Source organism: Schistocerca gregaria, chromosome 8, assembly GCF_023897955.1.
Source record: "Schistocerca gregaria isolate iqSchGreg1 chromosome 8, iqSchGreg1.2, whole genome shotgun sequence".
NCBI classification, from domain to species: Eukaryota; Metazoa; Arthropoda; class Insecta; order Orthoptera; family Acrididae; genus Schistocerca; species Schistocerca gregaria.
This window is the reverse complement of record NC_064927.1, coordinates 183,436,332-183,724,689: the sequence shown is the minus strand read 5'-3', so window position 1 is coordinate 183,724,689 and position 288,358 is coordinate 183,436,332.

The following is a 288,358-nucleotide window of genomic DNA, read 5'->3' as shown; positions in this document are numbered from 1 at the left end:
CTGATCACTGCCCGGTGCTGGTATATGCCTTCGACTTTGCTCATGCCGTGTCCATAGATGAAACACTGCCCTTCTCAGAATGGTACACTGTAAACACAAGGAGGCCGGGTAGCAGGACCTGCGCCTGTCGTGCATCGAAAGCAGCACGACGTGGCGCCAGCCTTCAGTGGCTTCGCTGTCCGCCACGCTGGCTGTCGCTCGCATCAGTACTTTACACTTCTGCAGCCGTTGAGGGGAAATAGGTTCTTGCCTGTTGCAATCTTCTCCCTGTGTCAAACTGCGTGATGAGATATTGAAAAACAGGTATGTTTCACTAACTACTTGACGTGTGATTCCAGTCACCTCCACAACCCACTTGCAGGCAAGGAAGTGGCATCTTTTCTTATCCCAAGAACGGCCGACTCCTCTGCCACTGCCAGGGTCATCTATAGGCCCCTACAAATATAATTAATTTGATAAATACGTTGTTCATTGCTCAGTTTTTCAAGTCTTGACATTAAGCGGAAACAACCGGGGTATTATAAATGCATGTTATTATCAGAAGATGCTTATACTCTTTTACTGCAGTGAACGGAATAAATCTAGCCTGGCACAAATAGGATAACGAAAATGACATTTATGTCCATTTACTTTTAGCTCTGAGCATCGAATTTTCATCTTTTACTAATATCCAGAATATCACAAAGTTCCATGTTTTGCAAATGCTCAAATATTATGAACTTTTTGGAGATAAAAAATCACCGCTCTAGGTATTAACACGGAATCCGCTACCGATAGATCTTGTGCCACATCCATCACTTTAACCAGTTTTGTTACTGGATTAAATGCTCCGTAGCTGATAGAATTTAATGTGTTTTTCTTAACTAAGCGAAATCGACAGTTGTAAAATCGCTTCGGGATTCTGCAGTTGCAGTATGGCCGATACTGTTTACAATGTGTACAAATGATTTTGAGCGTAAAGTCGGGAGCTTTGTGAGGGCGTTTTCAGACGATGCTGTTGTCAATATCAAAGATGCAATGCTAGCGAAATGTCAGGTGTAAAAAAACTTTGAAAAGTCATCTGATTTATTCACTTAACTTATAGACATGGTTCTGGCGTTATTTTGTAACAAAATACATCAAGTATTTTAGCTTATGTTTAAAAAGGTTCAGTGTGACTTCCATTGGTTATGTGGCACACATCCTGTCTCAGATTTGTGGCCAAACTCGTTGCAGCAGGACGAGTATCACTTGTTCAGTTGTGAGGTGGATTCCAGCTCAGAGCCCTGGTAGAGAAGCAGCTAAGGGGGGAACAAATACAGTATTATTGATGAAAAAAGTCAAGAGGTGTCAGGTTATGCGAAAGTAGGGGCCATGGAATCGGCGCACTTTAGCCCATCCACTTGCCTGGAAAGCGGGCATTTAGGGAAATCTGGGTGGCGGTGCACCATCTCGCATTAGTTGTACGTGCGTTCGTGGTCGTCAATGTCAATCTTGGAGATTAAAAAGTTTTCTAGCATATATAAGTACACTATTCGGTTGCTAATTTTATTTCGGAAAAAGAAAGATCTGCAATTTTTGTTTTTTCTAAACAAAGTTCTTTCGGAAAAAGAAAGATCTACAATTTTTGTTTTTACTAAACAAATTCTTGGTCTATCACGTTCATGTTTCAGGGATTCTTATAGATTTTTACTGCCCCAAATCCTACAGTTCTGTTTATTAACTTACCGGTCTAGTTAAGAGTCGAATCTTCACTGAAGATGATCTTTCGAATAAAATACCAAACGTTCACCTTCATCCAAGCGATGTAATATTTCCACATAAAATCCTTGCCAAAAGCCCCAATGTCTTTTAGTTCTTGCACGATTGTAAACGTGTAAAGTTTGACATGAGACCATTATATTAATACGCATCAAACTGTCATATGTGAGATATAAAGCTCTCGAGAAGCACAGAAGATCGATTTTGTTGGATTGCTCACAAAGCTTTGTTTGGGTTCATCTACAACATCGTCAGACACCCTTGTACGATCACGGGAATTGTTATGTCTTGTTGAACATGCAGTTTAAATAAAACACTTCTGCCACTCACAAGTAGTAGGCTTACTGGGAGGATCCTTACCATACTCTGTACAAAAATTATGTTGCACAGCTGTCACAGACTTCGGCTTTTCAAACCTAAACACGCGACAAGCACGCTCGGAACCGGTAAAGACAGCCGTGTTTGCTGCTGCCTGTAGCGCATGGACGCAATTCTGTACAAATGTACTACGTGGATAAAAATTGACCTCTTTTCCTTAAACATGACACTGGGACTAAGTCTGTAAATTGTATGAATAACGTCGTATGAATTTTCGAAGTTGCGAAGTCTTTTTTGACACACCTTGCAGAGACAGAGCTGCGTAAGATCGGCGATTGATGCTCACGCGGTTGGCAACAACAACAGTTAAACATCTATGACTAACCGTCCAGAGCAAAATAAAGTGAAATTGCCTCATAATACTTGTAGGAAACGTAGATACTAGACTGAGAATCGCTTGGAAGTGTAATTCAACAAGAAAAGAAGTGGCTTACAAATCATTCTTTAAGCTAATTCTTGAGTATTGCTCGTCAATCTGGGACACGCACCAGGTTGAATTCATAAAAAGATCCTATATAGAGCGGCACGTTTCTTCACACTTCCACCATGTAAGTGCGAAAGTGCTACAGGAATGGTCATCAATCTTCAGTGGCTTACACAATAAGAGCCGGCCGAGGTGGTCCCGCGGTTCTAGGCGCGCAGTCCGGAATCGTGCGACTGCTACGGTCGCAGGTTCGAATCCTGCCTCGGGCATGGATGTGTGTGATGTCCTTAGGTTAGTTAGGTTTAAGTAGTTCTAAGTTCTAGGAGACTGATGACCACAGCAGTTGAGTCCCATAGTGCTCAGAGCCATTTGAACCATTTTGAACACAATAAGACAGACATAAAAAAGAAAACGTTGTGTGACATTTCCGGCTGGGATATACCATGTGGTAGGTTCATCAGCATGTCGGAAATGGTGTTCTCTTTCCACGCACATTGATCCCATTTCTTACGGATACGTGAGAGCTGCATCATAATTGCACTTGTGGAATGTAGGTGAATGTAATGGGCGTGCGCGTAGTGGAATGCTATGTTTGTGTTTCATTATGACGGCTGCAAGAGGGAGAGAGTCGAACCTTCTGTTGCACGTAGCCTATGGCCCTGAATGGTTCAAATGGCTCTAAGCACTATGGGACTTAACAAGTGAGGTCATCAGTACCCTAGACTTAGAACAACTTAAATCTAACTAACCTAAGGACATCACACACATCCATACCCCAGGCGGGATACGAACCTGCGACCGTAGCAGCAGCGCGGTTCCGGACTGAAGCGCCTAGAATCGCTCGGACACAGCGTCCGCCCCTATTGCTCTAAGGTATCACCGAGGGGGCTGCTGTGTTTAACGCCCCCATCAAGAATGTCAAATGCACTCACTTCAAGAGACACAGGGGAGAGGTTTGGAATTTATTCCAAAACTTTGGCGCTAAGACTGACGCTCAGGGACTTCACGTTGCCACCTCTCTCCGCTTGCCGACTTAATGGTTTAGTGACCTCATCTACGGAGTCGGATTAAGAGAAACACTATGCAACATCGACAAGGTTCCTAGCAAAATTTCAAGACTGTGTTTTCTAAGAAGAGTTATGCAGCATTAGTTGCTCCAATATACATCTTGTAAAATGCCAATGTTAGGACATTTGGGGAAGTTAGAGCTCTTCCGGATGGTCACTGCCAGTCCTTCAGTTTTCGTAGCATTCGGTAATGGAACGGGAAATGATGGTGGTTCCAAAGGTTTTCTCCAGCATATGCCGTAAGGTAGCATGTGGAGTACATACATAGCTGCAGCGCATCGTACAGATCACTTGAAACTTAGTTGAGTCTCCCGAAGTAACTGAGTAGGTGAAACTTCTTTCCGTTTACTTAAACTGCTGAGTGAAATTAAACCTACTGTCTCGTTCCTTATTTTTATCATTTCAACACGGACATACGGAATTTTTCCTGTCAATGACAACTAAAACTTAACCTATTCATTTATTACCAACAATGTACAAGCGCAACGCAATCTCACTGCTCTGCACTGACAACATGACTTCAAATAATTAACCCAAAAGAATAGCCCGGAAATGGAAGATATCCTAACAATAACCCACACTTCTTCATAAGTCATTCATCACACAGAAAATCTTCATAACACGAACTACAGCAATTACAGCAAGCAGCAACTACATCCAGGTAAATAAAAAGATTCTAACTACTTTGGGGTCTGAATACTAGGCGGCATATGGTTAGCAAAAGAAAGATTTCTGTTGAAGAGCAAACAATGTATTTAGCAGATTTTACCTTATTCATGTAACATCCAGTTCCAAAAATTATATAGTCGTCAATAATTCCACTACCCAAACATCACCAACAACATCCATCTTCATTTTACAACGCATGTACTACCAGTACTGAGTCTCCAAGAAGGAGTCCAAGCCGTCCGTTCGCTTACTGTTAACCGTTAACTGCTAGTCCGTCCAACCACAGAGTCTCTTACCGAGGGCGCAAAGTGCTGTCTACGATATTAATTACACTCTATAGCGCTGCCAACATACAAAAATTATAAACAGGCTACTTACTTAGCCCCCGTGCTCCCCTCAAAAACATTTACAAAGTGTTTTCGGCAGTGTCCAAGACTAAGTTGTTTTTATATTAACAATACCAAACACATCAAATGCATACAAAGGTTGAGTAGTATGATGTTGGTCAATAAAGTAAAAGTTCTCCTCACAGTCCCTAAAGTTCTAATTCAGCGGAAGAGAAGTCTACGTGATCTGAGATCAATAGAACACAACACTTTTACGCCATTGAAACTTTGAGAAAGTTCCTCCATCATTTGGAGCCTCTCTGCTTCAGGAACGATTATGGTATTTATCTGTCTAGAATCCAAGACAAGCCTGGTAGATCCGTTTTTCTTCCCAACAACATGTAATGGATTATTGTATGAGCTTACCAATAGTTCAATAGTGCCCTCGTCAAGCATAGATCGTATTTCCGTTCTAGCCTGGTCCCTATAATTCAGTATGCCCATGAACACGAAATTGGTATTGAAATCCTTCGATTGTTTCTTTTTCGTTTGTAAAAAGTGTGGATGTGCTTGTAAGATATTAGAAAGGCCCTGCCTAGCAGTGTCATTACAGTTCCAAATTGTTTGAATTTTTTCTGAATTAAAACGTTAGTATCAAATACGTCATTAATATTATCCCTGTCAGTACTTGCAACGTGATTGTTAGTGTCATATTTCCTCGAAAGATCCAAATTGTGATATGACAAAAGGTAAAGCCGATTGATTTTCTCGTCATAGTTTGAAAGCTGGTCTTCCAGTTTCACAGCTATTGACTTACCTTCTTTCTCTAAACTTATTTCAGCGCCGTGAAAGTTTAAAACTGCTTTGTACTCATTCAAAGAGTCTACACGTAATGTAATCTTCGTCGACAATAATGGAACAATAAGAAAATTAATAATAAACTTGTGGCTTTGACTAATGAATTCTAATACAAAATTTTGAAAAACACAGCCCTCGCTCGCGAACACAATTAATTTGCAACCTAGGTTTTGGTGTCACAAGGGACACCTTCTTCGGACAAAATTAAAACTAAATATTACAGCATAATGTGCAAAAAAATACGAAAGCTGCGGTCACACCTGATAGCGTCAGATAGAATTAAACTGAAATGCAACAGACGTGCAAGGCACTAGGGGCTGCCATATGTCCTCTGCTACGGTCAACAAAAAACTGAAACATCATGTGACTTGTGCGCCACGGCAACTACAAAACAATACCGCCATCTGGTGGCTAATTGGTAAAACAAGCTTTTTTGTGAACATCTCTCGTAAGTGCAGAGAGGGAAATAAACAAACCCCTAAACGGTGTACATGAAGTAATTACAATAGCGAGATGGTTCAAATGGTTCAAATAGCTCTGAGCACTATGGGACTTAACATCTGTGGTCATCAGTCCCCTTGAACTTAGAACTAATTAAACCTAACTAACCTAAGGACATCACACATATCCATGCCCGAGGCAGGAATCGAACCTGCGACTGTAGCAGTCGCGCGGTTCCGGACTGAGCGCGTAGAACCGCGAGACCACCGCGGCCGGCGCACAATAGCGAGATACTGCGTGATATAAAATACAACTAAATGAATGACTGGCTGTCGTACAAAAATTCCAGAATAACTGCAGAAAGAAGACATATGAAATAACCCATTAAATGACATTACTGCTTGCTATAATATATGCGTTATAGAAAACAAAACAAAATGTTTTTTTATTTACTTAACTGAGCCGTAAAAAGTAGAAAGAAAAGGTATCTCTGAATCTGCAAGAAGTAGCTGGTACATCAAAGTGTTAGATCTCGTCAAGCAGCGGCTTTATACCATTGAAATAACTTCTTCCACGCAACTGCACTTGCTCGTTAAGAAAATGTCCGTCATTCGAAAGTAAATGGTTGAAAATTTCCAGCCCCTCCAAAATATCAAGCTTACGCCCTTTTTTTCAATATGCGAAATTTCCAGCTTCTCAGCCCCTTTAGGAAAGTGCTCTGTGGTTAACAGGTGATCTGCAAAAGAAGAATTAGAGGCACAAGAACCGCTTTTCCATAGAAAATGTTCTTTACAGCGAATTGAAAAGGTACGTCCTATTTGGCCAATATAATAGGCACCACAAATGTCACATGAAATCTTGTAGACACCATAATTCTGCAGAGGGCTAGAAGTTGACTTTTTCCTAAAGAGCAGGTGCAGTTGCGTGGAAGAAGTTATTTCAGTGGTATAAAGCCGGTGCTTGATGAGATCTGACACTTTGATGTACCAATTACTTCTTGCAGTTTCAGAGATACCTTTTCTTTCTACTTTTTACGGCTCATATACGTAAATTAAAAAAAAAAAACTTTTTGTTTTCTATAACGTATATATTATGACAAGCAGTAATGTCATTTAATTGATTATTTCGTATATGTGTTTTTTATGCAGTTATTCTGGAATTTTTGTACTACAACTAGTCATTCATTTAGTTGTATTTTTATATCGGTATTGTAATTACTTCATGTACACCGTTCAGGTGTTTGTTTATTTCCCTCGCTGCAGTTACGAGAGATGTTCACAAAATAGCTTGTTTTACCAATTAGCCACCAGATGGCGGTATTGTTTTGAAGTTGCCGTGGCGCACAAGTCACACGATGTTTCAGTTTTGTGTTGACTGTAGCAGAGGACACATGGCAGCCCCTAGTGCCTTGCACCTCTGTCGTAATAAGGGTGGTCTAGTTTGGTCAAAATTTTCGTTATAATTAGCCTTGTCGTGTCTGGTTATTATTTATGCCGTCACGAAATTGTGATGGATGTGACCTGTAATTGTTGTCGTTTTCCTGTTTTCACATGATGCGATTGTCTGTCGATTTCTAAGAGTAGCCTGACACCAGAATGCCGAAAGAAAGGTAGGATAAAAATCTCGTTCACTGAGACAGTCGCGAATAACGGATCGCATTCTTACAACTGGTTCCTTTTCTATATAGCCACACATCAATTCTAATCTATGCTTTAATGGTCAATAAGATGGAAACCAGTGAGGAAACTGATGAAGCCGAGCTGGTGGCTGTATGCCACTACTAGAATTCTTGAATGTTTTAAGTTTACACGTAGTGATGAAGAGCTTATAGTGAAAGTCATCGTGACGCCGAGTCGCAAATTGGTCAATCTTACGTCATGTCGGCGGTTCCACCTCAAGGCTCGGTGCACCCTGCCGACTCCTTTCAAAATCTCCAAAATACCATGCGTTATTACTTTGTGACTTTTCCGTATTTCTAAATCCCTCTTCCCGTGTCAGAGAGCAAGTATTCTCTGAAATGTGTAATTCGTGTATCACTTGTCCCAACTGATCTTGTACTTCCCGCATTTCTTTTTTATGTTGCATGTTGATTTGTGCCTGACGCTGTTTAAATTTCCTAATTTCCTCGTACTCTTCTGTGTCGGTAAGGGCTACCGGTCTTGTATCATTCAAATCATCATCTAACTTCATAGATATATTTGTTTACTGATCCGGATGTTCGGCTACTTTTTCCAATAATGTGCTGAGTTCCTCCGTGTGTTTTTCTGAACCCAGTTTTACAGTGTCCATTTGTGTCGTAATCGTATCTACTGTTTCCTTTCCTAAGTTTTTACAAGTTGCGAGACCGTATCGGTAGATGCAACGGAGTCAATTTTAGCCTACAAATGTGCCCTGATTTTCGTGTACAATGGTCTGCAGTTATTTTATGGCTGCTTCATGATTCTGTAATGTGTTTTCATGTCGCAAAAAATAGGGTGAAAATGCTAATGCTCACAAATTTGTGTTTTTACATCGTCAGAGATTTTTTGATCTCAGCGGTTAAATCTTGATGTGTTTGTTCAAGTAATGGTTCAATTGTGTCTAACTTTTGAAGTTGCAGGTGTGTTTGTCTCTGATTTTGTTACATTTGTTGCTGTATCCGTTCCTGGTCTTGTTCCATTTGTAGGTGTTTGTTTCCCTGTTTGATCAAATTTTTGGATTAATGGCATGTTCCTTTGTGATTTTCGTCAGTGCGTTTGCATCGGCAGTATTCGTATTTTGAAAATCAGAGAGCCTGTCTTGACTTAATTGAGAAAAGTGTATAGACACAAAACCTGACTCTCCAGTCTTTGCAAGATTTTGTTCTGTTATTTCGCCTTCCTGAGGTGAAATGTTACCGCCCAGTCGATCGACAACAGTTGGTCATACACTAATTGTTTCAACTTATACACAGTTATTTACTGCTTGGTCTATGTCCCTGTGCACTATTACCAAATTATTGTTTTGAACATTTGTCAGTTCATTACTAGGTGTTGTTAACAAGCTTCTCTCGTCGTCACCGTCATTTCTCACTTTGCTTTGCATAACAGTTTTAAGCTTCCCACTTGCCATGATTATCACACTGTTTCACACAATAACAAACAAAAAACAATTTGAAAAGCAGAAATAGGAAGAAACACTAAAATAACACTGAAAATAACCAATATCCAATTAGTTGCAAAAGCGACTGTGATATACATAGTGTAAATCCACAGGCATGCCACAACTACTTTGATCATGACAATACAGTAGAACAATAAGAAATGACAACTACAAAGGAAGTTCCATAGATGCAATTAGACACTACCAGTAATCATGCACTAGTTATTCAAACTACAAGAAAATCAGAAGATTCCAGTGCAGTATCCAGGCAGGGTCGCCTGGTGAAACTTAGTTGAGTCTACTGAAATAACTGAGTAGATGAAATTTCTTTGTTTGCTTAAACTGCTGAGTGAAACTGAACCTACTGTCTCATTTCTTATTTTTATCATTTCAGCACTAATCTACAGAATTTTTCCTGACAATGATAACCGTTCCTCACAAGCGACTTCTAATCAAGCTGCGGAGCTATGGGGTATCGTCTCAGTTGTGCGACTGGATTCGTGATTTCCTGTCAGGAAGGTCGCAGTTCGTAGTAATAGACGGCAAATCATCGAGTAAAACTGAAGTGATATCAGGTGTTCCCCAGGGAAGCGTCCTGGGACCTCTACTGTTCCTGATCTATATAAATGACCTGGGTGACAATCTGAGCAGTTCTCTTAGGTTGTTCGCAGATGATGCTGTAATTTACCGTCTAGTAAGGTCATCCGAAGACCAGTATCAGCTGCAAAGCGATTTAGAAAAGATTGCTGTATGGTGTGTCAGGTGGCAGTTGACGCTAAATAACGAAAAGTGTGAGATGATCCACATGAGTTCCAAAAGAAATCCGTTGGAATTCGATTACTCGATAAATAGTACAATTCTCAAGGCTGTCAATTCAACTAAGTACCTGGGTGTTAAAATTACAAACAACTTCAGTTGGAAGGACCACATAGATAATATTGTCGGGAAGGTGAGCCAAAGGTTGCGTTTCATTGGCAGGACACTTAGAAGATGCAACAAGTCCACTAAAGAGACAGCTTACACTACACTCGTTCGTCCTCTGTTAGAATATTGCTGCGCGGTGTGGGATCCTTACCAGGTGGGATTGACGGAGGACATCGAGAGGGTGCAAAGAAGGGCAGCTCGTTTTGTATTATCGCGTTATAGGGGAGAGAGTGTGGCAGATATGATACACGAGTTGGGATGGAAGTCATTACAGCATAGACGTTTTTCGTCGCGGCGAGACCTTTTTACGAAATTTCAGTCACCAACTTTCTCTTCCGAATGCGAAAATATTTTGTTGAGCCCAACCTACATAGGTAGGAATGATCATCAAAATAAAATAAGAGAAATCAGAGCTCGAACAGAAAGGTTTAGGTGTTCGTTTTTCCCGCTCGCTGTTCGGGAGTGGAATAGTAGAGAGATAGTATGATTGTGGTTCGATGAACCCTCTGCCAAGCACTTAAATGTGAATTGCAGAGTAGTCATGTAGATGTAGATGTTCATTTGTTACCCACAACATACAAGCACAACGCAATCTGACTGCTCTGCAATGACAAAATGACTTCGACTAATTAATTCAAAAGAATGGAATTGGAAGAAATCCTAACAATAACCCACACTTTTTTATAAGTCACTAACCTCACTGAAAATATTCATAACACAACTACAGCAATTACAGCAAGCAGCAACTAAAGCCAGCTGAATAAAGAAATTCTAACTGATATAGGCTGTAACGACTAGGAGGCATATGGTTAGCAAAAGAAAGATTTTTGTTGAGGAGTAAGCAACGTATTTAGCAAAATTACCTTTTTCATATGACATCCAGTTCCAAAAATTATATAGTCGTCAATAATTCCACTACCCAAACATCACCAACTACATCTATCTTCATTTTGAAATCCATGTCCTACCAACACTGAGTCTACACGAGGGACATATGTCCAAGCCGTTCCCTCGCTAACTGTTAACTGCTAGTACGTCCAACTACAGAGTCTCTTACCAAGGGTGCAGAGCGCTGTCAGCGATATTAATTATAGTCTATAGCGCTACCAACATACAAACATATAACCAGGCTACTTACATATATATCATCTCAGTTGCGCTTAATTTCATCTGCAGAACGGATGTTGCCGAATGCTAGGGGGTGGTGGAAAAGTTCTCATGCGAAATTACGGAGACATCCTGTGCCAACCATGGAGTTGGAACAAGAAGTCACTGCTCGTTGGGTGGCAGTTTTGGTATGGTTCTGCAACAATACTGATGGAAAAAGGTTGTTATGCTAACTCTTGTCGATCCTGGGTGAGACCATCATTGAGCCCTCGCCATTGTTTAGGAGAGGCAATTCAACTGAAGAACAATTAATAAAGCGATCTCAGTAGCATCAGTTTCTGATTTAAGGTAAACGGTATTAATGACACTTTCGATATCTGATAGTAGCCCGCTTTCGTTGGTCGCTTTAGGGATTCGGAGTGCCCAGAAGTGCTGTACATCTACCTGAGATACTATTTTCATGGAAGGCATGCAACTACAATATGGCCGAGAAGGAAATAACGAATACAACAACAAAAGGCCGTCCACAGCGATTAGTGTGTGGTCCAGAGGTTAATAATGTAGTTTTGGAGCTCATCCTACGGAAGTTACGTGACAGCGGGAACGTAAGCGGAGTTGTAGCATTTACAGATGACGTGCTGTTTGCCGCAAGCGTTGACTCGAAAAGAATAATAGAAGATAAATGTAATACAACGCCCCCTGCGCTTGAATGATGATGTGGAAGTGTCAAATTATAACTGGCACCGCATAAAACCACGTGTCTCTTGCTGAAAGGAAACCTACCCCGAAATCTTCAGACAAAGTTAACGATTTAACTATTAAAAGAAGCGCTTTAACGACGTATCTAGGGTACTCACGGATTAACTAGTAACTTAGCGCGTCATATAGAGGAAGCAGGCAGAAAAAGTACTGACACGGTGAACAAAATTATAAATGGCGCAAGAAACAATTTCGACTTCCCTTGAACACAATCCGAGCCTACCACCAGTCTATATTAGCATCAATTGAAGGCTATGGCGCGAGGGTTTGAGATCGTAGATTTCAGATTGAGAAGCCAGTTTCATTCCTCAGAACACGACAGCGAGGAGTTGGAAAAGGGAAGCAGTTTGTTTATTAAGGAAAGGAAACGAAAAGGAAGTACAGAGGATACTTGGTACTGAGGCTAGTTCAAAAAAATTGGGTAATGTTCATCGGACATGAGGGGCGCTGTATTCCAGAACAGCACTGAGGAACAAGTCAACCTGGCGCAACATGGACAATGCTGCAGCCGCAGTATCCAGAAGGTCCAAGGAAGACTTTACAAGGCAGTCAACTGCACGGTAATATGCTTCAGTCCCTGCTAGACGAGATACTCTACAGATGGAGAGAAACAACCGAGATCAGCGAGCACTGAATGAAATGTTTTTTCGAGAATCTTCATTGTGTTGCTGAAAGTGATCACGGAAATGTGTATTCTAAGACATTAGAGGGAACAGTGGAATCGTAACTAACTAGGAAATGCTACGACATGCTGCCCTACGCTCAAGGAACCCATCAGATATTAGCTGTTGACCGTAGCGAACATATAAAGCAGAGCTTAGATGCACCCTAATAAATGAACATGAACATAACAAAACCTACAGTGCTAAAGTTTTGTTAATAGGTGGGTAACTGGTTGAGGCTTTCTTTTATGGTAGCTTTTTAATGGTAGACAGTAACTGTAGTAGTAGCCCTGTTTTTAGAATTAGTCTAGTTATTTAAAAAAATATTTATAACTACAAGAAAAAAAATTAACACATATATTTATTACTATCCACAAAATGTGACCGTATGTCTTATGTCAGCTGCCAAGATAATAGGTTGTATTGTGAAGAACAAATAAATTAATAAATGTAACTTTTAAATACATTTTCTTTATGTTTGTGAGAGCTTTTCACATTTATCCGTTTTCTTGTACCAAACTGTATTTGATATACCACTATTAAGTGACAGTTTAAAAGATTACTTGAGCCTGAAAAGCTGCACCAACTGCACTATCCACTTACCCTTCAAATTCCTCTAACCAATTCCCGCAGTTCTATGGTGAGATCATCTAGAAGAGGGACAGATGAATATACGCGTGCGCGCTGACCCACCGAGAGAGAAGATCCTTATTTACATGAAACGTAATATGCCTCATCTAAAAACAGAATATTATTACCAAGTATGTTCACTCTAGACACTCTAGACACCGTTTAACATGTAACCTCTTAGAACTTGCACTGTATTCATTCTGAGGGACTTCCTGAAATTTAAAAATTTAGAACCCATACTAAATTCATCTCATTACTTTGAAAAATATCAGACCGGTGTTAATTTAAGATAATGACGACCCCACTTTTTCAGGAAATACAATACAACTACATTTTACAGAGAAAATATTTCAGATGTCTAAACGCTGTTCATAAGGTCGCCATTCTTATCCCTTCCAGGGTTTTTTTTTAATATTTCGTGTAACTTTACCTTGTTTTCTGTAATGCGGTGAGCCACATTTATGTGTTCCATGGCTCACTTAAGCAACTGGAGGCTATTGCTTTCAACAAAGCAACGGCCGATTCCCTTTACCGATCCCTACAAGCTCGAGCGCTACTGCACGCGATGTAACAGAACGCTGACTACAGCTCATTGTTTCTCTTCATAATCATTCAGCAGAGGTTTCAGAGGTCGAGACTGCGGGACACAAGGGTCGGCTAGAGAAAGTGTGCGCTGCGTTGGCTGTCTGACGCCTCTCCATGATCCAGCTGTTATCAGTTCATTTTCCATTCTCCGTTTATGAGCCCTATCGCGAAAGCTTCGTGATGTTTTAGGAGGAGCTTACCATTCCCTGTCCAGGAGATGGGAACATTGACGTCCCGCGTCTTAGGTGATAGGCAGCGCTCGTAAAACCGAGAATTTTCGTGTCCATTAAGGCAGCAAAAGCCTCCATATCCTCCTTCACTTTTATGATCCTATCCTGAGTTTTCCATATGTCTCCTTCAGTTCATCGCCGGAAATGAGATGGACCACCCTTTGAATTGTAATTTTAATAATATGTTTTACACGTCGTTCACTACTTTACACCTCCTGTTAAGCTCCAAGAATTTAGAAAGTACATAGGGCGAAGCAATAATAAACGAGCAGATATCGCTGAAGTCATTTTCATATTTTGAACTGTGTTTTACAGAAATGAGAAGACATATTTACAAACTCACTGTACTGCTGAAATTACTCTGCATTAGTAACGGTTGGAGCTTCTCACTGTAATAAACGGCTGTGCATGTAACGCAAAACTCCTCTTGGACAACGATATCATCACGTTCAAACAATTTCTTAGTGGACTCCTGATTATATTATTTAATTATTTAAACAAGGATTGCATAATCATGGACGAAGTTCAGGAAAACTTCGTAAACGGAAGCGGAATGCACAATAATCCAGACTTTATTCAAATTCAAAACCTACACGAAGTTTTATTTCAAAGATACTCTCGAAAAAAAAAACACTAATGCGAACTATTAATGTTAACTGTGTGGGACTTACAAATACATCGATAGGAAGATTGAAAGACGAATACAATCAGAATTCCTCTTCTGATCAACTAGCATTTTGGAATGCAGATGAAGAAACGCAATTAACGTTTTGTAAACGCTCTTCGCCAGTGTTGTAAATGCCTCGTCGCTACTGCTGTGAAAGCCGAGTTACCACTGTCACAGTAGGCCGAGTTTGTGAGTTCGTGAAACGGCTTCTGTTGCAGTACACCAATAAGATAATTTCTCCTTGCCACTTTTACACAACTATGCCCAAGGGTCAGGTAAGAGCATAAGAGAACTATGGTTCTACAACACTCCAACAAATTAGTAACAAAGTCACAAAAATGAGTTAAAAAGTTTACTTATCTTTGTGTTTTGACGAATAAGAAGTTTGCAAAACTACTTGTAATATAACATAAAAAAGGTCCTTAGTGGCTAAGTGCAAATAATCGTAGGTAAACTTCACAGTCCATCGTAAAAGCAATTTACAACTGTCTGCTCACTTCTAAGAGTTCCCTAAATGACATTCCCTGTCTACGACAACCCTGGACGATGATCTACAACCAAGTAGGCTTCTGTCCCTTGTCGTCCGCTCATTGGCGGGTTGTCCTCAGCCGGCAGTCGGCCGAGGCGGAGTCGATATCATCATCCTAAGTGCCACACTTGGCCCTGTGGAACCCGGTAAACTGGCGAGTCTCTACGGCATTGGCACCAGCTCGCATCTTTGCGCCTGTGGTGCTTCTGCCTGGACTGTGTCTTTTGGGACGACACAGCAGAGCTCTGTTTCCAAGATGCACAAAGAATCAGCTAAATTGCAAACTCCTCAGAGCGCAGGCTCTGAAATTGAACCTAGCATCTCTTGCTATAGCAAAAAGCGACACACAACTCGAAGCAGCACCGTCAGCATTGGGCGAAGGCCAGGAAGCAAATGCCATTTTGCACCGGACGAAAAGAATCGTAAAAATCAAAAGATCTCCGTTCTCTTCTCAAACTCCGTCGGAGGAGGAGTATTATGTGGGTCTCGTAGAATGAAAATAGAGCGGAACGTTGCCAAAGATTCCCTGATATGGCATACAAAGGTGCATAAACAAATTAGGCTGGTGCCCACTTTCAGTCGCGCGACTGCGACGGTCGCAGGTTCGAATCCTGCCTCGGGCATGGATGTGTGTGATGTCCTTAGGTTAGTTAGGTTTACATAGTTCTAAGGGGACTGATGACATCAGATGTTAAGTCCCATAGAGCTCAGAGCCATTTGTGCCATTTAAACTAGTTTCAATGACGAAGCATATACAGGGTGAAAAGTATTTAAACCGACAATCTCTTCGAGGTTGCAGGGAACATCAAAACAAATATTTTTCCCTAATGTCATATTTTCCTATGAGGATTATTTAAACCGGTGGAGGCAGTATTACGCTCTTTTGTTGTTAGAGGCCGTATTACGATCTTCAGTTGTTAGAGGGCGTTTTACGCTCTTCAGTTGTAGGCAACTGCTGTCCACCAATGTAGTAGTGCATTGTCTCTGTTTACTAATGGACCGGTACACCTGGAGTGAGTACATTGATGTGGTTGGTGCGTACTGCGTAGCGCACCACAACGGACGAGCTACACAGCGCGTTTATCATCAACAATATCCTAATCGCCGTATCCCGGATCATACGACCTTTGCTGCTGTGTACCAACGTCTGCTTGAGAACGGGTCATTTAGCAGATTACCTGGACAGGGACACCGTCGCACGGTAAGAACGCTACAATTTGAGGAAGCTGTCTTGCAGCACGTGGAGCGAGATCTTTCAATCAGCACTCGTGCAATTGCACGTAACATGTGGACAAATCAGATGAATGTAAGAATAGTCCTTAGAGAGCAATTGTTACGTCCATTTCACGTACAGTGTGTCCACAACATGGAACCAGTTGCTTATCCACCCAGAGCACAAAATTTCTACCGGTTTAAATACTACTCATAGGAAAAAATGACAGGGAAAAATATTTGTTTTGATGTCCCCTACAACCTCTCGGAGTTTGTCGGTTTAAATACTTTTCACCCTGTATACTGTCTAGAAGGGGAATCAATACACAGAAATTAGCCGAACATAAAATTTATTTGAAAAAGTGATAAATTTCTCACGTTTCATGGGAACGGAGAAGCAGGATCCTTGCTGAACAGACACTCGCTGTATCTCAAGCGGGACTTTGGGGCTAAGGCACCGAGACGGCCGTGCATCAAAGATTAATTCTCAGAAACCGCAACTACAGAATACACCGAGCAGGCCCTGGGAACCTTAGGCGATACATCCCGGTAACGACGACGAGAAGCATTAAAAACAGCCGTGGCGGAGCGCGCGCTACCTGTTGCGACGTTAGCTGCGGAACCGGCCAGTGTTTTGACAGCAGAGCAGGCAGGCCGACATAACCGGGCACGGCTCAGTTGCCGAAACTGTCACGTACTGCCATAAGTAGATGAGTCAACCTTCTGAGATACATTGATTGGCGGACGCTCTGAAAAGGAGAATTTTAGACCACAGGGCAGGTGAACGAGGGCTCTGGCCACGTGGTCGGAAAGATCCGACCTTTGGAGTGAAATATGGAAAGGCTAACCACCCTGGCCAAATTGGCTGGCCAGAATATAATAGCAACTAAGACTAATCTAATGAAAACTTAACTAGTAAAGAGAAATTGGCTGCAAATACAAAATTAAGATGAGTTCGTGGGTGAACAAGCGCTGTCGATTCGAAGTGTAGATTTTAAATTACTTTACGTTAAATGTTTTATCGATATAATGAATTGATATTTCTATAATGACTAATGAGAGTTTTAGGAACGTTACTTCTACAGATAGGTCTCATTCAAGACTATCAAACTTACATACAGGGGCTGTTCGGGAAGTGCGATCCGATAGGTCGCGAAGTAGAAAACACACTGTGAAAAACGAAAGTGTTTTATTTGCAACAATCAGATACATCTTCTTGCTATTCTCTACATAGTCGCCATTAGCAGTTAGACACTTGTCGCAAAGTTGTACAAACTTTCCATTAGCCTTGTCATAGAAGGGCACTTCTGCTTTTCGCCTGTTCTCTACATTGGTCTGCAGCTCGACGTATGTGCCAAGGTGTTGTTTACATAGCTAGATGTTCATCTGAGCAGAGATAAAAATAATAGTTCTTCTTCTTTCATATGCCTCGGTCCAGATGCAAGGTACTGCTCTAGAAGAATCTCTTTTGATAGATATCGATGCCTCCATTGCCGTATGTATGGTCGCTGTCAATTCTTGGGCTTTAAAGTCTACATCATTACCCAGCGATGGACTTCCTGGACACTGAAACACTTTTCTGAGTTATCCTTGACGTTTTATTTGGACCTTATGCACACGTTTTCTATAATATCTTGTATCTCCTTTCCGTGGCTATATAAAGTATGATATTGTGATCACTCCATGTCATTCCACTCTCAAGCTTCCAGTCTTTTATTTCTGCTAGAGTGACGGCTGTTTTTGACGGTGCATTGACCCTCACTTCAAACATTGGCGGACTGCGAAGTGTGTTCTATACCTGTAGGTTGGGTTCCATGATGATTCCTTCATCTTCCACGATTATGTCAGGGTCTATAGCATACTAATGACTTCGCATTTGCCTCAACATCGTACAGAAGAGGTTTAATTCGTCCTTCATGACTAATGTCCTTTATTGGTTCAAATGGAACTTAACTGTGTGAGGTCATCAGTCAACTAGAACTTAGAACTACCCAAACCTAACTAACCTAATGACATCAAACACATTCATGCCCGAGTCAGGATTCGAACCTGCGACCGTGGTTGTCGCGCGGTTCCAGACTGTAGCGCCTAGAACCGCTCAGACACTCCGGGGGGCTGTCCTTTATTCCTATCAGATATTCATTGATCTCCTCACTAAACTGAAAATGGGTTGAAACTAAGACGCAGCTCTCCTTTCTAGTTAACTCTCAGTAGGCCACGATTGCTCGTGACTGGTTTGAAGAACATTCAGGACAATTCGAGCGAGTGATTTGGCCACCCAGGTTACCCGACATGACTGCCAGCTAACACTTATGTGATGTAATCTAGAGGTCAGTTCGTACACAAAATTCTGCACCGGCGACACTTTCGCATTGATAGATAGCTGTAGAAAAAGTGTGGTTCAACGTTTCAGCAGGGGACTTGTAAAGAACTGTTGAGTCCATGCCACGACGAATTGATGCACTATACGGAGCAAAACGAGGTCCGACATGATATTAGGAGAAATACCATCAGTTTTGTCAATTCGGTGTAGTGCTGCCAGCAGAAGGAAAACAGAATTTGTGATGTGAGTACAGTATATAAATCAACGTTAGAAACAGTGCGAGGTTCAGAGCTACTTTGTACAGGGAAAAAATATGTCCTACAGACGTGTAGAGAACAGAACACAAACAGGAACAGGTCCATAAGAGATTTATGGAAACATAGAGAACATGATGTAGCTCGCTGTGCCGGAAGAGTCTATGATGCTACTACTACGTTAATACATCTGATAAGGAATATGCACCCAGTAGTAGAGTATATGACATTTCAAAGTAAATAATCTGCCAAAGGAAGTGGAACAGCTGAAGAAGTTATTGAAACGGGCTTCTGCCCGAAGAAGTGAATAATCGCCTTTATAAGCACTGTACCAGCACTTTGTGATGACACATGGTCGTACAGCATGGGATAGACAAGTTGTCGACACTCCTAATGTACATAAAAACAGGACGGCGTAATGTCATGAGAAGTACCAGCGTACTGCATGAAACTGTAAGTGTGGCAGAGGAGTAGATGCATTGTGCTTTCGAGAACCGTATACTGAGAGAGGGAAGGTCCTCGGTATCACAATAACTACCGAGAGAATCACCCCATGCTCAACATCCTACGGTAGAGGCTGACGTGCTTCTATTGTCACTTCTTTGATTTTCTTTTGTGGAATAGTGTCCATTGATTGAAAAATTTGGTTAGATAACCCTCTTGCATTGGCACTTCTTTCTTCTACCTGCAATGTCACTAGTTCCATCCCAGCTTGCAGAAGATAAAATTTCCGTTTGTTGTGCTTGTTTTCATTCCGTCTTAGATGTTGCTGGATGAATATGGTGGTTGCATTGATAGTACAAATGTCGATGAGAGAGTAAAACATAGATAGAGGCCATCTCTTTGTTCCCCTCTTGCAGGTGTATATACGTGCCATTTGATCAATGGTATCAATTCCACATTTAGTGGAATTATAATACGCATTAATCTCGGTTTTGTTCTTCTCTCCTCCAACAGTGACTTTATCTTGCTGCATTGTTGACAAAATCAGTAAGTTTTTACTTGGTTTCGTTTTTGCTGTGTAGGACACCAAAGTCACTGGAGGCCTACGTGTTGGCAACTGCACTAACTCACTGCAAGTTTACAAGATAAATAACAGCTGACTGAATCAACAATCACTTCCTCTGAAAGTAAACCAATTGTTGTGAATATCAAGAATACCAATCAACAAGAAACTAACGTGCATTGTTGTAGAGATGAAAAATACGAAATCCTACTAAGGGAAATTTTCTGTAGCATGGAAGCCTAAAGGGGGGGGGGGGGTTGTTGGACCCATAATAAGTTTATTTTTTCTTTCAAAGCAGTAATTTTCAATAAAATATATTGACACTAACATCTCATAAAATAGCCAACAAACAATAACTCAAAGGGAATATGTAGTATGAAAGTTACTTGGGCAAAAGCAGGGGACATAAAAAAATTGTGGATTCAACGGACCGCCCCCCCCCCCTCCTCCTTAGGCGTCCTAGGGTTAATATCCGACTGAGAGAAACGTGGCTGAGCTCACGGCGCCCCTTGCGCGATATGGAATTTCACTGACTGGATTGGAATTGTCTTCAGTCATGTGTCCCTCTTCGAACTGAGCACTGATGGCCAGCGAAGGCGTGTGTGATTGACACCCTGGACAGCAGTTGGTTACCAACCTGGCTTCCGCCCACCTTACTGACCAGCGACCAGGAGTGATAGTCTGGTGTGCCGTTGCACTTCATAGCACGGCACGAAGGCTAGCACCGTCTAGAATTTTGGGAAGACGTTATGAACTGCACAGGTACTGTGATACTCTCTCTGTCAGCAGACAATGCATTGGGAATACATTTCCCAAATTCCAACCATAGTGCGGCATTCGAGGAAACATTCACTTCTCGCAGTTTTCGTAGAATTCTGTGTACGGATCTTTCTAATTCGTTTTTATGACTCATCAGTCTGTCAAATGATTTGATGCTGCCGTCCATATTTAACAATTTTGTGCTATTACTTCATACGTACGTATCTACTTACACTCAAAATCTTCTACAATTCGATTGACACATTCTAGTTTTAGTCTTCACCTACTAATTACGTGCCCTACTGCTGCTTCCATCTCAATTATTCATGTATGCCGCTGCAAGTCTCCAACCATTCATCTTCTGGCGAGGCTCTTCCATAGAATACTTCAACATCTGTATTCTGTAGTACATCTTCATTTCGCACTTTACCAGATCACTTAATTTATAAAATTCTTCGACAGCTGACAGTTTTTCTACTCCAGATTCCCCACAGTCCACATTTCACTCCCCCGCTGAAAGCTTACAACATCGTGCAAAATTATAGCTGAAAGTTAAAACGAAATTTTGAGCAACTCTAACCACGATTTATACGGCACATTTTCAAACATGGATCCCTCGAAACGTAGTCTGAGTCATAAGAGTAGTTACTGGCGTGGTAGCACCTTCGCAATTAGTACAGTACGTTCGTAAAGCTTTTCTAATGTCGTCGTTATGGCCTTCAGTCCGAAGACTGGTCTGATGCAACTCCCCATTCTTCTCTGTTCTGTGCAAACCTCTTCGCCTCCCAGTAACTGCTGCAAATTAATATCCTTCAGAATCTTCATATTGAGTTCATATTCCCGTCTCCTTCTACAGTTTTTAACCCCCTCCCCCTCACACTTCTCTTCAGTACTACATAAGTCATCCGTTGACTTCTAAGAAAATATCCTATCATCCAGTCGCTTCCTCTAGTCAGGCTGTGCCGCAAATTTCATTTCTCTCCTACTGTACTGTATTCAGTACCGCCTCATTATTTACTTGACCTACTCATCTAATATTAAGAATTCTTCTGCAGCACCATATTTTAAAGGATTCTATTCTCTTCTTGTCAAAACTATTTATCATCCATGTTTCACTTCAATACATATCTACACTCCATACCAATACTTTCAGAAAAGACTTCGCGCCACTAAAATCTATACTCGATATTAACAAATTTCTCTTCTTCAGTAACGCTTTTCTTGCCATTGTCCGTTTACATTTTATATCCCTTCTACTTCGGCCATCTTAACTTATTTTTCTGCTCGAATAACAAAACTCATCTAATGTCTTAAGTATCTCGTTTTCTGATTTGATTCCCTAACCACTACTTGATTTAATTCAACTACATTCCATTATCCTCGTGTTGCTTTTGTTGATATCAGTCTTATGTCCTCCTCCAGAGATACTGTCCATTTCGTTCAAGTGCCCTTCCAAGTCCTTTGCTGTTAGTGACAGAATTACAATGTCATTGGCCAGTCTCAAATTCTTAATTTCTTCTCCCAGTACTTTAATTGCTATTGCAGATTTCTTTTAACGCTTTTTCAATATACAAACTGACTAACATCGGGATAGGCTACAACCTTGTCTCATTCCCTTCTCAGCCACTGCTTACCTTTCATGCCCCTTAACTCTTATAACTGTCATCTGATTCCTGTAAGAATTGTAAATAGGCCTTCGCTCCCTATATTTTACTTCTTCCAACTTTAGAAGTGGAAAGAGGGTATTGCAGTCAACATTGCCAATAGCTTTCTCTAAGTCTAAAAGTGTTATTAACACTCGTTTGCCCTTCCTTTACCTATGTTCTAGGAGAAGTACTACCTCACATGTTCCTGATCTTCTCCGAGGTCGGCTACTACCAGGTTTCCCAGTCTTCTGTAAAGAATTCGTGTTAGTATTTTGCAGTCATGCCTTGTTAAACTGATAGTTCGGTAATTTTCCCATTTTTCAGCACTTGCGTGCTATGTAATTGGAATTATTATATTGTTCTTGAAGCCTGATGGTGTCTCTCCTGTCTCATACATCACCAGGTGGAAGAGTTTTGTCATGGCCGGCTGTCCAAAGGCTACCTGTAGCTCTAACAGAATATTTTCTACTGCCAGGGCCTTGTTTCGACTTAGGTCTTTCCGCGTTCTGTCTAATTCTTCTCGTAGTATCATATCTCCCATCTGATCTTCAGCTCTGTCCTCTTCCATTTCTATGAAATCGACTTCAAATTTTTATATATACTAATTGCAGCTTTCACGTCGCTGTTAGAGACTGGTTTTTCGTCTGAAGTCTTGATATTCATTCAGCTGCTTCACTCTACTCGAATGGCCATTTATAAGTAGCACATATGAAATGTTAATTAAGTTCACTGTCTAAGCAAAGGGTAAACTTGTAGTGAATTTCGCCTTATAAAACTGTTCGTGTAGAGCAAATGAGCTTGCATCTGTTATAGTTATCACTTGAAAAGTAAGTAAACAATGACCTGTGGCAGATCTTAAATCATATTACCTCTTCAAGCTGCCTCTATGGAATTGCATCCCGGCGTCTTTGCCTAAACGCTGAAAAATACTTAGAAAGATAGCTGGCTTAGGTTCATTTCTTTCAAAACAAATCACACAGGAAAATGTGGCTGCGGCCTCCCAGAGTCGGTATGAAGGTGTTGCAACGTATACTTCGACTGGCGTCTATCCGCGATGTATACAACATGCCATGTAAACGTAAACATCTGTACAAATGTGAATTTTTACTATATACCTTGCATTGTGAGAACTAACAATCCATAGCGAGTGTTACTTGTGTGAACATGCCCATTTGCACAAGTTACCTTTTTTCTGTACATGGTTTTGTTTCTGACAAACCTGTGTATACTGTGATGTATATTCTCCATCATAATCACGGAATTTCATGAGCAACAAACTAATAATAGAATACTGTTTTCAATCAAATAGTTCTTTAAGGGAACAAAAATACCACCCCAAACCATCACTCCTGATTTCCGGGTCATATGGCGGGCGACAGTCGATTTGGTATCGCACCAGTGTTTGGGGCCTCTCCAGACACGTCTTCGATGGTTACTGAGGCTCAGTTAGAAGCAGAAGACAATTCTATCCCAGTCAATGAGATTCCAGGCCGAAGACGTGTCTGGGGAGACTCCGGGCAGCAGTGGGATGCCAATCTCACTGCCGCTCACCATATGACTCGACAGCCAGAAGTGATAACCTGGGATGCCATTTCATTTCATAGCAAAACTCCTTAGGCAATCATCGGTTGCATATTCAACTACCTGTCTTTTTTCCCCCCTTCATGGCAGGCCTTCCTGGGCTGAAATGTAAATTTCAGCAAGATAATACATTCCCGCACACAGGGAGCGTTTCTATTGCTTGTGTTCTTGCATTAGAAACGCTACCAGAATGTATTAAACGATGACACTCGGTGGTGATAGTGATGCCGACGTGTTTCAGTGCAAAGCTGTGCTCAGGGTGTAAACTTTCAGAGACTTCATCTTCTCCCCCTAGTCAATATCTGTAAGAAGTAGGGTAAATAAATTGGATAAACAAAAAATAGAAAAATGTTTTGTCTCTGCTATTTTACTTACGACCTCCTCATTGCTTCGGTCATCCTACGTGAAGTCGCTTCCTGGATAGGTACATTCTTACACTTCTATTACTTTGTCCTTTCTATTTTCGAAATATGACAAGTCGTTATTCTCCTTCCTACGATTCTTCATCACATGTATCAGTTCTTTGTATACCCTTCAGCCAAACTCCGTATTAAGTCTATCGTTCATTCCATTCAACGGGCATTGTAGGTCCAGGTCTCTTGTTTCGCAAAATTTGTTTAACACTGGGTTCAAATTGCTCCAAGCAGTGTGGGACTTAACATTTGAGGTCATCAGTCCCCTAGACTTAGAACTACTTAAACCTAACCAATCTAAGGACATCAAACACATCCATGCCCGAGGCAGGATTCGAACCTGCGACCGTAGCAGCAGCGCGGTTATGGACTGAAGTGCGTGGAACCGCTTGGCGTTTAACAGTGGGTCTGAAGGTGGTACCTCCGCCATGCACGCCATCACTAAAAGTAGTATTGTTTGACAGGACACATCCTGAGGAATCTTGTTGGTTATACAGGGAAGTGAGGAACTAAAAAGTGTTGCGGAAGACCAAAGCTTGATCACCGCATGTGGTTTGAAGTGGATGTAGGTTGCACTTGTTATGCAGAGACGAAGAAACTTTCACAGGTTACTCTAGTGAGGAGAGCTGCAGTCTTCGGGCTGAAGAAGTAATGCAGAGAGAAACAACACACAGAGCTGGTTGGTGAAGAGGCCTAAATGTTTAGCGAATTTAGCGGTTGCTCGCTACTAGAGAGAGCAGAGAGTGGGTTGTAGAGCCTAGTGGTGGGTAGAAGTCGGGTCATGCAGGACGAGGACACTAGGTCTTGTCGGTTCTTGAGAGCCTCATTGGGCGAACGTTGCCTTTATGGTGCAGGTGATCATGATATTATGGCTACAGCATACTTAAGTGATAAAGACGTTGAGAGGCTAGTCTTGGCAATTTTTTATTCGTCTCAGAAGTATCAGCACAAAAAGCGAATAGAAGAGAACTGTAACTACAATCTCTTAAAAAGTATGTATCTAATAAATTTAATGTGGAGTTTGAAAGTCGTCTGCTGCCACGTTTCGTCATTAGGCAATTGTCTGTGCAAGAGGATCTGTAGTCACTTCTGTATCTGCTCGGCTAACTTATCTTTTCGTGAGCACTGTGAGTTTATGTCGCAACGAGTCGCCTTTACTTTGACGTGAGCCAGCCACCATAAAGATTATGGGTATGCGGCCGCATGGTCTGCAGTTAATAGGATACTCTCTTCTTCCTCCTGGCTCGGTGATTAGGTGCTGTTCTGCAAAGCATTGACGCTTTATCTTGTGATGATGAAATGGGCACACTGAAGCCACACTGTTCTGGATTTTGGTGAGATGGTTGCTGACTGCTTCATACCTTACGTAATTCACGAAATACTCGTAAGTAATAAAGTTTCAAGGCGACATTTCAGATCATCATTTTTCATATTAAGGCATATTAAGGCAGAGTATCATAATAAAAGAGAGCAAAGTTGAATTTAAACATTAAAATACTGTAATTAGAACCAGCACAGTATACGTACGTAAGGAGTCGCCCAGGAGAACCTTGTGTTGACCATTGGCGGAACTCTCCTTCCGGCAGCAGAGTGGAAACTGATCCGTTCAATGGCAGCGTCAACGCGGCTCGGTGAAGGCGGCAAATCACCGCAGTGTGTGCATCAGGGGCGATTTCTTTCTTATTAGGGAAGGACGGGGGGGGGGGGGAGGGGGGGGGGGGCTCAAATGTTACCGGAGAAGTTTTCGTACAGTAGTCATAATAAATATAGCACATAACCGCAACTATAATACTGAACATTTGGCTCTTCAGTGTATCCCCAATTAGGAGACGGGCCAGCTGGTTCATGAACGATGTGTTTAGGTAGATTACAGGGAGAAGAATCTGTCGTATTTGCACTGGAATCTTTCACACTCAAGAGAAAAAGAAACTAGTACACCTGCCTAGTATTGTGTAGGCCCCCCACGAGCACGCAGAAGTGAAGCAACATGACGTGGCATGGACAATACTAATGGATGAAGTGCTGCTGGAGGGAAATGACACCGGGAATCTGTAAGAGTACGAGAGGGACGTGATCTCTTCTAAACAGCACATTGCAAGCCATCCCAAATATTTTCAATAAGGTTCGTGCCTGGGCAGCTGGGTGACGAGTGGAAATGTTTAAACTCGTAAGAGTGTTCCTGGAGCCACTCTGTAGCAATTCTGGAAGTGTGGGGTGACGAATTGTCCTGCTGGAATTGCCCAAGTTCGTCGGAGTCCACAATGGACATGAGATGATGCAAGTGATCAGATCGAATGCTTACGTGTGTGTCACCAGTCAGAGTCGTATCTAGATGTATCAGGGGCCCCATATCAATCAAAGTGCACACGCCCCACACCCCTACAGATATTTCATCACCCTGAACAGTCCGCTGCCGACATGCAGGGTCTACGGGTTCAAGAGGTTGTCTCCATATCCGTACACGTCCATTCGCTCGATACAGTTTGAACGAGACTCGTCCGACAAGGCGACATTTTCCAGTAATTAACTGTCCTATATCGATGCTGACAGGCTCACGCGAGGCCTAAAGCTTTGTGTAGTGCAGTCATCAATAGTACATGGGTGGGCTTTTGGGTCCAAAAGCCCATATCGATTATGTTTCTTTGAATGGTTCTCACGCTGACACTTGTTGATGGCGTAGCACTGAAATCAGCACCAGTTTGCGGAAGGGTCGCACTTCTGTCACGTTGAACGATTCTCTTCAGTCGTCGTTGGTCCCGTTCTTTCAGGATCTTTTTCCAGCAGTAGCGAAGTCGGGGATTTGATGTTTTATCGGATTCCTGATATCCACAGACCACTCGTGAAATAGTTATACAGGAAAATCCCAATTTGATCGCTACTTCAGAGGCGCTGTGTACCATCACTCGTGCTCCGACTATAGGAACACTGACTTAAATTTTGATAACATGCGATTGTAGCAGCAGTAACCGATCTGAAAACTGCGCCAGACACTTATTGTCTTATATATGGATTTTCAAACGCAGTACCGTTTAGTGCCTGCTTACATTCTCTGTATTATTTTGAATACGCATCCCTATACACGTTTCTTTGGAGCTTCAGTGTATAAGGATTTGTTTTTCTTTTTTGTTTGTGTTAATCGAGTGGAAATGTGTTAATTATCTTTTTTCTGTTTTCTCGTTACAGTCTCCGGAGAAACAAAATTAGTTTTGGTTCCAGTTATGTCCAGCATTGACAATAAAGATTTATTATTATTTGTATTTGTTGTTGTGGTTGTTGTTATGGTCTTCAGTCCTGAGACTGGTTTGATGCAGCTCTACATGCTACTCTATCCTGTGCAAGCTTCTTCATCTCCGAGTACCTACTGCAGCCTACATCCTTCTGATTCTGCTTAGTGTATTCCTCTCTTGGTCTCCCTCTACGTTTTTTACCCTCCACGCTGCCTTCCAGTACTAAATTGGTGATGCCTTGATCCCTCAGAACATGTCCTACCAACCGATCCCTTCTTATGGTCAAGTTGTGACGTCAACTTCTCTTCTCACCAACTCTGTTCAATACCTCATCATTAGTTATGTGACCTACCCATCCAATCTTCCGCATTCTTCTGTAGCACCACATTTCGAAAGCTTCTATTCTCTTCTTGTCCAAACTATTTATCGTCCACGTTTCACTTACATAAATGGCTACACTCCATACAAATACTTTCAGAAACGATTTCCTAACACTTAAATCTATACTCGATGTTAACAAATTTCTCTTCTTCAGAATCGCTTTCCTTCCCATTGCCAGTCAACATTTTATGTCCTCTCTACTTCGACCATCATCAGTTTTTTTGCTCCCCAAATAGCAAAACTCATTTACTACTTTAAATGACCCATTTCCTAATCTAATTCCCTCAGCATCAACCGACTTAATTCGCGTACATTCCGTTATCCTCGTGTTGCTTTTGTTGATGTTCATCTCATGCCCTCCTTTCAAGAAACTGTCCATTCCGTTCAACTGCACTTCCAAGTCCTTTGCTGTTTCTAACAGAATTACAATGTCATCGGCGAACCTCAAAGTTTTTATATCTTCTCCATGGATTTTAATACCTACTCCGAACTTTTCTTGTTTCCTTTATTGCTTGCTCAATATACAGATTGAATATCATCGGGGAGAGGCTACAACCCTGTCTCACTCCATTCCCAACCACTGCTTCCCTTTCATGTACCTCGACTCTTATAACTGCCATCTGCTTTCTGTACAAATTTTAAATTGCCTTTCGCTCCCTGTATTTTACCCCTGCCACCTTTAGAATTTGAAAGAGAGTATTCCAGTCAACATTGTCAAAATCTTTCTCGACGTCTACAAATGCTAGAAATGTAGGTTTGCCTTTCCTTAATCTAGCTTCTAAGGTAAGTCGTAGGGTCAATATTGCCTCACGTGTTCCAACATTTCTACGGAATCCAAACTGATCTTCCCCGAGGTCGGCTTCTACCAGTTTTTCCATTCGTCTGTAAAGAATTCGCGTTAGTATTTTGCAGCTGTGACTTATTAAACTGATAGTTCGGTAATTTTCACGTCTGTCAACACCTGGTTTCTTTGGGATTGGAATTATTATATTCTTCTTGAAGTCTGAGGGTATTTCGCCTGTCTCATACATCTTGCTCATCAGATGGTAGAGTTTTGTCAGGACTGGCTCTCCCAAGGCCGTCAGTAGTTCCAATGGAATGTTGTCCACTCCTGGAGCCTTGTTTCGACTCAGGTCTTTCAGCGCTCTGTCGAACTCTTCACGCAGTATCATATCTCCCATTTCATTTCCATCTACTTCCTCTTCCATTTCCATAATATTGTCCTCAAGTATTTCGCCCTTGTATAGACCCTCTATATACTCCTTCCACCTTTCTGCTTTCCCTTCTTTGCTTAGAACTGGGTTTCCATCTGAGCTCTTGATATTCATACAAGTGATTCCGTTTTCTCCAAAACATTATTATTATTATTATTATTATTATTATTATTATTATTATTATTATTGTTTCCTACTGTGCTGCCACTCGAGCCACTGCCATTGGACGATTACGAAAAGACCGACGCGTCATCTTCAGACGGAGCAGAAATCGCCTTACTCCAGTTACTTTACAATGGCTCCGCACCATACGCAACAGTGACTGGGCGTGCACACAGGCGCGACAAGGAAATTGTATCTCACAGTATATGTATTACTTTGATGCTTCCTCTGCACTTGCCCTACTGAAGTGTCTAAGGCAGGCAAAAAGTTAACAAGACGACGGGCCGCCTAATCACGCACTTTCAGACAAGGAATCAACCTGTGGTGCGAAAGTAGGAAGGGTCCACCGAGTGCCGGAGGATAAGGCAGCGGTTTTACGAGGTGGCCGGGCACCCAGCGGCCGAGCAGTGAGCAGTGAGCAGTGATCAGAGGCGGGGAGTGCAGCCCCTAATGCGGCGCCGACTGTGGGAACGCGCCGAGACCGGACAGCGGGGCGCCGGCCGCTTTTTGTGGCCGCGGCCGGCGGCGTGCAGGACGCCGACGACAAAGCTCGGCCGTCAGATAAGCGCGGCCGATAGGCGCCGCGGGCGGCCGCCACACTCCGACCGGGCTGGCAGGCAGGCGCGCGGTCCCCCAGTCCCGTCCAGTCCAGCCCGCCTTCTGATCGGCAGCCACCGCCGCACTTAGTCAGGCCGCCAGGCGCTGCCCGGAGTCTCCCCTCACCGTAGGTCAACCACCACTACTACTGTGTGCTACTCATTTTTGGTTTTGAAGCTTGTAACAAGACTGAGGCGATAGTCCTCGACGGGACGATACCCTTATTCAGGGTGAGTCACTACCTGTTGCCACCAAGAACAGCCGGCCGGAGTGGCCGTGCGGTTCTAGGCGCTACAGTCTGGAGCCGCCAGACCGCTACGGTGGCAGGTTCGAATCCTGCCTCGGGCATGTATGTGTGTGATGTCCTTAGGTTAGTTAGGTTTAAGTAGTTCTAAGTTCTAGGCGACTGATGACCTCAGAAGTTAAGCCCCATAGTAATCAGAGCCATTTCAACCCTTTTTGAACTACCAAGAATAACTCCGAAAGTGTGATATGAACTGAAAAAATGTAGACTTTCACGGCCGTAAATGTCATGTCCATTATAATTATCCGGGCTGTTATGCCGTGGTCGGTTGATCAATTCTGTGTAAATTCCCAACGTTTCGTCCCCATCTGCGGAGGACATCTTCAAGGGGGTCTGTAGCTCGATGGAAGGTCCAACACATCCACTGGCGCCGGCCGTGGTAGCCGAGCGGTTCTAGGCGCTTCAGTGCGGAACCGCGCCACCGCTACGGTGGCAGGTTCGAATCCTGCCTCGGGCATGGATGTGTGTAATGGCCTTAGGTTAGTTAGGTTTCAGTAGTTCAAATTGCTTCAAATGGCTCTGTGACTATGGGAATTAACTGCTGAGGTCATCAGTACCCTAGAGCTTAGAACTACTTAAACCTAACTAACCTAAGGACATGACACACATCCATGCCCGAGGCAGGATTCGAACCTGCGACCGTAGCGGTCGCGCGGTTCCAGACTGTACTGCTTAGAACCGCTTGGCCACTCCGGCCGGCGTTTAACTAGTTCTACGAAGACTTCCGGCATATAAAGTCAGCCTCATTCTGCTAACGGCCTTGTCAAAGAGGGCGGAGGAGTGGATAGAGGTTCAGGGCACTCTCTTGTCCTAGGGGTGGGAAATTGCCCCTAAAGGCGGAAGAATCAGCAATGATCAACGACATGAGGGCGCAGAAGGCAATAGAAACCACTGCACTAAAGACACGTAACGTGTATCCACAGGACATGTGGCCTGTAGTTGAAGAAGTGTCATGATGATCTCTCCATTGGCAAAAGATTCCAGAATAGTCCCCCATTCGGATCTCTGGGAGGGGACTGCCAACGGGGAGGTTACCATGATAAAAAGATTGAATAATCAACGAAAGGATAACGTTCTACGAGTCGGGGCGTGGAATATCAGAAGCTTGAACGAGGTAGGGAAACTAGAAAATCTGAAAAGGGAAATGCAAAGACTCAATCTAGATATAGTAGGGGTCAGTGAAGTGAAGTGGAAGGAAGACAAGGATTTCTGGTCAGATGAGTATCGGGTAATATCAACAGCAGCAGAAAATGTTATAACAGGTGTAGGATTCGTTATGAATAGGAAGGTAGGGCAGAGGATGTGTTACTGTGAACAGTTCAGTGACCGGGTTGTTCTAATCAGAATCGACAGCAGACCAACACCGACAACGATAGTTCAGGTATACATGCCGACGTCGCAAGCTGAAGATGAACAGATAGAGGAAGTGTATGAGGATATTGAAAGGATAATGCAGTATGTAAAGGGGGACGAAAATTCAATAGTCATGGGCGACTGGAATGCAGTTGCAGGGGAAGGAGTAGAAGAAAAGGTTACAGGAGAATATGGGCTTGGGACAAGGAATGAAAGAGGAGAAAGACTAATTGAGTCTGTAACAAGTTCAAGAATCACAAGAGGACGAGGTATACTTGGAAAAGGCCGGGAGATACGGGAAGATTTCAATTAGATAACATCATGGTCAGACAGAGATTCCGAAATCAGATACTGGATTTTAAGGAGTACCCAAGAGCAGATATAGGCTCAGATCACAATATAGTAGTGATGAAGAGTAGGCTGAAGTTCAAGACATTAGTCAGGAAGAATCAATATGCTAAGAAGTGGGATACGGAAGTACTAAGGAATGACGAGATACGTTTGAAGTTCTCTAACGCGACAGATACAGCAATAAGGAATAGCGCAGTACGCAACACAGTTGAAGGAGAATGGACGTCCTTAAAAACGGCCATCACAGAAGTTGGGAAGGAAAACATAGGTACAAAGAAGGTAGCTGCGAAGAAACCATAGGTAACAGAAGAAATACTTCAGTAGATTGATAAAAGGAGGAAGTACAAACACGTTCCGGGAAAATCAGGAATACAGAAATACAAGTAACTGAGGAATGAAATAAATAGGAAGTGCAGGGAAGCTAAGACGAAATGGCTGCTTTGGTGACATTAAAAGCAAAGGTGGTAACATTAAGAGTACAACGGGAATTCCACTGTTAAATGCCGAGGAGAGAGCAGATAGGCGGAAAGAATACATTGAAAGCCTCTATGACGGTAAAGATTTGTCTGATGTGATAGAACAAGAAACAGTAGTCGATTTAGAAGAGATAGGGGATCCAGTATTAGAATCGGAATTTAAAAGAGCTGTGGAGGACTTACGGTCTAATAAGGCATAAGGGATAGATAATATTCCATTAGACTTTCTAAAAATAATTGGGGAAGTGGCAACAAAACGTCTATTCACGTTGGTGTGTAGAATATATGAGTCTGGTGACATACCATCTGACTTTCGGAAAAGCATCATCCACACAATTCCGAAGACGGCAAGAGCTAACAAGTGCGAGAATTATCGCACAATCAGCTTAACAGCTCATGCATCGAAGCTGCTTACAAGAATAATATACAGAAGAATGGAAAAGAAAATTGAGAATGCGCTAGGCGGCGATCAGTTTGGCTTTAGGAAAAGTAAAGGCACGAGAGAGGCAGTTCTGACGTTACGGCTAATAATGGAAGCAAGGCTAAAGAAAAATCAAGACACGTACATAGGATTTGTCGACCTGGAAAAAGCGTACGACAATATAAAATGGTGCAAGCTGTTCAAGATTCTGAAAAAAGTAGGGGTAAGCTATAGGGAGAGACGGGTCATATACAATATGTACAACAACGAAGAGGGAATAATAAGAGAGGACGATCAATAACGAAGTGCTCGTATTAAGAAGGGTGTAAGACAAGGCTGTTGCCTTTCTCCTCTACTCTTGAATCTGTACATCGAGGAAGCAATGATAGAAATAATAGGAAGGTTCAGGAGTAGAATTAAAATACAAGGTGAATGAATATCAATGATACGATTCGCTGATGACATTGCTATCCTGAGTGAAAGTGAAGAAGAATTAAATGATATGCTGAACGGAATGAACAGTCTAATGAGAACACAGTATGGTTTGAGAGTAAATCGGAGAAAGACGAAGGTAATGAGAAGTAGTAGAAATGAGAACAGCGAGAAACTTCAGGATTGATGTTAACGAAGTCAATGAAGTTAAGGAATTCTGCTACCTAGGCAGTAAAATAGCCAATGACGGGCGGAGCAAGGAGGACATCAAAAGCAACTCGGTATGGCAAAAAAGGCATTTCTGGCCAAGAGAAGTCTACTAATATCAAATACCGGCCTTAATTTGAGGAAGAAATTTCTGAGGATGTACGTCTGGAGTACAGCATTGTAGGGTAGTGAAACATGGACTGTTGGAAAGCCGGAACAGAAGAGAATCGTAGCATTTGAGATGTGGTGCTATAGACGAATGTTGAAAATTAGGTGGACTGATAAGGTAAGGAATGAGGAGGTTCTACGCAGAATCGGAGAGGAAAGGAATATGTGGAAAACACTGGTAAGTAGAAGGGACAGGATGATAGGACATCTGCTAAGACATTAGGGAATGACTTCCATGGTACTAGAGGGAACTGTAGAGGGTAAAAACTGTAGAGGAAGACAGATTGGAATACGTCAAGCAAATAATTGAGGACGTAGGTTGCAAGTGCTACTCTGAGATGAAGAGGTTAGCACAGGAAAGGAATTCGTGGCGGGCCGCATCAAACCAGTCAGTAGTCCTCCGCAGACGGGGACGAAACGTTGGGAATTGGCACAGAATCCATTAACCGAATACGGCGTAACAGCCCGGATAATTATAATGGCCACTAACTGAAAAGTTTGAGAGACAGAAGTTGCATAGGACAACGGGAATGCCGCGCGGAGCGGCCGCGTGGTTACGGGCGGCATGTCGCGGGCTGTCCGGCCTCTCCCGCCGGAGGTTTGAGTCCTCCCTCTGGCATGGGTGTGCGTATGTGTTAGTGTGTTGTTCTTAACATAAGTTATTTTAAGTAGTGTGTAAGTCTAGGGACCGACGACCTAAGCAGTTTGGTCCCTTTGGAATTCACACTCATTTCAACAACATGGGCCATAATATGACGTTGGTTTTTTGTTGGTAGGTGGGGTCGCATCAGAGATACGAAGGTAGACTTTTTTTTCTGGGATGCTATAGTGTGGTACTTATTTTCTGATAGTAGCTATCGAGACGAATCCAATGATGTGTAACAGTAAGGTCTTTGAAGGTCAACGAAGGTCACAAAAGTGGCATGAACGTCCATTTACAGAAGGTGTTCGAAGTGATGACCATCGGTATCAGTGCGGTTCTGCAATCTTCTTATCATGGATTGAGTGGTATTTCTCGGCACTTATCGAAGCACATGCTCTGACAGTTCTCCCTCACACATCTTCAGGTGTCTTTTACGAATACCCACAAGAAAACACACAGGGGCGTCAAGTTTGGAGAATGAGCCGGCGACGACACATCTCCGCGTCCAGTCCAACGATTTGGGAATTGTCTTTGCAACTCATTTCTACCCATTAGCGAAATATTGATATCACATTCTGTTCCTTGTTATTAAAGGTGTCTTTTCCAATAACGGACCAAATGTTTCTTGCAGGAATGAGGTGTACTTCCTAAAATTAAGATTTTATTCGATGAAATAGGGGCCTATAATTCTGTCCTCTAGAATCCCACACCACACATTCACCGACCACGGATTTTGGTGCCCATATTGCAGCAGCCAACATGGATTTTCATGTTATGCAAATTAACATTTCCATGGTTAGTAAATGTAGTTCGCCAGTAAATAAAATCAAATTGATAACTGTCATCCCTTTGAATCTGAAGATGATCCCATCGGCAGAATTCAATGCGACGCATACAACTTGTACCAGCTAATTCTTGGTGGAGACTGATACGGCAATGAAGATATTTACGGCGATGCAGAACAGGAACAACACTACTCTGGCTCATGTCAGATTCCTTTTCGATTTGACGCGAACTAGCATAAGGACCGTAGCGGTCACGCGGTTCCAGACTGTAGCGCCTAGAACCGCTCGGCCCGGAAGTGTTTCCGATGCGTTAAAGATCCGGTTGTTCTGAATTTATCATACACATATTTAAATGTACGGCGTGTAGGATGAGTACGTTAAGGATATCTTTCAGCATATAAGTGTCTAGATCTCACTGAATTTCGTTGGTAAATGAGAAGCATGTCGACTTGTTCTTCGAAGGAATAAATAATTCGCATTCACTTGATTCGACGATACTAGTCTTACCGTTCCTATTAGTGTTGTATTGCGAAACTGTCGAATGGTGGTTACATGTCAATGGCACATAGGATGGATACGCTGTATTCGGCGAGTTCTTACTATTTACTCGATATACGAGAGTGAATTGTCACAGCATGTGCTTCGATAAGTGCTGAAGTGATAAGCAATACCACTTAAACAATGATAAGAAGACTGCAGCACTGCATTGATACCAATGCTCATCACTTCGAACACCTTCTGTAAATTGACATTCATGTCACCTTTGTGACCTTCGTTGACCTTCAAAGACCTTACTGTTACACATCATTGGATTCGTCTAGATAGCCGTTATCAGAAAATAAGTACCAAACTATAGCACCCCATTAAAAAAAAAGGAAATAAAGAAAAAAAAAACAAAGTTGACCTTCATATCTCTGACGCGACCCCGCCTAGCAACAAAAATCCAACGCCATATCATGGCCCCCGTTGTCCCATGCAACTTTTGTCCCAGAAACTATTCAGAACCTATCATACTTCCGGAGTTATTCTAGGTGGCAATAGTTAGTGACTCATCCTGTGTGCGGACGACAGTAGCATCGTGTACACAAGGTATAAAAGGGCTGTGCATTGGCGGAGCTGCCATTTGTACTCAGGTATTCATGTGAAAAGCTTTCATAGGTGATTAAGGCCGCAAGACGGGAATTAACAAATTCTGAACCCGGAATGGTAGCTGGAGCTAACGGCATGGGACTTTTCATTTCGTAAGTCGTTAGGGAATTCAATATTCCGAGATTGACAGTTTCAACAGTGTCCTTAGAATCACATATTTCCAGCATTACTTATCACCATGGACTAAGCAGTGGCCTACATCATTCACTTAACGACCAAGAGCAACCGCGTTTCCGTCGAGTAGTCAGTGCTAACATACAAGCAACACTGCGGGAAATAACCGCAGAAATCCACATGGAATGTACGACGAACGTATTCCCTGGGACTGTGCGCCGGATTAGCGTTAATGGGTTATGGCAGCAGAGACCAACCTGGGTACCTTTGCTAACAGCACGACATCGCTTCCAGCGTCTCGTCTGGGCTCGTGACAGTGTCGGTTGGACCACAGACGACTTAAAACCTTTGCGTGGTTAGATGAGTTCCGATTTCAGTTGGTAATACCTGATGGTAGAGTCCGACCCATCTAAGCTTTGGACCCAGGTTGTCAACAGGCCACTGTCGAAGTTGATGGTGGCTCCATAATGATGTGGCCTGTGTTTATATGGAATGTACTAGGTCATCTTGTCCAACTTAGCCGATCATTGACTGGAAATGATTATGTTCGGCTACAAAGAGGCCATTTTCAGCCATTTATGGACTTCATGTTCGCAAAAAACTATGGAATTCCTATTGATCACAATGCGCCATGTCACCGGTCCAGAATTCTTGGGGTTGTTTTGAGGAAAATTCTGGACATTTCGAGCGCCCAACATGAACCTCACCACCGCGCGCGGTAGCCGCATGGTCTCGGCGCCTAGCCACTGTGCGCGCGGCTCCCTCCGTCGGAGGTTCGAGTCCTCCCTCGGGCTTGGGTTTGTGTGTTGTCCTTAGCGTAAGTTACTGTAAGTTAGACTGAGTAGTGTGTAAGCGTAGGGACCGATGACCTCAGCAGTTCGGTCACATAGGAACTTACCACAGATTTCCATAAACCCCATCGAACATTTACCGGACATAATCTCCAATTCTGTTCATGCAAAAATACTGCACCGGCAACACTTTAGCAGTTACGGATGGCTATAGAGGCAGTATGGCTTAATATTTATCCAGGGGACTTCCAACGCCTTCAGTCCACGCCACGTCGAGCTGCTTTAGTACGCCGGCGAAAGGAGGACAGACATGATACTAGGAGGTATCCCATGACTCTTGCCACTTCAGTGTAAATTATAGACATTGTCTCGCACTCATCTGCACGCAGTGTTCCAGGAGGAGTGGTCGATATTCGGGCTTATCAGGAATGTTCATTCGAAGCCAACAGTCTAGTAATAATGGGCTCTGAAAAAAATACTTAAATAGTTGTGAGCTCTTGTTCATCTTTGCTACTCTGAAACTCGTCTCTCCCGTTGAACAACTGTTGATAACTCTTAAGGTATACACTTTAGAACCGATGTTCACTAGACACTTTCGCTGTTTTGTTCCATCTACAAATATTTAAAGTAGAGAGCTTGCGGCAGGAGATATTCGTTTCACAGTATCAAACATGAAAAAGTGCTTATACCAGGGCGTACTGAAAAGTAATGTCTCTGAATTTTTTATGTCAAAACTCTTACAGCTTTTTTAATGAATTGAAAGTTTGAAAATTCTGCGTCTTCGTTCTTCATGTCTGCGTAGCTAGTTGCCAACGCGCTCACCATGGCCACTAACACATTTCTCCCAACGAGATATCAGGTTGTTCATACAGTCACTGTAGAGTGTCTGACTTTGTTGACGGTTCCACAACCTCATCCCTGTCAAAGTGAAGTCCTCGAAGGAGTATTTTAAGTAATGGAAATAGATGCAAGTCGGAGTGGAGTCCAGTCGGAAGTGTATCGAGGATGATTAGGGCTCATTATGTGACACAGAGACAGTAGTTTTTCCCGCGCTGGAAAAGGAAAGGAAATGATCGGTGGCCGTGTTGGGTACTCTCCGCCACGCACCGTATGGTGGCTTGCGCAATATCTATGTAGACTTTAAATGCGAACATTTTTAGGTTAGGCTTTACCGTGACTGTTCATTTAATCTATGTAGACGTAGATGTATATGAAGATGTAGATTGGTGACAGGCAGCCTAAGGGGCTGCATTGTCGCAAATGCCGCAGCACTCGTATGTGGGCTGCCATTTTGATACTTAAGGAGAGGGTGCTCCATGTGTGGACGATCTCTTCGAGTTCTAAACTCGACTACAGCAAGCGGTATCACATGCGTCGACACAGTTAGGTTACACACGCTGTAATTAGCTGCCCTGTAGTGGCAGAGGGCTGCTGATATGTAGAATATGAAGAGCAAAGATGCAGAATGTTAACAACGTTTGTCTTATTTTTTTTTTAAATTAAAGAGTTTTCAGACCAAAAATTCAGAAGCATTACTTTGCAGTAAGCCCTAGTAACTCATTACGTGTGTATCAGGTTTACTAGACTTTTTTGCTACGAGTGATAGTTCCTGTCACATCCTTGAATACTTACCGTTCCTCCTGGGACATCCTGTATTACTAAGCGACTATTCCGGAGCAGGCAACCCACTACCAATGGCATATTGGCTGTCCAACAGCTTATAGGGACAACAAAAATTTGATTCTCAGTATTTCGCGTGATTATTGACAGAGTTGAAAAATTCAAAATTCGGTCATGATGTACTCATTAAGAACTGTAATATCATGTTAAAATATAACATATCAGGAGAAGTCTTACAGTTAGAAACCATGTGTTTTTTTCTTGAGGCAGTGTGACTTATGGCGCACTGATATCAGGATATTATTCGTCCAGTATTTGACAATATGACTTAGTGATTTCCAAGAACCTTTAGACATACCTTACGAAACTTTTTCTCGCTGATACTCCTCACAAAATTATGAAAGCAAAAAAGTGTACGAGTTACTACAGTTTCGCTGTTCGTGCAACAAAATTTCATAAACAGACACTACGTTCTAGTTTATTACATCTTTACTATTGAATCTATTTGCAACATACCTTGCAGGCAGCGTCTACACATGTCACTGAATGAACCTAAAAAATAGTGTCACTGTGCCTCGTAGAGATCAGGAGGTATGATGTCATAAACATTGAGCTGTATGAAAAATTTGCTTTTCCTTGAAATGAAACAAAAATTACCCACACTTCAGTGTTCCTCAGTGAGAGCACTTACTTACTTTCAGCAGATATTAAGCACTATTTCAAAACTATTCTAAATTTTTTCTCGTTTTCATGCTTAACGTCAAGTATCTAACAGATTAACTCAGTTGTAAAGCAATAAGACTTTTTAAACTGTTTCATACATTGTCTTTTATTCCTTAAGGAATCAGAAGTTTACTGATTTTTACTAAAGGACACTTTATATGAAAATCTACGTCACTTGTTACTAGCTGGTCACCTACGCTCACGATCCAAAACACAAAGCAGGTGTTCTCAGCGTCGTTGTCCATCATTCGGAACGGCATGTAATTGGTATACCCCCCCCCCCCCCCCTGACCCCATGAACCACCGACCTCGAAGAGATGGGGCAGTTTGCGTGTCTTGACGAAACAGATGCATCTGTGGAGTGGCCAGATCAACATGTTACGAGGCCTGCCGCTTTGGTGGGAACAGTGAAGAGGGAAGTGACATGTGTACACAAACTACCCACTGCCACGTAATGATGGTAAAATCTTCTAGGTTGTTGGACTGTCTTACGTTCCTCTCGAATGTCCTCTCACACAATCAGCGTTTCCACCCAGGTGCTGGGACCTCCTTCAGCTGCCTCCGGTGTTCATAGTAGCTGAAAAATCAAGAAGATTTTACCTCTAACGACAACGGCCACAAACCCTGTAGATTCATAATCCAGATACTGCTCTTCGACGTCAGTACCGCAACTGGTTGTTGCATTGCAAGCTGAGCCGTGGTAAAAATTGCTTTTTTGAAGAGCGCGCCGCAGCGCGTAGTGTGAAGCAGTCGCCCTCCGTTTCTGGCAGCGGCGCCGCTGTGGCAGTCGCAGGTTTGGTGTCTCCCTCTGGTGGGAAAGGGGAGAGGTTGCCTGTTCACGTGCATTTAAGGGGCGCTATGAGCTCGCCAGTGGGTCAGTTACTCAGCCGGGTCAGTGTGGGGCACTCAGTGTCTGTCCGGAGTACTAGTATGAGTTAGGCCGCCAGTCTGCTCGAGTTTATTCAGGCAATGGTATTGGCGGTTGGATCGGTAGGTTGGTAGGACACCCAGTGGGACACAAGACGACTGGTCCGTCTTGAGCGTTGGCGCATGTGAGGTCGCCACGTCAGTCCAGTGGGCCACGCCGTATAGCGAGGGATAGTGGCTTGGCGGCCGACACGTGAGCAACAGGAGCCAACCCACGACATCCGTCTGACCGGTGCGAGCTGCGACGCCGTAAGACGGGAGTTCGGCGCGCCTTCCTGCGTCCGTTGAAGCGGCTGGGAGCGGACGGTTCGGGACAGAGATTTGGGGGTGCTGCGCCGGGTCTTCACCAGACATCGCAGTTTATTAGAAGTTCAGTGATTCGTGATATGTTGTTTCATTTACTTGTTAAATTTCACTTATTTTCTTGGTCAGTCTCTCGTCCCCAGCTAGCTCGTCTGTCTCTCGTTCCTCATTTATAAGGCAGTTAGTATCTGTCTGCCTGACTGTCGGTCTCCCGTACGTTAATAGCTGCCTCTGTCATGATTGTCGGATTAGGTGTTAGCGAATTTATTGCTTGAAGTGTAACGGCCGAATTCCTGAAAAATGGTTCAAATGGCGCTGAGCACTATGGGACTTAACTTCTGAGGTCTTCAGTCCCCTAGAACTTAGAACTACTTAAACCTAACTAACCTAAGGACATCACACACATCCTTGCCCGAGGCAGGATTCGAACCTGCGACTGCAGCGGTCACGCAGTTCCAGACTGTATCGCCTAGAACCGCACGGCCACCCCGGCCGGCAGACCGAATTCCTAAAACGTTTTCTATCTTGCCTATCATCTTCAGAGGCGGTGTATGGATAATGTAGAGCATGTTTGGCCAACTTTGTATAATTTATGGGTTTTTATTTAAATGGTTATTTTAGTATATAAAGTTGCCACCCTTCCACCGTAAGAGTTTCTTTTTTTTTATCAGGTTGCACCTTCGGTGGCAAGTTAATCTTTTAATGTTAGTGTTTTGTACCATTTCCAATTCTCCTACGGGGTGCAGTGTTTATGTGCTTGTGTGAGTTGTTAAAATTTTTGGTTTAAAGTACACTGGTGTGTTGCAGATTTGCACCAATGTAGTCTTTCAGAGGTTGTTGTGAGCAGTCGTGAATACGGCCGGGTCAAAAGGGAACGGCAAGGTTCTCAGCCCGAAAGCTCATACTGTCAAAAATCTGTTCTTTCTGCCTGTGAATAAATTGTAACTTAATATTTAGATGGTGCTTCCTGATTATAATTTTAAATCTGTTTCTAAAAAAAGGCTTTTAGGAATAAAATGTCCATTTTTTTTTGAAAGAAATTTGATTTGGTTTCATCAGTCACCCACTGGCAACTACTTCCAAGCTCACATAGTGTGATTAAATGTGTTAATGTTCTTGATGAATCGCTAGTAAACAAAGTAAATTCTTAAGAAAAGGTTTTGAAATTAAATTCACCGTTCACAAGCATAATGGAAAGGTTGATCTCGAAGCGTTCTTTTTGTCTTACGAAATATAGCTGTGTGTGTCAGGATGCGTGAGCTCGCATACCATTACAGACGAGAGCTCTAAACATCCGCATCTGCTTCATCGAGGGATACTACATGACGCAAAAGAGCGAGTGTGATATGCAATTAATGCATCACAATATATTAAGTTTTTCGACGAAACCACTATTTCTGATACGTTCAGGAACATACACTATAACGTGCAATTATTTTATGAAAGAACATACTCCGCCAGTGCGTCCATGAGAGTGTCAGCGCCCTGTTACTATGGTACACCTTATGCACTGACAGACGACGTACGTGATGACTGCGTGTTGTGTGATGTCCTTAGGTTAGTTAGGTTTAAGTAGTTCTAAGTTCTAGGGGACTGATGACCATAGATGTTAAGTCCCATAGTGCTCAGAGCCATTTGAACCATTTTTGAACAGACGACGTAATTGAAGTGAAACATCCTGTAAAAGCCAGTGAAGAGGATACAGGTTATCTGTGCCAACGTACCTCCATATTCACAAATCTCCAGAGTTTTCGTGCGTCCACTGGCTTCATATTAAATCTGCAGTCTGCTCTCTTCCTGTCGGTCCTAGTTTGAACTCCCATAAAGTACTGCTGTATTCATCATATGCTATTCGGCTTGTGAAAGACACCCTAGAAACGGAGTGTTTGGGACGAAAGGGAATTTTTTGATAGTCTCGTAGAACCACAAAGCGAGACCCACCCAGTTCAATTTTGGGTCCAATCCTAACCTTTATATATGTGAATGATCTTCCAGTTAACATCCAACAAGCAAAATGCGTACATATTGCAGACGTTACTAGTGCTATAATAAATCCCATTAGAGGGAAAGCAACAGAATGGCTGGTAAACGATATTTTCCAAGGAATTATCAGGTGATTCTCACAAAACAGGCTCTCCATAAATTTTGAAGAAATACGCTACAACCTTTTCTGTACCGCTATAGAGACACATTAACAGTTGGTGTACCACATGAGCAGGAGTCAGTAAGTAAGGTAGAATGCTCGAAATTTTTTCATCCATGTATTGATGAAAATCTGAACTGGAAGAAGCATGTTACTGAGATTCTAAAATAAACAGTTCACCTACTTTTGCTCTACGTGTGATTGCTAGCCTTAGAAAGAAACGAATCAATCTCCTGATATTGTCTGCATATTTCCACTCCTCAATCTCGCACCGCACTTTCTGAGGTAACTCACCACTTAGAAAGAAAGCACTGATAGCACAAAAGCAAGCAGTAAGCATAATACGTGATGCTCACCCACGGGCGTCATATAGGCAACTCTTCGAGGCGCTACGTATTTTAGTTGGACAGTCACAATACATATTTTCGCTAATTTCATTAAATACTTCCTGACTAACTAACTAGACACTGTTCAACGATGTTTCAGGCTTCCTGCCGGTCGTCGGTTATTACACTTCACGATATTTCGACTGGTCACCTGCCATTCATTTACAGTTGAGCCATCAAAGGCTGAAGAGAGCTTGATCCAACCTGCAATTGAATGGCAGGTGTACCGGTATGAAATGAGTGCTTTTTTGTGAAAATGAAACACTAATTTTGAATTGAAAAGTAAAACCATTTTATTCAAAGTACTGACCATTGCTTTCTATACATTTTGACCCCCTTTCTGGCAATTTGTGGACATCACGGCAATAGAAATGTTCGTCTTTTGAAGCAAACCAATCAGACACCCAATTTTCGAATTCTTCGTAGGAATCGAAGTGTTCCTCAGCCAATGCGTGTCCCAGTGATGAAAACAAATGGTAGTCGGAAAGGGGCCAAGTCTGGTGAATACGGCGCGTGGGGTAGCAGCTCCCAGCCAAGTGTTTTGATTGTATCCTGAACCAGTCTTGCTTTGTGTGCAGGTGCATTGTCGTGTAAAAAAAATTACTTTGTCATATCTTCTGGCCCATTCTGGTTTTTCTTTGATCAACACATACTTCAAATTGATCATTTGTTGTCTGTAGCGGTTAGTATTCAGTTTCACCGGGTTTTATAAGCTTATGATATATCACACCTTTCTGATCCCACCGAACACAGAGCATTGTCTTCTTGCCGAATCAATCTGGTTTTGCACTCGATGGTTGTCCTGGATTAACCCATGATTTTTCCTGTTTAGGATTCTTAAAATAAATCCATTTTTAATCGCCAGTAACAATTAGATGCAAAATTGATTTTCTTTCGTGTCTTTGAAGCATAATTTGAGAAATGGCCTTTCGGTTTTCAATCTGTCTTCCATTCAATTCATGTGGCATCCATTTTCCACACTTTTGGATCGTTCCCATAGCTTTCAAACGGTCAGAAATTGTTTTTTGTGCAACATTTAGCATTTCTGCCATTTTCTTCTGACTCAGAGTATCATCTTCATCCAATATTGGATTGATTCGACATTGTTAACTCGATGAAAACGTATGATGTTGGTTGTTCCATGACTTGATTATACTAAATAACTTTGACAAATGTCATACCAACCAGTCCAAAAAAAATTAAGGCTCGTTCACAGCAAATGTTCCCTATCGGCACATTTGTATCTTAACGGTCATTTCATACCGGTACATCTGGTATTGGCGGCAGGCTGACAGCACTCCAAGACGGGCAACGCCCCCGCTGGTAGAACTGCGGAACTCAGCAGTTCTCACGGTAGCTGCTCGCCGCCGCCATCGGCGTACTCTGAAGTTCTTGTTTCGAGCAAAGTCTGGAAATGATGGTGTAACACGAGTTTTTATCCAGCTGGTACTCTCTACCACGGTTCATCAGATTTTCCTCCATGCGGATTTCCATGGATTTAATAAGTGTCCCGAAAAGATTTGGTTCTATCTAAAAATACTGTTTAATATGCGATACACTTCTCAGCTATAGCAGACCTGGTAAGCTTTGATTTTTGGTGTAGCGTCGGTCCACGCTGGGAGTGCTATGGCCTATGTAAGTCGCATTAGAAAGCAAGGCACTTTGTAAAGCGAGGCTTCCGCAGTAATGAATCTACCTCCACTGATCCTTGAATGTTTGTAATGTTATACAGTGGACGAAAATCCCATTGAACCTGAAATTCTAGGAAATACTGACAATAAAGGGAAGAAAAGCTACGGAATATGCAGTGTGCTGTCCTCTTTATCTACTTCATGGTTTGTAACTTTAATGGCGAATTCTGGTAGTATCACGTAAAACTGCTGGGTGTAATATCGATTTTCTCTAAACACTGCTTTTAGGGGCCCAGCTCTTTAAGCTATCTCGATCTGACACTGTGTGAGCTCTGGGTGCAAGTGTTTTAAGTACACACATAGTTTGCAACCTGTTATGACAAGTCCTGGATTGTAGATAAAAGGCCTTACGACAAATTGAATGCTCCAGACGTTTTCCGTCTAATCAAACCGACATATATCTCTCTCTGTTAGCTCAGAGAATTGAATATTCTTATGAACATGGGTAAGGTGATTAAGAACTTCATTACTTTATATTCTACAAATGGTCTGAAATCCTCTAACATGCAGTTAGTTTAAGGATCGTTGACTCCAGAGTTTCCTCCACAAACTCCTTCATAAAAAAGTTATCGAGGAAGGTGGTACAGTGATTAGCACTCTGGACTCGCATTCGGGAGGACAACGATTCAGACACGCGTCCAACCATTCTGATTAACGTTTTACGTGATTTTCATAGATCACTTCAGACAAATGCCCTCCTTCGAAAGGGCACAGCCGGTTTATTTCCCAATCCTTGACACAATCCGAGCTTATGCTCCGTCTCTAGTGACCTAGTTGTCGACAGGACGTTAAGAAATTAATCTCCTCCTACTCCTTCTCCTCTTCCTCCTTCTCCTCCGTAAAGAAGCTGTTCGCCAGAAGTAATGAGGAATCATTATTTGTGTTTGTTTACTTGAGCCTGTATTTGACTTTCAGTTTATTTATAACTTAATTTCCATTAATCATTTATATTTTTAAAAATTAATTCAGTAACTAGTTTCGATTATTAAATTACTATCTTTTACTGTTCACTTTTATGGGAAGTTCACCACCGTAATAGAAAAGAAAGATACATACAAGACTTCAGGGAAGAAATGAATCAAAATGTAGAAGCTCAGGCCCAATATATATATATATATATATATATATATATATATATATATAGGGATGACTACAACTAATTACGATCACTTAATGAAATGGAAGCAATGAACCCTTGGTAGGTCGCTGGGAGGGTTTGGTACCTATCTACACACCCAAGTCACCAATAAATTCCGAGGGGGGGAGTTGGGTGCCGTGAGTTCTGACGCCACGTTCAATCATAAAACCCAGATGTGTTCAATGGGATTCAGATCTGGCGAACTTGGGGGCCTGCACGTCAATTGGAATTCGCCATTGTTTTCCTAGAATCACTGTTTCACACACCTGGTCTTGTGACATGGCGCATTATCTTGCTGAAAAATGCCAGTGCCGTTGGGAAACATGATTGTCACGAAGTGGTGTACGTGCCTGAAAACAGTGTACGATACTTCTTGGCCATCATAATGCCTTGCACGAGCTCCACTGGACCATTGGAAGCGCACGTGAATGTTATTCAGACCATAATAGAGCCACCACCAGCTTTTCTCCGTCCCTCAGTTCAGGTGTCAAGGAGCTGTTCCCCAGCAAGACGACAGATTCGCGGCCTCTCATCGGCATGGTGAAGAAGGTATCAGGACTCGTAGACCATGCAACGCTCTGCCACTGCGCCAACGTCTAGTGCCGATGCTCACGGGCCCGTTTCAGCAGTAGATGGCGATGTCTTAACATTTCCACATGCATGGGTCGTCGGCTATGGAGGCCCGCCGTTGGTAACGTTCAGTGTACTGCGTGTTCAGACGCACTTGTACTGTGCCCAGCTTTAAATTCTGATCTTGTCCCGGCACTGTTCATCGCCTGTCCTGTTTTAAAAGCCTGCCCAGCCTAAGACATCAGACTTCTGTAATGAGGATTGGCGCGCAAACCCACGACGCCCGGACGTGGTTTGATCTTGGTTTCGCCACGTGTTGAAGATACTCACCACAGCACTCCTCAAACACCCGACAAGTCGGTTAATTTCCGAAGTGCTTGCGTCTAGACCCCGGGCCATCACATTCTACCCTCGGTAAAACTCAGGCAGATTACCCGCGTTTCCCATTCTACACACAGGCAGAAAGCTCACTGATACTACATGCACATTGTAAGAGTCTGCCAGCAGTAATTCCTCTCCAGGTGATGCCGCAGTTGACTCATTCCTCTCCAGGTGATGCCGCAGTTGACTCAACGGGTTTATATCTGCAGTAAGTAGGTGATCATAACGTGCAGGCAGATCAGTGTATATTACAGCGTTGAAGAGTGGATGTACCCACGTCCCGTCGTAGAATATCTAATAAAACAAAACAACAGTGCAGAGGTACAATTGTTTGAAACCAGTAAACAATTTTTTTCTTTTGTTATTAACTTTTATTCGTTATATTTACTAGTAAATCTTTGTAATTCCATATACTGTTTCTATCTGAGCATGAAATGCACTTGTCTATATCTTTGTTATAAGAGCTTTATTCGACTGCTGAGGTTGAACAGTCGACTAGTGGGGCAGCGACCAATGAGAACGCGGATTGTTGACGCGACGGTGTGGCTGTTGTGCTGGTTTTTGTAAATAAAGACACACATGAAAAATGTAGTTCGATATATGTACCGAATCGAATGCATTTCAGAAAGCCAGTGGTTAATGTTGAGGAAATTGTGAACTCTGTAGTTTTGGCATGGGAAATAGACGCAATTCGATAAGTCACTGCTGAAGCTATCCATGTGCACAAAATCAGATTTGAACTTTAAGAGAACTGTGCTTCGACGTGAATAATCCTAGAACTGTCCTATCAGTCATTAAGCAGAAAATGTTTCGCAGGTATCATTCATTAGGACACTGTACAGAGGAACATTACGTCAGTGCCGTGTATTCCAAAGTGTGCAGCACTCTGGAACTATAAACCCACCACATCAAGTTCCTGGAGACAGCTGCTAGAGTATACGGGCCCACAAATAGCTGCAACGGATATACAGGGTGGTCCATTGATCGTGACCGGGCCAAATATCTCACGAAATAAGCGTCAACGAAGAAACTACAAACAACGAAACTTGTCTAGATTGAAGGGGGAAACCAGATGGCGGTATGGTTCGCCCTCTAGATGGCGCTGCCATAGGTCAAACTGATATAAACTGCGGTTTTTTAAGCACGAACCCCCATTTTTATTACATATTCTTATAGTACGTAACTAAATAAATATTGATGTTTTAGTTGGACCACTTTTTTCGCTTTGTGATAGAAGGCGTTGTAATAGTCACAAACACATGGCTCACAATTTTGGACGAACATTTGGTAACAGGTACGTTTTTTAAACTAAAATACAGAACGTAGGTACGCTTGAACATTTTATTTCGGTTGTCCCAATGTGATACATGTACCTTTGTGAACTTATCATTTCTGAGAAAGCATGCTGTTAGAGCGTGATAACCCATAAATGCCACATTAATGTAATAAATGATCAAAATGATGTCCGTCAACCTCAATGCATTTAGCAATACGTGTAACGACATTCCTCTCAACAGCGAGTAGTTTGCCTTCCGTAATGTTCGCACATGCATTGACAATGCGCTGACGCATGTTGTCAGGCGTTGTCGGTGGATCACGATAGCAAATATCCTTCATCTTTCCCCACAGAAAGAAATCCCGGGACGTCAGATCCGGTGAACGTGAGGGACATGGTATGGTGCTTCCACGACGAGTCCACCTGCCATGAAATATGCTATTCAGTACCGCTCCAACCGCACGCGAGCTATGTACCGGACATCCAGCATGTTGGAAGTACATCGCCATTCTGTCATGCAGTGAAACATCTTTTAGGAACATCGATAGAACATTACGTAGGAAATCAGCATACATTGCACCAATTAGATTGCCATCGATAAAATGGGGGCCATTTATCCTTCCTCCCATAATACATTAACCCTCCAAGATCGCTGATGTTCCACACGTCGCAGCCATCGTGGTTTTTCTGTTGCCCTATAGTGCATATTATGCCGGTTTACGTTACCGCTGTTGGTTAATGACGCTTCGTCGCTAAATAGAACACGTGCAAAAAATCTGTCATCGTCCCGTAATTTCTCTTGTGTCCAGAGGCAGAGCTGTACACGACTTTCAAAGATGTCGCCATGCAATTCCTGGTGCATAGAAATATGGTATGGGTGCAATCGATGTTGATATAGCACTATCATCACCGACGTTTTTGAGATTCCCGATTCTCGCGCAATTTGTCTGCTACTGATGTGCGGATTAGCCGCTACAGCAGCTAAAACACCTACTTGGCCATCATCATTTGTTGCAGGTCGTGGCTGTTGTTTCGCATGTGGCTGAACACTTCCTGTTTCCTTAAATAATGTAACTATCCGGCGAACGGTCCGTACACTTGGAAGATGTCGTCCAGGATACAGAGCAGCATACATAGTACACGGCCGTTGGGCATTTTCATCACAATAGCCAAACATCAACACGATATCGACCTTTTCCGCAATTGGTAAACTGTCCATTTTAACACAGGTAATGTATCACGTAGCAAATACCGTCCGCACTGGAGGAATGTTATGTGATACCACCTACTTATACGTTTGCGACTATTACAGCGCAGTCTGTCACAAAGCGAAAAAAGTGGTCCAACTAAAACATTCATGTTTCTATTTTTTTAAAACGCAGGTGATATCCGTTTCACCTATGGCAGCGCCATCTAGCGGACCAACCATAGCGCCATCTAGCGGGCCAACCATAGCGCCATCTGGTTCCCCCCGTCAAGTTAGGCAAGTTTCGTTCTTTGTAGTTGTTTCGTTTGTTGCTTATTTCGTGAGATATTTAGCCCAGTCACTATCAATGTACCGCTCTGTGTACTGGATCTGGAGACATTATTTTTAACTCGGAATCATCAGATACCAGCATCGTACGTCATCGTCGCCACAGTCTAGGAATCCCGAAAAGAGGTGAGGTACAGTCTAAGTAGAGACCTTTGAAAAATACTGCAAACAGAAATCAGGCTCTCGATTTAAGAAGTAGCTGCTGTTCTTTTTAAAAATAAAAAAAACTCTTCCGATCGTAGTCTACATCGGTCTACATCAACAATGTCACTGTAACAAGACCAACACGTAAATGTACAGTTTACTTCACATCTCTACCTACAATCTTTAAACTATTTGGTAGTCACACCTAATCCCATTCATACAGTACATTTACTGTGTTTTGTAGTTCCTGATTTGTCACGTAAATAACTCTACGCAGTAACCAAATTTGCAAACCGCCATTATACGGCGTGAGAGAGAATCGTAGCGCACTTCAAATTTGACAGTTGGTGTATGTGTGATTCAGGCCAGTTCGCTAACAGTATTAATCAATTTGGATCCGTAGGGAGTGTCAGTGTATTTCGAGTTACTGAGTACATTTCTGGGTGCACGCATACCTATTCAACAACGTTGGTACTTCTTACTTGGGAGAACTACTTTTAACGACAAAGAATGTTGTTTATTTACTTTCTTGATCCTGGTTTCTGCATGTTTGACTATAGGAACCGGGAAAGTACATGGTATAATATTATTACTTTTAAATTGTACAGTAAATTTAATTTCACACTTTTCACCTCAGAATCTCACATTGGTAATTAATCACTGTCACCTAACATACTTCTTTCGTTGTAACATAAGGAGCTTAAACCGCCACTTGATTACACGGTCACTTACATTATTTAAATATTGTTCGCTATCCTCGCTGTGTCACAACCATCACACTAAGATAAAAATAAAAATAGTGGTATTATGTCATAGCAATAAAGGCAAGGGATATTACAAAAAGAGAAAGCCATACAGAAAAACGAAAATACGATAATGACAAAAAGCGAAACCGAAGGAAATAATCTCAATAATTTACACTCCTGGAAATTGAAATAAGAACACCGTGAATTCATTGTCCCAGGTAGGGGAAACTTTATTGACACATTACTGGGGTCAGATACATCACATGATCACACTGACAGAACCACAGGCACATAGACACAGGCAACAGAGCATGCACAATGTTGGCACTAGTACAGTGTATATCCACCTTTCGCAGCAATGCAGGCTGCTGTTCTCCCATGGAGACGATCGTAGAGATGGTGGATGTAGTCCTGTGGAACGGCTTGCCATGCCATTTCCACCTGGCACCTCAGTTGGACCAGCGTTCGTGCTGGACGTACAGACCGCGTGAGACGACGCTTCATCCAGTCCCAAACATGCTCAATGGGGGACAGATCCGGAGATCTTGCTGGCCATGTTAGTTGACTTACACCTTCTAGAGCACGTTGGGTGGCACGGGATACATGCGGACGTGCATTGTCCTGTTGGAACAGCAAGTTCCCTTGCCGGTCTAGGAATGGTAGAACGATGGGTTCGATGACGGTTTGGATGTACCGTGCACTATTCAGTGTCCCCTCGACGATCACCAGAGGTGTACGGCCAGTGTAGGAGATCGCTCCCCACACCATGATGCCGGGTGTTGGCCCTGTGTGCCTCGGTCGTATGCAGTCCTGATTGTGGCGCTCACCTGCACGGCCCCAAACACGCATACGACCATCATTGGCACCAAGGCAGAAGCGACTCTCATCGCTGAAGACGACACGTCTCCATTCGTCCCTCCATTCACGCCTGTCGCGACACCACTGGAGGCGGGCTGCACGATGTTGGGGCGTGAACGGAAGACGGCCTAACGGTGTGAGGGACTGTAGCCCAGCTTCATGGAGATGGTTGCGAATGGTCCTCGCCGATACCCCAGGAGCAACAGTGTCCCTAATTTGCTGGGAAGCGGCGGTGCGGTCCCTTACGGCACTGCGTAGGATCCTAAGGTCTTGGCTTGCATCCGTGCGTGGCTGCGGTCCGGTCCCAGGTCGACGGGCACGTGCACCTTCCGCCGACCACTGGCGACAACATCGGTGTACTGTGGAGACCTCACGCCCCACGTGTTGAGCAATTCGGTGGTACGTCCATCCGGCCTCCCGCATGCCCACTAAACGCCCTCGATCAAAGTCCGTCAACTGCACATATGGTTTACGTCCACGCTGTCGCGGCATGCTACCAGTGTTACAGACTGCGATGGAGCTCCGTATGCCACGGCAAACTGGCTGACACTGACGGCGGCGGTGACAAATGCTGCGCAGCTAGCGCCATTCGACGGCCAACACCGCGGTTCCTGGTGTGTCCGCTGTGCCGTGCGTGTGATCATTGCTTGTACAGCCCTCTCGCAATGTCCGGAGCAAGTATGGTGGGTCTGCCAAAAAAAATGGTTCAAATGGCTCTGAGCACTATGGGACTCAACTGCTGTGGTTATCAGTCCCCTAGAACTTAGAACTACTTAAACCTAACTAACCTAAGGACATCACACACATCCATGCCCGAGGCAGGATTCGAACCTGCGACCGTAGCAGTCTCACGGTTCCGGACTGCGCGCCTAGAACCGCGAGACCACCGCGGCCGGCTGTGGGTCTGCCACACCGGTGTCAATGTGTTCTTTTTTCCATTTCCAGGAGTGTATTACTTACAACAAAAATTAAAATACATAAGATATTAATATAACAATAAAAATATTTATAGACGTATTTTAAAATAGTGTACGAAAAACAAAAATACGTCAATTAAAACTCACTCACTCTCTCACACACACACACACACACACACACACACACACACACATACGCACAGAATGAGCCCACGAGCCACACTCTCTCCGTCCTCTCCCCACTACTGTTGTCCACAACTCACCTCCCATTGTTCCTTAATAAGACGTACTACAAGTGAGCAAGGCCACGTGCAGTACGCATCAGGAAAATTTCCATGTAGTTTCCTCCTATAGATTGAAAACCTCTATTGTGTGCATTCTAGTGTCTACAGAAAAACCTATGTTTACATGAAACGAACAGAAAAACGAAATTAAGTCATAAATCACAACTGTATGTTGAAATAACTGCCCAGATACACTATAGATTTCATAATAAAATATGTGTATAGAATACTGATGATATACAGTACGAATAGGTGAAACATACTGATTAGAAAAAAAATAAACGTTCAGTTTCAAAAGACGGAATTTTTGTTGGTTGCAAGATAAGGGCAATTAAATTTATTTTGTACAGCGGTTGGTTAACATCAAGGCAATTGAAAACTGAAACACGTAAGTATTTGTGATATGAAAGAATCGCAGGACGGTTTTGTAGATACATTACTCCCAAACGCTGTATCCAGGTTATACGAGTGTTTCTGACAAGTCATTGGGTTACACTGTCTCCAAAGTTGTCTCTCTTGTTGCCGCAAGTTAACTTCTTCGAGGAGTGAATGGTATGCTGCAGTCAATTTGCCACGACCAACAGGCTGTATTCACCACTATTCATCTCCTGCAAGCATGTGTAGTTCTTATTTATACAGATGCCGCAATAAATTCTCGGAAGCACTGTATACTACAACTATTAGAAGCGAAATTTACACTGAATTGACAAAAGTCATAACATAGCAATACGCACAAATACAGATGGCGGTAACGTCGTGTACACAAGGTATAAAAGGGCAGTGCGTTGGCGGAGCATACAGCTGATTCAAGTGGAAAGGTTTCCAACGTGATTACGGCCGCCCGAATGGAGACAGCAGACTTTGATTGCGGAATGGTAGTTGGAGCTAGACGCATGGAACATTCCATTTCTAAAATCGTTAGGGAACTCAATACTCCAAGATACACAGCGTCAGGGGTGTGCGCAGAATAGCAAATTTCAGGTACTATCGCTCGCTACGGACAACGCAGTATCAGCGACTGAGTAGAATTGAAGGTGCTAACAGACAAGTAACGCTGTGTGAAATAATCGCATAAATCGATGTAGGACGTACGACGAACGCATCCGTTAGGACAGTTGCTGCGAATTTTGGCGCTAATGGGCTATGGCAGCAGACGACCGACGTGAGTGCGTTTGCTAACAACCCATCTCTTGCAGCGCCTCTCTCTATGTGGTGACCAAATCGGTTGGAACCTAGACCGCAAAACTGTGGCCTGTTCAGTTGGTAGGAGCTGATGATAGAGATCGAGTGTGCCGCAGACTCCAAGAAGCCATGGACGAAATTGTCAACAAGGCACTGTGCAAATTGGTTAAAAAAAGTGGTTCAAATGGCTCTGAGCACTATGGGACTTAATATCTATGGTCATCAGTCCCCTAGAACTTAGAAATACTTAAAACTAACTGACTTAAGGACATCACACAACACCCAGTCATTACGAGGCAGAGAAAATCCCTGACCCCGCCGGGAATCGAACTCGGGAATCCGGGCGTGGGAATCGAGAACGCTACCGCATGACCACGAGCTGCGGACTGCAAATTCGTGGTGGCTGCATAATGGTGGGGGATGTGTTTACGTAGAACTGAAGGGGTCCTCCGGTACAAGGGGGGGGGGGGGGGGGGGAAGAACCGATAAATCAATGGAAAAGTTATTGTTCGGCTACTTGGAGACCTTTTGCTGCCACTCATTCACTTCATATTACGAAACAACGATGGAAATGTTATACAGGACAATTTCCATGTCTCCGGGCCTCAACTTTTCGCGAGTGGTTTGAAGAACATTCTGGACAATTCGAGCAAATGATTTGGCCACCTAGTTCGCCCCACATGAGTCGCTTTTAACATGTAGGGGACACAGTCGAGAGGTCGGATCATTCAGAAACTTCTGCACCGGCAACTCTCGCAATTATGGATGGCTGTAGGGGAATTGCTCAGTATTTTTCAGGGTGCGTTCAGCGACTTGTATTCATACCACGCCGAGTTGCTGCAGTACTTTAGGCTAAAGGAGGTCCGACTCGATGTTAGAAGGTATCCCGTGACTTTTGTCACATCAGTGTAATCGCGAAGCACTTAAGATAGTCAGATAATAACGGAACACAAGCTCGAGTAAACCCATGCAGTGTTTCGCACCTCAGATTTGGGAAGTTTTCTGCTCCACACGCACTGACTTGTACACGCTGTGATTTTCACAAGAACTTTTCAGCAATTCCTCTCAAAGTTGCAGCTCCATGTTTGGACTTTGTGAAGTTATTAAATCTGTGCGGATCAGCTGTCCACGACTTGTCTGTACATGTATGTGCTTTATTATAGTGTATCGTCATCAGTGGAAGTAAGAGACTGTCGATAAGGGAAGTTCTGGAAATACAGTTCTACTTGGACTGTGATTAGTGACTAATGCGCATAAAGAGTTTACTGAAACCTGTGACGCGGGAAACAGAGCTCCAGTGAACGGGCGTGAATAGGAGCTCTGCTTTTGCCTTGTTGTCCGCCTCGTAGCAGGTGTTAGTTTTTCGTCTGCTCAGGGTGTCTTTGCGGCGTCGCCTTGAAAGCAGGCATCCAGCAGGTCCAGATCACATTGGCTGGAGTTCCCGTTCCTCCAATCAACATTTACATCTATAGCTTGTAACTTGAGTTAAAGAGAATAATTTCTTAATTATACTATGCATAACGAGTCTCTGACAACTAAACGGTAGTTACGGAGCATTAAATTTTTACAAGAAACCAGTTTAAGGAGGACAGTGATTGACTAATTTTAAAGTTATGTTTATTTCTGACATTATCATTTCACAATAACGCAACATTAACCACCTTCGACTCAAAAAGCCCATTTTCAGATACTACAGTAAGAAACCTTTTAAACGCTTATATTAAGAGCTTAACATACACTCCTGGAAATGGAAAAAAGAACACATTGACACCGGTGTGGCAGACCCACCATACTTGCTCCGGACACTGCGAGAGGGTTGTACAAGCAATGATCACACGCACGGCACAGCGGACACACCAGGAACCGCGGTGTTGGCCGTCGAATGGCGCTAGCTGCGCAGAATTTGTCACCGCCGCCGTCAGTGTCAGCCAGTTTGCCGTGGCATACGGAGCTCCATCGCAGTCTTTAACACTGGTAGTATGCCGCGACAGCGTGGACGTGAACCGTATGTGCAGTTGACGGACTTTGAGCGAGGGCGTATAGTCTCCCTGTTCTAATTCATTTCTGGCATCGAAAACAGGAAAAAAGACGTTAAGAGAATTTTTACCTCATATTGAGATATGTGACCGTTCCATTCGCGGATGAAGGGCACAAAAGTGACGGTACTTTCTGGAATGGGCATATAATATGGTCACCCTCAATATTTCACAAACGAGCCGAGGCGTGGGAACAGTGTTTTCGTAGTTGGTGGTGGTGGTTAGTGTTTAACGTCCCGTCGACAACGAGGTCATTAGAGACGGAGCGCAAGCTCTGGTTAGGGAAGGATTGGGAAGAAAATCGGCCTTGCCCTTTCGAAGGAACCATCCCGGCATTTGCCTGAAACGATTTAGGGAAATCACGGAAAACCTAAATCAGGATGGCTGGAGACGGGATTGAACCGTCGTCCTCCCGAATGCGAGTCCAGTGTTTTCGTAGTTCTCTGTACCTCTACCACTCATATGTTTCCTCTATACCGAGAGATGAGAATGAAGTTTCTTGTTAATCTTCGAAGTGGAACTTGATACATGTAGTGGATACCTCTATATGTAAATTTAGAGACCCAAATGTCCTTCAGTTTACTGTCGAATAATGTAACGCTTGCGTGCCAATGAATGTGAAAGTGCTGCCTGACGTTAGCCTCTACATACAGTGTCATGTTAACCATGTAATAATGTCAATAAAATCTCTCAAAAATGTTTGGAAAATGTTCAGGGATAGTTTGAGCTCGCTACAGAGCAATGGCGCAACTAGGATTAATTGTGATTCTTATTGCAATTAATTTGGTTTCTTCACAACAGTGGAAAGGCCGGTGGTGCGGAATCCTGTAAGGATAGAGTTAACCGCTGGCGTTTCTGTACCGATGCAAAAGTACTTTGATATGAATGTTGACGCTACGGGAAAAGCTCAGTATAGCGTCTTTGGTGAATGGTTCGATTGCATTCAGACAGTGGTACACAGGGAGCGTGTTGGCCAGTTCTTCATCAGCAAACCTAGCCTTACTGCTGTGTACCCTGATAATGAATTACTTATGCCACTGGAAAAACAAACTGAATCCAGAACCGAGCAGTAGCAAATGCAAGGTTGTGAGGGAAGGGTAAAGTCGGCATTAGTGACGTCAAGAGCAAGTATTAAGGTTCAAAGGAACAATTTTGTTTCCAAACAAGACACAGTGCATTACTTCAACTGTGGAGCCAAACGAGATCCAGCTACTCTGCAATGAACCATTTCAGAGCACGGGTTCCTCATTCTAAAATACTAAGAAGATGTACCTGAATGACGTCCAAAATTTAGGTGTGGAATTCGAATCTTCCTGGCTGAATAAAGATAGTGGATGAACATCCACATTTGTACTCCGGGAACATCCTTACGGCGGGTTCCGGAGAGTACTTCTGGTACCACTGTCTTTTTTCGCACTTTTCCATTCGCGAATGGAGCATCAGAGGAACGACTGTTTCTAAAGCTCAATACGAGCTCCAAATACACTCCTGGAAATGGAAAAAAGAACACATTGACACCGGTGTGTCAGACCCACCATACTTGCTCCGGACACTGCGAGAGGGCTGTACAAGCAATGATCACACGCACGGCACAGCGGACACACCAGGGACCGTGGTGTTGGCCGTCGAATGGCGCTAGCTGCGCAGCATTTGTCACCGCCGCCGTCAGTGTCAGCCAGTTTGCCGTGGCATACGGAGCTCCATCGCAGTCTTTAACACTGGTAGTATGCCGCGACAGCGTGGACGTGAACCGTATGTGCAGTTGACGGACTTTGAGCGAGGGCGTATTGTGGGCATGCGGGAGGCCGGGTGGACGTACCACCGAATTGCTCAACACGTGGGGCGTGAGGTCTCCACAGTACATCGATGTTGTCACCAGTGGTCGGCGGAAGGTGCACGTGCCCGTCGACCTGGGACCGGACCGCAGCGACGCACGGATGCACGTCAAGACCGTAGGATCCTACGCAGTGCCGTAGGGGACCGCACCGCCACGTCCCAGCAAATTAGGGACACTGTTGCTCCTGGGGTATCGGCGAGGACCATTCGCAACCATCTCCATGAAGCTGGGCTACGGTCCCGCACACCGTTAGGCCGTCTTCCGCTCACGCCCCAACATCGTGCAGCCCGCCTCCAGTGGTGTCGCGACAGGCGTGAATGGAGGGACGAATGGAGACGTGTCGTCTTCAGCGATGAGAGTCGCTTCTGCCTTGGTGCCAATGATGGTCGTATGCATGTTCGGCCCCGTGCAGGTGAGCGCCACAATCAGGACTGCATACGACCGAGGCACACAGGGCCAACACCCGGCATCATGGTGTGGGGAGCGATCTCCTACACTGGCCGTACACCTCTGGTGATCGTCGAGGGGACACTGAATAGTGCACGGTACATCCAAACCGTCATCGAACCCATCGTTCTACCATTCCTAGACTGGCAAGGGAACTTGCTGTTCCAACAGGACTATGCACGTCCGCATGTATCCCGTGTCACCCAACGTGCTCTAGAAGGTGTAAGTCAACTACCCTGGCCAGCAAGATCTCCGGATCTGTCCCCCATTGAGCATGTTTGGGACTGGATGAAGCGTCGTCTCGCGCGGTCTGCACGTCCAGCACGAACGCTGGTCCAACTGAGGCGCCAGGTGGAAATGGCATGGCAAGCCGTTCCACAGGACTACATCCACCATCTCTACGATCGTCTCCATGGGAGAACAGCAGCCTGCATTGCTGCGAAAGGTGGATATACACTGTACTAGTGCCGACATTGTGCATGCTCTGTTGCCTGTGTCTATGTGCCTGTGGTTCTGTCAGTGTGATCATGTGATGTATCTGACCACAGGAATGTGTCAATAAAGTTTCCCCTTCCTGGGACAATGAATTCACGGTGTTTGAATTCACGGTGTTCTTATTTCAATTTCCAGGGATGTATTATAAAATTAGAAGGAAGGTCAGCATTGGCAGTAATTTTGATGATTTGTTAACAACAAATCGATTTTAGATCATATGATCATCATCTTCAGTGCTTTAGCGTACAAATTCAAGCTCGCAGGCACTGGTGTCTAGATATTAGCAGTAACAGAAGCCATGAAACGATCATAATTTGTAACCTAAAGCACTGAAGATGATCATTGTGTGATCGAAAACCGATTTTGCTGTTAATAAATCATCAAAATTACGGCCAATACTGACCTTTCTTCTAATATTATTTATCATATGGTCGTTGTGCACACAGCACTCTATGGAGTCGCCAATCAACTAAATTACTATGTTACCCAGCTTTTTGCGGAACACGCACTCTCGAAACTTCCGCAATAAGCCACTCCGTGCTTCCTAGCGCGTCTGTTGTAGCTCTTGCCTCTCGAGTCCGTAAGGTTTTCACTCCGAGTCAACGATCCTGTGATGAAACGCGACGCTCTTTGTAAGGCCTTTTATTTCTCTTCCGTTAATCCACCTTCGTAAGGGTCCCCAACGGGAAAGCAATACACAAGGACCGGTGTTACGTAAACCATTTGTTTTGGGCATTAATTAATTTCCTGAATATACTACCAACGAATCTCATTATGCGTTTGTTGTACTAAAATATGTTCCAATTTAGGTCATTCCGAAAGTTTATTTTCTGGGTATGTTAGGTTGTTATTGTTTCCAGTGGTTTATCAGCAACAGCGTTGTGGAACTCTTCGCTCATTTACATGTAATTCCTTACATTTACTTACCTTTTAGCTCAACTGCCATTCCCTGCACTAATCTTCATTTCTTTGCAGGTCTTTCTGCATTTCGCCACAGATTTCTGGCGTTCCACCTTTCTTATAGACAACAGCAATGCCTTCCAGTACCCTCAGGAAATCTTGACGTTATCCATTACATTACTGACACAAGACGTGGCAGTAAAGGGCATATGATGCTCCCTTGGCCTACTACCAATATCACCTATGCATCTGTCGTCTTCATTGCACTTTGTTTGACGTGTTAGGGTCTATCTGGGAGGTCGTCTTCAATCGAATCACAGGCCTCGTCCAATACTCGGTAAGTTCGTATTTTGTCCAACGATAATGTACACCAGACTACTATATTATTGTATCTCGCCCTCGTGGCCGTTATAGGAAACACACGGAGACTTTCCAGTAAACAAGTACTGTGGTGTCTGAGAAAAACGCATCGCAGTCTGAATGATTTCGAGGCAGATGTTCATCTACTCGTACGGGTCTACTACCAAGTGTTTCAGTGTGTCCACGCGAAATATCACGATAAAAACACACGGCACCGCAACCGAAGCGCTTTCACTCCCCAGTGCTATAATACTGTGATCGGCTGATGTATGCTACTTCGGTTCCTTTCACGGATTTAACCAAAGCAAGACAAAGTTCTCAGATGAGCCGGCCGCTGTGTCATCCTCTGCCGATGGCATCACTTGCAAAGGGTGTGAAGAGCATGATGATGCACTTGGGAATCCCGGTGTTTGTCGCCTTTCTCTGGCTTTTAGCTGCAAGTTGCTCCTCAGGTTTCACCACGAGGCTGAATACGCACCATTCCAGTCCTCTCAGCAAAGGGGAACTCCCTGACAGCGCTGACAATCGAATTGGGGCCCTTCGCATTTCAGCTAGACACGCTGACAACTGAGCTCCAGGTGTACTAATGTCCACAGGTTCTGTCACTTCACAACTAAACAATCAGAAAACAGTATATGTGGTGTCTGTTCTTCCGAATATCTTCGAAAAAATAGACACCACATACACTGATCAGCCAGAACATTATGACAACCAACATACTATCGATATAAACAGTAGCGACACTGGTTAGGAATGGCTGCTAGTCACACACGAATGGTCATGTAGTGTCAGTGAGCGTGCTGTCCATGTGCAGAATGCGGAAGGCGCGCGATCTGTCTGACTTTGGCCGAGGGCAGGTTGTGATGGCCCAGAGGCTCGGCACTAGCATTTTGACACTGTTCGTATTGTCAGCTGTTCGAGGATTGCTGCGGTGAATGTCTTCAACATCTGACGAAATCAAAGTGAAATCACCTCTAAATATCATGGGGTTGGCCGGTCACGCCTCATTACAGATGTCGTAGGCTGGGCGGACGAGTAAAACAGGACAGGCGGCGAACTGTGCCGGAACTAACATCAGACTTTAATGCTGGGCAAAGTGCAAGTTTGTCTCAACACACAGTGCAGCGAACACTCTTAACAATGGGCATCTGCAGCCGACGACCCATGCATGTTCCAATCTTAACACCCTTACAAGGGTATCTACAACTGAAATAGGCACTTGACCATCGGCATTGGACGTGGGGGCGGTCGCAAAGTGTTGCATGGTCTGATGAATCCCGATACCTTCTTCATTATGCCGATGGGACAGTGTGAATCAGTCGTCTGCCAGGGGAAGAGCTCCTTGAAAACTGTACTGCGGGACGGAGACAAGCTGGCGGCGGCTCCATTATGCTCTGGTGAACATGCACGTGGGAATCCATGTGTCCAGTGGAACTGATGCAAGGGACCATAAAGGCCAACGAGTACCGTACACTAGTTGCAGATCACGTAATTCCGTCATGACGATTATGTTTCTCGGTACAAAATTATTTTTCAACAAGATAAAGTGCCATGTTATAAGGCCAGGAGTGTGTTTGAGTAACACAGTGGCGAGCTACAATTGATGTGCTGGCCCCCCAACTCGTCAGACCTGATGCCGATCCTTCGTCCCACTCCTCGGAATTTACGGAAATTAGGTGAATTGTGTGTGCAGATGTGGAGCCAATTTTCTCCAGCGATCCACGAAGGTCTCATTGCTTCCATGCCACTACGCATCGCCACTGTTATTCGTGTCAAAAGTGCACATATCGGGTATCAGGTAGGTGGTCACAAAGTTCTAGCTGTCAGTGTATCCACAATTAAGGCGATCACTGCCAATAATCCGTTCAGTGGAAATGCACACCAAGCTCTTTACGGAAATTGACGAGATGCCACGAGTAATGACGCTAATGAGGAGGGGCAGTGTAAGTTCAGAATTTGGATATGACTGCAGTGGTGCTAGGACAGGCCGTGCAGCTGCGGTGACCACTGTGTCCACATGGTGTAGTAGTCAGGGCATCGTCCGGTCTCAAATCCTGCTCCGTCACAAATTTTCGACTTTTCACGTTGATAGAAACCAGCGCCTCCTGGCAGCTAATGTCTTTAATGCGTCTGTGTCTTGAATGACAAAACAAGATTTTAAAGTTTACGGAACTTCATTGACCTGGGTCGGCGTGAGCGGAGTAATAATACAACAGGGTAGCATTATCAGCACAGCTATAGTCCGTAATAACAATACACGGTCCTGTCCAGTAGAGAGCAGCCAGGTTTCAGAAGCACGTACTGATGACGTCAAGAGTGCTGTTTATGAAGGCATTCTGGCTTCCAGTAGGCGGAACCCGGTCATTCGCAGGGAGTGCCACCTGTCCGGAGTTGTTAGCCCCTCCCTTCACTATTTTGTCAATCAATTGTGTCCTTCTTTACAATATCCTAGGCCTGATTAGTGATGATTACTTATTACACGCTGTTGGTGCGGCAACGTCCAGGACGCAACCCGCGCCTTACGGGAACGTTGTACGAGCAGTGAAGCCACACGCGAGGTGTTCGCGGAGCGGCGTCGGCCCGGCGGGGGTCATCAGAGTCGATCGTGCGGTGGCAGGTGGGGCGGCCGGCGCGATGTCCGCCGCTGTGGGGCCGTGGCCGGCCGGGGCGCATCTTGATGTACCGCCACCGCCGCCACCGCCGCCGCCGCCGGCTTCGGCCTCGCCTGCCCTCGCCCCGACCCTCCGATGTCCGATAACATTCCAGGGACGCCGCTGCCGCTGCTGCCGCCGCCGCCGCTCCAGCCGCTTCCGGGCGGACCGGGCAGCGGCGCGCCGGGCCAGCTGTCATAACGCCGCGCTCCACAACACCATTGCCGGCGAATTCTCTCCGTCGGCGGCAAGGGCTGCAACTTCTGTGCCCTCACCCAAAGGGGCTAGCAGTATCAAAATTATAAACAAAATTTCTTTTCAAAATGGTTTTAGTTCTCTTGGCCACTGTGTCGGCTGTAGGCTTCCATCTCGTGTCTATTTAGCGATTTTCCTGTCTCTTCACCAGCACTTATGCCTGGCAGTGTCAAATGACGAAAACTGCGCCCTTCTGTCTGATCCTAAGCGGAAGTAGGAGAGTGCTTTAGCCCAAGTCACTCTGCAGGTACGATCCACTGAGCGCCGCTTCCCAGAATCACTCAATCACTCACACTGCCAGAGTGTTGCACTCAGCATTTACGGTCTCTAATTCATATTTCTCCCTGTTCTCCGTCGCCTCCGCTACAGCCCTTCGTGTACAAGTTCTCTGCAGGTTACACGTGCAGTTATATGAGCATTCTGCCCGTAATTTCCTCACATAAAAAGTCATTATTCACATATAGCAAATGCAGTCCTGGGGAATACCTAGATCATGACCTAAAATATGAATTTTAATCTGGCTGAAAATTTTGGTAAAGTGAGAGAGTGGCCTGCCACCTCCCAATATTGTGCTCAGTGTCTCAGTTTATGGTTCAAATGGCTCTGAGCACTATGGGACTCAACTGCTGTGGTCATCAGTCCCCTAGAACTTAGAATTACTTAAACCTAACTAACCTAAGGACATCACACACATCCATGCCCGAGGCAGGATTCGAACCTGCGACCGTAGCAGTCGCACGGTTCCGGACTGCGCGCCTAGAACCGCGAGACCACCGCGGCCGGCTCTCAGTTTATATTTGGACATTTATTTTAACATTGATCAATGTTCCGTTGAAATTTCTCCGTTAACATTTCAGCATATCAAACTTGATTCATAACTAAACTGGTGCCTTATTTAGGATTGTGAAAATGTGAGTTTGTAATCTTACGGAACACATCAAATAGGGAGCCAAGATTGGGAGACTACATACAACGCTGTATTTATAAAATAACACACGAAGAACGTTGAAATATATGCAAGATGACATTAACCACAACCAACCGATTCAATTTTCACCCAAAGAAGTTACGTTCGTAGTGCAAACCTGTCCGTCATGAAATTACCACGCACTGGTATACTAAATTCATACTAACTCCCTGCGAAATCTTCCCGAAAAGAATAGCTGAGGCCTATTTTGATGATCACACCACATGCTTCACGTGGTCAACTTGATTTACACAAGGAGCGTAACTCCACAATAATCTTGATAATCAAAATAAATTACGTCGAAACGCAATTTACAAAAGATAAACCTCGAACTGGTTACTATCGTCTTACTATTAACCTGATGGGTCAAACAGTTGTATAAGCACGTGGTACTGCTCTCACAAAGTACACCGCACGTGGGTTGAACATAAAGAAAAGCTGCTATATTGAAAAATACTGTCAAGACGAGACGTTTAATCTCACGCACATTCGCATTTAAGATTTATGATCTTAGTTAGTTACGTATCATCAACACGTGGTTCCACTTTACTCACAAAGTAGTGACAAAGCAAATACTGGAACATATTCTGAACTTCACACTCGAATTACAATGCGTTGCAATTTAAGATAACATTAGATATTTTAGATCTAAACCTGAAATACAGGTGATTAAATTTTCAGTTAGGCTGAACTTAAGAAATCCATTTTCCTACCGACTTAGCAGAGACGCGCTTAGCTGAAGATCTACCACTTCAGACGCTCGCCGCAGACAGACTGCCGTGGGCCCCTAAAAAGGGTGCTTCCAGATACAAAACGGAAGTGACTAGAGAGGCAGTTTCCTATACCAATATGGCAAGCGACGGACAGGACCATACTAAGAATAGAAGCCTCTTTGCTTTTAGAAAGCGAAGCTACTTGTTCCGACGTTGCTCCTATTGTTCGCTAGCAGAGAGGCTTGTCTGCTACCATCAAGCATGCAACTAGAAATACATTTGCTCATTCATCCTTTCACACAGAAGGGAAGGGGGATGTCAGTATCTTATCACACACAGTATATAAAAGAAAGCGGGTGTAGGTTCCGTATGAGGCTGTGTGACATGAATTACATATAAACTGTGTTTTAAAGTGTAGTAGTGTGACAGATCGTTCTGATTTATGTGTAAAAGTAACACGTTTCAGTGCTCAGTCTCCTCCCAGATAGTCAGAAACACCACAGTAAATTTAGAAGTGGGATGTATGCCGTAAATGACAACAGTTTTAAAAAATTAACATGAAAGGAATCCAACAGAGACCTTTCAATATTAAAAGAGCTCCGTAGGGAGCTTATGTGAAAGTTAATATGGTGATGACTTGGTGGAGATGTTCAGTCCAAAGTTTTTTTTTTTTTTTCGTCGTCGAAACGGTGTTCAATTGTCAAGCGATCATTTTTTGCGCCTGCCAAGGAAGCAAGAAGGTACGTTTCTTGTGGTATTGATAGCAACGATGCCAAGTTACTAGGTTGGCACTACGACCCCGACACCGACGACAGCGCCCTCCAGCCGGCGCTGGAGAGCTCTTCGAGCGTCGCTCCAGACCCAGCCCATTGTCACCAGGTACAGACAGCCAGGAAACTTCGCTTCAGCTTAGTTTTCTATTGAGACTTTGCATCAGTTATGATGGGACCACAACGTCGCTCCTACGTGTCATCACCTAAAGTTATGTAATATGTTTGCATATGTTTAGACACTAGTAAAGGTGCTTGCACTGAATTTCCAGTACCGACGTGTTTTACCTTTTTCTGTTCCTACCAGCGCGCCGCCTTCCAGGCGGGATACAAAATTCCTAGCATGTCATTTAAGTAAGTTTGATTTCCTTGTGCAGAATCTCGAAGGTTGGTCTGGCAGGTAGATTAATGAATAGTGTTATGAATCCAGTGATGATAGCGAGTACCCAGAAAGAAGCTCCTGAGATGTAATGTCGTGTATTATTTTTCAGCTACCCTTGCCTCTCGGGTTTTGTTCGCTGTGTATCGCTGAAGTGACCTTGTTCACTGCTGGAGTAAATGACGGATACTGGGTTTGGTACTGAAAACAACCAGCGTGACCATATATTTTGAAAGAATTCGGTTTCACTTGTAATGAACGCCCAGGGGCGCAGGCATCTTGGACTGCAACTTAATATCCGCGTTTGACTCAGGGACTGACTATATCCGTTTTGTGGGGCAGATGGTGACTTTCCGGGTTTGACATTCCAGTAACTCCACGATGTAGAGCATTACTTCCTTAAATCGCTCGTCATCCTTAATGACTAAAGTGGCCTACCGAATGTCTGTTATAAAGAAAGAAACCTTAATCTTAAGCACCAAAGTGTGACACGCATACACACTATCTTCCCCATTTACTACCAACCTACTTACTGTTACAAGTCTGCTCAGCTAATTCTACATAAACCACATACTTAACAAAACAATAAACTTATTGTACCACATAATACAGATGTTTCCCTTCTAAACGAAATTAGTCACATATGAAGATTGTAACTGTTCTTTCGGACATGTTCGAAAGAACAGATACCATCGGTGACCATGCAGCTCGTTAAAGGAAATACAATGAAATTAATACCCCTAGCTGCATACAGGCCTTGATATAAGTCAACGGGGACTGTTGAAATGGTGTGCCCTGACTCGAACCTGGAATCTCCTGCCTACATGGCAGAAGCTCTATCCACAGTTTTTTCTTATTTCCTTTTGTTCGGCATTGATCGTTGCGTTTGGTCTTGGCGGACGTCACAAGACATCCGTTCAAGTTGACCGTTCTTTCCTTAACTCAGTTTTTTTATTGAAGAGGGAGAGCAGCCCTCTGACCGAACACGCTGAGCTACCGTGGCGGCCATCTGAGCCACCGAGGACACAGAGGATAGTGCGACTACAGGGACTTATGCCTGGCACGCCTCCCGTGAGACCCATATTCGCAACTTGCTGTCTCGCACTATATTCATAGTGCCCCTATTCATTATACTCATTACTTGCGGCTTTACTGCCGATTCGCGTAAGAGTTCGGGCACTGTTTGTGCATCTGCACAGAACAAGATGGTCAAACGTGAAGATGGTATTCGTTCTTTCGAACTGACTCTTAATGAAAGTCAGCCAAGGACAGAGCATCCTGCAGTCTTTCGTTGCCCACTAATGTTCTAGCGTCCTCTACTGATAGTAAGAAACCGCTACTGCTCTTACTATCCGACCAGATTATCGCTGAGCTTTGTTTCCCCATGGCGATTCTCACGGCACTTTTTTTCTGCCCTTGAAACCGTTACCCTTCGTTCGCTACGCTGTCTATCTCCTCGGTGCAACCGTGCTAGTAGGTAATCCTACTCAGACGCACGGATAACATCACGGCCCCACATCCCGTGAAGTCCGTGACAAATACGGAAGTGACTGTACATCTTTTGTGAGAGGCACCACGTCGGTATGGGCGTGGAGCGGCTCCACCATTTAAAAGGAAAAAAGTGTTAATTTTAAATGAGCTACATCTACTACTGCTCTCAACTCTAGTTTCCTAGAATTGCGACCTTTTGCAGACTATCTAAAGTGACAAAAACATCTTTCCCAGACTTACCAAAAAAGACGTTTTCAGTGATTCAGTACTAGCAAGGAGGATGGGAGGAGCTACGCTAGAAGTTGACCATTACCATCTGATTTCCTATGCAAAGCGTCATTATCAGCTTGAACTTAAGCTGTCTCACTCAGCAAATGGTGTAGACCTGACATTTTGTTTACGACTGCCACCTCGACACCAACGGAAAAGAAAGGAAAGGAAAAGACACGATCAGACATGGTTCGCTGCCATGCTCATACAAACAGTCATCATATCTGAACTGTACCTCTACCGTCCGAAGAAATTTCAGGCTTACAGCCGATCTCTTTAACCACACTCCAGGTTATTTCGATCGGGAACTCCCAGCCGCCTCAGAAGAGCCATCGAAGGCTGAAGCAGACGTCCTCCGTTCTGCAATATACAGCGCGCTATAAGTATTATCCACTTGTGTCGTAATCAAGATGACAGACTGACTACACTACCCGACGGTAGCTCTTCGTTGACGGGATCCTGGAATTCAGCTGTCCTCAGCATCCACGGTCCCTACAGCCGTTGGCGTACTCTGTCATATTCGATCTGAGCAAATCGTGCAGATGATAGGATTCCACGCATTATTCAGCTGATAGCCTTTGTCACTGTACATCAGAGTTTCTGCCATGCGTATTTCTACGGATTCTTTGATAATGGAGCCCTAGAAAGATGTTGCCGTGGCCATCATTAAAGTTCTATCGTACTCCGTTGAGCGTTCATTAAGGATGCAATGTTAGGCAATAGCGGACATAGTTGACTGCAACGGCTCAGCTCAGGGTTAATGTAAGATTAAGAAGTTGTTGGACAGGCTGCCTGTCTCACCTAAATGGGCGTTATTGTTACAATCCCAGGACAACTCTTAAAAGCTTCAGAGCGCCGTTCCCTGTGTGTTATGTTCAAATGGTTCAAATGGCTCTGAGCACTATGGGACTCAACTGCTGTGGTCATTAGTCCCCTAGAACTTAGAACTACTTAAACCTAATTAACCTAAGGACATCACACACATCCATGCCCGAGGCAGGATTCGAACCTGCGACCGTAGCAGTCGCACGGTTCCGGACTGCGCGCCTAGAACCGCGAGACCACCGCGGCTGTGTGTTATATAGTAATTTTCCTGTTTGGATTTTAGTTATTTGGCTGATGTGTGGCTTTCAGCCGCGTATCAATACCTCTTAAATTAATATTCTTGTCTTGCCTTTAAGGCATGAGATTGCTGTATTTTTATATGGGGCCTTCAGCGGAACTTTACTGATTGAAAATCTATCTAGGTATTAAGCCGTTAAACATATTTGTTGATATGTGCCCTTCAGCCGAGCATTAATATCTCTTAAATCACTGTCCATGCCTTGCTCTTAAGGCATGACATTGTTATTCTATATTTTATATGAAATGTTTTAAGATACGGCCTTCTGCCCTTTAAAATTGAATTTCTTCTTCTAGGGCTTAAGCCGTTGAATTATTTGTTGGTGAGAGGCCTTCAGCCGAGTTTTAATGTCTCATAATTTAATCTTCTTCTTTTGCCCTTACGGCATAAGTATTTTATGCTTTTGAATGAGGCCTTCAGCCCAATTTGCATGAAATGTTTTAAGATAAGGCCTTCTGTCTTTTGATTGAAACTCCTCTTAATGCTTAATATGCAACCTGCAGCCTAGTTCCATTAAATTTAAATTGCTAAGGCCTTCAGCCAATTACGTTGAAGATTTAGAAATTATTCTTGGGTAAAACCTCCAGAAGAACCTTGTATTTCAATATTGCTTAAGCCTTGTGTCTTGGATTTTGGATGTGGCCTTCAGCCGATCTAAAGTTAATCAAAGAAGGTCGATTAAAGTTTTGAGTGTTTTGCATCCTTGTTGTAATACTGTGTGTTGATAAATAAAGTTTGTATGTTGAGTGCAACTGACAGGAACTCATTTTTATCCCTTTCCACAACCCAATCCGCTCTGTTATGCTAGCTCAGGCATTTCAATAATGAAATCTTTTTCTATATAATCCGCTTTTGATGAAATAAAGTTCAGATATGTGTGAAATCCTATTCGACTTAACTGCTAAGGTCATCAGTCCAGGAGCTTACACACTACCTAACCTAAATTATCCTAAGGACAAACACACACACCCATGCCCGAAGGAGGACTCGAACCTCTGCCGGGACCAGCTGCACTGTCCATGGTTGCAGCGCCTCAGACCGCTCGGATAATCCCGCACGGCATGAAATAAAGCCTGCACGGTGCTCTAAACTATGTTCAGCTTACCTGCGAGAACCCCAAGAAACTACGTCTAATAGCTTTGAATTGGTGTGTTGAAACAGACAGATAGTCAGTCTTAGAGATTTATTTTCACTATAGAGCTTGTGGTAAACTTCAGGGGCAAACCAGGTTCACAGTTAATCACGAAGATTCAGGTTTAAACTATTCAAAGGATGGTAGTCTGCTAGGGTCTATATTTTGCATTTCTTCGAGGTCCCTCTTTCGAATTGAAATCAGTATTTCAGGCCCATAGGGACACTCTCGTTTGATGATCGGACTTCAGAGCCCTATCTTCGTGTATTTATTGTTATTAATTATAATAATAAGAAAAGGTCCGCAGTTCGTGGTCGCGCGGTAGCGTTCTCGCTTACCCTCGCCCGGGTTCCCGGGTTCGATTCTCGGCGGGGTCAAGGATTTTCTCTGCCTCGTGATGACTGGGTGTTGTGTGATGTCCTTAGGATAGTTATGTATAAGTAGTTCTAAGTTCTAGGGGAGTGATGACCATAGATGTTAATTCCCTAGTGCTCAGAGCCAATAATAAAGTGCTTGGCATGTATAATACGTTTAAAAGTGACATTTAGGTAGAGGGAGGGGCCGGGGAGGGATCCTACAGAAAGTAACAATCCATGAACCCCACCCCACGTACCCGAGCCGTGGATCCGCACTTGATCTCCTACAAAGAGCGGAGCGGAGGCTGCCAGCTGGAGCTGGAGAGCGGCGTCGTGTTGTGCAGGGAGGCTGTTAAGTGAGCGTGTAGGCCGCAGCCGAGAACACGGAGACACAGGCGGCCCCGAAGCCGAGAGCCTCCGTCACGGGTGTCTGTCGCTGCGCCGATCCGGCGGACAAAAAACGCGGCCGCCACCCGCCCCGGACCTGATACAACACAGGACGGCACGGCGCAGCGCAGGCCTCGACACAGCCACGGCTTTTGTCAATTACCACACACTCCACAGGAGCTGCAGTCCCCAGCCGCCTCGTTGCCGCTAAACACAAGCGTCGCCAGCGCCTGACGATGGAGGCTGTTACCCGAAACGCAACGTGGACGGTGAAAGCACTAGAGGCAGTGCATATACAAAACGTCTCTTTCCAGGATGTAAGTTTCACTCTGCAGTGGAGCGCGCGCTGTTTTGAAACTTCCTGTCGCATTGAAACGTTATGCTGGTCAGAGACTCGCGACCTTAACGCTCGAATATAATGAAATTCCTTGAGGCAGAGAAGTTGCTGTCCATGCATCAGCACAGCTTTAGCAAACATCGCTCCTTCAAAACGCAACTCCCCTTTTTTCACATGATATCTTGCGAACCATGGATGAAGGGTATCAGACGGATGCCATATTCCTTGACTTCCGGTAAGCTTTTGACTCGGTGCCCCACTGCAGACTCCTAACTAAGGTACGAGCATATGGGACTTGTAACACCTCCGTTTTCATCCCGACCTGATCGGATCGAATAGCAGCCCAATATTTATTATTGACATGACCGTGAACCTAAGGGGGCTGGTAATCGAAATTGACTCCTACGGAAATTGTTACTTTCCAGTTCTTCCTGTTCAATACTATAATACTAAATGTATTGTAATAAGGAACACCAACACAGTTTTACTAATTGCAAACTTATATTCTTCTCAAAACACAAATAGGAGACAGCCACTGCCTTCGTCATATATATCTAATTACGGCCAATCTCAGCGCAGACTTTATTCTGTTGCCATTATCGTCACACGCTAATCAATCACTGCATCCAACACTGCAATCGAAGGTTAGGCCGGCACGGTAGACGCGAAACTAAATATCGGCACTAGTAACGTCATTGATCATATTTATAAAGATACTTTATCACTTTCCCGGTATTTATTTATTATTCAGGGCTCTAACCACGGCGATGGTGAGTGAGTATGTATGTATGTAGATGTAGATGATTTTCGCAGACAATCCTGTTACCGACGGGGAAAGGGACTCTATGGCGACCGGAGTTTTGCGACGTTCTCGGTTGAAAACCCTGTATTCCAATAATGGCCTCCACACACACCATTCCCGCCAACCACTCTGGCGCATCTCGACACTCGCTCTCGCAACACGTCACAATCGATTGTTCGCCCTATCGACCTGTGCCGAGTGCAAAGTTATAGTAACGGCCTACGGACCCCTAACAGACTGGTTCCCAAATATGTGAGTAGCTCGAGGACTTCTTAAGTAATAGAACCCAGTACTTTGTCCTCGATGGTGAGTGTTCATCGAAAGTGAGGGTTTCATCTGGAGTGGCCCAGGGAAGTGTGGTAAGTCCGCTGTTGTTTTCTATCTAAATAAATGATCCTTTGGATAGGGTGGATAGCAATGTGCGGCTGTCTGCAGTACGGGAAGATGTACGGGAATGTGTCGGGAAGGTGTCGTCGTTGAGTGACTGTAGGATGATACAAGATGACTTGGACAGGATTGTGATTGGTGTAGAGAATGGCAGCTAACTCTAAATGTAGATAAATGTAAATTTGTGCAGATGAATAAGAAAAAGAATCCCGTAATGTTTCAATACTCCATTAATAGCGTAGCGCTTGGCACAGTCACGTCGATTAAATATTTGAGCGTAACATTGCAGGGCGCTATGAAGTGGGACAAGCATATAATAGCAGTTGTGGGGAAGATGGATAGTCGTCTTCGGTTCATTGGTAGAATTTTGGGAAGATATGGTTCATCTGTTAAGGAGACCGCTTATAAAACACTAATACGAGCTATTCTTGAGTACTGATCGAGCGTTTGGGATCCCTATCAGGTCGGATTGAGGAAGGACATAGAAGCAATTCAGAGGCAGGCTGCTAGATTTGTTACTGGTAGGTTTGATCATCACGCGAGTGTTACGAAAATGCGTCAGGAACTCGGGTGGGAGTCTCTAGACGAAAGGAGGCGTTATTTTCGTGAATCGCTATTGACGAAATTTGGAGAACCAGCGTTTGAGGCTGACTGCGGTACAATTTTATTGCCGCCAACTTACATTTCGTGGAAAGACCACAAAGATAAGATAAGAGAGATTAGGGCTGGTACAGAGGCATATAGGCAGTCATTTTTCCCTCGTTCTGTTTGGCATGGAACAGGGAGGGAAGATGCTAGTTGTGGTACGAGGTACCCTCCGCCACGCACTGTATGGTGGATTGCGGAGTATGTATGTAGATGTAGATGCTTTTCGCAGACAATCCTGTTACCGACTGAGAAAGTGACTCCTTGGCGACAGGAGTTTTGCAATTTCTTACATTTATTGTGCGTGAAGTTCAGATCTCAAACATTCTTCTCCCAAAGCACTTCGACATAACTGTAAAAATTCTCGAAAAACATCGACTTCGAAGTTTTCCAACTATGTCTAATATGGTAAAATAAGGCTCATGGTTTTCGACGACCAGTGTGGCTTTGTGACAGGGCGCTTGCTCGCTGTGTGGGGAGCATGGGTTTGATTCAAGGCGAAATCAATTATTTTTTTTAAAAAAAGGGTCGTCTTTTACGAGCATTTTCGTGAAGTGTAGCATACATAAAGCGCATGAGTCTGGCATCTCTAGATCGAGTCTCGTTTCAGTCATTCGTTTTTTCGTTTCTTCCCGTTTACTTCGAATTACTACATCACTTAAGTACAAAATTTATCAAACATATGCTAACTAACACATCTGATTCTCTTTTTATGAGAAATGCACTACTTCTTATTTCTAATAATGTGAAGTGTGTCCAGAAACTAAGTTCGGTCGTGAAAATCCGATGACGCTTTGCACAGACGTGTTGGACAGTGTCTGTAGTGTACCCGTCAATCGTGTCACGTTGCGCTTTGCAGATCTGAGCGCACAGTAGTGCCTAAAGATGCTATGAAAGAGTGTCTCCTGTCAAGTATGTGTTCCTGCCGAGTGATTTCTGCTGATTTCATGCAATCCCTCGCAACTTAACTGTCATGTATTTCCTTGTTAATGACAGCTCCTACCGCACACTGTAGGGGCAATAGAAATGCTCCTGCAGCGTTTTCCATGGGAAGTGTTTGCTTCAAAGACAACATCATGGCACAGACAACACGTTGCAGACCAGCGCAAAGTACTGGCTGAAACCACAGGCGGCTACCTGTCTTATATGACAAGGATACTGGAAACTTGGCTCCAAGTTACAACATATGTTCAAGTCAGAATGGGGACTATGTAGAGAAATTGATGGTGTGCAGCTAACTGCTGCAAATAAAAAATATCTGATTTTCACTGTAGTTTTAATTTCACTACTCATCAGAACTTATTTTCTGGACAACACTCGTAAATTTCAAACAAAACCCAGTTTTGGTTACTCTTTAGTTACCAATCTTTCATAAAAGATAGTTAATCAAGATTATATCCTTGAAAAAAAATTACAAATTAAATTTTTTGTTTCTCTTCGTATTTTAAGCTTCGCTTAGGTACTCGCAGAACATGCAGCTCTGTTTAAAAATTTGATTGAACCAGGAGGCACATTACAACCCCAGACGTCAGCCACCCACTATACCACATAGCCTTGCTCCTTGTCGAATGATCACTTTCTTAGTTTAAATTATTTTTGAGAATTGCATCGAACTTCTTTGGCAGAAGCATATTACAGCTTCAAGCACATAAATATAAACATTTACAAAAATCCTGTTGCTTTTTGGCCCTCTTGTGAGCTATGGAGGCATGACTGACGTCCGCCTCGCCCCCCCCCCCCCCCCCACCAAATCAAGACCAACGTACCCCCGTCCACACAGACCAGCAAGTCCCATCCAATCCCTCAACACCACCTGTTCTAACAAATTTATTTCTTCTGGTAATCTCTCTTCTCCGAGATCCTCTGCATTATGAGTTTGGGGTACGGAAAGCAACAGGCGCCAAAGAGGCCGTTCTAAAGCTGCCATCGATAACAGCTAAACTGAAGATAAACCAACACATTCACATTCTGTATACATGGAAATACCATAATCCTGCGGCAGTGAAAAATGGTGACAGACCCGAAATTCTCAGAAAGCTGGAGTAAGCTCAGGGAAAGACATAACTACGAAATGTACTACAACCGAGAAGGAGCATTTTTGGACAATACGGTAAATCACGGTCTGTGAGAAAACTGGAAGAAAACAATAGCATCATTTGAGATGTAGTGCTATACAAGGACGCAGAAAATTACGTTGACTGATGAGATAACGATTGAGGCGGTTTTCTGCAGGGCCGGTGAAGAAAGGAAGAAAAGAACTTATTGATAAACTGAAACAAAGAAGGAACAGAATGTCAGGCATGTGTTAAGACATCAGATAACTACTGTCATGGTACTAGAGGGAGCTCTAGAGAGGAAAAAGTCTATTGGATGATGACTGTTTGAATATATGCAAAAAATAATTGTGGACTTAAAGTACAAATACTGCTCTCAGATGAACAGGTTGGCACGACAAAGGAATATATGCCTGATCGCATCGAACGAGTCAGTAGACAGATTACTCCAAAAAATCTTCTCCTCATTTCCAGATTTCACACAAGTTCCCCTACATGCCTCGCGGGACTAGCAGTTCAGGAAGAAAAGATACCGTGGAAAAATTGGTAAGACACACTTTCATCCCGTGTGTTTCTCATTCCGAAATACTGATTCCACCATGGTTGGTGCACTCTCACAAAGGAGCTGGTATTTCACAGTGACCGTGCTACTCTTTGTGATTTGCGACAACAATACCAGGCACTGTTTGTTTACGAAAATGAACGATTGTAAAATATACTATTTGACCTAAGGTATCCGCACACTTTTTAATGGACCATATTACGCGTCCGTCCGCCTTTCGCCTTAGTGACGTTTAGAATTCTACTGGGGAGAGTTTCAATAAGGAGTCTGAATGTCTGTCGAGCAATGGCAACCCATTCTTCCTCAAGAGCCGAAACCAAGAAAGATAGTGGTGTGGACGCTGCGGTCAGGAGCGATGTCGAAATCCTTACTCATTCTAAGGATTTTCCATTGAGTTCCACATCAGTAAATTTCAAAACGTTGTTCCCGCAAACCATTACCTCAGAGGTCCTGTTTCTTAACGTGGCATAATGTTATGCTGATTCACCGTCTCAGAACTGTTGCTCTGTTGAAAATAGTACACAGTACTACAGAATGTATTCACCCGCTTCTGTTTAATTAAGCGCAAAAGAAACAAATGGTTCGAATGGTTCTGAGCACTATAGGACAACTTCGAAGGTCATCAGTCCCCTACAACTTAGAACTGCTTAAACTTAACTAACCTGAGGACATCACACACATCCATGCCCGAGGCAGGATTCGAACCTGCGACCGTAGCGGTCGGTCGGTTCCAGACTGTAGCTCCTAGAACCGCTCGGCCACCCCGGCCGGCCCACAAGAAACAACCACATACCGTAACACCACCTCCACCGTCCTTCACTGTTGGTACCACACATGATGGCAGGTAAGTTTTCGAGACATGCGCCAACCTAAACCCCTCCATCGGATTACCACAGGGTGTAGTGTGATTCATCATTCTAAATCATTCGTTTCCAGTCATCAACTGACCAGCTACGTTGCTCTTTACACGGTCTCAAGTGTCTCTAAGCAGAGACCGCAGAACTGTGTACAGTGTGCTTATAATGACCTGCTCGACCAAGTTATGATGCAAACTGGACTGTTGAAAGAACTTTGGAGCTCATGAGTGTTTGCTTCCGCTGATTTCATGCAGTATTTACTCCACCCTCCGCAACGTTTGACTGCCTCTGTACATCAGTACATGGGGTCTGTCTCGTCGTGACTTAACTGTAGTTGTTCCTTCGCGTTTCCACTTCACAGTTACATCACGAACAGTCAAATTTGGATGATTCAGAAGGATTGTTTGGTTCTTGATAGATTTGTTACTCAGGTGACATATAATGACTAGCCCACGTTTGTAATCACTGCACCCTCCTGACTGACCATTCTGCTGTTTAGTGCTTCGCTATTGACAACAGAAAACACCCCTTCGCCTTTTATACTGGCGGGTAAGCCTCTCCTGATATCTGTTGGTCAGTTCATCATACATAGCGGTGTCTAGATACTCTTAAGCAGATACTATAGTTTAAATTTATATTGAGGCTACGCTCGTACAGGTTGTTGTTATTGTTGTTGCTGTTATGGTCTTCAGTCCGAAAACCGGTTTGATGGAGCTCTTAACGCTACTCTGTCCTGTGCAAATCTCTTCATCTCTTGGTAACTACTGCAACTTACATCGTCTTGAATCTGATTACTATATTCATTTCTTGGTCTCCCTCTGTAGTTTCTACCCCACTCTCCCCTTCCTTCCCAACAGTACTAAATTGGTGATCCCTTGATGTCTCAGAACGTGCCTTATCCACCGATCCCTTCTTTTTGTCAAGTTATGGCACAAATTTCGCTTCCACCCAATTCTGTTCAGTACCCCCTCATTGGTTACATGATTTGCTCCCCTAACCTTCACTATTCTTCTGCAGGATCGCATTGCAAAAGCTTCTGTTCTCTTCTTGAGTACACTGCTAATCGTCACTTCCATATATGGCTACACTCCAGGCAAATAATTTCAGAAGAGACTTACTGACACTTAATTCTATATTCTATACTCTTTTCTTCAGAAACCCTTTCTTGCCATTGTCGTCTACATTTTATATCCTCACTACTTCGCCCGTCATCAGATGATTTACCTTTCAAATATCAAAACTGATCTATTACTTTTAGTGTCTCACTTTCGAATCTAAGGCACTCAGCGTCGCCTGGGTTAGCTCTAGTACATAATATAGCCTTGTTTTTATTTCCGCAATGTGCGTCCGACATCCTCCTTACAGGACGCAGTCCATTACATTCAAGTGAACTTACAAGTCTGTCTTTGACGAAATTACAATGTCATCAGAAAGCCTGAAAGCTTTTATTTATTCTTGACGGGCCTTGATTATAAATTTTAAGGTTTTCTGATGACATTGTAATTTTGTAAAGACAGTAAAGGACTTGGAAGAGCAGTTGAACATAGTGGACTGTGTCCTGAAAGGAGGATTTATTCTTTCTGCGCCCTAATTCCCCTCTCACACCTTCCCCCTATCCCATGAACCATGGACCTTGCCGCTGGTAGGGAGGTTTGTGTGACTCAGCGATACACATAGCCGTACCGTAGGTACAACCACAACGGAGGGGTATCTGTTGAGATGCTAGATAGGCATGTGGTTCCTGAAGAGGGGCAGCAGCCTTTCAGTAGTTGCGGGGCAACAGTCTGGATGATTCACCGATCTGGTCCTGGAGCATCAAACAAAATAGCGTTTCTGTGCTGGTACTGTGAACCGCTGAAAGCAATGGGAAACTACAGCTGTAAGTTTTCCCGAGGGCATACAGCCTTATTGCTTTATTACCGGGCCTTAATTCCCTCTCCAAATTTTTCCTTGGTTCTCTTTACTGCTTGCTCAGTGCACAGATTGAATAGCGTTAAAAATATGCTACCACACGGTCTGACTCACATCTCAAACACTGCTTCCCCTTCATGCCCCTCAACTCTCATAACTGCCGCCTGCTTTTGGTACAAGTAGTATAAAATATTTCGCTCTTTGTTTGCCCGCTGCTGCCTTTACACTTTCAATGAGTGTATTTTATTCGACACTCTCCGAAAATAGAACTGGTTTAAACGGAGGTCTACCTTTCCTTAACTAATCTTCTAAGATAAGTCATGGGGTCAGTACTGCCTCGCCTGTTTCTACATTTCTCCGATACTTTGTATAGGTTTGTATGTGATATGCAGGGGCTTATATCACATGCTTTGTATAGGTAGGTGTTTGATATAAATACCTTCTAGTTCGTTATGACTCATTCTATCTATTAGTGAAAACCGCATCAATATCCTGAGATTAGCCTTCAGATACGTAGAGAGAAATGTGGTGGAGGGGCTTCAATCCAGCACCTTATGCAAGTGTATGAACCGATAGATTATGTACTACAATCTAAAGAGTAAAACAGCCCTAAATGTAATGGCGCTGGTACTAGAGGCGAATTTTTTTATACAAAACTTTGTAGCATTGACGCGTCCACAACACACACACACACACACACACACACACACACACACACACACACAGAGGCAGAGAGAGAGAGAGAGAGAGAGAGAGAGAGAGAGAAAGTGAGAGACAGACGGAGTGAGTGAGTGAGTGAGTGAGAGAGAGAGAGAGAGAGAGAGAGAGAGAGAGAGAGAGAGAGTGGGAGAAAGATTCAACATAAAGTTGATGCGATGTAAACTTCGCCACTTTTGGCAATATGATATTTTATTCTCCCTCGTTAGGTCCTAGTACACAACCTTTTCCTTTACAAATGTTACAGCTGACCGTTGTAATCAAAGCATCCGAATGACTTTGGAATGATGTACTGATATAGTCTCTTTTTGCCTTTTGCTGGTACATAGTGCCACAATTCACACAGAAAAATTGTGTGCGGAGATCGACTGTAGTTTGTAAATTTCAGTATATACTAATGAGCTGAAAGATCATGATGACAGATAGCGTGTGGGCCCGGGTCGGCCGTTGGAACGCAATACAGCAGTGATTCTGCAGGACGTGGACTCGGCTCATTCTCGATAGGTTTCCAGAGGTAGTGAATGTGGCATCAGACATATACACGCACACACGCAGTTCTCATATTTAATGTATGGGTCGATGGTTTGTGGGCACTACGGTGGCGCTCGAAAGCTTCCCAGGCCAGAGGAATTTGATGGCCAAAAAACCAATCTGAGTTCCTTGTCATGCTCCTCAACCAACTTGTATCCTACCATATCTTATCCAACCATGTGCGCTAGCCCTGTTAACCTTTGCAGTCGCCTCAGTCCGTTTCTAGTTATGGGGGAAGCGGGCTTTCTTCGGGCTGGAGCTGGTGAGCCGATTTCTCCCTGTGGTTGTTATGTGGTCTTCAGTCCAGAGACTGGTTTCATAAGCTCTCCATGCTACTCTATCCTGTGCAAGCTTCTTCATTTCTAAGTAACTACTGCACCCTACATCCTTCTGAATCTGCTTAGTGGATTCATCTCTTGGTCTCCCTCTACAATTTTTACCCTCCACGCCGTCCTCCATTACTGAATTGGTGATCCCTTGATGGGTCAGAACATGCCCTACGAACCGATCCCTTCTTCTAGACAAGTTGTGCCACAAATTGCTCTTCTCCCCAATTATATTCAGTACTACCTCATTAATTACATGATCTACCCATATAATCTTCAACATTCTTCTGTAGTACATTTCGAAAGCTTCTATTCTGTTCTTGTCTAAACTATATATCGTCCACGTTTCACATCCATACATGACTACACTATGTACTAATATTCTAATACTTCCTCACACTTGAGTCTATACTCGATTTTAACAAATTTCTTTTCCTCCGAAACGCTTTTCTTGGCATTGCCCGTCTACAGTTTATAACCGCCCTACTTCGACCATCATCATTAATCTTACTCCGCCTATAACAAAACTCATCTGCTACTTTAAGTGTCTGAGACGTGTGTCGCTCGCGCTCGTACCATCTTTTACTTTACTACCCGTTTTTTTGCGTGCTCCCACCTCATTATGCTATTTTCAATTTCTGTTGTCACTGAGTCTGCCCGTGAGCGACAGCAGCAGTGCCTGTCGGTATAGCCATCAAGTGTTATCTTTGCTGCACTGCTATCACTTCCCGCTTGTCGTCTGTCGTGAGGGAGTTGGAACGTGCCAGGAGTGCAGTTAGGACTTGCCAATCGGGGAGTTGGAACGCGGCACTAGTATAGTCGGGTTGGAGCAGCAGTGAGGCTTGGGTGTCGATGGCTCACCCGACCGTTGCCGCCACGACGCAAGTCGACTCCCGATTTGTCTTCGTGATTGCACAGTCACTGCCGAGTGTCGTTCAAGTCTTCGTACAAGTGTCTGTCAAACTGTGTGTGTAGTTGGTGCCCATTGCCACTGACAACTGGTTTTAAATGTTATCGGCATATTGGCAATGAATCGGTCGGTTGGAGCGGATCAGCAAGGAAGTCTCCGCGCGATCCACTCGGCCGGCCCCGCTGGCGGTATCTACGCAGTGTCGGAGCATGTGGGGGCTGTTCAGAGTGCTACGAGATTCGTGTTTCACCAACCCAGGACATGAACGTTGAGTGGTGATTTTACTACCGGGGCCACGTCTGTTTACGTTGTCCCCTTGGTTGCTGGTTCGCTGTTGGCGGTATTCCGCGGAGCAACAGCGAGTAATCGAGTTGGTGAACATCTAGCCGCCGTGTGGTGGAATTAACTATATTTGTCGGTCTGAAATTAAAGTGCACCAGCGGAATTTTCTGCCTCGTGGCCGTTAGTGTTCCGGTTACCAGCCCTGGTTGCTGACGTAAATTCAGGCAGTGTTCTATCCTCACCTGTTGTCATTGTCCAACATGTTGTGTAGTTTTTGACAGCTTAATGTATTTTTGGTTGTGGGTAGCTATGTCTGTAACGCTTTGGCTTTCGAATTCTCGTATACGGGTCGGTGGTTAGCAAGTCGTCTTGTCGGTGGATCCCTGACTGTCTCTTGGATGTGTTGCCGCCGGATCAAGTATAGTTGGGCCGACTTCTTGTCTCACTTAGGCGAACGTTAGGATTTCAAGGGCAGGCCGAGCCACTGGAAACTTTTGAGCACCGTTGCCTGTACTGCCTTTCTTATTATTTTTAGTGGCTCATAGCCGATGGTCGGAATTTGTATGCTTGTAATTGTGTTTTTAAAAACAAAAGTCTTCAGCCGTTTTAAAAGTAAGTTTCTCGAAGTTGGGAAAGTCTTACGTTGTCTGAAGATAAAGCTTGGGCCTTCTACCTGTTGAAAATTTATTGCATTGTTTTCAAAAGCATCGACTTTCAGCTGCTTTTAAGTTTTAAGGATCCTACTTATCAAGTATTACGCATTTGAGCATAAAGCTGTGGGCCTTCTACCTGTTGAAAATTTATTGTAGTTGTGTTGTTCTTAAAATGATAGGTCTTCAGCTGCTTTAAAATTTTGCATTCTTACTTATCAAGTCTTACATTACTTGGGCTTAAATACTATTTAAGGTTAAAAGCTTTGGGGCTTCTGTCTTGGAAAATTGGTTGCAGGTTTTTTAACCAAAGGACTTCAGCCGTTTGAAGTAAGGTTTCTTATTGGTCGTAAAGCTTGGGGCCTCTGCCTATTGAAAGGTTATTGGAATAATGTTGTTTTTAAATTTAATGGTCTCCAGCCGCTTTTAAAAACTTAATCTGATTAGTCAAGTCGTACATCGCTTGACCTTAAACACTATTTAAGGTTAAAGCCTAGAACTTTGTCTCAAAGAAAAAAAAATATAGCTGTTGTGTTTAATTCATGGGGCTTCAGCCGTTTTAGAACTGAAGACGTTTTTCTGTCGATTGTCAACCTTAGAAGTTGTGCTATAATGTTTGGACATATAAATAAAATGTTATGTTTGGAGTGTAACTGATAGCCGCTCATTCTGGCCCCCTTCCACAATTCCTACTACTTTGTCCTGCCCTGCGGGTTTGGCAGGGCGTCTCAGTGTCTCATTTCCTAATCTAATTCCCTCACCATCACCTGATTTTGTTAGATTACATTCCACTATCCTCGTTTTGCTTTGCTGATGTTCATCTTATAGTTTCCTTTCAAGACACTGTCGATTCCGTTCAACTGCTCTTCCAGGTTCTTTGCTGTCTCTGGCAGAATTACGATGTCATCGGCCAACCTCAAAGTTTGTATTTCTTCTCAATGTATTTTAATGACTACTCCAATTCAATTTTTATTTTGTTTCCTTTACTGCTTGCTCAGTGTAAAGATTGAATAACATCTGGGATAGCCTTTAACCCCGTCTCACTCCCTTCTCAACCACTGCTTCCATTTCAAGCCCCTCGTCTCTTATAACTGCCATCTGATTTCTGTACAAATTGTAAACAGCCTTTCGCTCCATGCATTTTACCCTTGCCACTTTCAGAATTTGAAAAAAAGTATTCCAGTCACGTTGTCAGAAACGTTTTCTAAGTCTAAAAATGCTAGAAACGTAGGTTTGCCTTTCATTAATCTACCTTCTAAGATACGCCGTATGGTCAGTATTGCCTCAAGTTTTCCAGCATTTCAACGGAATCCAAACTGATCTTCCCCAAGGTCGGCTTCTACCAGTTTTTACATTCATCTGTAAAGAATTTGTGTTTGTATTATGCAGCCGTGACTTACTAATCTGATAGTTCAGTAATTTATATACCTGTTAACACTTGCTTTCTTTGGGATTGGAATTATTATATTCCTCTTGAAGTCTGAGGGTACATCGCCTGTCTCTTACATCTTTGTCCCCAGACGATAGAGTTTTTTCAGGGCCTTGTTCGACTTAGATCTTTCAGTGCTTCGTCAAATTCCTCATGCAGTATCATAGCTCCCATTTCTTCTTCACCTACGTCCCCTTCCATTTCCATAATATTGCTCTCAAGTACATCGCCCTTGTATAGACACCTCTGTTTAGTCCTTCCACCTTCCTGCTTCCCCTTCTTTGCCTAGAACTGGTTTCCAGCCTGAGCCCTTGATATTCATAAAAGTGATTTTCTTTTCTACAAAGGTCTCCTTAATTTTCCTGGAGGCAGTATATATCTTACCCCTAGTGTTATATGCCTCTACATCCTGGCATTTGTCCTCTAGCCATCCCTACAAAGCCATTTTGCACGTCCTGTCGATCTCATTTTTGAGACGTTTGTATTCCGTTTTGGCTGCTACATTTACTGGATTTTTATAGTTTCTCCTTTCACTAGTTAAATTCAGTATCTTTTCTGTTACCCAAGGATTTCTACATAACTTCGTCTTTTTACCTATTTGATCCACCCCTGCCTTCACTATTTCATCTCTCATTTCTACCCACTTTTCTTCTACTGTATTTCTCTCCCCTGTTCTTATCAATCGTTCCCTAATGCTATCTCGCAAACTCTCTACAATCTCTGGTTCTTCCAGTTTATCCAGGGCCCATCTCCTTAAATTTCCACCTTTTTGCATTAACGGACCTTTTGTTATCGACATCCATTGCTGTAAAACTTCTTGCAGTCTTTGCAGAAGGTTACACGTTGTAGAAGTACTATAAGCAGGAGCAAGAAATCGCCAACAAGAATATCACTTTCGTTTCCAGTCGATGACTAGTTGATGTGGTGTGGGTTTGGAGCTCATGAAACTGACATGTCAACTGGCAATCTTTGTAGACTTGAGGAAGCAAGTCATGGATACTATGGAGCAGAATTTGTTATAGATTTTATAGGCTACCCGTTTTGGGCGATTAATACGCCATCATCACGCCTTCTATTCTAGATAGTGACTGAATTTTTCACTGACAAATTGCGTGTACCTCATGTATAAGAAATAAACAGTCCTTGCACCAACTCGCATACGAACGACTTTAGAACGCTTCATCAGCTTTCGACGTGTGCTAAAGTCGTGCGGACATGAATTGGAGCAAACACCGGCTACTTTTTATACACGACGTACATACATTTTTCACTGAACACTTCAGCCGCTAGAGAGCCTAGTGATTCAGTATTACATCTGGAAAACTGGTAACCTTTAAAATAAATCGGACATTACTTATAGCTAGCGAATTTTTTGGTATTTATTACATACATATCACCGCTGTCCCAACATATTAAAAATGGATGAACTTAACGAGTTGTTAGGGGTCGCATGATGCTGGTGCAGAATCTGTTTGCGATGAACATATTCCAGTCCAGATTTCTGATGTCGTAAACTTTCCCGAAAGTAGTTGGGTTGCTGCTGGACTTTTTAATTATTGATTTATGGGTGGTGAGAAATTTATCCCTGTCTCGAGGATCAAAGCTAAGCTGGCGATGTTTATTTGGAGTGTAACATTTCAGATAATTAATGCGGCTGAACCAGTAAACTTTTTCTATTAAAGTCACGGAGCAGTATGATCGGTGACGGGCTCGCAATCGATTTAGCGTGACTGGATTTCGGGCATTACTCGCTGGCGCCAGTGGTGGCAGCGCGAATCGATTCTAGCTTGTCGCTGATTGTCTCTGGCGGAGCGAGTCCTAAAGTACGCCTTGAGGAGCGTTGGGAGGGTAATAAGAGCAAGGCAGCGGGTCACAGTAACTAGAGGGCATTACGGGCCTAATTGCGGATACAGTGGTTCGGTCGGCAGTTAGCTGTGTTTATGTTCACACTGGGTGTAAATGGTGAAGTCGGAGTTACGACATCGAGGTGAGATCGGAGTCCTGTCCGGGACGCGGACTTAGCCGGTTCTGATATTCCGTGCCGTGCAGGACTGGGTGCTTGCAACCGCAGTGGGTATTTCCAGGATTATAAAACATCGGCCACATCTTGCGTTTATGGTCAATATTTCTCGTACTATGATTCGCCCACCTCTATTCTCTGCACGGAAGCCAGAGATAAATTCTGCCGAAATTTTTACAATGGCACAGACGGTGTTTAGAAACGATAGATTGCATGCAACCGGTGGTGGCTTGTTTGTTGCTGTTAGTAGTAGTTTATCATGAAGTGAAATAGAAGTGGATGGTTCCTGTGAATTATTATGGGTGGAGGTTATACTCAACAATCGAGCTAGGTTAATAACTCGCTCATTTTACCGACCTCCCGACTCAGCAGGATAAGTGGCAGAACAGGTGAGAGAAAATCTGGAATACATTTCACATAAATTTCTTCGGCATGTTACAATCTTAGGTGGAGATTTCAATTTACCAGGTATAGACTGGGACACTCAGATGTTTAGAACGGGTGGTAGGGCCAGAGCATCGAGTGACATTATACTGACTGCACTATCCGAAAATTACGTCGAGCAATTAAACAGAGACGCGACTCGTGGAGATAACATCTTGGACCTACTGATAACAAACAGACCCGAACTTCTCGATTCTGTAAGAGCAGAACAGGGAATCAGTGATCACAAGGCCGTTGCAGCATCCCTGAATATGGAAGTAAATACACTCCTGGAAATTGAAATAAGAACACCGTGAATTCATTGTCCCAGGAAGGTGAAACTTTATTGACACATTCCTGGGGTCAGATATATCACATGATCACACTGACAGAACCACAGGACACAGGCAACAGAGCATGCACAATGTCGGCACTAGTACAGTGTATATCCACCTTTCGCAGCAATGCAGGCTGCTATTCTCCCATGGAGACGATCGTACAGATGCTGGATGTAGTCCTGTGGAACGGCTTGCCATGCCATTTCCACCTGGCGCCTCAGTTGGACCAGCGTTCGTGCTGGACGTGCAGACCGCGTGAGGCGACGCTTCATCCAGTCCCAAACATGCTCAATGGGGGACAGATCCGGAGATCTTGCTGGTCAGGGTAGTTGACTTACACCTTCTAGAGCACGTTGGGTGGCACGGGATACATGCGGACGTGCATTTTCCTGTTGGAACAGCAAGTTCCCTTGCCGGACTAGGAATGGTAGAACGATGGGTTCGATGACGGTTTGGATGTACCGTGCACTATTCAGTGTCCCCTCGACGATCACCAGAGGTGTGCGGCCAGTGTAGGAGATCGCTCCCCACACCATGATGCCGGTTGTTGGCCCTGTGTGCCTCGGTCGTATGCAGTCCTGATTGTGGCGCTCACCTGCACGGCGCCAAACACGCATACGACCATCATTGGCACCAAGGCAGAAGCGACTCTCATCGCTGAAGACGACACGTCTCCATTCGTCCCTCCATTCACGCCTGTCGCGACACCACTGGAGGCGGGCTGCACGATGTTGGGGCGTGAGCGGAAGACGGCCTAACGGTGTGGGGGACTGTAGCCCAGCTTCATGGAGACGGTTGCGAATGGTCATCGCCGATACCCCAGGAGCAACAGTGTCCCTAATTTGCTGGGACGTGGCGGTGCGGTCCCCTACGGCACTGCGTAGGATCCTACGGTCTTGACGTGCATCCGTGCGTCGCTGCGGTCCGGTCCCAGGTCGATGGGCACGTGCACCTTCCGCCGACCACTGGCGACAAAATCGATGTACTGTGGAGACCTCACGCCCCACGTGTTGAGCAATTCGGTGGTACGTCCACCCGGCCTCCCGCATGCCCACTATACGCCCTCGCTCAAAGTCCGTCAACTGCACATACGGTTCACGTCCACGCTGTCGCGGCATGCTACCAGTGTTAAAGACTGCGATGGAGCTCCGTATGCCACGGCAAACTGGCTGACACTGACGGCGGCGGTGCACAAATGCTGCGCAGCTAGCGCCATTCGACGGCCAACACCACGGTTCCTGGTGTGTCCGCTGTGCCGTGCGTGTGATCATTGCCTGTACAGCCCTCTCGCAGTGTCCGGAGCAAGTATAGTGAGTCTGACACACCGGTGTCAATGTGTTCTTTTTTCAATTTCCAGGAGTGTAGGAATATAAAAAAAGGGAGGAAGATTTATCTGTTTAGCAAGAGTAATGGAAGGCAGATTTTAGACTATCTAACAGATGAAAACCAAAATTTCTGCTCCGACACTGGCAATGTAGAGTGTTTATGGAAAAAATTCAAGGCAATCGTTTAATGCGTTTTAGACCGGTACGTGCCGAGTAAAACTGTGAGGGACGGGAAAAACCCACCGTGCTTCAACAACAAAGTTAGGAAACTACTGCGAAAGCAAATTTAAACGCAGCCAAAACCTCTGACAAACAGAAGCTAAACGACGTCAAAGTTAGCGTAAGAAGGGCTATGCGTGAAGCGTTCAGTGAATTCGAAAGTAAAATTATATGTACCGACTTGACAGAAAATCCTAGGAAGTTGTGGTCTTACGTTAAACCAATAAGTGGATCGAAACAGCATATCCAGAAACTCTGGGATGATGATGGCATTGAAACAAGAGATGACACGCGTAAAACTGAAACACTAAACAACTTTTTTCAAAGCTGTTTCACAGAGGAAGACCGCATTGCAGTTCCTTCTCTAAATCCTCGCACGAACGAAAAAATGGCTGACATCGAAATAAGTGTCCAAGGAATAGAAAATCAACTGAAATCACTCAACAGAGGAAAGTCCACGGGACCTGAAGGGATACAAATTCGATTCTACACAGAGTACGCGAAAGAACTAACAGCCGTGTACCGCAAGCCTCTAGACGAACGGAAGGTTCCAAATGATTGGAATAAAGCACAGGTTGTTCCAGTTTTCAAGAAAGGTCGTCGAGCAGATGCGCAAAACTATAGGACTATATCTCGGTCTGTTTTAGAATTTTAGAACATGTTTTTTGCTTGCGTATTCTGGAAACCCAAAATCTACTCTGTAGGAATGAACATGGATTCCCGAAACAGCGATCGTGTGGAGACCCAACTCGCTTTACTTGTTCATGAGACCCAGGAAATATTAGATACAGGCTCCCAGGTAGGTGCCATTTTCCTTGACTTCCGGAAGGCTTCCGATGCAGTTCCGTATTGTCGCCTGATAAAGTAAGAGCCTACGTAATATCAGACCAGCTGTGTGGCTGGATTGAAGGGTTTTTAGCAAACAGAGCACAGCACATTGTTCTCATTGGAGAGACGTCGACAGACGTTAAAGTAACCTCTGGCGTGCCACAGGGGAGTGTTATGGGACAATTGCTTTTTACAATATATATTAATGACCTAGTAGATAGCGTCGAAAGTTCCATGCGGCTTTTCGCGGATGATGCTGTAGTATACAGAGAAGTTGCAGCATTAGAAAATTGTAGCGAAATGCAGGAAGATCTGCAGCGGATAGGCAGGGAGTGGCAACTGACCCTTAACATAGACAAACGTAACGTATTGCGAATACATAGAAAGAACGATCCGTTATTGTATGATTATTTGGTAGCGGAACAAACACTGATAGCAGTTACTTCTGCAAAATATCTGGGACTATGCTAGCGGAACGATTTGAAGTGGAATGATCATATAAAATTAATTGTTGGTAAGGCGGGTACCAGGTTGAGATTCTGTGGGAGAGTCCTTAGAAAATGTAGTCCATCAACAAAGGAGGTGGCTTACAAAACACTCGTTCGACCTATACTTGAGTATTGCTCATCGGTGTGGGATCCGTACCAGATCAGGTTGACGGAGGAGATAGAAAAGATCCAAAGAAGAGCGGCGCGTATAGTCACAGGGTTATTTGGTAAGCGTGATAGCGTTCCGGAGATGTTTAGCAAACTCAAGTGGCCGATTCTGCAAGAGAGGCGCTCTGCATCGCGGTGTAGCTGGCTGTCCAGGTTTCGAGAGGGTGCGTTTGTGGATAAGGTATCGAATATATTGCTTCCCCCTACTTATACCTCCCGAAGAGATCACGAATGTAAAATTAGAGAGATTCGAGCTTGCACAGAGGCTTTCCGACAGTCGTTCTTCCCGCGAACCATACGCGACTGGAACAGAAAAGGGAGGCAATGACAGTGGCACGTATAGTGCCCTCCGCCACACACCGTTGGGTGGCTTGCGGAGTACAAATGTAGATATAGACATGGTGGCTCGTTGAAATATTTGCTTGTGCGTTATCATCTAAGCCAAGGCTCTGTTGTTTGAGATTATTCATATCTCTGATCAGTCGATTTTGGCTGTATAAATAATTGTACCTGTATTTTCAGTGTTTATAAGCATTTTGCTTTTAATTTTTTGTTTCAGATTTGTTTGCTTTAACAGAAATTTCCTGCATTTAGTATATCTATTAAAACTGTGCTGTACATTTACATGTCTAAATACCACGGAAGGCTGCATCGCTTGTAAGATCCAAAGACACCGCCTCGCAGGGGTAAGCTTGCATTTTCCTTGCGTAACTGTTTGCTTCACGCAAGTGTCCGTACATCAAATTTTATTCTGCAAAATGCTCTAAGAGATTCACTTTCGTCAATACTACGCTTTTGATATTATGAAAATTTGGTTAAGGATAATTTTTTGAAATTTTATGGCTCGTTAAGAGCCGTTATGCTGACCATTTCTCGAGATGATGACCATTGCTATTTGCCAAACTTGTTTTTTTGTCTCATGTTTCACGTAAGTGGCGTTTGCTTTTACGGTCCCCCGTATCCTTCTGAGCCCAACGGCAAGATTTCAGCGGCTGGTGGCCACGTGGTCTTGTACGCACCGCTTTGCTGTTTATTGGCTACCTTTGAGGCGCGCCCGGGTTCGCCTTCCTTATCAAAAATTGTGCAAAATAGCTCTGAGCACTATGGGACTTAACATGTGAGGTCATCAGACCCCTAGAACGTAGAACTACTTAAACCTAACTAACCTAAGGACATCACACACATCCGTGGCCGAGGCAGGATTCGAACCTGCGACCGTAGCGGTCGCGCGGCTCCAGACTGTAGCGTCTAGAACCGCTCGGGCACCCCGGCCCGCCCTTCCTTATCACGCTGCTTTGCGCAGCGTGCTAAAAGATTTTATGCTAAATACTGGCTACATTACTTAATGTTCTGATTTATGGTACCTTAATTGCAGTTTTACACTTCCTTTGGAATATGCTTGTTCTGCGCATTTTGTTATTTGCGGGAACTAAGTTTTTCCTAAACCAAGCACTGTCTCGAGAATGAGATTTTCACTCTGCAGCGCAGTGTGCGCTGATATGAAACTTCTTGGTGGATTAAAACTGTGTGCCGGACCGAGACTCGAACTCGGGACCTTTGCCTTTCGCGGGCCAGTGCTCTACCTAAGCACGACTGACATCCTGTCCTCACAGCTTGACTTCTGCCAGTACCTTGTCTGCCACCTTCCAAGCCCCACATGCGAAACTTGCAAGTGAGGACGGGGCGTCAGTCGTGCTTGGGTAGCTCAGTTGGTAGAGAACTTGCCCGCGAAAGGCAAAGGTCTCGAGTTCGAGTCTCGGGCCGGCACACAGTTTTTACCTGCCAGGAAGTTTCAAAGCACTGTCTTGATTAAGTTACCCGAATGTTTGCAAATCATTTAACCATTATGAGCCGAACTTGACATTGTACTTTCCTCACTCGTTGATAACCTTAATACTTTTGGTGTTTTACTACTTGATAAAATTTTCAGTAGATTTTATGCTGATTTTAAGCACTGAATTTGCCCTGATGTATATTAAGGGTGTCCTGATTAAAAACATATGTGAATTAGCCTCCAGAAAACATTCTGAAGGCTTTATCACCGTTACTTTGTTTTAAGAGATTGTTACAGTGGCACTTTGAGCAGTTTGTGTTTCATTAAAAAAGATTAAAATTTTTTTTACTGTTTATATTTATTCTGGCACTGATTTTTGTGGCTTGTTAAAGTAAAAAAAAAGTAAAGCATATTATTGGTGTAAGCAACTAATTAACTTTGCCCTGTCGCTCACGATCTTTTGCGGTTAATGTTTCAATTTATTCATGCTGTAACGTTGTATTAAATAAATGTATACAATAAAACGGCAAAATGGTTTCACCCTTTCACCCTTTCATGCTTTTCTTGTCTTACCACATACTGTGTTTAGCGATTTCGCGTCGTGCTGCGAAATTTGTTTCTCGCGCTGCACACCGCCAAGACTAGTGGATTCTGGTTGCGTACGAGAATGTGATTTCGCGCTACGCTGCTGTAGCTCCGAGACGAGGACGAAGAGAACGATTGACTCTGTAGCACAATTTTGCCCTCCTAATGCTTGTATTGTAACGTCCCTCTTCCCTTCTATCGACAATGTCAGAAATATATGACCTTGTAAGCATGTGCCTAAACAATTGGAATAAAATTTTGAAAAGGCTATCGTTCCGAAGATTCAATATAAAGTCGATAAATGAGGGTGGAGGTCAACAACAAGATGCCTTCTAAGACAACTTATTCCGCCTACTTAATTACTGTAAGATTTAGTATGGTTGTTCGAAACGTTTGTGCTTTCATTCACGTTCAGTGCCAACGATGCCAACGAGAATGGGTACCACGTGGATCGGAACAGAATAATAAGAGTTACTGAAATAATTATAGCTAAAAGAAATACGGTTGGCAGCCCAGTTGGGCAAAATTTCTGTTCGGTAGGTGAATTAATGAGCCGAACAGTCAATGTCAAGAATTATTCGAACACGCGCGGCAACACAGGGCTGCACGCACGTTAGCAAAAACAGTTGAAACCTTTACATAATAAAGAGAGAAAGAAAATAGTTTGAACTCTAAATATCAATAACTAATTGAGCTGAAATTTTGAAAACATACAAGATAACACGTAGATTAATGGTTACTTACTGTTGTGACAATGGCGCTACCTCACAATAACGTCTACTATTTTCATATGAATTTTGCAATATGGCCAAATATACTTAAAAGAAGCTCTTTTGACTTCTGAACAGGGAAGTAGAAATTGATAATTACTGTATCAAAAGGTAATTATTATACTTCAGCACGACTGCAAGTCGAAATGTGAACCAGAACTTTGCTAACAACAAATTGATTTACTGTTTGTAAGAATTAGATCGCCTGAGATTGAAGTTCAAATTTAAAGTTAGTGAGACTGAAATTACTGAGTGCTTTAAGTTCAAATCTTTAATCTAACTGAACCATTTAGTTCACAAGCAAAATTAACTGGCACTGCAATTTTTATTTTTCATAAACGGTATTCGGATTATTGTAACAATAGGACAGGACAGGAACGTACTTCCTGGATGATTTTAGGAGAATCACGGGTAAACGGTTTTGATTTGGTAATTATTCACTCGCAAGACACCACAAAGCTGAGTAATGCCGTTACAAAACTAGTGGAGCTGTGATGCGGCAAACTTACTTCAGCCCATTATAGCCGTAACGAAGTTGCTGACGACGATACTGCTGCTGGCTCCTTTCCATGATAGAGAGCACGGGAGTTATTGGCCATGATATTGGCGTGGCGGATTCTTGATGTTGCCGCAGCGAATATTTCCACGGCCCACGCTCATCACTTGCCACGTGCCGCTAAACAATCACTCCTCCAGTACAGTGCACGCCATCCACGCGTCCGCACTTCACCAAGTCTCACACCAGAGTTCTCTCTCAGTGTAGCGCGCGCTCTGACGCAACATCCTTCCGCGTCCAGAGACGCCGCTACTCCAACGATACTAATTCGTTGACAAAAACCTAACGTTTCCCTAACATTCCCTCAGCGATTACTCAGTAATATTTACATAATATACATAATTGATTATACACCAAAATAAACTAATTATTTATACATCGTGTATATATAAATTTACATAAAGATAAAAGCAAGTACCGGGTGATCAAAAAGTCAGTATAGATTTGAAAACTTAATAAATCACGGAATAATGTAGATAGACCGGTACAAATTGACACACATGCTTGGAATGACATTGGGTTTTATTAGAACTAAAAAATACAAAAGTTAAAACTCGGATAGATGGAGCTCTACCTGATCAGAATAGCAATAATTAGCATAACAAAGTAAGACAAAGCAAAGATGGTGTTCTTTACAGGAAATGCTCAATATGTCCACCATCATTTCTCAACAATAGCTGTAGTCGAGGAAAAATGTTGTGAACAGCACTATAAAGCATGTCCGTAGTTATGGTGAGGCATTGGCGTCGGATGTTGTCTTTCAGCATCCCTAGAGATGTCGGTCGGTCACGATACACTTGCGACTTCAGGTAACCCCAAAGTCAATAATCGCAAGGACTGAGGTCTGGCGACCTGGAGGCCAAGCATGACGAAAGTGGCGGCTGAGCACACGATCATCACCAAACGACGCGCGCAGGAGATCTTTCACGCATCTAGCAATATGGGGTTGGGTGCCATCCTGCATAAACATCGTACGTTGCAGCAGGTGTTTATCAGCCAGGCTGGGGATGATGCGATTCTATAACATATCGGCGTACATCTCACCCGTCACGGTATCAGTAATCACGCATTTCCTCGCAGAAAAAAGGCCCGATAACGGTAGATGTGGTATATCCAAACCCATACCGTGACTTTCTCGTCGCGCAATGGAGTTTCCACGACAGTTCTAGGATCTTCGGTAGCCCAAATTCTGCAGTTGTGGGCGTTGACAGACCCTCGGTCCACAACACGTTACTCAACCAATCGTCATCTTCTACCACCTTTCGAAACGTCCACACCGCAAATGCCCTCCGCTTCACTAAATCGCCAGGTTCACGATGCCGATGGATTTTGTACGGATAGCATCCGAGGGTAGGCCTAAGTGCCAACCAAATAGTAGTGTACGGAATGCCGGTTCGACGTGCGACTGCACGAGTGCTGACTTCCCCGTGCATAGACGAACCCGCTGTAGTCTCCATTTCTTCCTGAACTGTCTCAGCAGCATTACTCCTTGTGCTCGGTCGGCCACTACTGGGTCTATTGTCTAAACAACCCGTGGCCTCGAACTTCGAAATCATTCTCGCCAGACCTGCATTTGCCAACGGACCTTTACCCGTTCGAAACCTATTCCTATGGCGATAGGATGGTAACGCTGAACTAGCACTTTCCCCATACTTATAATACAGCTTCACTAAAAGCACCTTTTCAGGTAGCGTTAACATGCTACGACTTATGACGCATCAGATTCTCTCTCTCATTACAGCTCCTTTTATTCACTATTGTCATGCGCAGTTACTGACGTTTTGCTGTCCAGCGCCATCTCTCGGACATTTTGTGAACTTTTTTTTGATCTAATAAAACCCCATGTCATTCCAAGTATGTGTGTCAATTTTTACCTCTCTATCTACATTATTCCGTGGTTTATAAAGTTTTCAAATTTATACTGACTTTTTAGCACTGAAAGACCTAAGTCGAAAGAAGGAGAGTAGAGGAGTTTGTGGCCAGAAGAAGGGACCGGTTGGTAACACATGTTCTGAGGCATCAAAGGATCACCAATTTAGTACTGTAGAACAGTATGGAGGGTAAAAACCGTACAGGGAGACCAAGAGATGAATACACTAAGCAGATTCAGAAGGATGTAGGTTGCAGTAGGTACTGGGAGATGAAGAAGCTCGCACAGGATGGAGTAGCATGGAGAGCTGCATCAAACCAGTCTCAGGACTGAAGACCACAACAACACTGACTTTCTGATCACCCCGTATATATATACAATAATAAATGGTCAAAGAGCACATCGGCATGATACTGTTACATGCTACAGCGTTATCGCGGCCAGATCCGGTCTTAAGTGAGCGTGCCCCAGACGTGGAGGTGGTGCGGGTGGAGGCGGGAGAGAGGTATCGAGGAGGAGGACGGGGTTGAGCGATGGCAGGCAGGGTTGTGGGCGGTTGGGGCTGGCGGCGCCAGGCGCCGCGATACGTGAGCCGAGCCAGGGAGCGCCGACTCTGCTGTGGCACAGGGCGCACCAGGGTATCGGCAGGGGGGCGGCGGCCTGCCGGGACGACGCAGCGGCGGCGGACATCGCCCAGCGGCCGTGGGCGACCTCCACTTCCGGCTCTCAACATTCCAGACACCGCGCTACACAGCACAGCAATCAGCCTCACAACCCCGCCCCCTCCGCCCACCACCCCCCAACACCCGACACACCCCACCCAACCGGCAGCCGCTTCCTGTGCCTTAAGCCGTCGGCACGCGGACCGTACATGCGAGCGTTGAGCGTGCCGCGTTTCTGACAGCATAGCGTGGAATAGCACGTTCGGGACTTTTTCCGAACGTGCAGATCAGTATCTGGCATGTCAGATATTCTGAGCGTTGACCAATGAGATGAAACAACGCCACCTACGTCATACGCAACCCGTCTCCCTTCAGTACAGAGTTGTGAGACGCCGTATTGGCATTCATTTCGAGCCGAAGCCAAAGGATTATTGTAACTTGCGTATTATGAGAGTAGGCAGCGGCACACTGAAGATCCACCCAAAACGCATTGTTCTTGGTGCAATTTGTTATAATTAAATTTCAGTTAGTAACACAATTACCTAAAATTAACGTTTTTACCAATGGCTAAGATAATATGACTCAGTGTCGAGATATTGTTGTTTTGGCGTAGTGAGTTGCGCCTCTGTCCAGTAATGTCGGCATGGTAGCTCAGCGTGTTCGGTCAGAGGGTTAGTTAATCGATCAACAATGAACTTAAACGGATGTCTTACGACGTCCGCCCCGAGAAGATGCAACGAACAGAAGCGAACAAAATGAGATTAAAAAAAAAAAAAAAACGTAATTAGTAGTTGATGGGGCGGTGGTTCGCTTCGTAACACTCCCAATTTTTTCCTAATATATGCGTTTTTATTAGGTTCTGATACTTTATTATTAGTTTAATATAAGTATCCCCCCCCATGAACCATGCACCTTGCCGTTGGTGGGGAGGCTTGCGTGCCTCAGCGATACAGATGGCCGTACCGTAGGTGCAACCACAACGGAGGGGTATCTGTTGAGAGGCCAGACAAACGTGTGGTTCCTGAAGAGGGGCAGCAGCCTTTTCAGTAGTTGCAGGGGCAACAGTCTGGATGATTGACTGATCTGGCCTTGCAACATTAACCAAAACGGCCTTGCTGTGCTGGTACTGCGAACGGCTGAAAGCAAGGGGAAACTACAGCCGTAATTTTTCCCGAGGACATGCAGCTTTACTGTATGATTAAATGATGATGGCATCCTCTTGGGTAAAATATTCCGGAGGTAAAATAGTCCCCCATTCGGATCTCCGGGCGGGGACTACTCAGGAGGATGTCGTTATCAGGAGAAAGAAAACTGGCGTTCTTCGGATCGGAGCGTGGAACGTCAGATCCCTTAATCGGGCAGGTAGGTTAGAAAATTTAAAAAGGGAAATGGATAGGTTAAAGTTAGATATAGTGGGAATTAGTGAAGTTCGGTGGCAGGAGGAACAAGACTTCTGGTCAGGTGACTACAGGGTTATAAACACAAAATCAAATAGGGGTAATGCAGGAGTAGGTTTAATAATGAATAGGAAAATAGGAATGCGGGTAAGCTACTACAAACAGCATAGTGAACGCATTATTGTGGCCAAGATAGATACGAAGCCCACACCTACTACAGTAGTACAAGTTTATATGCCAACTAGCTCTGCAGATGATGAAGAAATTGAAGAAATGTACGATGAAATAAAAGAAATTATTCAGATAGTGGAGGGAGACGAAAATTTAATAGTAATGGGTGACTGGAATTCGAGTGTAGGAAAAGGGAGAGAAGGAAACATAGTAGGTGAATATGGATTGGGGCTAAGAAATGAAAGAGGAAGCCGCCTAGTAGAATTTTGCACAGAGCACAACTTAATCATAGCTAACACTTGGTTTAAGAATCATGAAAGAAGGTTGTATACGTGGAAGAACCCTGGAGATACTAAAAGGTATCAGATAGATTATATAATGGTAAAACAGAGATTTAGGAACCAGGTTTTAAGTTGTAAGACATTTCCAGGGGCAGATGTGGACTCTGACCACAATCTATTGGTTATGACCTGTAGATTAAAACTGAAGAAACTGCAAAAATGTGGGAAATTAAGGAGATGGGACCTGGATAAACTGAAAGAACCAGAGGTTGTACAGAGTTTCAGAGAGAGCATAAGGGAACAATTGACAGGAATAGGGGAAAGAAATACAGTAGAAGAAGAATGGGTAGCTCTGAGGGATGTAGTAGTGAAGGCAGCAGAGGATAAAGTAGGTACAAAGACGAGGGCTGCTAGAAATCCTTGGGTAACAGAAGAAATATTGAATTTAATTGATGGAAGGAGAAAATATAAAAATGCAGTAAATGAAGCAGGCAAAAAGGAATACAAACGTCTCAAAAATGAGATCGACAGGAAGTGCAAAATGGCTAAACAGGGATGGCTAGAGGACAAATGTAAGGATGTAGAAGCTTATCTCACTAGGGGTAAGATAGATACTGCCTACAGGAAAATTAAAGAGACCTTTGGAGAGAAGAGAACCACGTGTATGAATATCAAGAGCTCAGATGGCAGCCCAGTTCTAAGCAAAGAAGGGAAGGCAGAGAGGTGGAAGGAGTATATAGAAGGTTTATACAAGGGCGATGTACTTGAGGACAATATTATGGAAATAGAAGAGGATGTAGATGAAGACGAAATGGGAGATATGATACTGCGTGAAGAGTTTGACAGAGCACTGAAAGACCTGAGTCGAAACAAGGCCCCCGGAGTAGACAACATTCCATTAGAACTACTGACGGCCTTGGGAGAGCCAATCACGACAAAACTCTACCAGCTGGTGAGCAAGATGTATGAGACAGGCGAAATACCCTCAGACTTCAAGAAGAATATAATAATTCCAATCCCAAAGAAAGCAGGTGCTGACAGATGTGAAAATTACCGAACTATCAGTTTAATAAGCCACGGCTGCAAAATACTAACGCGAATTCTTTACAGACGAATGGAAAAACTGGTAGATGCAGACCTCGGGGAGGATCAGTTTGGATTCCGTAGAAATGTTGGAACACGTGAGGCAATACTGACCTTACGACTTATCTTAGAAGAGAGATTAAGAAAAGGCAAACCTACGTTTCTAGCATTTGTAGACTTAGAGAAAGCTTTTGACAATGTTGACTGGAATACTCTTTTTCAAATTCTAAAGGTGGCAGGGGTAAAATACAGGGAGCGAAAGGCTATTTATAATTTGTACAGAAACCAGATGGCAGTAATAAGAGTCGAGGGGCATGAAAGGGAAGCAGTGGTTGGGAAAGGAGTGAGACAGGGTTGTAGCCTCTCCCCGATGTTATTCAATCTGTATATTGAGCAAGCAGTAAAGGAAACAAAAGAAAAATTTGGAGTAGGTATTAAAATTCATGGAGACGAAGTAAAAACTTTGAGGTTCGCCGATGACATTGTAATTCTGTCAGAGACGGCAAAGGACTTGGAAGAGCAGTTGAACGGAATGGACAGTGTCTTGAAAGGAGGATATAAGATGAACATTAACAAAAGCAAAACGAGGATAATGGAATGTAGTCAAATTAAATCGGGTGATGCTGAGGGAATTAGATTAGGAAATGAGACACTTAAAGTAGTAAAGGAGTTTTGCTATTTAGGAAGTAAAATAACTGATGATGGTCGAAGTAGAGAGGATATAAAATGTAGACTGGCAATGGCAAGGAAAGCGTTTCTGAAGAAGAGAAATTTGTTAACATCGAATATAGATTTATGTATCAGGAAGTCGTTTCTGAAAGTATTTGTATGGAGTGTAGCCATGTATGGAAGTGAAACATGGACGATAACTAGTTTGGACAAGAAGAGAATAGAAGCTTTCGAAATGTGGTGCTACAGAAGAATACTGAAGATAAGGTGGATAGATCACGTAACTAATGAGGAGGTATTGAATAGGATTGGGGAGAAGAGAAGTTTGTGGCACAACTTGACTAGAAGAAGGGATCGGTTGGTAGGACATGTTTTGAGGCATCAAGGGATCACAAATTTAGCATTGGAGGGCAGCGTGGAGGGTAAAAATCGTAGAGGGAGACCGAGAGATGAGTACACAAAGCAGATTCAGAAGGATGTAGGTTGCAGTAGGTACTGGGAGATGAAGCAGCTTGCACAGGATAGAGTAGCATGGAGAGCTGCATCAAACCAGTCTCAGGACTGAAGACAACAACAACAACAATATAAGTATATACTATAATATTTCATGTTATGTAAATATAAGTTCACCTTTTTTTGAGGCGTGACTTTGTCCGATTGGCTTAATCTACAGGAGAGCTTGCGCTACTTGTATAAAGATATTTTGCTCGTTTTTCTTTTACGCTTCGTAATTCACATGTTGCAAAGATTCTGCTACTGGGTAGGAACAGTGATCAAGTAAGACTGACCCTGGAGTTTTACTAAAATGTGGGAATGATGAAATATTGTTTATCTTATGCGGAGAAGTATTTCAAATTGGTACCACACTGCTTGTAATGGAACTTTTATAAGCCTGTGTCCTTACTGATTGGACATGGTACTTTTCTTTTCGTGCACGATGAAGGAAATGTGCGTTTTAATAGAGCTAACGTGGGAATTTTACTCGCGCCCGGTGAGTAAACAGTGTGATTGTCAAACTAGAAATATCGCCGTTGGAGTGCGTTGCGATCCCGTATACCACATTGGGGCGCACATACCGTATGCACAAGTCACATCGTTCCTGAGCGTTCAGCAGCACGTTGAACTTGGCACGCTCATCGTTTACGTTTGAGAGCACGGTCCATGTGCCGACGGCTTTACCAGCCGACACTGAATCACTACTGGCCATTAAAGTTGCTACACTACGAAGATGACGTGCTACAGACGCGAAATTTAACCGACAGGAAGAAGATGCTGTGAGATGCAAATGATTAGCTTGTCAGAGCATTCACACAAGGTTGGCGCCGGTGGCGACACCTACAACGTGCTGACGTAAAGAAAGTTTCCAACCGATTTATCACCCACATACAGCCGTTTCTCCGGCGTTGCCTGGTGAAACGTTGTTGTGATGCCTCGTGTAAGGAGGAAAAATGCGTACCATCACGTTTCCGACTTGGTAAAAGGTCGGATTGTAGCCTATCGCTATTGCGGTTTATCTTATCGCGATATTGCTGCTCGCTTTGGTCAAGATCCAATGACTGTTAGCAGAATATGGAATCGGTGAGTTCAGGAGGGTAAAACGGAACGCCCTGCTGGATCCAAACGGCCTCGTATCACTAGCAGTCGAGATGGCAGGCATTTTTTCGGATGAATCCAGGTTCTGTTTACAGCATCATGATGGTCGCATCAGTGTTTAGCGACATCGCGGTCAACACACAATGGAAGCGTGTATTCGTTATCGCCATACTGGCGTATCATCCGGCGTGATGGTATGTTGTGCCATTTGTTACACGTCTCGGTCACCTCTTGTTCGCGTTGCCTGGTGAAACGTTGTTGTGATGCCTCGTGTAAGGAGGAAAAATGCGTACCATCACGTTTCCGACTTGGTAAAAGGTCGGATTGTAGCCTATCGCTATTGCGGTTTATCTTATCGCGATATTGCTGCTCGCTTTGGTCAAGATCCAATGACTGTTAGCAGAATATGGAATCGGTGAGTTCAGGAGGGTAAAACGGAACGCCCTGCTGGATCCAAACGGCCTCGTATCACTAGCAGTCGAGATGGCAGGCATCTTATCCGCATGGCTGTAACAGATCATGCACCCACGTCTCGATGCCTCAGTCAACAGATGGGGACGTTTGCAAGACAACAACCATCTGCACGGACAGTTCGACGACGTTTGCAGCAGCATGGACTATCAGCTCGGAGACCATGGCTGCGGTTACCCTTGACGCTGCATCACAGACAGGAGCTCCTGCGATGGTGTACTCAACGACGAACCTGGGTACACGAATGGCAAAACGTCATTTTTTCGGATGAATCCAGGTTCTGTTTACAGCATCATGATGGTCGCATCAGTGTTTAGCGACATCGCGGTCAACACACAATGGAAGCGTGTATTCGTTATCGCCATACTGGCGTATCATCCGGCGTGATGGTATGTTGTGCCATTTGTTACACGTCTCGGTCACCTCTTGTTCGCATTGACGGCACTTTGAACAGTGGAAGTTACATTTGTGTTACGACCTGTGGCTCTACTCTTCATTCGATCCCAGCGAAACCCTACGTTTCAGCAGGATAACGCACGACTGAATGTTGCCGGTCCTGTACGGGCCTTTCTGGATACAGAAAATGTTCGACTGCTGCCCTGGCCAGCACATGCCTCAGATCTCTCACCAACTGAAACGTCTGGTCAATGGTGGCCGAGCAACTGGCTCGTCACAATACGCCAATCACTACTCTTGAACTGTGGTATCGTGTTGAAGCTGCATCGGTAGCTGTACCTGTACACGCCACCCAGGCTCTGTTTGACTCAATGCCCAGGCGTATCAAGGCCGTTATTACGGCCAGAGGTGGATGTTTTGGCTAATGATTCCTCAGAATCTATACACCCAAATTGCGTGTAAATGTAATCACATGTCAGTTCTAGGATAATATACTTGTCCAATGAATACCCGTTTATCATCTGCATTTCTTCTTGGTGTAGCAATTTTAATGGCCAGAAATGTATTTTTTTCATGCTTAGCACTACACGTTTCGGCAATTTATTCTCATTGTCAAGTGCAAATATTTACCTAAGTGTTCTCTTTGCTGTTTGTATGTGTGTTCTCCGTGTCGTTCGCTGTACAGTGACGTCTTTTTGAGGTTGTAAGGGACCGCAGCGTGCCTCTTACATTATGCAGAAAAACACACACACACACACACACACACACACACACACACACACACACACAAAGTAGCAGTGACGGTTTGCGTGCGTGGTTTTCTGCATAATAGTGCAGGCACAGTGTCTGTTACATTCAAAAAGATGACTGCAGGCAGCACAACACACAAAACATTAATGTAAATAATAGATCGTGACAATGAGAAACTCTCGAAACGCGTCATGCTAAGCATGAAGAAATACATAAGTTTTGCAGTGTTTCAGTATTTAAATAACGAATGACCGTTTCAGGCATTCTAAAATCATAGATTGTGATAAATGAATTGAGTGAAACGTATCTACGTCCCACTTCTACTCGGTGCCTTTAGGAGAAGGAGTGGTACAAAAAGTGAACAGAAGAAGTTCTTAATTATTCCTCACATCACGTTTCTCATCAATATACTATTTCGTTTCAAATATTTTTACTACATGCACACGGTGACAAATTTGATAACCTTCTGTCATATATTTTGGTAACACAAATTTTGTTGCTAATTGACAATAGACTGTTGAGGATTAGTGCTAATATCAATCAACTACAATGTTTTAAATGCCCAAACATTACAGCTACTGTACATTATCTAAACTGGAGAAGAATTATCGTTTCTTTAGTTGCCGGCGAGTTGCTGCGATATGTCCACTTGTTACCAAACTAGTATGCAGCTTAATTTCATTAATATATCTGGTGTCAAGTTAGTGTGTGCAAGTCACTTACAGCAGTTATTGACACCCAATTATCGGCTCTTGTGAGCGGACCCTTGCGTAGAAGAAACGAAGTTTACTCATTTTGAAAATAAAATTGACAGAGGATAGCGAGAACCATTACTTTTGATAAGCCAGGCTTTATACACTATATGCGACACATTTTTTCAGAAAACTACCACACGGGATTAAAATTACACTAGGATGCATTAAATTTTCACAAGGTTGAGATGTACTGATCCTTTAAAAGGCAAGAAGGAACCTAGCACTTTGTTCTCCAACGACGCTGAACACAAAAGTTATGCTAATGCGCGCACTGATCTATTTGGAGCAGCATTATTAAACATTTTGGAGTCAGTCAAAGAATATCTCCTGATGAGTCGAAACTAGTTGCAACCGTTCATTGACCGCTACTATAACAGCTTTCAGTCAGTCACAAACCACGCGAAATGGGAGAATACCTGCTTCTATCGCATTCGCGTGGTTACAGCGGTTGCACCCGTATCTCGAACGAACCTACTGAAAGCTAGCTCTCTCCCCCTCTCTCACCCATCTCCGCCGCACCCACATCCCCCCTCCAAACTCATACATAACACTATTTTATTGGCATCCACGTTTTGTTTCGAATAAAGCTTCCCACTGGCCACGTAAATACTGCAATATCAATTCTGGAAACGCAAGTTTTGTTGCCGTATTTTCAGCTCCCACAACTGACTACCTTTTCAGCGTTGTTTCCGTTTTCAGGAACACTCTTCGACATTTCATCCATATTATAAGAATGGAAGTACACATGTACGTATGTTCCACATTTGTAATTAAACCATTGAATCGATTTCTACCAAACTGGATCCTCATATCACTTGAGAGTGTGGAAAGAATCGCTGTGGAAATACGAACCACCTACCTATCAAAGGGTCGGGGGTGGTGCTGGAAAAGGACTTTAGCCCACAATAAGTAAATACCCAGACTTTATTCATCCATTATTTGTAAAAGAGAGTACATAGTGACTTACAAAAACTTTGCATGTAATTTGAAACCATTACGAAACTTCTTATTGATGAAAGTATCCAAAAATTATGAAAGGAAAGAAAGTTTATTACTTACTACACTTTCGACTCTCATGTAGCAAACTGCAGCATCAAGTATGTCGTTCAATTTATTACCGGTACTTCGTTGTTGCTAACTGTATTCAAGACAGACCAACGAAATTAACTGCAAAATTTTATCATTGTACGAAACATAGTTTAGAAGATATGACGTCATAAACAGTGAGATGCGCGAGAAACTGCCGCATTCCCCATGAAGTTAAATTTGTTACTTCTTTACCACGAAATCTATTGGCTACATATTTCGTATATAGTATATAAACATGCCGCTTAGTGTACTTACAAAACTATATCATTTTATGACATGTAGGGCAGGAGGTATGAAATTATAAACATTCAGCTGCAAGCAAAAGAAACTTCATATAGATATTCGCAAGAGATATAGGTGCAATATGTGTACATGTATGTGTTAAATACGTTAAGTATATGTGAAATATACATATTCGGGCTAAACTGTGTGTAAAAATCTCCATCTAAATACCTGGAGCGATTTCAGCTGAACTACGAAAACATATTAGTTACTATCTGGAAATAAGTACTATGGAAAGATGACAATGTGGAAAGGTACACTGGGAGGAAGAGATGGATACAAAGAGAGAGGGATGAAGAACTCAGATAGGGGAAAGGAAAGATGGGCAGGTGGAGTGGAAGGCTGAAATGAACAGAGAAAAAGAGGATGGCATGGACAGAGAGAAGAGACGGACAGAGGAGGGAAAGAGGAGTATATGGACAGAGATGGGCAGACATGCATGTCTGATAGAGGAAGGAAGAGGAGAGGGACAGAGAGAGAGGAACTGTAGAAGGAAAAGACAAAAGGCAGAGGGAATCGACTGAGAGAGTTGTAAGAAGGAGATAGGATAGAGGGTGTGGCGAGGAGATGGAATGGAAGAGAGCTGCACTCAGCAGAGAGGAGGAGGGGATGGACAGAAGGGTAGAGGGGTAGATGAACTAAGAGAGTGGGGAAGAACAGATGGGGAGCGAGAAGGGGAACAGCAAATAGGCATGAAGAGAGAGAGAGAGTGCGTGGGAGAGGGGATAAGAGCAGAGGGACAGAGTATGGAAGGTTCAAAAATGGCTCTGAGCACTATGGGACCTTCTGAGGTCATCAGTCCCCTAGAACTTAGAACTACTTAAACCTAACTAACCTAAGGACATCACACACATCAATGCCCAAGGCAGGATTCGAACCTGCGACCCTAGCGGTTGCGCGGTTCCAGACTGTAGCACCTAGAACCGCTCGGACACTCTTGCTGGCAAGGTGTGGAGGGTGGAGGAGGTGGACAGAGAGAGAGGATTGAAGGAAATGGACAGAGGAGGTCAGAGGAGATGAGCTGAGAGGGAGATGGATGAGATGGTCTAATCGAATTGGGATAAACACGTAACCAGACAATGCTGGGTACTCATGTAGTATACAAAGAGTTACAGGCCTACATAGCTGATGTCAGTCTGTTGTAGAGTTATGGAATAGGTTTTAAGCTCGTGAACTTTAATGTTTTTGGAAAATAAAAATATCAATAACATAAGTCACGCTTTCCCTAAGCAGAGATCAGTCAGCTATTGTTTTCTCCCATGAGTTCCAGAGTGCCATAGGCAACGAGGTCCAGGCTGATGCCGTCTTTTTTGACTTCCCCGAGGCATCCATTCTGGCACCACATTCCCGACTAGAGAACAAAGTACGAGATCAAGGAATATCGGATCCAATTGTCGATTGTATGCAGGACATCCTTGCAAAGAAAACTCAAGAATTTGTTTCCGACGGAACGAAATCGACGGATATAAAGATAATTGCAGGAGTACCTCAAGGGAGTGCTGCAAGTCTGTTACTGTTAATAATAAACGTAAAATATAAAGACGGTAACGTCGGTAGCTACCTGAGGCTATTCCAAGACGATGCTGTCACCTATTGAATGACAACAAAGTCGAATCACAGGAAGGCCTGCAGGTGATAGAGGACTGAGGCAGGGAATGGCTCTTGAATCTGAAAGGAAATAAGTACACTGGTGTCGCAAATGTAAGGCCGAAAGTGACAATAGCTCGATACTTAGTAGTATCACGCAGCCGCTCGCTAGACGGAAATGGTTCAAATGGCTCTGAGCACTATGGGACTTAACATCTATGGTCATCAGTCCCCTAGAACTTAGAACTACTTAAACCTAACTAACCTAAGGACATCACACACATCCATGCCCGCGGCAGGACTCGAACCTGCGACCGTAGCAGCAGCGTGGTTCCGGACTGAAGCGCCTTGAGCTGCTCGACGAAAGATCCGTAACTAAAAACTGGGAAGTTGTGCAAGTCATGACAGTATTCCAGAAAGGCAATAATAGTAATCCGACGAATTACAGTTCTACGCCATTAACATCGACTTACAGTAGAATTTTGGAACAAATACTCTGGTCGAAGCTCATAAATTACCTCAAAGGAAGGGATCTGTTGACAAATTGTTAGTAGAGATTCAGAAACTATCTTTCTTTTGAAACACAACAAGCCCTTTATTCTCAAGAAGTAATAAGTGCTACCGAAAGGGATCAATTGACTCCAGATTTCTAGATTTCCTTCCAAAAAGCTCCTATCTTTCCTCGCAAGAGACTTCTAATCAGTTGCACGCCCATGGAGTATCCTCTCAGCTATGCGACTGGATTCGAGGTTTCCTGTCATAGCTCGCAATAATCGACGGAAAATCGTCGAGTAAAACTGAATTGATATCAGGCGTTTCCCATGGAAGTGTTATAGGTCCACTGCTTTTTCTGATCTACATAAACGACATAGCAGATGTCCATGCAGCCCCCTTAGACTGCAGATGACGCTGTCATTTACCTTCTAGTAAAGTCATCAGAAGCTCAAAACTCATTGAAAAATGATTTAGGCACGATACCTGTATGATACAAAATGTAGCAATTGACTCTAAATAAGGTTAACTGTAAGGTCATCCACAGGAGTACTAAAAGCAGTCCGTCAAATTTCGGTTACACAACAAATCACGCAAGTCTAAAGGTTGTCAACTGAACTAAATAGCTACGAATTACAATCAGAAACAACTTAAATTGAACGAACATATAGATAATGTTGTAGGAAAGGCAAACCAAACAGTGCATTTTCTTGGGAAAACACTAAAGATACTGTCTACACTTTATTTGTTCGTTCTCTGCTAGAGCATTGCTGCGCGGTGTGAGATCCTTGTCAGATAGGTTTAATGCAGGACATAGACAGTTTCACGAGTGTGATATGCGAACTGGTGTGGTAATCGTTAAAACAGGAGGATTTTTCATTTCGCCGAGACCTTTGCACCAAATTTCAGTTACCAACTTTCTCCTCTAAGTGTGAAAGTATTTTATTGATCCCAACCCATTGATAAACAAATGATATCATAATAAAGAATGGGAAATCAGTGCTGGTACGAAAAGATTTAAGTGAGCATTTTTTGCAAGCGCTGATCGAGGTTCACCCAGCCATTTCGTCACACAAAAGCATACGGAACTGCAGCAAACCAATCAAACCAATTACGGATACAATGCAGGGTCCCAGTGGGAAAACAACTGAACGCCTAACTACCGTCTGAAGATGGATTCTCAAAAAGAAAAATGGTAATGGTTTGTTCCAAATGAACCTTGTTAAACCATACTTGCAGCCGGTTGCTGTTTCAGTATTAAACCTTATAGCATTTGGACTACTTCACACACGGAAGATTTGTTTGGAAACTCGAAGAGGTACGAAATGTGACAAGAGTAGCCCAGGAGTTTCATATTGATGGCAGCATTGCTTCAAGGAGGTGGGGAGCGTTTTGAACCACAGGGACTGTTGTCCGAAATAGAGGAGATGGTCGACCATCGTCAGTTACAGCACAGCAGATGACCATTACATTTTGCTACAGGCGAGTAGGGATCCATGACGAACAGCGGGTACAATTACAACCAGATTTACCAGGAAAGGAAGGCAGGCAGTCTCACGCTTCACAGTGGCTGACACGGCGACTGCATTAGGGTGGTCTCTTTGCCCGGTGACCCATACGTTTCCTCCATTGGCACTCAGACATCGGCGGTATCGTTTGCGATGGTCCCAAGAGCGTAGAGAGGGGGTTGAGTGCTGTTCTCGCGTGGGAGCAGATTCAGTCTGAGTAGTGATTCTGGAGGTAGACTAATATAGTGAGAGGAAGGAACTCGTAACACACCCGGGAACATTGCGAAACAGGTTCGCTTTGGTGGTGCAGATGTTATGGTGTGGGAAGGCATGAGCTTGGGCACAGCTATCTCCAAATTTATGAACAGGCTAGATCCATCAGACGGCGTTATTGTGACGCTGTACTCCTTCCTTGTGGCTTCTTTTCAGGGGTGCATTCGGTTCTGACTTCATTTTTATGGATGACAATGCGTTACCTCATCAAGCAGAGCATGTGAAGGATCCTGCGAACTAATGGATATTCGGTGAATGGACTGGCGGCCCCGTTCCCCTCGACTTACATACCACCGGTCACGTGTGAGATGGGTCGGAGGATGTATCGCAAAACGTACACATGCAGAAAAACTTCCATCCACAAGTTGTCAACCTCGTTAGTGGGGGATTAGAACGCCCTACCGCAAGAATTCCTCAGTAACTTTCCGGCCAGCATTGGAGCGCGTTGTATAACATGCATCGCTATCCGTGGTCATCATACACCTGGTTAAGGATACTTTGCAACGTCCAAGGGACCATCGTAAATCCCGGTAACATCAGTGTAATTATATATGAAGATAGTAACTGTTCTCGAAAGAGCAGGTACCACTGATGACCGTGCAGAAATAAATGATAATTAATTGAAACCCGCAGTCGCCGACAGGTGTAGCTGATATACCTCGATGGGGACAGCTGAAAATGTGTGCCCGACCGGTACTCGAACCTGGGATCTCCGTCTTATACTTCACACGCTCTATCTATCTGAGCCACCGAGGACACAGATGAATAGCGCGACTATAGGGACTTATCCATTGCACGCTTCCCGTGAGACCCACATTCCCAGCTTTCCACAATCTGCATACGCAATGTTCCTAATAGATATTTGCCCATCCACTCATTACTCGAGCACACTAAGGTGACGACTCCCGTAAGAGATTGGGCAACTTGTGCCCATTCGCACAGACGAAGGTCAATGGACGGGTAGCCTTTAACTATATATGAAGATAGTAACCCGAAAGAAGCAATACGCCACCACCAAATCTCGTCCGATTGCCTGCCAGCTATTGGATGTGAACATTTTATTCACAAAAAGGGTTTGATCCAGTTATCTCCGAATCGAGGGAAACCGCGCAAGGATGTTTTAGGGACCTTAGCTAAAATGAAATGCAGTACGTGAATACGAATATGAATTAAGAAATGAAAGAGGAAGCCACCTGGTAGAATTTTGCACAGAGCATAACTTAATCATAGCTAACACTTCGTTCAAGAATCCTAACAGAAGGTTGTATATATGGAAGAATCTTAGAGATACTAGAAGGTATCAGATAAATTATATAATAGTAAGACAGAAATATAGGAACCGAGTTTTAAATTGTAAGACATTTCAAGGGGCAGATGTGGACTCTGACCACAGTCTACTGGTTATGCACTGGAGATTAAAACTGAAGGAACTGCAAAAATGTGGGAATTTAAGGAGATGTGACCTGGATAAACTGACTAAACCAGAGGTTGTACAGAGTTTCAGGGAGAGCATAAGGCAACAATTGACAGGAATGAGGGAAAGAAATACAGTAGAAGAAGAATGGGTAGCTTTGAAAGATGAAGTAGTGAAGGCAGCAGAGGGTCAAGTAGGATAAGACGAGGGATATTAGAAATCCTTCGGTAACAAAAGAAATATTGAATTTAATTGATGAAAAGATAAAATATAAAAATGCAGTAAATGAAGTTGGCAAAAAGGAATACAGACGTCTCAAAAATGAGATCGACAGGAAGTGCAAAATGGCTAAGCAGGGACTGCTAGAGGACAAATGTAAGGATGTAGAGGTTTATCTCACTACGGGTAAGATAGATACTGCCTACAGGAAAATTATAGAGACCTTCGGAGAGAAAAGAGAGCCACTTGTATGAATATCAAGAACTCAGATGGATACCCAGTACTAAGCAAAGAAGGGAAAGCAGAAAGGTTGAAGGAGTATATGTAGGATCTATACGAGGGCGATGTTCTTGAGGACAATATTATAGAAATGGAATGGGATATATATGATGATGTAATGGGAGATACGATACTCTATGAAGAGTTTGACAGACCACTGAGAGACCTGAGTCGAAACAAGGCCCCGGGAGTAGACAACATTAAATTGGAACTACTGACGGCCTTGGAAGAGCCAGTCCTGACAAAACTCTACCATCCAGTGAGCAAGATGTATGAGACAGGTGAAATACCCTCAGACTTCAAGAAGAATATAATAATTCCAATCATAAAGAAAGCAGGTGTTGACAGATGTGAAAATTACCGAACTATCAGTTTAATAAGTCACAGATGCAAAATACTAACGCGAATTCCTTGCAGACGAATGGAAAAACTGGTAGAAGCCAACCTCGGGGAAGATCAGTAAGGATTCCGTAGAAATGTTGGAACACGTGACGCAATACTGACCCTACGACTTATAAAACAGATAAATGAAAGGCAAACATACGTTTCTAGCATTTCTAGACTTAGAGAAAGCTTTTGACAATGTTGACTGGAATACTCTCTTTCAAATTCTAAAGGTGGCAGGGGTGCAACACAGGGACCGAAAGGCTATTTACCATTTGTACGGGAAACAGTTGGCAGTTATAAGAGTCAAGGGGCATGAAAGGGAAGCAGTGGTTTGGAAGGGAGTGAGACAGGGTTGTAGGCACTCCCCGATGTTATTCGATCTGTATATTGAGCAAGCAGTGAAGGAAACAAAAGAAAAATTCGGAGTAGGAATTAAAATCCATTGAGAAGAAATAAAAACTTTCAGATTCGCCTATGACATTGTAATTCTGTCAGAGACAGCAAAGGACTCGGCAGTTGAACGGAATGGACAATGTCTTGAAAGGAGGGTATAAGATGAACATCAACAAAAGCAGAACGAGGATAATGGAATGTAGTCAAATTAAGTCGGGTGATGCTGAGGGAATTAGATTAGGAAATGAGACACTTAAAGTAGTAGATGCGTTTCTGTTTGGGCAGCAAAATACCTGAGGATGTTAAAAGTAGTAAAGGAGTTTTGGTGTTTAGGGAGGAAAGTAACTGATGATGATCGAAGCAGAGAGGATATAAAATGTAGACTGGCAATAGCAAGGAAAGCGTTTCTGAAGAAGAGAAATTTCTTAACATCGAGTATAGATTTAAGTGTCAGGAAGTCGTTTCTGAAAGTATTTGTATGTACTGTAGCCTGTATGGAAGTGAAACATGGACGATAAATAGTTTGGACAGGAAGAGAATATAAGCTTTCGAAGTGTGGTGTTACAGAAGAATGCTGAAGATTAGATGGGTAGATCACGTAACTAATGAGGAGGTATTGAATAAAATTGGGGAGCAGAGGAGTTTGTGGCACAACTTGACTCGAAGAAGGGTTCGTCTGGTAGGACATGTTCTGAGGCTTCAAGGGATCACCAATTTAGTATTGGAGGGCAGCGTGAAGGGTAAAATTCGTAGAGGAAGACCAAGAGATGAATGCACTAAGCAGATTCAGAAGGATGTAGGTTGCAGTAAGTACTGGGAGATGAAGAAGCTTGCACAGAATAAAGTAGCATGGAGAGCTGCATCTAACCAGTCTCAGGACTGAAGACCACAACAACAACAACAACAACAACAACAACAACAAATACAAATAATACTAAAGATTTATTGTCAATGCTGGACATAACTGGAACCAAAACTTTTACTGATAAATCGAAGTACCTAGAATGTGATCAATTTCAACCAAAGTGTAGACCTCAAAGAAGGGCGACATGACAACAGTAAAACATAGTTACACACAAACAATAAATTGAGGCTATTCATCATAGTTTTGAACATCGCATGTGTGTATGTGGTAAAGCATAGCGTTTAACTTAGTGACTAGGAGGCAAGTTAACGGAAGCCTTTACCTATACCGCTGCCGGCCGCTGTGGCCGGGTGGTTCTAGACGCTTCAGTCCGGAACAGCGAGCCTGCTTCGGTTGCAGGTTCAAATCCTGCCTCGGGCATGGATGTGTGTGATGTACTTAGATTACTTAGGTGTAAGTAGTTCTACGTCTAGGGGCTGTTGTTAAGTCCCATAGCGCTTAGAACCATCTAAACAATTTTTGAACCTAAACCGCTTAAGCTGCTCTGGCTAGCAATAAAGTGCAACCCTGCAGAACAGCTACCACAAGAAACAGTAAATTGAATGTTCATAAATGTTTTCCCTACAATGAAACAATCTCCGAAGTCCAGATTATACTCTAATAATAAGTTCGTAAATGATAACACGCTTCGTTGGATGATGCTAAAATGTCTCGAAAGTGATTACTGAAAATAAGGAATGTCTTGCTCAGTGACCAGTGGTACCTACCTGCACCAGTAACTCTTCTAAGAATACATAAATGGTGATCAAAATGCTTCCGTTCTACGGTCGTAGCTTCCAAAATCGGTGTGTCAATCAGGCAAAGTCACTGTGCGTACTCAGTCACACACCTAACCGACGCACTAGATTGCAAGACACCCGTTTGGTAAAACGGAGTCTCCTGCTGCGTGAGGAAAACAGTAACTCCCTGTTACAAGTCCTCGTTCTACAGGAATTGTTGTCCCTTCAAGGCCTTTTTTAAGGGGCTTAAGACATGGCAGTGAAAGGGTGAGAATCAGGACACTAGGGCAGTTACTCGAGTGTCTCCCATTTCAGTTGGAGTAGCTTCTGCGCTATGACATTTGCGATAGAGGGGCGTGCGTTATGATGAAGTAGCAGCGCCCAATATCCCACATTTCTCCAGCAGATTCCTATTATGTCCTTTCCAGGACCGTATGCAACCTTTACCATGCATGTTGTGCTACATTTTATTAATAATTTAGCCACTGCGCTCAACGGTAACACCGTAACATTGATACAACACACCGAGCGAGGTGGCGCAGTGGTTAGCACACTGGACTCGCATTCGGGAGAACGACGGTTCAAACCCGTCTCCGGCCATCCTGATTTAGGTTTTCCGTGATTTCCCTAAATCGCTTCAGGCAAATGCCGGGATGGTTCCTTTGAAAGGGCACGGCCGATTTCCTTCCCCATCCTTCCCTCACCCGAGCTTGCGCTCCGTCTCTAATGACCTAGTTGTCGACGGGACGTTAAACACTAATCTCCTCCTCCTGATACAACACCTCAGTGTATGCCTGATTATGTGTTGTGCTCTTCAGTCCAAAGTCCGATATGATGCAACACTTCATGCTACTGTATCCTGTGCGAGCCTCTTCATCTCCTTCTGAATCTGCTTAGTGTATTCATCCCTTCGACTCCCTCTACGATTTTTACCCTCCACGCTTCACTTCAGTACCAAACTGGTGATTCCTTCATGCGTGAGAACGTGTCCTGCAAAACGATCGCTTCTTCTAATCAAGTTGCGCCACAAATTCCTCTTCTCTCCACTTGCACTCAGTACCTCCTCACTAGAAACTTGATGTACCCATCTAATCTACAGCATTTTTTGTAGCACCAAATTTAAAAAGATTCTCTTTTTACCTAAACTGTTTATCGTCCATGTTTCACATCCATTCATGGCTACATTTCAGACAAATACTTTCAGAAAAGGCTACTTAAATGTATACTAACAAATTTCTTTTTTTTAGAAACGCCTTCCTTGCCATCGCTAGTCTATATTTTATATCCTCTCTACTTCGACCATCCTCAGGTATTTTGCTGCTCAAACAGAAACGCATCTACTACTTTAAGTGTTTCATTTCCTATTCTAATTCCCCCAGCATCACCTGATTTAATTATACTACATTTCATTAGCATCGTTGTGCCTTTGGTGATGTTAATCTCATATCCTCCTTTCAAGACACTGTCCATTCCGTTCAACTGTTCTCCCAAGTCCTTTTCTGTCTTTGATATCATCAGCAAACCTGCTCATTGTATTCATCTCTTAGACTCCGTCTCCTCATATATATTCACGAATAGCATTGAAAGATGTAAGTAGAAACAAGGCACCGCCAGTAGACAACATTCTGTTAAAACTACTGATGGCCTTGGGTGAGCCTGCCATGACCAAACTCTTCCATCTGGTGGGCAAGATTTTAATCTCTAACCCAAACTTTTCTCTGCTTTCCTTTACTGCTTGTTCAATGTACAGACTGAATAACGCCAGGGAAAGGCTACAAACCTTTCTCACTCCCTTCTCAACCACCGCATCCTTTTCATGCCCCTCGACTCTTATAACTTCCATCTGCTTACTGTACAAATTGTAATATAGCCTTTCACTCCCTAAATTTTACCCCTGCCTCCTTCAGAATTTAAAAGAGAGTATTCCAGTCAACATTATCAAAAGCTTTCTCTAAGTCTGCAAATGCTAGAAACGTAGGTTTGCCTTTCCTTAACCTATTTCCTATGAGAAGCCGTAAGGTTAGTATTGCCTCGTGTGTTCCTTCATTTCTACGGAATTCAAACGAATCTTCCCCGATGTCGGCTTTTACCCTCTTCTCTATTCGGCTGTAGAGAATTCGTGTTACTATTTTGCAACCACGTCTTATTGAACTGATGGTTCTGTAATTTGCACATCTGTCAGAACCTGCTTCCTTTAGAATATATATAAGTGTATAAGAATATACTCCTTGATGTTTGATGGTGTTTCACCTGTCTCATATATCTTGCCCACCAGATGGAAGAGTTTAGTCATGACTGGCGCCCCCAAAACCATCAGTAGTTTTAACAGAATGCTGTCTACTGCCACTGTCTAAGAACAGATGGGAGAAACAGAACAATTGACAACCAGAATGCGAAGCACTGTTCTACAGAAGAGAAAAATGGCTGGAATTTTCGTTGTCCTACAGCTGCTGGTCTGGATATGTCCTAATGCCACAATGGTGGATGAGGGCCAGCATCCCACCAGAGATGGACGTTATGCCTCAACTTGTCTTTGAACATGTGAACCTAGGTGACATCACGTGCCTCTCAGAACTTTCCCTAGATACCTTGCGCCAATCTTGTTCAAAAGGCTCCTGTGCCCCACCACAAAGGATGTCTTGTGAATGAATGGAGCATTCTGACTGGCTCTTACGAATTTTACCTGCCAAACTGCGACTGCTGACTGTGTGGGAGCAACGTCTGACATTTTTCTCTACAGACGAGACTTCCAGCAGCAAAACTATTTTGTACATATTGCCATATTGTTCTAACAGTAAACCCAGCAAAATTAGCCTACAGATCGTTAAATTCAAAAAGACACTTCCTCAGTTACACTCATCTGATATTGTTGAGAAAAACTTAAATTTTTTAATGAGAAACCTGCCAAACTACTGATGCTGGTGTAGGAGCACAGTCAGCCATTTTATAGAGACGAGACTTTCAGTGGCAAAACTATTATCCATAGATGAGCATATCGCATTGACAGTTAATCTTCACAAAAGTGGTCTATAGATTATGAAATGCGGAAAAATACTTCTTCAGTTACTATGCTCTGCTACTGTCGAGGAAGTATGAATATTACAGAGTGAGACCGATCTCCAACCCAGCTATATCATCACATATCAAATCGATGTAGAAAACACACAAATCATATCCTGCGCCACACCACCACTTCTGGATTCCACATATCGCTATCGACCATCTGGCACTTGTACATATACCATGAATACAGATAGCATAAGGACATGCAGCATATATACTTCTCACAGCACTAGAGATTTCCCGTGAGGTCAGGCTGTCATCCACCATGGCAGTCACAAGTCACACAAGTCATATCCCCCTGCATTCACGCTGCCCTGATGCATGACGAGAGCGCCCTCAGCAGACCGCAGTAACTCTCCAAACTGTTGTATAAAGGCTGGGCTGGAGACAAAAACCTTACTTTTCCTGGGCCCAACATGCTTGCTTGCTTTCTACACCCATAACAAGACTCTCGGATTACAAGATTTCATGTAGTTTTGAATGGTTTGCCAGAATATCATACCAATCGCTTGCACAGTATAATTCCGAAGATAAGGACCAGAAATTATTTCTCTGGAAACCCGAAACATTAGTGAGGTTGGTGGCTTGTGCTGCAAACCACTGAATAACTAGAAACTTATCTCGTCTGCGAAGATCTTTACGTGAACACTCTAAAATATAGAGGAAACTGATATTTCCATTCACAGATACCTACGTCAATGACACAACAGATTCCAAATCACCCTTCTAATTTAAAAAGTCAACTAAGGTGTCTCTCATGTATAGATAATCAACCAACGTGTCTTTCACACGTCTTTCACACGTTTTTCACCATACATATGGACACAGCACGCAACACAGTCGATTTTCTCTCAATCGAATAAAGATGGGAAATGTTCTGAAGCAGTCGACTGGACAGTTTACATTCAATCTTCTCATATTTCCACAGAGACCATACACGATCATGAGAGCTGCCCAGACATACTGAGTACTAGTACTCCATTCAGTTGTCTGGGGGAAGACACGGTTAGGTCAGCTACATTGCTCTACAGCAGCCAGCCTCTCAATTTGGACAGCTCCATCTGTATGCCACAAATGTTAATCAGTCCCTCCACAGGCCACCGCTCTCGTATGCCACACACCCCGAGACAGAATCTCCTAGGAAACCAGCTACATATATATTTGATCACTATACTTACAATTAGTACATGAAAAGCATCCCTAAATAAATTGTTCCAGCTTCCCACCGAAAACATGTGAAGTACATCTGTTCCTCTCAAGCACCTGCACTCAGACTGAGTCCTTTTCCCTCAATTTATTCCCCAGATCGCCATCTTGGCTTATGCCATAGTAAGGGAGAGCGGGAGGGAAGATAGTGCCTTCTGGTGGCTGTACTGTGAATTAGGTCAGTTGGACTCCAGGCCTGATGGTAAAGACACTGAATGGGGTTTCTGTCTATGACAACTCAAATAGTTTGAATAAACAAAGCACGCAAAATAAAGATTTACGTCCATCCTATCCACCAGCCCAGTACAGACTCAGTTGAGTTCTTTTCCCATCAATTTCAAGAGGGGTTGGATGACATAGGTTAGTGGAGGTAGCTCAACTGACCGTTTTTCCTGCAAAAATTTGTACTTCCCGCCAAAATTTTCCCGTCGTTTTCCTAGATTAGTGGAGGTAGCCCAAATGACCTTTTCTCCTAACATATTTTCCGCTATTTTCTTGGGGAAAGTAGGGGAAGGTGGGGGGGTTAGTTTAGTAGAGGTAGCCCAAAATACCAAAAATATTGTTGGCAAAACACACTCTTCAAACTAATTGACAACTTAATATAACATTAAAAGTACACAAATAACCACAGGCTCCATTTACCACTACGATTTCCTTCGAGATTCTGTCCTATAATCACTGTCCAGGCCCATCTCTGTCTTTCGTCCCTCCTCCCACCACACACGTGCAAATATATATATATATATATATATATATATATATATATATATATAATATAAGAAATAAATAAAATAAAAAATAAAAAAATAAATAAATAAGTAAATAAATAAAAAGGACAAACTCATCACACGTCTCTAACTACATAACAACGCAACTTTTCTCTCTCTTCTCTCTCTCTCTCTCTCTCTCTCTCTCTCTCTCTCTCTCTCTCTCTCTCTCTCACCTGGTAAGAAAGTAGATTGTAAATAATGCAGCGCAGGAAATACTGCAGAAAGCCAAAAACTGCCAAGCGCAGATGTGAAATGAACCCTGTCGACACCAACAAGAGCTAGCAAGAGGGAAAGGAGCAGATTGTGTAAAGAAACATTGTAAGTATCCTGCAGGCCAACTTTATCAAGGAAACGCTTTTTTAACCTAAAACAATCAAAAAATGTACAAACGTATGTACCCAGTCTACAGAAAAAACCACGGAAGATGTTTTGTAAACAAAAACGAAACGCTTCTGGTGTAATTCTTTTTATTATATTGCAGCCAGCTCAAGACGGATAACCTACAGTAGCAGATGTTAACAGCTGATGCTGAAGATGACCACCCCAACAATCGTAAATTGAGACTTTGACTGACGTAGTTAGGATAATAGATGGGCGAACCAAATCAGAGTCAGACATCTGCGCAACTCGTAATTTCAAATTAACAAGAGGAAGTAGTCCAGTGCATTCTGCATCCAAGTTTTACCGAGAACCAGTTAAATGCGAGCTGCTCAGAGTACGGACTGCAAAATGTGAAACCAACACTGCTATTAATCGTACTGCACAGTGACTATTGGATGACAGCTAGGAAACGAATGATTAGAATTCAGACTTCTATGTTCTCAACCTAAACTCTGCTGCAGGTGTCATAGCATACTTGTACCCTATGTGACGAACGTGAACGTACCTCGACGCATGAAAATAGAGAGGACCACTGCAAAAGTTTTCCTGACCTGTCTAACAAATAGGCACAAACCATTTATTAGGCTAATACTGAGTTTGAACGGTCTTTGATATTGATTGACGTAACACACATACTGCATGTAGGGAAGGCAATATGTAGGACTGGCTGGACAGAAATTCTCTAGAGATAGTACGAAATTTCTTACGTTTTATGGGAAACGAAAATGGCGGGATTCTTGTTGACATGGAAGCTGAATAAACACTTCTAACGTCTTAATTTGCCACTTGGGGGCTCAGGCACTGTTTTGGTCACAGGAAGGGACCAGCACCTGAAATCCACACTTCATGATATGGGAAGCAGGTTTTAGGAACCTTCCAATAACGCCACCCACGTCTTGACTAAAGGTTTCCTGCCATAGCGTGACAGTATGCACAAGAAGTCCCGGAACCTTTCAGCAACCGCCAAACTGACTTTACTGCCCACTTGATACAAAATAAATGCTACCTACCTGATGCAGATTTGTGAAGCAATCTGGACCAGTCATTTTCAATCTCTCCTAAAACTTACGGCATTACTGTGCGTTTCACTAAATCAGAATTCTAGACATAACACTTTGATGGGCCAAACGACACTATATTTCCGACGTTTAACTTAGAGGGAGAAGATGATATTTCATAAACACTAAGCTCATTTGAGACACATACCACAGTAAAACACTTGTATGTATTATGGTATATGGTAAGCTGTAAATTTTCATGCCTGCCATTACATCTCTTCTCGATCAGCAAAATTACACGGAATAAGTATGGGAACAGTAATAGTGTGTGGGAATAATTTATATCTATATTATTTAACTTTGTCCACTTGCCTATGTCCATGTTCACTTACAGTGTTGTACTGTAATCCTGTTGTTAGTATTGCAGCATGCTCTCAGACCGTTCGTTCCTTTTTGAGTGAAAAATTGTAATGATGGGTTCAGGGGTCACTGAGTCGATTTAAATGTAACAAGTGACGGTCAGTTAGCAAAAATTATAGAATGAACGACTGCAGGGTGGGTTCATCGCGTGTGAAAAGAAATATATTAGAATAACAGTTCACAGTCATCTCATGTGTGAATTCCGGGATCGCAAAACTTACACAAAAACTAGAGGAATCAAATTTAGAACCTGCACATTAATTACAAGATGCAAATCAAAAGTTAGAGAACATGTGTAATTAGGTGTCAGATTTCAAAGGTGAGATGTTCACTAGGGCCGTGCACAGATTAAATAATCTGGGAGAGGTAATTCGCAACAATAAGGTAAGCCACAAAATCTGCGGTATAGGATAACATAAAAAACAATATTTTCACAGAAAGGGCTTATGGTATGTGAAAGCACTTGAAAGGAAACTCATTGACATTGTTGAACCCACAATCTCAGAACTAATCGAAAAAAATTAGAAAGTAGTTCAAATATTGTGGAGAGGGATTGAGTGAGTTATGAGGTGCAAATGAAGTGCTCCTGACGCAATTGCGGAGTGGAGCTGAATTTTTAAAGATGTGCATGTTAGAAGAGGTAAAATAATAGTGAACATCGGGTAACAGGTAGTTGCTCCTGCGTCAAGTACGGAATTACCGATGCTGAGGTGTGGTCGGAGCCGTAACATAAACACTGAAGCAACTTTGTGCGAACTTGAAAATTATGTACAAATAAAAGGGATTCCTGGACGACAGAAGTTTTGACAGCGAAACAAACACTCGACATGAAGGAAGATACCTGGCTTGTACTTCCGTGCAGAGAGGGGGCAAAATTTACTAAGTTTCATGAAAAGTTCTTCTGAATGTTTTGGAATGGTTTTACACAAATACCAATCAAACTAAATTTTCGAGGGAGATGTTTTCGGAAAAATCCAAGGTGCCAGTGGTGCCGTACGCTAATGATCTTGATAATCCTGGCTAGTTATTTGGACAAGCAGATACGTCGAGGGACCTGTGAAGCGCAATGCGGCCACATGAGTTTCTAAACGTCCAAAGAGTGCGTATCGGCACTCACACTAACTAAGTTTTCATTCAAGCTTTGAAAGAGACAGATGAGGATGAGCAATTTCTAAAACGATGCTTTCGATACCAGAAATTATCCGCCACAGCCACAAATAAGATAGTAAGAAGGCATTGAGCACGTACAGCAGGCATCTCCTCGACTTCCATAATTACCAAGAGTTGGGGTACTGGAATTTGATTTTCGCTCAATGAGGACAGGAAGGTACGAGAAGTTACCGAAAATTTCCTGACCTCTGCTAAGATCATTTGGGAGGAACGATACGGAAGCTTTAAAATGAAAACCGCTGAAGGGATCATACTGCCGTTGTCGGTGGAGGAAAGTGTGGCCGCTATGAGAAAGATGAGGCTGCAAACTCGCCGCGAGAGGGAGATGGCTGCACACCCACATGACGACAGAGCGAGTACCAGCACACGTTGCCCATTCACTCTACTCAGTAGTGCTGAAAACAGAGAACTGGCGGCTTTAAGAGCAATGGGTGCGTTTCTTTAGAGTGGGCAAGGAAAAGATATTCATACAAGAATGAAGTGTATGAAAAGATCTCCATATCCGTTGCAGAAGTAAATGTGTGGCACAAGCGATTCTAGGAAGAGCAGAAGTCGTTCGCCAATGACACACAGTCTGGAACACTACAATATATTGTAGCACAATATAATTAATTCGAGTAATATTTAATCTCCTTTAGAGATAATGTGACATTGTATTGAAGCTTGAATCGCTAAATATGAATCACTGTGATCTTCTGATATGACTCGTTGGTTGCTGATAAATATAACAAAAATAATTAGACAGAGACACAGACAAAAGAGCTTCAATATCAAGATGATTAATTAGACTCCTTTTTAATTCCCACTTCTGTTCTTGCTTGCTTTCTGGTATCAAAGGTGTATGTATTTGGTTCAAATGGCTCTGAGCACTATACGACTTAACTTCTGAGGTCATCAGTCGACTAGAACTTATAACTAATTAAACCTAACTAACCTAAGGACCCTTACCCATGAACCATGGACCTTGCCGTTGGTGGGGAGGTTTGCGTGCCTCAGCGATACAGATGGACGTACCGTAGGTGCAACCACAACGGAGGGTTATCTGTTGAGAGGCCAGACACATATGTGGTTCCTGAAGAGGGGCAGCAGCCTTTTCAGTAGTTGCAGGGGCAACAGTCTGGATGATTGACTGACCTGGCCTTGCAACATGAGCCAAAACGGCCTTGCTGTGCTAGTACTGCGAACGGCTGAAAGCAAGGTGAAACTACGGCCGTAATTTTTCCCGAGGGCATGCAGTTTTACTGTATCGATAAATGATGATGGCGTCCTCTTGGGTAAAATATTGCGGAGGTAAAATAGTCCCCCATTCGGATCTCCGGGCGGGGACTACTCAAGAGGACGTCGTTTCAGGAAAAAGAAAACTGGCGATCTACGGATCAGAGCGTGGAATGTCAGCTCCCTTAACAGGGAGGACAGATTAGAAAATTTAAAAAGGGAAATGGATAGGTTAAAGTTAGATATAGTGGGAATTAGTGAAGTTCGGTGGCAGGAGGAACAAGACTTCTGGTCAGGTGACTACAGGGCTATAAACACAAAATCAAATAGGGGTAATGCAGGAGTAGGTTTAATAATGAATAAAAAAATAGGAGTGCGGGTAAGCTACTACAAACAGCATAGTGAACGCATTATTGTGGCCAAGATAGACACAAAGCCCATGCCTACTACAGTAGTACAAGTTTATATGCCAACTAGCTCTGCAGATGATGAAGAAATTGAAGAAATGTATGATGAGATAAACAAAATTATTCAGGTAGTGAAGGGAGACGAAAATTTAATAGTCATAGGTGACTGAAATTCGAGAGTAGCAAACGGGAGAGAAGGAAACATAGTAGGTGAATATGGATTGGGGCTAAGAAATGAAAGAGGAAGCCGCATTGTAGAGTTTTGCACAGAGCATAACTTAATCATAGCTCACATTTGGCTCAAGAATCATGAAAGATGGTTGTGTACATGGAAGAATCTTGGAGATACTAGAAGGTATCAGATTGCTTATATAATAGTAAGACAGAGATTTAGGAACCAGGTTTTAATTTGTAAGACAGTTCCAGGAGCAGATGTGGACTCTGGCAACAATCTATTGGTTATGAACTGTAGATTAAAACTGAAGAAACTGCAAAAAGGTGAGAATTTAAGTAGATGGGACCTGGATAAACTGAAAGCACCAGAGGTTGTACAGAGTTTCAGGGAAAGCATAAGGGAACAATGACAGGAATGGGGAAAAGAAGTACAGTAGAAGAAGAATGGGTAGCTCTGAGGGATGAAGTAGTGAAGGCAGCAGAGGATCAAATAAGTAAAAAGACGAGGGATAGTAGAACTCCTTGGGTAACAGAAGAAATATTGAATTTAATTGATGAAAAGATAAAATATAAAAATGCAGTAAATGAAGCAGGCAAAAAGGAATACAAACGTCTCAAAAATGAGATAGACAGGAAGTGTAAAATGGCTAAGGAGGGATGGCTAGAGCACAAATGTAAGGTGTAGAGGCTTGTCTCACTTGGGGTAAGATAGATATTGCCTACAGGAAAATTAAAGAGACGTTTGGAGAAAAGAGAAACACTTGTATGAATATCACGAGGTCAGATGGAAACCCAGTACAAAGCAAAGAAGGGAAAGCAGAAAGGTGGAAGTAGTATATAGAGGGTCTATACAAGGGCGATGTACTCGAGGACAATATTATGGAAATGGAAGAGGATGTAGATGAAGATGAAATGGGAGATACGATGCTGCGTGAAGAGTTTGACAGAGCACTGAAAGACCTGAGTCGAAACAAGGCCCCCGGAGTAGACAACATTCCATTAGAACTACTGATGGCCTTGGGAGATCCAGTCCTGACAAAACTCTACCATCTGGTGAGTAAGATGTATGAGACAAGCGAAATACCCTCTGACTTCAAGAAGAATATAATAATTCCAATCCCAAAGGAAGCAGGTGTTGACAGATGTGAATATTACCGAACTATCAGTTTAATAAGTCACAGCTGCAACCTACTAACGCGAATTCTTTAAGACGAATGGAAAAACTAGTAGAAGCCGACCTCGGTGAAGATCAGTTTGGATTCCGTAGAAATATTGGAACACGTGAGGCAATACTGACCTTACGACTTATCTTAGAAGAAAGATTAAGGAAAGGCAAACTTACGTTTCTAGCATTTGTAGACTTAGAGAAAGCTTTTGACAATGTTGACTGGAATACTCTGTTTCAAGTTCTAAAGGTGGCAGGGGTAAAATACTGGGAGCGAAAGGCTATTTACAATTTGTACAGAAACCAGATGGCAGTTATAAGAGTCGAGGGGCATGAAAGGGAAGCAGTGGTTGGGAAGGGAGTGGACAGGGTTGTAGCCTCTCCCCGATGTTATTCAATCTGTATATTGTGCAAGCAGTAAAGGAAACAAAAGGAAAATTTGGAGTAGGTTTTAAAATCCATGAAGAAGAAATAAAAACTCCGAGGTTCGCCGATGACAATGTAATTTTATCAGAGACAGCAAAGGACTTGGAATAGGAGTTGAACGGAATGGACAGTGTCTTGAAAGGAGGATATAAGATAAACATCAACAAAAGCAAAACGATTATAATGGAATGTAGTCGCATTAAGTCGGGTGATGCTGAGGGAATTAGATTAGGAAGTGAGGCACTTAAAGTAGTAAAGGAGTTTTGCTATTTGGGGAGCAAAATAACTGATGATGCTCGAAGTAGAGAAGATGTATAATGTAGACTGGCAATGGCAAGGAAAGCGTTTCTGAAGAAGAAAAATTCTATTTGTATGGAGTGTAGCCATGTATGGAAGTGAAACATGGACGATAAATAGTTTGGGCAGTAGGAGAATGGATGCTTTCGAAATGTGGTGCTACAGAAGAATGCTGAAGATTAGATGGGTAGATCACATAACTATTGATGAAGTATCGAATAGAATTGGGGAGAAGAGGAGTATGTGGCACAACTTGACAAAAAGAAGGAACCGGTTGGTAGGACGTGTTCTGTGGCATCAAGGGATCACAAATTTAGCATTGGACGGCATCGTGGAGGGTAAAAATCGTAGAGGGAGACCACGAGATGAATACACTAAGCAGATTCAGAAGGATGTGTGTTGCAGTAAGTACTGGGAGATGAAGATGCTTGCACAGGATAGGGCAGCATGGAGAGCTGCATCAAAACAGTCTCAGGACTGAAAACCACAACAACAACAACAACAACAACTAAGGACATCACACATACCCGAGGCAGGATTCGAACCTGCGACTGTAGCGGTCGGTCTTCTCCAGACTGTAGCGCCTCGAACCCCACGGCCACTCCGGCCGCCTATATGTATTTATTCTGCAGCAAAATTGTAAACGTATGAAACATAACATCATTCTTAATACTTTCTGTCACTTCGTGGATTATTTATCATATCAAAGGGAGAATTTAAACCCGAAGAAATGGCAAGACAGTATATAGAATGCTATGTCTTTTCGTATTCTTCTTTAGAAAGGCAGATGTTCGAGATTGTATGTGCTGTATTAATCATGGTAACGAAACGAACCTGCTGATATATAATTTATTTCAGAGATTCCTTTAATGACCAACATATAACGTAAATGAAGTTCTGTGCGAAGTATAAGGTATCATGGAAGAGGATCTATCCATAGCACAAGGTTTTGAAAATAATTTCAGTACCGAAATGATATTGAGCAGACCGCATCAAAATATAGCTGTAACGGTGACCACGTTATTGCAAGATATGCAGTGCTATGTAGTTGCTATGCTGCGTTATACCACATTGTTACCAGAGGAGATTAATACGCTATTGGCAATTCCAAATATTTTTACCAGATAAGACGTCTGTTCAGTCTGCTCATTTACTGACATAAGATAAGTTTTGTCTGTGGCTTTACCGAGTGATAAAATGTGACGTGGGCTACTGGAACTGAAGTATACTGCAGAACATACAGTAATTTGAAAAAGGTAAAAACATTCTCGGTGGACTAATGGCCAACTTGAGTACAATAAAGTCTTCGTAATGAAGTGTCCAACATGGAGCCGTTTCAGGCCGGGAGAGGCAGCCTACGCAAATATTTCGAAAAGTATATTCTCGAAAGGAGATACTGGATTATTTTCATGTTTTCTAGAGGTATGTTCCACTTATTAAAGGCGAACCTGCTACTGCACATCAGGGAATAGTTTATCTGGGTCACAGAAGACTATGAAACTATTTCTGTCAGACTCGATAGATTTGATACAGTATGATGCAAAATGCTGCTTCGATACAGCTCGGGGTCGGAGCGTTTGCGACTTGGAAGGCAATAAAAAACACAAACAGGAAGAGAAAGAACGGACAGTGAGCAAAATATGAAGTCAAAAGAGAGAAACAGAACCATTACAATAAAACCAAACAATGCAACAATAATTCATGTATACAAAAGAAAACATTGCTTGAATTGCTCCACTTACAAATGAAATGTGATTGCTTTAAACATTAGATTGCGATCGGATCGATTGGTATTCCCATAAACAACGCAAGTTGGCATTTTTGATGAACCAACTACGTCTCCACACAATCAAAGCACCCAGCACTGTCTAAACTGGGCACGGGAAAGTGAGAGTGACGTCACGGGTAAGTATCACCTCTGTGTACCGTACAGGTATGATAGCAGAGAACGTAAGTTTTGGGCTAGTTAAGGTGGCGGACACCGACTTTAAGTTTGTGACGTAATGCCACTTCCTTTTTTTTTTTTTTTTTTTGTTATAGCTCCTTGGTGAATTCGAGTTTTATTTAATCTTTGTCAAAGTTCAGGTAATCTTGCGTAAGAGAAAAGGAATTTAAGTTTCGTAGAGTTGCTGTTTGTCTGTCCTGTTTAAGAGAAACTGACCTGCTATCCTTTCTGGGGTAAATGGCATCAGCTAGTACGCCAGACGCACTAGAAAATTTTGTCATTTTATCTACTTGTCTTCTGCAAACAGGTCCTAGATTTAAATAACGTTTAACTACTGAATATCGACGTGGGTCACAATCAGTCTGTGTGAAATGTTTGTTGTCGCCGTTTACCGGAGAAATCATGGCGGTCCAATTTCCCTCAAACACTTAAAGTATTTGATAAGAGCTTGAAGTACAACATGTAAATCGCCGACATCTTCTGATATGACCCGCTGATTGCTGATCTGATTGCTGATAAACATTATAAAACCAATTACGGACATTTAAAATTCCATTTCTGTTCTTACTGGTTTCCGTGACTGACGGATATCTAAGGCACAGGTACTTATTCAGCAATAAAAGTGTAAATTTGTTGCGTTCCCTCACCCCTCAAATGTTTTATAATATCAAAGAAAGAGCTTAATTGCCAAGGAACTGCAAGACTTTTTAACAGTTTACCGTGTGCCACATGTATGTGTTATGATCTAATCATAACGAGATACTATTTTACTAGATTTATACACCATACCCGACAGAAATTCACATATCATTTCGGAATTGTTATTAAACCAGTGTATGTACGTGGCATCGTTCACTGTAGCCATTATGATTTTACTGTACTACGTTTTGAGTTTTGGTTCTAGCTTTGCAAGCAAATATAAACTTTGTAACAGGGCACTGCAGTGGCATGACGATGGCCAACGTGTAGCTGTAGGCGTTGCACATCGGTGCACCGGCCCACTACCGATGGAGCCACGACTATCACAACAACACTAGCTAATTTGCGTCTTCATGGCGGCTGTGTGTGTCCAGCTTAATATAATGACGTCTCAAAGGAAAGGAATCTTGGTGCCAGTTACCACTATAACCTAAGCACAAAATAACAGTTGGTTTAAACATATGCAGGCGGCAGTACGTCGTACAGCCGCCATTATACTGTATTGTTATACATTTTTGAACTACAGAGTATACATTCTATGTGTGTAAGTAGACCGGTTGTAACTAGATACATTACAGCGCTGACAATAAGTATTCGGCGGGACGCCTACCAGCGTGAGAAAGCATACCAGGAATGAAAGTTCAAACTCACCTGGCTCCCCGAGGCCACTGCAGGCGTTCTGCGCAGCATGATCTTTGCTTGCCTGAATGGATTTTCTGTGGAGACACTGGCAAAGCATGCACAACCAAACAGTTCGATCAAGTACACAACAGAAGGCAGTTTCTATTATGCTGGCAGTTTTCAGTTTTCTGGCCGTTACCTTCGCACTTCTAAAACTATTTTAAATGCGTTAGTATATCTTGCGCAGTTTCTTATTGCTTTGTTATGTACAATACAATATTCTGCTGTTTATACACATGCTGTCTGTGGATTTTAATTGTTTTTACTACGGGTAACTTGAGAAACAGGAGTCGGAGTTTCTCCTTTATAACGCCTAGTCCTCGTTAACCAGTTCTTCTATTTAAACTCCAATTACATGCACTTCCAATAAACTATGTCCGCGTCATTGCCGACTTCATATCTAATCGCCAGTGCTTTCTCAAAAATGGCCCTATGCCAGCCTAGGCATAGAACTACTTAACCTAACTAACCTAAGGGCATCACATACATCCATGCCCGAGGCAGGATTCGAACCTGCGACCGCAGCAGCAGCGCGGATCCGGACTGAAGCGCTTAGAATTGCTCGGCCACAGTAGACGGCTGTGCCGCATGATTCCGAAACTCTCCCCTTTCCTTTGCCTTTTTTATACTGTCGACATGCCCAAACCGGCCAAGCTTGTCCATCGTATTCAGTATATCGATGACAGGCCTTTCCTTGCCCTCTAGTCTACATAAATCCCAACTATTCCTCCATATCGACCTAAATGAGTTTACCTCCTAGTGCAGCCGACCTTTCCTACTCCTCCAAAAACCTGACAATATTTACAGTACGAACCACCCTGAACTTCTGTCTCCGTCACTTTCACCTTGCCATTTATGGCCATCCTATCACGTTAACTAATACACTAAAATACCTTTGACTAACGGCCGACTCACAACTAATATGGAAACTTCAGCTGCTAACCATGCAAAAGAAAGCCGAACTTGCGGATTACACACTTCGGTAGTTCTCCACACTTAGAAAACCTCTATATGTCATATCCTCTCCTGTGCTAAGGTTGCATGGTCATCCACTCCACCAAAGTTCTGTAAGTCCCTCGAAATCCTTTGAAGGTTTGCATTCTACCTTTCTTTCCGCATCCTCTACAGTGTCATCGAATTCCCTCCCCTTCTCACCCACATCAAAACCGCCGAATGTCCTACAATATCCACAAATAGTTTCCACTAATCCTGTTGCTTTCCCTTTGATCGTTAACCCTGGTATGCTGCAACGGCTTTACAAACGCATTCCACATCTCTATACCTACACCATATCTTACCCCAACGAAGCTTGCAGTGACTACCTCTGTTAGCGCATCAACATTTATCCATCCGGTGAGCTACAAAACTTCCTCACCTACCTCACTCGACATCACGGTTCCCCTCTCCTTTTCCTTCTCCATCGCTCCCTGTCCCCCTCCCCTTGATGTCACTGGCCTGTCTACACGTCAAACTCCCCTTACCTTCTGGCTTCCCACTTTCTACCCAATCTCCTAGCTTCATCTCCATAGTCTGTTACCTAACAGACCCCTGCATTATTGGTGTAGAACATATTCTCTTCTCCACAAATCCTTTTCTTTCAGTCCAGGTTCTTTTCACACTGAGGCATGTTTTTGAAATGTAAAGATCTAGCCCTATGATTTTAATATTTTATGACAAGACAACAATCTTGGTGAAACTTTCTGGCAGATTAAAACTGTGTGCCGGACCGAGACTCGAACTCGGGACCTTTGCCTTTCGTGAGCAAGTGCTCTAGAGATATCTAGAGAGCACTTACCCACGAAAGGCAAAGGTCCCGAGTTCGAGTCTCGGTCCGACACACAGTTTTAATCTGCCAGGAAGTTTCATATCAGCGCACACTCCGCTGCAGAGTGAAAACAATTTTGCTGCTTTTTATGTAGATTCCAACAAAATTCGTCCTTTTTAAAACCATCTGTCAACTTTTCTCCTTTAACCCTCTCAACCCCAAGTGGTGGAGAGGGGGGGGTGAGGTTTCCTTGTGCCCATCTTTTGAAAGTATCGTTCATATGTTCAAATGTGTGTGATTTCTTAAGGGACCAAACTGCTGACGTTATCGGTCCCTAGACTTACACACTACTTAAACTAACTTATACTAAGAATTACACACACACCCATTCCCGAGGGAGGACTCGAACCTCCGGCAGGAGGGACTGCGCAATCTGTGACATGGCGCCTTAAACAGCACGGCCACTCCACGCGGCTTGAAAGTATCGTAATCTAGTTTGGTTGTTTATGTTACGAAATTTTCAAAAAAAAATTATTACTTTCAATGAGTTCTTAGACCAGACTCCGTAGCTGTTTTAAATTTGCCAGTAGAACTTAAATCTTAGTAGTGAATGTGACTTTTCGTAACAATAATCGTATTCATGTCTCTTACACATCTGTATAGCATCAGAGAGTGTTTTGAATGTAAATAAGCGACAAATAAAAATATTTTTTAAAATTGCTGTAGTGGTCATAAAGTACTCCTCCCCTCAATGTAAACGTTACGGAAAATTCGTTGGTATTGCTAAGATTGTTCTAAAAGATATTTTCAGGTCGCGTTCTCATTTAAAAATTTCGTTCTTAATAGAAGTTAAGCAGATTTAACGAAATTTGTGTTTTCAATGCTTTTTTGGTGGTGGGCATGAAGTACCAACCTACTCCCCCCCCTATATTATGAGTTATGGAAAATGCGTTTTATTTTTATTTTTAGAAAATGTTCTTGGATATAGAGCGGAACGTTATACTGCTGACAGTCCACCCCCGTCCATATGGGACGAGGGTGATGAAATAACAATGAAGAAAAAAAAGTTAACTAGTAAGCATTTCGCTGCAAATATCATTAGGTGCTAAACAGCTGCTATTTCAACCGGCGCTTCACAAAATCTGGGTAAACGTCGTTTTACTTTACATGCAGCGTTAATGTTAGTTTTTAAGGTGGACAAGTGTTGTCGTACGCGACCCATTATAACTCTTGTACACATCAGAGCTTCTGGTCTGAAGATGGTCTTATACACCGAAACTGGTTCCCAGATCAAAACATTAATCATTTACTGGTATTTGGACTGCTTTTTATTAAACTAGTAAGTACGATAGCTGTGTTTGCTGCGCAGCGTAGGAGCCTGAGACAAAGTAATGATATGTCACCTAACATGGGATTGCTTAGGACGGAAATGTATGGTTCTTCTTTTCACAGCTCAATTATGAGCTCGGGACTGCCGTTTCACCTTTAATTCACTGGCAGTGCGTCAGTTTGTCGTCGTGCTTACAGTTTTCATCGCCGGAAATAACAAGAGAACGAGGTGCACACATCTGCAGAACGAGACAATGTAAAGAGTAAGGACTGAGCGCTTCTCCTTTTTGTGCGGGGCTTGAAAGAAAATTACGACAGACAGCCGCGGTGCCGCGTTTCCACATTCCCCGCAGCTGGTTGCGGAGTTAGCAGCAAACAGTACGCGGCTAGCTGCCGACAAAAGCAAACGCCTGCTGACGACCCGACGGTCGGGCTGACACTTTTAGACGGCCCTCCCCTCCCGCCGCTGCGGACAAGAGGCGCTTTTTGTTTTCTGTGCAATTTCCCTGTCACATCTTCCTCATTTCTTGCGCTGGAACGTGTAATGATCAAAAAATTAATCGAAACGTCATAGCGTGATTGATGTAGAGTAATGCTCCCGGTGAACGGGGGACCTACTGTAGCAACGCATTTCCCGCCAGCGCCGGCCGGGTATTAAGTAAAGCTGAACGGCGCGCTAATGGTAATTGGATTCCCGCTCTCTCGGAACGAGCAAGTATAAGCGCCGCTTCCTAGAAAAGGCGTGAACCGTGCCGTCCGCAGTATAGCCGACAAAGAGTCTTGTTCGTAGCTCTCACACGGTTAAGGATAAAGCTCATCTCCACATAGTAACGCCGTACCTTACACGAATTTTGTGTTTCAGATACGTGTTTTGTGTCTTTGGAGGGGAAATACAACGCTACTTTAACACAATAAGAAATAACATGCTACCAGACAGTAAATCACCAAAAATTTAGTTACTTTAACTGTATACATTAAACTGTAAGGCACAAAACTTATAGTTCATTGTAATTATACAGCAGTCGCTGGATGTAACAAACGAAGCAAAGGAGGGAATTGGAACAGAAATAAAAATTAATGTACCAGCCTTTGCTAGCATTATTCGCTGATAATCTAGATGACCTAAAAATACTGACAAGAAAGTTATTTCAAAAAGCTAAGGAAGCTGGGTTAAGGATAAATGATGATATAAACAAGAATCGTGATGGTAAGAAGAAATTACAAGACACAAAGGGAGGAAACCATAGAGATTGTTGACCATGCGTTTGAAGAAGCAGAGGAGTTTAAATATATGGGGATCAGAGTAAATAACAGAGCTGATGAGAAACAAGAAATAGAAAAGAGAATAAACGTGGTATCCAGAGTATCATATTCACTCAATAAACTACTAAAGCCCAAAATTTTATCTAGACGAACCAAAATAAGGATATACACTGAAGAGTCAAAGAAACTGCCTAATATCGTGTAAGGTCCACGCGAGCACGCAGAACTGCCGCAGCACGGCGTGGCATGGACTCTACTAATGTCTGGGGTATTGCTGGAGGGAATTGACACCATGTATCCTGCAGGGCTGTCCATAAACCCGCAAGAGTACGAAGGGGTGGAGATCTCTTCTGAACAGCACGTAGCAAGACATCTCAGATATGCTCAATAATGTTATTGTCTGGAGAATTTGGTGGCTAGCGGAAGTTTGTAATCTCGGGGGAGTTACTCTGTAGCAATTGTGGACGTGTGGGGTGCCGCATTGACCTGTTGGAATTGCCCAAGTCCGTCGGCATGCTCGATGGACATGAATGGATGAAGGTGATTAGAAAGGATGCTAACGTACGTGCCACATTTCAGAATCGTATCTAGAAGTATCAGGAGTCCCATATAACTCCAACTGCGCATGCCTCACATCGTTACAGAGCCTCCACGAGTCCCCTGCTGACATGCAGGTTCCATGGATTCATGAGGTTGTCTCGTTACCCATACATGTTCACCCAGTCGATACAATATGAAACGAGACTCGTCTGACCAGGCAACATGTTTCTAGTCATCAACAGTCCAATGACGGTGTTGATGGGCTCAAGTGAGACGTAAAGCTTTGCGTCGAACGGTCATCAAGGATAAACGAGTGGGCCTTCGGCTCCGAAAGCCATATCGATGATGTTCCGTTGAATGGTTCGCACGCTGACACTTGTTGATGGCCCACCATTGAAATATGCAGCAATTTGCGGAAGGGTTGCACTTCTGTCGAGTTGAACGATTCTCTTCAGTCGTCGTTAATCTAGTTCTTGCAGGATTTTTTTCCTGCCGCATCGATGTCGTAGATTTGATGTTTTATCGGATTCCTGAGATTCACGGCACACTCGTGAGATGGTCGTACTGGAAAATGCCCACTTCATCGCTACCTCGGAGATGCAGTGTGCCATCCATCGCTCGTGAGCCGACTATAGCGCCACGTTCGAAGTCCCTTAAATCTTGACAATCTTCCGTTGTAATATAAGTAACTGATTTAACAACTGCGCCCGACACTTGTCGTCTCATATAGGCGTTACCGAACGCAGTGTCGTATTCTGCCTGTTTACATATCTCTCTATTTGAATGCGCATGCCTATACCAGTTTCTTTGGCGCTTCAATGTATGAAAGCATAAACAAACCAGTATTATTATATGGGGTAGAAGCAGAAACATGGGGAATAGTTCAGTGTAGAGGCAGCAAAGGACTTGGAAGAGCAGTTGAACGGAATGGAAACCAAAAGAAGGATAATAGAATGTAGTCAAATTAAATCAGGTGACGCTAAGGGAGCTAAGTTAGGAAACGAGACACTTTGAGTAGTAGATGAATTTTGCTATTTGGCAGCAAAATAACTGATGGTGGCCGAAATTGATAGGATATAAAATGTAGACTGGCAAAAGCAAGAAAAACCTCTTTGAAGAAGAGAAATTTGTTATCGTCGAATATATATTTAAGTGTTATTAAATCTTTGCTGAAGGTTTTTCTCTGGAGTGAAAGTGAAACATGGACAATAAACAATTTAGATAGAAAGAGAATAGAAGCTTTCGAAATGTGGTGCAACAGAAGAATGCTGAAGACTAGGTAGATCGATCACATAACTAATGCGGAGATATTGAATATAACTGAGGAAACAAGGATTTTGTGATACAACTTGACCAAAAGAAGGCATCGATTGATAGAACGCATTCTAAGACATCAAGAGCTCGCTAATTTAGTACTGACGGGAAGTATGGGTGGGAAAAATCGTGGGGGGGGACCAAGAGATGAATACAATAAGCAGATTCAGAAAGATGTAGGTTGCAATAGTTATTTGGAGATGAAGAGGTCTTACAGGATAGAGTAGCATGGAGAGTTGCATCGAATCAGTCTTTGGCCTGAAGACCACAACAGAAACGGAGAGAAAGACAAAGTTTCTCAAATTAAAATTTTTGGATCAATTTATGATGAAGGAGAAGGCGAGGAAGAACAAACGCGGAGTTGAGGGAGGCGTATGATGATCCAGATCTATTTGCGTAAGCCAAGACAAACAGATGGAGATGGACCAGGAATGTCTGTGGAAGAGAGGAGGGATCAAGACTGATACAAACGTTGGAGAAACAACTCGGATGGCGAAGGCCCTCAAGCACACCGAAAATAAGGCGGAGACAGTAGCCGGCCGACCGAGCGAGGTGGCGCAGTGGTTAGCACACTGGACTCGCATTCGGGAGGACGACGGTCCAATCCCGTCTCCGGCCATCCTGATTGAGGTTTTCCGTGATTTCCCTAAATCGTTTCAGGCAAATGCCGGGATGGTTCCTTTGAAAGGGCACGGCCGATTTCCTCCCCAATCCTTCCCTAACCCGAGCTTGCGCTCCGTCTCTAATGACCTCGTTGTCGACGGGACGTTAAACACTAACCACCACCACCAGTAGCCGGCCAAAGAACTTGAGATATATGGAGCAAGGGAAGAAGATACCAAAGACAGAACGCTGTGGAGGACGCTGCTTGACTGGAACAAAAACCTACTACAGTTTTTTGGATCAGAAGAGCAAGTAAGAGTACATAAATACATTGTATATAAGTAAGTAACACGTGGCTGATCGTTTCTTATCAAGTACATTCAATAAGAAACGAGCTGGGATCTATAAAGCGGAAAACGCTGAAGGGTTCGTAATTTTATTGCCTACGGAAGAAGGTGTAGTGACAATAATAGCGCTGACGTCACAAATTCGTCGACCTGACGTCAGAGCCAGCACGTGCGTAGGTTGCGCGTCCACTGCACTCTGTAGTGTTGATACCAGCGAAAGGGGGCTTCGAAACAAACAAAAGTGCGTAGTGAGTCTCCTTACAGCGGAATGAGTGCGTGATAGGAAATTCATCGCAGAGTGGCACAGGTGTACGGAGGCTGTACATGTCCGCTACAATGACGACGCACATTCTGATCTCAGGCTCGGTGGCTGCCATCGTAACTCACCGCTATTCAGCTGCAATGAAGATATCCAGCTACTGGACAATGGTATCCAGTTATCAGTACTATTGAGTGCAGTGGGCGGTCGACACCTGAACGTGCATGATCTGTGGCCACGGGGCTGTACGCCCGTGTCCCTCTAGCGGCTGGAAAAAAGCACAGGTCGTTCCCGTTTTTAAGGAAGGCCGTAAGACAGATCCGCACAATTATAGACCTATATAGTTTACGTCAATCTATTGTAGAATTATGGGACATGTTTCATGCTCAAGAATTATGATGTTCTTCGAAACTAAGCACCTCCTCTATAAAAGTCAAAATGGATTCGGCAAACAGAGATCCTGCGAAACTCAGCTCGCTCTGTTGCTCTATCAGATCCACAGTGCAGTGGACAACGGTGATCAGATTGATGCTGTGTTCCTTGATTTCAGTAAGGCGTTTGACACCGTCCCACATTGCCGTTGAATGAAAAAAGTATGAGCTTACGGAGCATCGGAGCAGACCTGTGATTGGATTCAAGATTTTCTTGCAGATAGAACTCAACACGTCGCTCTTAACGGAACTGAATAGACAGATGTAGAGGCAATATTCCGGTTTGCCACAGGGAAGTGTGATAAGACCCTTCCTCTTTACTATATAAATGAAGGGCTTATTTCAATATTGGTACAAGTCCATTACCTCCACTTTTCTGCCTATAATGCTTCTGAAAGTAATGATCCAAACAAACAGAGAGAAAGGTTCATCTCTAACAAGAAGCCGTATGCTTGAATATTTCTGGTATCTCAACTGCAGATTTTTCAGCTCTCATTTAACTTTAGGATTCTGTATCTCAAAATGAAAAAATGGACTTGTACCGCTATTGAAATAGGCCCTTCAAATGATGTAGTAGAAAGCGTTGGACGCTGGTTAAGGATATTTGCAGTTGATGCAGTTGTCTATAGCAAAGTATTAACGAGAGAAGGTAGTAAGAATTTGCAGAACAACCTGTAAGAGAATTGATGAATGGTGCAGACTCTGGCAGTTGACCCTGAACGTAAATAAATGTAACTTATTGCGCATACATCAGAAAAGAATTCCACTACTGTACAGCTACACTATTGATGACAAACAGCTGGAGATATCGCGTGCCGTAAAATATCCAGAGCGACCTTAAGTCTAATGACCATATAAAACAGATAGTGGGAAAAGCAGACACTAGACTCAGATTCATCGGAAGAGTGTTAAGGAAATATATCTCATCGATGGAAAAAGTGGCTTTTAAGGCCCTTGTTCACCCGATTCTTGAGTGATGTTCATCTATCTGGGATCCCTATCAGGTAGGACTGATAGAGGAGATCGAGAAGATCCAACGCAGAGCAGCGCGTTTCGTCACGGGATCGTTTAGCTGGCGAGAGAGCGTTACTCAGATGCTAAACAAACTGCACTAGCAGACTTTACAAGAGAGGCATTGTGCATCACAGAAAGATTTGCTATTGAAATTTCGGGGCAGCACTTTTCAGGAGGCGTCATACAACATATTACTTCCCCCCCCCCCCCCCCCCCCATATACGTCTCGCATATTGACCACGAGCAGACAATTCGAGAAATTAGGGCCAATACAGAGGCTTACCGACAACCATTCTCCCACGCACTATTCGCAAGTGGGACAGGGTTTGAGGGATCAGATAGTGGTACCGAAAGTACCCTTCGCAATACACCATTAGGGTCCTTGCGGAGTATGATGTAGACGTCGATGAGTTTGGGGTCTCGGCTCTCATAGGGGGTCGACCTGCAGGCGCTGGCGCTACGATCCCTTCAGCGGTTTCCATCTGCAGCTTTCTGTTCGTTATCTTTTGAATGCACTTATACAATCTAAATGCAAATTTCTTTTGGTGGGTATTTTCCCAGTAGCAGAATATATATTCCAGTGGTGTAAAACAAAAACTCCTTTTGAATGCTGCACATTAAGGTCTTTTTTTATTATTTACTGTAACTTGCGCAACTACACGCGTTTCGCCATAGTAGCAAGGCATCTCCAGCGGGTATCCTGAAGTATCACGGGATTTTGTCCTTTGCACATATGGGCTGCCGTTTGTACGCACATGTTACAGATTTAAAACAGGTCAGTACATTAGGGCTGTTCCTGTTTTTTCAGTGTCTGCATATGTCCGAAGGAGCGGGCACTGCTGGTGATTGAAAATCGTATTAAACTACGAAATGTATTCCAAAATTTTGAATACGAATGCACAACGGCCATACGATTTAGTAGTAAGATATCGAAATTTGTGGTGCACCGGGACGCAATACCTGTTTGCTTGTTTTACGCGAGCGGTTGCCTTACCGCCTCGGCCATCCGACTACGCCTCCAGGATCCACCCAAACGTCCATGTATGAAATCTATTCGCAGTTCTGAATATGGAACTCCATCAGCTGTGTAATGGAATGACGACTATTAAAATTTGTGTCGGACCGGGACTCGAACCCGTATTTCCCGCTTGTCGCGAGGGGTCTCCTACCATTTCTTTTTTTTATTATCAGATTGACTTGGTATATTTCACGAGAATTCAGACAACCATAGTCAAATCATCATTTAATATTAGCTGCAAAAAGAAAATCAACAAATTAGGTGAAACACAAATAAAACATTTCTTCTGAAGGGGAAGACCAACCAGTTACCCCACCCGTATGAATTTTGGGTGTATATATATACATGCAAAAGAGAGAGAGAAAAAAAAAATCACGAAAAAATACAACAAGGGAGGGGACTCGAGCTCAGGGAAGAAACAGGAATCACAGGGGAACTTAACCAACCCCTTGACGGTTAAACACAAGAAAAAGCATATTCGCAAAAAGCGTTCGGTATTGTGGTAACCGCTGCCATTTCCAATGCGCAGTTGACAAATAATGGTGAAAAACGCGGGGATCTGGGTCATTACCGCCTTCGATGACGTAATGGACATAGTAACCCAAGAGCCAGACAATCGTGTTCGTTTTCGTCTGAGGAAAATAAGAGATGTCCGGATGTAAGAAGATGTCGTCTGGGAATGCGGTTTCAGGCCCTCTAGTAAGAAAAGCTAATTGACGGCGGACCCAGAGCCAATGATCCCGTCCGCAAGCAACTAGCCTGTGAAGTAAGGTGTCAGTTTGATGACAATCCTCACACTGATCAGTCGGACGAAGGCCAATACGAAAAAGACGATCACCAGTAGGTATCAGACGGTAAATGACCTTATACCACGTTGAAACAATCTCCATCGGCAAAATGGGAAGACTAAGATGAGACCAGACCGTTTTCCATGACGTTGACGGGGAAGCAAGTTCAACAGAAGAAGGGAAACATGCTGTACCCCAACGGATTTGTAGCATGTTGGTAGGAATATGCGTCATAGAAAGTATATCAGCACCCAGAACACCGACAAGTACAAAGTATTCACGAATGTGCCGCAATTTAGGATTAATCCGTCCAACATCAACAGGAGGGGTCAGACTGGCCGGCCGGAGGCGGGAAAGTAAACGAGAGGTGACTGAATGCGGAGCCCGCGTACAGGTTAAAACATTGCGGCGGGCAAATAAGATGGACGTCTTCACTTTGATATCTGAAAGACCCAATCCTCCAAGCTTCCGAGGCCTGGCCACAACTTCATACCGGACACGTAAGACATGGCGGCGCCACAGAAATCGACTAGACAGTTGTTTCAGCCTGCGGGCCATCATCGCGGGAAGCGGGAAGACCTGCGCAACGTAGTATATTTTACTGAAGACATAGGTCTCTAAAACCCGTGCCTTGTGAAGGAGGCTAAGGGAACGGCGGTCATGTTCAAGGATCGCCCCGTGAACACGACTCGTAACCTCACGCCAATTTAGTGCCGCCATTTTGATCGGATTACGATCCACTATGATCCCCAAGGTCTTATGGCGATCGACAACCGTCGCCCAAGGAATGACGACATGATCAAAGCCTCTCAACGGCAGGAACGTGCATTTGCGATCATTAATGCGAGCACCAGCAAGACCACAAAATGAATCCAAGGTATCCTTAAGCCGCGGTATATCCTCGGCATGTCGTACTAAAACCATGACGTCATCGGCGTATGCACGGACTGCAAAAATTTCCCCCAATATATTCCAGCCACGTAAGTGCATGGTGAGATGGCGAAGTAAGGGCTCTAAGGATAGAACAAAAAGTGACATGGATAAGGGGCTTCCCTGGGGTAACCCCCGTCTGATCGATATCCGGGGGGTAGGGTGACCGTTCACAATCACCGAGACACTGATACCGGTAAAAAGATTAGTTAAGACTTGTCGAGCATCATTATTAAAGCCGACAGCAGTGAGCACTCTCGATAAAAAATCATGGCTGACGCGATCGAACGCTTTTTGGAAATCAAGAAAAAGCAAAGCCCCTGGGATATTAGCGGCAGCCGCCACCGAGATTACATCGCGACATTCGAGAACGGAAGTCAGTATCGTGCGTCCAGGCACACAGCTTTGGTGGGCGGCAATAATGGTATCGAGCAGCTTAGAGAGACGGATATTAATTGCTCGAGCGACAAGTTTATAATCAAAGTTAAGGAGAGTAATAGGACGGAGGGAATCAATTGCAGGTCGACCTGTGGATTTCGGGAGGAGGACCATTCTGCCTTCCTGAAAAGGAGCAGGAAGTGAGACTCCCCGCATTACTTCATTTACCATTGACGTTAAGGTGTCACCAATGAGCGGCCAAAATTGAACATAGAACTCCTTAGGAATACCATCTAATCCAGGCGACTTGCGGGACTGCGATCCTGCAACAACATCATATATGTCATCCTTCTGAAAGGGACGCAGAAAGGCGTCGTTTAATTGAGGAGTGACGACGCGAGGCAGCAAGGAGGTAAAGTCGTCAAGAGAGCTTTCCGCCGGGACATGAGTATCGTACAGATCAGTAAAATAGGTGTAAACGAAGTCAGAAATGTCACGGTGAGAGGTGAACACGCGGCCGTCAGCGGTTGTGAGGGAGGCAAGGCACCCACGTTTCCGGCGCGACCGTAAACGGACTAGATGTTAGAGTGACGTCAGTTCCTCTTGTAGAAGGGAACGTGGTTGAGACCTCGTCCGCAGGCCCTCCATTTGAATGCGTTTGAGCTGCAGCAATTTGGCTTTGATGCGCTGTATATCAGTAACCCGGAGGGGAGCATGCGTAGCACTATCGTACAGTTGACGTAAGACAGAATAGTAAAATTCTTGCGTTCGTCGATCTTCTGCCACCTTCGCAGCCCCAAAACGCATGAGAGCCCTACGGATGTGTGGTTTTGCATACAGTGTCCACCATGCCACGATAGACGGGTACCGGTCCATAGTACGAGAACAACGAGTCCAAATGTCCTCCAGGACGATACCAAGGGAGGTATCTTGCAAATACGCGATATTGAGCATCCAAGGAGGACGAAACAATTTTACCGGTTGTCGATCGTAATTAAACGTAACGGCTACAGCGCAATGATCAGTAAAACAGGCTGGTATCACATCAACAGCCAGAAGTTGCCCACACAAGGAATCGGAAAGGTAAAAACGATCGAGGCGACTGCTAGACGTGGGAGTAAAGTAGGTATGTCGCACAAGTGTAGGATAGCGAGAAACCCACACGTCACGCAGGTGCAAGGAGCGCACAAGGTCGTCGAGTTCTTTACTGAAATTAAAATTAGGAGACTGATCTACCGGCCGTAGAACACAATTGAAGTCCCCACCTAAAATTATCTTTGTCGGGGATTTACGAAGCAGGTAAATGACTTCTTCTTTATAGAAACTCGAGCGTGCGGTAGTACAACCCGAACCAGAAGGGGCATAAAGAAGGAGTAAACTGAGATCATAAAACGTGCACCCGATCCCCCTTCCACTGTCGAGTACTTCGAAATTCATCAACGGAATGCCTTCTCTATAAAACAAGGCAGTGCCCGTAGAAAGTTCGGAAGCGACATTAAAAAACGTCGAGAACCCAGGAATGGAAAACTGGTCGAATAGGACTTCCTGTAAAAAAACAACATCTGCCCCAGACTGATAGATAAACTGTCGCAAAGCGGCGAGCCGAAGCTCAGAACATATTCTGTTAATATTCAGAGTAAGAAATGTATATGCTTGCATGGAACTTCAACCTAGAAAGAAAAACAAAGATCGGTAGAGAGCCGTCAGCTGACGGAGCATCATACAAGTAATCATACCAGAAACAAGCGCTGAACCACAGAGAGAAAAACTACGAAACAGAACCCTCATCTTCCCACTGCTTTTTCTTCGGCCGTGACGCGGCTCTCCGTGGCTGTTTACGGATTCGACTGCGGCTCCGCGGTGCCGACGCTGCAGCGTTCGGCTGCGTAGGAGCATCATGTAGACATTCCGTGTCAGATTGCGAGAGAGAGGCCTCTACATCCCACTCGTCCGCAGACATGGGTTCACGGTGGGACAGTTGGTGAATAACAACGGGATCCACTAGCTCTAGAGAATCAATCAGTTGTTTGATGGGAGGAGGCTGTGACCCAGAGGGGGCGACAGAAATTCCAGAAGGGGGATGCGAAACAGAGTCAATAGGAGATGTGTCAGAGAGCACCGGAGAAGACACGTGGCAACCAGAAGCAGGTTCCGTCACGGGCGTCTCCGAAGAGGCTGCCGCGGTAGCAGGAACAACGTCAGATAAGGTGTCAGGGAGCTTCTGCAAAGGCGTGATAGCACCTGTGGCTTCCTCATCCACGATTTCCGACTGAGAAAGAGAGTCCTTTACCGGAGGCCCATCGGAAGGGCGAGCCAATAAGGAAGATTCATCAGCCGCATCATCCTGTGTTCGCCGACGCTTGTTGTGAGAAATCAGCGCGGGAACATCGGAATTAAGGGCAGCAACATCCCTACTCAAGGACAACGGGGGAAAATCACGGCCGTTGTCGGGCAACGGATCACTGCGTCCCTCAGTAACAGTGAGCGATTCAGTCCGAGATCCTTGCGGGAGAAGATCAGCTAAAGTCAATTTTTTACGCTGTTCGTATGTAGTTTTTAATACCACCACACGCCGCGGACAATTAGTACGGAAATGACCAGTTTCATTACAATAATAACATGTTCCTTCCTGGCCACTGTACGTGATATGGACCCTATAACCACATACCTGTAGGTGAGAAGGAATAGGTTTTTTGACCACCATTTCCACCGACCGAATACCACTATATACCTGTAAGCGGTGCTGAGCAGACCAGCGTTCCTTTCGAATATGGCGTACGTCCCCATAAGGAAGCAAAACGGACTTCAGAAAAGAGTCGTCAACCTCGGGCGGAGGGTTAAATACCCGAACATTCGTATATATCACTTCTGCATTTGCCAAGAGAACCATACTAGTGGAACCATCACGGTGCGTAAAGGGTACCTGAGAACCATGACGAGAAAGTAGCCTATCAACCTGGAGCGGGTCAAGAAACTTAACAAAAAACACATATAATTCGCTGTCGAAATATGCGGTATGCACCTGATCAGTAGTGACCTTAACTGTATCGACTAACCAGTCATGTATCTCCAAAGAACCGGGCTGGACGTGACGCGTGGATTTGTCAAAGGTAAAACTGACTGTACCTGTACGCGGAACTTTCGTGGGAACCATGGTGGACATCACGGCGAGAGACGACGCCGCGACAGGAAGGGCCGCACGAACACCAAACACCAGCCGACAACCAGCGATGCGACGCGCACGGAGACCAACACGGCACTAAACTGACAGGAGGAAAGCACGCTGCGCTACGGTAGAGGCGGAACTAAGAGCACGACCTAGTCGCCCGACGCGCGAAGCGAGAATACGACCATTAGGCTATCAGAGCACGACTAAGGACCACAGCCAAACCACCATTTGGCCTCAACTATATATCTACAACCTGTGCTCGTACATCCATTATGTATATTACCGTGTAGGGGAGACATTTTACTTGGAAGTCGCTTGCCGGCGGATAAATACGATATTGCAGTGCGTCTATTATACCGAATTACGATTCGGAATAATACAGGCAGTCCAATATCATACCGACTTCTATTAGTCTTAGACTCTACGTCCCAGAGTGCTCGCATGTAAATTATATGTTTTGCTCATCAGACTGCCTTGATTTGGCAGGGAATACAGCACGCATGGATGCACGTCCGAAGGAACATTGTGTCGAACTATACAGACACTGTAAAATACAGATAGTGCCCAGCGATATTTAATGCCAAAGCAAGGCAAAAGTGCACCAGTAAAAGAGATTTTCATTTATTTACGTGTTTAGTCCAATCAGGCCGAAGGCCTTGCCGCAGTGGGCTGGGCTGCCACTTGGATGGGTGACCGTCCCGTCTACCGAGCGCTTCTGGCAAGCGGAGTGCTCTCAGCCCTTGTGAGGCAAACTGAGGAGCTACTTAACTGAGAAGTAGCGGCGCCGGTCACGAAAACTGACAACGGCAGGGAGAGGGGTGTGCTGACCACATGCCCATTCAATGACACCCCTGGGCTGAGAGGATGACACAGCGGTCGGTCGGTACTGCTGGGCCTTCCAAAGCCTGTTCAGACGGAGTTTAGTAATTTAGTTAACCTAATCATTTTAGGGCTTTCATATCCTCTATTACTTCAGAAGCACAATCCTGTACACTTTAAACAGAGTCAAAAAGTTGTGTGCTCTGCGAGAGAGCGTCGCTGGGCCTTATAAATCCTGTAATTGGCCTTGAAAGCCATTTCGGCAGGATATGCATGTGTCAAGATAGGTTACGCTGAATTTAATGCAGCCATTCCATGATCCAGGACAAAGGGATACCACCCACTTAGGAAACTAACCAGTGGAAGCACAAAAAAATTGTCAAGAAAATGAAGATAGTAACGGAAATAACAAATACCATTGATAATTAATCGAAACCCTCAGCTGCCGACAGGTGTTGTTGATATACCTCGATGCGGACAGCTGAAAACGTACGCCCCGAGCCGGACCCGAACCCGGAATCTCCTGCTTACATGGCAGACGCTCTTTCCACCTTCTTTTTTTTTCAGTCGAGGGAAGACTTGAACCAAAGACCTTTCTTTTCGGAGGTGGGGCAGGGCGGGGGAGCCAGAGCGATCAGGGGTCGTAACCCGAGGCCTGGTCACAATGTCCCCCGTCAAGGAATCAAGGAATCAGGGACGGGTAGGGGAAATATTTGTGGGAATTATTATTTATTTATTTATTTTTATTTACTGTTTTTAATACATTCTTAATGTGATTGTACTTTATACCACAACAAAGATAAATGTATCTAGCATCGCATCGTGCTCTGAGAAAAAGAAAACAATATATCGGCACGTTCCTACACCGAGGTAATGTATATGGGGAAAACGAAAAAAAAAGTGCTTCATACAGGATGCAGAAGGGTGTGTCGCTACTCTCCTTGCGCTTCATCATACAGGTACGTCTTCACGTATATCATGTTATTCCACCTAGATTCGAACTTAGTCTTGACAGCTCACTCAATGGGTGTCTTCTCCTACCTGTTGATGATCCAGCTGCGTGGAGGGTCGCGTAGGGCACTCCCTAAGTAATTAGAAAAGTACTGTCTGTATTTTGGGTTCCGTACGATTTTGCAATGACGTTCTTGTAGATAGTTCCAAAAGTCGAATACATCTTTAGGTCCATCGTGAAATAAGTAGAGTATCGCATGCGCACGGATCCACGTGACAGCGTTGGTCTTTTCGCGCGGGAAATACTGTTGATCCGGAAATAGTAGAAACCGAGGTGTAATGTGTTCCTGAGTCACTCGTAGAAAATTCGACAAAATTTGTCGCACCAAGCGCCATACTTCTTCTGCCGCGCCACATGTGAGACGGTGTCCGTTCGTGTCTGGTATCCCGCAGTCTACGCACAGAGGCGATTCCGCCATGTTTATCTTGTGGAGGCGTGATCGGGTGATCTGTTTACCATTGACTGTGATGTACTATGTGGAACGGACTGCTGCGTCCAGTGGAACCACGTGTATCGTCTTCCACACCACCTTCCAATTAATCTGAGGGCTTTTGGTCTCCACGATGTTTGGTGGGCGCGTCTGCTGTAGGACATGATATATATCCCGCGCCGACGCCTGTTTCTTCGGTGGTACTGCGATACGGACATAGTTGTGTTCAATGTAAAAGTTACCGAAGTAGTAGAAGGGTGGGGGTATGTCTTGCGTCGTCAGTGGGGCCACAAGGGAGGGCGGAGCTAAGGACTCCAACACCAAACCTGTCAAACTTTCCGGGTGGTGGCGCCACAGCTTGATGTGTGAGCTGACATACAGGGCCACAGCTGTGTCGTGGACATGGACTAGACCAAGACCTCCCCTTCCTGTGGGAAGGGTCAGTGACTTGTAACTGACTTTGAAGAGCATGTCTGTACTGACGTAGGCTCCGAATGCCGCTAATAGACGGCGAGCCATCGTTAACGGTATTGGAAGATCACGCGCTATGTGTGGAAGGCGCGATGCGCGATAAACATTGACGAAGTGTGTCCTTTGGAGAATGTCGAGGGTCCGCAGACGAAGGTTGAAGATCTGGACCCGAATTTTTTGTAATAAGCGGCGGTAGTTCAGAGCCGCAGTGCGCACTATGTCGTCGTGAAACTCTATTCCGAGACGTTTGATAGTGCTACGAAGCTGTAGGGGTTCGACACACGCTGGGGTCAACCCGTCTCTTATGGCCATGGCGACCGATTTGGCGACGTTGAGACAGCTGCCGGAAGCCACACCGTATGTGGTAATCCATTCTAGTGTTCTGTTGACATCGTCGCGATTGCGTAACAGGAGAACCAGGTCGTCTGCATATGCTGTACAGCGAAATGTGACGTCACGTAGGGTAAGACCGGTGAGGCGTTGACGGAGGCCACAGAGGAGCGGTTCCAGTGCCAGAGCATATAGTAACGTCGACAAGGGGCAGCCTTGACGCACGGAGCGGAAAATCGGGAGGGACAGCGAGAGACGCCAGTTAACGAGCACTTTGGAAGTCGCCCCTCGGAGGAGGCGTATCACGACGTCTGTGAATTGCTGTGGGTACTGCATGTGCTGTAGAACGGACATTAGGTACGCGTGAACCACTCGATCAAAAGCTTGGCTAAAACATACTGATGCCAGCGCTCCCGGGAAGCGGCGTGCCCTGGCTAGGGCTATTAAGTCACGGTATCAACACAGTGCTGTGTGGATGTTGTTGATACCCCCTAGGGAAGTCTGATCTGGCGAGATGACGTAAGGTAGGGTCGGTCGTAGACGGTTTGCTAATAGTCTGGTGAATATCTCCATGTCACAGTTGACGAGTGTTAGCGGGCGGTAATCTTGTATTCGAGCCCCACCTTTACGCTTGTGAACCGGTATAATTATTCCTTCTACGAAGGTCGCAGGGAGCGGCACCGCGGGGGACATAAGTTCCCGACAGATGTCTGTTAACTCGGGAGCCAGTAAATACTGGAAAGTTCTATAAAACTCCACAATGAGCCCGTCGGGGCCAGGAGACTTATTCGCCGCTCCTTGACCGATGGCGTCGATAACTTCGTCTTCCGTAATGTCGTTCAATAATTCAGTTTGTAAATCCTGTGGGACAATGCCGTAAAGCAGTTGTGAGACTGCTGTCACCGTCGTCGGGTCGGAACATTGAGCAGAATAAAGTCTTTCGTAATGGTCGAAGAAGGCTGCAGCAATATCGCGTTGTGTGGTGTGATGACGGCCGTCCTCAGTGGTGATGGCATGTGTCAGCGCCCGTCTTCGCAGTGTACGTTCTCGGATGACGTGGTACGTGATGGGTCGTTCCGTTGCGAGTCTGTCTTGTGTTCGCGCTCGGACGATCGTCCCTTCGAGGTGTCGGCGCATATGGGCTACGATCTTCCGCACGCTGAACTGTCAACTGTCGTTCCGGTGTGGGTGGCAAGGAGGCGCATTCGCGAAGGACGGTGAAATAAAAATCAAGGGTCTGCCGCCTCCAAGCAGCAGTCTCACGACCTTACGTAATAAAGGTTCGCCGTAGGGCCGGCTTGGCGAAGGTTAACCACCAACTAATCGACGTAGGATACGTTGGGAGGCGGCGGACGCACAAACTCCACGTGTCTTCGATGGCGCGTCGACAATTCGGAGAAGCGAGTAGAGCAAGGTTTAATTTCCAGGGATGTCGGCTGCGCCACACCCGGTGGCGACGAAGGGTGACGGCACATATATAGGCCTCGTGATCAGAAGAGGCTACTGGCCACACCTCCGCGTCACTCACCGTTGCCGCGAGAGAACGGGAGACGTAAATCCTATCGATGCGACTAGGCGAGTGACTCGTGAAATGGGTGTATCCCGGTCTATTTCCTCGGACATGTTCCCATGTATCTACCAGCTGGAGATCGTCGATGAGTGTCCCAAGTTCGGGGCACGGTGAATTGGCGTTGCAGCTGATCTTTAGGTGTTTGGGTGCAATTGAAATCGCCCCCTAATATCAAGTCATCGTGCCTGCCCTGAAAAAGCGGTGCTATTCTTTCTGCGAAGAAGAGCCATCGGTCACGACGGCGATTCGTTCCGGAAGGGGCGTACACATTGATAAACCGGACGCCTTGCACCGTTACGGCCATTCCTCTAGCGACGGGGAGATATCGGACTTCGTCCGCCTCGAGGCCCTCTCTGAGGAGAATTGCGACTCCACTGTTAGTTGGCGAGGCGTGGGACACATGAGCCGTATAACCATACATACCCGGGAAATCGGCGACGAAGACTTCTTGGAGAAAGACAATGTCAACGTCTGCTGCATTGAGCATGTCTTGAAGCAGCGACAACATCGTACGTGTCCGAATGGTGTTAATGTTGATGGTCGTTAAGCGATAGGTCTGTAGATAGTCTCCTGCGGTGGGGGCCGCCGTCAGTGTTGCCGTAAAAGGTGGGGTCTGTGATCTGCTGGCCGCGTCCGCGCCGTCATCTGTTGCTACTCGGGAGGGGCTGAGGTGTGGGAGGAGAGACCCCTCTCCTCATCCACCACAGCGGCCGTAGAAGCGTCTTCAATGTCATCCACCCAAGGCCCGTAAGTAAACGGTGGATGCGGTAGAACACTTGTGGGCTGAGTAACTAAGGGTGAATCCGCAGTTTTTTCCGGTTGTGTACCAACGGCGGGCGCTGTGCTGGCCATCCGTTTGTCCGAGAGAGAGGAATCGGGTTTGTCAAAATCAGACAAAGTGACAGGTGAGGACGATCTCGCGTCATCCACTTTCCTCGTCGTTTCGTCGGCCGTCCGGTCGACAACTGGAGAAGACGTCCGCTGGAGGCAATCGTCTGAGGGTGTGCGACGTCGCTTTTTATGTTTTCTCGGTGACCTTTGTTTGCGGATCTGGGTTTCTTTGTCCGAAAGAGTTTGTGGTTCCCGTATAGCATCCCCCTCAGGTAGCAAGGCAGAGGTCGGTACAACCCTAGCGTCGAGTTCCATTGTCTCGTCCGAATCTTCATGTGGAGTCGATGGGCGGCCTTCTTCAACCTCTGCAGACACCTTAATGGTGTTGGTCAATCCAGGACCGGCGACAGGTGCGCATCCTAACGCTTCCTGTCTTCCGGGGGGGTTGTCGTCTGTCATGACGATCGATCGTGTTACCTCTGGGTAATTGAGGGGGAGGGCCGTGAGCGTAGAAGGTGGTGTCGTGTCATGCAATGGAAGTTGTGTAACCCGACGTTGAATACACGCCGAGCGCACATGACCCTCCTGGCCGCAACCAGTACAAGTACGAGGTTGTCCGTCGTACATTACTATTGCTCGACAGCCACCTATGACTAAGTAGGACGGCACATGTTGCTTTAATTCAATTTTCACTTGCCGGACGCCGTTGAGGAGCTGGTACGTTTCGAAGGTGTTCCATTTTTCGGCCACGTGACTAATTACCGTCCCATAAGGGAGGAAAGCTGAGGTAACGACGTTCGGTGGTACTTCGAAAGGGAGTTCGAAGACTCTTAGTGTGCGTAATCCTAGTCCAGCATGGTCAACAGTAACCTCTCCGATGTGACCATCGGAGTGTTTGAACTTGAGAGTGTTCACGCATCTGTTCACAACTGCGTGACATAACTCGTCATTGACCATCTTGACGTAAACGACGCTACTTGTGATGGAGAGGTGGATACCGATGATGTGCTGTGTTGGTATTTGAACTTCGCCACGAATGAATCGTTCGACTTCAGAGGCTCGTGGTCGTGCGTAGTCGGGCTAGAAACTGATCTTGATAGTAGCTTTTCTGCACGAATTAGCCATGGCGACTCAGTGTCAACGGACGCGAGTATTAGCTGCGGCGAGGAAGTAAACAAACTACGCGCGCTCGCGACTCTGCGGAAGGGACGTAAACAAGACGTCCTCGCCGCCCACCGGCCGAAAGCAGACTGGACCTGAGCCACGGAGAATACTGATGAACAGCGCGACCGCAGGGACTTACCCCTTGCATGCTTCCCGTGACACCCACATTCCCAACTGTCCACAATCTACATACGTATTGTACCTAATACATCCTTGCCCATCCACTCATTACTCAAGCACACTAAGGTGACGATTCCCGTAAGAGTTCGGGCAACCTGTGCGCATTCGCACAGACGAAGGTCAATGGCTGGGTAATGAGTGGATAGGCAAATATCTATTAGGTACATTACGTAAGTAAATTGTGGACAGTTGGGAATGTGGGTCTCACGGGAAGCAGGGAAGGGATAAATCCCTGCAGTCGCGTTATTGATCTGTGTCCTCGGTGGCTGAGATGAATGGAGTGTCTGACATGTAAGCAGGAGATGCCGGGTTCGAGACCCGGTCGGGGCACATATTTTCAGCTGTACACATCGAGTTATATCAACAATACCTGTCGGCAACTATGAGTTTCAATTAATTATTACTTACTCTAGAGAAGCTACACGGTCCTCAATGGTATCAGTTCTTTCGAGAACAGTTACTATCTTCATATAAAGGGTGGTCGGAAAGTGTCTGTGACGGTCGTAGGGGTGTTGCAGGGCAGGTTGCACCGTGACATAAATGTTAAAAAAAATTCGATACGTTGCACCGTTTCCGAATTATTAAGCCCTGAATGTAGCCAACCGGGGCGTCGCGCGCTCACATTCAAGAGGCCTGCCAGGGGCTGTGTTACCTAACGAGTGCTTTGTTTGGTTAGGAGAAACTTGAATTCGCGCGCGAAACGACCTTATTGGCTAAATTTAATGTTAAATAACTCGGAAACGGCGCAACATATCGCATATTTTCTTAACGTTTATGTCTCAGTACAATCTGTCCTACACCATCAAGACAAGCGTTTCAGACATTTTCTGACCACCCTGTATATTGCTAAAGGCTACCCAGTCATTGACCTTCGTCATTGTAATATGGAATGAGTATAAACATGCTCTTCCCCATGAACCATGGACCTTGCCGTTGGTGGTGAGGCTTGCGTGCCTCAGCGATACAGATGGCCGTACCGTAGGTGCAACCACAACGGAGGGTTATCTGTTGAGAGGCCAGACACATGTGTGGTTCCTGAAGAGGGGCAGCAGCCTTTTCAGTAGTTGCAGGGGCAACAGTCTGGGTGATTGACTGACCTGGCCTTGCAACATGAGCCAAAACGGCCTTGCTGTGCTAGTACTGCGAACGGCTGAAAGCAAGGTGAAACTACGGCCGTAATTTTTCCCGAGGGCATGCAGTTTTACTGTATCGATAAATGATGATGGCGTCCTCTTGGGTAAAATATTGCTGAGGTAAAATAGTCCCCCATTCGGATCTCCGGGCGGGGACTACTCAAGAGGACGTCGTTATCAGGAAAAAGAAAACTGGCGATCTACGGATCAGAGCGTGGAATGTCAGCTCCCTTAACAGGGAGGACAGATTAGAAAATTTAAAAAGGGAAATGGATAGGTTAAAGTTAGATATAGTGGGAATTAGTGAAGTTCGGTGGCAGGAGGAACAAGACTTTTGGTCAGGTGAATACAGGGTTATAAACACAAAATCAAATAGGGGTAATGCAGGAGTAGGTTTAATAATGAATAAAAAAATAGGAGTGCGGGTAAGCTACTACAAACAGCATAGTGAACGCATTATTGTGGCCAAGATAGACACGAAGCCCACGCCTACTACAGTAGTACAAGTTTATATGCCAATTAGCTCTGCAGATGATGAAGAAATTGAAGAAATGTATGATGAGATAAAAGAAATTATTCAGGTGGTGAAGGGAGACGAAAATTTATTAGTAATGGGTGACTGGAATTCGAGAGTAGAAAAAGGGAGAGAAGGAAACATAGTAGGTGAATATGGATTGGGGCTAAGAATTGAAAGAGGAAGCCGCCTGGCAGAGTTTTGCACAGAACATAACTTAACCATAGCTAACTCTTGGTTCAAGAATCATGAAATAAGGTTGTATACATGGAAGAATCCTGAAAATACTAGAAGGTATCAGATAGATTATATAATAAGACAGAGATTTAGGAACCAGTTTTTAAATTGTAAGACATTTCCAGGGGCAGATGTGGACTCTGACCACAATCTATTGGCTATGAACTGTAGATTAAAACTGAAGAAACTGCAAAAAGGTGGGAATTTAAGGACATGGGACCTGGATAAACTGACTAAACCAGTGGTTGTACAGAGTTTCAGGGAGAGCATAAGGGAACAATTGACAGGAATGGGGGAAAGAAATACGGTAGAAGAAGAATGGGTAGCTCTGAGGATGAAGTAGTGAAGGCAGCAGAGGATCAAATAGGTAAAAAGACGAGGGCTAGGAGAACTCCTTGGGTAACAGAAGAAATATTGAACTTAATCGATGAAAGGAGAAAATATAAAAATGCAGTAAATGAAGCAGGCAAGAAGGAATACACACGTCTCAAAAATGAGATCGACAGGAAGTGCAAAATGGCTAAGCAGGGATAGCTAGAGGACAAATGAAGGATGTACAGGCTTATCTAACTAGGGGTAAGCTGGATACTGCCTACAGGAAATATAAGAGACCTTTGGAGAAAAGAGAACCACTTGTATGAATATCGAGAGTTCAGATGGAAACCCAGTTCTATACAAAGAAGGGAAAGCAGAAAGGTGGAAGGAGTATATAGAGAGTCTATAGAAGGGCGATGTACTTGAGGACCATATTATGGAAATGGAAGAGGATGTAGATGGAGATGAAATGGGAGATACGACACTGCGTGAAGAGTTTGACAGAGCACTGAAGGACCTGAGTCGAAACAAGGCCCCGTGAGTAGACAACATTTCATTAAAACTACTGACGGCCTCGGGAGAGCCCGTCCTGACAAAACTATACCATCTGGTGAGCAAGATTTATGAGACAGGCGAAATACCCTCAGACTTCAAAACGTATATAATAATTCCAATCCCGAAGAAAGCAGGTGTTGACAGATGTGAAAATTACCGAACTATCAGCTTAATAAGTCACAGATACAAAATACTAACGCGAATTATTTACAGACGAATGGAAAAACTGGTAGATGCGGACCTCGGGGAGGATCAGTTTGGATTCCGTAGAAATGTTGGAACACGTGAGGCAATACTGACCTTACGACTTATCTTAGATGAAAGAAGAAAAGGCAAACCTACGTTTCTATCATTTGTAGACTTGGAGAAAGCTTTTGACAATGTTGACTGGAATACTCTCTTTCAAATTCTGAAGGTGTTAAGGGTAAAATACAGGAAGTGAAAGGCTATTTACAATTTGCACAGAAACCAGATGGCAGTTATAAGAGTCGAGGGGCATGAAAGGGAAGCAGTGGTTGGGAAGGGAGTGAGACTGGTTTGTAGACTCTTCCCGATGTTATTCAATCTGTATATTGAGCAAGCAGTAAAGGAAACAATAGAAAAATTTGGAGTAGGTATTAAAATCCATGGAGAAGAAATAACAACTTTGAGGTTCACCGATGACATTGTAAATCTGTCAGAGACAGTAAAGGACTTGGAAGAGCAGTTGAACGGAATGGACAGTGTCTTGAAAGGAGGATATAAGATGAACATCAACAAAAGCAAAACGCGGATAATGGAATGTGGTCGAATTAAGTCAGGTGATGCTGAGGGAATTAGATTAGGAAATGAGACACTTAAAATAGTAAGGCAGTTTTGCTACTTGGGGAGCAAAATAACTGATGATGGTCGAAGTAGAGAGGATATAAAGTGTAGACTGGCAATGGCAAGGAAAGCGTTTCTGAAGAAGAGAAATTTGTTAACATCGAGCATAGATTTAAGTGTCACGAAGTCGTTTCTGAAAGTATTTGTATGGAGTGTAGCCATGTATGGAAGTGAAACATGGACGATAAATAGTTTGGACAAGAAGAGAATAGAAGCTTTCGGAATGTGGTGCTACAGAAGCATGCTGAAGATTAGATGGGTAGATCACATAACTAATGATTAAGCGTTGAAAGAATTGGGGAGAACAGGAATATGTGGCACAACTTGACAAAAAGAAGGGACCGGTTAGTAGGACATGGTCTGAGGCATCGAGGGGTCACAAATTTAGTATTGGAGGGCAGCGTGGAGGGTAAAAATCGTAGAGGGAGACCAAGAGATGAATACACTAAGTAGATTCAGAAGGATGTGGGTTGCAGTAAGTACTCGGAGATGAAGAAGCTTGCACAGGATAGGGTAGCATGGAGAGCTGCATATAACCAGTCTCAGGACTGAAGACCACAACAACAACATAAACATGCTCAGTATAAATAATTAAATAACAAAACTGGTCAGTGCAATTAGCGAATTAGGAATACATAGTTGACGAAGATGTACTTTGCAGCAACTGCCATTCTATAAAATTTCAAAATTCGTAATAAAGGCATTTGTTGCTGTAGACCCGTGTAGCTTGACATCGTCAACAAATAACAGACCATCAGAGCTTGGTTATTAGACCATGCTTAGCATAAGAGGCTCCCAATATGAATGGAGTATTTAGTATAAGTTCTGCTACTTGTTTGTGGATAACGTTTACTAAAGGGAATCAATTCTTTTGACACCTGAAGACCTGTCTCAATAAACAAGCTTCATGCACTTCACCCTGCACAGAGAAGGTACCTGTCTGTCTTTAAACTGGGTATCTTCCAGAATGTTTATAAATCAGAGTTGTTTTAGACACTTTGTACAGTGTATTGGCATTTTTTTAGAGCTGCTAAAACTTGGAACATTTATCATAATTTTCTTTATGCTAGGGAACTGCTTTTCCTTTTCTTTACCAGTTTCAAGTTATAGTTGGAAATCTGGAACAAAATAATATGCTAAGCAGGCAATGCATGATAACTGATAGTTTCAGATACATATGCATTATCCATTCCTCTAATGACTTCCAGGCTCTTCAGGAAAGTGTCCACAGCACAGCACTAGCTGTCATAAAGGCGAAGGTTGGACACATCCCACAATAATGTCCACTACTGTCGTAGACATTCAAATACGTTTGATCAGGTAGTATATGTCAGTTGCATTCTTTTCCCTTTTGGGCTCTACATTCTGCATTACCACACAACCTCTTACATGCTAATAATAACTCTAAGACTTTTCACACTTAGTGTACGATCGGCAGCTATGAAGTATATGTGATGGGAGGTCTACAACAGCTACTCTTAACTGTAGTCTTTATTACGAAGTTGTGTTTTTGTCAGTGCAGGATGGTTACAGCAGGGAGTAGCTGCAACCCCTTGTCACAAACCTCCTCTAATATTAGCGACCGTGCTACCCTCTACAAATCCGTTTCTCAAATGAGCTAATCGTATATTTTGTCAAACAATCACTTACACATGACAGTATGTATTTAATTATCTTGCTCTGCAAATATAAAATTGTGTAATATCACTACCATATTTCTACAGCCACCATAATGTCGGAAGGAGATCAGTTTGGTGACATGTCACCATTATGTGCAGATTTGCATTATGCAGAAAAAACCAAACCATGCAGTCTAAATTAGCTCAGCAAAGTCGAGATTTATGTCCTTTAATGTAACACAAATCATTTGGCTACATTGTATTTCATACAAACATGGTCCTTCATCACCATACTCATGAGCTCACCAACAACGATCTGTAGTCTGACGATCATCCACGCAGGTAACCCAGTTAATTTATGTCGACTAACCGTATTAGAAGTCTGCCACGACAGCTGATTAGTCAGGGAAGACAGCTGCCCTATGTTGGACTCGAGTTTGCAGCCCACTACGGTGAAATATATTTCGTTGGTGGCCAGACTGGTACAGAGAGCAGTCAGCCTCATGATGCTAAATGGGGAACTACATGACCGAGTAGTAGCCACTCCATGGTTGGAAATTCTGCACGTGCACGTACTGACCATGTGCCACTCCATACTGCGTCCACATGATGCAGCAAAACAGAGGATGACAGAGTGACTGGTAGACATTGCTCGGACCTTCAATGCCTGCTGAGGAGATTGTTTTCCGGTTATCCATAGTAGAAGTAATATTACATTGGTATTACCAGTTTCAATGATACTTTCCATACCTTCTTCCTGTCGTGATCATTGTGATGCATCCTGTCTTCTGAACAATTACTCTTTGGAAAAATGCAATAAGAGCATTCCAGTCTAAAATCTAAGTAATTTTCCAAACATACTGGTATGTGTTACAAGCATAATACATTTACTTGATTATTTACTAGCTTCTTCCCAACAGATTTGTCACCATATGCATGAGACACATACATTGAGCACAACTTCATCTCTCCCTCTCGGGGTCCACTATATCCACCCTCTTTCTATCCACCCAATACTCCCACCTGTACCTGTCTATCTCCTGCACGCCACGCTCAACATATCTTTATCTTCTCTTCCCCATATCTTTATCCAGTTTCTCCAACCACTCTGAACATTTCTTCTTCCTCACTCCCTCTGAACAACTTCATCTCTCCCTCTCGGGGTCCACTATTTCCACCCTCTTTCTGTCCACCCAATACTCCCACCTGTACCTGTATATCTCCTGCACGCCACGCTCTACATATCTTTATCTTCTCTTCCCCATATCTTTATCCAGTTCCTCCAACCACTCTGAACATTTCTTCTTCCTCACTCCCTCTGAACATATCTTCCTCCCCTGTCTCTTTCCATTTCTGCTTCTGCCTCTTCCTTTTCAACCTTCGATCCGGCCTTCTACACATTCCACCTGCCGCATGTATCTTCCTATCCTCCCCTCTCACTGTCCATTTCCTCCTCTCCCTCACTCTGCTCCTCCCCTGTTCTAAACAGGGTGTTACAAAAAGGTACGGCCAAACTTTTAGGAAACATTCCTCACACACAAATAAAGAAAAGATGTTATATGGACATGTGTCCGGAAACGCTTAATTTCCATGTTAGAGCTCATTTTAGTTTCGTCAGTATGTACTCCAACGTGTTCAAATTGTAAATTTTCACAATCCGCACGCAATTGTGCAATCACGTCATCAACACAGATTTTCTGTGAACGTTTGGGCAGGCATTGTTGGTGATGTCTTGATTGGGCTCCATGTTCTTCCACCTACGCTCAATGGAGCACGTTATCATGATTTCATACGGGATATTCTACCTGTGCTGCTAGAAGATGTGCCTTTACAAGTACGACGCAACATGTGGTTCATGCACGATGGAGCTCCTGCAGATTTCAGTCGAAGTGTTCGTACGCTTCTCAAAAGATTCGGTGACCTATGGATTGGTAGAGGCGGACCAATTCCATGGCCTCCTCGCTCTCCTGACCTCAACCCTCTTGACTTCCATTTATGGGGGCATTTGAAAGCTCTTGTCTACGCAACCCGGGTACCAAATGTAGAGACTCTTCGTGCTCGTATTGTGGACGGCTGTGATACAATACGCCACTCTCCAGGGCTGCATCAGCGCATCAGGGATTCCATGCTACGGAGGGTGGATGCATGTATTCTCTCTAACGGAGGACATTTTGAACATTTCCTGTAACAAAGTGTTTGAAGTCACGCTGGTACGTTCTGTTGCTGTCCATGATTAATGTGAATTGAAGAGAAGTAATAAAATGAGCTCTAACATGGAAAGTAAGCGTTTCCGGACACATGTCCACATAACATATTTTCTTTCTTTGTGTGTGACGAATGTCACCCTGTATATCGCAACCTATCCCCAGACATACCCATTGGCACATGTAGCCTCTGCAATGCAGTTTAGTTATACAGGCCAATACTACTCCCACTATACGCCTGTCATGCAGGGCATGTTATACATCAAGAAGCCGAAAAACTATTCATTTGCCTTGGCTGACCGCCATGAAACGAAGGCCGGTGCATAATACATGGCTGTGTGGTGGCTGATGGATGTTAGGGTGGTGGGAAGTTGATTTAAATGAGATGTTCAAATGTGTGTCCATATTACTGAATGCACAACGCAATGTGCCTTCTAGAGGATCTGTGGACGAGATGTAACATCGCCGGTGTCACGGAGCAACGTGCGTCCTCGAAGCGTCCGAGATCATATCGGTATGTGGGCTCAGAGACACAAACACGATCCTTTAGACATCAACACAAAAAGAAATCTAATGTTGTTAAAACGGGCGACCTTGAGGGCCATGAATGAGGACCATGGCGCCCCAACCACCTTCCTGTAAACCAGTTGTTTAATTCTTCCACAAGAGCACGCGCAGATTGGACTGCGTGGACCGAAGATTTCATCCCCAAGGATTCCACACCATACATTAATAGACCACCTACGATGACGGTCGACAGGTGGTACCCACCGAGGACTGTCTGCGGTCCAGTAGTGCACGTTATGGTGATTCACTGCACCATAATTTGTGGACGTGGACTCATCAGAGAGCATGACACCTCGTAAAGCCTCCAGCGCGAAATTACGCATGGCCCATTCACAGAATGTTACTCTCGCACGGAAATCGTTCCCATGCAGCTCCTGGGTCAGTGACAGGCGGTACGGGTGAAACCTGTGCCGTGTACTATACGCCACACAGATGTGAGACTGACACCAGTGACTGCAGCAACGGTTCATAAGCCGACATGAGGATCGTGTTGTACTGCACTTAAAACAAACACCTCCGTCTCCTCATTTCTTCGTCTGTTACTGCGGCGCATTACCAAGTTGCCAGTTTCCCGAAGTCGTTGTTTGGCACGTAAGAACGTAGTGGCTGCCGGAGCTCTTCGCCTAGGATATCTCACGTACGCCATGGCTGCTTCAGTGGCATCGTGTCGGCACTCCCCGAGCATCAGTAACATGTGAACTTACTCGTTGTTTGTGTATGCCATCTCCATCCGACGTCGGTAACTGTGGTATATTGAGCCCCGTTTGTTTGTGTGTCTCGAACTGTTGGGTATACGGCCGTATGCGGCGAGAGTCCGCAGTGTAACAGCGCATCGAGGAAGCTTCTCGCTCCGTGATACCGGCGACGTTATAACTCAGCTGCACCACATTTAGAAAGCGCATTACGTTATGCGCAGAGTGTGAGGTATCTGCCCATGAAACTTTGAAGGGTTGTAGCTCCAAAACTAAAAGTGATGGGAATGTAATTTTGATTGATGTATATACAGCTGGTGTTACTGATCCCAGTGCATGAGAGAAGCAACTATTGTTACATTTAAAAATTGTATCATTTTGTTGTAACTCTTTGGATAATAACACAATAAACTATGTTCATAGCTCCGCAGACAGTGTAACGTTTTTTATGGTGACCTACCACAATAAATATTTCCGTTGCCTATTACTTCGTAAGTTACCACGTTTAGTGAAACATCCTGTCTGTATAGAGATAATTAAAGGTGTCAGAGGCTCACAAATGAATTCAATTCGGAGCAAAAAAAATTTTGTCATTGGCCCAAAACATAAAACGTCTGGCAGGTAGCAAGTAAAGTCTTACATCTAACAAAGAAATCATTTGCTATCGGCAACACCATCTGTTACATGGACTAATCTTTATTTAAAAACTGATAGTATGCAAAAAGTGAAAAACCTAATTTGCAATTTTAGTAGCACTAATCACACATCTGTCTCCTGTAAAGCGACTCGCTCCAGATTATTTCGATGAAATAATCGTTCAAATGTTCTAAATACTATGTAACTAACTACCTAATTGGACGCAGGCCAGAAACCCTGGTCTGTGCTGCATAATTTCTTACTGCACCCATGCAAAATTTTCTTCCATCAGTAAAGGAGCCTCATTCACAAGGCAGATCAAATGATCTCACAAGAAGAAGCCAAGAGTAACCAAAATTGGCGACCATGTTGGCCAAGGTGTTGGTCCACCTCGATCTGTTCAGCTTCTACCGTATGTTTAGCTGAGATATTCGCAGACGACAATGCAAAACTCATGAGTGCGCCATCATGTTAGAACTACCATAACAGATGGAGTGGCAGTAGAAAATCTACGAGGAACTCCACCTGCACGTCTTGGAGAAATGTTCTCTATATGGGACCCACTGGGCAGTAAAGAAGAACGTACTGCCCAGGAAGACGACCATCATTGATGAAAGCCCGTATATTGATACCTGGCCTTTGTTCAAATAAGCGTGAGTGTATGGCATGATGATTTTCATCACTAATGTGATAGTTTCGATGTTCATAACAGCCTCATCCGCAAAATGAAAGCGATGTGAAAATTAGGGCATGTCGACAAAATAATGTGGAAATCACGTATAGATACACCACTAAATGCTTGTTGTCCTCTCGTCCTTGTAATATTATGTTCGTAACTACGCCTTCCGTTTATAACAACTGAAAAAGCAGGTGTTTCGCCTGTATTATTTTCAAGGCACGTTCAGTGGCCTGGAATACATACATATTTGCGTTTAAACTATTTTTCTTTACGTTATGTGCAATATATATTGAGGTAATAAACAGTTCTAACACAGTCTGCTTATCTGTGATGTAGCGATAAGGTAAATTTCGACTTAAAATGTTGTTGATGATACTGCTGTGCATGTGATATATAACTGTTCTTTTTCTGCTTTCTGCGATAAGAAACTGCGTTTTCACAGCAGTAGGAATTGAACGATTTCTTTAATTTATGTTATATTTTGGATGGTGTTGTCAACTGCTGAATATTATTACCAACTGCTGAATGTGCGTTTGTGGCGCTGTCTCTTTGTGTGTGTGTGTGTGTGTATGTGTGTGTGTGTGTGCATGTTTTATTATGCGATCAGGCAGATTTTCTATGTTCTTATTTGTCTTAATTTTTATGCTATAAATAGTAATATAAAAGAAGGAGGTTTGCAAAATCATCGCAATGAAACATAGACACGCGCGCGCGCACACACACACACACACACACACACACACACACACACACACACACACACACACACACGTACATACATCCACAAAAGACATAGTGACAGGTCACGGAGACAACGGAAGAGGTAAAGCTCTCAAACAGGAAAAGAACCCATGAAGACCGGCATCTACGAAATTTTTAATTAGAAATTTAAAATGGTAGTACATCTTAGATAACCAGAATGTGTTGGAATTTTTCATAACATCAATGTAAGCCAGTATGTCTTAATTTTAAAGTAACATAATTTGTACACAAATATGTAGTATTCCAGGACACTGAAGTTGCCATGCAAATAATAAAGGAGAGATCCGTATGGCAAAAAATTGTTTTATTCTGTGGTCACAGGCGGGTCTGACGTAATAATTATCAACATAAAATCATTATTGAAAATGACAAGTTACAGAAAATCTATCTTAGCCGATGCATAGAGACTGTGCTCGTAGTAAGGGGGGAGTTGATGGTCATGCAGGATAATCCAGACACTCGGGTGAGGCCCGTTCATGAAATGGGCAATGGTCGAGGAATCGTGGTCGGGTTGTTTTCAACGTGAAGATGGACGTTCTCTTCAAAGTTGAGAGTGTGGTGCTTCCATTTGAACCAGTTTACTGTAGGCCTATTCCTCCGTAAGTTTCCTTGTACAGATTTCACCCTTCACTCTTCCCTGCATTACCCAACTGCCGATTTCTTGACTCCTCAGGATGTGACTTATCAAGCCATTACTTTTTTGAGTGAAGCTGTGGCACTAATTTATTTTCTCCACAATTCTATTCAGCACTTCCTAAGTACGAGAATAAGTCAAGAAGTAATGCCTCCTATTTGTTTACTCCTTAAAAAAGTTTGTTAAATGAAAATTAAAAATTTGGCTCTATTTCTCAAAGTTTCGTCTTCAGTCCACTGCAGTAGTAACTTTCTGCGTCAACAGATGCCAGTACTGCAGTCGCTTACAAAATGGCTGACATGGATGTCCGTATTAGACAACGCTTCGTGACAGAATTCTTGAAAGCAGACGATGGAAGGCACATTCGTATCCATGAAGTACTGAGAAATGTGTACGGTAATGCATCGTCAGACGATTTCATCTCTATAACGAAGCTGAATGCCAAACATTGTTGTCTGGTAAAAAACGCAAGCCAGTGGTAGTAGTGGCTCCACACAACATCCAGCATCTCGATGACATCATTCGTGTGGACCGCCGGGTGACCACAGAAGATTAGTGTCGCATTATCTGCCTCAGTAAAGGCAATATGATCACCATTATTCAATGACTGGGATACTCATTGGTTTGTACAACTGGACTTCTAAGAATGTTAACCGAGCAAAGGAAAGAGACAAGAAAACGAATGCCTACCAACGCTGCAGTACGTCTGTTTGGAGGGAGAGGAGTTTCTGCAAACAATTGTAACCGGAGGCAAAACATGGGATCATTTTATTGAAATAGGATCAAATATTTAATCTGTGAAATTGCATCAGAGAAAGAATTTCAAAACTGTGTGATCGGCAGCGAAAATAATGGCTACAGTATTTGGGATGATGAGGGTGTGATTATGGTTGACTTTATGGAGTAGGAATGCACACTAAACTCTCTCCAATACATCAGAACCTTCGAACAGCTTAAAGTAAGTCTTCAGCGAGTTCGTCCAACAAAAACTATGACGGATGTTCTTCTTTTGAATGACTATGCAAGATCACACTCCAGTTTACACGCCATGGAGGAGATTTTGAAAACTGGATGGGAAGTGTTGCCTCATCCCCCGCACACCTCTGACGAAGTACTAAAAGATGCTGTTCGGGCCACTAAAGGAAGCTCATTGTTGAACTCGCTTTGAAGATAAGGCCATCAGCGAATTCAGATGGTACTTGAAAATCGGGGTTCAGGACTTCTCTGTACATCCTGATCCACGTTCGACCAGTAAGATCAACAGCGTTTTACAAAATTCAAGAGGGAATCCGTCAGCACGGTACAACATAGCCTGTCGTAGTTCTTCCGAAGTCAACTCCGACAAAAGCGTTCCAAGAAACCGGTAGGTTGGATAGGATTTCCCTGAATCCTACATCCATGTTGTACTCTCGCTCGTAGAGAAGTGGATATGAGTGTGTGAACACTCAGACGCTATCCATCTGCGTTTCAGCTCCTCATCCATCCTCTGCCTCGACCTGCGTAATGAGCTGCATCTTGTATCGTCTACTGTCTTAAATGATAGGCGGAGGGAAGGTCGTTCTGCACTAACATCGTCAGTTGTTCTCGACGGCACCCGCAGACCCGTGAGACATACTGTAGCAATGGTGCCTTGACGAGGTGTTCTGCTGATTGTCGTTCCAGCGACGGCGGCTGCACAGCCACTTCGCAGAATTAAATGTATCAGAAATCGCTGGTTGCGGCATACCGTCGCGCTCTTTCTAGTCTATAGTCGGCTAAAGTTTGGCACAAGGCAGGTTTGACACACCGTAACCACCATTGAAGTGTGGAACTGTAGGCGGGTAATCGCTGTTGGCATCTGCTGTTGACTCAGTGTTTGCAGTTTACCGCATCAAGAAGGGCCACGTTGAGGCATCACAGATCCCTACTTCGTCGGATGCGTTGGCAGGGGAGGGTGAGAGTACGCGTATACGCTACGTGGTCGGTGATGCTGCATCGATAACTGCTTATGGCAGGCTATGTGTGACGTAAAGTCGATTCAGACGGCTCGCGGAATGGCTAGTAAAGTTGGTGTATGCCTTTCGATCGTCATGTTGCATGACCCATGTGTCCAACAAAGCCATGTCCTTTTCATGCGCCTGAAGCGCCACGCAGGTGGAATAGTGCGGCATCTGGACGGATGGTCTGAGCACACAATTTAAATCTACACCTACTACCAAGTGGTCGGCATTGCCTGGAAGAGCGGTGGTATGTCTTCGGTATAAAAGGTGCGGCGTTCTCTCCCTTTATTGGTTCTGGAAGGATCATACAGAATCACCAGGCGAACTTTACCAATAGTGAGTGCGACTCCATGGGCCGACAGTAAATTAGATACATTAGTAGCCACAACCCCTTCCTTGAGCAGAATAGCTGTACTTCCTCCACTCACGTCTGAAGGCACGGTTTAGGCGTCATATCTGTAGGTACGAAGGCAGAGTGCTGGTCGGACTTCTTGAAGGAAAACAGCATACAGATCCGCAGCTCTTAGTGTATGTTGCAGCGTGTGGGTGTTGAGAGCAAAAGTAATTCCACTGACATTGATTGTAGTGAGGTGGTATGCCTGTTTCATCAAGTCGTGAGTCTGTCCTAGGTATTACAAGTGGGCAGTAGTTGTGGAGTGTCTTCAGGACGAAGCGATAGGAAGCGGCAAGCATAGATCGTGCCGTACTAGACATCTGTCGCCGCCTACGTAAGCGCGACTAATTGTACTGGTCTATCGTGAGGGTTCTGCAACGCATCCTACATCTCCTGCGCCCAGTCTCCCAGGGATATCGATACCACGGGATCTGAAAAGGCAGACGTAGTCGTTGGTGCATTCCTGGGGGTGGGGCTTCAGTGATCTCCCGCATCCCAACAGTGTGCGGTCCTGTTAGCAGCGGGGGAACGCATGGAACCATGTGGTACGTTAGGATCGGCAGTGTCAGATTGGTGTATCGATTAATGCACCTCATCATCCATTGTTGCTTCCTCGAGCCGTTCTACTGCATCAGTCGTTATGAGCCGTTTCTTACGGCGCTTTGACGATTTCTGTTTGCCCTCTGTGTCCGGCGAAGGGCAGGGGGTGAATGAGGCATCCTGTACTTCAACTTCAACCGAAACGTCGTCTTCTCGTCGCAGTGGTGATGCGTTCTGCCTGGACTCGACGAGGAGGCAGCAGAGGGCAACAGAGGCACTGACGCTTATAAAATGTTGCAGGGGCCTCCAAAGCTTGCACCAACATAGAAGGGTCGTCATAGATAGCTGGCGTCTCCAGTATCGCCACCGCAACACGTGCAGTCGGTATATAAATCGCTATCGACGGTCAAATCTGATCGTCTGAGGGCATCTGCACGAGACAGCATTGTAGACATCTGTATGTACATGACCTATCTGTCCACATCGAGACCAGGTCCTCGGTTGACCGTAGTAAATAATTATTGACCGGCAACCAGCAGCCGTCAGATACGAAGGTATATGGCGGTGCAGTTCAATACGGACCTGCCACACCCCGATAAGGACAGGGGATGTTTCGAAAGTCTTCCATTTTTCGGCCCTATGACCTAGGACTGTGCCATCGGGTCGAACATCAAGGATGACCAAATCCGCTGGAACTTCAGATGGTAGCTCAAACACTCGTACATTTTGTATTCCGAGTCCAATACGTTTAAGTGTTACCACACCCTCGTTTCTGTCGGAGTGGCAGAATCTACAAACTTTCGTCGAGCGTATGAGAAGTTTGCCACGGGTCTCATCGTCAGTGAAGTTAAGATACACAACACTGGGCACGATAGACAAGTGGATACCCAGCAGTTCTTTCGGATTAACATGTATCACGTCTCGCAGGAATGTCTCTGCTTTGTGTGAGCCTTGGGTCTAGAGTACGTTGCTTCAAACAGTAGTTTGATCGTGATGTTCCGATACGAAAGGGCCATCGAATGTCAGCAACGTTTCTATGACAGTCAAAACTAGCGTAGTGGCAAGGTAAACCGCAATAGACCCGGAAACGCGACACGGAGCGGCCGTGACGTGCTGCACCGCTCCACAGACTGAGGCCGACTGACCACTATATGTTTCCGACACAGTGGTAACCACTACTGCACAGGCTACACTAGTATGCCTCCTGTCAGACCCACATTCTCAACTTACACCACAAACTACTGATGTAGTGCCCCTGCTCATTAGCCTCTTTACTTTCGGTATCTGGCTGATTGTCATAAGAGTTCGGGCATGTTGTGTATCTGCGCTGAAGAGATCATTGGCCATCAGTGCCTTAATTACTTATGTAGCGTCCTTTCTTTCGGACGTAAGCAGAGACACTACATCGGTAATGTGTGGAATTAGTTGAGAAATTGGGTCTGACAGCAGATGTACTAGGGTAATTTGGGCAGACTACCCCGTTGTGTTGACCATTGTGTCAGATGCAGCAGTGGTCAGCGCTTCTGACTCCTAAGCACGAGACCCTGGTTTGAATAATGGTCCAACACAAATTTTGAACTTTTCCTATTGATGTAAATCAATGCGCACCGGTAGCTAATGGATTTAATACAATGATGTCTTAATTCATAGTGGCTGCAGATCAATACACTGATCAGCCAGAGCGTTATGACCACTGACCTGTTGTCGATATAAACCCGCCCAGGCGATAGCAGAGTCACCTGGTGAGAAATGACTGCTAGTCAGACGCACTGACCGTGCCTGTAGTGCCAATGAGCGTGCTGTCCGTGTGTAGAATGGGTAAGGAGCACGATCTATCTGAGTTTCGTCGAGGCCAGATTGTGATGGTCCACAGGCTTGGCACGAGAATTTTGGAAACTGCACAACTTCTCTGGTGTTCAAGGAATGGTGTGGTGAATGTCTTCAACACGTGGGAAACCGAGGTGAAACCAAGTCAAGAAGTCGTGCGGCTGGGCGGCCACACCTCATTACAGATGTGGAATATCGTGGGCTGGGCACACTGGTAAAGCAAGACAGGCGGCGAACTGTGGCGGAACTAACATGCTGGGCAGCGTATAAGTGTGTATGAACACTCAGTGCACCGAACGCTTCCAACAATGTGCCTCCGCAGCCGACAACCGTTGCATGTGGCAATGTCAACATCACGAGGTCAGCAGCTACGACTGAAAAGGGAACGTGACCATCGACACTCAACATTGGCGCAGTGACGGAGTGTAGCATGGTCTGATGAATCCCGATATCGCCTTTACAACGCCGATGGGGGTGCACGATTCGTTCATTCTCCAGGGGTACAGTTCCTCGACAGCTATCCTGCGAGATGGAGAGAAGCTGGCAGCGGCTCCGTCGTGATCTGGGAAACTGTGGTGTCACCGCCAGACACAACACTTGCTAGGTGGTAGCCTTTAAATCGGCCGCGGTGCGGTAGTATACGTCGGACACGCGTGTCGCCACTATCAGTGATTGCAGACCGAGCGCCGCCACACGGCAGGTCTAGAGAGACTTCCTAGCACTCGCCCCAGTTGTACAGCCGACTTTTCTAGCGATGGTTCACTGACTTCTACGCTCTCATTTGCCGAGACGATAGTTAGCAGCATAGCCTTCAGCTACGTTATTTGCTACGACCTAGCAAGGCGCCAGTATCCGTACTATTGATATTGTGAATCATGTACCATAAAGAGCGACGTTCTCCATTAATGGATTAAAGTTAAGTATAGCACCAGCTACGTCCGTTTTTGTTTTTTCAATTCTAATTCCCTTGTCATGTTCCAGACCTTACGCCAGCCTGCGTGAGCTGAGACGCGTGCATTTGGGCCTCCTTTACTATACGGTTGGCTCTCCTGCCAACCACAACAGAAACATTAACGTGGTCATCCGTGGGGCGGGACGTGGTGGCCGAGCGGTTATAGGCGCTTCTAGGCGACCGCTACGGTCGCAGGTTCGAATTCTATCTCGGGCATGAATGTGTGTGATGTCCTTAGGTTGTATTGTATTGTATGTTAACCGGGGACCTAGAAACGACGGAGAGGCTCCGTCCCCGCAGCAGCCGCAGTGGTCCACAGCCCCACGACGACTACCGCAGTCCATTTGAATGCCGGAAATTTCCCACACCGGACATTCGCCACACTTGCCCCTTCGCCAGGTAGCTTGAGTAGCGATACCTCAGGTAAGGGACGCCCTTCCACGCACTACCTCTGTCCGCTTTCAAACCGCCGTCTCCACATCTTACTCGATACAACCAGTACGTAAGGGATCTTCTTCTTCGACATCTTGGCCAAATACAGAGCTTCTTTTCCGAAATCGAAATATTTATAACTTTTGGGAAACGAAAGCAATACCGACGTTTATGTCAGTATGTAATTAGTTCTGCCAAGTATAAATATAGATTCGTCTGTTTGTACGGTAGCTTCCTTTCACTCGTACTGATTGCGATAGAAACAGTCCATCGGTATGGGAGCAACAAGAAAGGAACGATGAAATAGAATGCAAGTGTACGCTAATCATCTCTTTTTTATCACTGCATTTATGCCTCCTTTAATTACTACAAGAAGACAATAGGGAAAGAATAAATGGGTTTGTGAATGTTTGAAAATAAAAACGACGTACTCCATATTAATTTACTCTCTAAAAACATTAGTTAATAAAATGTAGTGGGACAATGTTCAGAGCAACTGAAAACACGTTCACTAAATAGAGATAAGAACATCTAAGATTGACATGTCATCTAAAGTCGACTTACAGTTTTAAAATGTTAGGAATAAGGAAATGAAGTAATACAGAATGCTACACTTCTAACGTACGTTGTTGTTCTACATTGTTTAGCTCTGGTATTTACAGGGTCACTGAGAAAGCATCTTAGGTTCTCGAGGGAAAAGCCGTAATTGTAACTATCCGCTCTACAACAGAAGCAAGAAGGACAACTTAAGGAAAAATAATGTTAGCTCACAATCAACTTTGAAGCAGATAGTTCATGTGACTTAGTATGGGCAGAGGCTATACTCGACAACCGTAATAAATTAATAACTGACTCTAAATGCTTTTTAAAAAATTATTTTTAACAGTTAGTTGACGAGGCCATTCGGCAATGGTTACGAAAACACACTTGACCTCTTAGCCACAAATAATCCTGAGCATCACGACGGATACAGGGATTAGTGAACACGCAGTCGTAGAGAGGCTCACTTCTGTAACAAAGAAATTCACCAAAACTAAACGCGAAATGTATCTATTTATAAAAGCAGCTAAAAATTCAGGTGACGTTTTTCTAAGAGATAGTCTCCAATCCTTCCAAACTATGTAAATGGAGACCATATGTGACTTAAGTTCAAAGAAATATTATCAACTGCACTCGAGATATTCATGCCAAATAAATTAATAAGAGACGGAACTGATCCCCCATGGTACACAAAACACGACAGAAAGCTGTTGCAGGAGCACCGCAAAAGGCACGTATAATTTAGACGAACGCTAAATCTCCAAGATTGGTGAAGTTGACTGACGCTCAAAGTTTGGTGCGGATATCAATGCGAGATGCATTTAATAGTTTCCACAACGAAACTCGCTCTAGAAATGTGGCGGAAAATCCAAAGAGATACTGGTCCCATATTAAATAAACCAGCGGAAAGGCTCAGTAATTACCTTTACTGTTCGACAGCGACGGTAATGTTACTGATGACAGTGCAACTAAAGTGTAGTTAGTAAATGCATTTTCCGAAATTCCTCCACCAAAGAAGACGAAGTAAATATTCCAGAATTCGAAATAACAGCTGCAAACATAATTTAGAAGTAGATATCCCTGGTGTTGCAAACCAACTGAAATTACACTGTCAGTGACAGAGGAAGTGATGAAATATCTTTTCAAAAAGTCTCTAATGTCTAAGAAAAGTAGGTCTAATACATCTGTTTCTTATACCAGAACACCAATACCTAAGTATAAAACTACGAAAATAGGAATCGGTCATTTCCCTTTACGTTTATAGGTCAATCACAACTACTGATACGAAAAAACCAAGACCTATAACTACGAAAAACAAAACAAAACCCACAAACCTCAAAAATTCAAAAGCCAAACATCCCTTCATAAATTAAGACATTCAATACACAATAAATACACAGAACATTACAACTAGAGAAAAATAGACCCCCAAAAAACAATTACTTTTTACCAACAAGCACAACAAGACGACATGTACAAACAACCAACTCATAAACTCGACGCCATAATGACGTCATACACAACACCCTTACGTCATGGGTTAAAGCAGACGGGTGGTATCGGACGCTTCCGTTGACCCCGCCGCCACCATTATCCGTGGCAAAGTTGGACATATCGGCTATTACGTAGGTCGTCTTAAATGTTCTGGCTAATCATTGTATAAAGATAACACAATACTGCGCGCCTTCTTTTTATACGGGCAGGTCCGATTCTCGTGACATCTTGTGGTCAGTTCCGCGTTAATAGGGATATCCCGGTTCCTCTGATCAGACAGTGTATTACCCCGAATAGTGTCGTCAGTCGTAGAGAGCCAAAATCATAAGAAACGATGAAATGACAAGTAGCCTGCGTGCAGGAGAACCGATTTCGAATTGCGACAGGAGAACCGATGCCAGCAGCTCGCCGTGGCCACCCCCTCCGTGTCAGTGCAGACGTCAGGCACCTCGCCGGAGCACGCGAGCCCCGCTGTCGACGCGGTGGGGCTCAAACCACGGCGAGCTGGGCTCCCCTTATCGCGGCGGCTGTTTGTTCGGATTACGCCCGACACCGGGCTGCGTGCGCACGCCGCGACCCTACCCGTGTGTCTGCCGGCGGCCCGCTATCGGCCCGGCCGGCTGCTCTTAATGGGGGCAGTCCATCGCCTTGTATTAAGAGGCGAGGCCGCGGCGGCCGCATTGACGTGCGGCTTAATATCCCGTTGGGACTGGTTCCGGCCGACCGGAAAAGAAGCCTTGTAAGCGCTCCAGAGGGGGATCCTTCCTCCACTGTGCGCGCATGTGTGCGTGTGTGTGGTGCGCTCGTGTGCGTGAGTGAGTGGAAGATGGGCAGAGAGGGAGAGCGAGAGAGTTGCTCCGTGTGTCGCTTCTTAACAGCTTGTTTGTTTAAATACAAGCTTTAGCCCGGTTTTAGATCGGAGATAAGCGGCCCGACACGGAACACCGTTCTCTCCCCACCTCCTTTTTTCCCGCTTTTCCGGCCACTTTGTTCGTCTTTGATTCGCCTGCCCCGCTGTCCGGCCCAATCAATTGACCGGTACAGTTCGTGTGTAAAAATCTGCGCCCGCCGCATCGCGCGTCGCATCTCCGCCGCGAGCCAATAACTCCGGTTTGCGTCTGCTGGCGCCGTGCCCGGCCCTAACTCCTCGCCGGACAGGCTATTAACTGCCCGTTACTTTCAATGAATTTAATGCCGGCGGGGGATAAAGCCCCGAGATGCAAATCGATTTAGGGGGGTAGGGGGGACTAATTAAGAAAAGAAAACAAAGCGCTTAGGCGCTGCCCCCTCCGTGTCAGGCGCTTCACTACTAATTAATTACAGCATTTACTCAGAAGTCGCTTTCCTCGTGTATTTATGGGCCGGATTCGGTTACTTTACGATCTTTGCGGCCACTGCCCACGCGCGCGCCGCCTTTAGATATTTTTCTCTCCTCCCATTGCCGCGCCGAATTATTCCGGCTAACGTTACGCGCCGTGTTGGACGAATTAAGAAACGCAGAAGCTCGTTTCGGTGTCGGAACAACTTTATCGGTGCTCGTGGCGAAAGCCCCGCTCGAGAATTTGTGTGCTGGTCACGCGTCGATACGAACCACTACAATAGTGCAACATCCACCATAAATTAAGAAACGAATAGAAGTCTGGACATCCAGTACAAAACAACGTATTCTCGTGCTCGCCGTCTTTATCGCTGTCGACGTGCAATGTAATACGTTTTGCAAAACGCAGTTTTATTTACGGCCACCAACACGTGTTTCACTATATGTCCGACATCAATAGTAGCATTTTTTTAGTGTCTTATGGCGCGTGTCTTGGAATTGCAATTTTTCTGTGTAATAAATTATATATTTAGCTGAATATTGTGAACTGTAACTGTACTGGACAGAACTGGTTTCCTATACTTAATTACGTGTGTGTCTGTTATAAACGTCAACAGAGCAACTTCTTCTATTAAGAAAATTGTACCGTATAAGAATGACTCGCCAAAACTATCTGAAACTATTGCTGTATTTGAATTAACATTTACCAAAATAATCATACAACATAAAACTGCATACTAAAGAAGCTGTCCTCTTAAATTCTATATTAGTGCACTGCAGTGAAGAGTACTAGAATGCGTGACGTCATAGTGCTTGCCCTACAGTTTCCCCGGCCGCTGTGGTCGAGCGGTTCTAGGCGCTTCAGTCCGGAACCTAACTGCTGCTACGGTCGCCGGTTCGAATCCGGACTCGGGCATGCATGTGTCTAATGTCCTTAGGTTAGTTACTTTTAAGTGGTTCTAAGTCTAATGGACTGATGACCTGAGATGTCCCATAGTGCTTACAGACATTTGAACCTCACAGTTTCAACACACACAAACTAACAAAATGAAAATGCTTCCTAAAATTTTAAAAGAATAAATAACCTGAATGTCACATTAAAATTCCTTGTTAATTTACGTAAGTAAACTGACTAAAGGAATTCCAAACAATAAATGATCTACACGCAAAAAAAACGTAACACTCCACTGTAAAAATGAGATTTTCTACGTAAGAAATGAGACCTCAACTACACTTTACCTAATCTCAACGTTATAATAATTCAGAATTGCAAATCGTAACTCTGTTACTAATCTTACTGTCCTGACTGATGATAACTGTCCATAATAAATTTAATGGCTTACCTGTTCAAAATGGTTCAAATGGCTCTGAGCACTATGGGCCTCAACTGCTGTGGTCATCAGTCCCCTAGAACTTAGAACTACTTAAACCTAAATAACCTAAGGACATCACACACATCCATGCCCGAGGCAGGATTCGAACCTGCGACCGTAGCAGTCACACGGTTCCGGACTGCGCGCCTAGAACCGCGAGACCACCGCGGCCGGCGCTGGCTTACCTGTGGCAACAGAAACTCGGTGCTGCTGGAAAGTGATGAACATTAAAAACACAGCGCAGCAGTAAACTATCTAAAAATGCCTTGAGCAGTAGAATGCAAGGACAAGCAGTTAGATTTACTTATTTGTTTGGCAAAACAAAAGTTTCGCGAGGAGATGGGGGAGGATATTGCACCAACAAAATGACTCGAAGGAGACTAGCATTCAAAACGACATTGAAAGTCTGATTCCCTCATTAACAATTACAAGCGTCTTTACAAGGAAATTACTTCTTTAAAAATACGATACCGCCGTGGAATTAATTACTGAAATAGCAAACAAGTGGTAAGTCTATAGTATCTAACTGCAAGGCATACGAGCAAATAACTTTTTTTAGTCATATCTGAACAATGGAACTAACTGACCCGAACTGAAAAGAAAAATCCCACTACAAATCCGTTTTAAGTACGTATCATACACTCAAACGCAAAAAAGAAGAAAAAAGAAACAGGCATGTGCAGTCAAATACAGAGATATGTAAACAAGCAGAATACGGCGCTGCGGTCGGCAACACCTAGATCGGTTACTGATGTTACAATGGCAGGTTGTCGAGATTTAAATAAGCTGGAACGTGGTGTTATAGTCGGCGCACGAGCGATGGAACACAGCGTCTCCGAGATAGTGATGAAGTGGGGATTTTCCTCTACGACCATTTCACAAGTGTGCCGTGAATATCAGGAATCAGGTAAAACATCAAATCTCCGAAATAACTGCGGCCGAAGAAGGCTCCTGCAAGGACGGGACCAACGACGACTGAAGAGAATCGTTCAACGTGGCAGAAGTGCAATCCTTTCGCCAATTGCTGCAGATTTCAATGCTGAGCTATCAACAAGTGTTAGCATGCGAACCATTCAACGAAACATCATTGATATGGGCTTTGGGAGTCGAAGGACCACTCGTGTAACCTTAATGATTGCACGACATCAAGCTTTACGCCTCGCCTGAGCCCGTCAACATCGACATTGGACTATTCATGACAGGAAACATGTTGCCTGGTCGGACGAGTCTCGTTTCAAATTGTATCAGGCGGATGGATGTGTACGGATATGGAGAGAACCTCATGAATCCATGGACCCTGCATGTCAGCAGGGGACTGTTCGAGCTGGTGGAGGCTCTGTAATGGTGTTGGACGTGTGTAGTTGGAGTGATACGGGACCCCTGATACATCTGGTTACGACTCAGACAGGTGACACGGATGTAAACGTTCTGTCTGATCATCTGCATCCATGCATGTCCATTGCGCATTCCGACGGAGTTGGGCAACTCCAGTAGGACAATGCTACACGTCAAACGTCCTGAATTGCTATCGAGTGGCTACAGGAACACTCTTCTGAGTTTAAACACTTCCGCTAGCCACCAAACTCACCAGACATTACCTTCATACAGCATATATGGTATATCTTGCAACGTGCTGTTCACTCTCGTGGATTTATAGACAGCCCTGCAGGGTTCATGGTGTCGTTTCTGTCCAGTACTACTTCAGACATTAGTCGAGTCCATGCGACGTCGTGTTGCGACACTTCTGCGTGCTCGCTAGTGCCCCACACGATATTAGGCAGGTGTGCCAGTTTCTTTGGTTGTCGAGTGTAAATTACATACCGGCAAGCGATGCAGCAACAACGTTACCTTAAAATCTTCACACTTTTCAAATTAATCTCTATCAAATCACATTTACAAAATTCAACAACCTCTCTATCTTTATCTCTATGCTCTGCAAACTATTTCCAGGCCTCTCAGTAATGTAAGCAACATCCAGCTCACTCACTTACTGCATTTACAACGTTAGTGACAACCAAAGTTTACGTTGTTAGCACTTAGAACCTCTGTAGCGTAACATGTCGACTATTAAAGAATACTGTGTGAATAATGTCCAGAATACAGATGTGCAGTATGACAAACTGAATGAATATATAGAGCTTACACTGCGTTCCTCGAATACCGGTAATAAAATATAAACATTACCATGTTTAACTGGGTATCTGTTAGCACAACCGTTGATTGGCGGGTCAGTCGTCAAGTGATTCTAGGAATTTATATCGGTTGTTTCACCTCTGACAATGAATTACGTAGGCTTACAGGACAAAATATTAATCACTTCCGTAAATGAGAGCTATAGGTGTTATAGAACCTCCAACGCTGACGCAATGAAGTGACGTGCGTGTACCATTTGGTAATGGGGAATGACTGCAGTAGGCTATGTCGGCACGAAGATGTGACAGAATTGCAGAAAGCTGCTATCGTGGGAGACTTAAGTTCCTTAAGGCACATAATATGTTCAAACAACGTACAGGAATATAACAGGTTGACAGTTTCGACAACCGCCGATATTTCAACAGGTGCATACCCCATAATTTTCAAGACACAAATGCAACGAGAAGATACAATCCAAGGAAATTTAACACTACTGTATGAGGGCTGTATATAGAAAGACAACGATCACACTACGAATAACTGGCGCTGCCATACAACGACCAAAGTCAGAAAGTATATCGTAAATATTAATTAATAATAGCTGAACTAATACAATTAGTCGGCAAGCTTTTGAGGCCATTGTCACTGAAGTTAAAATCCTCAGGGTTGTAAGGTCTTTAACAGTCGACGTTTCGACCCCTCCGCTGGAATCTACTTCAGGATCTTGTGGTGTCCGCTTTAGGGAGCTCACGGTACAGTGGACACCACAAGATCCTGAAGAAATTCCAGCAGAGGGGACGGTCGATTGTTGAAGAAATATGATTCGGCCTAACAACCCACAAGATTTTAACTTAAAAAACCATTGGCTCTATTTCCAAGAAGAATTTAAACAAAAACCTTGGTCTATATTTAAAATACTACTAGCTACATTAATCTCAACTGGTTACTTAATAATATTGTTCCAATAGCTGTAACTGCACGCAGTAAGCTCTGTGTTGTTATATTCATAGGCTACGTTCTGTACTAGCAGATTATTTGATCAATTGTTGTAAGCGTGTGTGACACATATGTTCAACGCAACGATCCTCCTTGTTTTTGAAGGTCTCACCAATAACTGAAGTGCTACAATGGTAAATGATGGACATCCCGCAGGATCATCCTTTACAGAATCTAGAAGGATCTTAACCTGTTCGAGAAACACATTAGGTAACTTATCCACGGCTTCTACAAGGAATGGCACCACGCACAGACATTTGAGATGGCGAAGAACAGTGTTTTTAAAAAGATTCTCACCGACAAGGACCAGAGGCATGTGTCACGCCATGCCAGTCACAATCGGTTTCAAACGCAATAGGACTTGCTGCTGTCAGTTAAAGCAGGCCTGCGGCAACTTGACTTCGAGCGAACACAGCGAAGTGCACGCTATATTTCGTTACAGACATTTGGACACGGGTACTTCGCAAATGGCCAATGCAGTAGCACATATAGCTGAACGTCTTCACTGGACTAAGTACACAAACGGGATAGTCCTCGCTATTTTGCCTCTTTGCAAGCTGAGCAAGACGTCGTATTCGCTGATAGCACTACGTGTTGTTTAACCTTATATTAGTGAAGGATTTAGTTCAGACCGGAGGTGGTTCTCTCATGTTTTGGAGGCTTTTTCCGTACCGAGACTTACCCTCATTTCAAAATTCTCTGGGACAAAATACTGCCCTTTCTAGTAAGTCGTTATGATGAATAATCTGCGGAAACTCCCGTCTACCAAGATAACAAGAGCGGTATTCACAGTGAAAGAAGTATGTGACAAAAATAACCATAACACTCCTGTAAGTAGTGATAATCAAGCCTCGAAACCTTTAAATTATACAAAACACCCAGTTCTCATACAGAATAAAAACAATTTGAAAACGGTACCTGGTTTGTAAATTTGAAGAGAAAGAGTCATACAAACAGGTACATTCGTAAATTAGGCTTAACGGAAAATAAGGGGGGTCTGCATAGCTTATTGTTGAATATCGCGCAGTAAGCACTCATTCGTAAAGGACACTGACCATGTGTTAGATTTATGGTCATACTGTCCAGCTGTACAATGGGAATGTCTCTTCAATTTTGCCATTGTTGCCTGTGTATATAAAGAATCTATAAACCACCTTAACCAAAAAGTAATTCACAAATGTCACTTTCTGGTAGCTTAAGCGCAATGTGTACGAGATCTATCCACACAATGTACTGAGTGTCACAGAATGAACAGTGAATATTCATGTATATGACACAAACGATATTTGACGCAAAAAGTTTCTCTTTGACGTATGATCTACTCTGTGAGGTTTCCGAGATAAAAGACATTTACTGTGCATTGTTATTTGCTTTATGTATTATTGAGTACAATGTGAGATTTACACATGTGCACTTGTACAACGGTTAGTAACATTAAAACACGCGTTTTACAAAATATCAGTTGAAAAAATGGAAATTTGTGGTAAGTCCTTATGGGACAAAACTGCTGAGGTTATCGGTCCCTAAGCTTGCACACTACCTAATCTAACTTCAACTAGCTTACGCTAAGGACGACACACACACACACACACACACACACACACACACACACACACATACACACATACACGCACACACACACACACACACACACACACACACACACACACACACACACACACACACACACCCATACTCGAGTGAGGATTCGAACCTCCGACCGGGGGAGCCGCGCTCACCGTGACAAGGCGCCCTAGACCGCGCGGCTACCACGCGCGGCATCCGTAAAAAAATACGTATTTTTAAAACATTCACCTCTTAGAATTAACGTACACGTTGTATTACAGCTGTTGTACAGTTCAAAATCAGTGTTCCAGTAAGCCACGGTAAACTTCAATGCATTTTAGTATTCTTGGGAGAACACGTTGTGTTGTTTGTCGCCGGCATGTGTGGCCGAGCGGTTCTAGGTGCTTCAGTCTGGAACCGCACCACCGCTACGGTCGCAGGTTCGCATCCTGCCTCGGGCATGGATGTGTGTGATGTCCTTAGGTTACTTAGGTTTAAGTAGTTCTAAGTTCTAGGGGACTGATGACTTCAGATGTTAAGTCCCATAGTGCTCAGAGCCATTTGAACCATTTTGTTGTTTGTCTGAGTGACTGTGCAGGTTCCCTAATGAGGGCAGCAGTGTTTGAAGCGACCAAGCAAATCGTCTCGGGTATTTGCTTTCGTTTGTACACCTCAAACTTCATCCAACCCCACAAACAAAAAAAATTATAGTGTAGCGTCTGACCATCAAGGCAGACAGTTAATTGTAATACTAAGACAAATACAGCGTTTAGGGTCTGAGTTGGTCTCTGAGCTGCTCTCACACGTCTGGTGAAACGTGGAAGAGATGAGTAATGCTTAAAGTACATTACATAATCCTTGAGTCCAAATTCTGTCCCGTTATTCACTAGTCTAAAATAACTCGAATTTTGTCCCATCCAGTCATACAAATTTACGTTTTGCATGATTTCCCAAAATCGTTCCAGGAAAATGCCGGGGCGGCTCCTCTGAAAGGGCGCAGCCGACTCGGTTCCTCTTCCTCGACACAATCAAGGCTTGTACTCCGTCTCTAACGACCTCGATTATCGACGGACGCTAAACTTAATAGGAGCAAAAAGGAAAGGAACATTAACATCTTACCGTTCATGTTTCACCAAACATTGATTAAAAAATGGAATTTGAAAATTGGTTTTCACTGCAGAAGGTAGAATTTCCTTTTTCCTGCGACCATCGATGATTATCATGTCTTTTACTGATTCCATTACGACTGAACATCACTGAGTACTACTAACAGAAATGTGACAAAATTCAAGTCACCTGAAGAGTATGCACTCATTAGTTCGCCATACACGTGTTTGTACAACAATAATAAGTGCAGGAAGTTCCCGTGTGCTGATCGTAGGATTACGAGGCACCATTTCAACTATGTGTTGCCGGTCCTGCACAAGTTGTTGAATTACACGTTCAAAATGAAAATAAGAACATAGAGGAAAACCGGTCTAGTGAAATGTGCTGAAAGCTATGTTAAGCACCCTACGACCAGGACTTCGATATGTCAGAAAGCGCTGACAGTATTCTTCAACAGCAGCAGGAGCACAGCCATCGCAGAAACTGTAACACATCATATCTGCATAGTCTTCATTGGCAGATGTGTTAAATTTTAGCCAGCGCTTGTACAAACACAGTTAACCGATGCTTCTTTATGACACACTGTCAATCTTTCACGCTCCTCCACACGCAACACACCCTGCATAACTGAGCGTTGAGCAGGCTAGTTGAATGGCGGAAATACATCCCGAGCAAAGAGGCTGGAAGCGAAGGAGTACCTTCGATTAGGAATGAAACCTCAAGGAGGTTATGTGGTGAAGACACAAACGTAAGGAGGAAACAACGAGCCAAATTGGGCTAGAAAGAACATCGAAAAGGTTGAATGGCTAAGACATACGTGCACGCCACCAGCCCAAAAACCAAATACTTTCTATCTCGGAAACTATTCGAAATGGGACATATGTCAATATGAAGATTCTTACTTCAAATGAACGTTTCTGTCATATTTCTGAATAATGACATCTCGTATAAATAACAGCAGTAGGAGAAACGGCTCTCGTTCACGAACCGTGATTCGGTCTGCAACGGAATAGCATGCAAAGCAAAATCGCTTATCAGTATCTTGTGAGGGTGGAATCCAGTGACTCTACATCTAAATCTACATCAACATAGACACGACACAAGCCACCGTACGGTGGGTGGCAGAGGGTACCCTGTACCTCAACTAGTCATTTCCTATCCCGTTCCACTCGCAAATAGAGCGAGGGAAAAACGACTGACAATATGCCTCCGTATGACCCCTAACTTTTCTTATCTTCGTGGTTCTTACGCCAGGACAGGAGAATTGTGTGGCAGTCAGCTTCAAATGCTCTAAATCTTCTCTATTGCGTTTCTCGAAAAGAACATCCCCCCCCCCCCCCTCCCACCGCCCCAGCGATTCCCATTTGAGTTGCCGAGGACACTCCGTAACATTTATGAGTTAATCGAACCTACGGGTAATAAATCTAGCAGCCCATCTCTGAGTGCTTCGATGTCTTCCTTCAGCCCGACGTGGTACGGATCCCAAACAATCGAGCAGTACTCAAGAACAGGTTGCACCATCGTCCTGTATGCTGTTTCCTTTACAGGTGAACCACCCTTTTCTAAAATTCTCCCAATAATGCCAAGTCGACTATTTGTTGTTCCCTAACACAGTTATCACATGCTCATACCATTACATGTCACTTTGCAACGTTACGTCCAGATACTTAAAAGATTTGACTGTGTCAAGAGAGGCAGTAGTAATACTGTATCCGATCATTACAACTTTGTTCTTCCTATTCATCCTCATTAATTTACATTTTCCTACATTTAGAGCTATCTGCCATTCATCAAATCAACTGGAAATTTATTCTAAGTAGTTTTGTATCTTCCTACAGTCACTCAACTTCGGTACCTTACCGTACACCACAGCATCAGCAAATAACAGCAGATTGCTATCCACCCTGTCCGTCAAATCATTTATGTATGTAGAGAATAGTACCTGTCCTATCACACTTCCCTGGGTCATTCCTGACGATAGCCTTGTATCTGATGAGCACTCACAGACGAACACAACGTACTGGGTTCTATTGCCTAAGAAGTCATCTTGCAACTCACGTATCTGTTAACCTATTCCCTATGAGCGTACCTTCATAACAGCCTGCAATGGGGCACCGTGTCAACTGATTTACGGTAATCTAGAAATATGGAATTTACCTGTTGCCCTTCACCCGTAGTTGGCAGTATATTGTATGAGAAAAGGGCAAGTTGAGTTTCGAACGAGCGATGCTTTCTAAAACCGGTATGATTCGTGCTGTTAGGACTCTCATTCTCAAGGAAATTTTATATATTTTCACTGATAATATGTTCAAGAGTTCTGCAGAAAACTGAAGTTAGTGATATTGGTCGGTAATTTTGATGATCCGCTCTTTTATCCATCTTATACACTGGAGTCACCTGAGCTTTTTTCCAGTGACTGGGGACTTTGTGCTAAAAGAGAGATTCTCGAGGAATGCAATCTGGGTAAGGGTCCAACGCCGTAGAGTATTTGTAAAACCGAACTGAGATTCCATCTGGATCTCATGGTTCATTTGCTTTTAAATCTTTCAATTGTTTCTCTACGCCAGAGATGTTTATTACTATGTCATCCATAAGTCCAATTGCCAAAACGCGGCATGTTTGCACGATTTTCCTTTGTGTACCATTTCTTGAACGTGAAATTTGAAACTTCGGCTCTCGTTTTGCCATCTTCAACTGCCATATCAGACAGGTAAACAAGGGACTGAATGCAAGCACTAAACCCGCTTAGCGATTTTACATAGCAAAAGGATGGTCTCGGATTCTCTGTCAGATCTATTGCTAAAGTGTGACGGTTGTAGTTGTGTGCTCCGCCATAGATCGCTCCACAGACGCATGTTTCTCTACTAAACTTTGCTTGTCGTCATTTGTGCGTTCTCTTTTGAACAGAGAGTGCCACTGCCTCTGCTTTTTTAGCATCTTCCGAATGTCGCTTTTAGACTGTGGTGAATTTTTCCTGTCCTTTATCCACTTACGAGGCACAAAAATCTCCAGATCACGATATACAGTCTGCTTAAACTTCACCCATAATACCTCTACATCCATCTTACTTAAACTAAGTGATGTCATTCAATGTCTAAGTGAGATGCCAACAACTGCTTATCTGCTATGTCTAGCAGAAACACACTCCTAACATTCTTGACTGATTTATTAGCTTTCGTAATCATAGTTTCTATACTGACATTGTCGATAAGGTCCGTCTTATTTGTAGCTACAAGATCTAAGATATATTCATTGCGTGTGGGCTATCGAGCTATCTACTCAAGACACGTTTTAGGAAACGTGTTCAGAAGTATTTCGTATGACTGTCTCTACTCTGAGCAATGAATCCATAGACATTACAGTCTATACTAGGTCGGGTAAAGTCGACTTCAACAATTATTGCATGATCTCGATATTTACGCGCTACTAACAGTAGACTTTATTTTAATGACTCTAGAACTGTTACAGCAGAATCGGGTGGCCGGTAAAATCAAAAAACAATTAACTTGGTTTCACCTACACCTGCCGTACGCGTCCCGAAAATTTTTCTGTCTGACTGAACTTCGACCTCAATACGGACAATATTTTTGTCAACTGCCATGAACACTCCTCCACCTATGACTTCTAATCTGTCCTTCCGATATACGTCACATGACTCACTAAATTTCTCAGAGCTCTCCACGTCGCGTTACTGCCAGTTCTTGGTCCACAGAATAATTTGAGCGTGTGAACTTCCCTGGAGGACAACAATTTAGGCAAATTTATTACTAATACCTCGACAGTTTACGGATAAAATTTTTAGAGTAGAAGTGTCTTTGTTGTGAAAGCCGTCTCACTTTCCTTGCTGCGTATCAACTGGCGAGTGTTCATCAGAGGACCTGAGACTACTGTCTAGCCTAAAAAAGGATCTCGATCAACTTTGGGAACAACACTGCAAATTGCGAGCCCTGCTTGTACCCCTAGCGGTCTTCACCACCTCCGCCAGCCGCCTGTATGAGCTGAGGATGGCCTCAGAACCCATGTGACAGGTGTCGTCGGTGACGACGTAACTTGCAGACGACTGCATCCGGCGCGCTCTATGGACGCAGGGAATGCCGCCTTCACATCTTGAATGAGGGCTCCTGTCAGGCATACCGAGTTCACATTGGCATCCTTTCCGGCCCTAAACGCTATCTGCCTAAGGGATCGATAACCCCCTGCTGAAGGAGTGGCCACCTGTTCACTCACAGGGTGAACGGGCGAAGCCAAGCAGAATCGTTCTATATCGTAAAGCTATGCGTTAAAGTTCAACAAGACGATGATCTTGCAACGAAGCACGCTCCAGTGTCTTGATGCAAAGAATAATGACCTACATTTACCAACAACTTGGCAAGTAGCGTAATGGTACGCAATTCTAATGTATCTGAACACAAGGAAATGACTTTATATCCCCGAAGAGGTACTCAAGCCAACAGCATAAGATTCAGATTTACGTCGGCCGAAGTGGCCGTGCGGTTCTAGGCGTGACCGCTACGGTTGCAGGTTCGAATCCTGTCTCGGGCATGGATGTGTGTGATGTCCTTAGATGAGTTAGGTTTAAGTAGTTGTAAGTTCTAGGGGCTGATGAGCACAGCAGTTAAATCCCATAGTGCTCAGAGCTATTTGAACCATTTAGATTTACGACAAGCAGTTGGAAAACCTGTTTCCAACTCACGTTTCTGGTAGAAGTAAAAACTATTCTAAATTTCATGAGCGGGTAAAATCTTTGAATTTACAGCACAAGAAAGTGCTGTAATCGGCTTCCATTCAGTTAAATACAAGCATCTTATAAGCTTCAATTTTTCTGTGCAGAAGCACGTGGCTGACTTCGTGACGTGATCACGGTCATCAGTCTACTCTCGTAGCAATAACTAATCTTCCCTCACTATGGAATTTACACGACACTATGGATGATCACCTGGCAAAGTTCTCTCCAAAACATGGTTCCACTGACTAGCATCCAATCGACCCCTAACAGCAACCAGACTTGAATGTAGAGTAGTTATTCTGAAATTCCTTTCTAACGAAAAGTAGAAATGGGCAGCAACTCGCAAACGATTGCCGTTGGTTGAAAGAAAACTGCCTCCCCAAAAATGTAAAACTGCTACAGTGACCAAGCACTTTCGTAAATCCACAGTGTCTAATCATTTGGCTGCCTCTGCATGTGACGTACCTGAAGGAACTTGTACACCCTGTTCCGCGCTGAAGTGAGGTAGTTATGAAGGCTGATCGCGGTGTTACACGGTATTAGCGTGATGTTTGCTGGGAGTGACTAACCTTCTTTCCCACATGATTATGTAAAAAATAATAATTTGCATTGTGCCTGGGGTCCGCATTGAACTGTAGGTTCCCCTATATCAGGCAGTGTTAGTTAGTTCAGAGGTTCTTATAAGAATGCCAATGTGATACGCAGCAGCGACGTATGCCTGTACAGATACTCTGGACTTCCGAGTAAGTGGGGTTACTCAAAAGTAATCCCTTAATTCTGAATGTGAGGAGCTGAGACGGGGACAATAGATAAAAAAGTAGCTAGACAAAACCAGTTTTTTGTAGAAACATTGCAGCTGCGTCACTTACAGATCGAATGACCTAGACTACGTGATACTGTCGAGTCGTTGTACAACAGAATGCATGGCTGGCTCTTTGAGCTATGCCCATGTATCCTATTATAAGACAGCACCAAAGAAGTAAAGCATGAACTAAATATGCATAATAACCTACACTGAGGAGCGAAGCTTATCATCAACCAAATCTCTCCGACTTTTAAATATTGCAGGAAAGAGACCGCAGTGTCTTGCTGAGTGGGCGTCGTCAATGCAGAGCAACACGTAACTTCTATATTACCAACATATATTTGCACCCATCGATTAACCATCACTGCTGGCAAGCTTAATACATTAGCAGGATTGGTATCTCTCCAGGATATCGTCGAGGGTTTCCTTTTTGCCACAGCTTGGTGTGACATACTTCTTTCTTTGTCCTAAATCGCTACCTTTCAAAAGCAGTCTTCGTTCTAAGTCTTTGTCGTGACCACCACGTGAAGTCCTAATTGTTTCTGAGAACGAAATCCCCAACAAACATAGAATTACCAGCCAAATAGCATCTTATCCATTGTGTCACAAGCCCTAGAACATATGCTACCGATATGCTGACTGATTATTTACGCAAATTCACCTTTTACCGCGGATTCGTAAGTATCATAGGACCATCACTACCCTTGGAAACCATCAGACTGGTACCAGACCAACTGCTCGTTATTAATGATTCACTGGTTAACATGACATTTCTCTTTTCTCCTGTTTCTTTTCAAGTAATTGAAACTTTCATATCAAAGAACACGGATGATAGCGGGGATGAGGCCATCCCTCCATAAATAAATATGATTAACCCCGAGCGTCTAGTCTGCATTCAGTATAGGCTGGAGAATTCGGCCTAGTGTTGCGAAGCCATCTCCCTAGGGATAACTTGATAGCCAGGGGCAGTGAGGTGTTCCTGAGGGACTGCTTAACTTGAGATCCAAACATCCTCACACCTGTGCAGAGCGACGGCCGTAACTGGCCAGCTACGAAAGCAAGATGTCGCCGGACAGTTGCTACTCTGCCCCGAGGTCGTGCTGCACGCTGGCTTTCCAGAGAATCAGCAAAGGTAGCTGGCAGGCTGGCATCGCCGAATAGACGTTACCAAGCACTCTAATGAAAAACATGGGACTGTGTCGGCATGGTGCATTTCTTTACGTGGTGCCACATCTAGCTAAAATGGAATCACGCGGTGTTTCCTAGCTGCTGGCCAGGCGTTGGTCGTAAAAGAAAGATGCGAGGGTGGTGGGAGAAAGTGAACTAAGATGTGGATATTAATTTGGTGTGACGAGGGAGGTGTGATAGGGTAGTCTGTACAATTATGCAAAACCACTGTTCAAATCTTACCCTTGGTACAAATTTTCATTTGTCACTTCAGTGTACATATATAAATCAGCTAATATATTGTTTGTCTCATGAGAGAAAAAATTTACCGAATGCCAGCCACGCTTTGGGAAAGGACAATGGTTGACACAGTCACTAGGCGATGGAGTTCGTTGACATAAGTGCTGCAGAAAATAGCGGGAAAACGAAGCTTGTCCAGTGCTAAAAAGGAGAGCTTAAATGTTGGGTCAGAGGCCGTTTTCCGAGAAAAGACAGTGCAGGTCATTATCGCATTGGATGGTGCAGAAATGTTTCTCTACGTTGGGAGATTTTCACTTGTTAGTTTAGCTTTAGCCAGCATGGAGAAATGCGAGATGGGTTACTTTTAAATAAGTTTTTTCGAAGGAGGGCGGGTAAATTTTGTCATGAGGTGTTCCACTGGTAGAGGCAGGAAAACACTTTTTGATTTGAAGACAAGTATGTTTTGAAGCTTTTCCATGGCGAACTAGAAGCAGAGAGAATTCTAGTGTTGGGAACAGCGGTTGATCAGTTGATACATATGCATTATCTTTTGCGGTGAATGTGGACATGGAAACTAGATTTTCAAGTATCAAGACGGGTGAGAGAGTCACGTTCCGTGACTGCAATCTTCACATAGAATTCTCATCGACCATCCAACATACACCCGTGACTGACCAGACACCGAATGCAGTCCATTTTGCGGCAGAGAGGAAACACTGTAAAAGAGTGATGTAGTCAAGAAGGGGGATAAGGTCAGTTAGTTTATTCACATTCATATAAGTTAATGAGACTTTCTTTCAGAATTACGCTATGTTTTCAGCAGCTCACTAACGATTCATGTGCTTTGAAGTTTTGAATGTGATGTTCTATCATCCGAAAGCAGATAGAAATACCATCGTGTCCTCGGTAGAATCGCGCAATGATCTTTTAGATAAAGTGCAAACTATTATTCTGATCGTTTTCTATGCGAAAACCTTGCACGATTTGTCACATTACAATCACGTATAATAGAATTTGTTTAATGATTTTATTTTTCAATTATCTTTTACTTCCGATTGTTCAGGAATAATTGATAATGTGCTTTTATCTTATCATACTTGTTCCGGCTTGAATTTATGGTTGCAATAAACCTGGTCAACTTGGAGAACTCTTAAATACACTTCTGGAAATTGAAATAAGAACACCGTGAATTCATTGTCCCAGGAAGGGGAAACTTTATTGACACAGATACATCACATGATCACACTGACAGAACCACAGGCACATAGACACAGGCAACAGAGCATGCACAATGTCGGCACTAGTACAGTGTATATCCACCTTTCGCAGCAATGCAGGCTGCTATTCTCCCATGGAGACGATCGTAGAGATGCTGGATGTAGTCCTGTGGAACGGCTTGCCATGCAATTTCCACCTGGCGCCTCTGTTGGACCAGCGTTCGTGCTGGACTTGCTGACCGCGTGAGACGACGCTTCATCCAGTCGCAAACATGCTCAATGGGGGACAGATCCGGAGATCTTGCTGGCCAGGGTAGTTGACTTACACCTTCTAGAGCACGTTGGGTGGCACGGGATACATGCGGACGTGCATTGTCCTGTTGGAACAGCAAGTTCCCTTGCCGGTCTAGGAATGGTAGAACGATGGGTTCGATGACGGTTGGGATGTACCGTGCACTATTCAGTGTCGCCTTGACGATCACCAGAGGTGTACGGCCAGTGTAGGAGATCGCTCCCCACACCATGATGCTGGGTGTTGGCCCTGTGTGCCTCGGTCGTATGCAGTCCTCGTTGTGGCGCTCACCTGCACGGCGCCAAACACGCATACGACCATCATTGGCACCAAGGCAGAAGCGACTCTCATCGCTGAAGACGACACGTCTCCATTCGTCCCTCCATTCACGCCTGTCGCGACACCACTGGAGGCGGGCTGCACGATGTTGGGGCGCGAGCGGAAGACGACCTAATGGTGTGCGGGACCGTAGCCCAGCTTCATGGAGATGGTTGCGAATAGTCCTCGCCGATACCCCAGGAGCAACAGTGTCCCTAATTTGCTGGGAAGTGGCGGTGCGGTCCCCTACGGCACTGCGTAGGATCCTACGGTCTTGGCGTGCATCAGTGCGTCGCTGCGGTCCGGTCCCAGGTCGACGGGCACGTGCACCTTCCGCCGACCACTGGCGACAACATCGATGTACTGTAGAGATTCGGCGGTACGTCCACCCGGCCTCCCGCATGCCCACTATATGCCCTCGCTCAAAGTCCGTCAACTGCACATACGGTTCACGTCCACGCTGTCGCGGCATGCTACCAGTGTTAAAGACTGCGATGGAGCTCCGTATGCCACGGCAAACTGGCTGACACTGACGGCGGCGGTGCATAAATGCTGCGCAGCTAGCTCCATTCGACGGCCAACACCGCGGTTCCTGGTGTGTCCGCTGTGCCGTGCGTGTGATCATTGCTTGTACAGCCCTCTCGCAGTGTCCGGAGCAAGTATGGTGGGTCTGACACACCGGTGTCAGTGTGTTTTTTTTCTATTTCCAGGAGTGTAGCTAGATTGAATCAAATAGCCCCTTACTAAATTCGTTTCTGGAAGGATCCCATTCTGGAATAGTTTGTCAGGGCCACTATTTTAGAAATTTCCATTGTATATCAGCTTTTCATTTCACATCTGTATCTGGAGGGAGTGACTGGCATCTCCTCAAGGTTCAGTTGACAAAGTGGCAGTGGTGTACAGAAGTTCGGAGCTAGGTGGTTCCTCTAATTAAATATTCGAACATAAGCGTGTCTTCCACAGTTTGTGACATGGGATGCATTATGGGACATAGGCACTGTTGATTACGCTCACTTGAGCCAACCAGGAACAGCATTACAAAAACTAGTTGAGGCATAAGAGGGAACTGCCTCTGTATTCGAATTTCTAACAGGAATGAGACGAGAGATCAAGGAATAACGAAATGGGACTGTGTCAAGGCAAGGGGCTCATAAGAAAGAGTTCAGAGAATCAGAAAGAAGGCTAAAGAAATGTTAGCAAAACAAGAGGAATCACTGCCAGAAATTTGCCTTCATCTGTGGTAAATTCCGCTGATGCAGAAACAGATCAGTGACATACAACGCCGGCAAATGAGCAAGGAAACTATACTGAAAATTGTTAAGCATCAGGTGAGCGCGTTAGAAGGAAAAGTAAGAGAGATGGGAGGTAAAAAAAAAAAAAGACACTAGATGTATATGGCACCGTGTCACCTGAAGATTACCAACTGGCACATAATCAAGGAAGGACTGAGGGCTGGGCATGAGGAATCCGACGACATCTCTTTTACCAGTGCGAGAAATGGTGGTAGTACAATTACTACCGATGTTCAAGGACCAGCAATGGAATTGCAATAAAGGGCTGCAAAGGAGTCCAAACACTTAGCAAGAGACTGTGGAAGGTTCAAATCGACCGAGTGGATAACTGCACACCACTCAGTAGGAATGGAGTGCATGGGTCAGGGTGCGATATTCAGGAAGTAAGCAGTGAGAGATCAGGCTGTTCAGTGTAACGAAAAATTGGAGGTTGTCAGTACCTGGCCACTCACTGTCAGATGATGACATCAGAGACTGAATAGTCTGATGACAAACACTAGCTGTCAGTACACAGGTTTCAAACACTTAGTGGATGGTGGCCACACTCCGCACCCAAAGGCTGAAATGGAATAATCTGACCATTGTCTCCCTCCTTACCGGTAAATTAATGCAGTGTCTTGAGTTCGTCTACGAACATTCCAAAGGCTTACTGCAATTAGGATGTGTTCAAATTTAACACAATATATGCCATACAAGGAATTTATAGACATTGTTTTGGCTAACTACTGGTTGAAACCTCCACAAGAGTGGCAGAAATAATAATGGGACATGACGTGGAAGGGTCCGGAACTGGAAGAATAGTAAGGTTTTTGGCGGGCATGTTAAAGAAGAACCATATTCTTGGTGTTCCGTACAGTCCTCTGAAAGAAACGTGCTTTGGATAACAGAATTTACCTGTGAACTGTAAGAAGATTGTTGTGAGATATGTAACGAAGATATTGATGCCTTGAAGAGTTTACTGTAACAGTTGCAATACCTCCAAAGATGAGACTTTTTTTGTAAAATGCGAGGGAATAATTTTCCTGGACCAGAACGACATCACAGTAGGCGCCTTAATAATCATTTGCATAGACGTCGTGGACAAAATCTCTAGCCATACAAACTGAACCATAAAGACTGAAAACCTGTCAGTGAAACATAAATCCTATATACAGACTGCAAAATGAGCGAGAGTAACCCAGGTGACCAGCAGAGATTACTGAAGTTCAGTTCACAGATCCTCGATCGAACAAGGACACAGCGCTACATCACCACAGTGACCCGGAACAAACACAGAAATAATAACAGAGGAACACATGATAGGCCGCAGAACAAGAGCCGTACACAAAATAGAGAATAAAGAAAATAGAAATATTTTATTTGAATAAAAGGAGAGTGCAGTTACTCAAAACTTGCATTCAGTAATTAGTTTGTAATAAGAGATTGTAGTGGGACTTTGAATTTCGCCGCGCTACACTCGTTCCCCCAGATAAAAATTGTACCGTCGCAGCGGTATGAGCGCTCGACGGCAGAGAGTAACTCTTTTTTTGTTTTCTACTTTTTTTTGTCTCTCGAGAACGGACGCTTAATGCAGACGTGATCTGATTGTGACGAAAAAACTTATTAATGTGTAGACGTTGTGGAAGTTGTTATGAAATTCGGAGGATGGAGAGAACCAACTAAAATAAATTTCATTTAATATCAAGGCGGATTTGGATACATTAGAAATTACAGGACAATGAAACTTATTGCAAAATGTCGGAGCAGACTTTTCACGCAGAAATGAAGGAGGTTTTTGAAGACATGGACGCCGCACCAAAGAAGACAAGTTAACCTGGTAAAGCCTTTTATCTACGCTATTTCCCCCTGTCAGTTACATTTTGTTATTCTCTGTTCTTTTTCAATAATTTTTGTAGTGGAAATTGGTTTAACTTTTGCTAAAAAACGCTACAAGGACCACCCCAACAATAGCATTTCCGAATCACGAAGTCCGATAGCTTTTTTGTGATACGAAGTCCTATTTGCATTTCTTTCTTTCTTTCCCTTTTTTCACGGTCATTTACGATTTAAAAACCCCCTTTTTTATTCACCATTTCTTTACACCATTTTCAACCTTTTCTTTTATTTTATTATCTCTTCTCTTTTTCATTTTTATAAACCACTACAAGATGTTCGTCTGTAAGGTATTTTAGACACCAGAAGACAGGTGTTTGCAGCTTCGATAAATTTCAGAGATGCAAGGAAAACAAAATCTCTACTGTAGTTAGAGGAATGCTAGCAGGAAAGAGCATCGATGTTTGCTAGCATATATAATTCGAGTTTTTCTGCCAAGGAAATGGATTGGAGTGAATTTTATTGTACTGCTGAATCTGCCAAACTCAGGAAATTTAGGGATGTAAATTTTGAGAGAGATTCAGTCTATCCTGGATCTTGGGCAAGCAGAAACAGTAGTACAGAAAGGCTCTCCCACGTGAATACATCCTAAAGAACAGTTGGCTCGGGAACGACTACTATCGATTTGCTTAAGACTCTCTCGTCAAACAGGAAATTTGAATACTGCATAGAAAGCTGATTTGAAGAAGAATAAGGCACGTTTCAAGTGATCAGCCCCTAACTGAAGACAACAACAAGTAGAGAATTCAGGACCAGGAAGAGGCAACAAAAGATTATTGTTGTAATCTACGAGCAATACTTGATAAAAATTAAGAGGAAATCTCGATCATATACACACATTATTAAAAAATGTTGTGAGTGGTTTCAATCTATTGTAGACCATCATCAGGCTATAATTTGTCATAAGAGTAAATTTAGAGCAATTTCAACTTAAATGAAAGAGTAAGAGCTTTTAACTAATTTATCACACATGCAAAGGTTGTCGGCAGAGACGACGACACAGAGTAGGAACCATATGTACAAGAATGAATTCAACTGATAGATAACGTGAGGAACCTCTGCTCTTTGCCTTCCATCTACTTCAGTTGTAGCCAGTCAGGTACAATATGAAGAGAAGTGCGACAAAAGTACGAAACATATGTGACTATAGTAGAAAATGTATAATTATTAGTGTAATAACAACATAATGTAGCACCGTCTAAAGTAGTTTACCAAAAGAGTTGTTATTTACTTTATAAACAGTGAACAACAGCAAAAAGTTCTATGAACAATAGCTACCCTCTGTGGGGACTTTTGAATTAGTTGTAAGACCAGCCAGGATAATGGAGGAAGCGCTGTCAACAACAAAGTCAATGGCAAATTTATAGTTAAATAAAAGAATTTATTGATGATGATAATTTTCTTATTTTGCATAATGATAAAATGTGACTAAAAATCATGGTCTGCGACTGCCAAAATTAAGACCAAAATTAAAACTACACAAAGAAAATATTGCCATGTGCCCTTTAGTTAGTAATAAGACTTGGCCCTCTTATAGGCTGAATGTCTGCAGCTTTTGGTCTTATGGTAGCATTCTCGCTTCCTGCACACAGGGTCCCGGGTTCAATTTCTGGTTGGGTCAGGGATTTTCCGTGCCTCAAGTTGACTGGGTGGTGTTGTGTCATCTTCATCATCATCATCATCATCATCATCATCATCATCATCATTTCATCCCCATTATGGTCAGAGTAAGGCAATGGCAGACCACCTCCACTAGGACCTTGACTAGCACAGTGGTGTAGGTCTCCCACATCATCCCCATTGCTCCTATGAGTATGGGACCTCATCATCATCATCATCATAGGCTGAATAAAATATTAATTACAATTTAAATTTATTTTATACTTATGAAGAAAGTTTTAATATTAGAAAAAGTTTTGAATTCGAACAAAAATTATTTTATTACTGACATTACATATGCATCACTTGACATTACAAATTTGTGTAGCAATATACCAAATGCAAAAACAATTAATATCATTAAAAATAATTCTATAAAACATAGAATAATAAATTCAGGAGAAATACTGGAACTTTTGAAACTACTTGATAATACTTCACCTTTTAATTACTTTTAATGTAATGTAAAATATATTTCCAAAAAGATGGTTTAGCCATGGGAAATTCACTACCTTGTTCCATGACAAAAGCCTTTGTCAGACCTGTGGAAATGAAATTTTTAGAAGTAATACTGAAATTGCTGGTAAGCTCCTTCATTACAAAAGATATGTCATCAGTTTACACTTTGTAATGTTTTCACAGACAAGACTCACTCATTAAGTAGTGCATTAAATAACATTCTTCACAAGTTTCTGTTCACTGTGGAACATGAAAATCACAGCAGCATTAACTTTTAGGATCTGAATTTTTTTCAGTCTATGGTTCACTGAATGCTAAGACTTCCTCTTGTGTGAGATGAGATTCGAAAGGAAATCAGTTCTTGATGGGATTGCTAAGGACAATGACTCTAAAACCAAAGATGTTTAATTCTTATTTTAAAAATTGCAAAAGTTACATAACCCTGAAGTAACCACTAATAGACTGTATACTAAACTAATGTACATGGACAACGTTTCCGAAAGAATAAATACGTTATACAATAATGCTGATCTGATTGTGGCTTTCAATACTAGCAATTTATTACAAAATATTCTTAAGTATACCTCTGGCAAATGTGACAGTAAACATTGAAATTCTGTTGTTTACAAAATACTCTGAGACTGCAGTGATAAACAGTACATTGAGCAGACTGGTCGCAGCTTTCAAATTCTATTCTGAGAACATGCAACAGGTACAGCTTATTGTGAATCACTATCTGGGAAACACAAGGATCCATTAATACTGATTTAAAAATTCTTGACAATGACCCTAGAAGACTTCTTCTGAATACCTTAGGGGAGTTACATATTTTTGTACATTACAAAAACAAGCCTCTACTCTTATTGCATAATTAGTTGAATTTAAGGGAGATTTCTTTTTTTTTACTTATTCGATGAACTGCTCTAAAACTAACTCCCCTTTTTTATTTCCTTAATCTTTATGTGACGTAATTCACAACTGTATCACTTTATCAATGATTATGTGGTGTGTCAGCTGAGCTGCATAACATACTTCTAAGATGCTGACCCATTTTCTGGTGACCAACAGAAAAGGGAAGCACCCTTTACGATCGCAGAGATTTTAAGAACATGAATATCCCACTAACTGATACGTTTCATTCAATGGGAATTAATAGGGAAGGCCTAATCAAGCATATAAATATGGATACCACACCAAACGTGGATTTATTAATAAGAGGAGGAATCATCTGTCTATAAAAGAAACAAGTGGTCACTGTAACAGTCAGGTTTGTTATCATAAGGCATCAACATATGACTTACCCGCCGAGACAATCAAATCAAGGTATAATCTCATTGGTTGATAGCCTTGGCGGAAATGGCACGTGTATGAATATTGTGCTCCTGAAGATAAGTACTTATTTCTATTACAACAATTAAATTAATCTTACACCTTAAGGAAGTTAATTAGAGATTATTTCATGTTATATATTGGATGTTTCACTTGCTTCAAAGTATTTCTCGAACAAACAAAAGAACTAGGAAAAGAAAAAAACCGACAGGCCGGTGTCCACGAATATTAGGTGTAGGCTTACATATAAATTTCAGACGTTTGTGCAAGTTTTAAGCGACGAATTTAGGTTTTTTTCGGTACCTATATATTTAGTAGTGCGTACCTACTCGAGGAATTAAAGGTATTAAGTCCATCTTTAATTTCTTTTCAAAACCCATAAACTCCATATCGTGCACTTGCGAACTTAGGCCTCATTTTTCTGGTGCAGTGGTTTTGAATTATAACGTTAGTTTAAGAGCATTGCGTTACTATATTAATGGTACACATGTATATTAGTATTTCACATAACTTTAGTGGTTCTTACTATCTGTAGTTAGTTGAATATAACTGTTATGGCCCAGTAAATTTGTAAAAATACAGCCATAAGCGAGAAGTATTTGAGCTGATGTAGCAAGGTTAGTTCTGGGATTATATGTAGCTGTTGTGATAGATGGTTACATTGGAGGGAATGTAGTGTCTTGGGAACTGGGTAAGTAAATGGTATTACAGGGTACGTTAAAGGGATAGGTTAACAGTTGAACAGGAAGTGAAGGGTTGAGCCTTTAAGTCTGATCGAGTTAGTGCTAGGGAGGAATTGATGAAGTTAAGTAGCAAGAAAGGTGAAGACAGATGGGGAGCTGTAGCAAGGAACAGGGGCCACAGAAAGAGAATAGTATCTGACAGTTTCATCATTGGCTGAAACAACAGATTTGCCTTACTACTTCAGTTAACTAAGCAAGAGGCTCAGGTAGATGTATGTGTAGTCAGTACTCTACCGACTTTCACCAGGAAACCAAGAGCCTCAAAAAAAGTAGAAAGAAAAAGTAAAGTTCTGTTGTAAGGTACCAGCCATGGAAGAGTTGTTTTCCAGACCTTGCAGGAAAAATTAGGTGACAGGTACCAGATCACAAGTTTTTTCAAGCTCAGTGCATGTCTTAAGGTAAGTCATAGAGAATGTAGGGTCATTGTGGATGGGTTTTAGAAAGCACACTCCTGTTGTGATAGTTGGTGGAGTGGGAAACAGTATTGATAGGGATCAGGGTACAACACTGACTGTGACCTGGTAAAAATAGCATCTTCAATGAACTATACAGATGTTGGTTTGGTTACTGCTTTCATGCAGTATGATTGGACCCAATTCAATAGCTCTGTCAAGAGTATCGATATGGAGCTAGATTAGCTTCTTTGGGCCACTGCTTTGTAAGGCATAGGTTTGGTTCCTGTTGAAGGCATTGATAGGTGGAACATCACAACACATGGCCTGCACCTCAGTAGGAAATGGAAGGGTAAACTAGCTGGGATGGTAGCAAAATCTTTAAGAGACAGCACTGAAATACATGGGAGTATCTCGTGTTTAGGCTAAGATCAGTGTTCAACGAATCAACATTGAATGAAAAGCTCAGATAGAGAGGTACTAGAGACGTTAAATATCAAAAGATTCTCATAACAGTACAGTCAAAAAAAAAATAGTATGTCACAAGATTCTCATAAAATTGCAGCAAAATATGATGTTAGTATATTGCATAAGAAGAGTAGGTGATTAGAAAGCAAAGTAGATGAGGTGATTTGTTTAAAAGATTTAGAAATTAAGAGTGAATCAGACATACTGTTCTTGCCTAAAAGTCATATAATCAGCGATATCGACAAGGTAAATGTAGGTGGATATAAACTTTTAGCTCATGTAAGTATGGACACTATGGAGCGAGGAGGAGTTGCTGTATATGTTAAAATTTATCATAGTGTCAAAAATTTATAAACTAAGAACTTTTCTCCTGAGCAACATAGAGAAGCATGTGCATGTGTGCTTAAAGTAAATAACAGGGCTTTTCTAAGTAGCTGTGTATAGCTCCCCATTGGGAAATTTTCAGCTGTTTTAGATAAACGTGGGTTCTTTCTTGTGCTGTCTGTCAGAAAGAGGGAAGCAAATTATTGATTTGGGGATTTCATTGTAGATTTTGTGAAAGAGTCTGATAGAAAGCTTGACTTTGAAGTATTACTTTGCTCTTTCTATTTGAAGTCAGTTATTGATTTTCCTACATAGGTGGTACAGGAAAGCAGCACACTGATAGAGAACTTTTTATATACCAAGAGAAATTTAATCAAATAAAACCATTTCCTGTTAAGAATGGTCTGAGTGATCTTGATGCACAGCTAGTACAGTATATAACATAGCTCCATACAATAATGCAAAACAGTCCACCAAAATAATGCTGCCATTTAACGATTAAACAACTGCAAATTTTAGGGAAAGCTTGCAAGAGTTACAATGGGACCTGGTGTACAGGGAACCTGATGCTAATTTTAAATTTATCCTATTTTGTGATACCTTTATGAGTATATTTAGAGACACTTTCCATAAGTAAACAGTGACATATAATTGTAAGAAACCATCTACTTACTAAAGAGATCAAACTATCTTGTAAACAGAAAAGGGAAATTTATCTAATTCCTTGAGGGAGTAATGATCCAGATACATTATAAAAATTACTGCACTGTGTTAAGAAGAGATACTAAAAACTCCAGAAGCATATGCATTATGTCTAAGATTAGTACCTCTGATTATTAAATTTAAAACAATTCGGATTACTGTTAAAAGGGAAACAGGGCAACTGAGAGCACGGGATAACTGAATTTTTATCAAACTCAATGAATAGTATATTAAAGAAAAGTCGAAAGTAAAAAATTTTTGACAATCATTTTTAAGTGTTATAGAAAAAATAGGATCCACTGTTCATTAGAAAATGCAAGGCAGTATAGGAAGATACCTATGCAAATTGATAAAATTAAAATTCAACCCACTTCTCCTACTGTAATTAGGAAAATAATAAATTCATTCAAAAGTAATAGCTTACATGGAATTGATGGTATTTCCAAGAGGGTACTGAAGGCTTGTTGCCAACAGATAAATAGGATTCTCGGGCACATATGCGGTAGCTCACTGAAGCAGTGCATGTTCCCAGAGAAACTGAAATATGCTATTGTTAAACCACTTCATAAAAAGGGGATAGGTCTGATGCTAACAACTACTGCCTGATCTCACTTTTGACAGCTTTATCAAAAATTAGTGATAATGGAATGCATTCTAGAGTGTTATCACATATTTGTAAAAAAAAGAAGTACTAACAAAATCAGAAATTTGATTTCAGAAAGGCTATTTAATAGAAAATGCTATATATGCTTTTACTGATCCAGTATTAAATACTCTGAATAACACCACTGGGATATTCTTTGATCTCTCAAAAGTTTTTGAATGTGTGAATCATGATTTTTTTCTAGATATGGTTTAGTATTGTCATATGAGTGGGACAGTGCACTAATGGTTTTGTTCATATTTAACTTGAAATATGCAAAGGGTTGAATTTAACAATATAGACAGTCTACAAAAATTAGCAGAGTCCTCTAACTTGGGTGATATCAAGAATGGTATACAACATGTTTCAGTCTTGGGTCCCTTATTATTCTTAATTTATATTAATGACTTGCCATTCTAAATTCATGAAGGTGCAAAGATAGTTTTTTCCACAGGTGATACAAACATAGCTGTCACAACTAACATGTGAGAATGAACTGAGGAAATTGTAAACAGTGTCTTTCAGAAAATTATTTAGTGGTTCTCTGCAAATTAGAAAAAAACACATTACATACAATTCGGTTCAATAAATGGCATCACAGCATTGATAAATGTTGACTTTCAACAGAAGTCTGTTGCTAAGGCAGAGTGTTCAAAATTTCTCAGAGTGTTCATTGATGAGAAATTGGATTGGAACAAACACAATGATGATCTGCTGAAACAGTTAGATTCAGCTACTTATTTGTTTAGGGTTGTTTCAGATTTTGGTAATAAATGTATCAGTAAATTAGCCTACTATTTTCATTCACAGCTTTCATATAGTTTCATATTTTAGAGCAATCCATCGTTAAGAGAAATAGTATTCATTGTTGTCAATCAGAAATCCTTTTAATTGTTTTAAATGTTGGTTGTTGGCTATCTGTCGTACGTTTAACACTACTAGACAAAAGACTGAAGAGTTTTGTATCACTGCAACTCACCCCTTTCTCTGCCCAAGTCATATGTGTAAAGAAAACTTATGTTAAACTGTTACATTTCAGGTCGTTATGAAATGTTGTATTCATGATGTATGGAAAAAGTATTAATGTAATATAAAGTAATATAATCAATGGACATGGGGTTATAATTGTGGAAGTATTGCCCTGGTACAGGTGGGTGATAACAATGAAAGTATAATTTTGAGAATGATTCATGGATATTTCTAATGACTGATAGACTGGTTAGTAGATTAATGAAATAAGATGGGGAAAATAAGTACAAAAACTTGCAAGATAGCCAAAATGCATGATGGAAGACTCTATCTGGTTGCAAAACGTTAAACTGTGCAATTTGTTTTTGTTGGGAGTTAACATCCCTGCCAGATCAGTGATTCCAATAATGGCTCAGTATTACCACACTCTTCCCCCTATCTCATCTATCCTCCAGTAGCATGTCTTTATTTTTATGGTCACCCATTGTTTAGTTATTACTAGAGACCCGATTATATGCACCATTAAAACCTTAAAGTAGGCTTGCAAATATGCATTAAAAATACTTAAAAATGCATGGAAAGTGTCGACATACGCAAGATCAAATAACAAAGAAATCATGGTAGTTACTGTATGCATTATACTGTATCTCAAAGTTGGAGCTGTGCATATCAGTTACGAGGAATCGCCCCGGCCACGCGAAACGGCATATGGGAAAAATGAGTGCTAATCACAGCAATGTCTTTTTTAATACCGGAATTATTGAAAGCTTTCTGGCACTGGTTAGCTGCGAAAGCCTCTGCACTATCGAAGTGGTTTACTACCTCTCTAATGTCATCGAAATATTCATTGTAAAAGCAACACAGCTTCGACCCACGTACCACAATGCGTTACCACTAGTTCATGAGGTACAAGCACAGTTGATAGTTTTTCTTTGTAAGTCTTGACGCGGGCAGGAGCCTATAGAAACACTTTCTTTCTGGATGAAATCAGTTTTATTTACATTCACAAACCTGGAACATACTTCTTCAGCAATTAATACTCGATGAGCAAACTGGGTCACATGAAGCAAATTGGGATAAAATACGGGGAGGACTTTTCCTGATTTGACGATGTGGTGAGCAGAATCTAAAATAAACACAAACACCCTTTTATCTGTGAAAGATTCTGAAAATTTTTTTATAACAACCCCATTCAAAAAATTTGTTGATCGTAGAATGATTTACTTTTTCAAGTTTTTAGCAGACCGGTAAATACACTCCTGGAAATGGAAAAAAGAACACATTGACACCGGTGTGAGACCCACCATACTTGCTCCGGACACTGCGAGAGGGCTGTACAAGCCATGATCACACGCGCGGCACAGCGGACACACCAGAAACCGCGGTGTTGGCCGTCGAATGGCGCTAGATGCGCAGCATTTGTGCACCGCCGCCGTCAGTGTCAGCCAGTTTGCTGTGGCATACGGAGCTCCATCGCAGTCTTTAACACTGGTAGCATGCCGCAACAGCGTGGACGTGAACCATATGTGAAGTTGACGGACTTTGAGCGAGGGCGTATAGTGGGCATGAGGGAGACCGGGTGGATGTACCGCCGAATTGCTCAACACGTGGGGCGTGGGGTCACCACAGTACATCGATGTTGTCGCCAGTGGTCGGCGGAAGGTGCACGTGCCCGTCGACCTGGGACCGGACATCAGCGACGCACTGATGCACGCCAAGACCGTAGGATCCTACACAGTGCCGTAGGGGACCGCACCGCCACTTCCCAGCAAATTAGGGACACTGTTGCTCCTGGGGTATCGGCGAGGACCATTCGCAAGCGTCTCCATGAAGCTGGGCTACGGTCCCGCACACCGTTAGGCCGTCTTCCGCTCACGCCCCAACATCGTGCAGCCCGCCTCCAGTGGTGTCGCGACAGGCGTGAATGGAGGGACGAATGGAGACGTGTCGTCTTCAGCGATGAGAGTCACTTCTGCCTTAGTGCCAATGATGGTCGTATGCGTGTTTGGCGCCGTGCAGGTGCGCGCCACAATCAGGACTGCATACGACCGAGGCACACAGGGCCAACACCCGGCATCATGGTGTGGAGAGCGATCTCCTACACTGGCCGTACACCTCTGGTGATCGTCGAGGGGACACTGAATAGTGCACGGTACATCCAAACCGTCATCGAACCCATCGTTCTACTATTCCTAGACCGGCAAGGGAACTTGCTGTTCCAACAGGACAATGCACGTCCGCATGTATCCCGTGCCACCCAACGTGCTCTAGAAGGTGTAAGTCAACTACCCCAGCCAGCAAGATCTCCGGATCTGTCCCCCATTGAGCATGTTTGGAACTGGATGAAGCGTCGTCTCACGCGGTCTGCACGTCCAGCACGAACGCTGGTCCAACTGAGGCGCCAGGTGGAAATGGCATAGCAAGCCGTTCCACAGGACTACATCCAGCATCGCTACGATCGTCTCCATGGGAGAATAGCAGCCTGCATTGCTGCGAAAGGTGGATATACACTGTACTAGTGCCGACATTGTGCATGCTCTGTTGCCTGTGCCTATGTGCCTGTGGTTCTGTCAGTGTGATCATGTGATGTATCTGACCCCAGGAATGCGTCAATAAAGTTTCCCCTTCCTTGGACAATGAATTCACGGTGTTCTTATTTCAGTTTCCAGGAGTGTAGAAAGAAGAAGGCTCTTCTTTTAAAGCACCAACAATTAAATTTGCAACGTATCGGCCACAAGTGTCTGTAGTTTCGTTATCTGAAATCCAGATAATGCTGTCCTTGAGTTCATTGCGTAATTCTTCCAGAACATTTACATAAACCATCGGTATGTAATTTTTACACAATGTTGATTCATCTAGTATATTTTCATTTAAGCAATATTTGTACTGGAAGCCTTAGAGGATAGGTTTGTAAGTTTATGAAGAGGAATATTGCTTGCAATGAGTTCTTCACACAAATCTGTATTAAACCGACATTTTTGGTTACCTTTGAACAAATCCATGCAAATGCAACTTGCTGTTGTCACAAGTTGTTGTGGTTTTTTCTTCTGCATTCCTGCGATATGGAGATTTATCTTCACGTGCTGGCCTATTTAAAACTATTTTTTTCACCTAACGCCTTCCTCACAAACTCGACAATATAAAACAATTCCGTCATATCTAAATGTCCCAGGATGGTCAGCTATCCACGAAACGACGTTTCTTTTTCTGGGTGGCATGGCGCACAACACGTTACACACTGCACGTCGAGAACACATTCAAATGTGTACAAGTAAACAGAAAGCTAAACTTAAACAATGGACGTGTGACAAAAGCTTGCGTACTTTAATTTGTTTCCGACACGTGCGCTACGACAGCGGAGGAGATTAATCGGTGGCACGAGCGCAGGAGTATAGACGCTGTCTGCCTGTTCCTGTGCCTCTTCCGTAATGATTTCGTTAGGCAGTGGCCTCTCGGTTGGTGATTGCACGCAGTCCAGTCTATCTGTGAGACATCAAAAATATATCGAGTTGGAGAACGTCCGTCTAAATTTTTAAAATATTGTAAACATAGAGCGAAAATATACATCGTCCCTAATTTTTAGATAAAATGTAGAATAACCGGTGAAAAGGAGACAAATATGCAAATGCTATAACCCAGTTTCTAGTTATTACTCTCTGGTCTCCCAGCAGCACGTCATCTTCTGCCGCAATGCTCTGAAACTTGGCTGTCTCTGCCAGAGCAGGAATCTCACAAGATAATAGTTTCAGACATTTTGAGGTCCGTCTAATAATGATTTTGTAAAAAGGATAAAGAAACTCCTACTACTGCGGATTTTGTTACAAATAATTAATAGCGCCATTACATGAGGAGGAAGCCTGAAAATCTCTCTCACTCCATTGTATGATTCAAAAGATGACAAATAGATAGGCTTTCACGAAGACATGCATGAGAAACCACGCATTCTACAGAAATAAACGCTACGAACCAATCAGAAAGCCAATTGACAAGGATTTGAAACAAATGTTCTTCTGCAAGGTAAATGCGGAGACAAACGGCGGTTCCCGTACCCTAACGTCTCTAAAAGGATGCACCTACCTTAGATTTTTATTTTTTCTAAAACGATTTTTTCCCGTGTCAAGAAAATACTGTTCTTCTGGGAGATAGTGTAGGTGGGCGAACCGAATTCTGTTTTCGACTACAGACGCTGAAGTCAGCCCTGAGCCATGAAGTCGTTTATGATGCAGCATAAGAGATCGAATCAAAAAAAGCGAAACGGGGATAATGGAATGTAGTCGAATTAAATAGAGTGACGCTGAGGGAATTAGATTATGAAATGATACACTTAAAGTAGTGAAGGAGTTTTGCTATTTGGGGAGCAAAATAACTGATGACGGTCGAAGTAGAGAGGATATAAAATGTAGACTGGCAATGGCAAGGAAAGCGTTTCTGAAGAAGAAAAATTTGTTAACATTGAGGATGGATTTTAATGTAAGGAAGTCGTTTCTGAAAGTATTTATGTGGAGTGTAGCCATGCATGGAAGTGAAACGTGGACGATAAATAACTTAGACAGGAAGAGAATAGAAGCTTTCGAAATGTGGTGCTACAGAAGAATGCTGAAGATTAGATGGGTTGATCACATAATTAATGAGGAGGTATTGAATAGAATTGGGGAGAAGAGGAGCTTGTGGCACAACTTGACTAGAAGAAGGGATCGGTTGGTAGGACATGTTCTGAGACGTCGAGGGATCACCGATTTAGTATTGGACGGCAGCGTGGAGTGTAAAAATCGTAGAGGGAGACCAAGATATGAATACACTAAACAGATTCAGAAGGATGTAGGCTGCAGTAGGTACTGGGAGATGAAGAAGCTTGCACAGGATAGAGTAGCATGGAGAGCTGCATCAAACCAGTCTCAGAACTGAAGACCACAACAACAACAACATAAGAGATCGACTAAAGTGAACATATAATATCATAAAATATGTTGCTTGATGGTTTTGGGGAAAATCTGGCATGTTAGAGTTAGAGGAGGCTATTCGTATTTTTTTGAATACTGATTTCGTTTGTAGTTGTTTCTAACGCCAAGGTATAACTTATTTACTACTCGATCAACATTAAACTATTTTTAAATATGGATTTTGTCATTTACTCTTTTATGTTTTACGATTGCATTCTGCTGCACTGAATCGTTTTGTGTTAGGTATTAGTATTGATTTTCCTCTGACCGCAGTTCTTAGACATCTTAAAGGCATTTTAATCTAAAATATTTTGATTCATGTCTTAATGTCTACACTTTTTATGCTTCACGACCATACTTGATTATGTGCTGAAATATTTTCAGAGAAAGTCATTTTTACACACATTTTATGTTATAATTAGTTGTTTATAAATGTCTTGGCTGAATCTGGTTATATCAGTTTTATGCTAATTCGCGTGCCATGTGGGTTGTTCCAAAGCATTGGGCGGCTAACGTTGTGCTCCCATGGTGTCCGGTGGTCCCTGGCGCATCATCGCCGTACGATTTTTTCCGTCAGTGTAGTTACGTCGCGGCGTTTTTTGGCAGTTACTCGAGTATTGGCGACATCTTTTGCAGACAATGGCGTCCAGCCATTCACAGAAACTGTTGCCAGTGGCTCACTGTTTATAACATTAATCACAACTTTTATGGTAAACTACTCTATAGAGCAGTTGTCGCTATACTAAAAATTATACGCTTTTACTTATATTTTATACTATAGTCACATATGTACATTACTTTTGCTACACTTCCCTTCACATCGTTTCTGAATTGCTGTAAAATGTCTAGGGACACTCACATTATTCAGCAGCAAACAGCTATGTCTTGCACATACGGTTCTTGCTCTGTGCCACCTTTTCCGCTTACTGCCTTTGGGTATATTAATTACTGTTCTACTGTTGGATTTAATTTACATTTCGTGTTTAGATTTCATTCCCAGTGTCTAAATTTACTCTATTTGCAAAGTATAGTCAGATGATTGTCTAAAACAGATTATAACTGATCACCATCTCTGAAAAAAACCTGTTTATGATGTCGAGGGTACTTTTTGATACAACTGTAGATGTCGTTATAAAGGTGCAGGGGCAGTTGAGAAGAACTCTAATAAGCATCACGTCTCTCTTGTGGCCTGAGGTGGCCACTATAAAGAAATTCCAGTTTAAATTTCCTGTGAGAGAGCACACAAGGTTTTTCATCCGACTGTGGGCTGTTCCACAGGGAAACAAGTGGAACGTGATAGAAGAAATCTGGATAGTGATGCAACAAGTTTTGATAAAGCCCGTACTTTCATTATGCAACAATCCCCGTTGGTCGTAAAAAAGGATAGTTCGTATAATGCTGAACTTGCATCAAATCAACACCAACATCTCGCTTAAGACTGATAGCCCAGCAAACTTGGACGAATTAGTTCAGAAATGTCACAGCGTAGAAGTATTCCCATAGGCTGACCACCGCTCAAGCTAATGTCAAGTCGACTTGGAGCCATCTTGTCTTTTCTGGTCTTTAACTGATACTACCAGTTTAAACACTTTCCATTCGGATTAAACATTTCAGCCCCTGCATTATTTGTGCGTTGGACAGTGTGATAGATGAGTAATAGCGACTCTGAGTGCTGAGGTATGTGGACAACATTCTGTTCGCAGAAAAGTAATGGGAAGTAAATACTCGGGTATTGATGGCGTTGTTCAGCGCACTTCGAAGCTCTGGATGTACCGCAGATATCGACTAGTCTTGCGTCGGAGTCGCACAGTCAAGTGTCTGTGCCATATAATTACCAGAAATGGGGTCTCACCAGACCCATCCCAGGTAGTAACAGTAAAGCACTACCTGGCCCGAAAGACAAAAATGCAACAGTGGGCATATCTCGGTCTTGCAAATTTTTACATTTACTTCGTTAGTGTATAGACACTATAACTACTACAACAAAGTAAATTGGCTAGAAAGAAGTCTCTATGGGTGTGGGACGTCGAGGACGATATGAATTCCTGTCAATGAAGAGGCCACTCGTTACAGCCCCTATCCTTGTGCGCTCTGATTTGTCATGTGATTTCTGTGTGATTACAGATAGTGCAAAGACTAGCTTAGGATTAGTTTCATTTAAGAGAGTGAAAGAGAATGGGATGGTAGTAAGAAAAACAATTACCTTCATAGGGCGCATGTTATCGGAATGTGAAAAGAACTACTCAGTTACCAAGTTGGAGGCACTCACCATTGTGTGGGGCTCCCACGAATTATCCTATTTCGTAGATGGACGAAGGAGACGATTCCTAACAGATCACAAAGAGTTGAAATATTTTTAACTGCAGAAATAACGAACGGGAGACTGGCGTGATTGCTACTCTACCTTCATCAACTTAAGTCCGCGATTGTACGTGTACCAGTCACAACCAACGTAATAGCAGACGCTCAGTCGCCCTTGACAATTGGTTTGGCTGACACTAAGAAGGAGGAACTGGAAGAAAAGTATTACAGTCTTTTCTAAATGAACGAGGTAGGGTCTCAAGATTATTTAACCGCGTCAGTGAAGGACATATCAAGAGAACAAGAGATGTTTCCCGCCCTTCTAGAACTGAAGAATAATATAAAAAGACTGAACAAACGGTCGTTTGGCACTGTTACTGTTTGAGGAAGGGAATCGTGTTACACGGACAGAATCTGGAGGAATCACTCCGGTTCTTATATACACCAGGCGAAATAGTAAATAAGCTGACATGAACACCCACTTGAGTCCTACCGACTTCGGTCCAAGAAAGTGCTTAATGAAGTTGTCATTCCCCTGTTATTTCAATAAAATGGATCAGAGAATCCGCAAGTTCTTGGCAATCTGTAAGCCGATGCAGGAAACCAAACCTTGCGTAATAACGAGGAGTGGATCCTGCTAATCTTGGGTTCCATGGAGCTGATATCGAAATTCGTAAACCTGTTTCCATTGTGGAGCGCTACGACAAAGACGGTATCCGATACATATTAGATAGGTTTCTTAGGGAAGGTGGGAAAAGTAAGTCCAGAAAGTGATTTTGGAAAACGGATCATAGTTTGGGTCCTAGAAATGGAAGGCAAGTTTTTATTTATTTATTTATTTACTTCTTGCCAAGCATAACCCCATCAGTATGCGGGAATTGAAAGCTGTAATTTTAAGAGTCAGTCTTTGAAATGTATATTTGGAAAGTACGAAATACAATGGGGAAGATGAAATTAAAAGATTGTAAACTTTCAAGTATTGTCAGAATTATTGAACATATCAGCTGACATGTCAAAAGCTGCTAGTTTTGTGCAGAAACGAGTCTGGAAAATACTTTATAACCACAATTGCTAAGCTGAAGGAGTTGGACAGTATATACTTAAATCTCGAATAGGTTTTTACTGAAACGTGTCCACTTTCACGTATTACTTATTGTGAGACCCGAGTTTTTCCAGGGGTATGACTTGTTCAGACAACTTACGGGAATGCAGTAGGGCGACGTCGTCGACATCCGCCGGTATTTCGACAGGACATCAGCCTGTTACTTTCAAGGCAAAATTGTAACAGTTAAGCTGTGGGCAAGGAAATATAAAACCTCGGCTTTCAGAGAAATTGCGGAAGGACAACACAAATACCACTCACTGTAGACACCAGCACCATCACAAAAACAAAAGATGATCTACGCCAGAAGTTACCAAAAGTAAAAATTGCAGAACATCGGGTGACAGAGCATTAACGCCCTGGCTTTTGATAAGAGAGAGAGCAGGATTCCACACAGAATTTAAGCGAAAATCTCATTATCTGTTTACAAGGTTACTTGCTAATTTAATTTTAGCTGCCTCCTTAATGACACTGTCCAAATTATCCGGAAATACATGTCAGAATTTTCGAGTTGTTATATTCCAAAGGATGACAGAAGACAAGACAACGTTCTGCAATAGCCGATTTACTCGACTGTTGTAAGCTTGTGTGACGTTTATCATGAATACATCGGCCCTCCATGGTCCTGATTGTCTGACCAACGTATGACATGCCACCACTGCAACACACCCGCCTCACGCAAACCAAGATCATCCTTAACAGAATGTAAAAGGTGAAAGGACTGTAATCTGGAACGGCTATCCGGAGACGCATTTCACAGCACGTTTCAGCAGAATACAGTGATTCTTATGGGAAATGCTCCCTGCATAAGGCAGAAAGACCGTAGATACTGGTGATAACTTGGTATCATCACTCAGCCGGTGCACACTTGGTCTATAGCGCAACGTACGCCCCATCTGTCTTTCAATGTATCATTTGTGATGAAAGATGACCACAGGATGTATTAACTGAGTCGACAAACTCTCTGTATCTGTAATGACGAGCACCCTGTGGACCATCGTACATAGTACCCTTTCACGGTGAGCAGGATGGTGACAACCATACAGCTTGGTGTGAGTGGGTTTCCTATAAGCTGCGTGTCCCATCGTACAATCAGCCTTCCTCCTCACCAACACATCAAGGAAGTGAAGACAACCATCTTCTTCCACCTCCATCGTGAAACGAAATTGGGTTGGACTATATGTCGGAAGAAACATGGCAGTTTCAAAGCTGTCGACTTCCAAGACACGTTCCTCGAAGCCTTCCAAAAACAAATTTGCAATAACATGTGACAACCGGCTTCCCATCGCAACTCCATCGGTTTGCTCGTAGTGAGGGTCATTGAATAAAAACTAAGTGGTAGTTAACACATGCCGAAATAGGTTAGGTAATTCAACACTAAACTTAATCTCACTTAAGTCTGTCGAATCAGGCAGAGGAACACTAGTGAAATAGGCGACCACATAGGAGCTTACTACAATGTCGAAGTTATTCAAACGTATTCCTTTTAATCGACGTCAGAAAACCGCTGAGTTCCTAACGTGATGCCCACACAGACTTATTGGTGGGGTCAGAAGAGTAGCAAGCAGTGTTGCTACACGATGTGTCAGAGCACCAGTGTTACGACCGGAAGAGCTGGAACTACTTAATTGTGAATCTTTCAAAGCCCATTTAACCTATGGGTAACATATGACTTTCCTAAACCAATGAGACAGAAAGCGGAAGAGATCTTTTGCAGAGGAAAGAGTGCATATGTTTAACCAAAGAAGTATGAAGAGGTGTAAGCTGCAGTATTTAAATGTGCTTCACTGAATGGTCAAAGGCTCTGAACTTTATGTGTGTCATGTCCAACCAAAAATTATATAAAATGTGTGATTTTCTGTATTTACTAGTAAATGTGCTTTACAGGCTGCTCAAAAATATACAAATGCTTTGAATATATTCACACCAGACTAAAAAAAAACTTGCAGTCTTTGAAAGTACTGGACAAATTGTGGAAAAGAAAGCTCTGGTATTTTTTGCACGATATTTTATCAAAAAAATTATGTAAAGTTATGATTTGGAGTTTATCAAAATACGTCATGAGTGGTAAAAATTATCCAAACGCTCTGAATTTCGTACACGATATTCAGAAGTATTGATCCAAAACTTGCATAAAGAAGCAGTTGTGTACATGGGAAGCTCAATTTCTGAATCATGGATGCTGCAAAGCATAAATTGTTATATGAGACTTGTTAAGTGTCACAAGGTAGATAGGCAGATATCAGCAAGACCGAACTTCCTGAGTGAATGTTCTCATTGTTCCGACAAGTCTTGTCTTGCCGAAATCCAATGCAGTTGATTCTAGGCGCTGCGTGAAAAGATACACAAGCAGCAATAGCTGACATATGTACAGCTTAAAATGCACTTGCTGATCGGAATAAACAATGTTAATCCTACATCAAGAACTCCTCTCTCACAACTCATTCGATACTAGCTGTTTTACACATATTTTCGACTTTGACTACGGAAAAAAATGACACAAGCTTATTACAAAATTCTCATTGAATGTAGTATTAATTCCTGCGTTAATTCATTAGTTTTTTATGCAACTGAATTAAATGAAGACACTATTAAAGGTATCTGTCCTTCGATTGAAGATATTTGGGAATGGGATTGCCTCTCTATCTGGAACTGACATCGTGTATATGAAATTAAACTTGGCATAAATTGTTATAGTGGAAAGGAGAGCTGTAGACTGACAGGTCCAATTATACTAAACAAAAAGAAATTAAAAATGTACGGTCGATGTTAATAAACTGTGAACTTGAACTCAATACTAATCGGTCACAGAGCACATTCATCAGGTCGCTGGATCTTGATACCTCGATTTTGTTCCCGATACGTCGAGCGAATGGTGACCCAGAGAGAGTTATGCTGAATTTTCAAGATTAAGAGATACCTCTCTTGTGGAATCACAATTTTATGCTGAGGCAGTATCCATTATGCAAGATAAATAGTGAAAGCTGCTTAAAGATTGAAAACGAATATTATTTGTGATGAATTTCAACTGTCACCGTAAGCATTGTAATGCAATTTGTGTCATTTCTATTTCTCTTACATGAGAACGAGTATAAAACATACTTCCCATTAACAGACAAAAACTAGGTTTCACTTATGCTATGTAACTAGTTCACACAAATAGATATATGCCAGAGATAAGTTTCACTTGAAGTACTATTCCACAAAACTTCATAATGCGAAATAAAATCAACTGCTGATTAATATCCCTGTTCCTTTTCCTTGCCAAAAGATTGCTGCACTTGTCAACAATGACACATTGATCTAATAACCATGCTCAGTGATGAACAGAACATACCCTTAAGTTAGTTATTTTAACATCTCAGTTGTTCTATGATGGTTATTAAGTAGCACAGTGTCTCTTCCACTTCTAAGATGTCTGTAGAAATACGTCAGCAAGACAAGTAATGCAATGTTTACATCAAGTTCCACAATATTAATTTTGTACCACACTTTGTGAACGCAATGAATCCTTATATTAAATATTTCCACATTTAAATTGCATGTATTACTTATGAAAATAGGATACACAGTTCAGTTATTACACTACTTAAATAAATTATAGCTTAACCTATGATCATAATTCGAAATTCATCAAACTATTTAAAAATCACTTCGATAACATTGCTAAACGTACATAAGCACTATTGCTGATATAACTTACAGCTTATATTGATATTGTCGATGAGAATAATGAAAATAAACAATGTTATTCACATTTCAAAATTGGTCGAGTGCTTGTCCAATATCAAAGTCAGTCAAACATTACAATGATCCCATGCTAGAGTATTAACATCATCTTCCAATCCTGGCAGGTGTCAGCTTACACTGTTACGCAGTGAAAACTGGAGGAAGGAAAAGAACTGTATTTCTTCCATTGTCTCTGTAATCTATTACAGTGTCATTGTCTGAAAATGACCTGTGATTTGTAAATCAGATGGATGATGTCAGCTACTGGGAATGACTGCTACTGGAGGTGTCTGCTACTGAGGAAAGTGTATTCCTTTCATTCCCTTCATAATACATTATAATACTGATGCCTCAGCAAATTAAGGTAAACTGAAAGAGAGGTAGAAGAGTGTATAATCGTCATTACCTTTCGCCTCTAATATGTGCTCACAACATCGAAGTAATTACATTCAATATTTCCACATCTCCCTCCTCCTCATCGTCATATCCAGTATATTTCATCTTTGATTTATACACCTCAGTCTATTCTCCCCCCTCCACTCTCTCTCTCTCTCTCTCTCTCTCTCTCTCTCTCTCTCTCTCTCTCTCTGTGTGTGTGTGTGTGTGTGTGTGTGTGTGTGTGTGTGTGAGTGAATACAGTTTTGGTCCAATACATGACACCCGGTGTACATACAGAATACCATGTAGGGTCCAGTACCGTTATTCATCTGGGTTATACACCCTTGTAAACAATCTGTCTCTCTCTGTAATGGTTACACTACAGTTTTCCCTATGAGACACACCTCCAGTAGCTGACATCCACAGTAGTTAAAATTGTCCTTCCGATTTATACATCACAATAAATTTTCTAAGTAACAACATTGTAATAAATTTCAGAGAGAATGATAGGAATACAGTTCCCTATCTCCACCCTCCAGCCACCCAATTTCCTTATTTAACCGCAGAAGATGACAACATTTTTAACTGAAAAGATGATGTTAAATAACATCACTATAATGTTTGGCTAACTTTGATTAGGATGGGTTTTTGACAAATTCAGACATATCAATAACATTGTGTACTTTGCTAATTCTGACTGACTAGTGCACTTTAGACGTCAGTTAGCTCAGGAGTAGTGCTCATGAGTGTTTCACAATGCACCATGCATATCAGATCATGTAGAGCTGAAAGTCAAATGCACTGCATGTCAGTAGGACAAAGCTTGTTGGAAAAATGCTCACTGTGCAATTTCAGTCTTGTAAAAAATAATATAACTGAGCAACTCCTAGTGCAGTCTGCATTGTTACAAGATTTGCGCCCCTCATCCTTTTCCTTATGACATCATATAACGTTGACAAGCTTCTCCCACAACACTATGACATTGTAGGCGAATTTATCAGCTCGTAAAATGGTAGAACCAAACAACGAAAAATCCAGGAAGGAATATGACACTATTATGAAACGGATAGTTGATACTCACCATTCAGTGGAGATGCTGAGTTGCAGGTTGGCACAACAGAAAGTCTGTCAAACTAAGCTTTCTGCAAACAGGCCTTCATCAGAATAGACAAAAAACACAAACACACACAACCACACACACACACACACACACACACACACACACACACACACACACACACAAATGCACACACCTGACTGAAGTCTCTGGCTGACAAGGTGGGAGTGGGTTGGATAGGACAGTTATAGATGGTCAGCTAGAAATCATAGAGCCAGAAGGAGTGGGTGGTAAATTCTATCATGATTGCCTGGGTTTTGCAAGGACTGATACAAAGGAGTCATCAGTTACACCAATAAGTCAACTGAGTAGGTGGGTTTGGAGGGAGCGCTGGGACCGTTGAAGGGTAGGATAGAGGCAAGGAAGGCACTGTCATCAGCATTTGAAGAAGATGAACAGGTGGGAGTGGTCTTGGCAATTCAGTAGTATACAGAAGATAAGGCAGAAGACAAAGGATGGAGCCCTGAGGTACACCTTTGGTAAGGTAGAAAGTGTGAGAATTGGTATTATGGATGGTGACATAGGAGAGACGGTGGGAGAAGAAGGGGCAATGAGATGGATGAAGTTGGCAGGAAAGGAGTTGGTCTGGAGCTTAAAAAAGGAGCCTGGAATGCCATTCACTGTCATAGGCGTTATGGAGGTCGAGAAAACATCGAGCATTGCATTACCACAGGACACTCTATGGGTTATTCTACCACAAAAATCTTGGCCCCAGTGATATATTTGTGGTATTCAGTAGTTCAAAAATCTCCCGAAGTACGTCTAGCACTAAATCTTGTAAATCGTGACAGTAGTTTTCAACTGAGCGCTCTCTAATTTCTTCTGCGAGGTAACATTTTATTCATAACTATCCGTCTCGCGACATCTGTCATTTGCTTTTATATACGTGAGCGTGCATAGCGACAGAGAGCGGACATGTAGTTTCACCTTCACGCATGCGGATGGAACAGTATTTGCAGAGGGCGCGGATTTCGATAGCGGACACTCCTGTGACGGCCGCCAATGCGCATTCATTTCCGCGTATATTTTTGCTATAAAGTCGATGCCGTGAACTGGCAGTCTCCAGTGGTGGAGACTCAACTGAAAATGGCTGGACGGGTGCCAGCCGAAATATTGTTGCAAGAAGTCAATGTGATCCGGTTGCAATCCAAACTCCTCATAGAATAACGAATGGGATGTTTACCAATATACGAGGTGTGTAAGAAAGGTAATGGCATTAACAAAACTGCGAGATATGTCACAATGGTGGGTTGCTCTACTTGTGAAGACTGGTATGTTCATCCCTTCCAGACGGTCAGTCTGAATTTCAGCTCCGTACAGTCTCTTTGTGGTATCTCAGGGCGTCATCAATGAGATCTTTTGTTGTTTGTTACGGAAATGTAACAGTAAAATTTAGAGCAACGTTATGCCACGAAGTTTTGTGTGAACCTGGAAAATCTATGATTCTGACCTTTGAAAAGTTATAACTGGCCTATGGGAATCTTTTATCATGAATAGAATAAGTTTTTTACTGACATGTGTCTGTTATAGAAGGCCAAGAACACGTTGAAGATGAACGTCACTCAGGGAGTCTTTCAACTACAAAAATGATGAAAGCATCGAACGTCTGCATGTTCCTGTGAGGTTTCTCCTCTGTAATGAGGAAATCTCAAAATTATAAAAAAAGTGTTTTACAAAGATGTCCGTGCAAGGCACAGAAAAAGGTTGAATCGAGTGTGACCGGACATTGCAGAGAGGTGGATGCAGCATAATGAAAACGCTCCTTCCGTTACAGAACTTTCGACATTAAAAGGCATTACTGCTGTGCCACAAACCTCCTACTCGCATGATCTGAGATTTGTTTTCTTCCCCCAAAACTAAAAAAAGTCCTAGAAACACGTTATACTGGAAGTCTGAAGAACGTCCAAAAAATGTGAAGGAAGTGTTTAAGATCCTACCAGTAGAAGCCTTTCAGAGCTGCTACCAAGAGTGGAAAAAACGACTCCGCCAAATGAAACTACTTTGAAGGAGACAGTATTTTTGTTTGAAAAAATGAGACTTTGGTAGATAAGAAATAGGTCTAACTTCTTTTGTCACAGGCCTCTTATAAAGCTGCAAATTAGAAAATACCGATTGACTCCAGGACTTTAAATGGCTTTTTTTGAACAGTTGTTTGAAAACGGACGCCATCATGTGCAATCAGGAGCTTTCAAACCAGCGTTGCTGACACTAGGCACAACGCATTTAAGAAGATTAGGAAAGGCCCAACGCAGCCAGTCCATACAGGACAGAAGCTTCCTTCCCTCGGATACCGAAAGCCTGTACAGGCACGCAGAGTAGCCACAGCACGAGCAAACAGGCGCGGTCACGAAGTGACGTGTTACAACTGCGCCAGTGGATCGCCCTGTCGTCTAAACGTAGCTTGGACACGGGCCTGATTCGACCAGCTACTAGGCTTCTGCTAGGCGCTACTACGCGGACAAGCATCGCTGGTCGCGAGCTTATGAATACCGACGTCCCACTGTCGGAGGTTTCGATTGCGACGTTTAACATTAGAGGGGCCGGAATCCCATTAGCGGTGACCACCCATTGGAAAGCGGTAGCATTGTCGTAAAGTGACAGGTGGGCGGTGGGCGGCGAGGCCGCGGTCGGCGGTCGGCGGTCGGCGGTCGGCGGTCGGCGGTGGTCGGCTAATTCGCCAGCCGCCCGGAACCAGTTTGTCGTCGCTCGGTGTTCTTGTCCGTGCCGCCGCGTCGTGTCCTGTTGTGTCGTGTCGTGCGTGTCCCGCCGTGAGGCGTAAGGCGCCGGAAACACGGCCGCTCGTCCGCCCCATCTCAGATTCGGGACTCCCGGGCACAGCCTCACAAGCCATCGCGAGCTGAGTGGATGAATGTAAACATAATTATCTGTTCCCTCCGGCGTGCTGATCCTATTCACGCGTGATGCCACAAAGTCGGGTTTCAACATGCAATCAAAATGACCTCACTCGGCCGCCTCCCGAGTGGCGCCACCGCAGTTTCATGTGGAAATACACATTTTCCTGAGGCATCACTCAAGTTACGCCACTTTTAGCCACGCCACTAAAAGTATGAAATATACATATGGTATTATTGGACGGAAAATGCAGTCCAGGATGTTCGGCCGTCCGGTGCAAGTTTTTTATTTGATGGCACTTTGGTGAGACCGGGGAAAATTCTTCGATTCGAGGAATCGAGCCCGGAGCATTATTAACGACGCTAACCACAAGAGCCTGACAATCCATGCAATTAAACGCTAAAGCATTTTTTATTTTGATGTCACTTTCTTTCCCTCAATACCGTGTAGTGTCATTCGACTGTCATCTTGTGGCTGAATTTCGAAGCACCGCCGCTATACTGGGGTTTCTTGTTATTCAAACACCTGTCATATGACTTTGAGAAAGGAAGTAACAACGCTCCTAGTGGTAATATAATTTCAGCTTGACTGTTGTTTTTAATAGTTCCACGTAAGTATTCAATCACCAACTACTTGCCACCTGATCAGTCACTCCCTTTTTTTTAAACACTTAAAATTTCTTTATTTATGAATCAATGTTCTTAGATCTAATGTTGTTAGAGACACCACTCCTTGGCGTTGTTTTTAACGTATATTTTTTTCTTTTGTGTCAGTTGAAAAATAACGCCTGCGATGAGTGTGATAGAACGGGCCAAAGTATCAGATCGTTATGAGATCTGAGGATCTGTGGTGCGCGTAGAAAGATGGTGGGGTCATGAACGATGGTCCCATGCAACACTGGATGCAAAAAGAGTTAGGAATTGCCATTCAGTATTACTAACAACAGAGATTCTCGCCTATGTAAGAAGATTAGCAAGACCATCAACTTCGAGGACACCAGAAATTGTTGACAGAGTTCATCAAACGTTCACAAGGAGCTCTAATAAATCGTTGCGTAAAGGATCTCGTAAGAGTGGTGTTTCACGTTACGCAGTTGTAACGAAAAAAACATCTTATTACGCCTTGGAAGCCACGTTATGCGTAGCAATTTCCCGGTGACTCTGAAAACAGAATGGAATTTGGAGAAATTTTCTTGGATCCGAATGACTATTAGCCTGAATTTTTTTTAAATATTCTGTGTACTGATAAGGCACTTTTTCACGTTGGCGGATTTGTAAACGGATGTAACTGCCGTTGTTGGGCAGCCAACGAATGTGTTGAAAAAGCTCAGGGACGTCCTACGGTGACATTATAGTGTGGTATCACGTCATCCGAAGTTTCCTAGCAAAGTCCGCGTCCAAATCCTACATTTATGCTTCCTTTTCACTTTATTCGATTCTTGTCTCAATTCTAGCGTCATAACCTCATTGTCCATTCGAACAATCTTAGTTGATGCCATATTGATAACGGGTCCACTAGAATTTTGACAGCAGCGCGTGCAAACACCAAAATTCGACGCCACTTACATATCTGGCGTCATGCCACTCTCTCTTGGGTCACAGTGGTTGCATGTGATAGCGGAGCTAACAGTGGTAGAAAAAAAGATATTGTGGAGGTTTCACGTTCATTCATTTTACAATATGGGTCACTTAGGCAGTTGAGCAGTCAATTCTGGGACCAAAAAATGGTTCGATTCCCGGCGGGGTCAGGGATTTTCTCTCACTCGTGATGACTGGGTGTTGTGTGATGTCCTTAGGTTAGTTAGGTTTAAGTAGTTCTAAGTTCTAGGGGACTGATGACCATAGATGCTAAGTCCCATAGTGCTCAGAGCCATCTGAAGCAAAAAATGGTTCAAATGGCTCTGAGCACTATGGGACTTAGCATCTATGGTCATCAGTCCCCTAGAACTTAGAACTACTTAAACCTAACTAACCTAAGGACATCACACACGTCCATGCCCGAGGCAGTATTCGAACCTGCAACCGAAGCAGTCGCGCGGTTCGAGACTAAAGTGCCTAGAACCACTCGGCCACACCGGCCGGCTGCTGGGACCAAAACAACGTCTCGCCAACATGATGATCACGGTAAAGAGTATACACGAATATATTAAAAATCGCAGTGTTTGTTTATTTATTTATCCTAGTCCTATTTCTCATTGGCCGATCCAATTTACATCTATGTAATTCGCTATGACAACCAATTTCAGGTGATTTCTCTACACACTGACGAATTCTCTAAGTTTACGTTACCTGTCACGAGATGTTGTCTTTATTTCTATTTATTTCTACTGCTACTTCTCTAACGTTTCTGTGGGTATTTATACACTTCACTGCATGTACCTATCTTATGACTTTTTTGACCATTCTCACTTTCTTGTCGCAAAAGATTACCCTCAAGCACACCTCCCTTACGTAGAACCTCCTTATACTCCTTCCACTTTTCTCCTTTCCCTTCTTCATTTAGGAGTTTTCCATCTGAGCTCTTGATATTCATACAGGTGGTTCTCTTTCTTCAAAGGTCTCTTTACTTTTATGTTATCCCTAGTAATATATGCCTCTACATTCTTACATTTGTCTTCCAGCCATTCTTTCTTAGCCATTTTGCACGTCATTCTTGAGAGGAGTGTACTTACTTTCGCCTGCTTCATTTATTGCATTTTCGTATTTTCTATTTTCATCGGTTAAAGTTAATAGCTTTTGTGTTACCCAAGAATTTCTACTAGCCTTTGTCTTTTTATCTACTTGATCCTCTATTACCTTTCCTATTTTATCCCTCAGAGCTACCCATTCCTGTACGACTGTTTTACTTCCCCTTGTTTTGGTCAATCGTTCCGTTACGCTCCCTCTGAAACCTTATTACAATCTCTGGCTCTTTCAGTTTATGCAGGTCACATCACGTTAAATTCTTACCTTTTTGCCGTTTCATCAGTTTTAATCTGCTGTTCGTAACCAATGAATTGTCGTCAGAGTCCGCATCTACCGCTGGAAATGTGTTACAATTCAAAATACGGCTCGTAAATCTCTGTCTAACCATTATATAATCTATAGGAAACCTTCCGGTGCCTGTAGGTCTCTTCCACGTATATAATATTCCCTCATGATTCTAGTATTAGCTATAATTAAATTATGCTCTGCGCATAATTCTACCAGGGTGTTTTGTCTTTCACTCCTTTCCGCCAATCCATATTCACCTATTAGTCTTCCTTCGCGTGTTTTTCCTACTATCGATTTCCAGTCATCCTTAACTATCTGAATAATTTCTTTTATCTCATCACCCATTTCCTCAATCTTATCCACATCTACGGAGGCAGTTGGCATATAAACTTGCACTTCTGTGATGGGTGCGGGCTTCGTGTTTATTTTGGCTACAATAATGCGTTCACTATACTGTTCATAGTAGCTTATTGGCGTTCTTATTTTTTTCGTTATTAAACCTACATATGCATTATCCCTATTCGATTTTATATTTATAACCCCGTGTTCAGCTGACCAGTAGTCCTGTTCCTCCTGCCACCAAACTTCACTAATTCCCACTGTATCTAACTTTAACCTGCTCATTTGGCTTTTTGAGTTTTCTAACCTACCTGTCCGACTAAGTAATCTGTGATTCCACGCTCCGATCCGTAGAACGCCAGTTTTGTTTCTCCTGATAACGACACCCTGAGTAGTGCTCGCCCAATATCCGAGTGGAAGACTATTTTACCTCCGCAATATTTTACCTAAGAGGATGCATCATCATTTAACTATACAGTAGAGCTGTATGCCCTCAGAAAAAATTACAGCTGTAGTTTCCCCTTGCTTCCTGCCGTTCGCATTACCAGCACAGGAAGGCCGTTTTGGTTGATGTTACAATAGCAGATTAGTCACTCATCCAGACCGTTGCTTCTACAACTGCTGTAAAGGCTACTGCCGCTCTTCAGGAACCACACGTTTGTATGGCCTCTAAACAGATGTCCCTCCGTTGTTGTTCTATCCGTGCCAAAAGGCCTTTACAAAACTGGTGACTGGGATTTACAAAATTCTCAGTAATTGGACTGAGAACTATAGAGAATAAGGCATATCGTTCCGCAATATTGCTACTCACATCGACCAGGATTGCTCCACTATTGGACACATATTCAATCGATGGTGTCAGGATGGCCATAATCAAGCACTGCCGTGGACAGGTTCTGGATTGAACACTTCCAGATCACAGAAATCATGCATTTGCTTACCCACGTTTAATGAGCTTGTTTCTCTGCTGTTTCCTCTCAAAGTAATTAGACGTCTTTTTGGAACTCCTGATTTATGGTACTATTGATTTTGTTATGTTATAGCAGATTTCCATCTCTGTCAAAATACGAATAGTTATGAACTTTGTAACTTCTAGCAAAATGATTACACGGCAGAATTTAAAGAGTTTTGTGAAACCTTTTGCCAACATGCGTTTGTCTAGTTGCACTATATCTCTGTTCGTTTGTCTTTACTCGTATACAAAGAAGGGGCTGATTTTTACAACGTTAAATATTTAGTGATGTGAGCTGAGAGATAGACACATTACCTAAGTTGGATTTTACATTGAAAATGTTTTACGATTTCTACTATGGAATGAGATGAAAGCATTCAGTTAATTTACACAATACAAGTTGTTCAAAAAGGTAAGTCTCTTTATTATTAGAAAATAATATTGAGACTCAGTTATTATCAGTCCATGCTGTCTATGCTGCACAGTTGCCAGATTTCCAGTGAAATAATTAATAATGTCACAAGGTATTGGTGCCATCTCACTGGCCCCGTATCGAATCCGCCCGGTGGATTAACGATGAGGGCCCGTATGCCGGCCGACCTGGATGTGGTTTTTAGGCGGTTTTCCACATCCCACTAGGTGAATACAGGGCTGGTCCCTAAGTTCCGCGTCAGTTACACGACTCACAGACATTTGAAAACGTTCGCACGATTTCATGACTTATACTAGTCGCAGTCAGCTGGGGTAAACTCCTTCAGTTCCGGGGGTTCGAGGTGGCGGCAGGAAGGGCATCCGGCCACCCTCTGCCATTAACACTGCCAAATCTGTCATAACAAAGCCGACCCCGCGCTGGAGCGGTACAAAGGCCCGAGAAAGAAAGAAAGGAAGAAAGAAAGGATTGGTGCCATATTTCACCTGTCTGACATCACAGGTCAAACACCCTGTGTATAAAACGGCGGGAAATTGAAAAACTCTGCGAGTAATTCAGAAAACTAATACAGTGGGAGTAGCCCAGCTGCCCTCAGTACATATATAAATTCCAAGATGATGGACTTGAGGATAATAGCCCAACCTGAATGTTTGCCAAATTTTCTGAGCTTTTCCCAGCCCAGCGATGCAGAATCCAAGATGGTGGACTGGGGATTCTGGCCCAGCCTGTATGACATCACAAGCTGCATAGACTAAATATTATACCTTAGACAGTCGCTTGTCCTCTGGGGTTTCCCCAGCTCTGTCACATCAGAACCCCAGATGGTGGACCTGGTGGACACCAGGTCTCTTACCCGAGGTATAGAACCTAGTGTGGCCACTTGCAAAAATCTAAGGCGGTCACAGGGCTTTTTCTTACTGTCAAAGACCACTTGTCGAATGCAAGAAATCAGTTTAAAATGGTGGTAACCCAGCTTTCCTAAGTTTTAAACAATTTTCCCCATCCCTCTAATGACAGAGATTACTGACAATGTTAGCATGTTTAACAATTTCCCCCTTCCAGATTACATGCCACTTGTGTTGTAGCCACCACCACTGGGACAAGATAGGAAACATTGCGTCTTTATTCAATCAAATATACTGGTGGTCTCTTCTGCACTGTACCTCTGGGGCCACCTCATCAGAGACATCCCTGCACAGTCGTGGACGCCTCAGCCATCACTGCATTAATACAGACTGCAGGGACTGAGTCTCAGGTGTATAATCCAATAGTCCAGACGCCCTAAGTTAAACATATTGGGCAATTCAAGTTGAAGACAGTGGAAATAACAAATTTGTTCTCCTCTTCCCCCATGCCACCCTTCGCCTCATCTATGCATCCTTCACAAACCTTGCAAAATGAAAAGCCCACTCGTCGACAATAAAAAATAGCAGGCAGTTCAAAATTATTCTAACTTTAAAATGACGTCAGATATGCAATGGCTCACACGTATGTCCCAGAGGACCAAGTTACTTCATTTATCATGGAGAGACATTCAAAATTACAGATACTTTTTCATCATCCGTTGTGGACTTGTGCTTGGGTTGAGGTATTAAGTTCCTAAAATGCACCATAAAAAGTAATAGCTAAGTAACAATTCTGTCGACAATATGTCAGCCATATGTGAACTCACGACATATCCACCAGACATGACAGCAAAACATGTTTATGTTAATCAAAATATCCACGGGTGTACTGCCGGTCTACAGTGTCCAACGGGCACAATATTTCGGCGATCATACATGTCGCCATTATCAGGTGAACTGACGGACTGAGCTTCTGTGAATGTGCAAGTATGGAGATCCGTACGCTATGGCTGCTCAGGGGGAACTGGCTTCGGTCGCGGCGGTTTATGTTAACTGACGAGGCAAATAGTAACCATCAAATACTTGACAAATGGATGCAGTAAATTTTACAAGAGCAATGGTCTGTGACATAGTTGTGTGGAGCATTTCAAGACCGAAATATATCAGTGGTGGTAGAAACAACAAGACCCCCTTTCTCCCTGCTGTATCGAAGCTGAACACTAGCAACAAGCAGGTCAAAAGAATGCATAGGAGTGCATGCCTGTCACATCTTGGGTCCACTCAAGTCCCAGCAGTCCAGTGTGCCAGACCTCTGGCTCAGGCGTTGTACTTTGTGGCTGCGTGGAACTCACGAGCAGCAGCAGCAACAGCAGCAACAGCAGCAGCAGCAGTTTACCGAAATTTGCAAACTCTGTTGGAGTTACGGTTAAAATTCATTGATGTACATGTTATGACAGTTTTTGGAAGTAATGACGAAAAATATCAAAGGTTACGGGCGAGATGGCACAATGCACACACAAATGTCATCCTAACTAATGTAAATGGAAGTTTAAACCTTTGAAACGAGTCGTGGAAATGAATAAAACGGTGACTGGTAACAGTAAACTTATTGTTTTAATGTCAATAACAGTCACGGTAAAGCCTAACCTAAAATGTTCACATTTAATCTGCCCAGTCAGGTAATCAAGGCTATTTTCGAGTGCAAAAGCAGTGCAGAAAAGGTCGAAATGACGACACAACACGTACACTTCAATAGGAATTGTCTAAAAAATAACGTCATTCCAAATTATGTCAAGATTGACATAAAAAAACACGACATCTGCAAAGAGAACACTGGAAAACGCACGAAAACTCTGGGTGAAAAATGAACTGAAAGTACTTTGTATCAAAAAACAAATGTTCATCACACAGCTTTATAATGCAGAATTACAGTTGGGAAAGTTGCTTCTTATATTAGAATATGAGACCATAACCTAAAAAGTCAAAGAGTACACCGAGTTCGTCGTACAGAAAACGAAAGCCACACAGAAGAAAAAGCTAGCCAATCTCATAAGCAACAATTACCTCCTAAACTGAACCAAAACAGCCGAAAGAAACACACATTCTACACACCTTTCCTCAACAACACGAAGATAATATTCACTGCAGAAGAAGAGGCATTACTCTGCAAAGGCTTAAAACACAACGTTCAAGCTTCAATGGACCAAAAGAACCAACAAAAGCTCATCACTTGTGTCACACAGATCTCTACCATCGCCTTTAAGAAACAAAATGACAGAATACCAGCCTGCCACAAAATTAACGAAATCACTGAAAAGGAAATTGCAAAACCTTTCCCAGCATACACGAAAAGAGAAGAAGCCCTTACACGTACCATTAAGACTAAATTAAACATGAATAATGCAATAATTGTAAAAGCTGACAAGGGCAACACAACTGTTTTAATGGGCAGAGCAACATACTTAGAAAAAACTTTAGACTTCTTCCAAACCAGCAACATAACAGAAATACATAAAGATCCAACCGCCAGAATACAATAGGAGATTAAACACATTTCAAACAACATTAACTATCTATTCACCGTCCAAGAAGCAAGAAACATTGTAACAATGAGCCCACAAGCACCTTGCCTTAGATCACAACCAAAGATACACAAAAATGGGACCCCCATCAGGCCCATAGTGAACTGTAGGAACAGCCCAACATTCAAACTCAATAAAATGTTCTTCAGAATTCTCGAAGTTGCATACACATTCAATAATGAGAGAACACTTAAAAACGCAGCAGAATTCACACAATAGGTCAAAACCATACAAGTACATGATGGAGCCACACTTGCCTCATTTGACATACAAAACCTTTATTCCTCTGTGCCAATAGATCCCACACTACAGATAATCAAAGCCAACCTACATAAACACAAAAAAAAATCCCTTCAACTCACATTACTGAACTAATGCACCTGCTTGAAATCACACTTTCACACAACTATTTTAAATTTAACAACAAAATCTACAAACAAACAGATGGTCTGACAATGGGCTCAAATATTTCCGGATTGCTAGCAGAAATATTCATAAGTAACCTAGAAGACAAAATCCTGAATTCCAATCACCACCTCCAAAAAAATATCATTTACTACTATAGATATATGGATGATACCAACGTTTTAATCAAAGGCACAAAAGATGACATCAGTGAGATGAACCAGTTTTTCAACACCTCCCATGAAAACGTAAAATTCGCAGTTGAACACCAGAAAGATGACAGTATAAATTTTCTAGACCCTACCATTAGAATAAAGAATAACAGACATCATTTTGAAATGTATCAGAAGCCTACCACAACACATACCATATTCCACAACTCCTCTTCTCACCCTGCAGCACACAAAATGGCATTCCGGTACATGATTAATAGAGTGATTCAACTACCTCTTTCTGAAGACAAATGTGATCAGGAAATTGAAATAATAAAACCAACAGCTATTGAAAATGGTTATAACAGCTCCATAGTAGACACCCTAAAACACTCAATAATGGCAAAGCAATCACAACACAAAAAACAAAAAGAAAATAACATCTTCCATACAACCCATTTCCTAGGTAACATTCACACCAGATTGCCAATGTCTTCAAACGAAGTGGCATAAGCATATCCTTTACAACAGACAACAAGGTTGGACGGAAGTTACCCCACAATATCGGCACACGAATGTACATCAACTACTGGCACACATTGTATATCTATCTGCATATCTTATAGGATTAACCGATGTATTACCCCAACATTTAGACAGCTAGTATATGTAACATGTAATCTTAAGACCCCTTGCCATGTAAATGTTTGCTCTCATATAATCTCTCTTTCCATCCTCTCTCTCTCTCTCTCTCTCTCTCTCTCTCTCTCTCTCTCTCTCGCTCTCTCCCCCTCTTTCTCTCTCACATTCTGTCTCTCTTCCTCTCCTTCTGCCTCCAGCCTCTCATCTGTGTATGATTTTACTGTTGTAGCCAATATGATTATTGTACTTCAAGTCTGTAACACTTCACCTGATTGTTATTAACAAGTATGAAGTTTAAGCCATTCTAACATTTCACCTGATTGTATAAACGAGTACGAAAGGTAAACGGTTTAAAATTGTCAAAATTGGATTTATATGCCACTTGAAGTACACACACATGTATTCGACATCTCAAAACAAACACCTCTAAATGCTTTAAACCATTATTCTGTAATAATGTTGTTGCGTTGTATATTCTTCTCTTCTGATATACGAACCTTGCACCCAGCAGATTCCCGGCGCCATATTTGTTTACAAATGTTATAGAATACATGTGATGTGTTACGACGGTGAAAGGAACCTGTGACCACTGGAGGTACTGTAGTTTACTTATTTAATGTTTACCATCAGATATCAGTTTAATTTTTGTCAGAAGAAATCCGAAACCATGTTCTGAAATAATGTCTTGTTTATCCACTAGGCAAAGCCACAAGTTCCTCCAAAAAAGCGTAACATAACACACACACACAAATGTCCTTCTAACTAATGTAAATCCACTTGATGATAGAGGTTTAAGCCTTTGAAACGCGTCGTGGAAATAAATAAAATGGTGACTGGTAACAGTAAACTGTTGTTTCATTTATTTATTTAACTGAAATAAGGGCAAGTTAAAAGTTTTATCTGTGTGCATTTTGATTATATTTCATACTCTTTGATTTTGGACATTTAATACAACTAAATTCACGTTTAATGTTACTCTTCTTTTTCTTTTTTTACCCTTTAAACAATTTCAAATGTCTCACATGGTGCAAACCCTATGATTTTCCAGTCCTATATATATCATCTGCGTTATGTACCACTATTGGTGTTATCAGTGGTGCTTTATCCTCTTGGTATACTGTTTCTCTCTCCGTTTAGTAGAAATGAGCTACATCTCTTACAATTTGGTCTTCATCAGTTTTTGTACTTCTGTCTATATTCATAGTTAATAACTTATGTTCCTCATCATGGGTCGATTCTCAGTCAACTGAATCCCAGCATGCTGGTGTCTGTATCCGATTATCCCCTAAGCCTACTTTTGAATCTTGCTGATCAAAACTAAGTCTATCTACATGTTTAATTATATAATTAATTTCATTTTGCGACTGAATCACTTGTGACTGGTTTTCGTACCGTTCATCTCGTCAGTTCCGTCTTTTAATGGGTTTGGTGGCCTCAACTCAATTTCCTGTACCGGTTCATTTCGTGTGTTTTGTTCTGATAAAGCTTGATTTACCCAACCTTTCTGCGCTCTGCCCATTCCATTTCCACCTGAGTAACTTGGATTTTGTTGTTGAAAACATCTAAACCTTCCTGCCTCGTTTGCACAGGGATTATATCTCGGATCATAATTACCGTCGTAGTTCCTAGTACCAAATCTACTATTATAATTCTGCGGCCCAAAAAACCCTAATTATTATTCGACCTCTGTGAATTTTCAAAACCATAGCTATTATTGTTATCCCACGGGCGACTACCATTCGTTCCAAAACGATTACCTCTTCCTACGATATTATTGCCATTGTAACTGTTATTAAAGCCTAATCGGTTGCTATTATCCCCCCTACCATTGTTTTCTCTCACTGAAGATGAATTCAAGTTCTCTTAACATCCCTTTAAATGCTTGTATATTATCTCCTGCCCTACCAACCAATGACTGCTGATAACGTAACGGCAACCTCGTTGTGCACATACGTATCAGTTCCCTATCACTGTATGTATTATTTAAACACTGATTCTTTTCCGTCATTCCTTCGATAAATCTAACTGGTTTCTTTTCACCTGAATTTTCGAATAACTCTTTTTGTAACAATTCATATTTTATTCTATTTTGGGTTTCCGTGGATCAGTATCGCTCCAAAAATGCGCATTTAAATTGCTCATACGATTGACAGTTTGCTGCTACTTTTTGCATGGTTTCCGCTATTGCGCCATCAATATGACAACTAATGAAGACAAGTTTATGTCTAAGTGGCCAATTCTCTGGTAAACCGATCCGGAATTGATTTATAAACGTGCGTGGGTGTAAGCCGTTCCCGCTTTCTTTGTAATGTTGGAATATTCTGACCGTCTAAAAGTGATCATTGTCAATTTTTTCTATTCCATCATACGGCGGTTGTTTTTTCACAAATATTATGCGTTCCCTTCAACTGCGTCATATTTTCTTGTATTCGTTGTGCCATGTTTGGATCCTTCGATGACAGATTTACGTCCCATCTAGCATCATATCTACGCAGTGATGTGCAGTTATCTAACCCGTACCGTTCCTCGTGTATCGGACTGAAAGATTCGTTTAAATTTCCCGTTACTGGATCAGTGCTTTGTCTTCCTATTCGATTCATATTGACTTGCGGTCTATAACCTGTTGTATTATAACTTGGAAATTGAGAAATTGGTACATGTGTCGTCGCAACATCCTCTGTTCTCGCGTCACTCGAGTACGTTCGAAGGATCGGCAACCGCTCTTTTGGAATGCCCGCATTTACCGTTTCTCGCTCCACTGTCTGTTGTGACCGCACATTACCTGCTTCGATCGCCTGTGTGAACTGTTTTCTTCCCAGTTGCTTCTCTTTTGTTTCGGTAATTATTGGCGCAACTTCTTGTGGATACACGACTGGAATCTCGAGACTTTTTTGTGTTTCCGCTACTGCTACGGAAGATTGCACAACTGATTGATTTACTTCTGGATTTCTGTCCATTTCTATGTCGGATGATACTACCGATTCCGTTGCCACTGCTTTCCGTACGGTTATCGATAAACTGTTTCAGTTCCGTACGAAGCTGTTCATAGCGTTTATGATTTTTCGAGACTATATTTTCAGTGCGTGAATCGAATCTTTTTAATGCGGCTCGCGTGACACGTTTTGTGACATTAAGCTCTTCCACGATTTGTTGCGTCTTACCAGACGTCTTACGTGCTAAACTATCAACTCTTTGATTAACATTAGACACTGCATCCTGCACCGGGTCAACATCAGAACGCATCTTTTTCTGGTCAGCCATTAGCGATTGTATAAGCTCGCCCGAGTGTGTCGCCTCTCTCCAGATTTTAGTAAACTGTTCATTAACTTCTGTTCGCAGTTCTTGCTGATCTTCGCCGACTTTTTCTAATCCGGCATAGGTTTCAAATTTGAGACTATTTAAGCCAGTATTTGTCTCTGTTTTTAAATCTGCAAACATTGCATTTGTTTCAGTTTTTAAATCTTCTAACCCTACATTTGTTTCAAGTTTTAAGTCTGCTCATACTGCATTTGTCTGCCTTACGAGCACAGTGAGTTGCTTCAATATTGCGAACATACTATCTGAGTCTTCACCGTCGTCACCTGTCTCTATCTGATGTAAATATGGCCGTTCACGTCTTTCATGTGGCGTCTCACCGACTTCCGTACATAATGCAGACACACTTACATTCATTCTTTGTGTTGGAAACTGTCCCGTATGATTTAAAATTACTGTATTTGGTTCAACGTACTGAAGGTTCTCGTCCTCTGATTCTACTTCTGACGCACTAGATCCATCATTTGTTTGCTTTTGTGACTTCTCAGACTGTGATACCTATCGCGAAACTACCAGCATTCCCTCTGCACTATCACTACGTTCCATTCCGTGAATCGCACTCTATACGTTTTGTTGTATATCAGTATCTATCCTATCCAGATCTTCAGTTTGCCCTATCTGTGATAATCTCCGTTCTTCCGGCATCTCCGATCGTCTAATTAACCTCTGTCTTTCTCGAATTGCGCGAGCCTGTGCTCTCTACATCAAGTTATATGATCTTACTCGTTTCCAAAATATCATAGAAAGTTTCTTAGACTATGTGCACATCATGAGGAACGCCGTTCACTCTTTGTAGAATTTCACACCAACTTAACAAAGCCGTGAATAACTTCGCGTGTGCCAGCAAGGTCTTGCACATGCTACTTTTACACCAACATAAACATTATATTATTTATTAATACAACTTTTCTGCACTTGGAATCACACATTTACTGTATTGTGACCACCAGACATACACATACATGGGGTAACCTTGTCGCAAAAACAACAAAACAAATTTTTTTTTTCAATTCAAAAATTTGATTTTCTCTTTCTAATTTGAATAATTGCCATCCACACAGACCAGCTATCATCCTGGCAGGGTCGCCATCCTCTAAGGTTTTGAGGACAGAACAAAACTGTGTAAGCTGTAAATATCTGGTTTACACTCATTTACACAGTTTACAATGTGATTGCCAAAGCTTGTTCGAGTTTACAGTGGACGCAAGCTGGTGAACCAACAAGTTTAGGTCTATGTTCGTGGTAATTACCTTAGCTGCGATGAGCTGTTTTCTGCATGGCTGCTCTCATCCTCTGAAATTCCTACAAAAATTAATTAAGCCTTTGCTGGTTTTTCCAGCAGATACTCTCCCTATGTTTCTTGCTATGCAAGAAAACATGTACTCATGCGTAGTCTTGGAATATGGCGATATGCACGCACAAGGCTAGAGCAGTGTGCATATTAAAATGCCCCCTCAGTCCTCACAAGAACAATTAACTAACTGGCTGGTTCGTTTCTCCACAGCTGGAGCTCAGCCACGCTACAGCTAATATCTAGATGAATGTCAGCAGCAGTGAACACAGTGTTTACACAAATTTCTCCTTCGTTCAGAGCGTTAAGCACCCTGTTCTGCACTTGATGCCAGTTCAGAGAAGAGTCCCCAAAAAATTCAGTCTTGTCTTTCTTGTAGCAAAACTGTCTCCTCTTATTTTTGTAAAAACTCTCTCTGCCAATTGCAAGGGCCCTATCATTAAACTGCGTCAAAATCTTAGCACTTTACTCGTTCCTAGTTCGTTTCCGCCAATCAGACATTTTATGCCCGTTCCAGATGCCTAAATGTTACATGCATACGTCACACGGAATGCAATATCAAGCATATCCGCAGCCTCAGAATGTAAACAACGGCGCATGGCAACATCAAACTCAATCACAGCCACCGCCGCGAAGGAATTACAGCAATGCAGTACAGAACACAGCACAACAGGCACCTAATGCAACTTTTACACAGCAACAAGGAAGGAATGCGGGTGACTGGAATAGACAAGACCCGAATGTAAACATAATAGAGGTAGACAATAAGCCACCTACACGAAGACAGACTGACGGAACACAAGACAGATATTTAAACTAACGACAGCCATTACTAGAGCCCAAGTTGTGGCTGAGGAATACTATAGGGGCGACTTTGATTTACAAGAATTATTTAAGACTGACACAGTAAGTAATGAACAAGAAAAAGTAGGAGATATTTACAAACATAAACCTGTGTTATTCTTACATTATAGTTATGGTCAAAATTTATCGGATGAACTCACTGAAACTGATGACAATATTTGCCGTTCATCACACAAAATAGTAGTACTTGCTTCCACTGAAAGAATAGTAGGAGGTATAACTACAGCTCCCACATTAATGCTAGAACATAGACAAGTGGATGTGCTTCCAGTGCAAAGATGCAACTGCTGTAGGTAACAAGCCTATTTGTATTAAGAAGCTAGTTTATATACCAGTTCAAATAGAGAATGGATCGATCAATTGGGCATTCTTAGTTGTACCTAATTTAATATGTGATGCTACACTGGGACTGGATTTCTTGAGTGAAAAGGACGCCATAATTGACTTTTCTGCACAAACATGCAGTTTTAAGGATTTTGGCAATCAGTACACCATGCACTTAGAAACTAGAGAAGTAACCATGATAAACACTGTCCAGGGTACAAGTTACAGATAATACATGAACATGATGATACAGAGACATGCACACCAGTACCTAAGCAAGACATTTTTGAGACAGATACATTTATGCAGAGTAAGGTACAGGAATCATCGGCCTTATCTGATGATGAATGAAGTGAACTAGCAGAATTATTGCATAGATATGCCAGTGTTTTCTCAAATAGACCAGGAGTAATTAACACATATTCTTATAACAATGAAGTGAAGCCTCATACAGTATTGTACCACAAAATATGTAGTGTACCACACTCACAGAAAGCAGCAGTTTGGAAAGAGTTAAAACAGATGCTGGAGTGGAATATTATTGAGTCCAGCACATCTTCATATTGCAGCCCACTATTAGTTGTAAGGAAAACTAATGGTAGCATTAGACTTGTGTTAGATGCTAGGGCAATAAAACAGTTTATACCGCCTGTTTGAACTAAGCCTGAGAACCCTGAAGAGCAACTGCAGAAATCTCTAGATGCAAGATATTTTAGTTCCTTAGATTTGGTCAATTCCTTCTGGCAAACAAGACTAGAACCTGATGGTAGAAAATACACAGCTTTCTCGTTTAATGGAAAGTGTTATCAATTTTGCGTACTGCCGTTTGGCTTGAATATCAGCTCTGGTGTTTTCATCTCATCCTTAGAGACGGTACTGAATGAAGACTTAAAACATTCTGTCACACACTACGTGGATGATCTTTTGATTGCCACCACACATGGGAAGAACATTCATATATTCTTAACAAGCTATTAAACAGATTTACGGAATGTGGTGTTACAGTGAATCTATCTAAGTTTGCTTGTGAACAAATAAAATTTCTAGGGCATATAATAAACGCACAAGGCAAAAGGCCAGATCCCATGAAGCTGGATGCACTGAAGAATCTCCCAGCACCTCGAACAAAGAAACAACTAAGGTCACTAATTGGGTTTTTCTCATTTTTTAGAAAATTTTTACCTCACCCACTTCTAAACAACCCACATCTACTCAAACTACTTAAGAAAAACCAGACTTGGCATTGGAGTAAGGAGTGTCAGGAAGGCTTTGAGAAAATTAAACATGCACTAATGAATGAAGACATATTATGCCACCCAGATTTTAGCTCAGAATTCTGTTTAGCTTGTGATGCTTACAACTATGGTTTAGGAGCATGTCTTTTCCGAGCTGTAAATAAAGATGGTAAGGAAGAAGTTAGAGTTATAGGATTTGCTTTCAGAACTTTGACCAAATGTGAAAGATCTTACACAACTACAGAACTAGAAACATTAGCAATAGTCTGGATTTTCAAGAAATTTAACTATCATATTTTTGGCAAGCACACAAGGGTATACACAGATCATTATGCGCTGACATGTCTTCCATCATGTAAATTATTACACTCCAGATTAGCCAGGTGGGCGATTTACCTTCAAGGATACTCATCTGAAATACACTCCTGGAAATTGAAATAAGAACACCGTGAATTCATTGTCCCAGGAAGGGGAAACTTTATTGACACATTCCTGGGGTCAGATACATCACATGATCACACTGACAGAACCACAGGCACATAGACACAGGCAACAGAGCATGCACAATGTCGGCACTACTACAGTGTATATCCACCTTTCGCAGCAATGCAGGCTGCTATTCTCCCATGGAGACGATCGTAGAGATGCTGGATGTAGTCCTGTGGAACGGCTTGCCATGCCATTTCCACCTGGCGCCTCAGTTGGACCAGCGTTCGTGCTTGACGTGCAGACCGCGTGAGACGACGCTTCATCCAGTCCCAAACATGCTCAATGGGGGACAGATCCGGAGATCTTGCTGGCCAGGGTAGTTGTCTTATACCTTCTAGAGCACGTTGGGTGGCACGGGATACATGCGGACGTGCATTGTCCTGTTGGAACAGCAAGTTCCCTTGCCGGTCTAGGAATGGTAGAACGATGGGTTCGATGGCGGTTTGGATGTACCGTGCACTATTCAGTGTCCCCTCGACGATCACCAGAGGTGTACGGCCAGTGTAGGAGATCGCTCCCCACACCATGATGAAGGGTGTTGGCCCTGTGTGCCTCGGTCGTATGCAGTCCTGATTGTGGCGCTCACCTGCACGGCGCCAAACACGCATACGACCATCATTGGCACCAAGGCAGAAGCGACTCTCATCGCTGAAGACGACACGTCTCCATTCGTCCCTCCATTCACGCCTGTCGCGACGCCACTGGAGGCGGGCTGCACGATGTTGGGGCGTGAGCGGAAGACGGCCTAACGGTGTGCGGGACCGTAGCCCAGCTTCATGGAGACGGTTGCGAATGGTCCTCGCCGATACCCCAGGAGCAACAGTGTCCCTAATTTGCTGAGAAGTGGCGGTGCGGTCCCCTACGGCACTGCGTAGGATCCTACGGTCTTGGCGTGCATCCGTGCGTCGCTGCGGTCCGGTCCCAGGTCGACGGGCACGTGCACCTTCCGCCGACCACTGCCGACAACATCGATGTACTGTGGAGACCTCACTCCCCACGTGTTGAGCAATTTGGCGGTACGTCCACCCGGCCTCCCGCATGCCCACTATACGCCCTCGCTCAAAGTCCGTCAACTGCACATACGGTTCACGTCCACGCTGTCGCGGCATGCTACCAGTGTTAAAGACTGCGATGGAGCTCCGTATGCCACGGCAAACTGGCTGACCTGACGGCGGCGGTGCACAAATGCTGCGCAGCTAGCGCCATTCGACGTCCAACACCGCGGTTCCTGGTGTGTCCGCTGTGCCGTGCGTGTGATCATTGCTTGTACAGCCCCCTCGCAGTGTCCGGAGCAAGTATGGTGGGTCTGACACACCGGTGTCAATGTGTTCTTTTTTCCATTTCCAGGAGTATAATTAAAGGTACAGATAATGTCATAGCAGACACACTATCACGAATTCCAAAAGGATGAAGTAAGGATACAAAAGAACCAGAGAACCTTCATGATTACAGAATTTTGCAAATGCAGAATAGCCATTATACTCAGTATAACAAAGACTTGTGTACAAACATGGAAACACTACAAATGGCAGACCCTCACTGGTCCAAAATTAGGAAAGTTATTACAGATCAGCCTCAGCACACACTGTGTAATAGATATAAACTAGATAGAAGAGTATTATTTTACATAAGACACATTTTGAGTAAAAACTGGTGCGTTTGTATTCCCCAGGAACATGAAGGATATCTTATTTGGCATACACATTTTCTCTTTGGTCATTATGGGTCTAAGAAATGTTTTTCTAAATTAAGCTCATTCTGTTACTTCACGAACATGAGGAGAAAAGTACATAACACACTCAAAACTTGTACCATATATCTGAAAACAAAAGCAAGTAACCAGTCACACAGAACAGAACTACATTCAATACTGGCTACCAAACCACTGGAAATAATTGGTACTGACATATCTGGACCTCATCTTACAAGCTCTGGAGGAGCAAAATATATACTTTTATTTTATAATGTTTTTTAGCAAACATGTAAAATTATTTGCACTGAAATCTGCAACAGCAAATGTCATTATCAGGAGATTTAAGAACGATTACATACCATATACTATAGAGGATTTCGTTGTAGAAAATTTTTATCCGACAACAACATACAACCCATATTCATTAGTAAATTTGCACCACAAAGTAACCCAGAAGAAAGATTATTTAGGGAACAAAATCGGTTTATCAGGACTTACATACCAAATAAGCAAACCAATTGGGTAAGCCTATTGAACTCATTTGAGGAAGTGCATAATAATGTAAACATATATGACACTACCTACACACCTATGGAAATCATGTATAACATAGCAGAAAGAAATGAACGGGGTAATCCAATACCGAAGTTGAAACACGAAGAAATCCCACTAGAAGACAAGCTAAGAGAAATCTACATTACATTGGAAAGGGAAAGTAAGATAAGACAAGGACACTACAGTAAACAAACTAAGAAAAGACTAAACTACAAGCAAGGTGAATTTGTACTTTTGTGTACTCACCACGAATCCTCAGCTTTGATGCATAGGAATGCTAAGTGGAGAGTTGTCTACCACGGTCGATACATAATCCACGGGATGTCTCATCCAGAAGCGTACTTACTAAAGAACAGGAGAAATGACGAGAATATAGGATTATATCTGTATAAAGACATTAAAAAATATAACACAGAATAACTACATGTAAGTAGTAGTTTTAAAGGAATATACTGAATAATGACAGGCAGAGGATCCTAATATTAATTAAGTGATATTTATGTACCTGACTGGAGAAATAAGACATGATTGCAGAACGCTGATGCTGAATATAATAGTCATTAAGACAGAAGGTAAGTGATATTACTTGTTATTAAGTATATATGATTGTGCAAGGCACATCTAGTAAAGAAGTTTGCAGTACGATGTGTAGATTGTGACATCGATTCACACACACGCCTGCGTTCTAGAAATTCTTGAGCACAGCGATGTGAGACAAAAACACACGACACTGAGTGACGCGAACCCAGTGGCCAATTAATTGCATGGTTACCTTAGGTTATGATTTACCGAATAAATTTCCTTTTCGTTACGCGGTAACATTTGTGTTTAATAAGCGCCTCAGGGTCCAGTGCTCTAGTTATGATGTATTTTGTCTTATATTCTCTATTTTAAGGTGAATTTAAACGTGTATATATTTGTTGAATTTCTGATTTGCAAACAATTCTTTCCATACCTTGTTGACAAAGGATACTTATTTCATTATGTTATTTAGTTGTGAAAACTAGATCACAACAGAAGGAGAAATGTGAACAATATTGTACATGTCTAACATGAAACCCTCACATGAATGAGTGAGAAATATAGTTGTAATTGTACTCTTAATTTTATTTACATGCCAATGTATTGATCTATACCTGTAAATAAGGACAAGAGTGTAGAAAACGACCAGAATATATAAATGTCCACAAATTGAAACTTTTCAGTGTGTTTACGTGTGAAGTTATTCACGTGTATGAACAAGTACGTTGTTAGCTGTTGTGTGTGAATACGAACAACGACAACGACGTGATGTGGTGGAATTTGCGCTCCAAACGACTCTGAACAAAGACATTATGCCAATTACGTTTGACGACGAGCGCAAGCTGTCGCGAACAATTATCGTCGGAGTACGCTCGCACTCACTAACAACGTGAGAAACTAACTACGTAATGCCATGCAAGCGACCGGAGGAGCAACTTATGGAACACTTCCAAATGCTAGTAATTCAACATATGACGAATACTAACATTAGAACATTGGGTAAGCAAATCAGTAAACTGAGCGTCGGAAGTGATTTTCATATCTTTTCCGAGACTAAACACTTGTGGCACACCTGAAGTTACGCACTCCACTTCTTACGTACGACCGAATCTGTGAGCACCGACAAAATAGTCAATCAAACGACAAAAATGAAACCTTTCCTTCGTTAAAAGCGAGGAAAAGGTGCACTGTAATGAACTTTAATGGACAATACAAACCTGTATCACATCTGCAATAACACCGACAAATGGACTTTGACCGCTGACGTCAATTGACGGCACGAGAACCTAACGGATGCAAAAAATGAATAAATTCTAAACCATACCAGTAAAATTAACATTGAAAACCAATGGATGAAGTACTCACCTGCAAGGAACTTTGGTATGAGGTCATATGAACGTTATACATCCGAGAATGTACGCGCGGCAACAGAGACAGAAACCGGCAACTATGCTAGACGGAGTATCTAGCAACGATCGCGGCGCGGCAGGAACCTACAGTGAAGCACATGCGCGCGGACTACAATAACAGACTATGGTCAACAAAGGGACATAATCCAGCAACTTAATGACCGGCTATGAAGTTGATTTGTCAAAATGCAAATAAATGCAAATGTTGTTATGTTTAAGGAATTGTATGAGTATTTATTATTTATAATTTTTTTATTTTTGCCAACCCACATGGGAAAGGTGCTTGTCTAAAGATGTGATCTTTTGCCTCGCAACTTTTGGGGCGGTGTAAGGCACATTTTTAGTCATAGCACGTAAATCTACTTTTTTTATCAGAGAACCCTGCTTAATAAAGCATGAAAGGCAGTGCAAGTTATCTTGTGCGCGGTCACATGTGATCACTGGTGAGACACAGAAAGGATGTCTAGTCTTTTGTTAATTACTTCTTCTGTTATCTGTTCTGGAATGGGGTCGAGGGAGAGCCTCGCGAGTTAGACTGGCCGCTCTAATTTAAACTCTGTAATTTTATAAAAAGTCACTGCGTACTGCAGGGCGCATACTCGCGCATGCTAGTAATTATGTAAGGAAATTTCCACTGCGCGCGGATGAGATACCGACGTGCGGATAATCAACTTATTACTAGTGATTAATATTGTAGTCCCGATGTAAGTAGCATAGTGCATTTCAGTAATTGTAGTTATGATTAACGATATTGTATTTCATTATTTGTTTAATCTATGATCCTAAAATTTCATCATTATATGTAAACTGTATTTTCAGTATTTATCTCATTTTAGCTCACAAATAATGTGGCACATAAACCTCCTTCTTACGGCGACGAAATTCTCAAAGTATATATCCGATGCCATCTTAGCAAGGTTTAAATATATTCACTGATTTTTAAATATTTCCATCCATCTCAATTCAGTTCAACAAAAATTATAAAAAAACCTAAATAATATAAATAGTTACAAAAAGGTACTGCCAAACTTTCAGGAAACATTCCTCACACACAAGCAAAGAAAATATGTTATGTGGACATGAGTCCGGAAACGCTTACTTTCCATGTTAGAGTTCATTTTATTACTGCTCTTCAAATCACATTAATTATGGAATGGAAACACACAGCAACAGAAGTTACCAGCGTGACTTAAAACACTTTGTTGCAGGAATTGTTCAAAATGTCCTCCGTCGCATGGAATCCCTGATGCGCTGATGCAGCCCTGGAGAATGGCGTATTGTATCACAGCCGTTCACAATACGAGCACGAAGAGCCTGTATATTTAGTACCGGAGTTGCGTAGACAGCTTTTAAATGCCCCCATAAATGAAAGTCAAGAGGGTTAAGGTCAGGAGAGCGTGAAGGTCATGGAATTGGTCCACCTCTACCAATCCATCGGCCACCAAATCTGTTGTTGAGAAGCGTACGAACACTTCGACTGAAATGTGCAGGAGCTCCATCGTGCATGAACCACATGTAGTGTCGTACTTGTAAAGGCACATGTTCTAGCATCACAGGTAGAGTATCCCGTATGAAATCATGATAACGTGCTCCACTGAGCGTAGGTGAAAGAAGATGGGGCCCAATCAAGACATCACCAACAATGCCTGCGCAAACGTTCACAGCTTGATGCTAGTACTGTAGAGTCGTATGTCAACCCAAGCACCGAAGTCAACATTACCTTCCTTCAATTGGGCCAACGTAGTATATATATATACTACGTTGGAGGACACTACGGAGCAACGAAATGTCTGAGAAAGCTAAACATTTTAATTATTTTCCGAATATGGAAAGATATGTAGAACTTTTGTTGATAAATTATTTGATGTGACAAAAAAAACCGATAAACAAATTTTGCTACACAGCACTACACTCTATGTTACCGACACAACATTTACATATTGTATCCGTCGCTGTTGCTTGTCTAGTGCCATTTGCACAAGGTGGAATTAAGTACTTGTTTCCTGCTTATGATCTTTTTTCGAGATACGTTAAGCTATATGTCATAAAGTCGACAGATGTGTTTGTCATAACCAGAAGGATTCTTAGACACTACATACCGTAAGTTGGCAAACTAAGCCCCCTCTTAACCGGTTATTCATCGTATTACACATATAAGACACGGAAAGACTTTCTATGGAACTGTAACATCAAAAAAATTCTAATATCGAAATTTCATCTTCAGGGGAATCACATCGAAACCTTTTGAACGCAAATTAAATAATTTGTCAGTCTGCACAACCCCTTATACATCATTAGATCCACTGACTAACAGTAAATAAATCAACTGTTGGGTAAATCTGCTGCCACAGCTCTCTAAAGGAGAATATGTGCTGGAAGTAAAGTTAAGGGGAAAGAGTAAGTGCACTCACTGAACATGCTAGTATTAGAGAGCACACCAATGATAAAAAATTAAGAGATATGTTAAGACATGAACAGAAATAGTTAGTTGGTGCAACCAATTGCTTAAAACACACCCAAAACCTTCTACCCTACAGGAATGAAATAATAAATGGCAGCTACTGTATATGGGACCACATAAGGTTATCCAGATTCCAAATCCAGGTAGTTTCCTTGTGTCTTTTCTAAAGTCAAACAAAATTAAAATATGTGACACTAATTAAGGTTTTAAAAATATCTGAACAGGTTCCAGGGATGACTGCATTCCTCGAATTGAGAAAACATAAAAGTTATAAATCCATGACTAGTGATCCATGTGAAAACGTACTTTCATTAGTCTTATATGTAAAATTAAAAAATATTTTTAAGTATGGCGAACAGTAAGTGCTGCATGACATTCTGAAGTGTCTAGTCAGAAATTTTTATACAAATGTGACCCTATGTAGTAGATTGAGTGTGAAAGAGGAAAACAATATATTGCAAGAAGATATACAGGGAATACAGGATGCCAGTATGTGACGCTAATGGACACGACAGAGAAGTACTTCAAGACAAAACGGTAAATCAGTATGCGAAGAGACTATTGCTTTTCTCTGACGAAGATTAAAGGAATAGTTTTATCTTCAAGCTAATCATCACATTTCTTACAAAAAGGAAAATATAGTGCCTGTATACTTATATATTAGTGTTTAACTTGCATTGTGCATAATGAGAGGTTAACTAACTATGACGTTGAAATGACTGAAACTGAATAAGCCCTTAAGCAGAGCACAGAGAGCAAAATGTAAATATTTCTGATTTAATTAATGGTTTAGATATGGTTGTGTTGCACTTTAACAATTTATAATCATGAAATGAAAGTTCAAGAACCTGACTGAGGCAAACATCTAGTCCATAAGTAGATAAGTAGATGTAGTTAAGTGATGGACAAATACTCTAATGTTGAAGCTCTGCATACAGTAGAATATGATGCTATTTTGGTTGAACCTACCTTTGGTAATTTCTGTTGGATTTGCGTGTATTTTGCGCGTCCACCTGGTCATTATTCTGCTATAAGTAAATGCAATCTGTTCATGGAATAGAGAAAAATCTGTCGTCCAAGATTTGAACAGCGCGGAGTCCGTAGGGTATCAAATTCTTGAAATCATTACGTAACCAGTTGTTGAGCGACAGTAGTGTGCTGTCATGCAATGATAATAGGAGTAGGAGTAGGAGTAGAAAAAAATATAAAGCAAAATGTAAAATTAATATTTTTGTGTATATGTGTGTAAATGTATTTTTCGTTCTATTGAGAATTACGAAATTTGTAGCAGGAACTTGGAATATGTCTATGCAGTCTAAATGACGGAGCTTTGAAGCGGAAAACTATGTTCAAGCTATTGTCAAATCTGTGAGTGCTCCTAGTAACATTTGTGACTCTAGTTAGGGCACTTAAACACGGGCACGCGTGTGAGTGAATGTTGTGTCTGGTGTGTGTTGCGTAGTGGAGACAATTTCGCCGATGCACACACTTCGCAAAAAGGTGGACACTTCACTTAGCTAGATTCAGTCGCATGAGCAGATGGTTGTTTGTGGTTCGATGTCCCGAAGAGGGATGTCCTTATGCAGGACAGCGACGCATTTTATATACACAGTCATTCGAACATAGTAGTCACTATGCTGTTTCGACGACTGACTGTTAACGCTAGGCGCCCATGGACCCGAAGGCAATCCCAGTGACCCAAGATAAACTAAACTGTCGAAGCTGAATGTCGCACCCCCAGTATCTTTAAGAAATATTCAAACTGCGTAACTAAGGTAAATAAGAGTTTTAGTAAGGACACTTCCTGTGCCAGCTAAAAACGTTAGTGATACGTAAGACTAATTAAACGCACTTTGTGTTACGGAAAAATTAGAGTACTAGAAACATCGCCTACGAGGTCAAACAAAAAATCATCATAGACATAAAGATATCAACCATAAAACTATGTCCCATAATAAGGCACGGATCTTCTACCTATGCATAATTCACGTAAGATCCATATCTTTGCAATAAGGGCTTTTATTTTCAGAACAACTGTTGTGGATAGGGCAAAGATGTTTTTAACCCAACTCCACGATTGTTCCATGAAACCTGTCTCATACTAAAAATCTGGCATCTGCAAGAGTGACTACACAGTTAGATTGACTTGCCAAGTGCCGGTCCAGCCACGTAACTCGTCGCCTGGTCTATACCTCTCAACTTGGTACCATCCGACAGCCACTGACGTCACCTGTCATCTGGCCATAAATTCGATCTGTGTTCTTCAAAGAACGCGCTGACAATGCGGTAAGTGAAACTGTACCAATTTTTTTAATGAGAACAATATGTAGTCACTCTGTGAAGAAAAATTGTATCCCTGTATCTCACTAATGAACACTAAACTCAGAGTAACAAATGTGGAAGTAAGGAGATGTATGAAACATTAAAAGAAATTTATTACCTTAGATGTAACTTTCTTTCACTTACGTCTTTGAGACGAATCTATTCGGTATATTTGTATCTACGAACCTAACGTAAGGTGCACTCATGGATTTCAACCTAGAAGTGGAGAAAGTACATTATTTGTAACTGCAGTTGAACTCTGGCAGTGACAGTCAGTGAGAACCAGTGAACGCAACTGAGTGTCTGTAACAAATGACGATTTGTTGAATGGCATTATCAAGCTGCATAAAGAACTGTGCCAACGCCGCCCAAGGGCGCTCTAAAATAAAAAAAAATATATTTAGACGTGTTTCTACATGTGAAAGATGATGTCTGTTCCAATTTCACCCCAGTCGCATCAGAATATCGAAACTATGAGGATGCAAATCAGGTTTGCTTTAAATGTACGCTGTAACGATCGTGAGCCTTAGGTACCTTGGAGACTGGACATATTAAGCTGATGTTAGTCAAGAACGTCAATAAGAAGGCAAAGACGCCTTTATCAGCACCCCAACTGAGTTGAACGAGGTCGTGGAATACCGCTATGAGAATCTGGATATTCCTTCTGCGGTGTGACAGAAGGCTTTGACCACTGCTTTGACGACTGCTGGTGTCAGTGGCTAAGACAATGTACGGTCGCAAGAAAACCGGGCTGCAGACGGCCACCTAGCCCTATCGAGAGGAAAGACTATCGTGTTCGGCGTATGGCTGTGGCGCACCGTACTCATTGGACAGCAGCAGTTTCAGCAACAGCTGGCACCACGCTGACACATCGAACTGTCATAGATCGATTACTTCAGGTAAAGTTCCGTGCCAGACTCCCTGTCGCGTGCATTCCACTGATCCCCAAACGACCATTATTTGCGACTTCAGTGGTGTAAAGCGAGAGCTCATTCGGAGGCAGGGTAGAGGTCTGTTGTGTTGTCTCATGAAAGCTGGTTCTTCTTCGATGCCAGTGATGTCCGTGTATTCGTTAGAAGGAGATCAGTTGAGGGCCTGAAACCAACCTGTCTGCATGCTAGACACACGGGACCGACAGCAGGAGTTATATTGCATCAGTCTGGTGGCTATACCTGTTGTGCTGCCTTTCATGAACAGCATAGTTGATTACACATGGATGTTTGGGTCTGGCCGTGAGTTGCACACGGATACCCAAGTGGCAAGGCGACCGCTCGCGGTAAGCGGTAAATCCGGATTCGATTCCCGGTCAGGCACAAATCTCCACTGCCGTCATTCCGTTCTACAGCTGATGGTTGCCCTTATTCGCAATTGCGAATTCATTTCAAGCATTTCAGGAGGTGTTTTCCAACAGGATGATGCTCTCTCACATACCGCTGTTGTAACCGAATATAGAATGTCGACATGTGGCCTTGACTTGCTCGGTCTGTAGCTCTGCCTCATATCGAGCACGACTGGGACATCATCGGACGACAGCTCCAGCGTCTCCAAGAAACAACATTAGCCGTCCCTGTATGGATCCCCAAAGTGCAACGGCCATGGAACTCCATCCCACAAATTGACGTCCGCCACCTCGTTATAAATGCACCACAATTTCAGATTTGCAATGACTTACGTCGCGCTTACGTTAAGCTGTGATCTTACTGTATTAATCCCTTAAATATGTTACCTAGACAAATGTATTCACGAAAGTTTACTACTTTATAATAATTATTTTTGGTTAGTATTGCGATTTTTTTTCGCTCACAGCCATATGCGAACTGAGACAATATTATAAACATCTGTGAAGCGAGGAAACTCTGTAAACAGACAAGTGGTGGATAAAACGTTGGTTTCCTGAATCTCTCTCTTTTTGACGCATCTTCTGTCACAATGGCTAGTATAAGGTGGTTACATTCAAGTTTTTGTAGTTCTTAGAGTAATAAAATGGTTTTGAGAGAGATAAAGATCTTTACTTGCTATTATCATGATTCCTTGTCCTAACCCTGATTATTAAATACTTTTGCATCCTTTTGTGAAGGTCAGCAAGGAGTTAAGTTGGAAGCTAATACGGTGATGTCTTTGATCGTTCGCTATTACAGCAGCCGTAAATGCACATCACATCGTCAGTATTAGAAACTGAATTTTTTAAAAATTTGTCACGCGAAGTCTGACACTTTATAAAGAATCATTGCATTGCAAAATCCATAGAGGAATTAAAATACCGACTTTTGCTATTAGCCTCGAGTCAGAGATCACTGATTTGTTCCTTAGTTCAATACATTAAGATAATTCCACTTTCCCTTCTTGCTAGTAATCAGACAGTTAACCTTTAATCTTTTACAAGGTGCATTCAAGTTCTAAGGCCTCCGATTTTTTTTCTCCGAACTGGAAAGAGATAGAAACATGCGCATTGTTTTAAAATGAGGCCGCGTTCATTGTCAATACGTCCCAAAGATGGCAGCACCGTACGGCAGATGGAATTTTACCGCCAGCGGCGAGGATGATAACTGTTTTAAATACTTAAAATGGCGACGTTTTCCTTACTTGAACAGCATGCAATCATTCGTTTTCTGAATTTACGTGGTGTGAAACCTATTGACATTCATCGACAATTGAAGGAGACATGTGGTGATGGAGTTGTGGATGTGTCGAAAGTGCGTTCGTGGGTGCGACAGTTTAATGAAGGCAGAACATCGTGTGACAACAAACCAAAACAATCTCGGGCTCGCACAAACCGGTCTGATGACATGATCGAGAAAGTGAAGAGAATTGTTTTGGGGGATCGCCGAGTGACTGTTGAACAGATCGCCTCCAGAGTTGACATTTCCGTGGGTTCTGTGCACACAATCCTGCATGACGACCTGAAAATGCGAAAAGTGTCATCCAGGTGGGTGCCACGAATGCTGACGGACGACCACATGGCTGCCCGTGTGGCATTTTGCCAAGTAATGTTGACGTGCAACGACAGCATGAATGGGACTTTCTTTTCGTCGGCTGTGACAATGGATGAGACGTGGATGCCATTTTTCAATCCAGTAACAAAGCGCCAGTCAGCTCAATGGAAGCACACAGATTCACCGCCACCAAAAAAATTTTGGTAACCACCAGATCTGAAAAAATTATGGTGTCCATGTTCTGGGACAACGAGGGCGTAATCCTTACTCATTGCGTTCCAAAGGTAACAGGTGCATCCTACGAAAATGTTTTGAAGAACAAATTCCTTCCTGCACTGCAACAAAAACGTCGGGGAAGGGCTGCGCGTGTGCTGTTTCACCAAGACAACGGACCCGCACATCGAGCTAACGTTACGCAACAGTTTCTTCGCGGTAACAACTTTGAAGTGATTCCTCATGCTCCCTACTCACGTCACCTGGCTCCTAGTGACTTTTGGCTTTTTCCAACAGTGAAAGACACTCTCCGTGGCCGCACATTCACCAGCCGTAGTGCTATTGCCTCAGCGATTTTCCAGTGGTCAAAACAGACTCCTAAAGAAGCCTTCGCCGCTGCCATGGAATCATGGCCTCAGCGTTGTGAAAAATGTGTACGTCTCCAGGGCGATTACTTCGAGAAGTAAAGCCAGTTTCATCGATTTCGGGTGAGTAGTTAATTAGAAAAAAAATCGGAGGCCTTAGAACTTGAATGCACCTCGTATTTGAAGTGAAAGAGGAATTAGATGATCCTTGGTGTCAGATACGGTCAGAGGTTTAGTAATATCTGATTAAAGTGCATCATTTCGTAAATCCAATATCATCTATTCGAATTCACTTCATGCCTCTGTTTTCGATTCTGTATCGGTTTCCGGAATGAAACTCATTTGCAGTGCGACTTCACATACTGATTGTGAGCTTTCTGAAAACTCAGGAGCAGACGATATGCCTTCAGAACAAAGTTTCATGTATCACACTACTCTTTTAACCAATTCGTCAACTCCCGACTCATAAAAACAGTTTTAGTCACTTATGTCTTTTCCCTTTGTGCTTCCTTTTAAGTTCTCAGATTTTCCAGCAAAATATGGTTTAGAATCTACTTTATTTCTTGTTTCTGTCATAAATTTAGAGTTGAGGTTGCTCATTTTTCATTCAAAACATCGCCAAGAAAATAGTTTAGTGCTCCTTTTCTTTACAATTTAATGTTGTGTAAGTCATTAATCATATCCAGAATGAGATTTTCACACTGCAGTGGAGTGTCCGCTGATATGAAACTTCCTAGCAGTTTAAAACTGTGTGCCGGACCGAGACTCGAACTCTGGACCTTTGCCTGTCTCGGGCAAGTGCTCTACCAAGTGAGCTACCCAAGCACGGCTCACGACAAGTCCTCACAGCTTCATTTCTCACAGTACTACCTCTCCTACCTTCCAAACTTCACAGAAGCTCTGCTGCGAACCTTGCAGAACAACACTCCTCGAAGAAAGGTTATTGTGGAGACATGGCTTCGCCACAGCCTGAGGGATGTTTCCAGAATGATATTTTCACTCTGCAGGAGAGTGTGTGCAGATATGAAACTTCGCAGGAGAGCTTCTGTGAAGTTTTGGAGGTACGAGACGAGGTACTGGCGGAATTGAAGCTGTGAGGACGGGTTGTGAATCGTGCTTGGGTAGCTCAGTTGGTAGAGCTCTTGCCCGCGAAAGGCAAAGGCCCCGACTTCGAGTCTCGATTCAGTACACAGTTTTAATCTGCAAGGAAGTTTCATATCAGTGCACACTCCGCTGCAGAGTGAAAATCTCATTCTGGTAACATCCCCCAGCCTGTGGCTAAGCCATGTCTTCACAATATCCTTTCTTCCGGAGTGCTAGTTCTGCAAGGTTCGGAGGAGAGCTTCTGTGAAGCTTGGAAGGTAGGAGACGAGGAACTGGCAGAATTGAAGCTGTGAGGAAGGGTCATGAGTCGTGCTTGGGAAGCTCAGTGGGTAGAGCTCTTGCTCGCGAAAGGCGAAGGTCCCGAGTTCGAGTCTCGGTCCGGCGCACAGTTTTTATCTGCCAGGTAGTTTCATTAATCATATCGTTCAGCACATTTGTCTAGTATCTGATTTAGTACGTTAACATTCAGAAATAAAAATAGTTTCCAAATTTCATTCTTGCGTTCTGTCTCTTCCAATTCCTTTTCAGAGATATTTAACTGGCTTTCCATTATTTCACTTGATCGAAACTTCTCTAAAGTAGACAAATATTGAAAAACTAAATCTTCGAACTACTCATTTAAAACTATAATATCTACGTTACAAATCATGAACACAACTTTAAGCAGCTGCGTAACTAACGGGAAAAACGGCTGAGCTAATCACTCATTCCCAGATTGCTACGCCGTAACGCATACCTCACTGCAGCTGACTATCGGTGCTTCCAGTGGTGATGATGTGACTGTTGTTCCTTGCAGCTGGTGACTGTGCGACGTCGGTGCTTCCAGTCACTAATGGTGTGACGGCCGACGCAACCAGCTGGTAAAGTTGAGGTTCTGCGCACTGCTTTGAATCTAACCAAGGCTCATCTGGTGAAATATTCACATTGTCTGTCTCTGAAGCATCCGCAGCCTCGTTCGAAGGAAAACTCCACATCCATATACTCTTGGCAATACCTAGTGCGTGTGTCTTAAACCTAAAATAAAGCACCACGAGGGAATTATCCGAATGGGACGAAAATCGGTAGATGGGATGTACATGTTCACGTAAAAAAATCATCCTGAGGGACATCGCTCCAAATTTTATCCTAGCACGAAGAGAAACAGTAAAGCTGTCACTTTATTAAATTTATTTATTTAATTATATTAATTACCCTGTCAATTTGATATCAATGACATGCCGCCTGGCAGGTGGAAGCGATGGATGGGGAACCACGGAAATGATTCGGGAGTGGGGGCGGTTATCACGAGTTTTTTCGCTGCAGCGATATCATTTAACGAAATTTCAGCTTTCATCTACACCGGGAGATATGATCACCGTAATAAGTTCACAGGTATTATCGAATGTATAAAGTGACACGAGGTATAAAATGTTATTTACAACTTCTCTGTGCTGTTACCCTAAGAGATTTCATATGTGGCGAACCATTTGTTTACTTTAGTCGGCTTTCGGCCGTGGTCGCGTGCGGACCGGCTCCGCGCGCCGGACAGCGCACCGTAGTTTGTTTACTTCCGCGTCGCGGTATTTCGTGTTGTGTAGCGTCCATTTCTATTGCACCTCATGGCGCACTGTTACCGCCGAGCGACAGTTAAAGTAACATTCCAAGCCGAACATGCTAGACCACGCGCTTTTGAAATTGAGCAATTCATTCGCGAAGAGCTACGTCTGGACCCTCAGGAAGTGATAGGTATTCATTTCTCTATCACTAGCAGCATCGTCTATATTAAGATGACGACGGAGGAAGCGTGTGCTAACGTAGTTCGACAACACGCACGCGGACTCAAGTTCAAACATTCTGACGGGCATATTGGAGAGGTGACGGTCGATCACGCTGGTTTCGGACTTCGAACAATCCGGGTTTTTGAGCTCCCTTTCGAAGTGCCGTAAGATGTGGTCGTCGAAGCTTTCCGACCCTATGGCAATGTTGTGGGGCACATCGCGGAGAAATGACAGACATTCACGACATACAACGTGTTGAATGGTGTCCGCCAAATCAAAATCGAACTCTCCAAACATGTACCATCCTATCTGCTGATAGGTGGCGTGCGAGCCATCGTTATGTATGATGGCCAGCCGCGGACGTGTGTCGGTTGCGGACAGGAGGGCCATGTTCGGTCAGAATGTCCCCGCCGACGTTTGCTCCAGGTCCCGACCAGTGACTCAGCTCCCAAAGTGACGGCCGCTTCTTTACCAGATAGCTACGCCACAGCCGTACGCAGCCCCGATGCGTCACTTCAGGAAGCACCTCTTCTCCACCCGGCACTCCCCACTGGAAATGACGGTGCTGCCATGGCCTCACCGGCACCATCTCCTCTGACGGCTACGACACCACCAACTCTCCAGAGCTCGATGGACATCGACGCGAATGCGGTGCCTACCTCTGCCTTTCTTCAGACTGGCGCGACCTCGGACATCGAACATCCACATTCTGATTCAGAACAGCACCTCCGAAAGCAACGGTCGCCCAGAAAACGGAAGAAGAGGAGTCAAACGCCATCTGACGACACACTTCTTCATGTGGCAACACAGGCAGTGGAGCTGATACACGACAGTGATCTCCCTTCGAGCGTTCTGACGACAGGAGAGGCTACTCCTGATGTCCCATCTGAAGAACGATCTCACACGAATATGACGGATTCCAAGGAGGGTGCCTCCCTGGACCCCACTACAGCAGCGTCGCTACAACTCGCCCTCGAGGAGTGTGACAGTCGCTCACCGTCTGTTCCAGTCTCCTGGGCTGATGATATCGACGAAGGAGCAGTTCGAGATGGTGGTCCCCCCATCAGGCAGTGCCCCATGGAGGTGCCTGACCCACCTTCCAGCCAGTGATTACGACAACGGTGACTACGTCAGATGTTACACGCCAGCCAGACATCGCTGCCGGAACATCTGTGCCAATGGTGGGAGCACGCCCCCAACATTACCGCATAGCGACGATGAATCTGGCCACCATTCGGGCCCCCCATAAACTGGCAATGTTCCGTGAGATCATTTATGCTGCTGATGTCGACATTGCCCTCCTTCAAGAAGTGTTTGTCGCCGATTTCCATGCCCCCACTGGCTACGTGGCACACATCTCCCATGCTTCTGACAACGGTAGTGGAGTTGCCATCCTCCTCCGTTCTGGACTCCCTGCTGAAGATGTAGTGTACCTTGCTAATGCTAGGGGTATGGCTCTCACGCTGTTCGGCGTCCGTATCCTCAATGTATATGCGCCGTCCGGCTCCAGTCGACGTCGTGATCGACACACTTTCTTTGCTGACGAGGTAACGCCGCTGTTTGAGGGTCCCCTAGATGATATGGTCCTCGGTGGCGATTTCAACTCCACGCAAAGGCCTGAAGATCAATTACCGCATCATTCCCCTTGTGCGGCCCTCTCCGTCATCATCGACAGACTCCAGCTTGTTGACACATGGACAAAGGTGCATGGCACCCGTGCAGGTTTCACATATTATACGGCGCATTCATCTAGTCGTCTCGATCGTATATACTTCACACGTTCCCTTGCTGCCGACACTCGACATGCCGAAGTATGGCCTCTGGCTTTCTCTGACCATGACGCCTACATCTGCGATGTCGTCCTCGCCCGCCAACAAGTGTGGCACAGCCGCGGCTTGTGGAAATTCAACGTTTCCCACCTGACTGTCCCTGACTGCCGACGAATCGTTGAGGATGCGTGGGCCCTCTGTCATCGTCGTCGCCCCGCCTACGCATCCACCTTATCGTGGTGGGTATCATGCGCGAAACCAGCTCTACGCAGGGCGCTGATAGGATATGGCAAAGACTTCAAAGCCTGGCAAGCGAGCACCATGGACTTTTATTATGCAGTCCTTCGTGACTGCACTTCGATGGCCTTCTCTCCTGATCGTCAGATGATGGTGCATCGTGCTAAAGCGCAGATCACTTCCCTCACGCGACGGCGCTTAGAAGGGACTCTTGTCAGATCCTGCACCCGTGACCATATGCCTCATGAAACGCCATCGATGTACCACCTTCTCAGGGAACGCCGACGTCGTCGTCGAACCCTCATCCACGATCTCACAGATGCGGAAGGACGACGACACACTACGCAATGCGACATTGGTCACGCTTTCTATTCTCATTTCCGTCAACTGTTCGCTGCCGTCCCTCATCCCCCGACCTTAATTGAGGAGGTGGCAGCAATGACTGTCAACACCATGCCAGAGGATGTGGCTCAAGAACTTCAGGAACAAGTGACCTCTGATGAAGTCCTAGATGCAATCAAGGTGGGGGCTGTCAACAAGTCCCCTGGACCTGACGGCCTCCCCCTCGACTTTTACAAGTATTTTAGCTACCTTTTGTTACCTGCTTGGACGTCCATCTGTCGTGAATTGATGTCACCCACAACGATGATCCCAGCCACCTTCCTTGATGGGGTCATCATCCTGGTCCCTAAGCCACATGGGCGATCACGGATCTGTGATTACCGGCCCATCACTCTACTCAACAGTGACATGAAAATTTTCACCCGTTTGTTGGCCTCACGCCTCAAGAAGGCAGCAAGATCCGTCACCTCCCTTGATCAGACTTCGTTGGGCGGTGACAACAACATCCATACGGCCCTTTGCCGTTATAGGGACATGATTGCGCTCGCGCGCTCGCGACATTTACCTGGCGCATTGGCATCGCTTGACTTCCGTCAAGCTTTCGACCGTGTCGACCATACTTTTCTGAAATCGGTCCTCCAACACATGGGTTTTCCGGTTCGTACAATCACCGTGGTAATGCGGCTCTTGAGCGCCGCAACTTCAAGAATACTCTGTAATGTTCGCCTCACCGCGCCTCTAACGATCGAGCGCTCTGTCCGACAGGGATGCCCACTTTCCACGATACTGTATGCTTTGGCATTAGAGCCCCTCCTACAGGGGCTTCGCCAACGCCTGGTGGGCCTGACATTGCATGGGCACCGCTTCTGTTGTACAGCCTATGCTGACGATCTAGTCCTCTACCTCCGCAATGAAGACGATGTTCGCGCTGCTCTGACTTGGGTGACGACTTATGGGGAGGCATCGGGCAGTTCTCTTAACATTTCCAAATCGAAGGTTCTGCTCATTGGTGAGGGTCTACCAGAAAGATCTGTCGCTCCTCTAAGTGTGGCCACCAGCGTCCGCTGTTTGGGCATTGATTTTATGAATGACCTCCGTCGCTCAGCGGCAACCAACGGTCGACGTCTCCTACAAACGATCAGGGCTGGCCTTGTGGACCACCGGCTTCGATCCCTCGACATTATACAGCGCGCGCAATACGTGAATGTTTATCACGCCTCACGCATCCCCCATGTGGCACAAGTGTTCCCGGTTCCGATTACCCTCGCACGTCGTATGTTGATGGCGATGGGATCCTTTGTCTGTGCCGGGATGTTATTTGAAGTTCAATATTCCTCCCTTGCCCTCCCGCGGGAGCGTGGTGGAGTGGGCTTATTCCATGTGCCAGACAGAGTTACCGCACTTTTTGTTAGCTCCCAACTGAAAGTCTGGCGTCGCTGCCCGACGAGCCTGACCGGACTGCTTTTGCGTGAATACGCACCAGTCTCCATGTCAGCCCCGGTCATGTTATCCGACATTCCACCCCCCTTTTATCACTTTCGGTACTTCTTCTTTGAAATCAGTTACATTCTGCACTCCTTACCCCTTCTCCGTATACTCCAGACAAAGACTGTATACGACACCTTACAAATGTGTCAAACCCCCAACCCCATTGAACACAAGTTTCCCCAGATCATATGGCGCCGTGTGTGGAAAGCAGTGCATGCTGGTTACCTCGACACCAGCGTTCAGTCCACCTGGTATATCACCGTCAATGGCAAACAGGTCAACCAGTCTCGTTTGCACCGCATCCGCCTTGCTGACACACCACTCTGTGTTCACTGTGGTGTAGAGGACACGGACGCTCATCGGTTCTCATGTGGTCCGTCTGCTGACGTCTGGAGGCTCGCGCAGCGTATCCTGGCTTTCCTCACCCGACAGCCGACTGCTCAGATTATTTTCCTGACGCTTCTATTCCCGGATGTGATTCATTACCCCACAACAAAAACTAATGCCGTGAATTGGATACGCGGTCATACAGTCCGCTACCTTTTTGGGCCCGATGAGAAATCAGAACTAGGTTATTGGACGTACCTTAACGATCGACATTGTGCACTTGTTCGCAACCCCAGATACAAGCAGTTCTTTTCCAATTTTCTACGGAGCGCCTTTCATGACCCGCCTTCCAGCTGGAACGTCCAAGCCATGAGATGCTGATGCTTTTTTGCCGATATGATGTTCTGAACGTACTACACATGGAATCCCCACTAAAATTTCGAGAAGACACGTTTGGATGTTCCGCCAATCACACGGCGCAAGCGACTCCTAGAATTCTGGAGCAACGACTGCCATAATACACACACACACACACACACACACACACACACACACACACACACACACACAAAAAAAAAAAAAGAATAAATAAAAACATACATACAAAAAAAAACAAAGAAAAATAAAGAAAACAAAAATGCAATACAATAAACTAAAAAAAAAGTTCCTGTTCACAACAAATTTCATTTTTTTATCGCTACTCTCTATGTTTCTTCCCCCCTACTTTCTTCCTTTCCTACACCTTTGCAGTAATAGGTTAGTTGTTTTGGAATAGGTGTAGATAGGTGCCAACGCCTGAAGAGGTGCATTTAATTTTATTTTTTTGTTAGAATACAAGTGGCGGTGGCAAATAGACATTTTTTTTGTAGTTTTTCCTTTCCTGTCCAGATAAAAAAAAGGGGGGGGTAGCGTCTTATTAGAAATTTAAAGAAAAAAAAAGAATAAAGAAAATTGAAAAATTAACAAGACATTTGATAAAAAAAAAAAAGTGGGTAGAGCTCTTGCTCGCGAAAGGCGAAGGTCCCGAGTTCGAGTCTCGGTCCGGCGCACAGTTTTTATCTGCCAGGTAGTTTCATTAATCATATCGTTCAGCACATTTGTCTAGTATCTGATTTAGTACGTTAACATTCAGAAATAAAAATAGTTTCCAAATTTCATTCTTGCGTTCTGTCTCTTCCAATTCCTTTTCAGAGATATTTAACTGGCTTTCCATTATTTCACTTGATCGAAACTTCTCTAAAGTAGACAAATATTGAAAAACTAAATCTTCGAACTACTCATTTAAAACTATAATATCTACGTTACAAATCATGAACACAACTTTAAGCAGCTGCGTAACTAACGGGAAAAACGGCTGAGCTAATCACTCATTCCCAGATTGCTACGCCGTAACGCATACCTCACTGCAGCTGACTATCGGTGCTTCCAGTGGTGATGATGTGACTGTTGTTCCTTGCAGCTGGTGACTGTGCGACGTCGGTGCTTCCAGTCACTAATGGTGTGACGGCCGACGCAACCAGCTGGTAAAGTTGAGGTTCTGCGCACTGCTTTGAATCTAACCAAGGCTCATCTGGTGAAATATTCACATTGTCTGTCTCTGAAGCATCCGCAGCCTCGTTCGAAGGAAAACTCCACATCCATATACTCTTGGCAATACCTAGTGCGTGTGTCTTAAACCTAAAATAAAGCACCACGAGGGAATTATCCGAATGGGACGAAAATCGGTAGATGGGATGTACATGTTCACGTAAAAAAATCATCCTGAGGGACATCGCTCCAAATTTTATCCTAGCACGAAGAGAAACAGTAAAGCTGTCACTTTATTAAATTTATTTATTTAATTATATTAATTACCCTGTCAATTTGATATCAATGACATGCCGCCTGGCAGGTGGAAGCGATGGATGGGGAACCACGGAAATGATTCGGGAGTGGGGGCGGTTATCATGAGTTTTTTCGCTGCAGCGATATCATTTAACGAAATTTCAGCTTTCATCTACACCGGGAGATATGATCACCGTAATAAGTTCACAGGTATTATCGAATGTATAAAGTGACACGAGGTATAAAATGTTATTTACAACTTCTCTGTGCTGTTACCCTAAGAGATTTCATATGTGGCGAACCATTTGTTTACTTTAAGGGAGTTCGGAAGTGAGGAGGCGCCCTGAAACAGAGGTAGATCTCAGCACTCCATCACGGGCGAAAAGGGAGTTTAATATTCTAGACCTACGATGCAGGACGTAACAGATATAAAGCTGATTAGAATAGATTTTTTTGCCTGAAGAGAGAATACTTAGAGGAAAGATAGCCTATGTTATTCTGTAAGAGGATTTTCACAACAGGTAAGGAAACTTCAGCGATACGAAAACGCATGTACTCCCCAAATCCTTCTGTCTTCGAAAATAACTGGTATAATAGGGGAGCAATCTACAGCTCACATAAAAAATGCGAGGTTTATGGCCAACAACATCGATATCCCGCATTAGGTAAAGTGGATTTTTTAAACTGCGGGGGGGGGGGGGGGCGCTATATCTATGGGGAATTGGTTCGAACTACTGTATACATCCAAGCTGCAGCTGTTTGTTCCACAGCACACGAAGGATGGTTGTGTTTGTTTCGCAGAGCACAGCGGCTGTCAGCAGGAGTTGTCACTGGGCTTCGGCGAGTTACCTCCACCTGCGACGGGCGGTTAGATACAAAGAATGTGCCCACCTGTCTGATCTTGTCAGTGGCAGCGGGGGCTGGTGAAGTGAACAACGTTCTAGGTGAGCGTCGACAGAAACTGTCGTGTGTGTCGACTGAGAGAAGATTCAACATCATCGATGTTTTCCCTGGACAGTTATGCCCTCCCATGTAAATTGATTGGTTGACTGACTGCTAACAATCCCGCTAACATTAGAGCGTCTGGTACAGACCGGCATGGCTGGCGCAGTTGTTGGTCTCTCCCCCAACCGGTGTGGACAGGCCTACAGTGCAGTCAGTGGATGGCGCGCGCATCGTAGTGGCGAGTTTGTATGGTCGTTAGAGCCTTTTTTTATCCGATGTGTTTTTTGAAAATGTTGTGGTAGAGGAGGGTGTCTTTTTTCCCGAATGTTTGTGCATTTAAACCATCAGTTATATTTAGCGCAATGATCTATTTGTGGCAGAAATTTCATTACTTGATCTGCATAATGTTTGTGTGTGATACTCAAACTTTGAAAATATATTTTATTAGAAAGAAGGATCGTTGTAAGTTGGAGGTGATTGTTTTAAGTAATCTATTTGACTGCTTTAAATTGTTAAGCAATTCATTTGATAGGGTAGTGCCAATGAATTATTTCACTCTACTTTTGCTATCGAAATTGCTTCAGCTCTCCCTTTGTCTCCAGCATTAACAAACAGGGATACAGTATTCTGACAACAGATGAAGTCATCTGTTCATTCACACAGATGAACAGGGAGTGGCCTCTTGAGAGAGACAGATATGGGAATCGAATCTGGATTCAACAGAATGCCTCAACTTGATGCTTTGTTTGGGGGCTGAAAGATCAAAGGAGACTGATATCCAGGAGACCCCAAATGGTGGCTCTTATACCTCACTTCAATCCATATCTCAGTGATTACAGTTATTATGGCATGGGGAGCGAGGGTGTTGGTTGAAGTCGTGAACTCTACACAAGAGGAAAAGTCCTGTCTCCCACCAACTGATTAAATAAAGAATATGTATCAGTAAATTATTGAATTTGATTAGAATTTCCTGTCATAATATCCTTCCTCTCCAGCACAGACTCTTTTCCCACCAATTTACAGGTGGGGGAGGCTGGAGAATTTCTCAAAGATGGAAGGATTAGCTAATTGATCGATTTAATTAATTAGTCAATTAATTTGATATCGAAAGTGTGCTAGTATCAGCGAATGGAGTTCCCAGAGGGATGTAGAGGAGGAGGGGGAGAATCGGCAGAGGGGAGAGATGGGGGGTTTCTTGGAAAAATGGATTATCCCCAGGGGATCATAATCCTCCTAGCTGAATCAATAGCTAAGGACCTGTCAACCAGAAGAGAACAATAGATTTGCTTCTGAATGTATACTTGCCCCTGAATGTAAGCAACCAGCACTAACAAACTGTGCTGATACTGGCTTTTCCCTCCTACTCACGATCTGCCACTTCAATCCTGTGCCGGCCGGGTGGCTGAGCGGCTCTAGGCGCTACAGTCTGGAAACGGGCGACCGCTATTGTCGCAGGTTCGAATCCTGCCTCGGGCGTGGATGTGTGTGATGTACTTAGGTTAGTTAAGTTTAAGTAGTTCTAAGTTCTACGGGCTGATGACCATAGAAGTTAAGTCCCATTGTGCTCAGAGCCATTTGAACCATTTTTTTTTTCAATCCTGTGAGGCTACAGTCTACACCCTGAGCACTCCACAAAATAATCTAACACTGTGGGCCTTCAGCCAATCAGACTCATTCACCACATGCAGGCACTTTCATTGGACATTTCCTGTTGAGGGTTATAGCGATTCTGTAGGATACTGCATCACAAGACGACTTTTAGAATTGCGAGTGTTGCAAAAAACTGGCTGTCAAGGGAACTTACTCGTCCTTGAGATGGTCTCGTATGCTCAGACCAATGTCCATGTCGTAGGAATAGGTAAAGTTCTTCCCCATCAGCTCCAGGCTGAAGAAAGCCTCCTTCCCTCAGCAACGTTCCTTATGGCAGATGATAGCGATGGAAGAGAACAACACATTTGTGACCAGGAAATGCTATGTTGCAGATATTGACACTGCAAAAAAGCACACGTATATTTGATACTTTATTATGTTTTCAGCTTTTTTGTGATGCATATGTGTCTGGCCTGATTAAGTTGTTGAAACTAAATAAACTAAACCAGAAGTGAATATCATGCATTTTAAGTCCCTCTTGCTTCTAGTAACTTGTTTTAACACGATTCAGAATTATTTTAGTATTGTCTGCTAATGTAACTAGGCTATGTTGGCAGCGAGGCAAAGCTGTTAATGCCTGCCGGGTAATTTTGTTTCGTATCGCTCGATCACCCCCCCCCCTCCCCCTCCCTCCCCCGCTATTTAACCCGTGCACCGAGCGAATGCCTTCTTGTAGTGCAGTCCAAAATAGTATAACTTATCTCCGGTCACGTAATAATATTGTTTAAAGGCATCTGAGAGATGTTTCTTTGAAAATAACGTGTCGTTGATGAGTATCATAGACACCCCTTGCATTTTTACGATATGCTTAGCTGCCAGCATTCAGAAGACTCTCATTTCTACACTCAGTTTTTGAAGTATTACACTATACTGCGGAATCGGCGGCCATCCGGTCGCCGCACTTTAAAATATGCTCGCCGCCAGTCGCACCGCCGTGTTTCTTACAGCCGTCAACGAGGCGTGAGGGCGCTGTCACGAACGTCACGGCGTAACACTGCTGTGAACAATATGCGGGCATCCGCTCTCCAGAACTCCAGCCACTGGTCTACTTAAGTTCAAACAACGATGTACACAACCTGTTTTGTGTGTTTGAGATTTCATGACATATACAGACTTTCATAAGGATCGGGGTTCGTCATCCACGGAACTGTTATTGCATTGAACACTGACTGAATTGTAAACCTTTGTATCTGTGTATATTTAAACTTCAAATCTGCAGTTAGAAGCTGACGCTGCAACTGCAACAGATAAAGTTGCTTCTAGCACGTGATATTAGATGTGGCGTAAATTGCGTTCTCTGTCCACACCACATCTGTTCCTCACTCTTGTATCTACTACAAAAAATTCAAAGGAATTGCAACAGATACCATAAAAATGCACTACTGGCCATTAAAATTGCTACACCACGAAGATGACGTGCTACAGACGCGAAATTTAACCGACAGGAAGAAGATGCTGTGATATGTAAATGATTAGCTTTTCCGAGCATTCACACAAGCTTGGCGCCGGTGGCGACACCTACAACGTGCCGACATGAGGAAACTTTACAACCGATTTCTCATACACAAACAGCAATTGACCGGCGTTGCCGGGTGAAACGTTGTTGATATGCCTCGTGTAAGGAGGAGAAATGACTGCCATCACGTTTCCGACTTTCATAAAGGTCGGATTGTAGCCTATGGTGATTGCGGTTTATCGTATCGCGACATTGCTGCTCGCGTTGGTCAAGATCCAATGACTGTTAGCAGAATATGGAATCGGTGAGTTCAGGAGGGTAATACGGAACGCCGTGCTGGATTCCAACGGCCTCGTATCACTAGATGTCGAGATGACAGGAATCTCATCCGCATGCCTGTAAAGGATCGTGCAGTCACGTCTCGCTCCCTCAGTCAACAGATGGGGACGTTTGCAAGACAACAACCATCTGCACGGACAGTTCGACGACGTTTGCAGCAGCATGGACTATCAGCTCGGAGACCATGGCTGCGGTTACCCTTGGCGCTGCATCACAGACAGGAGCGCCTGCGACGATGTACTCAACGATGAACCTGGGTGCAGGAAGGTCAAAACGTAATTTTGTCCGATGAATGCAGGTTCGGTTTACAGCTTCATGATGGTCGCATCCGTGTTTGGCAACATCGCGTTGAACGCACATTGGAAGCGTGTATTCTTCATCGCCATACTGGCGTATCACCCGGCGTGATGGTATGTTGTGCCATTGGTTACACGTCTCGGTCACCTCTTGTTCGCATTGACCGCACTTTGAACAGTGGACGTTACATTTCAGATGTGTTACGACCCGTGGCGCTATCCTTCATTCGATCGCAACGAAATGCTGCATTTCAGCAGGATAATACACGACAGCATGTTACAGGTCCTGTACGGGCCCCTCTGGATACGGAAAATGTTTGATTGCTGCCAGCACATTCTCCAGATCTCTCATCAATTGAAAACGTGTGGTCAATGGTGGCCGAGCAACTGGCTCGTCACAATACGCCAGTCACTACTCTTGATGAACTGTGGTATCGTGTTGAAGCTGCATGGGCAACTGTACCTGTACACGCCATCCAAGCTCTGTTTGACTCAATGCCCAGGCGTATCAAGGCCGTTATTACGGCCAGAGGTGGTTGTTCTTGGTATTGATTTCTCAGGATCTATGCACTCAAATTGAGTAAAATGTAATCACATGTCAGTTCTAGTATATTTGTCCAATGAATACCCGTTTATCATCTGCATTTCTTCTTGGTGTAGTAATTTTAATGGCCAGTAGAGTACATGATGATTCAGAAAGATTCGTCCGATTTCCCAAGTTTGCATATACACTCACCGGGAAAATAATTCGCAACACCAAAAAGTAGTTAATGGAGGGAAACAATTTTCGGATATACATTCGCCTGGGCAACATATTTAAGCGATTAAAATCGTAAGATCATATATTAATGTAAGCGCGACATGAGATACTGCAAATCTAAAATGCTGGTATAGTTATAACAGGTGTATTCCCCAAATTGTTGAATACAAGCTTGCAATCGCGCGTGTGTACAGGGACTGTATTTGAGGATTTGGGATGGAGTTTCAGTCTTGATGCACTTGGACGGTAATACAGGGGTGCTTAATAATGGTTGTGAATGATAATGACATCAAACACGTGGCCGGTTGGAGACTGACTTGGTGGTCGGGTAGGACAAGGAAACACGACAACACTCTGTAGAGCATATTGGGTTACAACAGCGGTATGTAGGGAGGGAGGGTGGGGGGGGGGAGTTATATTGTTGGGAAACAACCCCTGGAAAGCTGTTCATGAATGGCAGCACAAAAGGTCGAATCTGCAGACTGACACACAGTTTTGCACTCAGGGTACGTGGGATGACTACGAGAGTGCTCCTGCTGTCATATGAAATCACACTGGAGACATCACGCCAGGTGTAAGACCAGTGTGCCTAGTGCAGAGAGTGGTCGGGCGCAGGACCTCAATTGGCCTCCTCCTAACCAACACACAGCCATCATTGCTACCGAGAAAGACCGGGCTTTCGTCAGAAAACACAGCATATCTCCATCCTACCCTCCAACGGGCTCACACTTGACACCACAAACCCCTTAAAGCAACCGATCTGTACCAATCCGCTATGTCACTATGGTGCCAACTGCTGCTCAAACAGCTGCTGCAGAATCAGTGTGACTCGTTAGAACCATCCTCCGAATACAATGGTCTTTCCTGCCGGTAGTGGTACGTAACCGTCCGGAGCCCACTCTTCTTCTGACATTAAATTCTCGTGATCACCGCTGCCAGCAGTCGTGTACAGTGGCTACATTCCTGCCAAGTCTTTCTTCATTATCGCATAAGGAACATCTAGCTTCTCATAGCTCTTTTACAAGACCTTGTTCAAACTTAGTTACGTCTTGGTAATGGCGTCTTTGTCCCCTTACAGGCATTCTTGATTAACACTAACTCATCACTCCCAATCTCAAAGGTAACTAACGTTCACGACCGTTATAGCGTATGTTTAAAGCAAACCTCATCTTCAGCCTCAGACATGTGCTACTAGTGCGAATATTATGTGATAGGCCCGAAGTTTGAATACACATTATCTTTCAGTTATAGAACACGCCTACCAGCTTTAGTTTATGTTGCACAATTCCTACATGGTGTTCTGATTTCTTTTCCTGTCATTGGTTCTGCTGCGTACGCCAGAAGACACGGTAACACCCAGGCTCCGGAAAGGCGCAACATACCTGTCGTAAGATACCAATGAATGCGCTCACAAAACACACCACGTTATTTAACCGTCTTATGTCAAGCATGTAGTTCCCAAGTGAACATCCTTGCGAAGAGAACATGCCAAATGCTCTTATAAGCAGCTACGTTGTTCCTCTCAGGCAGTATCAACAACATCGTGCCTCAAGACAGCGTCAGAACTGTCTCTACAAAAAAATGGTTCTAATGGCTCTGAGCACTATGGGACTCAACTGCTGTGGTCATCAGTCCTCTAGAACTTAGAACTAATTAAACCTAACTAACCTAAGGACATCACACACATCCATGCCCGAGGCAGGATTCGAACCTGCGACCGCAACAGTCTCACGGTTCCGGACTGCGCGCCTTGAACCGCGAGACCACCGCGGCCGGCTGTCTCTACAGCCACCGTTCATGGAGCCCAGCTGTGAACCTACATTCTCTCAGTTGTATTACTTACTGTTCTCTAAATTCATTAGTAGACCAGTGTTTAAAGGTAGATCAGTAAAAGTGAACTTTGAACAAGACTGCCACACATCCTCTTCACAAGATACATAATGTACTGATTGACTAAGAGGTAAGGGCCTCATTGACCATATGACTGATCTACAAGCCACTTCCATTTCCTTGTGTTGAGAGCACTGTTTGTCCTTTCAGTGTTCGTGTTCATCCTAGTGTCCTCCCCATGCAATCTCTCCACCTACTTCTGAGTCTTCCTCTTCCTTTCTTTCCATCTGTTGTCCTTCCGAATAGTAGCAAAAGAGTACAACATATTATATTGATTCTGGTATATGGATGAGATCCTTTGCTTAATAGATGAACCACAACAAAAACTGAAAAGCTACATACTGACATCAACAAGATACATAAAAATATAATATTCACAATTGAAAGAGAACAGAAAAACCAAATTAACTTTCTGGATACAACAATCAAACAACGAAACAATAAGCATATGTTTGAAATTTACTTCGAACCCAAAGCAACAGACATCCTCGAACCACCCACAAACACAAAAGCAAGCAGCACTTCGACACATGCTCCATAGACTCAATACAGTACCACTCACCAAAGAAAGCTACCAAAAAGAACTGGACATAATTATGCAGATAGCACAAAATAAGGGTTACAATAATAACACAGTCACAAAGCGAAAAAACAAAATTAAAACTAAAATAAAAGCAGAAAGCTCCAAACCACGGACAACAACACAACAGAACCAAATACAAATACGAACACACAGTCCCATAAAACTACACAGGATCATCAGAAAAAGATGAAAGAAAACACAAGATGGTACACAGTGACATACAAACACAAACTCGCGCATAAAATCACCAACATTTTCAAAAGACAGGGAATAAACATAGCATACACAACAGACAATTCTATACAAAAAAAAAACCAAAATTGACAAAAAAACTGAGATATATACCAGAAAGTAGGTATATATCAGCTACTGTGTAACACTTGTGAAGGCACATACGTAGGGCAAACAGCGAGAACATTTGATGTCAGATACAAAGAACACATGAGAGCCTGGAAATACGGGACAAATCACTCCACATTTGCAGAACACCTAAGGGAAAATGACCATAAACCATCCACTAAAAAAGATGAAATGAAAATAATTAGAATCAACAATAAAAGACACCTCGTAACCATGCAAGAAAATTATCACATTCAGAAAACCAAAGCAGAGGGGAAAATCCTGTTGAATGACCAAGTACACTTACCAAGTAATTCATTATTTACACTAATAGATAAAAAATAAGATAACGTTCGCAAAAAGTGTTAATATAATAATACTGTCCAATATAATAATAATAGAACCCAACATCTTTGCACTCACTTATCCATGAACCTCTCCTCAGAATATTGAAACGAAAAGTAAGATAATCTGTCACCAAAGTTTTCAACCACTCGCTATACCAGCCTCCCCTCCAGTCGAAAAAAAAAAAAAGAAAAAAAAGACCTCGTTGGCTCTATCCCCCCTCTCTCTCACTCATAAACACACACGGTATAAACATCATAAACAGAAGCTGGTCTCGGACATATACTTCTTTAGTTTGGCAACAAATAGGTAAACATGCTATATAAGATGAAACACATAATGGAGTTACGTTCTGAAAAACAGTACACGGCAGTGATAAAAGAACAATAGTCACCCCAAAAAAGTGTGTGTGGAACGCGAGAACACAAAGATGTATTATATGGTAGTGATAAAAGTGGTAGTGCGACCTCCAGACCAGATACGAGGAGACGCAAATCAGCAAATCGCAAGAAATTACTTTTTTTTATAAAAAAAATCGCGAAGTGAACTGTTTAATAATCTAAAACTAACAAAACTGTATCGTTATGGATCCCACTGGTGATGCCTTAGAACAGGAGAAGGCGAAACGCGTATGGGATAAATAAAGTAACTAGCAGCAGGAAAAGGCAGTTTTATTTACAAAACAAGTATATAAATGAAAACGTTGATACCAAAAGTAACTGTAATATTCAGATGCGTACGTAAGACATACCCTTGTAAAATCAGATTATACTACGTGTAGCTAAAAATTTCAGCCCGAGTTTCCGTCTTCTATTGTCTAGAAGACATAGTATTGTAAAATCGAATGAACTTTCGGAAACCTTCTGTAATGCGTTAGCTTCTTTTAAGACTGTTTGTCGTTGCGCTTCCATTTCTCGGCTGTTTCTACTGTAACATATGAGGGGCCTTAATAAGTAATGCAACTTCTTTTTCTGATATCTTTCATTGGCCACAGATTCTGTTTCTCAATATGATCTCCGATCAATGCGACAGGTCTTACGCCACATTAGTGAGAGGGTCTGCATGGCCGTAAGGTACCACTTTCGTGGTCGACGTCGGAGCCAAGGGCTTGTTCATCAGTAAACCTCCAGATAATCCACGTGCCGCTTCCGGCGGAGCGTATCGTTCATTGCGGCAAACAAATGCTCTTTTTGTCCCTCTATCGGTGGTGAGGATCTCCGTACTGTTGGACGAATGTGTCAACACTACAAATAGAGATGTCCAGTTGAGCAGCGAGATGTTTGGTTGTGATCCGTCATCACCTAGCATGCGTGTGTCCGCGCGTTCCAACACTACAGGTGTCACAGTTGTGTGCGGCCGGCCGGCAAGCAGGAAGTCTTGCTCGGCATTGTTGACATGATCACAGACGCCTCGCTCAGGCAAGCCGCTGTGGCCGAACGGTTCTAGGCGCTACAGTCTGGTACAGCGCGACAGCTACGGTCGCAGGTTCGAATCCTGCCTCGGGCAGAGATGTGTGTGATGTCCTTAGGTTAGTTAGGTTTAAGTAGCTCTAAGTTCTAGGGGACTGATAACCTCAGATGTTAAGTCCCATAGTGTTCAGAGCCATTTGAACCTTTTTTTTTTTTTGCCTCGCTCTACGACTCACTGTGCTTTTCTTCACTACCAGTTCTCCGTAGTCCTTCTGTACGCGCCTATGAATATCTGCAATGTTCCGGATCTCTGACAAAATAAACTCAATGAGAGCTCTCTGCTTGGAACATACACGCCATGTTGAAGGCTGCGTATACCATCGCCACCATTCGGAACTCCATGAAACTGTAGGGGCGGAAGCAGAAATATTTCACGATGTCCCACAAAAAATTCCGCATTTTTCAACCGAAACTGGCTAAGAAAAAAATGTATTGCACTATTTATTGCAACTCCCAGGTAGTTACCCGCTTGAAAATTTTTAGTCGCAAACTTTGTTTCAAATTTTTCATCTGTTTATAAAATACGAGCGTATTGACCACATAGCTCGTAGTGACATATACACATTGTGGTGAAACTGACTGTAGGTTGGACAGAAGGTCTCGCGACTAATACACTCGTTACGTTCACTGATAAAGTACAGGAGGTTCCCACAGTGTCTCGGTGCACGCCCGGTCACGAAGCCGGCATCCTCATTACCGGACGCGCTCTGCAGTGCGGACAGCGACCAGAACGATGTGCGGTGCAAGTTCATCCCTAGAGGGACGGAGACGCAGTCCGAGGGACGCCTCGCGAGGCGAAGGGGTCAGCGAGCACGGCAGCGCGGCGCGGCTATAAACGGCTTATTTATGAATAAACGCTGATGTATCGCTAATAGCGCGCGCTGACAAATGGCGCACCGTCCTGCGCCGGCTCAGCGTGCAGCGGGGGGTCCCCGCGGGACTTCCCCTTCCCCCTCCCTCTCCCCTCACCACCCTGTCTTGTCGCAGTGCTGCCAGCCGCTGCATGAACGCGAGGCTCCTGATTTGTACATTGAGCTCTGCCTCGCCTTTGAGCCATCACGGACGATACATTTGACCAACGTGCTGCGACGCTGTCTCGTGAGCGTATTTGGCTTGGATAAGTACTGTATTTATTTTATCCACGATGACTGAGCATCATGAATTTGGATTCTATTACTTGATTAAATAGGACAACCAGTCATTTTTCTTTTACCCCTGCCACTTTCTTTCCTCATGGTGCTTTCTCTCTTTTGTGTGTGTTCAGGTAGGTTAATACACTGTTGAAATTACAGTGCTTGTCACACTGTATATAACACCGACAGCAATACGGAATGAACAACTACAGAGCACCTAACTGTTGATACTGACAAAGTCCAACCAAGCGAACGGGTAACATGTCAACACGCGAGCGAAATAACTGAGGTTCTAACTCGATGAAGCAAGTAGTCACGAATGGTCTTCTGTTATGTATGGATAACAGTTACTGTCTTTAACACGTAAATATTGTTTGTTTCTGTTGGCTGTAGGGCGGCCATTGACCCCTTTGCCGTACTTTGTCACGAGTCCGACTCGTGGAAACAAATGCGAACCTAATGTAAACATCACGAGTAACACTCGTTGGAAAAGTCGAGCCAAACATTTTTTGGGCGTCGGATAGGCCTCTAATCAAGTACGCACACTATCCAAAAAACAAGACACGGTCAGAGAAAGGAAACTTATGTTGAATACCCAGTAATTGTAGCAGAGATAATGTGTAAAAGATGTTCATTTGTCAGACCATGAATAGTACGAAATACCATCACTAGGCGAAACACCTCTTCGACTCCAGGTACAATACTAGTCCCATTACCCAACATGTCCGAGGCAAAAGAAGAAAGGAATCAAAGATGTGCAAAGTTTGCATAAAACACAAAGTACGAAGGAGGACGACGTGGGAATCCACGGAGTGTAAAGTAGCGTTACACCTATCACAATGCTTTAGAAACTGCCATGCCACGCAGGACTACTAATGTGTAGAGTTGTACGTGCCTTCGTATTAGAAATTCGTTCACGGTGAGCGTTTCTCTTGTAGCTACAGTTTTTGCTGACAGTATCTACGTTTAGGCGTCGTGTTGTTAGGTTGCTTCCGAAAAAGGCACACCTGACGAAGCCCAGAAAGATTATAATCTACATTTAAGTATTGTCTATTATAAATTATGTGTCCCTTTGGCAGTCAGATGTGGAAGCTGGAGCGATTGAATAAGAGTCGCTGACCGATCTTTCCACCAATCTGTCATCTTATGAAGTTGTGTCCCCAGAACAGAAGACAGGTCGTCAGTCGTGGGATATTCTTTGGTGAAGGCTGCTACACTGTCATTTCGAACCTGTGATTGTCTGGGATGCCACTTGCCAGGTTAGTCTTTATATCTACAGAGGGCAAGATGTGTAGCACTGAAAAAACATGGTAGGCGACATTTCTCATTAACGTACACTGTTTGGTTATTATTCAAATATTACACATTTACACTGTCTTTCACCACACTCGACATGGTTCAATAAGGTTCAAATGGCTCTTAGCACTATGGGACTTAACTTCTGAGGTCATCAGTCCCCTAGAACTTAGAACTACTTAACCCTAACTAACCTAAGGACACTAAGGACATCACACACATCCAGGATTCGAACCTGCGACGGTAGCGGTCGTACGGTTTCAGACTGCAGCGTCTAGAACCGCTCGGCCACGCCGGCCGGCACACTCGACATGGATTTCTTAATTGTGTGGTAACTTTTCCATCCAACTTCAGAAATATGATACACGAGTCCGGCTCTCTGAATCGCACTAGACCCAGTGAGTATTGCAATTCACAACTAAGTTACATCCGATATAGAGTACAACATGTCCGGCTCTGAAGAACACGCAAAATTGAGTGACTGTTACATATTCACATCTAAGTAACGAACGATACTGAGATACTTGTCTTTCTTTCTTTCTTTTGCTACTGCCTTTATCCCGCATTGTGCGTAGGGTCGGCAGGGTTTAGTGCGGATTTGGCATGGTTAAACTGAAGGGTTGGCTGGATGCGCTTCCTGCCGTCACCCTCAAAACCCCATGGACGGAGTTAGAGTACCCCAGCTGTCTGCAACGAGTGTAAATCGTGAAATAGTGTGAATGTGTTTCAAATCTCTGCGAGTCGTGGAACTGAGGCGGGACGTGGGGACCAGCCCGGTATTCACCTAGTAGGATGTGGAAAACCGCCTAAAAAGCACATCCAGGCTCGCCGGCGCACCGGCCGTCGTCGTGAATCCGCCGGGCGGGTTCGATCCGGGGCCAGCGCGCCTATCCAGGTCAGGAAGCAGCGCGTTACCGCTCTCGGCTACCCTGGAGGGCACTGAGATACACTCCTGGAAATTGAAATAAGAACACCGTGAATTCATTGTCCCAGGAAGCGGAAACTTTATTGACACATTCCTGGGGTCAGATACATCACATGATCACACTGACAGAACCACAGGCACATAGACAAAGGCAACAGAGCATGCACAATGTCGGCACTAGTACAGTGTATATCCACCTTTCGCAGCAATGCAGGCTGCTATTCTCCCATGGAGACGATCGTAGAGATGCTGGATGTAGCCCTGTGGAACGGCTTGCCATGCCATTTCCACCTGGCGCCTCAGTTGGACCAGCGTTCGTGCTCGACTTGCAGACCGCGTGAGACGACGCTTCATCCAGTCCCAAACATGCTCAATGGGGGACAGATCCGGAGATCTTGCTGGCCAGGGTAGTTGACTTACACCTTCTAGAGCACGTTGGGTGGCACGGGATACATGCGGACGTGCATTGTCCTGTTGGAACAGCAAGTTCCCTTGCCGGTCTAGGAATGGTAGAACGATGGGTTCGATGACGGTTTGGATGTACCGTGCACTATTCAGTGTCCCCTCGACGATCACCAGAGGTGTACGGCCAGTGTAGGAGATCGCTCCCCACACCATGATGCCGGGTGTGGGCCCTGTGTGCCTCGGTCGTATGCAGTCCTGATTGTGGCGCTCACCTGCACGGCGCCAAACACGCATACGACCATCATTGGCACCAAGGCAGAAGCGACTCTCATCGTTGAAGACGACACGTCTCCATTCGTCCCTCCATTCACGCCTGTCGCGACACCACTGGAGGCGGGCTGCACGATGTTGGGGCGTGAGCGGAAGACGGCCTAACGGTGTGCGGGACCGTAGCCCAGCTTCATGGAGACGGTTGCGAATGCTCCTCGCCGATACCCCAGGAGCAACAGTGTCCCTAATTTGCTGGGAAGTGGCGGTGCGGTCCCCTACGGCACTGCGTACGATCCTACGGTCTTGGCGTGCATCCGTGCGTCGCTGCGGTCCGGTCCCAGGTCGACGGGCACGTGCACCTTCCGCCGACCACTGGCGACAACATCGATGTACTGTGGAGACCTCACGCCCCACGTGTTGAGCAATTCGGCGGTACGTCCACCCGGCCTCCCGCATGCCCACTATACGCCCTCGCTCAAAGTCCGTGAACTGCACATACGGTTCACGTCCACGCTGTCGCGGCATGCTACCAGTGTTAAAGACTGCGATGGAGCTCCGTATGCCACGGTAAACTGGCTGACACTGACGGCGACGGTGCACAAATGCTGCGCAGCTAGCGCCATTCGACGGCCAACACCGCGGTTCCTGGTGTGTCCGCTGTGCCGTGCGTGTGATCATTGCTTGTACAGCCCTCTCGCAGTGTCCGGAGCAAGTATGGTGGGTCTGACACACCGGTGTCAATGTGTACTTTTTTCCATTTCCAGGAGTGTACATATCTGACCCTTTAGAATTGCCAGAACAGAGATACATATCCAGCCCTCCAGAACGCCCGGAAAACAATGACTAGTGCAGTCGAAGTACTTGGTCTTACAGGCGCGCCAAAGTGACCTCAAGGTGTCCGAATCACTTCGGTTGCAATATCGTTACTCTTATATTTGTCAAAACTATTGGAATTTAATAAACAAAAGCGATACACCACTAGGGCAACCACGAGAGACTGTTATACTAAAAACAGGGTTAAATACAATGAAAATTATATAAACAGTTAATAAGAGAAGTTAGGCGTTTTGACGCCAGGCACCCGAACGTACCGAGCAATCAGAAGCAAGTTCAGATCAATTGTTGGACTCTCCCATAGGACTGGTACATACTGTAGCATCTGTCGCTTGTACCACACTCCACTTTTGTACCATATGCTACTTAACTTGTATCAAGCTGATCATGGTGAGCTTCTAGCAAAATAAAACACTGGCGGCCACAGCCAGAAATATCACACTATGTGTAAAAATTTAAATTCTGAAATATTGTTCGATATATTTACCACTGGATATAGTTTCGTAAACCACATCGAATACTGACGAACCGATTCCACAGACCGAACTTTAATACAAACCATACAAAAATGCACAGAAGTACGCCTTTTAACACAAACTACGTTTTTGAAATGGAACCACGTTAGTTTTGTTAGCACATCTATTGTAACCTAAAGTTGACGCTTAAAACCTCCGACTTTCAGTTGCGTATTGTAACAAACACGGGCCACGGTCGGCGAGCAGCATCTGCAAGGACATGTTTAAGATGACGAACGTGTTTACGAGTGTGGCTGTAGTGCACTGTTGTGGTTTGGTCTAGCTGTCGCAGTGTCCGCATGTAGCGCTTGCTGCTATTGTTATTCTGCATTCGTCTCCGCTCGCAGACCAACTGTAGTACACCGTGTTACCACACGTCTGTGATAGTGTAGTGTTGTAGGAACTGTGACCATGGTGTATTCGAACTCTGAAAAAGCGGAGATGATACTCATCTATGGCGAGTGTCGACGAAACGCAGCTGAAGCCTGCAGGGTGTATGCAGAACAGTACCCGGACAGAGCATCCAACGTGCCGCACATTGCAAAGCATCTACCGCCAACTGTATGCAACAAGTATGGTCGTAGCACGCAAACGGATCCGTAACAGGCCCGCCACAGGAGAAGGTGGGGGCAGTTGGTGTGTTAGCTGCTGTTTCCATGAACCCACACATGAGTACACGGGACATTGCGAGAGCCCATGGACTGCGCATACTGCATCGCCACCACTTTCACCCGTTTCATGTGTTGCTACATCAGCAATTACATGGTGATGACTTTAATCATCGAGTGCAGTTCTGTCAATGGGCATTAACAGTGAATGCGTTGCAGTTCTACCTGTTTACCGACGAAGCGGGTTTCACAAACCACGGGGCAGTGAATCTACGGAACATGCATTACTGATCCGTGGACAACCCTCGCTGGCTCAAACAGGTAGAGCGACAGCGACCATGGACTGTGTGTGTATGGTGCGGAATCATTGGCGACCACCTCATTGGTCCTCGCTTCATTGCAGGGGCCCAAACAGCTGCAACATAAATCGAGTTTCTACAGAATGATCTGCCAAAGTTGCTCGAAAATGTCCCACTGGAAACGCGTCGACGCATGTGGTATCAGCACGATGGTGCATCTGCACATTCCGCAATTAACACTAGGCTGACCCTTGACAGGATGTTCATAGGACGTGGAGGACGCATAAATTGGCCAGCCCGTTCTCCTGATCTTACACCTCTGGACTTCTTTCTGTGGGGTACGTTAAAGGATAATGTGTACCGTGATGTGCCTACAACCCCAGAGGATATGATACAACGTATTGTGTCAGCCTGCTGCGACATTACACCAGATGTACTGCGGCGTGTACGACATTCATTACGCCAGAGATTGCAATTTTGTGCAGCAAATGAGGGCAACCACATTGAACATCTATTGGCCTGACATGCCGAGACACACTCTATTCCACTCCGCAATTGAAAGCGAAAACCACGTGTGTACGTGTACCTCACCGCTCATGGTAATGTACATGTGCGTATGTGAAAAAGAACAATGAAAAGGTGTTAGCATGTGGACGTAATGTGTTGTTCCAGTCTCTTCTGTACCCAAGGTCCATCACCGTTCCCTTTGGATCACCACGTAATTCGGTGCTCTCCGATACACACGATCGAACAGCGGAGGAGTGGTACTCAAGCGTCAACTTTAGATTACAATATCTCTGGATGTAATTAAAATTTTACAATGCAACAAATGGCACTGATTACGTAGTTGTTTATATCTTCAGATGTGCTAACAAAACAAACGTGGTTCCATTTTTAAAAAAAACGTTGGAAACGTCCACATGAACGATATGTAGTTTGCTTCTTCGTGTTCCTCTAGCGTAATTGCCGTGACAGTCGTTCTTCGGCGACAACGTCAATGGTGATTTCTAGATAGGGTGCACTGGCAAAAGTAATAAGGGTCCATGTTGTTCCCCAAACGCAACGTACAATGGAATTTCGTATAGCTAGCATAATTCGTTCAAAAAACTTGCTCATAGTCCGAAACAATCTTTAAATTAAGCAATTTATCCCGTATAAATTAAGTTAATATATGATAATACGTTCCATGTAGAAATAGTAGTATATGTTTTATCATATTCATGCCATTTATTCAAAGAAAATTATACATACAATATTATGCACTACATTATGCACCATACATAATTAATTTTTTTTACTAGGTATCTATCTAAAGTCTGCGGATGCTTCAACAGTTGACGAAAATGCGGCACAGAATTATCGTCAAATAAATTTGTAGCTGGCGTAGCCACTGCTTTATTGGGGTGATGATTTTCTATTTACGATGCAACTGATTTCAGCATTTCTTTTATTGCGCCAGAAGATTACTGCTTTGCTGTTACTGCCTCCTCCTCCACCTTCTCCTCCTCCGAAGAAATGGTTCAAATGGCTCTGAGCACTATGGAACTTAACATCTGAGGTCATCAGTCAGGTAGAACTTAGAACTACGTCAACCTAACTAACCTAAGGACATCACACACATCCGTGGCCGAGGCAGGATTCGAACCTGCGACAGTAGCAGTCGCGCAGTTCCGTACTGAAGCGTCTAGAACCGCTCGGCCACCGAGACCGGCTCCTCTGAAGAAGTCTTCTTCACAACTTTCTTCTATGAAACCCACTGCACCTCCATAAGCCCTTCGGTGGTCATTTCTTGTCTGTGATCTTCCCTACCTTTGTGTCAGATCTGGCTGTTTCGCCGTGCCTCACAACAATGTGGATGTCGGTTCTTCTCTTGAACTTCTCGGACGACTCAGGGGTTCCGTTAAACACTTCTTCGGCCGCTGATGAATCCGGCGTGTTCTTAACGAGGTAGGCGAAAATCATCTCGCCATCTCAGAAATGATGTTCACGTTGATAGTGTTGCCTTGCAATTGTTTTCATCTTTCTATATGAGGAGAAACCTATCGTCCAGAACCCTTTGACGCATCTATCTCCATAATTTTGCTCTTTATCTTGAGGATAGTGCAAATGGTTGATGTAGAACGATTGTATTGTGCACGCTAAATCACGCCACGCTCACGTTTTTCAATGATTTTACATTTCATTTCTAAGGTCACGATCTTTCTCTTATCGTTATATTCTTGCGCCTTCATCTTCGGGAACATGTCTACGGAAGTTATTAAAATTTGCACGCAAAAAGCACTCTGTGATCACAAGCTGCCCTAAGATGCTTGCAGAAAGAGCGCTAAACCCTGACTGCAGGACCTACTGAAGACATTGCTCAAATGCCGCTACCGACAATGAAAGGTGTTCATATTTTTGAACGTCTCCCCCACAGCGCGCGAACTGCTGGTGAAATCATACGAAATCGTCGTCACTCGTTAATCGAAACATTACTCGTTAAGAGTGTCATCTTTTTACAATTTGTTTTGCTCGTTATGTGAATTGCACTCGTTAAGTGAGGTTCCATTGTATTTGTTTTTGGACAGAGACACAGACGCGTTCATGTCTATAAGCATGTTAGCAACCAAACAAACCAACTGTGTGTTCAAAACAACCATTCAGAGACTGTGCTGTGAATCGTGATACGGCACCAAACCGTTACGGTTCAAATTCCTATGGGGAATTGCTCAGAGATAAGAAATGTTGTCATTCCAGCCAGCCAAAGAAATCATACTCTTCGCGGGATGCAGTTTTGGTGCGGAATGAGATAAATCTTCAAATAACAAGAGCCGCACAAATCTCTCTGTACAGTGGTCACAGGGTGAGCTAAAACTTCACCGACATTACGAAGGTCGTTCAGGAAACTTACTACTGAATGAAAATTTGAGGGCGAAGAGATAAGTGGGAATCACTATTGTTAACAGCCACTATTGTAACTGAATGGAACAAGTTTGTTCCCAAATAAGACACGAAGCGCACGTCGTCGATATTTGCTGGGTTATGTGCAGATATTTTCGGAGCATTGCATGTACAGAGGTAAAATAGGGGAAACGATCAACCGAAACGCAGTTATTCTATAACGATCCACCGACTGAACAAAGGAAACAACTCTCCGAAATTTTGTCCACGAAGTTCAGTTTCAAGTGTACATTTTGTCTTGTGTGTATTGAGGCAACCATAAATCCCCTATAAATCTTTCAACAAGGCAGTCGAAAAAATAGTTGCCCACCAACGTTCCTTCCTCGCGACCAGCCGAATTCCACGATCTTCGGCAGTCATTTCTGTTCCCTTAAAACTAAGAAGTGATCATTCATTTTTCCCTTGGAACTCAGAATATTTCAAGACTACAAAATCTATGGGATGCAATTGAAGTCCATTACTCCTTTTTGTTGACTGTGAATTCTCTGTAGTGCTTTATTGCCTGCACCATTGACCGATGTAGCCCATTTTTACTCTAAGAGTAATGTGAGATATTCAAACCGATGGTAACCAGCTCGTTACGTTCAGTTAGATACCTAAGTGAAACTTAAGCAAACTTCTGAGATGTAAGAGAGTAGTTGAGCAACTGGGAGGAAGTAATAAGCTAGGAGGGCGAATAACAATCTCCATCATCGGCGGAAGACAGATTAACACAGGTGTCTCAGTAGGCATAGACAATGAGAGATGGAACTTCAGCAAATGACTGCACATAAGAAATTATGATTACTGTTTGCTGTCAGTTAACGTTTACCACTACCACATTTCGTCGCCTACTAATGATCCTCGCTGCCTCAACGAGACCCGAAATGGGTGATGGCACGCTGCCTAACATTTTCGCGACCTTGGTGAAATAAGGAATTGCTACTTGGCAGTGCAACGAAGGGAGGGGTCTCTGTTTTCACTGGAGTCGGCAATTCCAACCTCGAGAAGTGGTTCCAGTATACTCTGAGGAGCCAAAATATTACCACCTGTGCCCACCGCGAGGTTAAATGCTGACAGGTTACATCGTGAGCGCCGGACGACGTTACGAAAGAACAAAAGCCCAGCATAGACGAACGGAGAAACATTATAGTGACGATACGGGCCGCAGAGGTGGAAATCCAGTGAGATACGCTTTTCCAACAAAGAGAGGGTAGCTACGAGTGTCTCGGAAAGGGCGAATCTGGTCGGCCCCTGGAGTGCTACTGTTGAGACCAGCTATGAAAGTGGTTGAACGTAGGTGAAACTGCAATTAGGTGACAAGGTGTTAGGCGTCCACGTTATTGAAGATCGTGGAGGTCCAAGTGTCTCTAACGTAGCATAGGTAACGACCTGTGCAGATCTGATGACAGAGTACGGTATTTATGTAGGGATAAGAGTTTCAGAGGACACCGTTCAGCACACGGTGCTAAACATGCAGCTCCACGGTAGATGACTTCTACGTTTCCCATGCTGACCCAACGACATTGTCAGTTACGGCTGCAGTGCGCACGAAATGGGAACAGCAGGTCAGTGGGAGCGTGGCGGCTGGTGGGATGAATCATGTTGATTGTAACGCTAGGTCGGCAGTCATCCAGGTGAAAGGGCACAGCGAACGTGCACCGCGCCACGGACAGAGGCCAGTGGGAGCAGTATTATGGTATGTAGGAGATTCAGCTGCTCTCCCAGGGGTGTTATGGTGGTAACCGAAGACACAACAACAGCTGTGGACTGCGTGACCATTGATCCTGACGACCTACATCACTTCATCCTTGATGCCTTCCCTGATGGTGATGGTATTTGCAAGCAGGATAACTATCCTTACTTTAAGCCCACAATCGTATGGGGTGCATGACAGTGAACTCACCTTGATATCTTGGCCGCCAAATTCTACTGTACTCAATACAATAGTAGACATCTGAGACACATTCGGCAGCCAGGTCCACTCTCTCACAGTCCACCATCCCGTAATTTACTGGAACTGTATGACGTGGGCCTAGGCATCTGGTAGCATATATATCCAGAGACCAACTAAGGACTTGCGGAATCCATATCTCGCAGAGTCACTTCCAGATTTCATTCCAAAGATAGAGTAATACGCTAGTAAGCAGGTAGTTATAATATTTCTGCGCATCATTGTATTTATCGGAACAGATAACTGCGTTGAAGGGCTCACTTAAAGTAGTTAACGGACAATAAAAACCCTCCATCTTCTCCAAATACTTAGAAATGTACCAGGCACGTGTCAATTGTCTTTCATAATATTAAATACAAATTCATCATTTATTTATTAGTTTGTCCATATCCGAACGACGCTGAATCTGCAACTGTTTTTCAGTTAATGGAAAGTCACCACATTTGCTTTTATCGGAACTTTATTAAGTTCCTTCATGTTAAGCCATTACCTAGTGTTTCTGAAACTGCCAAATGTTAATAGCCTACATAATATGATGGGCATATAGATAGAAGACGAGAGAGAATGCTGATACATATGCAATACAACTGTAGAAACAATATATAGCTTACGTTATACTGTACAGAAGCAATATCAAATAACAAAAAAGAAATCATTACATGTAGGGCGTTTTAAAAAAATTTTCATCCCCAATGACCACAAGAGAAAAATGGACGTATCGTAATTACAAAAATTACAATCTGATCTTTAAAACTGGTAACATTGTTTATCTTAAAAAGAGTTATCTTATATGGTTCAAAATTACACTCATGTTTCTTAGATAAAGAGCCAATAGTAAACGAAATTACAGCAACAGTCAAGTGGATGTTAAAAAATAATGTTTTACCCCCAGTACCGTCATGAGATGAATGGGCATGTCATAATTATAAAAGGCCGCTCGGGGTAGCCGAGCGGTCTTAGGCGTCTTGCCACGGTCCCATTCGGAGGTTCGAATCCTCCCTCGGGCAAGGGTGTGTGTGTCGTCCTTGCGTAAGTTAGTTTAAGTTAGATTAAGTACTGTGTAAACTTAGTGACCAATGACCTCAGCAGTTTGGTCCCATACAACCTTACCACCACAAATTATAAAAACGTACAGTCAGAAAGGCGTTAATACCCTTTGAGTTAAAATAATTATATTCTGGAGTGTTTCAGAACTGCAACTGTATCTTTTGCAAATAAAAGCTTTAATTAAGTATTCGGAATCAATGTAAATGTAAAATAGTTGCAATCAACGATTTCTCTAAGTCGAGTGTAAACGTATAATCAGTAACGAGTGAGATTAGAAACGTAGGAAACTGATGAGGGCTCTTGAACAGCTTGGACGACTACTTACCAAAGTGTGTCTAATATCTAACTACAGCTGCGAACTTGCGGAAAATCTTTAACGGAAGCAGTCAATAACTGAGTGGCAGATATCCAGAATATTGGTGCTCCTTAAGGTGAATAGCTCTTTGCCTTGGCTTTCTTCATGCGAGCTTAAATTTCTATCTCTTCATATATGTCCACAAAGTATCCCTACCTAATTCTATGAAGGATTACAAGATTGTTATCGATTTTATTTACCGTATGTCTAATACAGACATATCATAAAAATAAATTACATATACGTATGTACATATTGACACACAAGAAAGTTAAGTTTGACTGCTTTACAACTGAATATCAAGTCCTTCAATCCAGCGCACTGAATCTGGAGTTGCTAGCAGGAAGTCCTCTTCGGCGCCGTGATAGGCTCGAATCCTGCATTCACTGACAATGTGGCGAATAGTCTGGTAAGGTGCCCCGCAGTCACAGGCTGGATTAGGCGGCTTCTTCCTCCTAAAGAGAGCATATCTGCATCGGCCATGGCCAGTACAGATTCTGTTGAGAGTAGTCCAGGTCTTGCGTGGTAGGTCGAATCCACTTGGGAGTTTGGCACCTGATTGGATGTTATGAAGGCGCACATCTGTCACTGCTTTCCACCGACCTTTCCATTCTTCAAGGATTTTGAAACCCTTAGCAACCATGTCAACAACATCGCACAGAGTTGCATGGCGTGATTTAAGTCTCTTACGATTTAAAAGTGGCAGGTCGCTATGCACAGGTAGGTTAAAATTCCTGGAGATCTTGTCGAATTATCTCATATTTTTAGTACATCTGCTAAGATCAGGAGGCATTAGACCGGTTAACAGTGGAAGCCAATAAACTGGAGTAGATCTGATTGTGCCAGATATTATGCGCATTGTCGTATTCGGCTGGGTGTCAACAAGGCTTGTATAGTGACTGCTCATCCAAACAGGTGCACGGTACTCAACACTTGACTACACCAAGCCCAGAACTGAAGATGGTTGCTGAAGATCGCCAGGTAGTTCCGCATTGTTCTCGATAATGTGTACCTTGTGACTGTCTTGTATGAGGTAAGCTGCGAACGTGGATTTGCCACCTAGGGCTCTTCTTTCTGTATGTATCTTATATCACATTTTGAAACATCTTATTTTTTTTAAATCCATTAGACTTCTACCGTTTTTGTCATTTGACGTTGCTTCTCTACAGCATAACGTAAGAAGTATATTACTTCTGCAGTTGTGCTGTGCATGTTCACAAATATTGTCTCTCATCTCCTATAGTAAAAAACGAAAATACATATATGCGCATCATATATTGTAATTACATTTGGTTGTATCAGATCCACTCGATAATGGCCTAAATTAAGGCTGATACCGGCCATGTAAACTTAATAATGTTCAAAACGGAAACAACTTGACCAGAATCTAAATTAAGGCTGATACCGGCCATGTAAACTTAATAATGTTCAAAACGGAAACAACTTGACCACCTTTCGTTACTAATGCATTTATTTGTTTAAGTATACGTAGTTCTCTATTCGCCATTTTCCCTCATTAATCAGTTCTCGACTATACAGATTCTAACAACGTTACTTTAAAGGATATTAAGAGAGTCAGGAGGGCTGGAGGATGCTTAGTTTTCCTTGCGTACACAAATAATATTTCAGTAGTAACATTAGGAGATGCTAAGTACCCTTTGTTCGGCTATTATTCAAATATTACGATGAATAACTAATAAAATATAATACGTTTGTCTGAATGGTCATCTTCCGCAGCAGCTATTAAAATCAGTTTCTATTTATTTCCCATCATGAGTTTACTGCAACTTAATTAAAGGGAGTTACATCAGACGCGTTTCGCTTTCATTTATAAAGCACCTCCCTGTGTTATTCTGCAAACTGAATTCATATGTTTGTACTTTTTTGGTTGGTTTAGGTTAAAAACAGCGTTTCGTTTATAATGTTCGTGCGCAAGTAACTTAGGTGTTTCTTTACATGTTCTGCCCCTTCCCTCCTTGCCAGCAGTGGCTGGGGTCGGAAACTTTCGATTCACGTGTATGCTTGGTAGTTTTTTCCATTGTGCTGTATTTTTTGCGCTGCATTATTTACACTCACTTTTGTGAACCGTTCCCCACTCTGCATACTAACAATGAATACGTCTGTTCGTTTGTTTTTGTTCACGTTGTGAGTGTTACCAACCTACGAAACTATATTTTGTGTGTGTGTGTGAGTTAGTGTAAAATAGTGAAATTGTATTGTATGTTAGGCAGAGATGTGAGAGGAGAGGGAGGTTGATTGCATTTTTTTGGCAGGAAGGATGAAAGGGGGGGGGGGGGGGCATGAGCCCGGATGGTGATTGTAGGACAGAATCTGGCGGTAGATGGTGGTGAAAAATGGTCCCCGTGATTATATGTACATAATTGATGTTATATTAAGTAGCCAGCCAGTGTAAAGAGATTATGGTTTGCAACTTTTGCAGAACACGTACACCAACTTCAACATAAAAGTACCACCAGAGACACAGATATGGAAATCATAAGGATAAACAACCAAAAACAACTGCTCACCTTACCAGAAAACTAACACATTCAGAAAATTATAAAAGAAAAAAAACCTATAAATGATCAGGAAAACTTGGCATATCACACACTCTTTACACTTACCGAGTACTTAATGTAACATTAAATACACACATATAATCACAGACTCCATTTTCCACTACCGTCTGCTTCCTATTCTGTCCTATAATCAACATCCAGGCTCTTAACCCCCCCCCCCCCTCCTCCTACCCCTCCCACCTAACACAATCAACCCCTCCTCCGCCCTCTCCTCTCACATCTGTACTTCACATACAAGACAGTTTCACTAATTTATACTAACTCACACAGACACAGAAAAATTAGTTCCACAGGTTTGCAACACTCATGAAGTGAATGAAAACAAACGAGCAGACATAATCACTGTACAGAGTGAGAAACAGTTTACAAAATTGAAGTGTAAATAATGCACTGCACGAAATACAGCACAATGGAGAAAACTGCCAAATACATGTGTGAATTGAAGTCTTCCGACGTCAACCACTGCCAGCAAGGACGGATGGAGTAGAATATGTAAGGAATACCGTAAGTTATTTGCACGCCAACTTTATAAACAAAACGCTGTTTTTAACCTAAAATGATCCAAAATATACAAACGTGCGTATCCAATTTGCTGATTAACCACCGAAGATGCTTTATAAATAAAAGCGCAACGCGTCTAGTGTAACGGTCTTTATTTAAATTGCGGTAAGCCCAAAACGGATAACCAATAGTAACTAAATAAAATATAATTTTAGGAATGCCTTTACTGAAATTTTCATGGGGATCAATCACACAATTTTCTTCCACCAATCTCCGAGAAATCTCATTGGATATTGTTTTGAATTCATAGACGGCATCCAACCAAACTCTGAAATATTATAGTATGAGTAATTCCGGACTTAAAATGAGACAGAGCTGTGAGATAGTGTTGAATTCTTTGGATTAAAATTCTACAATAAATAACCCCAAAAGAAATAAGAAGCACTTGCATTCTGTGATTACTATTGTTCCACAGTAAGTATAGTATTCTGAGGTAACTCATCACACCAAAAAAATGTTTTCTGCGTCTGAAAACGCGTAATACGAATTAAGTGTGAGACGATTTCAAGGATGTCTTCCAGAACCCTGTTCAAAGAGTTGAATATGCTAATGGCTGTTTCCCAGTATATTTACTCCTTATAAAATATGTTATGAATAACGTATCTCTCTTTTGAACAAACATCTCTGTCTATGTAACCAGGATTAAGAACAATCTCCATATGGACTTAGTACACAGACTGGTCCAGGAGGTTGAGATTCAATAAGGGAAATTGAAAGAAAGGGAGGCAGATAATGAAACAAATGCGAACGAACAACAGGTATGGAAAAAAGGCAGACAGGTTGAATTGAAACTAAAATATAGGCCAAAAACTACACAAATGCTATACAGGAAAATCCAAAAAACAACAAACTGCATACAGAGGCAACATGTACACATCTCATGACATAAAAGAAACAGACAAGGTTCCCAAAGTTTTACACATATAAAGGTGCAAACTCTACAAAGAAACAAGACCTATACACATCATGTAAAAAACCAAACACTCTCCAAACTCATTAGCCAAGATAGACAAATTTCTGTGAGCATGGAAATGTTAACTAAATTGTCAAAGCCGGAATTCAGTGTATGCAGGAGTAATTAGCAAATATTCCAGGACATCTGAAACAACATATCACGTATTGGAAACATGATACTAAACATTACACATCTGAAACAATGCAGCTGTCATCTACAAGTACAGAACACAGTGCAGAACTTATCAAAAGAAATAACCAAAACAAATATTTCATCCAAATGTAAAACATATCCAGAAAGGCATAGAAGAGGACAGACATCTCATAAATCAACAAATACATATGCATAACACTCATACAATAGTTGACCAAACAAGGTCTGTATCTTTTATATCAGGAGAAATGTAGCCTTTGACGACAGACATCAAATAAACACATTCTACAGTTGGCTACACTTACAGACACAACAACGTAATAACCTACTAGTTTTGTTGTGTTTTTATCGAATATTTGTCTTCCTGATGAGACTTTGTAGTCGCATAGCTAAAAGAACAGTTTCATGAGCGCAACAACAGAAACACATATGCGCAACACCAACAATAGTGCAAATAATAAAACATATCTACTGAGGACGAAACGACCAGGACCAGAACTGTTTGTAGTTTACTTGCGAAACATCGTAATATATAAGTTAAGAGAGTTGCATTTAAGTAAATACATGTACGTAATTCAGACCACTGAAAACATGTAAGTCTCTCGAGACACTGAACATACCTTAAGCATATAAAAAGAAATGTGGATGGGAGAACGTACATTTACATTTATTCAGTTGTTCGTAGGCATATAGTAAGATATTAAATGACATTATTAACAACGGAAACTTGACAGTTTGTAATACAATACCACAGAAGTATTGTTCTTGTAAATGTTAATATGAAACGTAATAAAAATGAAACCATTGTGTCAATGTATAATTTCTGTATAAGTAGTGAAATAGTATTGTAGTTTTAATACGTAACTGCCAACGGGCTGCACGTAAGTAAGAATCGTACTCGAGACACTGAACTCTTAACACTTCGTACGCTCGTTGGGAATGAGGCGATGTGGTCATGCTCGCAATGGCGCGGCTGGCTGCGCAGACTGCGACGTCATCACTGCAATTTCCGGTGAAGCACCGCTTCTATAGCGTTCCCTTGCATTACATTTGAAAAATTAACTGGGCCACTTATTTCATTTATAAAGACTAAAAGTAGTATATGAACAATCGATTAAAAAAAAAGGACAATGTATTGCCCCTTAAAAATTAAAGTCATATCAAAATGAAGAAGTGCTACAAAATTACACCTGCTTTCGATCTTACGTTGGAGATTATGAAAATTACTAGTAAAATTCATCGAACTGCTGAATATATTTTGGGCTCCATTGCACAGAGCAGCCATGCAGTTCAAGAAAGTATACCACTGTTGCTTTCAGTCACTATTTCTGAAGTATATACCGCATGTCAAAGTTGTACTGCTTTATAACTCCTGTGAGTGTCATGTGTGCAAGAATGAGTGATGAGTAACTGTACTGACACGAACACTTCAGCGGCTGAGCCTTGTGCAGCTATAGTCGTCAATTCTATTTCCAGTGTTTAGGTGGGAGTGATTTCGACAGCGTTGGTTTATAAAGTGGTGTGATGCTATCCATGGTGTTTTGGTATGATTTCAGTGAGGGGCATAAGTTTCTGCAATATTCAACAAAATTAAAGGACCACTGTTTCGAAATCCCTTAATTGTCTGCGGTTGAGACGCATTGGTTTGAAATCGAACTCAAAGGTGCCTTCAGATTTCCTCTGTAATGCTACAACAGTGTGGCGCCCGTGACTTCCTGCTCGCGCTTGGCGGCGTTTCAGACGGCAAGGTGTCGATACATGCGAAAAATGGGCGCAGCTCCTGTGACCTGTAAGCTCGGTTAATGATGCCACACTGGTACCAAGTTTCACAACAAATGGTTCAAATGGCTCTGGGCACTATGTGACTTAACTTCTAAGGTCATCAGTACCCGAGAACCTAGAACTACTTAAACCTAACTAACCTAAGAACATCACACACAACCATGACCGAGGCAGGATTCGAACCTGCGACCGTAGTGGTTTCACGGTTCCAGACTGTAGCGCCGAGAACCGCACGGCCACCCCGGTCGGCAATTTCACCACAATTCTGCCCGACTCCACTTTGCACGTGCTACACAATGGGAAGGTCGTCACACATCCTCTTACCCCCATCTCATCCTTTTCTTTGACGCCTCTGCGATGGAAGTGAGCACCGCGACCCCCAGCGTTCAAATCGCGCGGTTTTATGTTATGTGGTCGAAGAAAACGTTTTAGGGTCACGTTTTTTGTAAATTGGAAATCTGTGGTAAGGTTTTATGAGAGCAAACTGCTGATGTCATGGAGCCCTAACCTTACACAGTACTGAATCTAACTTAAACTAAAGTACGCTAAGAACAACACACACACCCATGCCCGAGGGAGGCCGCGAACCTCCGAGGGGGGAAGCCGCGCGGACCATGGCATGACGCCCAAGACCGCTTGGCTACACCTCGCGGCGTGATGTTTTAAAAGTGGTCAATAAAGATGTGCGGGTGACGTCATTGGTGTCGCCGAGTGTCACGCATATGCAAATATTACACTCCCACCCCCACCCTTCCCGTGATGACGCCTGAGGAGGGCTGAAAAAGCATAAACATCCTTTTCTACGTCGTACCACGTCCAAATTTCAAATCTTCTCGAACGGTTTTGAAAGGCCCTTAATGGATCCATCTTGTATACCAGAGCAAAAATTACGGTCGAAATAACTCCAAAGGGGTCAGATCGCCAGACGATGTGTTTACAGTAGAGTTGAGATGCCCAGCGGGTTGTAGCTGTGTGCAAAGTTGTCACTGTACTGCAGAATGCCATTTTTGATAGCGAAATGTGTGACAATCAACGCCCAAATAGGAGTGCTTTCATTTACGGCCTTTATTCCACCCCTGAGGCTATTTCGTGTCGATTGTGGGTGCCGGTGTATTTCATATGTTTTCCTCGGCCAGTCATAAGAACGCCGCTTGATTTCAACATCAGATGTTTCGGTTCTGACCTCAATCGCACAGGTGTAAAGAAATTGTGAAATGTGAATAAGATGGGATGGCGTGGCAGAATTGTGGTAAAATTTGACGCCAATGTGACATAATTGGTCTACCCTACAGCCCTCATAAATTTCTGAGCTCTGGCCTTTCTTTCGCATCCGTCGACACATTGCTGAACGAAATTTCGTCGAGCAGGCGGATGACGTCGCAAAACGACATCCTTTTGCATCATTACAAATGAGGGTCTTAGGAAGTAACGTTAGCGACAGCCTCGGACGGTGCACAAATCCCGCCCATTCACCCCCTGCCATACTCATCCATAAGCTCCGCGCATGGTCTGGCGCATGTTCCAACATCAAAGTTGTTCGTATCACAGATATGCCAGTCATAACAAGGGAGAAAATCAGTGGTTAGTACGAAATACAGTTTTTCCGGTAGCACTGTGAAAAGAATTAGAAATATGTTCATTGAATATGCGATGCTGGAAAATCATTAATAAGAAAGAAAAAGAAAAGTGGTATCCACACTACCTTTTTTATTTCATGAGCTTTCATCTGCACTACATCAAAAAATCTGATATTTGTTAACCGCAGTGAGCGCAAATTTCCGTCATCTCGCGTAGTGTAAGAAAAATTAATTGGTAGTATCGCCAAGAATGCTGTGCATTATCTCGATTGTCTAAAGTCAATATTGTGCATAAACAAGGCAAAGTCAATGTCTTGGTTTGTTTCTGATTAACTCATTAAGACTAAAGAATATAAGAGTGGGATAATGTAAAAATGCGTAATGCAAGCAGTCAGATATTTACACAGTGACATTCTTCATTAATATTTGCCTGTGTAATTGGTGAATTTTTACTTGTTAACTCTTATGACAGCTTGCTTATAGCAGACACGAGATTACTTTGAGTTCTTCTTCAGTGTTTGAGAGCTTTAGAGCTGTCTATTGTTAAACATATGAATATAATTTCGTCAGTGTCATTCCAACACATCATATTGTACTTTAATTTCTGTTAGATTTACTCATTTTAAATACTGTTAACTACACAAACTGCTAAGAAATACAAACAGCACAACACTGCTAGTATGAATAACCGCGGTTAAACAAAAAAACGACGAACAAAAACATGACAGCGACGAGGAGTACCAAAGATCATATTGATGCGCTCTTGGTAGGTGTGGAGAGGGGTAAATGGGCGGGGCTTGTGCAAATGTCCGGGACTGTCGCTAATGTTTCCTGGTCATAGGCACATTTGAGCCCAATTTCAAAATAATGCGTTGCAATGGGCCAATATTACGGGGTTTAGAAAAAGCGGTCATTTAATTATTTTGTACAGTGGTGGTAAGATCTTATGGGACCAAACCGCTGACGCCAACGGTGCCTAAGTTTGCACACTACTTAATCTAACTTAAAATAACTTACGCAAAGGACAACACACACACATATGTCCGACGGAGCACTACTTAATCTAACTTAAAATAACTTACGCAAAGGTTAACACACACACATATGTCCGACGGTGGACTCGAAGCGAGCCTCGTGGAACGTGACAAGGCGCCCTAGACCTCGCGGCTATCCCGCGCGGCTTTTGTACAGTGTATATACAGAGATGAACGGAAACGTTATGCTCAACACCGAGTCGGTCCACATTGTAACTTAGCACAGCAGGGATCTTACGTGACATAGAGTTGACAGCCCCTTGGTAGGTTTCCCGAAGTATATGCGGATTTGCAGGCATATACCCCACAATTTCCGTAAATTTCGAGTCCGTGGTTTCTGGTTGCAGAAAATAGGAATGTGATATAACACAGCGAAAACAGCACAAAGTTAAGTCGCTAACAATTACTGCTCCCCCAAAAAGAAGGTGATCAGTCAACTAGAACTTACAACTAAATAAACCTAACTAACCCAAGGACATCACACACATCCATGCTCGAGGCAGGATTAGAACCTGCGTCCGTAGCAGTCCCGCGATTCCGGACTGCAGCGCCTAGAACCGCAAGACCACCGCGGCAGGCAACAAGAGAAGTCGTGAATAAGATGGTGGACAGCAAAAATAAAGTCCCCAGTAAATTGCCATAGGTTTCCTATGTAATTAGCGATAGGTAACCAATATAATGTAGACTGAAATTCTTTGTTATGAGTAATTTGGATAAAAGAACAGAGAACATTAATTCCAAGGACCCTTAACGTACACATTAATGAATCAAGACATTAGGGCCACTGAGAAGCTGAACACCTCCTGGTGCCGTTTTGGGCACGATACGGAAAGCATATAAGCGAAATACAGACGAATGGGCACGCACAGCCAGCTGAATAGCGATGTCCAATTTAAAAAGAAATCTCTGGAAAAGAGGTGTACATCAGCTTAGAAATAGGAATGCTAGGAGACGGTATCGTAACCACAAATTTAGGTATCATAAAACAAAAAGTTGTGAACTATAGACAAAATGTGTGTTTTATTGTGATTTTTAAATTGCTCGTTCCCGAATACACATCAAACGATTGAACTAATCACTATATAATTGCCCCGGTATCTTAATACCAGAAAAGCTCAGCAGACATACGTAATAATATCTTAAGGAAGTGGTATAAGTATATTCGGCTTACCTTGATGTGAGGTGCCAATTTCCCAGTAACTGCGTCCGTGACTATGTGAAGTGTTCCATAAGCGTAGATTGGGAGGCTGGACTCGCTGCCTAGCAACGGCTTCCTGCTGTGAGCGGCGTTGACCCGTTACACATACTACTTACTAGCCTAACAGATATACGAGGGGTGTTTAATAAGCGAAGCAACACAATTTTTTCTGAAAACAGGTTGGTATCATTCAGGATTATTATATACCGTATCATTCCCCATTCTTTCGACCACAAGGCACCATTTTGCAATATAATCTCTGTTCAATGTGACAACATCACGTCACCATACTGGGATGGTCTGTACTCCCGCACAGTACCACTCTATTGGTCGACGTTTGAACCCACGTCTTGCCGTATGAATAACCTCCGCATCATCCACGCACTGTTTCCCGCGGCGTGCAAAGGCCCGTACAGATGGATGGTGTGAGATCCGGACTGTAGGGTCAGTGACAGTTGATAGTTGCCCCATGATGAAGGGCAGTAAACAGAATAGCCCCTTCAGAGTGTCAGAAGACTGTCGCCATTTTACCGACTGAGGATGCGTCTTTGAACATTTCCTTTGGAGGAGAAGTGGTGTGGCGCCACTCCATTGATTGCCGTTTTGTTTCCGGTTTCATCACCAGTGTTGCTGTTCGGCAAAAAATTGTCACGATCAGCGATGTAAATTGAAATAAATTCAGCACAGATAGTCCTTCGTTACTCTTGATGGTCTTCCATCAGGCTCCTAGGAACGCAGTGGGCACACAGGTTTGAGTACGCCACTGGTGGACCAATGTGTCAGCACTGCCAACACAAATGTCCAGTTGTGTGGCAAGGTATGATGGTGATCAATCGATCACCTCAGATGAGAATGTCCCCATGTACCAACACTGCACGAATCACAGCTGTCTGTGACCAGCTGGCACGCAGGAAATCGCACAGATTTGCGCGATCTCGTTTCGATTAAGAGAGACGCCTCGTCCAAAGATTGACCGTGATTTTTTTCATTACCAGATCACCATAGACATTGTACAAGCCCCTATAAATATCTGAGATGCTTTAGTTTTCTGACAAAACAAAATCAATGACAGTTCTCTGCTTGGAACGCATCTCTGTTACTGACGCCATTTTAAAGGCTACATATACCGCGGCTGTCTTTCGGAAGTTCATGAAACTATAGGGACTGAATCGAGAATATTCAACAATGTCCCACAACAAATTCCGCTTTTATTCAAATGAAAGTGGCTGAAAAATATGTTGCATTAATTATTGAACGCGCCTCATACTTTTTCTTGGTGGGTTTTGGAACACAGACATTATCAGATCGGTAGTGAATCTGACGGCTGAAAAAGAAATTTTGTGAGGACATACTGTAACTGATAAGCGAAGACGTTATGGGTACAGTCCACAGAGAGATTTAACTTATTTATTTCTCAAGTAAAGACCTCCTGCCCGTTGTTACATAGCAGATTATACGTTGTGTGATTTTACGTGTTGTGTGTTTGTTTCTTGGGTCTTCAGTCCTGAAACTGGTTTGATGCAGCTCTCCATGCTACTCTAACCTGTGCAAGCTTCTTCATCTCCCAGTACCTACTGCAACCTACATCCTTCTGAATCTGCTTAGTGTAGTCATCTCTTGGTCTCCCTCTACGATTTTTACCCTCCACGCTGCCCTCCAATACTAAATTGGTGATCCCTTGATGCCTCAGAACATGTCCTACCAACCGATCCCTTCTTCTGGTCAAGTTGTTCCACAAACTTCTCTTCTCCCCAATCCGATTCAGTACTTCCTCATTAGTTATGTGATCTACCCATCTAATCTTCAGCATTCTTCTGTAGCACCACATTTCAAAAAGCTTCTATTCTCTTCTTGTCCAAACTACTTATCGTCCATGTTTCACTTCCATACATCGCTACACTCCATACAAATACTTTCAGAAATGTCTTCCTGACACTTAAATCTATACTCGATGTGAACAAATTTCTCTTCTTCAGAAACGCTTTCCTTGCCATTGCCAGTCTACATTTTATATCCGCTCTACTTCGACCGTCATCAGTTATTTTGCTCCCCAAATAGCAAAACTCCTTTACTACTTTAAGTGTCTCACTTCCTAATCTAATTCCCTCAGCATCACCCGACTTAATTCGACTACATTCCATTATCCTCGTTTTGCTTTTGTTGATGTTCATCTTATATACTCCTCTCAAGACACTGTCCACTCCATTCAACTGCTCTTCCAAGTCCTTTGCTGTCTCTGACAGAATTACAATGTCATCGGCGAACCTCAAAGTTTTGATGTCTTCTCCATGGATTTTAATACCTACTCCGAATTTTTCTTTTTTTCCTTCACTGCTTGCTCAATATACAGATTGAATAACATCGGGGATAAACTACAGCCCTGTCTCACTCCCTTCCCAACCACTGCTTCCCTTTCATGTCCCTAGACTCTTATAACTGTCATTTGGTTTCTGTACAAATTGTTAATAGCCGTTTGCTCCCTGTATTTTAAACCCTGCCACCTTCAGAATTTGAAAGAGAGTATTCCAGTCAACATTGTCAAAAGCTTTCTCTAAGTCTACAAATGCTAGAAACGTAGTTATGCCCTTCCTTAATCTAGCTTCTAAGATAAGTCGTAGGGTCAGTATTGCCTCACGTGTTCCAACATTTCTACGGAATCCAAACTGATCTTCCCCGAGGTCGGCTTCTACTAGTTTTTCCATTCGTCTGGAAAGAACTCGGGTTAGTATTTTGCAGCTGTGACTTGTTAAACTGATAGTTCGGTAATTTTCACATCTGTCAACACCTGCTTTCTTTGGGATTGGAATTATTATATTCTTCTTGAAGTCTGAGGGTATTTTGCCTGTCTCATACATCTTGCTCACCAGATGGTAGAGTTTTGTCAGGACTGGCTCTCCCAAGGCCGTCAGTAGTTCCAATGGAATGTTGTCTACTCCAGAGGCCTTGTTTCGACTCAGGTCGTTCAGTGCTCTGTCAAACTCTTCACGCAGTATCGTATCTCCCATTTCATGTTCATCTACATCCTCTTCCATTTCCATAATATTGTCCGTAAGTACATCGCACTTGTATAAACCTTCTATATACTCCTCCCACCTTTCTGCTTTTCCTTTTTTGTTCAGAACTGGGTTTCCATCTGAGCTCTTAATATTCATACAAGTGGTCCTCTTTCCTCCAAAGGTCTCTTTAATTTTCCTGTAGGCAGTATCTATCTTACCCCTAGTGAGATAATCCTCTACATCATTACATTTGTCCTCTAGCCATCCCCGCTTAGCCATTTTGCACTTCCTGTCGATCTCATTTTTGAGACGTTTGTATTCCTTTTTGCCTGCTTCATTTACTGCATTTTTATATTTTCTCCTTTCATCAATTAAATTCAATATTTATTCTGTTACCCACGGATTTCTACTAGCCCTCGTCTTTTTACCTACTTAATCCTCCGCTCCCTTCACTACTTCATCCCTCAAAGCTACCCATTCTTCTTCTATTGTATTTCTTTCCCCCATTCCTGTCAATTGCTCCCTTATGCTCTCCTTGAAACTCCGTACAACCTCTGGTTCTTTTAGTTTATCCGGGTCCCATCTCCTTAAATTCCCACCTTTTTGCAGTTTCTTCAGTTTTAATCTACAGGTCATAACCAACAGATTGTGGTCAGAGTCCACATCTGCTCCTGGAAATGTCTTACAATTTAAAACCTGGTTCCTAAATCTCTGTCGTACCATTAGAAAATCTATCTGAAACCTGTCAGTATCTCCAGGCTTCTTCCATGTATACAGCCTTCTTTTATGATTCTTGAACCAAGTGTTACCTATGATTAAGTTGTGCTCTGTGCAAAATTCTACCAGGCGGCTTCCTCTTTCATTTCTTTGCCCCAGTCCATATTCACCTACTACGTTTCCTTCTCTCCCTTTTCCTACACTCGAATTCCAGTCACCCATTACTATTAAATTTTCCTCCCCCTTCACTATCTGAATAATTTCTTTTATTTGATCATACATTTCTTCAATTTCTTCGTCATCTGCAGAGCTAGTTGGCATATAAACTTGTACTGCTGTAGTAGGTGTGGGCTTCGTACCTATCTTGGCCACAATAATGAGTTCACTATGTTGTTTGTAGTAGCTTACCCGCATTCCTGTTTTCCTATTCATTATTAAACCTACTCCTGCATTACCCCTATTTGATTTTGTGTTTATAACCCTGTAGTCACCTGACCAGAAGTCTTGTTCCTCCTGCCACCGAACGTCACTAAATCCCACTATATCTAACGTTAACCTATCCATTTCCCTTTTCAAATTTTCTAACCTACCTGCCCGATTAAGGTATCTGACATTCCACGCTCCGACCCGTAGAACGCCAGTTTTCTTTCTCCTGATAACGACATCCTCCTGAGTAGTCCCCGCCCGGAGATCCGAATGGGGGACTATTTTAAATCCGGAATATTTCACCCAAGAGGATGCCATCATCATTTAATCATACAGTAAAGCTGCATGCCCTCGGGAAAAATTACGGCTGTAGTTTCCCCTTGCTTTCAGCCGTTCGCAGTACCAGCACAGCAAGGCTGTTTTGGCTATTGTTACAATGCCAGATCAGTCAATCATCCAGACTGTTGCCCCTGCAACTACTGA